This window comes from Giraffa tippelskirchi, chromosome 9, assembly GCF_054371585.1.
Source record: "Giraffa tippelskirchi isolate mGirTip1 chromosome 9, T2T-mGirTip1v1.2.pri, whole genome shotgun sequence".
In the NCBI taxonomy this organism is placed as follows: Eukaryota; Metazoa; Chordata; class Mammalia; order Artiodactyla; family Giraffidae; genus Giraffa; species Giraffa tippelskirchi.
The window spans coordinates 133,457,117-133,736,067 of NC_137283.1; the positions used below are offsets into that span (position 1 = coordinate 133,457,117).

A 278,951-nucleotide genomic window follows, 5' to 3' on the forward strand; every position below is an offset into this window, starting at 1 on the left:
TTTCCAGGTATCTGGCCTAGGGCATCATTAACACATATCTAGTGACCCGCATCATTAACACATACCTAGTGACCTAGAATGGACAGTACAGATTACTCTGAGTGGTGGCCATAGCATCTAGCTTAAGAATAAAATAAAACACTTATTCAGGAAATAGAAAACAAATGTCGTCACAATTAAACAACATCCACATTATATTTCTTCGTATAATAAGCAATTGAGTACCCATTGTTTTCATAGTATTATGCAAATCTTGGGGGTACAAAAAATACGATAGACATGACCTTGCACTAATGGAGTCTGCCTTCTATGGGGAAATACTGACATTAAATAAGTAATTTAAAGTAAAAAGTGTTAGTCGCTTAGTTGTGTCCAACTCTTTGTGACCACATGGACTGTAGCCCACCAGGCTCCTCTGTCCATAGAATTTTCCAGGCAAGAATGCTGGGGTGTGTAGCCATTCCCTTCTCCAGGGGATCTTCCTGACCCAGGGATCGAACTCAAGTCTCCTACATTTCAGGCAGATTCTTTGGTGGCTCAGATGGTGAAGAATCTGAGGTGGAGATCATATGGAGATGCAAACAGTAAAGTTCTCCCTGGCTCATATATTTCCTTCATTTGTCAGACATTTCCTAAGGGCCCACTACATGCCAGGCACTGTTTTAGTCACCTGGGGAAAAAAAATCAATGAATAAAGCAGGCCAAGATCCCTGTTCTCATGTGGATCCACCTACCAAGGGAGACAGGCCTAACAGACCCAAGCAAATGAATGTTAGTATTTTATGATAGGTAAGTGCCATGGGAAAAGAAAGACATTGAGAAGGGTAAGTAATATTCAGGGGTGAGAGGTAGGAGCTTGCCATTTATACAGGAAGGTCAGGGAGAGTATTGTTGAGAAGGCAACATTTGAGCAAACATTTCAAGGAAATGATAAAATTAGCCCAGAGAGCAAAGAGAATTCCAGCCAAAACAAAGGCCCAACAGCAGAGTGTACCAGGCTTGTCGAAGAGATACCAAGGAGACCAGTGTGGTTGAAATGGAGGGAATGAGGTAAGAGGAGTAGGAGGCAAGATCAGAGATGTAACGTGAGACCAGATCCTAAAAAGGACCTTGTAAGCTATCATGACACTTATCTCTCTCAAAATGGATGGAGTGCCACCATGAGCAGTGCTATTTCTTTATCTTCATACGGTCTCAGTGACTTCACGCTTCAACTTGAATGGGACTCCTAATGATTATCAGAAATATTTCTGTTGCCTACAGAAAGTTTATAATTATTTCCACCTAACAACCACACAGATTCTTCTGCTTTCCCCTGGTGCTACCCACATACAATCTAGGAAAATTGAATCCCAATGAATAGAAGGGCTTGTCAGAACTCTGACAGGAAACTGGCATTAATGCATTTATTACAGGTGAAAGAATAAAGCCCATTCATAAATCAAAGGGAGCTAATTTGAAAATGTCACCTATCCCACCATTATTCTGGGAAGGAGTGGGAGTGAAGATGAATGGTCTTCCAACTGACAAGCAGCTGGGGGGACATCTGAGCACCAAGTCACATACCCCAGTGTTTTTCATCCTGTCAAGTGTATAAGGTAAAACTGGGCTAAGGGAACATTTTTCACTTTGAACAGGACTATGAGGAAAATGTAAACTTAAATATGAAGAAAAGAGAATTTCTCCTTGTTTGGAAAGCCATTCAATAGCATGTTGTTTAGTTGCTAAGTCATGTCTGACTCTTTTGTGACCCCATAGACTGTAGCCCATCAGGCTCCTCTGTCCATGAGATTTCCCAGGAAGAATCCTGGAGTGGGTTTCCATTTCCTTCTCCAGGGAATCTTCCTGACCCAAGGATCGAATCTGTGTCTAATGCATTGCAGGGGGCTCCTTTATCACTGAGCCACCAGTCAAAAGCTTGGCGCAACAAGAAAACAAAGGGACCCACAAGACAATCAGCCTTTGATGCTGTTCTTTAGATGAAAGTTCTGAGAGAGATGGGACTGCCGTACTTGCCTAGAGGAGAGCCATTAGATAAGCAAGGAGATCAAACCAGTCAATCCTAAAGGAAATCAGTCCTGAATATTCACTGGAGGGACTGATGCTGAAGCTGAAACTCTAATACTTTGGTCACTTTCTGTGAAGAACTGACTCATTGGAAAAGATCCTGATGCTGGGGAAGATTGAAGGCAGGAGGAGAAGGGGATGACAGAGGATGAGATGGTTGGATGGCATCACTGACTCAATGGACATGAGTTTGAGTAAGCTCCAGGAGTTGGTGATGGACAGGGAAGCCTGGCATGCTGCAGTCCATGGGGTCACAAAGAGTTGGACATGACGGAGCGATTTAACTGAACTGACTGAAGGAAAAGAATTGTACACAAGTTTTAGTCTCCATTCAAAATACACACCTTGAACCAGAAACTCATGATGCAATTTTCTTCTTCAAATAAAATAATGATCGATAGTCTCTACAATGGCATAACTGAAAACCAGGAGAACACCTGATAGGAACTGGAAATGCAGAGGTAGACCTCAGGTGAGTAGCCTCTTACACCCAGGTATTGTGACCCAGTATTGGCTGCCTAGCCTACACTACATTCTTCAAGCAGGCTTAACTATCTTAAGACACTGTTTTTCTTCCAGTTATAAATAAATAAGTCCTGGGGATATAATGTACAGCATGATGACCTTAGTTACTAACACTGTATTGTATGTCTGAAAGTTGCTAAGACAGTAAATCTTGAAAGTTCTGATCATGCAAAAAAAATGTGTGCCTATGTGTGATCATAGATGTTAGCTAGATTTATTGTGGTGATCATTTCACAACACATACAAATGTTAAATTATGATTAAATTATTATATACCTGAAACCAACATAACATTATAAACTGCTGCTGCTGCTAAGTCGCTTCAGTCGTGTCTGACTCTGTGCGACTACACAGATGGCAGCCCACCAGGCTCCGCCGTCCCTGGGATTCTCCAGGCAAGAACACTGGAGTGGGTTGCCATTTCCTTCTCCAATGCATGAAAGTGAAAAATGAAAGTGAAGTCTCTCAGTCGTGTCCAACTCTTAGCAACCCCATGGACCGCAGCCTACCAGGCTCCTCCATCCATGGGATTTTCCAGGCAAGAGTACTGGAGTGGGGTGCCATTGCCTTCTCCTCTTTGACTATGCTTAACGACTAAACTATTATTAGTCTTGTTGGACTGTTTTCTTTTGCTTCTGCATTTCCTCACTTCTCTAATTAAACTTATTCTTTGGTTAAAGTTTTTCCACAGACATCAAACAGATAGAGGAAGCGGGGGTGGGGGGAGGGGATATAGGATCCTGCTCCATTTCAGTAGATGATCTTGAAAGCTCTCTTCAGTTTTGTGACCCTGGACTCAGTTTCTATGTTAGCCATCCAGCTTTTATTTGTATTTGTAATTTTGATGTTCCTGTCTTCTTTCAACTTGCTTTCAGAAAATGTTAACCTATATTTACCTATATTTATTACCTATATTACCTGTATACCTATATTTACAAATGATTTTTCATTGGAAACATTTAAGGTAGATTGCTTCTTAATAGCATCTAGACAATTACAGCTCTTTCATCAGTAAATTGAATTTCCACCATACTATAAGTAAGTTTCTTCCAAAGAGTTAATCTTGTTCAACAGATACAGATTCATGGTAACTTCAACCAGTGGAGATGGCATTGTCTGACTCAAAAGACAGATCCTATCCCATTTTCATATATACTCTGCTTCAAGTCTATTTCCATTCAACAAATTTTTCTTTAGGACTGATTGTGTGTCAGGCATTGCACAAAGCACTGTCCCCTTAGTCCACAGCCTGTATTTGGTTTGTATTATATATGCAAGTATAAAAACTAATTTCCTGCATGTAAATAAACCTCTGGATAGTCTGAGAGACTAAGCTTTAAAGTTCTTTTTGTCAAATATATAATTACCTTGAAGCAGCCTCATAAGACTTAATAGGCTAACAGCCCAAGTCACAGGGGAACATAGGCTCCCTGCAGTGTCCCCTAATCTAACCAGATTACCAACAGCAATGCCTGTCTTCCCTACACATTATGTGGACTGTGTACTAGACAGGGTATGTGTGCCCAAAAGAATATCAAAACACAGCCTGACCTTTAAGGATTTTATGACACTGTAAAGAATTCTTTGTTTAGGCAAAACTCAGATCTGCTGAAAGCAAACCACACAACTTGACAAAGGTAAAGTATTCACATAGCTTTGCTCCGCAAAGAGAAGACACACAATGGCTATCAAGATTAAGCTGGGGGACATCCCTTCCAGAGTGGTTAAGACTCTGAGCTCCCAATGCAGGGGGCATGGATAATACCTGGTGGGGGAACTAAGATCTTGCATGCCACATGGTATAGCCAAAAATACAAATTAAAAAAAAAGAACAAGTTGGAACAAGACAGAAGAGAAATTGGCAAATGAGCTAGAGAGTTGATTCTGCAATCAACAAAAGATCAACCTGCCTCAAGGAAATTCTTGCTTAGTTCAGTTCAGTCACTCAGTCATGTCTGAATCTTTGCGACCCCATGGACTGCAGCACGCCAGGCCTCCCTGTCCATCACCAACTCCTGGAGTTTACTCAAACTCATGTCCATTGAGTCGGTGACACCATCCAACTATCTCATCCTCTGTTGTCCCCTTCTCCTCCTGCCTTCAATCTTTCCCAGCATCAGGGTCTTTTCCAATGAGTCAGTTCGTTGCATCAGGTGGCCAAAGTATTGGAGTTTCAGCTTCAACATCAGTCCTTCCAATGAATATTCAGGACTGATTTCCTTTCAGATGGACTGGTTGAATCTCCTTATAGTCCAAGGGACTCTCAAGAGTCTTCTCCAACACCAATTCTTGCTTAGCGCATCCCAAATGTCCACACCCTGTAGGTCACCATTCCATGAGTTATGAATTTTTACACTTACGTGGGACATTCAGAGACATCATACAATAGCATAAGGAGCTTGTGATAAATTCCCTTATTGAATCTGAAACAGAAACTGACTAATCTTTATGACTCTTTCAGAAGAAAATATTTGTGCTGTCACATTTTTAGTGTCAATATTTAATGCCTTCCTTCAAAAAATTTTTTCTTATAGGGAAAAATTCTTGCTACTTATTTGGTATACCATTGATGAAGAAAGAGAATGTAATTGGGGGAAGTTTAAAGAAAAGTGATCAGAGAAAGAAAAAGTGTCAAATATTGATATTAAAGAATAGTCTACCATCTGGTTTTTCATAAAAGAGTCTAGTTCTGGTAACTGTAAAGCTACATGACAACAGCTACAGTTGTATAACAGTCAAGTCTCATTAGTTTGGAATTCAGCAAGCTGGAGAAATAAAATCAATTTTCAGCACTGGTGTGAATAATCCAGGATGTAATTTTATCTGCACTGTAACAGAGAACCCAATAAGCTCTTCTTCAGCCGAGAAACCTTTGAATAAGACAAGTTCATAGTGAGAAGAATTAAATTATTTTGTTGTTTACGCTTCCCTCTTCTTAGCAAACCAATGTCACTATTCATTGAACTTTCTTTTTCTAGTCATGGCACTGACGCTACACTTATAAAACTACAGAGTTCTAAATATCTGTCATGCAAACACTCAGAACTCTTTCCTGTTGGCTATTAAATGCTTTTTGGCTTTCAAGAAGGCATTATTGAACACATCAAAAATATGCAGCTAAGGTATTAAGGGAATATAATAATACTTTCAGGGGGAGAGGGAGGAGAAAAAATGAGAATGAGAAATAAAAGGAAAAAAAGGAAGAATATAGTGTTTTACATAAGCATTAAAATAATCTGGATGTAAAACACTTCTTTCTCCTGGATTTTAACACATGAACCTTTCTAATTCACTTTAAATTTCCAAATTCAACTAGAAACAAATAAAAACCAGATGGCACTCAGGCAATGTGTAGTCTCTTTAGAAGTACTTTTACTCACCCACTTTTTTCAGGGAAGGCTTTTTTGAAACCAGAAAGTTTATTGTAGCAACAGGTAATGAAAGAGTAGAGAGCTTTAAATGCTATTCCTGATTCTCTTGGGCTTCCCAGGTGGCTCAGTGGTAAAGAATTCGCCTGTCAATGTAGGAGATGTGGGTTCAGTCCCTGGGTCGGGAAGATCCCTTGGAGAAGGAAATAGCAACCCACTCTAGTATGCTTGCCTGGGAAATTCCAAGGACAGAGGAGCCTGGTGGGCTACAGTCCAAGGGGTTGCAAAGAGTTGGACATGATTGAGCAACTGAACATGCACCTTCCCCTGATTCTCTTCCCAGGGGCCTGCCTGTCTGATCTTCACCTTTTGTTGATCCCAGTTTTCACATTTATCATTAAACTTCTGAGACAGCCTTGAACTAGCCTCCCCTGATCCAATCTGTTCTCTGCTCACGATCACCCTCCACTCAGCTGCCAGAGTCATCTTTCTGTCACATATACGTACTCATGCTCCTACCATGATTAAAACATCCGCTACCATCTCAAACAGATAGGATAAAATCCAGCCTCTTAGCGGGGCTAGCAAGGCCCTCGGCAATCTAATGCTACCAATCTTTCCATCTTCTTTGCCAGCTCTCCCCTTGTCCCGCCCTTTTGCCACCCTGTGTATTCATCATTCCCTGAACACTCCACACTTTGCTTTCTTGTGGGCAGTTCCTACTTTCTGAATTCCCTCCTTCCTCGACTCCTGCATCTCCATGGTAATATCAGAATCATCTGACACTCAAGGTCCTTTCAAACCCTAGAGTTCCCTGGGGGTCACTATTTCCAAGCTTATAGGACAGAGTAGCCCCTTGTTTTAAAATGCAGGTTTTAGTATTATTCAAGTAAGGGCAAGCAAATCAGGAGATGATGGCTATTGAAAAGATGGCTTGTTATTCAACAGTCTCCAAGAGGAGGAGGCAGACCATGTCACAGAAAGCCACCTGGGGAAGCACCAGGGTCAGTGAAATGAGGGGAAAACATTGGCAAGAGCCTTTATTGTGGTTTCTGCCGGAAAGGCAAGACAAGGCAAGGTAAGCAGGCTTAGGGTTGGTTAGTTTGAACAATTTCAGCAGGCTTTGCGATACAGGGGCTGTCTAGTTGTCTAGTACCTGGCCCTGGAGTGATCAGGGCAGAGGAATATTGGCCCTTTGTATGAACACGGAATAGCAGAGGTGGAGGGTTGTGTGGTCTCTGGATTGGTGAGTTTGCATACAAAAGGCATGCTGTCTGGTAGTGAGGCTATTTCCTATCTCTAGGAAGTGGCCACCCTGGGAGAAGCAGCCTTTTCAGCATCAGCAGGCTCCGAGAGGTCAAAGCATTAAAATTACAGAAAATAAAAAAGCATGATTAATACCCCCTGCCCTACTTTAGTTTTTGTAGTATCTTTATAACATTTTATATTTAAATTGCTTGCTCTTCAAGAACAGAGGTCTCCCTTTTGGAGTTTGGATGCACAAAGATCTAAATGTAAACCAGAAAAAAAGTGAAGGCAGATTGTTCTTGACCAAAAAAAAACAAAAAACAAAACAAACAGAGATGAATATTTTAAATAGTCTCCTCATGCTGAACTGGCCAGAGTTTTCAAATCACAACCTTTAAGGTTATGATTTTGCACTGGTAATATTTGTATATAAGGTCTATGCAGTCAGCCATTGGCAGGCAGCACCTGCAGAGTCCCAAGACCCATAAGCCCTCCTTGAGATATGACTTCTATAGGCCTATGGACCAGGCCTTCCATCACCTGTATGAGCTGAGTGGTACTTTATATTTAATCTAAATCTTTAATACAAATGAAAGCAATTACAATAGCCAACACAAAATGCTTCCCTTAAATTGTTTACTTAATTTAAGTAAATTAAGATGAATATCCAGATGAATATCCATTAGTCCAGACTCAGTTTTAACAATATTGTAATAAAGCAGGAACAGAGATCTCTCTTTTGCTGTGACGATATTTCTACTTTAAGAAACAAAAGGAAAAATAGGCAAAAAAAATTGCAGAATAAGTCTCTTAATTGAAGCCTATTAAATAAAAACCCCTGAGAACCCTAGATGGGGCCCTGATTGGAAGAGAGCACTTGCAACAAATGAGGTCTGTGGGCTTGAGGACACAAGTAGGCTACCAATACCTGATGTTAACCATAAATAAAGAGAGAAAGGGTAAAACAGATATCAGCAGGGGGAAACAAGACAGAATCAGGACCGGTAGGTGGGAAAAGAAAGGAACCTATGCATTAATGAATGAGGTCATGTGTTTAAAAGCAATATTCACTGTGATTTGCAACTAGAAAAATGTAGTCAAGCCTAAGTGACTTCCATCAAGTAAAACCTGTAACAGAAATATTCAGCTAGTTCTTCCTGCCAATGAAAACATCTTCTTGTTAGGTATCAGTTCAGTTCAGTCGCTCAGTCGTGTCCAACTCTATGCGACCCCATGAATTGCAGCACGCCAGGCCTCCCTGTCCATCACCAACTCCCGGAGTCTATCCAAACCCATATTCATCGAGTCGGTGATGCCATCCAACCATTTCATCCTCTGTCGTCCCCTTCTCCTCCCGCCCCCAATCCTACCCAGCATCAGGGTCTTTTCCAACGAGTCAACCCTTCGCATGAGGTGGCCAAAGTATTGGAGTTTCAGCTTCAACATCAGACCTTCCAATGAACACCCAGGATTGATCTCTTTTAGGATGGATTGATTGGATCTCCTTGCAGTCCAAGGGACTCTCAAGAGTCTTCTCCAACACCACAGTTCAGAAGCATCAATTCTGCGGCGCTCAGCTTTCTTCACCGTCCAACTCTCACATCCATACATGACCACTGGAAAAACCATAGCCTTGACTAGACGGACTTTTGTTGGCAAAGTAATGTCTCTGCTTTTAAATATGCTATCTAGGTTGGCCATAACCTTCCTTCCAAGGAGTAAGCGTCTTTTAATTTCATGGCTGCAGTCACCATCAGCAGTGATTCTGGAGCCCAAAAAAGTAAAGTCTGACACTGCTTCCACTGTTTCCCCATCTATTTCCCATGGAGTGATGGGACCAGATGCCATGATCTTAGTTTCCTGAATATTGAGCTTTAAGCCAACTTTTTCACTCTCCTCCTTCACCTTCATCAAGAGGCTCTTCAGTTCTTCTTCACTCTCTGCCATAAGGGTGGTGTTATCCGCATATCTGAGGTTATTGATATTTCTCCCAGCAATCTTGACTCCAGCTTGTGTTTCTTCCAGCCCAGCATTTCTTGTATAGTGGAACAATTTAACATTTGTTTTAAGTGAGACAACGTATGTAAAGGCATCTGATGCTCTGGAGATAAAATGGGGCTATTCAATATATTTATTTAGTCAATATATTTACTTATTCAATAAATGTTACTGTTCCATTCCCTTCCCTGCGAGCAATCTGAGAAGCTGCTCCAAGGCAAGGCATCATGTCCATGGTTGATGGTAAGTGTATCACTCATCCCTGCAAAATTAAATTTCATGGTTGGTGAGAAGTTCAAGACTGCAAAGTCATTAGGTCACAAAGGGACTTTATGTGTGGTCCTTTCCTACTGTTACTCTGGCACTTTCTGGCAATGTCCTTGGTTCTTCCTCCCTGACAGCTGACAGCTCGACATTTCTCTTTGTGGCCAGAAGCTAAGTAAGTGCATGCTCATCCACTTGGCAAATGTGCGGTTTCCTTTGTGTCTTAGCCAACAAAAACATGCCATTAATGGAAGACATCAGCCAGAGTGTCCTGGCTCCTACAGGTCCTCTCACCCCTGCCTTAATATATGGTAAATATTTACCTCATTTTCTATCTTTGATCTCATTTAGGCTTTTTTCCATAGGAACAACCATGCAACTGAGATTTCTAGTGAAGATGTCCTAAATTTCTCTCTCCAACGTAATTTCACAATTAGTATTTGTGTGTCTTATACTCAGTGGAGGATATTAAGTTTGTGTTTATTTCCTGGAACCATGCCAAACTATACAGAAATAAACTCTCCTAAAAGTAAAGAGGTCATCAAAGAGTCACCACGTCAGGTTGTACAAATTTTGCCCTATACAAGGATTTCTGACCCAGGTGACTGGGTTACAATCTAGCCTTTGCTCTGTTTGCCAAGCAGTGCCCAGAGGGGGAGATTTCCCCTAATTTATGAATAGATACCCTATTGAACACAGTGATCCTGGACATGTCAATATTAATGTAAAAAAAAAAGAATTGAGTAAACATATGAAGTTGGGTGTTATGTAGCCAAATAGATTATTCCAATAATAATATCAGTGAATGTCCCCATTTTCTTCCAAATTATCCCTATGGAAATTCATTTTCCATCAAACTTATTTGTGTATTAATTTGAAACAATAACCACATCTTATAAAAAATTTCTGGCCTTAAACACTGAAATGTATAAAGAGCAAAATTCATCAGAATCTGTTTTACTATCTGAAGTATGAATGCCTAAAGATAGAAAGGCCCTCCCAAATTCTCTTCCTAAAGGACAAAATTAATCATGAAAAAAGATTTGAGACCTGAACCCAATGCAAGGCCAGTAAAAATAGTATCATACAAGGTTGTCATTCTTCTCTCACCCAGCTGACTTATGGAGAATCTGAAAAACATATTTTGACAATATAATTTTAATGAGACAGGAAATATTTTTGCCCATAAAACATTTTCAAACATTAAACTCCAAAATGGCCTACCCAAATATAATAAATATCAAATGCAAAACACTCTACTTGGTCACAGGAAGGACAAAAAGATATTAAAGAATCTCCTACCCTCCAGGGACTAAAATCTTCAATAAGATTTTAAAACCCTAATATTGCTGTCATAAAGGCATATGTGTGTCATGAAGGGAATGAGTGGGAAGGAGAAAGGATGGTCCCTGAGGGGGTCAAAGAAAGGTTTCATGACATTTGAGCTGGGACCTAAAGATAAGAGACTGAAGGATTGACTTCTAAAGCACCAGTGTTCTGCAGTCACAAACACTCAGGGGAATGATGGCATTTGTGTGGCATGCCAGGGTAAATTGAGGATGCAGATTCCTGCTGGGCAAGGGCTCTGTCCCTAGGGATGAAGAGATCTGTGACTCGGTAGACCTGTAAGCCATTTTGGTCACACCAGGATACTGAGGAACACGTCGTTGGCAAGTTCTGTCAAGTTTCAAAAGTAAATTGGTAGTTCTCAACTTTCTGTGACACATTATAATCACTTGAGAGTTTTAAAGAAAATGATGCCATTTAAGTCAGAACCTCTTAAGGAACAGCCTGAACATTGGAATGTTTAAGGAACTCTCAAATAAAGCTAATGGGAGACAGGTTGAAAACCACTGGTCAAAACTTCCCTCTCTTAACAGAACAAAACTAGCTAAGTTCAAAATATCAAATTTTGAAATAAAAGTAAATTAATAATAAAAAAAACTGGTAGATAATTAGAATTAAATAGTATCTACTTCTGTTTCTGGCCACGAAGGAGTGACAGGGTCCAATATTACCCTCCTGTTGTAAACAATTAGAAAAATTGATAAAACACAGAAAAACCTTTTTTCAAACATTGGACAGTGGATGACTGTAATCTTTAGGAGGAGGGTAAAAAATAAGGTGAGTCCTACCATTACCCAAGTTTTCTGCTGAAAGACAATCTCTAGACTGCAGGATGGGGAGGATGAACACTACCTCAGACAATATAAAAATTTAAGTCAAAATGGATCACAGACATAAATGCAATGTTTAGAACAACTAAACTTCTAGAAAAAAACATAGGAGAAAATCATTATTTATCTCAGGGTAGGCAAAGATTTCTTCTTTAGAACATGAAAAGCAGGAAAGAACAAATTGATAAGTGGGACTTCATCAAAATTTTAAACTTAAGTCCCTTGAAAGACATTATTAGATTAAAACATATACCCCAGATAGGGAGAAAATACTTGGAATACAAATGTCTGACAAAGAACTTGTGTGTAGAATTTATAAAGAATTTAGTTAGAAGTCATTAAGAGGGCAACACAATAAAACTATATAGGCAAAAAATTTGAACAGTTTACAAAAGCAGCTGTATGAGTGGCTAATACACATGTGAAAAATTGCTCAACATCATTAGTCCTCAGGTGTATTAATCATGCCATTTATTCTATATTTTTTGTTTTAATATTTTAGGTCCTTGCTCACCCTAATGGCAATCATTTCCTGACCTGTTGACCTTTCTATACCTGACAAATAATAAAATCTGTATTTTAAAATACAGAGAAGTGTAAATTAAATGCATAATGAAATACCATTCCATACTCACTAGCACAGATATAAATGTTTTAAGATGACAATACCTAGAGTTGATGAGAATGTGGAAAAATTAGAATCCTTCTCATTCATTGCTAGTGAGATTGTGAAATAGCATAGTCATTTTGGAAAGCTGTTTAATAGTATCTTATAAAGTTAAACTTTGGAGAAGGCAATGGCACCCCACTCCAGTACTCTTGCCTGGAAAATCCCATGGATGGAGGATCCTGGCAGGCTGCAGTCCATGGGGTCGCTAAGAGTCGGATACGACTGAGCGGCTTCACTTTCACTTTTCACTTTCATGCATTGGAGAAGGAAATGGCACCCCACTCCAGTGTTCTTGCCTCGAGAATCCCAGGGACGGGGGAGCCTGGTGCGCTGCCATCTATGGGGTCGCACAGAGTCGGACACGACTGAAGCGACTTAGCAGCAGCAGCATAAAGTTAAACTTACATTTACCATTAGACCCAGAAATTCTGTTCTTAATCCTGAACTTACTCAAAAGAAATGAAAAGATATATCTACACAAAGATATGCACACAAATTTATTCATAATAATAAAACTTAGAAATCAAATGTCCGTCAACAGGTGACTATATAAACAAATTATGGCAAATCCATAGTGATACAGAATGCATATGGAGTGAACTACTAATTAGCAATAAAGAAGAATCAATTACTGAAAAGTGAAATACTATGGGTGAATTATGCTAAGCAAAAGCATACATACTATTCCATTTCTATGAAACTCTAGAAGAGGTCAATTTAATCTAACTGACAGATGATCACAGGTTATTAGGTGTTGGGGTAGGTTGACAGGAAGGCCCAGAAGGGCAATTTGGAAGGCTGATAGAAATATTCTGTGTCTTGATTGTGGTGATGATCATATGAATATGTGAATGTGTCAAAATACATTGAAATATAGATTTAACTTCTTATATTCTTTCTTTAAAAAGATTTTTATGTGGATCATGTTTAGTCTTTATTGAATTTGTTACACTACTACTTCTGTTTTATATTTTCAATATTTTTGGCCTTGCATGTGGGATCTTAGCTCCATGAACAGGGATCGAACCCACATCCCCTGCACTGGAAAGAGAAGTCTTAAGTACTAGACCACCAAGAAGTCCCTTAAATTCTTATATTCTTAATATAGAATTTATTGTGTGTGAACTATACTTCAACAAACTGGATTTTTTAAAACAGTGTCCTTGAAATAGAATCAAATTTATGTCAGTCTTTATTATTCTTTTACCCATAATGAGGTAATAAATAGGTCTGATTTTTCTGAAGACATCATGAAAAGAAAAAAAAATTATGTTTGGAAGAAATTACTGAGACCAGATGGCTTCCTGTTCTTTCAGGAGTTAGACATTATTAACAGTATTGCTTTAATGTCTGTAAAGAGCCTTATCTCTGTGTACATTGTATTATTATGCATGTATAAAATACCACTTTATAGCAGTAGCTGCACTTTACAAATCTCATTCTACGTGACTTAATACTAACTCTGACAAACAGGCTCTCTTACACGTCCCTCCCAATTCTGAAATTAGGAGGCTTTGGATCACCAGCTCCATAGCATGCCAGTTCAGGAATCCACTGTCTAGATGGATATCTGCCCTGCATTCCCCAAGAGGAGGGCTGGGAACTCTGAGCAGCTGGATGGATGCCCATGAAAGACTGTCCCCATCTCTGCTTTTTTTTAGGGGCAGTGTGCAACATAAAATAGGCCTGCCAGATGGCTACAACTCATTACTGCCTGGCAGCAGGCAGGGGGAAATGAGAGTAAATTAATCAGCATTCAGGAGGAATGAATGGCAAAGGGGCGATGTGTATTGATGCTATTTTAGCACAAGTCAAATTAAACCTGTAGAAATGACAACATGCATTAATCTCCCTATATTCTCCAGTAGCTGTGCAAATGAGCTCCTAGTTTCTTTATACAAACAGCTGTTATTTTCCTGTACCACCTTGGCCCAGAGTTCTACTAATGGCTTGCTAGGTTAGCCTTAGTGATTAATACAGACTTGTGCATTATAATGACTCAGCTGCTAAGGAAAGAGCTTCACCTATGTTGCAACAGTGAATCTCTAAACTGCAGCTCTCCAACAGAAAGCAGGGCTGGTGCAAAATGATAGATTCGTCAGTCAACTGCAAACTCCCAGACTTTAATGAACAATGGATTTACTGCTTGTATATTGCTGAAGTCACAAGGAATTTTCTTCTAAAGGGAATCAGAAATAAAATTGTGTTTCTTAAAAAGAAAATTTAGATTTATATATTAAAACTTATCTATAAAATCTGCAGAATGGCATTATGTTGGATTATCGTCTCTGGGATGTTTCTTTAAGTATATTGCAAGAAAAGGTTGACTCTTAAAAAATACATAAGATTGATTGATGCTATCTGGGTTAAACTTCATTCTTGCTTAGGTAAAGCTCATCTCTGACATAGTCTGCAGCATCTCTTTTACCACCTCCCTCTGACTTATGAGGTTCCAAATAGAGAGACCAATGAGAAGGGGGTCAGTATCCTGAAATGATGGCAAGAAGCATAAACTAGAGAATTTATAGCAAGGTCCTTCAGTACTTGTCTCAAGCTTTATTCTTCAGAAACATTTTTCTTACCAGCAGCAGGGTCTGTTCCAATGACCATTTTCCTGTGAACAAAATAACCTTGCAAAAAGTTCATGAATGTGACAAGGACATTTCCATATCAACAAAATAACTGTAAAGTGGGCTGGGCTGGGCTGATACTTGGAGAATTTAATGAATGAGACATTGTCGATGCTTCTTGAATTGCTGGGGTCAATCTGTACTAGTACAATCACAAAAACAATAGCAAAAAAAAAACAAACCCATATTTTTTCAGAATAATTTGATTCCTATCTGCTGTTCTGTACCTAAGAATACCAATCTTGTGTAATGATACTTGGGCTTTCCCAGTGGCTCAGAGGTAAAGAATCTGCCTGCAATGCAGGAGATGCAAGAGACACTGGTTCGATCCCTGGGTTGGGAAGGGTTCCCTGGAGGAGGCTATGACCACCCACTCCAGTATCTTGCCTGGAGAATCCCGTGGACAGAGGAGCCTGGCAGGCTACAGTCCACAGGGTCACAAAGAGCTGGACACTGCTGAAGCAACTTAGAACACGTGCACGCATGATACTTAGGGGAAGGCTTTATGTTCAGAGCTCCTGGAAAAATCTCCTTACCTGGTGGCCAATGCCCAGAAGCATGTTCTGCAAACCATAATCTCCTGAGATTCTTCTGGCAAAAAAAACTCAATGGTCCAGTAAGTCTGAAAAGACTCATGCTGTATCCCTCTTGGAGATTCACAGTGTACTCTATTAAATTGAAGTCTCTAAGAAACCTTGCAGTAATCTCCTTACCCCAGTAATCTCTACATTTATCCATTTCCAAGCAATGTCTAATAAAATGCGGTAGAATGAGAGTTTCACAGACCATCCTGTGGGCACATTTTCTTGAGCTGCTGTCAGTGTTGTCGCATTTCCAGATCAGAGTTTCTCAAAAGTGTGGTGGTGGTGGTTTAGTCGCTAAGTGACTCTTGAGACCCCATGGACTGTAGCCCGCCAGGCTCTTCTGTCCATGGGATTTTCCAGGCAAGAATACTGGAGTGGATTGCCATTTCCTTCTCCAGGGGATCTTCCCAACCCAAGAATTGAACCTGGGTCTCCTGCATTGCAGGCAGATTCTTTACCAACTGAGCTAGGAGGGAAGCCCCAAAAGTGTATCGTCTACCAATTTCCCCTTTCTCAATGTGCCCCAGCCACAGTAGGTCTACTTCTGCATCTCCTTTCAAGCTGAAAACAGTCCTAACTCAGGAATTTTGTATTTGATGCTCCCTCTGCCTAGAACTCCATGCTTCTACGTATGCGCATGGGCTCCATCTTTCATTTCATTCAAGCCTCTGCTCCCGCATTTCAGAGAGATCTTCTATAATGGACTGAGTTGAGTACCCCACCTAAATTCATATGTTGAAGCCTTAGCCCCCAATGTGAGTTTATTGAAGATAGGGCCTTTTAGGGAGGTAACTAAGGTTAAATGAGGTTGTAAGGGTGAGACCCTAATCCAATCCTTATAAGGAGAGGAAGAGACGTGTAGGTTGCCTGAACACAGAGAAGAGGCCATGTGAGGACCCCACAAGAAGACAGTCAGCCATTTACAAGCAAATGAGAGAGATCTCAACAGAAACCAGCCCTGCTGGCACCTTGGTTTTGGATGTCCAGTCTTCAGAACTGAAAAGATTAATTTCTGTTGTTTAAGCCACCCAGTCTGCAGGATTTTGTTATAGTAGCTCTAGAAGGCTAATACTCCTTCCCTGACCACCCATCTAAAAGCAAAATTTCCAGTTATTGTCTCCTCTCCTTGTCCTGACTTTTCTTTTTCTCCTGCAGAGGATTTATCATGACTTGACACTATATCTCCAGGAGGTTGAGAGGCAATAGAGTATAGTGGATAAGTGTTGGGGGCCTGGGTTCAAATTCCAACCCTACCACTTCATAGTGGTGTGTGGTCATTGATGAGTTATGACAGTTCCGTGAGCTTTACAGAATTGATACTTGCTTCAAAGGCCTTGTTATAAGACTGTAATGAGATAGAACATGGGAGGGAATTCCCTGGTGGTCCTAATGGACTCCAGGCTTCCACTGCAGGGGGCCTGGGTTCAATCCCTCATCTGGAAACTAAGATCCCACAAGCTGTGCAGTGCAGTCAAAAAAGACAAAATAAAAGTAAAAAAAAAAAAAGAGAGAACATGGAAGTACGTATACTACTCTCTGGAACAATGTACATGTTCAATAACTGTTAGCTACTATTGCTTATGGTCTGTCTACCCCACTGGAATGTATAAGGACAGAGAGTTTGTCTTACCCATGGTTATGTTCACAGAGCCTTCAGGGCACATGTTAAGCCCTCAATAAATATTTGTTACATGAAATATAAATAAATGAAGTCCTATGGACTTTGTTTCACAGTTCACAAAGAATTTAAATTCTTTATTGTCACTTCCATGTCTATCTTTTTTGTTGAATGAGCACCTTAAAACCTACTACTACCACATGATTTCAGAGCCCTTATTTTGTGTTGGCTGTAGTACTGGTGCCAAGTGACACTACTTTAATTGACACGCGCTAATGAGCCAAGTTCAGAAGGCAAGTTAACAAGGGGCAGAGGCTATAAGCTTTCCAACCCAAAAGACTCACACTGAAGCAGTCATGACTACATTTACAGTGAGCAATGCTTCACCAGCAAAACATCACCCATATAATCAAATCAGAGCACTTCATTTAAAGTGTGTCAGTTTCATTTGTATTTAATTTTTTTGTATTGGTTTTGCTGCTCTATGTAATTTGATTCTCTAGATATCAGCAATGGTACTTTGGCATCTTCTATTGATGAACTTCAGAACCTTAACTGCCCTATGGCAAGTCGCTGAAATGAGTCATCCTTTATGACTTATTCAGATGAACGCAGAATTCAAGTCAGAGGCCTGGTGGGTTTGGTATTACCTTCAATAGGTCACAACTATCTAAAAAAGGCTTTGTCCATCTGTCACTAAGGACATAATAGGGTGTAAACATCATCCTGTAGAAATTTTATATCAACATTTGCAATCACTTGTGCCTTAAATTGTCATGGAAATCAACAATGGGCTCATTTACTACTAAGGAAATAACAGGAGAATTTAACCCCTAATGTAACATGTCCCTCTATTTTCACAGATATACATCTTCAAATGACCTTAATGATTATACCCACCACATGTTGAAAAGAATTTTCAGTTCTTTTGAATTGAAATGTAGGTAAAGAATTTGCTCTCATTACAGTAGCAAATTGCACACTCTATTGAACCCACCCCAGATTCTGGTTAATCAAATAGGCTGATTACCAGTGTTTCACTCTTCATCCTTCTATCTGCTAGACCTACTTAGCATAATCCAAACAACCAGAGTGAATTTGGAAAATAGCCTTTATTCAAAAAACTTCTCAAGCTCTAAAGAATATTTAACAAATCCTAATATCTAATCTTCTAAAAGTTCCCAGTAATGTGGTATTTTTCATAAATTTAGAAAAATTTTAATACCAGCAACAATCAGGAATCAAAATTTTAAAAGTAATGTCCTTTATAATAAAATATGAAACACTCAGGGATAGGTCTGACAGAAGTCTATTTACTGTTTACTGCTTAGGAAGCCAGCTAAGCATCCCGGAGACCAGACACCACCCCATCCCCCCGATTCTACTGTTTTATAGATTAGGGTGAAAACTTTCCATCTGTCACAAAGACTCTGCATAGCCATATGAAACCCTTGATAAGATAATTCAGGACGCAGTGACAACAGCATGTCCTTGGTAGAGTCTGCCAGCCACTCACCAAGGCAGGCACCAATTGGCCATGGGGAACAGAGTTAGAACATGAAGAGAAATCAACCCAAGGAGTGGCTACCAATCTCCCTCCCCAAATTTTCGAATTCACTAGGAGACTTTTCATTATAGAAGTGACTTTTTAGTTGCTTTTAGCTTAGCAGATCGGTATCTTCAATTTATTTTTCACTAAAGCTTAAGTGGATGGCAACTCAATTCAGTTTATGAGCCAATGTCAACACAGTCTCCAATGCTTGCCCTTTTAGTCTTTTCTCAGAAACTTGGTAGCTACCACATAAGCCACATCACTGTCATTCAGGGGGCACCTTCTACTGCCAAAGATGGGCCACAGGAATGTGCGAGCAGAAGACAGCTGAGGGTGCCAACTGCTAAAGCAGCAAGCACAAACTGATGCACCAAGGGGAGAAGGATCAGGGACCATATCACCATCCATTCCATCATCGTGTCTTGTGGCCATTTGCTCTTTCTGTGCCCATCTCCACTCTCAGAGGGCACGTACCGTGATTTTTTCTTATACATCCAGCATCTAGTCAAGAGGTTGGGTTATAGCAGAATTAAGTATTTGTCAAATAACTGAATAGACCAGTGCACTGCTTGGAAAAGCATTCAGAGCAGGACATACTAGTAAGAGTTTTTACAAATGGAAAGAATATTGTTTCTCCTTCCTCGATATTGGTTGTATCAACTCTGTATGAAGGAAATTTCAGGTTTTCTAGACACAGGTACATTAACATGGTGATTTTTTTTCTCTGAAATTTAGAAAATGTAGGAAAAATTCTTTTCTACATCAGGGAATATATTGGTTATATATATATATATATATATATATATATATATATAAAATGAAGGAAATGGCAACCCACTCCAGTATTCTAGCCTGGAGAATTCCATGGACAGGAGAGCCTGGCAGGCTACAGTGTAGGGGGCTGCAAAGAGCTGGATATGACTGGGCAACTAACACACACACACACATATATATAACAAAGAGGTTTGCTTGAACTCAGATACTTTTCAAATCACATAAACTGAATACAAAGAAATCTATGCCTCCTAGTGTCATTCCCAACCTCAGCAAATAAACACTCATCTCTGGAATGGCCTGGGAGAATCAACTTTCAATTCCACTACACTTTGTAACTGAGTTACAGAGTAACCTGCCAGCAATCCTCTCAGAATTCATGGGGCTGTTTAAATAGAGCAAAGTCCACAAAAATTTCCACCGAGATGTGCTGAGCAAAGGCCAGAGCCCCAGAAGAAAACAAGTGTAGCCTCTGAGCGAAGCTGACCTTACCTGGAGTGCAAACCCCACTGGCCCGGGGTAGGGGATCTGTGTGATTGGCAATGAGCCCTGTGCTGTCAGAGCTCCTGAGAGAGCTTCCAGGCTGGTTCCTGTTCTCTGGCATCTTCCTGCCTGTGACTTTGCTGCTGCTCCTTCTCATTGCCTACTTCAGGATCAAGCTGATGGAGGGTAAGTGAGAAGCTACCCAGGGCAGGGTTAGAGGTCCTTTCCCGTGGCACCCATCTGAAACAAGTCCATGGACTATCCGTCTTTCTTGCAGGCCTGGAATCACACATCTTTTGAGTGTGTAGGGATTTCTCAATAAAGGCCCTCTTAAGATACCTTCATGGGGGAACATGGCAAGTTTGATCTCATCAGCAGTGTGGATGGTACGCTGGGCTCTGAAGACCTATTGGGGGGATCCTTCACTGCAGCCCCTCAAAGACAGATGAACTGTGAATCAGCAATTTGGACACATGACTGCTAGTCTCTCTTGGGCCAATAGATTCACAAACATTACACGGTATTACATGGTCTGCTGTGTCCGCCTGACAGGGGTGCATGTGTGTGTAAGTCCCTGTGAGTGTGTGCACATACACTTCTTTCTCATCCACTGAACTTCTACTAAGGAAACATGCCATCATTGTGCTATCAGAGTGTTTGGTAAATGTCAAGCTCTAATAGATATCTGATGGCTTGGTGTGAATTTACTATGAAACTGTGGTCTTAAGGTGGGGAAAAAAAAGAAACCTCAGGAAGCTTAAAGTGGTTGGGCCACGGGCTGCTGAGTCTTGGATTGAGACTATTCTGCTGTAACTGAAAAGAATGAAACTGCAATGTAGTTTGATTGACTAAGTGTTAATAATGTACCCAAATGTTAGACTAATATGACAGGTTAATAGCTATTTTAGTAATATCAACAAAACCCAGTAATATTCCTTAAGTTGGATGATGTCGTGTTAACCAAAAAACAAATTTGAAATCAGTCTTCCCACTCTCCTTTGCTTCTCTCTGCTCCCATCTAGGATCTGCATTCCTTTTGGGAGTCATTCCTGATTACATTTTCCAGTGTGAGCAGACAACCTTAGGCTAGGTATGCCTTCATTTTTATGTGGATCCAATCCCTCGAATTCCAAATTTCCCTTTCTTATTTAAAAAAAAAAGCAAACCTCTGAGAACATATAGCTTTTAAAATTGTAGTCCTTTCTGTAACTGTTTTGCTAAGGGCAAGTAGTTATATATCTTCTCTCCAGTTTGAGGGCAAAAGAGATCATTTGGCCCCAAATAAAATATCACCAGTTTGAATCTCTATTTAGCAGCTCCCACTTAAAAACTGTAAACAGATGGTCAAATGTCATGTCATCAATCTTGCAACCAGGGTTATGGCAAGTGTAATCATTTCTACTTTGTCCTGTAAAGAAAGGGACATTGACGGATTAACTAGTATGTTCGCAGAACCCTAGAGTCTTGCATCCTGAAACAGAAACTTATCTTGCCTGCCTCATACATCCTAGTCCATCAGGCAAGAGACACATTTTAAGATGTGATGGAAAGCATGTGGAGGTGTCGTAATCATTAATTCCCACATTTCAAGCCTTAGGAGGTAATGGTGCATGTAAATTTAATTAGTATGTAGAGAACATCAATTTTTTTGCAAAGGAAGAAAGGAAATTCCCTAACATCCTGCACTCTTCAATCTATTTCCATTGCCTTGAGTAAGCTCTTGAGGTAGAGGTCTGATTCTTGAACTTTCCATCACCAAACCCTTCATCAGCCTCTGCCAGGGACATGTCACCTCTCTGTGGGTGGAAGTTTTGATGATCTTACCTCCCCAAGTCCTGACATTTCTAAACTGCTACATTCAGTGCCACTAAAAATACCATCACCCTGATCATGAACAAATTGCTTGCTAAAATAACCAACATTGCCAGACACAGTCACTATGAAAAAGAAATTGTGTCTCTTGAAAGCCTGAAAGTTTTGTATGGAGTTAGATGTAAAATAAGGTCAGGAAAAGTGATCAGGTTCTGACCTTCAGCGACTGACATTCTTAAACAGGTAAATGAAGTATTGAAAATGTGCAGTGTGGCTAGGCGTCTCTCATTGAACTTTATAAATCTACACACACACACACACACACACACACGCTTTGGTGGTTAGCAATACAAAAAAAAGAAAGGATTTAGAGAAATCAGAGTAAGTTAAGGGTTAACAGAGTGAAATTGTTAAGATCTCAGGCGAAAGGGTCAAACCAAATGGGAGTTTGAATTTCAGCTCTGTAACAATGGTCATACTGCCTAAACTTTTTTGTTTTTTTTTTAAACATATGCAATTTATCTTACAGGTTGGGCATTTAAAAATAAAACATATTTGGTAACAATTAGTTGAAGAAAAACATAGCTAAAATTGAGGGCTTTAAAGAAAAATTGTTAAGTATGTAATCTTCAATAGATCATAACATATGCATTTGTCAAAAGATTCCATTGAGGGAACAGTGATTCTTGACTGGTCTGTCAAAGCATGAATAAATCAACTGTGTAAAAGCTCTCAACATATCAAACAATCTTTACAGAAAGTGATTAGAGTCCTCAAAGTCTCCATAAAATAATCCATTTACATTTACTGTCCCATGGTGCTAGTGGTAAAGAACCCGCCTGCCAATGTAGGAGACATAAGCAAACTGGTTCAATCCCTGAGTCAGGATGATCCCCTGGAGGAAGGCATGGCAACCCACTCCAGTATTATTGCCTGGAGAATTCCATGGACAGAGGAACCTGGTGGGTTACAGTCCATGGGGTCACACAGAATTGGACACAACTAAAGTGACTTAGGATGCATGTCCAATTAAGTGGCATACTACCTAACCTCTTGAAGCTTCAGTTTCTTCACTTGTAAAATAGAATTAAAGGCGGAATGTAGCTGTAAGGTTGGTGTGGGGATTAAGTGAGGTAATAGACGTAAGGTTTTTAACAGTGCCTTTTCTGAATAACGTTAAGTCATTATGACCCCTGCTGATTTATTAATATGAATTCTAAGAAGAGAGTGTTTGTGTCATTATAATAACTATCATTAAAATATACCTGTGTGTGTGCTAAAAATACTGGAGTGGGCTGTCATATCCTCCCCCAAGGGATCTTTCTGACCCAGGGATTGAACCCATGTCTCACACCTCTTGCATTGGCAGACGGGTTCTTTACCACCAGTGCCACCTGGGAAGTCAGTAGCCATATTAAACTTGAAGACAAAATTACCTTTACTTAAAAATAAAATAAATTATAAAAAATGTACTTAAAATTAAGTAAATTTCCCAAGGTCACTCACTCAGAAAATGGTAGAGACAGGCTATCTGGCTCCAGAAATAGCTCTCTCAGCTAAAACACTACCCCTGGAGTGTTGAACACAGAATAGGTGTTCAGTAGGTATCTGCTGAATGGAGGAATACTTTCAGCCCAGGCAAATAAGCTTATCACCAACATGAGAGCCAACGGTGGGAGAATTTAAAGAAGGCAAGAATTTTACAAAAATTTTGAGGGGATTATCAATCTCTTTAACAGGATAGTTATTGATGATGGTGATTTCTCAGCATGAAGACTTAGCTCTGAATCAGAGAGATTACATTTCTTCACCTGTGGCCCAACAAAGACAATGTCATTGCCTGCAGAATATTCTTCAATTACAAACTCCGGTGTTCTCACAGCCACTTGCCTATTCTCACCTGTGTAATCTCTCTATGCTCTCCTAAAAGTTCCATTAAAATGAAATGAAGCTATTTCTCTTGCTCTCTGCATTGAGCCTGGCACGCACACTTGGTTTACAGGATAGACAGCTCATTGAGGAACGACGGGCTTCCTTTTGGTCTCTCTCCCCTAGTTTTTCACTCTTCTATTTCTCTTCTTTCAGTGTCATTATTCAGATCACCCACTCTCAGTTCTACAATTTGTATCCTGGCTCCTCATTCAAAGCATCTGTTGTACAGTTAGCCTTTGGTAATGAAGAATGAGGGAAGAAATTACTCACATTGCAATGAGTCTATAACCTAAGGCATGGGCTATGGGAAGATACCTTTGAACTAGCAATAATCTACGTGGAAAGGCAGTGAAACTGAGTGGCTGAGAGTATGGGCTCTGGAGTCAGACTGCCTGGGATCAAATCCTAAATCCATCAGTTTCTATGATCTCCGGCAAACTGCCTCATTTTGATTTCTCTACTCCTTCATTTGTTCATCTGTAAATTAAGAGTAAGTGACTACAACATAAGAATTAAATAAGACCCACAAAGGTTTTTCACAGTGGCACAAAAGTGATCAACAAAGATTAGCTGTTAAAACTTGAGGCTCGTGTAACCTAAGACCTGATAGCCTCCAATGCATAGGTACTGTCTCTCGACTAAGATGACAAGCAATGTGGAATCACAGAAAGTCAGACAGAGTGCTCGTGTCCTGGGGTACATGGTATATAAAGTGCCTGGCAAGGAATAAATTGCTAGGATTTGACGTGTGGGCCAAAAAGAACATCTTTAGGTTCAATTCTATAAACATATATTATCTCCTATCAGATTAAAAACTCCTTGTCTCTGGCTTCGATAATTTGATTAATTATAATTCTGAAAATAAACTTTTAAGAGTAACAATAGTTTCTGTTATGCATGTTGGTGATAGTCAGAAAGAAGGCTGTATTATTTTTTTTTTTTGATGTATCAGGAAGATCTCAAAGGATAACTGTCAGGATTTCAGGGCTAAAGATCAAATTTATTATTGCAAGAGCAGTAACAGGTGAAAGTACCAGAGCAGATAAGGATATGCAGAAAGATGCTACATAATAAAAGCCAAGAGGAGGAGCATGATTGGGGTGGGGGTCACGGGAAGGGAGTTCATGTCAAATGCTAAAGAGGGAGGAAAACTGGGGATTAGAAAATGACACGTTAGTAATTATGACATCACTGATAAGTTTTAATATTTCAGTAGCTTTAAGTGAAGTTATATTTTAAGGGATTAAGGAGTAAGTGAAATGGAATCTCAGCTTTCAGTCAAAGGTACCAAAAGGTAAAGAGCAGTCAAATTTGACTTGTCTAAATACTATAAATGCTGAAACCACATTTTTGGCGGGGAGGAGCAGGACAGAAACCCTCTCTTACTCATTTCCATATCCCTAGGCCTTGCATTAGACAGGCTTAATAAATGTTTATTGGATGTGGAAGTCTTAATACATTTAATCAACACTTAATCTACTGAATATAAAATATACTTAACATATAACAATTTTTATTACAGTGGTAATTTGCCCAGTCTAACCATGACCATTCTTTAGAAATAAGCATTTACATTTCTTTTGGGAGAGGTTGAGAAGCAAAGGAGAGATCCTGCAGTAGTAGTTGCTCTGATGGCCATCACTTCTGTAACCACCAGGATAGAAGCGCTGGCCAATTGCACCTTAGCAGCTGTAAATGACCAGGGGTACTCAGCTGCCTCTGAAGTATTAACTGGTATTTTTCCTTTCAGTTAATGAAGAACTGTCACAGACTCCTGATCACCAACACAGTCTCAACGCTGGCTCTCCCTCCTACCAGAGAAAGAAGCGGATTTGACTGTCCGGGACTGATCAGTGGCTAAAGAACAGTGGATTTCCGCTGGTCAGAGAGTAACAGTCAACGGCTTATTAATAAAGTAGGTTAATAAACCAGATCCACAGCAGATAGAAAGAACACTAAGATGCTTGGTCCGAACTATATTGAAAAGTGGCAGCTATTGTCCAAGAGGACAGCTATGAGACTCAGCTTAACCAGCAGTTCTTCAGAGTCCCAGGATTTTGTTAGATGGTCTATGGACTGGATACTTAAAAACTTTTGTAACACAAACTTTTATAGAACCATGTCTACTTTGAAGGGCATTATTTTCAAACTAAAATTCTTCAGCATCATTATTACATAATTCCGTGGAAGCTGGCATTATTCTGACTTTGGAGGTGAAGAAACTCTGGTAGAGATCAAATGAATAGCAAAAGATGAGTGCCTGTGTATTCCCCCTGTGAGTTCCCACTTCCTCCTCTTGACATTCAGCAAGGCATAAATGTCACCTTTTCAGGCATTATTTCTGGCCCTTGGTTTGCTTCTCCTCCTTTCCCAGCTGCTTTCGCAAATCACATCATCATTGTGAGAACCCACAAGAGCCTCTCTTCACTGGGTACGGATCATCATGAAGGTAGCTTTCAGCATGACATCACTTGGAAATACTTGCCATTTGGTGAGAAAAGTAAAGAACACAATGTTCATGGAACTCATACGGAGAACAACCCAAGACCTTGCCTCGAAAACCAAACATCAGGGAGCATTTCTAAATATGGAAAGAAGTCAACATTTCACTAGCCGCAAGCACCAAGCTGAGCCCCTGTGCTATACAGCAGCTTCTCACTAGCTAGCTATTTTACACATGGTAGTGTATAAATGTCACTGCTACTCTTTGTGATGATCTAGAGAGGTGGAATAGGGGTGGGGTGGGGTGGGAGGTAGGCTAAAAAAAAAGAGAGAAAAATTTCACTAGCAGGAGTCTTTCAGTGAGAGCCCCAAAGAGCCAATCTAGGTAATTGAGAAGAAACATTTAATTCAAAGTAGTAGTTTAAAGTACTACCCTGCTCATCAGTTTCCTAGTTAATGTTAGCAAAAGACACTTAACATGTCCTAAGTGTAAGTCTGGTTATATTCCACTGTTTGCATATGAATCTAACAGGCTATTAGACTGATTATAAACAATGAATTTGTTCACCTGATAGAAATGCATTTATGTAGTGACATAGAAACATGCAAAAGATCATGTGGCTGACCCAAAGCAAGAATGCTATTCTCTGCTTCGCTCCCCTCTCCTCCCTCACTCTCCAATTCTTCATATGCATCCAATGAGTTATTGGTCTCCATTTGCACTTATTGCATAATATGAAATTCACTGTTCAACTGGAGACACTCATTTCTGGGTTTTATTGTATTTGATTACAAGGAAAATGTCTGCTGGGGCTTCCAGACTGAGGTAATTTAGCATAAGTGTGCATGCCATATGGAAGGAGTAACAATATTCTTTCAGTTCTGGGAGGGATCTCGTTATAGCCTCTGGTGGAAATCAGCTTATGTAAAAATGCTTTCTTTGACAGAAGGTGTAGAAGGTTCAGCCACCAAGGTTTGCTCCAACTTCTCTTGGAAACAGGCACTCCCAAAGCCTGACTGATGACTCTGGGGGATGCATTCCACCACCCTTGCCCTAGCAGAGAAAATGCATCTCAACTACTATGGTAACAGAGGAGCTCTAAACATACATATTTTTAGCATAACCCAGTTGTGCAATGCAGGACCTGATTTCTTTGTTGCTGTTGGGTAACATGAGAGTACAAGGAATTTCTAATGAAATCATGAGTCGAGTCATGAATGTTTTTATATGCAGAGAGAAATAGAAACTTTAGTTTTCTCATGGAGAGACCAAGTCCAAGGGTTTTACTACCATCTGCTTGAAGGCACTGTACTAGATTTGATGAGTCCCTCACAGACTGCAGCCAATCAGCTGCCCAGTCACATCTTTGCTCTCCACTTGCTAAGAGTCTAGCAGGTTCCTGCTCATGGCTGCTGTCACCGAGACCAGGCTGGTGGTCTCCTTAATATTTCACCCTATATTGTTTCTTCCTACACGCCAAGGCATTTCATTAGGGGCCAAACATGCTCTTAAGTGGTCTCCCTTCAATAGTTACTAACCTTATTTCTAATGTTCTAGTATCTGAATGAACTCTCAACTCCATTTCCCCGACATGAGACTTTCAATAAAACAATGGATGCTGTAAGTGCTGTTATATTGCCATCTATTCAACAGCAACAACAAAATTTATTTTACAGAGCGAACCTAAAGCTGTTAACATCATCCATCTTGTTAACTGTGTGGGTAATTTGGAAATGTGGCATCGAGACACTACAAGTCCATGACTGTTTCTTCACATTCTAAGCTTAGACATATTGATAAAACAGAAAATGGGGCAGGGAAGGGCACACACCATGTTCTCTAAAGTATTATTCACAATCCTTTAAAGAAAAAACTTATTTATAAATAGTTTGACCAGGTAACAACCTCCAGTATTTTCTAGATATATTATAGTAGCAACTGGAAAATCAAGAACAGATATACGCTTTCACACACCAACAACAGCTTTTCTTTGAAATCTAAGTTCTTTGGCAAAACCATAGCTCAGAAATCAGTCGTAACTGTTAAACACATTTTGTAAATCAATTTTCTGACTTGTTTATAAAAAGCTAGAATTTTTCCAAACAAATGCTCCTGAGTCTTGTTTTCTGTGCTCATCAGAAGAGTTTATCAGCATTTATGCAAAGGCTTTCACCCTGAAAAATGAGTGACAGAACAGGAAGTACATATCTAAAAATTTTTATTTATAATTAGGAGACCAAACCAGATGATCCTAAAGGACATCAACCCTGGATATTCATTGGAAGGACTGGTGCTAAGCTGAAGCTCCAATACTTTGGCCACCTGATGCAAACATCTGACTCATTGGAAAAGACCATGATGCTGGGAAAGGTTGAGGGCAAGAGAAGGGGATGACAGAGAATGAGATGGTTGGATGGCATCACCAACTCAATGGACATGAGTTTGAGCAAACTCAGAGAAATAGTGAAGGACAGGGAAGACTGATGTGCTGCCGTTTACGGGGCTGCAAAGAGTCAGACACGACTTAGCGACTGAACAAAAACACCACCACCACCACCAGATTGAAATTCTTTCTGTTAAAATTCCAATCTATATTCCAAAACCCAAATTGTTAAAAGCAGAGATTCCAAACCTTTACTGAGGTAATAAAGAGCCTTTTGAGAATTTAACGAGAGCCAGGAATAATTTTTTTAATCTCTAGGAAAAATGAGTATACCTGTAAATTTGCATATATTGGGAGAAAGCCTAGACCCTTGAAGTCCATCAAGGCGTCTGTGGTAAGGAAGGCTGTAGTCAAGAATCTTAGGAAAAAACTGTGTTGCCTCTTACACTGGCCACCTTACTTACGATGGATCAGTAGACCATATCAGGTTCCTGACATTGCAGGGCTCACAGGAAAGTTGGGTCTACACAATTCAAAGTCAAAACTTTCCCTACAGGCTTCCCAAGTAACATAGAATTCTATTCTGCAAAGTTCTCACAAGAACACAGCTCAGACTGGCAGAATCTCCCATTACTTACCTTTGGTGGATTAATTCACGTAGTGCTGTTAATACTCACAGCAGTAAACTTTTTGGAGGGCATTATTGTGCCAGGGGCTCCACTAGGCACATTATACATTTTTACTTCATCTAACCATGAGAATATACCTGGTGTGGGATGTATTACTACCCTCACTTCATAGATGTTTAAGTACCTTCATTGAAGTCACATGGTTCAGTTACTCAGCATAAGGCATTGCAATGCCCAGCTGTAGGAGTCTAAAGCTGTGTTTCTGAAGCAAAACATTTTATACAACTTGAAGCTACTATAAACCCAACTTGGCATCATGACTGTTCAAAGGGTCAGTGTTTTGGGCCCTGGCCAAGGATCAGGAGTTGGACACCTCAGATTTGCCAGCCAACTGTGTTCTTTTGGGGTCAACTCCCCACTGTGGCCTGATCCCGGTACATACATGAACAGGTGCATCCGAGGATCCATGCAAGCCCATGTGGACTTCTGCAAATATAGTTAGGCCTATGCTCATTGTGTTAGCAGTGACATTCACATGTCCTGTGCAAGTGTGTAAGACCCTACTCGAAACTGACCAGAGCACTATGCTCAGAAGAGCAATGTTCTCATGACTGGACTTCGTTTTAAATCATGGGACTTTTGTGGGATTTCTTAGTCTTTCATCATGGAATATTTTAACAGAATGAAATAACCAACCTCTACTTACCACCTCCTGGCTTTAGCAATTATCAATTCACAGTCAATCTTGTTTCACCTAAAGCACAACTCACTCCTCCCTATCCTCATATTATTTTGAATTCTCAGATAATTATATGATGTTTCACAGACATCATACAATTTTATCCATAAGTAAGGGGAAAACTTAAAAGTCCATGCTGGGCCATAGTTATACTAGTTTGCTTTATGACTGGGGTCCTGCTGATGATCACTCCATGAACTGTGGTCTATGCAGTGAGGAATGCTGTGCGCATCACAAAGGGAAACAGCAACTACTCACAACAGTGAAATGCCAAAAATTCACCAACTCTATGCGTTTTTTTTAACAATATCATTTTTCACCCTGATGTGGCCTGTGGAATATGCATTATTCTGTTTCCTGTGTTCCATACAAGATCACTGGAAGGTTTATGTGATAGAGTCATAAAAACCCTATATAACTAAAAGGAATTATTGCTTGCCACCCTCAAATTATATTGCTTTTTGACTTAAGATAAACAATTAGCACCTGGATATCTCATAGCAGTGAACCCTGTTGACCTACATTCTTATTCTACCTCTTGGGATTTTGAAAGCTCAGTTCACACAATGAAATTTTAACATTCTGAGAATTATTTTGCAAGGAACACAAAATACTAAAATAGAAGGTCTTGCTGCCATTATCACAGGTGGCATGATCAACATCATTCCCAGATGCTTCTTGGGTACCAAGCCCCCATAGAATATCTGTCCCCCACAGATATTCTAAATATCTCTGGGACCCCAAACTCTGTCCTTGCCATCTTAGCTGCTAGAACTGAGCCCTGACTGAACATGGCATTTCTGGAGCTGCCAGAGACATACTTAGTCTCCTATCACTGTAGCTATCATTAGAAATTTAGAAGGATGTGGTTCTCAAAAAACTCTGGCAAGATCAACCTCTGCTTTAAATAAAAATGCTACATATACACACTTTCTGATGCAAATTATATTTACAGAGTCATATTTGGTTCCGTTATATCTCTATGGCTTGGCTTGCTGAGATAGGTTTCCCCGAGAGGAGGAGTTGTTTATGTAATAATTCTAGAGAAAGCTAGAAAGATCTTTCACAAGGTGAGAGAGAATTCCGTGGGAACTGATCCCAAAGAAGACAGTCGTGCAAATTATATTTAACATGTTCACTTTAAATAACTAGGGAAAGACATTCTTCAGAATATTTTAAACGAAATATACCTTACCCTGTTGGTCATTTGCTGTATAATGCTTTTAACATTTGAAAGAAAATGAGTCTGGGCAAAAGCTTCACAGTGAACCATCCTGCTCAGACATGGGCACAGCCCTCAGCAGAGCCCGTTCCGCCTGATGCATTAAGGCTCAGAGGACTGTTAAGCAAAACTGAAGCAGGGGACCAGATTTTAGACGGTGCAGCTGAAATACTTCCTGAAACAAAACAAAAAATACACAAAGAAAACAAGCAAAAATATGCCTTGGAGAACTTGTACAAGTTGGGGGTGGATTATGTAACCAGGCAGAAGGAACTGGCATTCTGAAGAGTAGATTTACAAACATTTGACATTGTTTTAGCTATTTGAAACTGGTGAAGCTGGCAGCAGCATGAAATTATAAAATATCTGAATAACAGATTTAAAAAATGCTACATCCCACAAAATACTAGAACCTCTGACTGACAGGAGGACTCGAGCTTATTTTTTAAAACCTTCATAAAAAGAGAAGTGATAAGTTTAGAGAATAAACAAACTTTATTTTATAACAGTATTACAGAAAGCAAAATATCATTTAATACAACTTGAAGCTGCTAGAAATCTAATCTGGCATCATAACTATACATGGGGGCAAAGCAAAGGAAAGAATGTTCAATACAGTTAATACGTCCCTATCAGGTCTCTGGCATCAGCTTTACTGGTGTAACTTTCTTACAACTGTCAAACAAAACCCACCATGGCCCTACTCCTCCTTTCCAGCATCCTCACACCTGTGAATCATCACGCTATCTGAGAGATACACCTGTTTGATAAACAAAAGGTCAGTTTTTACATGGAGATAAGGGGGTTTAATACAAAGCCAAGTGTTCTACACAAGTGTTCAAATAATGGAAGGTATGGAAATTTGGACATGTTAAGAAAGAAAGCACTAAGGTTTTAAGCTGCCTGAATATTTTAGTAGGAGGGAAGAAATCGCTGTCTCTCCCCTCCTGTTTCTGGAATGCTGCCGAAGAGCCCGTGTCTGAGAAGGATCGGCACTGTGGGTGCGACAGGGTCTCTGAACACAGTGCGTGGTCAGTGAACTTCATCATAGTTCTCCAGTCTGCAGATTCCTGGACTTTCTGCTCCAAAGCAAAAAGTCACAGGACTGGAAAGTCAAAAGGGTTCATTATCAAAAAATAGCCCCAATGAAATTTTCAAAACATTAGAAAATTTTCATAATGTAAGAAACACTTTTAAATCTGCATTAACATTTTCTCATACAGTGTATTTACCGCAAACTGAAAACTCTGTAAATATTGACTTCTAAGAACCCAATGGGAAGCATCCGGAAGAAGGAAAGCCACTATCAAAATTAGTCACAGAGTCTCCTTTCCGCACAACAGCACCTGTTCCAGTGAACAGCACCGTACCAGCTATGGCTGGCTTTGTTCACTATCATTTGATCAAAATGAGTCACAAAAAGCAGGTAGTTGTACACAAAGTAAACAGGAAACAAAAAACAAAACTCTCTAACTAAAAAAAAAAAAAGAAAGAAAAGAAATAATATTTAGAAGTGGTTATAAAACAAAACAATATATTAAAATGCGAGGGAATGGTATAGACCAGAGCTGTTAAGGTAAGGTTTGGTGTTGGCATTTTAATTCTTCAGGCTTCTGGCCATTGTAACCAGTCGTAGTATAAATTCGCTGGAGCAGTGGTGTGGCATTAAGACTTGGAATGGTCAAAATTCTTCAGGTTCACAAGTTGAATGTTGTCTATAAAATGAATTTCTAGGAGGAAAATAAAAGAGAGAAGGCTTAAATATTCTAAAGACAGAGGCTTGGGGAAAAAATGTAAGATTCATTAAATTCCAAATGAAGTAATAGACAATTCCTATCTGCCTGGTTCTACAGTAAATAGTACTTTACCAGAAGACAAGCATGAGAATCTGATTCGCTCTCGAGGGGCTTAAAATACCTGGAGGACTGACGAGCACACTGCAAACAAGTGGTAAGTAAGAATCTGACCAAAACTTTAACTATAAAACAGAGGTAATTCATATAGTAAAAACCTAAAAAATAGATTTTTAAAACCAATGTAGATTTCAAAGTTAGCTTCAAGAAAGAAGGAAAAGGTAGGAGGGGGGTTCTGGAAGGGGAAAACACGTACACCCATGGTGGATTCATGTCAACATTTGGCAAAACAAATACAATATTATAAAGTTAAAAAATAGATAAATAAACGAATTTAAAAAAAAGAAAGAAGGAAAAATAATTCTGACTTCATTGAAATGAATAAAAAGGTGCCTCAGGCTGGGAGAACAGAATGAGGAAAGATGTAAGAAAGGGAGAAAGTATATGGCATTATGTTGGTGCAAGAGTAATTGCAGTTTTGCATTGTTGAAATTTGCCATTTGTTACTGGAATATATCCTTAAATAAATGTGGTTATGTTATACATCACTTTAATGTGCACTTCTTGCTTTATGTTTTTTGCTAATGACTTATTACTTGCTGTTTATTTATATTTATTTTAGACTATAGAAATGATGCTAGACAAAAAGCAAATTCAAGCGATTTTTTTATTCAAGTTCAAAATGGGTCATAAAGCAGCAGAGACAACTCACAATATCAACAACACATTTGGCCCAGGAACTGCTAATGAACATACAGTGCACTGGTGGTTCAAGAAGTTTTGCAAAGGAGACGAGAGCCTTGAAGACGAGAAGCACAGTGGCTGGCCATTGGAAGTTGACAATGATCAATGGAGAGGATCACTGAAGCTGATCCTCTTACAACTACATGAGAAGTTGCCCAAGAACTCAACATTGACCATTCTATGGTTGTTTGGCATTTGAAGCAAACTGGAAAGGTGAAAAAGGTCCATAAATGGGTGCCTCATGAGCTGACCAAAAATCGACAAAATCATCATTTTGAAGCGTCGTCTTAATTCTGTGCAACTGCAATGAACCATGTCTCGATCCAGTTGTAACACGAGATGAAAAGTGGATTGTATATGACTACTAACGACTACCACCTCATTGGTTGGACAGAGAAGAAGCTGCAAAGCACTTCCCAAAGCCAAACTTGCACTCCCCAAAATGGTCATGGTCATTGTTTAGTGGTCTGCTGCCAGGCTGATCCACTACAGCTTTCTGAATCCTAGTGAAACCATTACATCTGAGAAGTATGTTCAGCAAACTGATGAGATGAACCGAAAAGGGCAACGCCTGCAGCCAGCATTGGTCAACAGAATAGGCCCAATTCTTCTCTACGACAATGCCCAACCATACATCGCATAACCAATGCTTCAAAAGTTGAACGAATTGGGCTACCAAGTTCTGCCTCATCTGCCATATTCACCTGACCTCTTGCCAACTGACTACCACTTTTTCAAGTATCTTGACAACTTTTTGCAGGGAAAATGCTTCCACAACTAGGATATGGAAAATGATTTCCAAGAGTTTGTAGAATCCAGAGGCACAGATTTTTATGCTATAGGAATAAACAATCTTTTTTCTCATTGGCAAAAATGTGTTGATTGTAATGGTTCCTATTTTGGTTAATAACGATGTGTTTGAGCCTAGTTATAACAATTTAAAATTCAGGGCCAGAAACCACATAGTACTTTTGCACCAACATAACAGCTGAGTATACAGATTACGGGGTGGAGGACAGGAATGAATGAGGCAGGGGGTAAGGGGGAGATAGGACAATGGAGAAATGGAAGTGATGGAGGCTAAGCATTGGTATGGTGAATAATCAAAGGCAAGAAAAAAACACAAGATCTACTTTTTAATAACAGACTGAGAAGTATGAGGTTGATTTACTGGGTTGGTGGCAAAGTTAGTTCAGGTTTTTCCAGAAAGGTACTTTGTGGCCAACACAATAAAACTAAAAATAATGAATTTAGAAAGAGCATTAAGACAAAAAATAAAAAACAGTCAACTGTCCATCTACTGCAATGACTTCAGTATGAGTCAGGGAAGCAGGGGTGGCCCAGTTCACATAAGGCATGACAAACCCAGACGAGGAGGAGCTTGGATCTGACTGGAGACACCAGAGACTAACAGGTATGGAATCTGGGACCTCAAAAATAGCAGAATGAGAGGCCTAGAGCCTGGGTGAGGTCATAGGATTAGGGATATAGATTGGCAAGTTGGCACCAACGGACACATGAGACCAATAGACAGAACTAGTCTCATGTGAGTATGTCTTGAGGAAGCCAACCATAAAAGGTAGGTAGGTAGGAGAGTGGACTAAAATAAAAGTGCACAGGGAGGCAGACAAAATGTAAGGATGGTGCATTGTCTCTGCGAGAGAAAGGAGTTTTAAGAAGGCAATTGTTTCACTTTCTATTTCAGCTTGGTTGAAATTTTTGGCAAATGGTAAGTGATTAGAGAGGGCAGTGGAGAGCAGTAATTAATGTCCTTTCCAAGAGGCACTGGTCCAAAGTCAATTAGATTGTACATTCTTTTGATTAGATAAAATTGTCTTGTTTTAATGAAAAAATTCCCCACCAATTAGATTTATCACAGATATTAGTATAGCCTCTTGATTATTCAGGACAGATTGCCTAATCGAATTCACTGTTTCCCACCTTGCTGTCTGCTCTATGCTATTTCATTACTCAATAGGACTTCTGCTTGATTCTAGGCGGGGAAAAAAAAAAATCAATGGAGAAAACAGTCTTCTTTTTTTTTAGGTTAGTAATCATGAACAGAAATGTGGGGGGTGGTAAAGGGGTCAGCTAAAACTACCAATCAAATTTATTAGAGCGTAATGTGACCTTTAGTTGTGCAGTTTGTCTATTCCTATTTTCTTTTTTCTTTTGTTTTTGAGAGCTTGTAACTCTGTTTTGCTTAGTGAACATGTATCATTTGTTGAACACAACGTCCACTCTGCCTAGCTTATGTTACAGAAAATGAACCCCTGACTTGACACTACCTGGAATTCTTCATAAAGAATGAGAAATAGTATTATATTCTCCACTTCCTTCACACATTTCCAGGACACTTTATTTCACTGAATCTGTTTTCACCAAAGATTAAATTTTTAATTTGTAAAAGAAAGCTAAAATTAAGTCTGTTTCAGTCATTAGCAAACAAATAAGAATCTAGGAATATGCAGAAACTGCATCAAAGAGATCTTGGTTTCAAAGAGCTTCAACATTTCTTGAAATATATGTAGAGAAAATTAGTTACCCACATAAATCCAAATATCATGTACTTTCATTTATTCACAATCAAACTATTAGAAAGTAAAATAAATCCATTTTTTTCTAGTTAATAAGTATTACAAATGACAGCCTTAATGTACTCTTAGGATTCCCAACAACTTTCAGAATCAGAGAAAATTATTTTTATTGTAATTTTAATGTTCACTATATTTTTTTCTCATTCTTTAAAAAACTATAAATTGAGTAACTCTGAGTTAATTAGATATTCAATGCGTCAGAACATCCCAGTTCCTTACTGTTCTGGATGAACAGGAAGTAATTCATAGTATGAAAGATTTTATTTACACATTCACCTATCTTTTTTATAATTTTATTTATTTATTCATTTTTGCTGGGTCTTTGTTGCTGCTCGGGCTTCTCATTGCAGTGGCTCCTCTTATTGTGCAGTGTGAGCTCTTGGGCTTCAGTACTTGTGGCTCCTGGGCTCTAGAGCACAGGTTCAATGGCTGTGGTGCACAGGGGCTTAGCTGCTCCATGGAATCTGGGATCTTCCCGGATCAGGGATCAAATCTGTGTCTCTTGCATTGGCAGGTGACTTCTTTACCACTTAGCCAATCAGGGAAGCCCTTGTTTATCTTTTTTTATTGTGTTTTGCATTTAAACACATAGAGAAATATATTCCCAAGTACTAAACATCCAGCTTTTGAGCTGGGAAGGAGAAAAGGTGGGAATCACCAATGCCATTAATACACAAGCATCCGACATTTAAAATTTTTCTGTCTTTTTAGCAGGGGCAAAAAAACACACAAAACCTTATTATTTGGCCATTTTAAACAAACTACATTTTGGGTCTAAATAATTTATCACATAGCCCAATCAATCTGAAACTAGGCATGGTTCTTCATGAAAACCTGTACAAATTTTAAAAGCTTTCTTAAGTTTGGATTTTACCTCATAGATACAGAATTCTGGATTGTCAATGCAAATTGACACATATTAATTATAGCGTTAATTCAACCTGCTTTCACTTTTTGACAGTGTCATAACATTCACCTTGGATTTGGATGTGGTTCTAATAGTTAAGTATGCATTATACTTTATGCATTTGAATTTTGGTCAAGTAAAAACAAAAACCCAAACTGCTATTTCCTTGCTTCAGTTTCCCACCCCTGGACTATACCATGTCAGTGAACATGTCTAACTAAGTCACATTCCCTAGCCTGTGTCCCCCTCTACCAGCCAATGAGAGAATAGATCAATGCAGCCTTTTCATCTGATTACAAGTCTAATTCTGCATCTCAATTTTTCAAGCATACACACTGGTTGCCTACTTTGCCTTAAGTCTTCACGTAGGGTCCAGAGAATTCTTAAATTTATCTTTCTCGGTGTGCCTGATGTGTGTGGCCAATCAGTCAAGCACAGTGTTACAAAATTATCTGAAAAGCACAAACTTAAGTGTTTCCAGAGATGGGGCTTCACATGGCCTCAATCTTGAGTGTGCTCTACTCCAGAAATGGATTCAGTACATAGCAAATATGCATTTTAAAAAGATCATCCTAATGATGAGTGGTAAAGCACTCATCCAGAGGGGAGTCTCAATAAAAATGCAAAACTGTGGCTTTTATCTAACACAAAATAATGCAAGAAAATATAAAACCTTTCAGGATAATGATGATTCAATTATTATACCATAGGGCAGTAATATAGCTAAGATTTTAAAAACATGAGTAAATTATTTCATAAGGTACATGCAACTATTTCAATAAAAATGAGGTGCATGTACTCAAGTGTGAAACAGTTTTAAATATGATTGTTTACGAATTTCAGTTATTTATAAAGTTTCATTTTATTCTTCCTTGGCTCTCAATTTGCATTTTTTAATTTTAAAACAGAATTTTCATTGTAAGATTATAAAGCCCTAGAGCCAAAAAACACAAGTATGATAAATAATCTATTTGGTTAGACCAAGAAATACTCAATTCTTATAATGCTTGTATTACCACTATAATTTAGGCCCACCAGTTCTCAAAGTGTGGTCTGTAGACCTTGGGGGTCACCATGATTCTTTCAGTGAGTTATAAAGTCAAAGCTATTCATAATCATCCTAAGACACTATTTGCCCCTTTCATGGTGTGAACACTTTCACTGATAATGCAGAAACAATGGTGAGTAAACCTGCCAACATCTTAACACCGGTCAAGGGAGTGACACCAAACTACACCCAAGGTCACTGCATTCTTTACCACCAAGCACTCACAGTGAAATAAAAAGCAAGCCAATCAGTTTCTCTCAAGGATGTCCTCGGTGAAATGGAAAAAAGATATCATTTTTTCTTACATCTCCACCCCAGAGTACATCTTTTTAATATTCTGTGTGATGAAATGGGAAGTACACAGAACACATTCCCTCTGCATACAAGAGTGCAGCGGATGTCGAGAAGGAAACTGAATTCATATGAATGCATGAATTGTGAGCGGAAACCGCTCTGGCATTGGATTTCTGGCACACATTTTCTTGAAAATGAGATGAGCCTGTCACTTCAAGGAAAACAGTTGACAGAACTTGATACCAATGATAAAATTCAAGTTTTCATGTGAAAATGATAATTTTGGAAAACTGTATTTTGGGCCCCTTGAGCTTGATAGTTTCTCTATATTTAAAGACTCTTCTAATGAGATCAGCAGCAACCACAGATCTTTTTATGGTCTTAATCATTTTGCCTTTTCCAGGATGGCATATAGTTAGAATCATACAGTACAAGGTACCTTCTCAGACAGGCTTCTTTCACTAGGTGATTATTTTTAACTTAATATTTTGAAAACTATTTGATTTGTAAATGGCAAATTTTAATCAATAAAATTCACATGAAACACTCTTTGGACTACTTCAATAATTCTTGTGTGTTCCTGAGACCATTAAGCTTGAGAACTACATCTATGGAATCCGCTTCCTGACCTACTGCTGTTTCCTGCTCTCACCGATATCTGTGTGACTGCTGAACAGAGAAGGAAAAATGAAATCTAGTGTCTTTTCCTTTTCAGTCAAATGGCACAAAATACCTCTTCCACAAATAATTTGCATCTTTTGGTTTGCCTGAATACATTAATGCTGTGTGGAGGCCACTTTTCTCATGAGGCTCGCATGAGGGTTTTCTTCAAAGCTAACAGTAATCTTTCTGTTAGAGCCTTTATGCACATTCCAGTCACTCTCCCTAAAGAATTACTACATGTGGCAATTTTGGAATATCCTGTCAAATGAAAGCAACATCAATTCTACCTCATTTTTAAACATAATTATTCTATAAAGTCTATAAAAGTTTTACTTGTTCACTTAGCTACATATTGTAGCTGCAGCCAAAATACATTTTTCTAAAATGAGGTGTGCTTCAATTACTGAATCAGCCAAAAGTTCATTCAGGTTTTCCTATGACATCTTACAGAAAAACTCGAACAAATTTTTTGGTCAATGCAATCCACTGGTGGGAGTCTGTATTTGAAAGATTCCCATCATGAATCCCTCAGAGCAAAGCAATATGCAGTGTGGATTCAAACTGACAGAATCAGCCCTGGCTTCGCCATGCACCGATGGTATGACTGGGTGAAGGACTTTACCTCTTTAGGCCTCAGTGTCGTCATCTATATCCTAAGTGACTGTAAGAACTAACTGAAATAATACATGGTAAAGTTCTCCAACAAAGCTTAGTATAGAGTAGTCACTCAATAAATGTGAGCTAATAATATTACTATGGACTTTCACATATACCTTATTCTTGGTTTTACTTCCAAACTCAATTCAATTCTACTCTTAAAGACAGATGTCCAGTTCTGTTTTTCCATTAATAATTGCCTGAACCAATATAATGGTTTCTTTACAGAGAACTTCATTCAGTCAAACATTTGTTCAATCTAATCCTGCACACCACTGATAAAGGATAGTGCTAAAAATGCTCTTTTTCTTCGCAAATGACTAACAGAGCAAAGTCTAACTAAGATACTCACATGGAGTACCTTTGCCATTTGCCTTTGACAATCTGTCCAGCCTCTGCTAGGAACTCAACCCCCAGCCACAATGCAGGATCTGCTTCTCCTGATGTCTGGCCCATGGTTTTCCTACGTGCTCTTTCCTCTCTGCCCAATATGTGTGCCAATCCTCCCCACACTCAGCACATAGGAAATTTCCTGCTGCCTTCATGGGGAGGTCTTCCCTGACCTGCCAATCAGAAACAGTTTCTCCTGTCAACTTTCACAGCCCTTTCTCAAGGCTTCTCTTGAAACACATTTTTTTTTTTACCATATATGTTATTTGTACACTTGATCCTATGCATTTACTTTTCTCACAACTATCACAGTCCCTTGAATGTGGTATGTTCCCAATATACATAATGAATCCATGAATGAAGTAACAGGGACTAACCCACAAGGCAAGGCTGAAAGGCAAGAGCTTGGGAGGGAAAACACAAACGGAATTGTATACTAGGAACAAAACATTACTGGCCTGTCCTCAACATTAGTTTCATCTGCTAATTTAAGTGGAAAATTTTCAGGCTCATTTTTCTGTTCTCTTTTGTTGAATAACTACTGCTGAGATATCCCAGGAGGACTCTTAGTTCTTTAAAAAAAACTAGTTTTCCTGAATCTCTGAAGCTTTGACAAAGATTTCTAAGAGTAGTTAGTATCTGGCCCTAAAGCAAGAGGCAGGTCTTCTGGTTCACTCTGTCGACTTCAAATCTTTTAAGAACTTGATTTGAAAGCATTCCACAAAATCTTAAAGCTTCTTTTAAATAACAAGTGGACTATGCTAGGGTTACACTCAATATTGTCAATCTTAGGCTCACAAGTGGGGATGAGAAAAATTTCTCTAATCAAATCAAACAAAATAAAAGTTGTGCTTAAAAAAAACAGTAACAAAACTCTTTTATCGTTTAGAAAAACAGTTTTGAAATATATATGACTAAAACTCACTTAGTATTTGTTTTGTATTTTCCTTAAATAGGAAAGGTAATGGGAATCAAAAGAATTGATCTCTAGACTCAACTCCCTCACTTATTAACATTCTTTTTTCTTACCATTTCAGCATTCAGTCTGTTATTTTACACTTACAGGACAGCTCAATTGGGAATAGCCACATTTCAAATGCTCAAGAGCCACATGTGCCCTACTGGACAGAACAAGTCCAGATTCTCACTTTGCTCTAATGCTAACTAAAGTATTTTGATATATGACAGAAAAACAAATGTCAGGCCAACATGTCCTGGGAATATAATCCTCATGAACACAGGAATATCTTAGGAATATACAGAGACTTATTAATTTATCCCCTCAGCAAAATTTCTTCCTAATCCACCCACAAAGTTACATTAAAATTTAAAATTACTATTTAAAAACTAGTATCTGGGATGTCTAACATTAGATAAGTTCTTGAAACAAATGAAACTATACTCAGCTCTACACGTGATGGTATTTTATGATTCTTGCATAGAACTGACCTATGACAAGTTACTTCAATCTCTAGGGTTGTTGGGGGAAAGAAGATGCTTTATGTGAAGTTTTAAATACTCTTTTAATTTCCATACTCTACAATACACCCCTGCACTAGGGTATAATAAAGTCACCACCTCCATATTCCTCAAAGGCCAGGCAGGAGGTAACATTTAAGTAGGGAGACAGGTACCGGGACCCCAAAATGAAGAGATGGGAAGGAGACTTGGAGAACTTGTTCTTCCCCTAAAGTGGCAGCACCTCCTGAGCCACTGCAGCCTTCAGAGAAAGCAGGCTCTGACGTTTTTAGAATCACTCGATATCTTCCCATTTTAAATATCAATAATTCAAGTTCTATAACATGCTAAACATTTAAGTTTGTTTGGGCTGAAAAACAAACCAAAACTCTGGATATGGTCTGTGTGTCTCCAATTTGTTAATTTTGTCTTGTCCTCTACCTCTCTTTTTAGCGCCATTTAAAATTCTCAATTATAATGAAAAACTGGAGAAAATATGCAGCATTTGTGACTAACGGATTAATATCCTTAACAACTCTGTAAGAGATCAAAGATGATAAACACTTGAATAGTACGGAATGCCTATTCACTCCAGTATTCTTGCCTGGAGAATTCCATGGATAGAGGAACCTGGTGGGCTATAGTTCATGGGGTCACAAAGGGTTGGACAAAGGACACAAAATGGCAATTCAAAGAAATGCAAATTGTGTTCATGTTCACATATGTATACACATATATGTGCGAATTGTGTACTCCCTAGCAATGAACAATAGTGATTTAAAAATACTCTATCCTCACAATTTAAACAAGGGAGGGGACAAATGCTCTTTCCTCACCAAAGACAAAGACTTTTTAAATGTCATACAATCTTTAGTGTTGGTGAGTGTGCGGGCAAACTGGGAGACTCTTAAGCTGCTAGTGGGTGTCTAACTCTGCAGAACCTCTAAGGAAGGCAGGTGGGAAACATGTTAAGAAGAAATGTTTGGTGGCACACCAACTCTAATTTCTAAAAATTTGTCCTAGAGAAACAATGAAATTAATGGCCTCAAAAGGTACATACAACTACAATCTTTGCAGCTGTGCATTTACTTGTGAAAATTGAAAAAATTAGTCTAAATACCCATTAATAAGGGTCAAGGAAGCCGTCTTGTGTCCATTCGATGGCTATTGGAAATTGATGAGATAATGACAGGCAAAGTTACCTACAATGTACTGTGAAGACACTGTGTACCATGGAGAAAAACACCAGATACATGACAGAATCAACAGGATTGACCTAATGAATAGAGACATGAAAACACATGTGCGAGTGCATGAGTGTGTTCACACACACACACTACACTATGGAAAGGGATTATCTATCTCTAGGAGCAGAGTGATTATGGGTCACTTACATTTTCTACCATCTTTCCCTTTCAAAAAATTATGATTGCCTCTTTTTCATTACCAGAAAAAACACAGAGTTTCATTTGCAAAAACAACAGTCAGTGATGATTCTGTCCTAGAGCAAACCCTGGGGAATCAGACCACCAGGTGCTAATGTATGCACGATGGCAGAGGCATCCACTGTCTCCTCTGTGGGGAAGTTCAAATATACTGGAAGTAACTCATTGGTAGCACCTGCCAGATTCACAAATGTTAAATGGAACATTCCACAGCATTCCACAGTGAAAACTGGCAGTGCCTGAAATTCACTAAATCCAAATTGACTTTTCATTTCTATGTATAAGTCTTCATTTTAGGTTTAACTTGCACTGAAAACTAAGCTGTAATAAAACGCTAATTTGGGGGTATAAGACTAGTACAACTAGGCAAACAGAATAAAATAAGAATGTAATACAATGGGAACTGATATACCTGAAACATCCCTGGCTCTTGAATTGAAAAGAGTCATCTGGAAGCTAATAGGCTGGTGCTTCTCTTTCAAGGACAGGGAGACACTCACATGTAAATGAGTAGCTTGTGATGGGTTGGAGCTCCGTTCAGCCAACACGGTCATTCTCTCTTGTCAAGGTAGTTAGACACTTGATGCTAATTTCCTGTTTGGCTTTTCAAGTTCATTTTGAAACCATGAACATCACCCTGACTCTGAAATGCTGGTTGGAACACAATATCATCTTACTTAGAAACCAGTGTTCATGGATGCACGCTAGGCAAGAGAGCAACACCGCTAACTCAGAGTTATTTATTGTGGGTCGGTCGAGGCCTGGAACTCAGGGGCCATCGGACAGGCTCAAAGGAATGAGGCATGTACCAGGTTTTTAGTGAGAATTGCACTAGCTTTGGTGGCTCTGTCAGACCGACACTCTGTCTTCTCAGATGAAAGCAGGCAAGGTAGATGGAAAAGCAAAAGGCCCAGTTACTGAGCTTCCCCGCTTCCTGAAAGCACTCTGTGTAAATCCTGCTTCCTCAACCTGTTATTGGCTCCATCTCCACTATGTGACTAAAGTAGCTCTGACAAAGCCCTCAGGCTGATTCTGGATCACCAATTCCAAAGGAACATGTACCTGGTTTCTTTGCAGTATTTAATGGTTGGTTACGCTCTCCTTCTCGGAGTTAGCTTCTCTTGCAGCTTTTGTGGCACCCTTTCCTCCCTGTTTTTACCTTCTTGCCATCTGACTCTTCCTCCTAGAGCTCCTTTGGTCCCCAGGCCCCAACTCTCTGACCTGGTCCTGGGTAGCATCACTCAAACCAAAGGCTTCATCAGTGGACGACACATTCAGATGTGTTCACCTCCTGTTTTGAAGCCTGCAGTGGTCTCTCTGTCTGAAAGCTCTTGGCTACTTATACTGGACCTCTCCATGGAGATATTCCACATGCATCTCAAACTCAGCATCTCTGGGGTTGAAAGTTCTAAATTTTTATTTGACCTTTTAAGAACAAAAGGGTTCATGGCTGGCCTTCTACATCACAAAAAGTTCTTACAATGTGCCCTATTAACAAATTCTCTGTAACTTCTATTGTCTCCCCCAGTTTACAGATGGCAGAACTGAGACACAGTGAAATAAAATAAGCTCCCCACATCACACAACTATGATTGGATTTGAACCCAGCAAAACTGCTGTTACACTTTCTCTTGACACCCAGACTATCTGGTAAATTTCCAATTAAGCATATCCTATGTGTATGTGTAAGACAGAGCCTTATACATTCACTTCCAAGCTTCCACTATAATTCCCATGACAGTTGGCCTCTCCTACAGTACCAGACAATGACAACAACAACATACGCTTTTGCTTTAAGACAGCTAAACTGAGAGAACCGGCCATACTGCACATGACAAATGAAAAATTAAACTCATGTGTTCTATGATTAAAATTACAGGTACCACCAACCACCCATTTGCCCAAGACAGAAACCTGGGCATTATCTGGGATTCTCCCCAGCTCCTGCATCCTCCCAACTCACTAACTTCCATATCCTCATGCAAACAGTCAACAAGTCACCAACCTTATCTCCTTACTGTTTCTCAAATACAAAGGAATATCCCATAGCTTTTCAGGATAAACTTCAGCCTCTTCTGATTGGCTACTACGACTGTTTATGATCAGGCCTCTGTCTCTCTGCCCCGCTCATCTCCCATGACTCTCCTACAAGTGCCCTGCAAGGCAGCTACACAGCATTTTGCACAATTCCTGGTGTGCTGGATTCACAGAATCAGATCATACTGGCCCCTGGATGGCCCCTTTCCACTCCTTTCTTCATTGGGCCAACTCCGATTCACCATGACATTCAAGAGAAGCCATCTCTGATGCCCCATCCTGATTCCGAGATCTCGTCTCTGTTCCCACCAAATCCAGTCCAGCATCTATTAGAAAACTTGAGACTCTATTCTGCTGTGAGTGCAGACCTTGTTTGAATTGAAATCTCCATGGTAAAACAGCAGATAACACTAATGAGCCTTCCATCATATCTGTATAATGAACAACAACAAGAGAGAACAAAATGAGTGAATAGATGAGAGACCGCTCCTCCATCATTTCATCCGCTGGCCATTCACTGCTGTCAGTAAAAAGGAGGCGTCATTCACTTTTTCATCCTACATCAATGATTACTCCAGGAGTCTGAGAGGCTCATTTGAAGTCTGAGCTCACAGAGCTGATGGTGCCAGCTGAAGCAGGGTTGGGACCTCCCCCTCCTGGGGCTCATTCGTTCTGAGTCCACACAGATCACCCCACCAAGCCTGGGTCCTTCTCCCTCCTCACTAGGACCAGTGTCAGATACCGTTCTAGTGGAGACAAGGTCAGTAACATTGTGTATCCATCGGAAACCTCATAAATATGCATTTAGGATAAAATGGTAAGGGAGAGTAGTCCTTAAGAGGACATAAAAACAATGCAAAGATTTAGGGAAGTTCTCCTCTAAAGTATTTTCTTGTTCATGGAGCTGCATGTAGCTCCTCCGCCTCAAACGTCCGGCTAGGGGAGGCAGACTGGGAGTTCTGTCAGCATGTTGTTCTTTAACCATCTTTCCATCCTCCACACCCCACTTTCAACGCTTGATCAAGAGGTCAGACTACTCCAAAGGAAGAGGTCACGTTAAACCAGGAGGAGAGCTTTTCACACCTGAAAAGGGAGAATGGGCCAATATATCACAAACAATACTTTCTTCTTCTTCTCTGATGTTGAAATACTGTCTTGGTCCTGCTCTTTGTCTCCACCGACCTGCTGCCTCTGTGGGATTCTGGCAGGGCAGCTAGAGGGTAGCGGAAGCAGTAGAAACACATTCTTCCCAGCCCTGACAGTCATCAGCAAAGGAAACTGTTCAGGAACAAGTGGTGTGGCCAGTCAGGGATGGAGATGCTAAAATGACTCTGAGACACACTGAGGTAGCTCTCATTTGTCCTTCAGATTTCAACTCAAACTGAGCTTCTCAAGTAATTGCCTAATCTGGTAACAGTTCAAACCCCCTACTTTGTTCCCTCATATTATTTCCTTCAGAGCATCTGTGACATATGCAATTACACTTTGTTTATTTGCTAACATTGATACCCCCCCTCCTGGAGTGGATTCTTCCGAAGGAAGGGGGCCATGACTGTGTTGTCTACCAATTTGACAATCTGAACTCTCACTGCCTAAGCTACCCTAGCACCTTTTGTCACTTGTTAAATATCTTTTTGATGACTGAATGAATCTTCCTAAATTTGTCTACTTTGCCCACCTTACATATGAATTTACATTTTAACCGCCTAAATCTGTTTAACGAGGATGCTTATAAAAAATGATCTCTGAGACAGGCATACTTCAAAGATTGTGTGTGTGTTCACTGCACAAGTGAATACAAGGTGCCAAGAATAATCCAGAATAGCCAAGATGTTTTTGAAGAAAAAGAACTGGGGGGGTGTTATCCTGCCAGATATAAATTCTAATTTTAAAACTATATGGCACTGGAGTAGGGGTAGGCACAGACTGGTGGAAATGAGTGTGCTCAGAAACACACCCATGCTTATAAGAAACTTGCTCTCTGACCTGCAGACGACATGGGGCAAGGGTCGGCTCTTCAATAGAGGGCTGGAACATTGGCTACAAACAAATCACTGTTTTCTAATCACACAGAAAAAATTTCAGATAGATTAAGGATTGATTCATGAAAGGCAACACTGAAATTTCTGGATTGAAAATATCTTTAACACCTCAGGGTATGGAAAGAGCATATGCCATAAAGGAAAGCTTGATGGCTCAACTATATTAACATATTAAATGCTACATTCAGTATATTAACATATTGACCTCTATTAATAATAAAAGAAAAACCACAAACCTTAAGATACTTGCAACACATAAAATTGATGGAAGGTTAGCATTCAGAATCTATCAAGGAGCAGTAAAACCAAGAAAGTTATACGGCATTAAGTTACATGTCACTATGTGTCGTAAGTTGTACGTCATTTCATATCTATCTATCACATTGGCAAAAAGGAGTAAGTCAGAAGGGAGGCTGCGTTCTGGTAGGACCCCTCACGTCCTGCGATGGGAGAGTACTTGGCCTTGCCAGGATGAGGAACACGTGGTTTATGACACACCCTTCCACTGGGGACCTTTCTCTCAACTGATCAATGTATGGATCACTTTAAAAACAAAAATGGAATCTTAGTTATATGTGCTGTATAATAAAACCTGCTTTTCAAAATCCTAATACATACACAATTAGGAACACTTACTCCTTTTTTAAGAATTCTTTAACACAGCTTTTAACGGCAATATGTATTTTTGTCATCACGTGGAAGCAGCACAATGTATAACCATTCCCTACTGCTGGCCATTTAGATTGCTTCAAATTTCATGCTAGCGTATATAAAAATGTGATAGTCCTGAAGATAAGTATTTGTATACATCTTTGATTATTTAAGAAACTCCTCACAGTAGTTTAAGTGGTAAGCAGGTTTAATGTAAGGTTTTGTCAAATTGCCCTCCAGGAAATATTACTAATTTATACACCAGCGTAACTATAGTTTCCCTCCCACAACCTCCCTAACTCTCGCTAATATAAACTTTGCCACATTTAGAAGTGAATTTTTCATTTAGGTAATAATGAGGCTAAACACTTTTTGCTTAAGTTTCTACATGGTTTACTTGCTTAATCCTCTTCTCTCTTTTTTTTTTTTTTTTTACTTAAGTGAGTGAAGTGAAAGTTGCTCAGTTGTGTCCGACTCTTTCCGGCCCCATGGATTATACAATCCATGGAATTCTCCAGGCCAGAATACTGGAGTGAGTAGCCATTCCCTTCTCCAGGGGATCTTCCCAATCCAGGGATCGAACCCAGGTCTCCCACATTGCAGGCAGATTCTTTACCAGCTGAGCCACAAGGGAAGGCCTTTTTTTGTTTTTTCACTTAAGCGTTACATTTTTGGATGACACATAAATGACAATATATTCCTTTCTCTGCCAAGCATACTGAACTTTATCACTTACCCTTTACTTTTGTTTTTGTTGGTTTGGCTCAAATTGTAAATATTTCTATAGTCAAAGCAATCTTTCCCTTTATGGTTCCTTCTCTGATACACAATTATTCTTAATGTGCACATTGAAAAGACTTAACTCATCTTGCCCTTGGGCCCCTACAATAAAAGTCCCTCATCTAAACAATGGCAATAGCATCTTTCTCAGAGGGTCACTGTGAACACTCAGATAACTTATACTAATGTGCTTTACAAAATAGGACAGTAACATATAAATGTTGATTATCAGCAGCTCTCGACACAAGGCAGTTATCAACACCACATGATGCCCATTGATTCCCAGAGTTTATAATTAACTGAATGCAGGTCACCTGAGCAGGTGAACTTGGGGACGATTAAGACTGCAAGATTGGATGGACTGTAGGAGACAGGTGCTGTGATGCAGACACGCCTTTCACATTACTCGGCAGGTTGAGGGACACAGCACAGATGACGGGGCTCTTACCTCATTCTTCCCCCTCCTCCAGCTCGGTTTCTTTGTGCACCACCACCCTCGTGACCGACATGTCGGGGTGCTGCTCCCTGGCTTCCCTGATGGCCTGGGCCAGCGCCTGTGGGGTCAGGAGAGAGTGTGGTAAGCAGAGAAAGAGGTTCTTTTTCGGGGTGGCAATGCACGAGCGCACCCATCACCTGCGATCCAGCCTCCAGCAAAAAGCAATGCTTTCATTGCTTTATCTGAGGAAGCAAGAAGATCTGAAATGGGTTTCTTGTTGATTTTAGAGAGTCCATCTCATTTCCGCAGATTTTCCATTTCTCCCATCCATTTTCAGATAACAATTCATGCAGGAGAAACACTCTGGCCCTGAATTCCACCCAGCTTGGCACTTACAGCATGAGACATGGAGAAAACAGATCTTCTCTGACCTCAGAATTTTCATCCATTACCTGACACTGACGCCAAGACTGTAAAGATCATGTTAAGGCCTGCTGTATGGACTGAAGGAATGACGCAAAGCCTCCTGCAAGCTGTCTGCCCCCCACACTCTAGTGATACTTGTAGTTATCTAGTTGCCTCACCCACCCAACCCCCACACCCCTCCCCAGCACAGAACCACGGACAGCTCATCTTTTACCTCTTAGGCTCTCAGTAATTTCTTGAGGAATGTTGCGGGAAAAATATCTATCAACTTTCAGGACACAGAACAACTAAAACTGCAAGCAACAATGACGACCATCAGTAAAAGCTAAAGAGAAGAGAGACTAATCTTTAGATAATAAAATATGGCTCCCTCTTTTACATGGAAACAGCGAAGGTGCAAAGGTTAATGGGTTCCCCCAGGGCCATCCTCCTGGGGGGCTGCAGGGCTGGAGAAGGACCTAAGCCGCCACTCCATTGGTTCATGGGCTCTTTCCTAGACCAGGCTATGAGAAAGCAGACAAGGTTTCTCTGCGCTTGATCAGAAAGTAAACTGTATATAAAGATTATATACAAAGTGGAAAGATCCTATTTTTCAGAGGAAAAGCTGTTTAAAGAGGTCTTAGGGAGAAAGTAAAAGAAAACCCACACAGAACAGTACTCTTCTAGGACAGAACTTGAAAACAAAAAAAGAAGGCCTACTAGGAGAGAGAGAGTTGTATCTCATCAGGAAAACAGGCCTTTGAAAAAAGCAGCAGAATTTTCTTGTGACTCTTGTCACCTGCCTTCAAGGACAACTGCATTTCTTGTTTGCAACATTGTTTCTGTCAGCTGGAAGGTTATGGAGCAAAACCCTGAGCCTCCTTCCACAAAGAAAGATAAAGCTAACAAAAGATTATTTTTTACGCCACAAGTTTTTTACTCAACTTGGAAGGCACTTGAAGGTGCTTCAGTTCCTACTGGGGACTCACTTATGTTGAGACAAGAGAGAACTTAGGGGGATCAGGCTTCCATTTGAGCCACAGCACAACTGCTTGTCATGTGGGGAGAGCAGGCAGCCGGGAGTGGAATCAGGACCTGGTCTCAGAGCAGGACAGAAAGTGCTGCTGACTGCAATGTGAATGGGGAAGGAGACCCAGTACAGCAGGGGGCCTCTAAGTCTGTACGCCTGTGCAGACAGAAGGGGGAGACTCAACAATCAACACTTGGTCTACTCCCGGCTGGTCTGTGGAATCCCATCTGAGAAAGGCCAACTCTGATGGAGGCCAACGTGGCTACAACCAACTTTTCAGACACTTTGAATTTATGTTCGTTACAAAAATCTGCATGGGCTTCCCTGGTGGCTCAGATGGTAAAGAATCTGCCTACAATGCAGGAAACCCAAGTTTGATCCCTGGGTCGGGAAGATCCCCTGGAGGAGGAAATGGCAACCCACTCCAGTATTCTTGCCAGGAGAATTCCATGGGCAGAGAAGCCTGGAGGGCCTCAGTCCATGGGGTTGCAAAGAGTCGGATGCAACTGAGCAACCAACACCTTCACTTTCTTTCACAAAGATCTGCCTACATTAAACCAGTGCACTTATTAAAGAGGAAATATACATGATACACAAGAGAAATGGATTGCACGAAACACACTTTAATTAGCTGAAAAGTAGGGAAAATGGAAAGCTGCTATCATCATCTTCAAATGCATTTGAAATCAGTCTTCCCTTAGTTCCTTTCCTTCCATAACATCAGTACATATAATTAAATACTGTAAAATGTTAATGTATTACAGCAACAATCAAGACTGTGAGAAAGCTATCACATTCCATTGCCAAGTTGAGAAGTTATCTTATTAGAAAGGAAACACTCTGCCATCTTGTTTCTCCCTCCCTGGTTCGGAGCTGAGAGCCATCAGGTGTAAAACTTGCAAAGCGAGTTTCTATAGAAGCAAGCCTCTTTCATTTGCCAACAAAAAAAAGATTCCTTTTTTTCCTATCTTGCTCAGATGAAGGATTTCCTTCCACTATTAAAATTCTTCTAATGTGGGCAAGGAACTGAAAAAGGTGCCAATGACATGAAAGTCACTGCATGATCAACTTCAGTTTTTGCCAGGGAAGTGATTTTCCTCCTTTAGTTTTAAATAGTTTCATAGTCTCATTCACAGACTTTAAGGGGAAAGCAAATACACCATGAGCTTTGGATAACAAGCACACCAGAAGCCATAATTACATTTACTCAAAAAAGTTTAAAACTTTTAACTTTTTCATTAAACGTTATGAAAAGGGTAAATTTCTCTTCATTTGGATATCTGACCTCATTTTTAGGGTTTTCTTTTAAACTGGAGTATAGCTGATTTACAATGTTGTGTTAGTTTCAGATGTACAGAAAGTGATATATATCCATTCTTTTTCAGATTCTTTTCCATTATTGGTTATTACAAGACACTGAATATAGTTCCCTGTGCTATACAGTATATACTTGCTATTTATCTGTTTATATACAGTAGTGTGTGTGTGTTAATCCCAAACTAATTTATCCTTCCCCCTCCCTCCTCAGTTTTAAAATGGGCTAAAACAGAACATCATACAAGGTGCGTGTCCTCACAGCAACAGCTAGAGCTGTGATGCATCATCATGACTCTTTTTTAATGGAAAAGTAAGGAATGTGTGTTATTTCGGAACTGACATTTCAGGCTGTGTTTTTAATATCTGCTGTTCAGAAGCAGTATCATCTAGATTTTAGTTTTCAGGTAAAACAGGACAAAGGAACACACACAAAATAAAACCTGAGAGTAATCCCTCAAGAGAAAAACTGGCATTTTAAAGTCTGAAAGGGCCTAGTTCAGTGGAGAGAGAGCGCAGAAGAAACAAAGGCTGAGAGAAGGCGCCGATTCCTACCTTCCATCACGCCAAAGAACATAGGCTCCTGCCCAGCACACATTCAGCAAAGGCTGAGTGGGAGTCCCAGAGGGAAACAGACTAAGAATAGGGTTTATTCAAACTTAAGGTCAGAGCAATTCAACACTGTCCTAGTGAAGAGAAGTAGAATAAGTCCTCTATATGGGAAACCAGAGGCTTGGTCTCCGCACAGGTGATTCACCTCCTAGTGGTGAAGAGATACATGTACAGTCATGTACTAGGAATCCCCAGTACTAAGTCAAAATAGAGTCAGGGCAACCCTTTACCTCTAAAAACTCTCAGGGAATTTTAAAAAATACATTATGAAATATGTAAGTAAAATTAGGTACACGGTAATTTTAAAAAAAAGAATAATTTTCTTTCTAGGCATAGAAGAAAATCTATTCCTCTTTGGCCACATACAGTAAGTCCTTCTTAAACGAGAAATTTTGTTCTCTAAAATTCTCTTTCCCAAGTCCAATAATGTTCAAAGCTGGATTAACTATCATTTGTTCCTACTTCTCAGCTGAGATGGTCAACTGAACATTTCCTTTTCCTCAAATTATTGTAAAAGGAAAACAGCTTGGTCTCCTTTAAAGTTGAGATAAGAATCACTCAGAATATAACAAGACAAAAAAGTCTCATCACCACTTGGCCCTGCAGTCTAAAATTAAAACAACTCTCCAAGTCACAGTGGTTCCATTCATCGCCTGCTTTCTAAAGGCATGCATTCTGCTCAACAGTAGAATGGAAGCACTATTATTCTTTAAAATAACCTTTTCTGAATACATGTAAATTTTTACTTTGTAAGACACCTTATATTACCTTATCCTACCCCTCAAAAATGGTGATGACTAGAGGAAAATACCTAGAGGTAAACAGTCCAACTTTTCTAATGCTACTAAAAAATACTTGGTAAGTTCCTAAAGACAGGCGTAAGTCAAACTTAGCAGCTTTTCTTATTTTTTGAAGCCAAGGTCATGAAAATACCATTCATTTTCTAATAACTGATGCTGCTGCTGCTAAGTCGCGTCAGTCGTGTCCGACTCTGTGCGACCCCATAAACGGCAGCCCACCAGGCTCCCCTGTCCCTGGGATTCTCCAGGCAAGAACACTGGAGTGGGTTGCCATTTCCTCCTCCAGTGCATGAAAAGGAAAAGTGAAAGTGAAGTCGCTCAGCCGTGTCCGACTCTTCGCAACATCATGGGCTGCAGCCTACCAGGCTCCTCCATCCATGGGGGTTTCCCAGGCAAGAGTACTGGAGTGGGGTGCCACTGCCTTCTCCAATTTACCGTTAAACCAGGCCCATGTGAATGCCTGATGGTTGCCAAAATTTTTTAATATTTAGACACAAAGGTGAGTGTAAAGCTAGTGGGAAATGAAAAAGCAACCCATGTTTTATGCAATTCAGTGCTAGGAAGGCTGAAAGGACAGACTGTGTCTAGGCTGTGACGTGTCCTTATGCCAAGCTTAGGAGGTGGATTCATCCAGGAAGGTACTGGAGAAGGATATGACACAGGAATGTGACATAACAGAAACTTAGAATATAAGCATGGTCAATTTCAGGAGCTGCTGAATCTACTCTGGATCTTTACCTGGTCATGATCAATATCGGCATCTCCTGTGATCACGATGCGTTTCTCAATTCTTGTTTCAGATATTCCACCTTTTACAGTCTAGAGGTCATAAAGGAAAAGGGAGGAGGGTTAGCAATCACTAAAACATGTTTAGACATAATGAGAGAAAACACACCTAGACCTTCTGATAATCATCAGGCAATTGACACTGAGTGGGGAACACTGATGCTCTAGAAATTTCTTTATTTATAAGGTCAATGTAGAATTCTATCATCCAATTTGAAAGCAACCTTAAAAACTCTCTTATCATAATTCAAGTGAGATCAAGATGCAATAGATGTCATTTAATCCAAACAGTTCCACTGGAACATTTCTTTACAATTTCCTGAGTTTCTTCATTTTTGATTGGCCATTATTTTGAAAAGAAGCAAGCAGGGAAGAAATAGTTGTTTGGTTTATGTAGAATTTACAGGGACTCCTAATCATTTAGACATCTGGTTTAGTTAGGTTTGTAAAATTGCTTGATGTTATAGCTTTGATTATTCTACTAGCTTCATACAAATCCATTTGGCAATTTTGTTCATTTGGTTTAGTGCAATAACAGAGAACTTGGATTTGCTTTAAGATATGTAAGATGGGTGAAGGTGATAGAAAGACTTCCATCCAGTGTTTGATTTGATTCCACATGTGGTTGTGACATGAACACAAACGTGGCTGAACAAAGGCTAGAGGGGACCTGGGAGCAGGAGCTTCTGGGTAAACTGCCAAACAGAGTCACTGGCTTGGAGCAAGGTGACAGAGCCTCGGGCATGATAGAGCCTGAGAGATTATATGCTCTGACACTCTAAACCATGAGTAAATACCACAGTCCTGAGAAAGCACAGACCCAACCTCTACAACACTGATAAATTTACACAGTCATGGGTGATTACACCTAAGTATAAGACACAGGGGTGACCACAGAAATCATTAGGTTGTAATAGCTAGATACACTTAAAAATGAACACCAATACCATCATGCATTTTGGGGACTTTTTTAATTTACAAAGTTTTTTTTGTTGTTGAAATATTGAGTGAGGAGGGCAAAAGGGATACATTTGAGACCTTCAGTCTCTAGTAGAAGCAGCAGGAATTACTGGAAAATAATGCTGGGTTAGAAATGTGATGACCACAGCATACACTGGAATCACCTGGAGGGCTTCCCAAACACTCCTGGGGTTTCAGAAGATCTGGACCAGGGCCACAGTATTCACACTGCTAGCAAGCCCCTGGATGAGACGGTTGCTGCCAGTGCAGAGACCACATTTGAAGAATCACTGGTCACCAGATGTTAACACTTAAGAGAATGATCTGGAAAAAATGCCCCAAATCCACATACCAGAACCTTAAAATCAATGGGGAAAATTTACATTATTTGAACAACTCGGTGAAAATTTCCAATGGCAGTCTCCACTCATCTGCTTCAGCCAGGAGAGCCAACTGGTACTTAGCAAACCTACGCTTCTGTTTTATTAAGTTCCCTCTGCTCTTGTAGCTCTCTCAGGCATAGCTATTTTGAACATATTTTTACCCCTTGTACTTTACAAATTTGCAATTTGGTTTATATACAAATGTCAGTGGAGCCCAATTTCTTGCATACTTTAAATCTATGCATGTTTATTCCAGGGCACTGTGTGTAAAAATTTGAAGGGTGAATAGGAACAAAGAAACAATTCAGAAAAGATTTTGTTGGCAATGTACATTCCCCTGGATTGCTTTACCTTGGTGATGTGTGTGGTTGTTGTTGTCGACACGGACTCAGATGTGATGGTCTGTGCGGTCAGTAACGTGCCCGAGTCACCACCAGCCCCGCCATCAATCTTTGGAGATTTAGGGGGAAAATACAAAGTAATGCTTAACTTCCGTTCTGTTGTCAGAGAAGACCCCTCCCCGTCAAACATGCATCTTTTAAGATCTATGCAGTTGGCAGAAGATGCTAGGGGCCAATCCCCTGCATGTCTGTAATGGTGATTTACTGATCATAGATTGGCTAGCATTTAAAGAGTAAAGGCAAGGATTAAACGCACGTGCATGAGCAGAGAGAGAAAAAAGGAAGAATGGAAGCAGAAGGCGGGACTGAGACCTACAGAGGAGTCATGAGAAAATCTGACTGAGGGCCATTTGCAGAATCTAGAAGAAAAAACCAGAGAACCAAGCAGAGAAGTTTCCACAGTGACCAGAAGTACTGGGTTTATTGCTTTTTAAGCACAGGTGGGTAAAAATAAATGTTTTCTCATATTACTAAGCAACAGAGCCTGACTAGGACAGACTAAGCTTAAGTGATTTGGTTAACTGCTTATCTCTAGATTTCTTTTTTAAATGACACTGTTCCTGTAATAGTTTGTGCATATACACAGCTACAATGCACACGGCACACATGTATACCTGCGCATGCATTCTCTATATATGTGTGTGTGCATATAGCTCTCATACATCAATCTTATATCTAGACATATGTCTATATACAGTTTAACTTGTTTGCTTTGATACTAGAAAGTTCTAGAGTTTACCAGGGGAAATAATGAAGCACATTAACAGCCTACAAGCTTATGCTAAGACCACCAAACATATTTGTCTCCAGTTTCCTGACATTGACACAGGAAATAACTGGAAGGTTCAGAGTCTTTCTTACTACAAATTAGGAGGAAATCTCTCGAAATTGGGTCATGCTCCTGTATTTCTTTACAAAGGCACTGAGCACAATAGAAACACATGAATACACGCTCTCCCACCACACCCATTCATAAGAAACCTAGTTGTGCTCATGGGGGATCTATGCACATTTACAGAGAGCATATCTTAAAAAAAACTTTAATGGCTGTTTCACACATAAATGCATTACAGCTTGAAAAAAATATTTTGAGAGGACAATAATCTGCAATCCTCCACCATGGTACCTCTAGAACATTAAATTTCTCAGTTGAGAAAAAAGTTGTCTAGGTTTCTAAACAGTTCCATTTCAAATGATGACTATTTCCCCCTTTTTTGTTACTCTTAAGGTTAAATATCTTAATTCTTACTTCAAATCTTTACAGAATCAATGTGTGAATACCAAAAATCAAACACATGAATGTGATAATTATTTAGACGCATAGTATCATATTTACGTAAGAATGGCGACGTATGTTTTCAGAAAATAATCAACGCGAGGAGAAGCATAGATGTGTGTGTGCATATGCAAGAGTTGATTGGCTCTGGCTTCATGGAGCCGGGGGTGGGGGGTGGCAGGGATAAAAGCCTAATTCTATGAATCCACAAATTACAACAGATCCAATAAACTTTGTAAGATGATCTGTTCCCCAAGTATACATAAACATTCCTAGATTTATCAAGCCAGAAATGGTTTATAAGAATAATAAGAACAACATTGGTACAGTCTGTCCTAAAAAAAAATCACATATACGCTTCCCCCATAATTACTGGGTCAGCAATTCAATTGCAGCATGTTGTGTGGCTGAAGTACAGTTACAAAATGAAAACATAAAAAACTATGTCAAAGTCAGAAATGTAAACTAGGAGAAGACAGAATGAAAACAGAAACAAATTAAGTAAAAAAAAAAAAAAAAGAACTCAAACTGTCCAAGTCTAGAACTTTTGTACCTGTGGAGACTCATATGTGATGGTTTTGGTCTCAGTTTGGACAATAGGGACTTCCTTGGTGGAGATTTCTGTCCTTTGTGAGGCATCAGAAATTGTTACCATCTCTGTTTTTACCACTGGTGGCTGAAGTGAAAAGGAAGGGAAACATAAATTCTAGAGGTAATAAAATAAATGTGCTTAATGGAGCCTTCAAAAATAACTGAAATATATTCAAACACACACTCATACACAAATGAAAAGAGCAAAAGGAAATAATAAGAAAGACACAAAAGAAAAACACTTTCCTTCAAAATCATATATATGTGTATAGATATATATATGAAGAATAAGCTAGCATAATGGCTCCTGAAATTGTGGTAGGTTTCAAATTATGACGGTCCTAAATTACTTACGTGTCAAGCCTGGCGTACAGTGATATAGAAACTTTAGCTTTAAGCAAGTAGTGATCAAATTGAAAAGAAAACAAAACAGAATTAATGATGAGAGGTGACCTGCCTCCCTTTTTATTACAGTTTAAAGAACCACGTGGTCCGTGTGAAGGCTCATGGTCTTTAATTGGCACATCTGGTCGGTAGGCTAAGCTGCACTCTTTCCCCAAAAAGCCCTTCCAGCCCTGCTGATACAGAGATCCCATTTTCAGAAAGAATATCTTCAAGCAGCATTGTTTTCAGTTATACTAATCTAAATCTTACAGTGTTTCTTCTGTATTACCTAAGTTAAAATGTAATATATCTACAGAGTTACTCCACCATTGATGCATTAATGCTCTGAACTATTTAAAACATCCAAACAGAGGGTCGCAGGCTGTTAACACTGGAGTCTGCCGAGCACGTATGCTTAATGCAGACTATACTGCTACCAAAACACTACAGTGCTTTCCTTGAGAGAAAATTCCCAAGTGTAATAATTAAAAGAGGAAATCTCTGCAGAAAGCAATAGTTCAAAGCATTCAAAGACTTTCAAAATGTCATCTGCTGAAGTGAAATCAGAAATTTAAAAGTAACATAAATCCAGTTAATTATTTCAAGACAAAGTCAGTTCAAGATTTTCCACCCCATGAACGAGAGCAAATATGGAAAACCCTCTACTTTCGGTATTTAATTTTAGAATCAAGGAACATTCACATAGAAGTAAATCTTTCCTCAGCATAACTTTAACTCCCAAATCAGAGACCCTGCACCTAAATGACTAAGACTTCATTCATCTCAGAGGAGTGTGGAAAGCTCTGTTTCTTGAAGAGAAAAAGGGAAAGACTCATGCTTGATCGAGACAAGTCACAAAACATATAACCAAACTTGCAAATAATCCAGAATTGACTAGAGTACAGAATGCAAAGAGAAGGGTATCCTCTGCTTAGGTTCTTGCTGCCCAGAAGGAAAGCTAAGTCCCTTGACCAGACTGTACAATCCTTGGAATCTAAAACCTGAAATGCCAGTGGTATTCAAGAAATAACGTTTTCATCATTGCTAGATGCTGAATTCTGAGCACCACGGTAACAGGAGCCTGCTGCCATTCCTGAAAATCTTATATTGAAGAGAGAATGAGCCAGAAGGTCAAACCCAGTCGTGACACCAGCAATGCTCACACTGACCATTTTTCAACAATACACACACAATTTCCTAATGAACAGAATTCAGGCATTTAGTATGAGGAGGCAGTGCAACTTAAAGATAAGCCATTGAAAAAAATCTGAAAACGTGCAAAGAAAAATTTCAGTGTGAAATGAGAAGGGGAAAAAAAAAATGAAGTGGCTGCTGTCGGAAAGTTTACTCTATCAGGTGATCCAGTTGCAGTAAAGATGCCAGAAACCGTGACCCCAGAAGGCAGAAAAATCGAGAGAGCAGGGCCGTGCCCCTTCCTCCCCGGAGAGATCAAATTCAGAATCTTGTCGGAAAAGCTGAAGGAGAACGGGGAGGACAGGAGAGGAGGAGAGGCAGGTGTTCTCCACCTGAGAAACAGCTCTAGAGTTGAGCTCCCATTTACCTCTGAACAACAAATAATCTGTGGCAAAACATCAGTGTCAACATGAGCCACCTCTCCGTTAACCTTCTGCGGCTCGTCCTCTGTTTCTTCGCGGGCGTCTTGCTTAACAGCGCCTTCGTTTACACTCTTCTCGGCAGGCATCTGGGGGACCACTACCTTTTCCTGGGTCACTGTTTCTACTGGGCCGACATTGGCCCCTGCGTGTGTGACCGGGCTGGCTGCTGGTACTGGGTCCTCCCTGTCTACTACCTTGGCTGCTTGGCCGGGTGCCTCCTCCACCTCTTCTTCGTCCTCCTCCTGCTCCTCCCTGATGGTGCCCTCAGTCACCCGGTGGTGGGGCCGGTACTCCCCCACGTCCTCCTCCTCCTCGCTCTCGCTGCTGCTGCGGCTGCTCTCAGAAGACAGGGAGGTGGAGTCTTTCTGCATCCCTGGCTCCACCTTCCGCATCTCCCCAGGACCACGCCCAGGGGACAGCTCTTTACCGTTCATTTCTTCGGGGATTACTCTTTCGTCTTTCCCAACCTCTGCCTGCTTCTTCTCCTCCACTACATTCAGAGTCTCAAGTGAACTCTGCACAGAAACAAAAATGGATGAGGGGAAACAAAAATAGATGAATAAATCAAAACGACGGCAACCCAACTTAACCGATGGCAGGTTTCATGTCATGGAGAAAAAGCAAAGATGATGATGATGATGGCGGACTGAAAGGGAAGCGAGGGGGAAACGTGAGCGGGATCAGAAACGTCGGGCAATGGTGTTAACATGGTAAAGGGAAGAACCTTAACAGCATCAGTGGCTCCAGCGCAAGGCCCTTCGGACTCAGGAGCGCGTTTCTGCGGAACAAAAAGCAACCGAGGACACAAAATCAATAAAGGTTTACCTCGACACCCACCAAAATAAACATCTGACACTGCAAAGCAGAACAGCAAGAATCAACAGCTATAAAAACCTTTTGCTCAAGGTCACGTGAAGGACAATCCAGACAAATGCAAGAAGCTTAGGGAAGGAAACAAAAACACAAAAATAGCCAGCATCCTCCCAAAGAAATGAAATGCTTTTATTATACTTGGATCTATAAGCTCTGCCTTGTTGAAAAGGTGTGGGGGAGGGGGTAGGGTGGGGAGTGGAATTATACCAAAGCTTACTCTTTAAAGTTTATATGTTAAGACTTTTAAAATCTATTGACAGCTTGATTTTAATCAGACTTAAGAAGAAAAGAAAAAACAAAACACAGCACGGCCTGAACACAATTCCTAAATGAATTATCAATAAGATGATATTTTTATATTTTGCTGGCTTGTTTAAAAATCAGTTTTAATTGGCAAAATTATAGTTGGTCTCAGATAGTTATTAACACAAAAGTTTGCCATTTCAGAAGTGGTTATTAGCATCCCAAACTGTGTTATAGATTAGCAAAAGGGGGTATTATAACATTAGGGTGGATGTCAGTGATGGTTCCAAGTGTTTTCGCTTAGAATTTAGCTCCTCCATTTGAAAATTGAAATAAGCCAAGTTTATTATTTGAGATGCTCATTGCTGCTCCCCTGCAGATATCTACTTTGGGGGAATAAATTTACTCTAGCTAAGTACAGCACCTAAATGTTCAAATAAATGCTTGAAGACCAAATACATTAGTCATATCACTTACTACACTACAGTATTGATAATCAGGGTAGAAACTTTTTTAAAAAGGAATCTGTTTTTAAAGATTAAAATTTTCCTTACTTTTTAAAAAGGCTAATTTATACTGATACAAATAATTCCTAGCCAAGTTTCTGGCATTCCAGTAGCACTAATGCCTTGTGCTCTGACTTTACAAATTCAGCTAGAGACAGTACTCTACTTATTTAGGAAGGTGTCTCGATGCTGAATGAAGAGCACTGCACCTCTGAACCCTCTGGGCAGAAACAAACCACACTGTGAAGCTGCCAAGACACTAACTGGACTGGAGCTGCTTCCTACAGTAAATAACACAAGCTCATGTTTATCTGCTCCAGCAGTATGGAAAACCATGACCAAAGGTCCTAAAAGGACACCTATCAACAAATACTCACAGACCATCTTTGACCTGCACTGTTATTCTTAAATGTATGGTAAGGGAACATTTTCAATGGTCAACATTAATACCATGTAAATCATGTCACTGACTGAACAAGAGAGCCATCTTTCCAGTGTTATTGAAAGCTCAGAGGTTTCACACGTTAAACTGGAAACCTTTAAATTGTCTTTGCTAATTAGGCAACATTCAACTGTAACTCCTTATAAACTTCTTTATAAATAAAGATATCCAGTGATAAGAACATTTCTAAGGGAGATATTTCATTATTATTACTTTTATTACTGAATCTCAAATGGCCAGTTGGATTCTGCCCAAGTTCAGGGAATCCCTTAGGGGTCATTCCCCAAAAAATAAAAATTGACTATGGCAAGCACTTCAATTTTTTCCCTATGATCAGAATTTTTAAAATAATAAGCCATCTGAAGCTGTTTAAAAGACATTTTGGCTTTGAAAACTTCTGCAAAAAAATGCTTTAGCTTCTACGTGGTTGAAGGTTTCCCTCCACATAACACCCCAGACTCTGGACCTTTGTGACTGGTTTAAATGATTCTCTCAATTTAGGTAGACTGGAGAGGGGAGAATAGAAAGCAAGAGAAACATCTTTTCCTCGTGTTCAAATTCACTCATTATTTCTTGAATGTTTCTCCCAGGAAGAGTTAATTTCACCAATGAAAGCACTGGAGGAAAGGGTTCCTTAATACTCAAAAAATAAAAATCACTCTTAAATGTGACTTTTAAAAAATGGGAAACAAAGCAAAATGCACCTCAGGCAACCGTGAGAAGGGCGAGGAAAGCTTTTCAGAAGGTGCATTAGAGTTCACAACAGTGCCCTCTGCTGTCCAAGTGGTGGCTGAGCTGAAGGAGGCTTTCATGCTATCAGAAAAGCCCTTTTCACTAAACAAAATGGATGTTATCTCCTCTTCTAGGCTCTGGAGAGGTCAGAAAAGGAAGAGCAAAGAATTAGCAATAAGTCAGAACAGACAGCGGTGACCTATTGAAAGAAAGGGAAGGTTACGCAAGAAAGAATCACAGAGCACCATACATTGAAAGAAAGGCGAGGATTCTAAAGATGCTGCAGCAGGCATCTGTGGCCGTTTGCCTGAATGCTGGCTTTCCACCCTGTTGAGGGTTGTTGATAGCTCTAACCTTCAGAAGTGCACTAAACTCTCTGGTTTCTCACTGAAACTTTATCACAAGCTGAGCATGACTGACCCACCTGCCCATCAAATGCTACTTTGTATAATCTTGAGGGAGCTTCTCAGCATGGGCCTTTCTGCATACAACAGCCTCTTCCAGGGTCCCTCCACTTGCTACACTTATTTCAGTGTTAGACCTTGGATGTCCCTAACCCCCCCGCCTCTAACGCTCTTAACTAGGCACTCTGGGCCTTGCCAATTCCATCCTCTCTGAGGTCCACTCCACATTCTGCGTATGGCCTTCACTAACTATTTCAGCTCCTATGATCTCTCCCTTCCCTATACCAGTTTGTCCATACAACAAGCACTGTGACAGTAACCCACTGACGTTCCCTCAGATATGCTAGATATGCCATGGAATAAAGAAAGAGTATCTCTTTTTCTTTCAGTAAGAAATGGGTAAAGGAAAAAATTCTAAACAGGAAGACAAACTTCAGAGGGTAAACGCTAAGCAATGTGAAAATCATCTGTCCCTGAAAAGCTACTAAGGTGAATTTAATCTTCGCCTTTCTAGCCCTTAAATGATGGTCCCTAATCTGCCTGAGGGTACAACAGGGAAGCTGGGGACTATCTCAGATATTATACCTAGAATGTCAACGGTAAGGAATTATCACGTAGCTCCCTCTCACATTAGATGCGTGCAATAATATGTCCTAACAAACCCCACTGCTCAGAGATCAGAGATAAATGAATGAATAAATGAATGGCATTCTGTGATGCTCGTGGGACAGTTCCCTAACCAGGATGAGTGGTAGCTACAAGGAGATGCAGAGCGTGCTAAGTTGCTTCAGACATGAGGAGAGCAAGGTGCATAAGCACTTACAATAGTCAGGAAAGAAAAAAGCTTCTGGACAATTTCAGCTGAATTAGAGTCTCCATAATTACATCATCCCTAGGGTCAGGTGGGTGGAGATGGTGTCCTACCAGGTAAAAGATCACTGGGGAGTTTAAATAAGTGCCATGCATCTAAGTATTCAATAAAATATCTCCTGAAATACCTTAAAACTACAGTCTATGCAATCTCTACTAGACTCAAGAGAAATTTTATACAAGTTCAAAGAATGAAAGAAAGTGAAGTCATTCAGTCATGTCCGACTCTTTGCAACCCCATGGACTGTAGCCTGCCAGGCTCTTCCATCCATGGGATTTTCCAGGCAAGAATATTGGAGTGGGTTACCATTTCCTTCCCCAGGGGATCTTTCCGACCCAGGGATCGAACCTGGGTCTCCAGCACTGCAGGCAGGCTCTTTACTGTCTGAGCCATCAGGGAAGCCCTATACAAGTTCAAGTATGTCATAATTTTCACAGTATATAAGAGAATATATTGATACAAAAAATTTAATAATATTTAATAATAGTAATTAGCCTATATGTATGTATGCCAGTTGCTCAGTCATGTCTACTCTTTGTGATCCCATGGACTGCAGCCCACCAGACTGCTCTGTCCATGGAATTCTTCAGGCAAGAAGACTGGAGTGGGCTGCCATTCCCTTCTCCAGGGGATCTTCCTGACCCAGGGATTGAAGCTAGTCTTCTACATTGTAGGCAGATTCTTTACCATCTGAGCCCCAGGGAAGCCCTAACTTGCTTATTAAAGACGAAGTAATTTGATTTCAAATTTTCTGCCCTACTCTCAAAATCATATATACTGAAGTCATTTTAAAAGTATGATGGCATGGAAGCATGTAAATTATCATATGTGAAACGAATCGCCAGTTCAGGTTCAATGCATGATACAGGGTGCCCAGGGCTGGTGCACTGGGATGACCCAGAGGGATGGGATGCAGAGGGAGGTGGAAGGGGGGTTCTGGAAGGGGAACACGTGTACACCCATGGTGGATTCATGTCAATGTATGGCAAAACAAATACAATATTGTAAAGTTAAAAAATAGAAAATAACTAATTTAAAAAAATTTTTTTAAAAAGTTTGATGTATTGATTTCTAAACAAGAAACAATTATTTTTTTTAATCTATAAAACCCATTATTATAGACATTTGGAAATCTGGTGAAATTATTGCATTTTATTAAGGACTGCAATTTAAAGATAATCAAGAAACTGAAAAATTGCAAAATGAAGATGGAAGAAAGAAATTTAAAAGATACTCGGTTAAAAGTCAAAATACTCCAGTAGACTTACTTAACTTTCAACTAATAGTAGTGGTATGTTATTTGAGGAGTGGAAGAGTAAGTACAATGTAAGTGGTCAAAAAATGTTTATTGGGTGAATGGATGATTGCAGATACAACAACCTATACATGTGTCAAATAAGTACATATTTTCTAGCATGTGCTACAGAGGAAAAGTATAAGAAAAAAGCAATAACTTCAGTTGCAGATAAACCATTTTGGAGTTTAAGAGTGGGTGAATTCCAGATTTAAATTTCACATGACATCATTTTAATGCTAACTTCTACAATAATGAATGGATAGTTTTCACTGTACATGGTTTATATTGTACACTCCTAAATGATGACATCCAGAAAAATGATCATTTTAAACATCTTCACCAAAATCCCAAAGTTTCCTACTGTAAGAACATCATTTTAAATTGATCAAATGATGTCATCTGACTCACTTCTCAGGATAAATTTTCAAAACTATATAATATTTCAAAGCATATGATATTAAAATCATCATCTGATACAGAGTCTGATTTGCTATAGACTTCAAACTAATCTTTAAAGTATATAAAGATGCTACTTGGTTTAACTTTATGATGTTATCTTTCTCATCTGCAGTGTTCCAAAAATATTTCATCTCACCTAGACCTCAAATCCTTGTAGCACAAGGCTTCATCTTCCACTTACTCTGCCCCTTCCACCACCCCCACTGTACGTTCTGATGAGTAATACTCTCTACTGATTAACAAAATCAGACGAGATGGGAGGGAAACACTTTCTCCTTATTCCAATCTGTGCTCTCGTTCATATCCCCTATAATCCATTCCTCATTCAGCACCAGAGGGATTTTCATTACACATGTGGGACTGTATCACTGCTCAGCTTAAAGCTCTCCAATGGCTTCCCCTCACTCACTCCTATAACAATTCCAAATTGTTACTATGATCTTGAAGATCCTGCCAAGATCTGGGGTCTGACCTCTTTGACTCTTCTAAGATCTTGTCATTCGGTCTTTCAGTCCTTTAAAGAAATTCCTGTCTTGGGGCTGTTGCATTTGCTCTTCCTTACATATGAAAAAAAACTGCACATCTCCACCGTCTTTCTCATCATTAAGGCCTCAACTCAAATGTTATCTCTTCTCATGCCTTCTCAATCCTCCTACAATGCATAATAAGTATTTCATCTCCTTAATACTTCTTTGTACCCGAAATTTTCCAGTCACTAATTTGCATGTCTGCTATCTCCTACACTAGACTCCAGGCATTCTAGTCCCAACAAACATCAGGCTGATCAGCTGGTTAAACAAACTCAGTAGAAACAGAGGAATAAGAACGGAAAAGCAACAGAAAACTAACTTGCCTAGAAATGCCAGATACTTCATATATGCAGGAGCACAGAGAGATCTGAAGAGCTGCTTGTGTGCACCAAAATCTTTTGTCCCATTAAAAATGGGTGTGCCTATGGCTGATTCTTGTCAATGTATAATAGAAAACCACAAAATTCTGTAAAGCAACTTTCCTTCAAATAAGAAAATTTTTAAATACCTTAAAAATAAAAATTCAAAAGGATTTCAAATGTAATTAGTAAAGCAGTAATCTAAATCACACATAGTTTGTTATTTTAACACCACCACAGTCTGCATTGTGCAAACAGTGCATTTTCACATGAAATCATGGTTTCCCAACTGCCAGCCACATCCATCGAAATTAGGGGTCACTTATCACTGTAAATTGGTTGAGATGTCTGCATTTCAAATTGTGGAGTTTCAAATCAACTCCTTCTGCAATATGGTGATTCTCACCTAATAATCCCATGTTTCTATCTTACATGGAGTTATCCTTTCAAGCCCTCAAAAATTATTTTAAAAAATTCAGGTTGATACACAAGGAAAAAGGCATATCTCATGGCTGCGGACAGAAATCAAGGAAAAGAGGAAAAAAGCAAGAGTAGATCCAAGGATGCAAGGTGAACACCTTGTCTGCCTCCTGGGCCTTTTCTTCAACTGTCTGTGCTGCCACCATCTGATGCTTCTCCTTCATGGATAAAATATCCTTGAAAAGATGGTCTCCTTTGCTCTATTGTTTTAAACAATAGACATAATCAACAAATAAGACAAACACATTACGTCTACAGCAACACAAACATAAAATGACTGTGTGGGTCAGCAAAACAAACCAGACGAAGCGGCACATAAAAGGGAGACCCAATGTCAGCACATTATCAGTCTCCCCAGAAAACACAACACTCTCAGGTTGATTCTGGAATATGGACATTAATATCTTCAGAAAAGCTGAAAATAAGAACTTAAAAGTAGTATACAACTTCAGTTATATGGTGTTTTAAATCTTAATATTGTCAAAAATCTTTTCAGTTAAGCGATTTTTCTTTTGCTCATCTGCTTTAAAGAGATTTGTCCCTTCCATTGTCACACAGAAATTTAAAGCAAATAATAGCTTTGCCTTTTAAGAAAAGGGTGAATAAAAAAGCGTGAGAATATCGAATTCAAATGCTTACAATTTGGCAACGTTCAAGTTAGACTAGATGATGAATTGAAGGAGATGAGAGGGGTGAAAGGAAAAGGAGAAAGAGAAACTGGAGGGTAACACCTAAACACACTTTTAAAACTGTGTATTAAACATAGGATGATCACTATTTCCTCAAGCAAAATAAATGAGCTAATGAAGTTCTTGGTTGACAAAAGGAGAGACTTGGGAGCATCAGAAAAGAACAGATGCAGATGCAAATGAAGAAATCTTTTAAGAATATATTTTAAAGTCAATGCTTATGTTGGTGGTGGAGAGAAATAAACCATGGAAAGAAAAAGGATGAGTTTGCAAAGACGGGTGAAAATATTTTTAAAACATTAACCTGGATTTCATTACCAAGAAGTTTCAATTTAAGTCATATAATTAACATTTTGCCAGTTTTCAACAGAGCTCAGCAGTCTTCAAAGCTAAATTTAACTCTTTATCCTCACAGTAATAACCTTAAACCATTCTAAATATGGTCTATATTCCTACATCCCTTTAATTACTAATTCTTTAATTATTAAACAAACTCTTACTTCAGATGTCAATAATTTAAAAACTTTTTAAATACACTGGTTTTTAAGTTACTTGGTGTAACAACTCATTACTACCAATTTACTCGAGTAAAATAGTGAAATTATTCTGAAAGTATTTGAAAAGTATTTTGAAACTCATACAATTTACCCAAGAACTATGTCAATAAGTATTACACACTGTTAATAAATATTTAGTACTTTAAAAACTGTTAGCAGTTACATTTTAAAAATGGGAATATTTTCTAACTTCTCAAGAATCAGCATAACAGATTAACAACCTAAGTTTTATGAACAGCTGGAGTGAGACATACAGCCAACAAATAGCTAGTCACATACCCCTTGTGTCTGTAGGGACAGAGGTGTGATACGTCGTTTTTCCCATTCATTAGGGCGTGGTTCAGGTGTGGATTCCATAAAATTGCGCTTGAGTTCACTAATGCTAGCCTGGTGTTTCAGTATTTCCTCCTGGGCCTTATCCAGGTCCTAGCAATATGTAACGTAATAAAAGGGGAAAAATCCAAAAGGAAAAAAAAAAAAAACCCAAGAGGATAAAAATAAAAAATGAAACCAAAAAATAAGACAAAGCAAACTTATGATTAAAAAAACATAATAAAGCAAGAAAAATGCCAAGTCTCAAAAGCCATATCACCACCTACAAATATGAGTTAGTCTAAATTTGAAAATAAAGCCAATGTGTAATTTTTTTATGATTCACGCCTTAAAGGATTCTGATTTCTTTGTTTAGAGTTGTTTAAGAAATCATAAGGAGGAGGCCATGGAACTCAACATGGCCAAAAATCCTTCTTTCTCATAGTTAGATCTGAACGGCACTTTGTTCCTGCAAATTCACCTTTCAGATTTGGGCTACTACTAGAGTTGCATTCTGTGAATACAATGAAGAAAGTAAAATTAGAGAAAGGTAGACTCAGAGCATATTGGGCCTGATGGGAAATCCAGTCCAGGATCATGCAAAAAAAAAGGGGGGGAAATGGTAGTGGGGAAACAATGGTTGACTTTTTTCAAGAAATTCCAGCAATGGTTTTTAATCCTTATGGAATAAACATAACAGCTGCCAGAAGCTGCTTCTGTTAGGCCTTTCTCCAAATACATGAATGTCATCTTGGTTTCATGTTCTTGCCAAGCATAAATGTGGGACCCAGCCACCCATATATCAAATGGTCCTTAAAAAAAGGATGTGAGAAAAACTACCAGGTCAATTTTCATTGAAATAGGCCCTGACAAATGTTACTTGTGGGATTTTTTTTTAGATTGGTCCTGATAAATGGTATTTGTAGGAATAAAAGGTAGTATTCAAAAAAGTTTTAACTGAACTTTAAGTGCTTTCCTACATTTCAAAAATCATGGGGCCACCTGTGGATTACAGCTTTCAATTCCACTACTCCCTGAGAAATAGGTCATGCATCTGAGTAAATGAAATATTCCATATGCATGCACAAGCATAGTATGGATAGCTCATCTAGGAGCTTCTACTGCCATCTGCAAAAACTCAGGAAAATCTAAAAATCTTTGCATGGCATGGAAAAATGACTGTGGCTTGAGATCAGGCACATTTCTTGCATTTGTTCAAAGCGCTGTTCTGTATTATTCTTTAGAGCATTTTAGTAAGTTATGCAAAAATACATTTCCAACAGTTATTAAAGCTGGCCAAAGCAACCCAACGGATTAGTCAAATTACTGAGGACCGGAGTTCTCCACTGAATACATTGCTATATCCTATCCTAAAAGAAGGGGGAAAAAGAAACAGAACACATGTAAACCCATGGCTGATTCATGTCAATGTATGGCAAAAACTATTACAATATTGTAAAGTAATTAGCCCCCAACTAAAATAAATAAATTTATTAAAAAAAAAAAAAAAAAAAAAAAAAAAACCATTCTCGTGTGACATGGGGAATATATTTTACCTTCCTAATTGGGCAGCTAGGCTACTTTTTCCTCTTTTCTTCTCACTTTATTTCACTGCTTCTCTCTTTTTAATCAAAACTATCCCATTAATTAGCATCTTCTCAAAAGGAAGATTTTAAGTGGACCACATTCCTAATTGCATGGATTTTGGTACTTCTTCACTTCACCAAAAAAAAAAAAAAATCGTGGATACAGATCTAGGGCCAAATGAATTAATGCCAGATTGACAAAATATTTTTTTGCAGTTAATGTATATTAAGGATGGGATCATGTTACTTCAGAGTCTACACCCTGGAGATAATCCATTAGGAGAAAATAGGTTTACTTGCAGAATTTCAAGATTAATGAATAAAAATTTTATTCATTTGATTACACAGAATCTTTTCTTTTTTCCCAGTTGTCACTTTGAGAACTTCTCATAGACATATTCCTACCTAAGCCGCTTTAACAAAACCAAGTCAGATTGCTAACATGCACTCCCAAGTTGAATTTCCCCCATGCATTTCGTGCACTGTGCTTGAAAGCTGCCAGCCAGCCAGCCTGTGCGTGACCCCCCGTCTACAGCAGCCTGGGCAGCCATTCGGACAGAGTTGTTTTCTTAAATTATACAAACCTCCAACATTAAATTGCTATGTCTGACATAAATATTATCTCCTTCTACTCTCAAGGAATTTTTCTGTGAAATTAAATCACACACAGGGAGGGAGGGGGAAGGCAAATAAACATAAGTGTATCAATCAGCAAGCACCAGAAATGACCTAGAGTTGGACAGTCTAAGACATTAAAATAAGAGAAATAAAAATCTTAAGAACCTAAAGCCACAATGAGCAAAAGTCACAAATAAATCCTAAATGTGCACCACCCCACCCCCGCGCAATCATAACGGCAGGCAGCAACTACCAGGCATTTAACTTTGGGGGAATAATATCCACCTCCTCCAGCTGTGTTTCGTCCTCTTCCATCTTCGCCTGAAGTCACCCAGCAAGCGGCCAGAGAGAAGGGAAGTATTATTGGAAACACTATCACCGGTGCAAAGAAGCTGTATTTGAACTTAAATGGTGAACCAGCATTACCAACCTTTATTGTCTGGCCCTCAGAAGACGCAGAATATTAAGCCACTTTGGTCTTTCTTCACCTACAGTGTTGTACAAATGATGGAAATGGTCCTTTGCAAAGGTGGAATAGAGAAGGGAAGCTTCACTCTTTCTCAGTCACCAGATAATGTGGTTGCTTTTTAATTTGTTTTGACTCAGGAATGAAAACATGAGAGTGTAAAAATGGCATAATTCAGTCTGTTCTAACCTGAAATATTTAAGTCAACTGGCTGTGAGGGCAAAGTGTAATGACGTAAATTTGAGCTTTCACTTTCTATCAGGGACAAATGTTCACCCTACATAGATTTCTTTCCTTGGGTAGGAACTGGTTTATTTTGCTACTTTCATGTAAAATTCTTGAGTTTTATAGTCACTTTTCTTTCATAAAAATTTTTAAACAAGCATATTTATTCATAGTTGGACAATTCTCAGTTATCTAACGATCCAAAGAATAAATCTGTGTATTTAAAACTGACAGAGACACTGATGACTTACTGACTCATGGAAGGGAATAGCATAAAAGAAAAATATTGATTCAGATACCAAAGGAAAATAGTTTAACCTTCACATGTTCATTTAGAGCAGGATCATATACATTATTTTTCTTCTTTACTGTGCATTTTTTTTAAACCATTCAAGCATTTTTGAGAGGTAAACAGGGAACTCAGAGTATCTTTTGATCAAGAGGGAAAAATAGAATACAATCACTCAACAATCTGTTAGGAATAATCTTCTAATTCCTTGGTCAACATTTCTATAAAATGTCAATCTTTGGCATTCCTTGGGTAACCTTTAGGAATCACGGATTCTTCCCCTATGCTTAATTATCTTCACATTTTTCCTTAGGTTTGCTCTAAATTTTGTGATTTATTCTACGTAGGAATAGTACCTACAGGATATGGGACACTAGGTCCCCAGACCACATTTAGCAAAACAATAAAAAAAACTACCGCACACGTGAGCATGGCTTAGTACTGCAGAGGTAGCCTTATATGGGGCAGAAATCCTCAAACCAGATACTTAATTTTAAATAAAAGGACACTAAGAGGTCTGACCCAACCTTAGAGTCTAAATTTTCAAAATGCTGTGGTTCATTTTTCATTAAGTATTTGTTAAAGATAACAGAAGAGTATCTTCCTTAAAAATACCTGACAGTGACTCTCAGATATGATTTTGAGTAAAAAAAAAAAAAAAGTAAAAGAAAATAAATTATATGAACTTCATCTGGGTCCCAAATGCTACAATAATAGGGAGATAAAAGAGTTTCTGAGATTAGACCTACACACACATCAGGAGTAACGGTCACAGGTGCATTCTCGTAAGTAAAGAACAAGCTTGGCTTTCTAACAGTGAAATAGTAACACTAAGGAATTCTACTAATATGTATCGATCAGTTATGTCCACTGTATTCAAAGTTCTACACCAAAATAAAGTTTCCATCCTAAAGGAAGAGCATTAACATTTATGTGCAAAATGGACAGATCCAAAACAGACTATTAAGGGCAATGGAGGTCCCCCTCTCCTTTTTTTGTGTCCTAGTATGTTTCAGATATTTATTTTAAAAACCTGTAACTTTGCAATCAACGTAGAATGTGTGGACCTAGTCAATGAATATCAATGATGGGAAATGCTTAATTACACTTATTTCTCATGCACTAAAGCTGTGTGTGTGTGTGAAAGTGTGCAGATCATACTGTTTTGAGGGCAACCCATGATGAGATTTATGCACATGTTTACACTCTACATTAGGAAGGGTATAAGATGAAGAGGTGCTTTGTTGCCCACACAAATTTAAAGCTTATGGAGGAGAGCCAGTAACTGCTTCCTCTTCCTCTGTTTTGTTACTCAAGTCACAGTCATAAGAAACAGTCAGGGAGGCAGCTTTCGCCTCCAGGTAGCAGACGGATAGAGCCAGAGGAAGGGAAAAGGTGAGAGAAAAAGGCACTGACTGAGAAGCAGAGAGAAGGAGCCCAAAGATGAGGATGAGAGAAGGAAAGAACGAAGGGGAGGTGATGGGAACATAGTGCCGGACATCCACGGGGAGGAAGGAGACCCAGACCTTGGGGAGGCTAGCGAAGGCAAGGTACCCATTGTCATCGAGGAGCGAGGGGAAGCGAGGCAGAAAGCATCTGCAGAAACTGAAGGAGAAGGACCCACACTTGGAATCCGTATGGTCAGCCTCCTTTAGAGGCATCTCGAGTGCAGGGGGGCAGTCAGGCTCAGGAGGGGCTTCAAGAGGACCCAAGCCAGGATCACAGGGCCCCTGCTCTGACGTCTCGCCTGTGGAAAGGCGCTCAAAGCTGTCTAGAGTGATACGATCGGCCTCCCCAAAGGGGTCTTCCTCTGAAATGTCAGAAAGGAAGTCCATTTCAGGGACTGGCAATAGGTTTGGGGAAAGAGATGAAGCACAGCAGATGAGTGGTGAAGGTGGGCACAAGGAAACAGGCTGTTCTCGAAAGCAAACCCATGGTTGAATGTGAAGTTACACAGCGGATATAATCAAAGGAGAACCAAAGGTAAAAGAATGAAAGAGGAGAGAACAAGAAAGTTAGTGAAAACTTTTACTCAGAAGTAAGGACTGTATTAACAGTATCATAGGAAAATTTATTAAATGATCCATTTTTAAAAGAGAAAAATTGGACTACTTTCATCACATACAACTTAACAGGTATAGCCTGATTCAATTAGTATTTCCTGACTGGTTGCAAATGGATCCTATGAAACTCAGATAGCATTATTACTTTTAAACCTGGTTGCTGACAAACATTGCAAGTATCAGTGAAAAGGCACACTGAGTCACTTGCCAAAAACAGGCAGAATTTCCCTTGGAATTTAAGAGAACTTTTCTTTTGTATCATATTAACTATGCAGAATGGAATAGAGACTTCCCGTGATGCAGAGCTCTCCTGTTTCTGATAGAAGTAGCCACTCTACTGGGTGCACTGGTAGCGTGTTGTTGTTGTTCAGTCGCTAAGTTGTGTCTGACCCTTTGAGACCCCACAGACTGCAGCACGCCAGGCTTTCCTGCCCTTCACTCTCTCCTGGAGTTTGCTCGAACTCATGTCCATTGAGTCGGTGATGCCATCCAATCATCTCATCCTCTGTCACCCCCTTCTCCTCCTGCCTTCCATCTTTCCCAGCATCAGGGTCTTTTCCAATAAGTTGGTAGCATAATCAAACTCTCCTGACAACTATTCAGTTATTGATGGATATTGTTTGATGTGATATCTGTTATTTTTAGTTAATTTTTAACCAAACCCTTTGTAGAATATGATAGTCATAGATTTTTTAACAAAGCAATGAAAAGGATTTAATGGCTCACACTACCTGAAGCACTTGTCCTTGCAACATAAGGCAGGGCCCCCATGGTGCCTCAGCCCTTCTCTCTGCTGTGGTTGGGAACTATCACTGCAGGAATTCCTAAGACACTGGCAGTTACCTCTTGTAGCAGGTTCTTTACAAATTCATGTTACACATCTTTAAAATTTTCAATGTTAAAATTTTGAAAACATTATAAATTTTCCAAGTTAAATTTCTGGAAATATTATAAAGCCACAGGATGATTTTATTTCTTTTTCATGTTTACTTCCAATGTTACCTATTCCAAAGTTTCTCTGTGGGATATGGAAAAGAGATCTAAAGGACTCAAAGCCACTTCAGATCAACTTCTAAGTGACTATACTTATACTTGCCCATGGTAATATAAAATAATCCAAACAAGTCTGAAAACACAATATAGGTTACTTCTCCATTCATTATGGCATGTGCACCGAATAAGACCAAAAGCCACACACCATCTTCTCACACAGTATTCATAAAACAATTACTTTTTGCTTAAGAATTTCTTCTTCAGTGACAGATTATTAATGAAAAACCAATATTTCATAAAGACTATCTTTCTTCATTTCAAAATATTCAAGTCAATATCATAACAAAATTATCAAGACATAGGCTACATCTTAAAATTTACTTGAAACAAACCAAATATGAATTCCAAATCATAGCTTTTATAATTGGGGGGGGCTTAATGAAATAGGATGATTATAAAGATGGACAAAAGGTCAATAAATTACTTACTTGGATTAAAGTAATTTACGTTGAAATATTTTGCTTTGAACAACAACTGGAAAAAGGTTAGAGACTCAGTCCAAAATAGCAAGAGTCTACACACATAACAAAGGTGTAAATTTTTATCAACAGAGAAAATACAATGACTGATTTTAAATGATATTTGAGTTCTGAAACAAATGCAATAGACAGCCTCTGAACTAAGTACACATTTAAAACTGCATATTCCACTAATTCACCATACCTTTCCTTCAATGAGCGGCATATGCGGGGCTTTAGCTGGGCTTCTCAGGTCCCTTCTGCCATCACCATCTTGTACCACGGCAGTGCTCACAACTCCAGGGCCTTGTGCTGAAACCTCCCCAGCAGGGCCAGGAAAATCCTTCATAAGACTTTGGTCGACAGCATCAATTGGAGCTAGTGACGAGTGATCATAGGGATCATGTTAGGATGTTTAAACGAGAAAACGTCATGAAAACCTCCCTTTCCAGATAAATAGGCAGCTTACAGACAATTAATAGAAACTGGAAGATTCTTTGATCATGAAAATAACAAATCAAATAAACTCATGTTTATACTTTAAAAAAAACCTGAATTGTAACCCATTAAATTACACCAAGCTCTCAAGTCACAGATTTTTGAAGGAGAGATACTGATCAAGGAATTGGCCAGTAGGAGGAGCTCTAAGACCAGATGAAACGCCAGAGTCAGGAAGTACGTCAGAATTACAACGTGAGCAGTACTTCAGTTCTCTGGGGTTTCTTTAATGTTGCCTGCACTTATTTCTGAATCTATCTATTGCAACAAATAATTACCTAGTTATTAAAATGGTTTGATTTAATAAGTTTTAATAATTCCTCCATAAAGGAACCTTTAATTAGAACACTAGTCAAAATTGTGACAAGACAGGAAAGGTAGATTTTAGAGAATTAACTTCTGTTTATTTTTACTGTTTTCTATTTTTCTAACCTCCCTCCTGAATGCCTCGATTTGACCTGCAGCAAGCCTAGTACACAGAAACCTTTGCCTTAGCAAATCTGGCCTTTTGGGTCCCTTCATCTATCATACAGATGGGCAGGAACATATACTGTATTGGCATTTCCGTCATATGGCAGAGCAACCCAAGATGGCCTCAGATCTCAACAAGGCCAAGTGAGCAGCAACTGACAAAAGCCTCTATCTTTAGTTTCTCCCCCAAAGAGTGGGACAACCACTGCAGTCATTTCACCTGCATAAAAAGCATCTTCCTGACACAGTAGGGTTGTCTCTGGTTCCAGGCTCCCAGGGAAGCACAATAAAGACAGGCCTTTAGGCTGCAAGCTCTTGAAGGGCAGGGACTGTGTGTGACCCACCATACTGAACTTGGGCAACATCTAGACCTCTAATTCATGTGTTACAAGAAGTCTCTTAATCCACACCCCTCACATGCCCTGTCCAAACTTCCTTCTTTTCTAGTCTCACCTTTCACCAAATTACTGAAGTCAGAAACCTGGAAGTCTTTTCCTTTACCCATCAACAACCAGCATTTCCAAAAGAGTCCTTGTATGTATTTCTAAACATGGCAAATTTCTTTTATCTCTATTTTACCATCCAGGTACCTTTTAAGAGTTTCATGGCTTTTAAACACTCATACTTTGGAAAGCCTGCACCAAATCCAATAAAACATTAAAACAAATTCACGTCATACATTAAGTATAATTATTTTCTAGAGATTTTTTGAACTTTTAAAAAGATTTTAATAATTTTTCCTTGAAAAGTATATTGCTTGAGTAACTCTTTAACCTAAGATTATGCTCCCTGAGCACTCATTATGCATACTCAGAAACTTACTGCAAAATGAGAAACTCTGACCTAGAAATGGCTTTAAATGTAATGATATCAAATTTTAATGAATATCACATTTAAAGTTACATAATGAAGTCGGCAAGATGTTGACACTGCATACTTTTATTAAACAGTTACTGATGTCATTTTGCTGCTAATAACTTTTGTCAGGTCTTACACCTTTGTAGAACCCTGAGATTATAAGCCAAGGAGCTGAACCTACAGTGCCAAATGGCTAATTGGTCTACTACCATCTGAGACAAAACCACCACGACTCTCACCAGGATTATGCCTAACCAGTCAGCCTGAGCTTCCTCCCTCATCCTCTCCAATTGTTCTAGACACAGCATTAGTCAAGTGACTTTTTTTTTTTAAAAGACAGCACTGTACACTTCATGGCATGCCAAACAGATGGGGAAACAATGGAAACAGTGAGAGACTTTTATTTCCTTGGGCTCCAAAATCACTGCAGATGGGGACTGCAGCCATGAAATTCAAAGACGCTTGCTCCTTGGAAGAAAACCTAGCTGGCATATTAAAAAGCAGAGACATTACTTTGCTGACAAAGGTCCCTCCAGTCAAACCTATGGTTTTTCCAGTAGTCATATATGGATGTGAGAGTTGGACCATAAAGAAACCTGAGCACCGAACTGATGCTTTTGAACTGTGGTGTTGGAGAAGACTCTTGAGAGTCTCTTGGACTGCAAGGAGATCAAACCAGTCAATCCTACAGGAAATCAGTCCTGAATATTCATTGGAAGGACTACTGCTGAAGCTGAAGCTCCAATACTTTGGCCACCTGATGTGAAAAACTGACTCATTGGAAAAGACCCTGATGCTGAGAAAGATTGAAGGCAGGAGGAGAAGGGGATGACAGAGGATGAGATGGTTGGATGGCATCACCGACTCAATGGACATGAGTTTGAATAAGCTCTGGGAGTTGGTGATGGACAGGGAAGCCTGGTGTGCTGCAGTCCGTGGGGTTGCAAAGAGTTGGACACGACCGAGTGACTGAGCTGACCTGTACACTTACGTGCTGGCACAAGTGTGTACACATGTGTACATATGAACACATACAATCTTCAGTGGTTTCCTAGAATAAAAACCACATTCCCCACCATAGCCTGCAAGGTCCTGTGTGATCTGTTCCCAGTCTACCTCTCCCCATCACTAATCAGATCTGACTACATTTGCCTTCTTTCTGTTCCTGGAATGTATCAAGCTGTCCCTAAACTTATGACCTTCAGACTTGCTACTACTACTGCTATCTGGAATCTTTATCTCCCGTTCTACTCTTTCTCATCCTTCAAGTCTCAACCTAAATGGTTCTTCCTCAGACAATCCTTACCCAGTCTGTAATGTCCTTGATTACACTTTCCACTTTCAGGAAATCACAAGTTCTCTGTTCTCACATGCATCCTGGGTGTTAGCACTCTCAATGACTGATTTGTCTCATTTCAGGTTTTATTGTGCAATCCTGGAATCTCACTGTTCTAAAATAGCTATCTAGGATGATTTTTATTTGATATTTGATCTTCAGATATCACACAGAAAGTAAAAATCAATGTAATCACTAGTAAATTTATTTTAATTTGTCAAGCCTTAAATTGAAGAATATTTATATATCTAAATAGTCTGTTTAAAAACAGAAAAAAGAAACTACAATACAGGTAAATAACAACAAAAAAAGGTATATTGATGGTGTAGTGGGGAAAATAAAGCTCAGTACCAGGTTACAGCCTAGCTTTGCTCTGAAGGAAAAAAAAAGAACATAAGCCCTAACCAAATAGTTCCCTAGCTGTCTGGTCATGTATTGGCATGAAAAGCCTCCTATTTTTCACAATAACACAATAATCCTTTTGATGACTTGCCCATCTGATGAATTACAGTGTCCAAAACACAAAAGGAAAAATAATGGATTACTGTGCCATGTTTGTTGAGTTTCCTTGTGAAAATCATTGTTTTCAGATACAGACCCACTATAACCCGCTGCACTAGCTGCCCATACAAGATGGTGGGTTTCCTTGAGCACAGTTTATACACCTCCAAGAAAAGGCACTGCTTTACCGCTCTTTTTAAACTCTAAAAACTCACAATATATGAGTTATAAAAACCTCATAGTTTTTATAAACAAAGGCTAAAACAGACAGTGTTATAGAAAGAGGAATGATTTCTCTCAAGGCATGAAACAACACTGATTGCATTTATTCAGCACTTGTATAAATTCTCTGTAGCAAGGGGCAAGGCTTGTGAAATATTTACACAAGTGGGCATATTCTTCGGATTTACTTGGAAAAAAGTGCTCAGTTGTTGATGAGCTGAAAGATACTCTGACAACTATCGTACAGCAATAATTCATTAAATTTAAATCACTACATTTGGGGATGTGGACATTTATTCGAACCACAATTTATGATCCTGTTGCACATTTTTTCTGTGGCCTCATAAATTATATGAAAGATTCTCCAGAATATTCAGTAACTATATATACCAAAATGCCCGCCAACAAATCTTATTAACTATCTCTGTGTGTCTGCCCAGATCTGTTTCCTAAGTTTATTCCAGGAAAAATGGATCTAAGCCAATGAATGTCAATCCTTCACTAATGAGAGAAGATTTTTTTATCTATTAGCATATCCAGCCTGCTTTAGCTAATTATATGAAACATAAGCCGTTCAAGTTTGTATTTCAGAATGATTATCAGCAATATTAATAACAATCAAAAATAGGTTTTTGCTGATAAACAACAATAAAATAGAACTTATCCAATTCAACATTAAAGGATCTTTTGCATACATGTTTTGAGATTAAGCAACCAAAAAATGTTGGGAAACTACTTTTGGTAGAAAAGCATCCACACCAGTTACTTGCTAGTAGGTAGAAAGGAAAAATTTTTTTTTTAATATCTTAAAAAAAAATAACCTCAGCTCTTTTATAGAAAACCTATTAACCCAAATTAGGGTAATAAGATATACATATATGTAAAATGAAGGGAAGCAACATCAATTTATTTCCATGTGTAATTTATTTAAAAACTACAAATATGTAGCTAATTAGAATTTGAATAGAAAAAATGTATACGAATTTGTACATGTCTCTCCTTGGGTGTAAGAACAGATGAACACATAATATTTCCTTTCTTGTTGTTAGAACACGATACTTAAACTAATCCTTGAAGCTGTGAATGGTTTCCTATATGCCAGAATGTCTGTTAAGCTTTAATAAGAGTTTTTAAACCTAAAACTGTGATGATGCAATGAATGTTTTACATTCCTTTGAATAAAGGTTCTCTATATGCTACCACACCAAAAACCCAAGTTTTCCATTAATTAATAAAGTTCAAGGAATTAAATCACATAAAATACATCACAATTAAGAAGTTTGCCCAACATCTCATCAAAAACTCTAACATCTGTGTGTTTTGACAATACCAAGAAAATTTAGGTTCAGAACAACAACTTCAAAACACTATAAAATGATTTTCATGTAAGTGTAAGTAAGCGTATCTTATTTACTCAGGGAAAAAAATATCTAGAGGCTATCCCTCTAGGTATTTCTAGGGGCCTTGTTAATAACTAGTTCAATATTTTCTAATCCTACTGGATTAGAAAAAGATGACTGGAATCCAGAATCCTAATACAATAAATGTGTTTACCTCCATCTAGACTCCTGGAGACCCGTTTACTAGAAGTGCGTTCGAAGTGTGGCGCCGGCCGGTCAATCAGGCTGCTGGCCTGGCGGGTCTGCGCCTGCGTACGGCCGCTGTAGCGGAATTTGGACCCTAAGGTCAAGAACTTGGCCTTTGGTGGCTGCTCTGGAGACACAAGCCTATGGAGGTGGGGGAAGGGGAACAAAATTAGACTTTATGGATTTTTTTTTAACTTTGAAACTATATATTTAATATCTCACTTCATTAAGTATGATTATTTGGTCCAAAAACTGCTGCTTAAACTAATAAAAGTGAACATTGCTTATAAACCCTCCTATATACAGAGCTTTATGATCATGATAAGATGAATAATCCTCATTCATGTATTCACGAGTAATATGTTTTCCTCAACCTAAGCAAAAACGCAGCTGTTCTTTGTGTGTACCAAAGGTTATTTATTTGTATTAACTTAAATCATTTATATAAACACATATGTCTGAATTCTTGCTCCCAGCTTTAAGTGCCAAGCAGCAGTCCATTATCGTTAGTAACTCTTAATATTTATGTCTGTTTCTCTGGAAAAGAACATCAAACTCAAGAATCTGTTCCATCAAGTGATGCTCTCCCGTGAAGCACAGAGCGGATCTGCAGAGATGACTAACACTCTTTATTGGCAGCACGATTCTACTGCTTAAACCCCGGGTCCGTAATGAATGAGGTAAAACTTTACTGATGTCAACTACTTCCAGACTTATATGAAAACACATTTTTGGTAAATGAGCCAATCTTGTCTGGTATACAATCGAAATGATCTTGCTTTCACTGCCTGATCAAAAGCTGGCAAAGTATTTTAACAAAACACATAATCCCAGAGCTCTCAGAGAATGTATTAAATAAGAAGACTTCAGTTGATAGTTTCAGAATATGGAGAATTCCACCAAAATTTTTCTTATCGTTCTCCAGAGAAGTGTGATTTCTTAAAGGGTTCTTTACCATATCAAGTATGTCAGGCATTTCTGCTCAATTTTTAGAAATCTTGTGCTTAACAGGTAATGAAGAGAGATTCAAGTCTAGGGTAAAGCCACATATAGTAATTCAAGAGGTGGCTTCCCATCGATTCAGAATTCTCAATCGTATTAACCCAGAAATACAACGTGTTAGAATGAAACTGATGAAAAAAGAACTGATACACTCTTGGCTTGAGTCTTGTTGTGGGGGGTGGCAGAAGTGTTTCTTGAGAACATCCATTTTATGCCAACAGATCTTCAAAGGAGACACAGATGATACTGCTGAGAAAGCAAAATCTGAAGACATCAGTGCCTCAAACTATACTTTGGAAAAAGCTCTATATTCTTAAATTAGAAAGCCAGAATGTTAAGACATTTAGACAGGAAATGAACTCTTATCTGTGCTCTGAAAGCCTAAACCAACTATGAGGACCAGGGGCAAGGTGAGAAAGGTGGCCATTTACCATGCACTGCCTTCTGATGGACTGAATATGGTAGGTTTCCCTATCTTGCAATCCACCTAACTATGGTTAAAGAATGCTATGTAAGAAAGCAGTTATGTATAGCGAAAAGGGTCATTGACAAGCTCATCGGTGCAGTAATTAACAAATGCTCATTCTCCTTGAAAAACAAGTTGACTAAATCGCATTTGTTTTCATCATCTATTCATGAAGTACACTCTGTATGTACTGAGAGACCAGTACCTACAGAAAAAGAGACATTTCTAAAAAATATCTCAAAGGAGAAATATGTATTGATGACCCAAAAGGAAATACACCCTACTCCACAAAATTTTTTAAACTAAAGACAATCAGTGCTGGAGAGAATGTGGAAAAGCCGGGACCCCTGCATACTGTTGGTAGAAGTACAAAATGGTGCAGAAGCTGTGTAAGACAGTTGGGAGGCTCCTTAAAAAATTAAAAATAGAAATATCACATGATTCATCATTCCCACACATGGGTATTTTTCTAAAAGAACTGAAATCAGGATCTCAAAGAGGTATGAGCATTCCCATAATCAATATAGCAATGGTCACAATAATTAAGATGTGTAAACAACCTAACCATCCATTGATAAATAAATGGATAAAGGAAATACAGGATATACATAAAATGGAACACTATTCATCCCTTAAAAAAAAGAAGGAAATTCTGCAATATATGACAATAGGGATAGACCTTGAGAAAATTATGCTAAGGTGAAACAAGCCAGACACAGAGGACAAGTAGTACCTAATTCTGCCCTATGGGGCATCCAAAACAGTCAGATTCACAGACTCAGAGATTTGAATGGTGGCTCCCAGGGGGTGGGAGAGGGGGCAATGGGGAATTGTTAATCACTAGGAAAAAACTTTCAACTAAATAGGATAACATTTGCTCAGTCATGTCCAACTCTTTGCGATCCCATGAACTATACAGTCCATGGAATTCTCCAGGCCACAATACTGGAGTGGGTAGCCTATCCTTCTCCAGTGGATCTTCCCGACCCAGGAATCGAACCAGGGTTTCCTGCATTGCAGGCGAATTATTTAACAGCTGAGTTACGAGGGAAGTTACTATTACCTACAGTCAGTAATAATGCTTAAAATGTGTTAAGTGATCCTGCCACTATAAAATAAAATTATTTTGAAAGGAGAAAAAAAGACTAGAGGCAAAGAGGAGGATGAGACTGGACTATCTGGCAGCCTCTGCAGGTTCTCCTCTGCTGACTGTAACTCAACCACAGGCCACATCTTCTCAGAATGAGCAGCTCCATTTGAGCATTTTTTCTTATGTCCAGTTTGCAAAAAATATAAATCCAAGAAATACAAGAAAAATATTTTATATCTAAGAAATACAAGATATAAGTCATAACTCAAAAGGGGGAAAGTCATTAACCAGAGGATTTTTATTTTATGTCACATTGAGATAAAAGGGCTTTCTTTCCAACTAACTGACAGTGGTGACCACATACACAAAGTATTAGCTTACAGATTAATTTCTTCATCACAAAGAAATCTTTAAGAGTTAAGCTACAATTAAACAGAAACAGACATCAAAACAAAACAAAACAAAAAAGGGTTGAACACAAGCATTTATGAGTTTTCTCCAAAAGAATTTTTTGGTAACTTAAGTCAGTGGTAATGTGACTCCTCTGAAATGAGTGTATTAGAGCAGTCTTGAAAGTAGATAAACAGCACCCTATGCTACCAAACTAAGAATAATGATAAGAGTGACAAACATTATTACATACCAGAAATGGTTCTAAGTTTGTTTCATGTGGGCTATACTGTTCACTTTTCAAAGTAACCCTAGGTACTATTATTACTACCACTGTATGAATGATGAAATGGAGACTCACAAAGGTTGAGTAACTTACCCATAGTCACACATCTAGGATGTGGAGGGACAGCATTAGACCTTAAGAGTAAAGAGCAGAAACTTTAAAGATGAAGGGTCTGGTACACAGCTGTCTAGACTGCAGAGATAGGAAGCTGAGGCAAGGGAGAAAAGACCAGCACAGTACACTTTGCTAAGAAAAGTGATGTTGAAAATCATGCCCATGAATAAAAGTATGACAGAAGGCAGGACAAAAGCCACAGGAGGCTGATAAGTCTAAGGAGATCTTCTGGTGTTTTTTTGTTTCTTTGTTTTGTTTTTAAGGGAACATGACATGCACATATTTATTGTCCAAAAAAGATGTCAAAGGCATCCACTGAAGGGCATGATTTACAGAATGCAATCCTACATGAGGCATGGTATCAAGGCAGAGGAATGACTCCTCTTCCTTGAGACAAGAGAAGAAGAATGAATGAAAGAGAGGGAAATGATGCTTAGTTATACACAAAAAGAGAAGATGCATGAAACCAAGAACACTCATGACCCACAGTGTCTACTATCAGCGTACTCCATGAAGGAGGGCATCTGAGCAGTGGGGCAGGAGGCTGAAGAAGACCATGCACATTTGTGATGGGGGCCCTGAGGATCCAGCCAATGTAGGGAATGATCGCTCTGCAATAGCATCAATCCACAGAGCTGTGCGAGTGTGTCTATGAGAATAGTTATGCTATTGAAGGTACTGTGTGGCAGCACAGGTATAGAAATGATGAGATCAGGACACAGGATTAATCCAGGGCCAGGAGACTAGAGGCTGATGTGCAACAACGACCAGGGTTAAGGGGGTTAGAACACTCCTGACAAACTAGCAAAGGGGCAGGTCCAGAGCTGGTTTCGTTGGGAAAGAAGTGAAAGCAGAGGGAGCTGGTAAGAGCAATTAAGTGAAACCTAAGGTGAGTGGCAGCGGAAGAACAGCCAAAGTGGGAGGATAGAAGGAAGGGCAACTGCAGTTTTGGACCATGGCAGAAGGTCAGTTCTAAGCCATGAGGAGCATGGCCTGGTAACAGAAAGAGATGCATGAATGAGGAGCCTGCAGAACCGTAAAGGTGTGGCTATGTCTGCCATTCTATCCACTGCCACCGCCTCGGATCTCGAGGGTACCCAGAGCTGCTTACATGAATCCCAAGCTGTTTTCTCAAAATTACCTGTAGAAAGTATGATGTTCCACACACACCTTCCATAGCCTTTTTGCTGCCCGATGGTTTGGCAGCTTAAAGCCAATGGTGCTCTCGAACTGTTCCAGCTAGAATAAATCCATAAGACAAATCAGCATGTCTCCTTAAGAGCTGATTAGAAGTTACTGAAAATCATGGGCTCAGATATCTCACTGAAAGCTAATTGTTCCTCTTGAAAAAAAGGCAAATATCAACCACTGACATAAACCAGCTATCCTTTATGTCCACTAAAATTCATCTTACCACCTCCTCATCCATGGATCTTGAACACTTAGCTGATTCAAAAGAAAAATAAACCTTCATGGTGTGGCAGACACATAGTACTTTCTCTTTTCTGTGAAATTGTGACGGATACTTGTTTTCTTACTAACAGGAATATGTATGCAAGTTTATCATCAAAACCCTGACTTGACTTTTTTTTTTTTAACCACAGAGGAATAAATAATAGTTCATTTTCTTAAAACTCAATGGAAAAGAATTCTGCTAGCTCACAGCCATAAAGAAGAACACTGACAAAGCCCAATTAGATACGCCCAGGGCTACGTGACTTTGCTTACCTCTGCTGGCCTAACTTTAATGTAGAAGTTACTGCGCTTATAGGAGATTTTCAGGATTTTCGGCCAAGCAAAACGATTGATTCTCAGCCTGTCTTTGTAGATGAGGAGTCCATTAGCACATACACCCAGCTTGATGTCCACGCCTTCTGAGTCCTGCCAAGAGAAAGCCATTTGACCATGATTAAAGGTGTGAAAGTTATACAGGTTGGAAAACCAACAATCTCCCTCAAACCATGATCAAGAAGGCCAATTTAACGGGTCTGTATTTCAATTTCAGCAACAGTACACGTGTTAATAGAAGCACCAGGGCACGTGACACATCTTAATTCTAGATACTCCACCTGAGGGGCCAGATTTTAGGTATGGCAACATGACTACAGGATGCGGTATTCTTCAAAAGGCCTAACTCATATGTTCTTGAGCTTGGCTGCAAAACCCAAAAGGGAGGAAACAGACCTTGATTTAGACATCCTGAAGCTAGGGAGATAAAACTTGTTTTGTGAGAGGCTATTTCAGCTCCTGAGGACAGTGTGTCAGCCTGCCCTAAGGTGTAGTCAGCCATTTTACTGTAGGCAAATTTATCTCAGATGGACTATGCCAGCTAATTGCTGTTAAATAACGCCTATATTCTGCAAAACACCAACCTCTCACAGACAGTTTCTATTCTAGGCTGACAGTGTTGAAATCTTTGAATTCTTTCAAGCAGTTTTCCAATAACTCTTAAGTGCTGACATCTAGTTCTCCTTACAACATTCCTTCAGCTGGCATATTTCAAAGGATGGTAGACTATTCTTAAACTTATTAATACTGTTTTCATTCCTCAGTGTTTTAATTTGAAAAAGATAACCATCTAAAATAATCATCAGCCTGAAAGATATTTTTAAAAATCAAGTAAATTTACAGACAAAAGTAAAAAAAAAAAAAAAAAATTGTCTCCTCACATTTCAAGTACTGTTGGAATATATAATACTCAAGGATCTTTAAGAGAAGAACTAGATCTCACTCAAGATATGAAAAATTATTCAGAGATATTCACATATTTAGAAATCATTAATAACATAGAAAAATTCTCACAAAATATGCTAAAACAAATCCCATACAGTCTAGGTTCAAGTCAATAAATGTGTGACATTTCAACTGTCTTGTTACTGAGAACAATTAAATGCAATTTTTATATGTTTTTTAAAAACAGAAGTACAGTACTAGGTGTGTATGTGTGAGTCGCTCAGTCACGTCCAACTCTTTGTGACACCATGGACTGTAGCCTGCCAGGCTCCTCTGTCCACGGAATTCTCCAGGTAAGAATACTGGAGTGGGTAGCCATTTCCTTCTTCAGGGGATCTTCCCAACCTAGGGACTGAATCACGTTGCAAGCAGATTCTTCACTGTCTGAGCCACCAGGGAAGTCCACAGTGCTAGGTAACTGATGCCAACTGTATTCACCACTGTGATATGTGAATAATTCTTATGTATAAATAATATCACATTAGACCATCTGAACAAGTTTAAAAATCTCATCTATCAGGTGCTTTTATTCACCGACATCCTGACAGTCATAGTTCTCTCTAGGAACAGAATGAAAGCTGGAGGGAACCAGTCACAGGTACCCAAGCAACGTGGCACCAGACACAAAAGATGCATTTGCTCAAAATATCACTAAGGCCACGGGGAGTGGGCCGGAAGATTGCCCAAGACAGCATGTTCTCTGCACGAAGAGGGAGGCAACCTTCATTTGAAACATTCAACAAAGCCATCACTAGTGTGAGGTAATCTTTCAACAGGACATTGAAGCTATTTTATCTGACTTAAAAATAAACACAATCTGGATCCAAGTTAATCAGCTGATTTTCGATTGTTCCACATATTGTTTTAGAATTATCAGTACCTGTATCAATAGAAATTACAAATAAAGAAACTAAAGGGAAAAAAGCCCTAGTTCTCCACGGTTGACTTCTGCCACTAAGCAACAAAGTCAATAAAATAAACTAATCAAAAGGGAGCACTTTCCTTCCTTCCTTCCATCCATCCGCCGTGCTCACTGCCTCAGGAAGCTGCCCCACGCGGGACATCAACAGGATCCCACGCCCACTGACTTCCAATGGGTTCAGCCAATGGGAAGTTCTCAGATAAGATCAGAGAGGAAGAAGTTGGAAAGGTCAGGGGTTTTAACACCCAAACTCCCTCCCTGTGTAGTCGCATCAGGGTAGCTCTCCTTGACAATCGCAGCTCCTCTCAAGCCCTTTCCACACAGATCTCTCCCCTGAGTTCTGACAGCTACTCTCTGCCTCACCAATCCACATCCAGAAGGTTAGGAGAGCTGCTGTTAACAGCTCACAGGTATCATTCTACTCTTGTGGTTTCTGTCTGTCTTTGTCAAGAGCCCTTTTATTCAAAATCCTCGCCTTGTCCTGACATAAGTGTGCCATTAAAAACTCTTTTGACAATAAAAGATTAATTAAAAACTTTTAAACATGATCTCAAGGCAATGAAAAATGTATAAACACACAAAACTTTAAACTACATGAAAAGTGTTTTTAAATTGCTACAGATTTTTTTTCAATGAGCTACAAATATCTTGCTCATCAGGTATTATCTAACAAGTCCATCAGATGATATAGTGAATAAATACATGTTATTCTGACTTTTTTAAAGTGATCTACTCCTAGCCACACAGTAAGAACTGAAATTATAACAAAACCAGCAACTTTTTAACTTTTCTAACATCAATTCAGTTCAGTTGCTCAGTCATGTCCGACTCAGACATGTCTATGCAACCCCATGGACTGCAGCACGCCAGGCTTCCCTGTCCATCACCAACTCCCAGTGCGTGCTCAAACTCATGTCCATCAAGTTGGTGATGCTATCCAGCCATCTCATCCTCTGATATCCCCTTCTCCATAACTTCAAAAACAAGAATCCTGAAACCTTCCAGGGTTACCATCTAAAAACTGGTTTCTCACTAATGATCAACAAAAGCAGCAGACGGAAGATTCACGTGTGGCAAGAATAACAGGGTTTAGAGGAGACATGGGTTCTGGGGGCCTTTAGGATACCAAAACTGCTCTTTCCTCCCTCCTTTAGTTCTGTGTGTCTGCTGACTCCGCCTGTCCCCATCATACAGAGAAATGAGCTACAAGACACTGAAGTGTGGCAAAGATCTGTTTCACCTCCTAGCAGGATGTATCAGCAGACATCACACAAATGGGACTACTTTACACTATGTGGCTGGAGGCAACAAGCCAGTTAGTGTAACAAGCCATCTGCATCCTGTTTCACAAACTGTAAATAAGATAGTATATGTGGAAGTGTTTTTAGAGTATACAGCATCTAGCAATTAAAAATGTTGCTGTCAGAGACTATTTACTAACATGGAACAGTGTTTTCTAAGAGCAAGTTAAAAAAAATTACAAAATAATACTCATAGTATAACCCATTTAAAAAATGTGACATTGGGACTTCCCTGGTGGTCCAGTGGTTAAGAATCTGTCTGCCAATGCAGAAGACACAGGTTCGATCCCTGGTCTGGGAACATTCCACATGCTGCGGGGCAACTAAGCCCATGGGCCACAACTACTGAGCCCTGCTCTGCAACAAGAGAAGCCTCCGCAATGAGAAGCTGGCACATCACAACTAGAGAGAATCCCCTGCTCCCCACAACTAGAGAAAACCCTCACGCAGCAACAAAGACCCAGTGGAGCCAAAAATAAATAAATAAAGCTAATTAAAAAAAAAATGTGACATTGCTCAGATTTTTTTTAATAAAACAAGAAAATAAAAAAAATATTAACAGTGCTTGTTTCTGTATAAACTGATTTCAGTCTTTTTATATTGTTCACCTCTATTCTCTATGATGAATGTGTATTTCTCTTGTAATAACAAAAAACATTTAAAGAATGAAGGAAGACACAGAGGAAAAGGCAATTCTTTGCAAATATGAAGTACTATTAACACAAAAGCAAGAATTAATAATCTGAGGCCAAGAGAGGGAGGATATCTTTGAGTGAGGGGCTTTCCTAGAGATTTCTTAAATCCTGTAACGCCTATAACCTGCACTTCCTAACACGGAAGGATTGGAAGGGTGTTTTAAAAGCAGGCAACAATAGGTTCCTGTCTCATGTTGAGTTGACTCTGGATATATTGTTCAAAACCAAATACATCTTTCACCTTATCTTTTGTACCCCCAACCCCACTCTCCACCCTGACTCTCCCTACCACCTGATTATGAAAACTAGGATTATTAAGTAGGAGACATTTTTTAGATACAAGGCAGCACTTGGCAGAGCATAAGCTCGGACACAGAATACAGACAGGATGAGGAGTAAAGAAGGCTGATCAGTGAGTCTTATAGTAAGTATATATGAAAAGGGATCAACTCATAACATTGAGATGGAGAAGGCAATGGCACCCCACTCCAGTACTCTTGCCTGGAAAATCCCATGGATGGAGGAGCCTGGTGGGCTACAGTCCATGGGGTCACTAAGAGTCAGACGCGACTGAGCGACTTCAGTTTCACTTTTCCCTTTCATGCACTGGAGAAGGAAATGGCAACCCACTCCAGGGTTCTTGCCTGGAGAAACCCAGGGATGGCGGAGCCTGGTGGGCTGCCATCTATGGGGTCGCACAGAGTCGGACATGACTGAAGCGACTTAGCAGCAGCAGCAGCATAACATTGAGAAAAGAAGGAAGAATATAGGGGAGAATCAATGGTCCCGTCCCACAATCAGAAACCCCAAGGAACTATTATAGAGCCCCTCGGGTGAGGGGGAGGAGCCTTTGCTAAAAGTGAAGTAGGCTCGCTTAAAACCGAAGACTTCTCAGAACTTTAGTCAACAGACCAGGAAGAGGCACCTCCCTGTCACACTCCCAGTACCTTGGCATGGTGCAGGTCAACGCCGTACATGGAAAGCCTCTTGGCGTTTTCTAAGAACTGAGAATCAGCTTGTGCTGGAGATAAGCCCCTAAGGATCAAAAGAAACATTATCTTATTGGTGGATGCAAAGCAAATATAGCCAAAATGGGGAAAGGAGTGCATAAGCTTAGAGTTTAGGATGAAGGGATTGGTCCAGCTAAATGCGCAGACGAAGGAAGAAACAGCTAAGAAGGCTCAACCTCCAGCATTTTTTTCTTGTTGTTGTTATTCAGTCACCACGTCATGTCCAACTCTTCAAGATCCCATGGACTGCAGTATGCCAGCCCTCCTTGCCCTTCACCATCTCCTGGAGTTTGCCCAAGTTCATGTCCATCGTGTTGGTGATGCCATCCAACCATCCCATCCTCTGTCGCCCCCTTCTTCTCCTGCCCTCAATCTTTCCCAGCATCAGGGTCTGTTCCAATGAGTCAGCTGTTCACATTCTCAATAGGAACCTACTCATTGCAAAGAGGTGTCCCTCCACCCTCACCCTTTTTATCTTAGAAAGTTGCTTTCATTTTTTTTCTACTAGGGAAAAAACCCCAGCAATAATGGGTCCAATATAAATTAACCTTAAAAATAAAAGAATATAAAGTCATTGTGTCTTTATGAATACACAAATTCTCTCCTAAATTTTATTTCACTAGGATTGATCATACTAAATATCAGAAGTACCTGTACTTGATTTTACAGCTGACATACCCCAACTAAACAAATCTTAAGCTCCTAGAAAGCAGGCTTCCATTAATCTTCATATTTCCCATGGCATTTCAGCACCTGATATTTCAATTTCAAATTATATGATACATGTCTACTGAACAGAATTGGAATAAAGTTCATAAGAAAATATTCAAAGTCAAATATTGCATTTATTTTTTTAAAGACAAGTCAGTGAAGGTTGTCTGTTAAAAGCCTCTAATCTCTGAAATTTCCTTTCAAATCATTTCAATCAAAATTTTTGAAAAATTCAATTTTGCAATATGGAACAAGTTAGAACTTGGTCACTGGGAGTTTTAAAAACTTGTGCTTAAGAAAGCCATTTGTTTTCACACAGATGTAAAAGTTCTCAAGGTGTAACATGGTATTTAAGTAATTAACAATCCTCAGCTAAACCAAAGTCATCTTCTGTGGACAGAGAAACCAACTGTAGATTCATTTCCTTCGTGTCCATTGCCACTCATATTTCTGATTCAAATCTTGATGCTTCATTATCTCCTTGGCTTTCTCAAATATAGTGATAAAAACAATTAAAAGGCAGAAGAAATGCATAATAAATGCCAAACAAGTACATATGTTTGTGTCAAGGGTTTGTGTGTGTGTGTGTGTGTGTGCACGCACGCACACATGTGTATGAAGGGAGAGGACTGGGATAGAGCAAGGAGATGTCATAGGGAAATGTAAATTTTTCTAATAAATGAAAGCAGTTAGCCCCGTGAGCACAGTTCCTCATATTATAGTCATAAAGACAATGAAAGGATATCTCAGTGACTCCAAGTTGTCTTGACCAGTCCTACGTGAAGCTTCACAAGGGCAAACTGATCAGTCCTGTCAGCTATACTCAAATGTCTAGCCAGTGCTCTAAGGGAAATCATTTGAACCCACCATGGCCACTGTCTCCCCAGTAGGCAAGTCTACAGACCTGTGGGTCTTATGCAGCTCTGCCACCTTCTCTTCCAGCTCTTTTGTCTGTGTGGGGGCAAACTGGAAGTCGCTGAGGTCATGACTGGCATGCTCTTCTGGGTCATAGTCCCCAAGTTCAGCCTGCAGTGTGTAAGATCCCAGGAGGGCGTGAGTCACAAAAGAGCAGGGCAGGCGACCAGAGGCAATGTCCTGCCGGAGCTGAAGGCACAAGAAGTATCTGTGAAGGACAGGGAAGAAAGAGTAGAGAGAACAATTAGTCAAGATTGTAACACTCATAATTCTGATATTCCTTTGAAAAAAAATATACAATATGGCACTCTTCAAATCCAGAGCAAAAAAGTCTTATGTAACAAGAAGCCCGACGTCCTCCATGGATTCCTAATTTTGTGACTTATTTACAGAAACTGAATCAGGAGGGCAAAGTAATAGACGGAAATTCTGAACTGCTACTCTGGCAACAGTGTATTTTTACTATTACAATAAAGAGTTTTGTGACTGCAGGTGAAATTCTAATCACTTAGTCTCCTTGGATTTAAGACTAATCAAAATTAGCATGCCCTTCAAAAGTTGTAGAGATTAATAAAATTTAAGAAATAGCTGCAGTTTCTAAGCATTTGCAAGAAAAGCTAAGGTCACCCACCCTTTATTCTCTCTACCCTTTTCATACTAATTTCTTTTCCTGAGATCCTTTAAAAATAATTACAAATTAGTCTATACCTGGAAGCCCTCACCTGCCCATTTACCCCATCCAAAGAGGCAGCTAATTCAGTTTAAAGTAGAAAAGGTAGGGGTTTGAGAGTCAGGCAGAGCTGACTATGTCACCTTGAACAAGCTAGTTAATTTACATGCCTAAGAATAACTTCTGGTCTGTAAAATGGGAAGAACTCTATTTTCCTTTGAAGGTAACGGCAAAAAAATTAGATAATATAAATAAATTTACAGGCATGGTACCTGGAAATCAGTAACTAGTAGCCATAATCATATTATATCATTCAAGGTTCCAAGTGTATTATTATACAGTTATAAAAAATACTGGCTTTTACTAAATAACCTGCAGAAACACATTATTTATACTCTATGAGGATCTGGGTGGGGGGGTGTCTCCCTATCAACTTTTTGTGGTAACATTTTAAAACCCAATTTCTACTCTTGAATTTAACTACTTGCTAAGGTTACCATCAACCCCACCCAACAAAATGGCAGGATCCTCCCTCCTTCTTGAAGACAGTTGAGAGACTGCCATTCCTACGGGGTGCTGGCTTCTTCCTGTGGATTCTTTTGCCTGGCATGAGTGTCATGGCCCTGCCCTCTTCTTGCCTCTACCCAATGCATTCAAACAGACAAGCTGCTTCTGGTCCAGGATTCTTGTTGAGTCAGAGAACATGGGCCAGTACATGGAATCAGCCATCCCCCAATTCAGTTACACCTGTATTACACCCTAATCTCCTGTCAGGCAGGGCAAGGACTCTGTTTATCATTATTGTAATCCCACAGTAAACAAAGTACTTGTGCTCCTTAATTTTCCAGGAATGACAAGTGCTCCATAATTTTCTTAAGGATGAAAGTCAGCTCACTATCACTGTCGGCATGGGGTTCAGGACAGGGCACGGGGGGGAACTGGGCTGTCCAGAGAGGAGGGTGGAGGGGGAGGGAGGGGAAGTAAACAAAATCATAGTTCAATAGACTTCCAAAAACAAATTTTAAAAAAGTTTTTCATTTTTCTACCTTTGCATCACCTTTGTAATATAAGATCATTACACAGGCACACACAGGTTACACACAAAAAACCATCTTAGTACTAAAATTTGAAATATTAAGTACCAGTAATTTTTGACAGTATAACATAGGAAACAAAATTGCTGCAATTTCAAAAAAAAATCCATTACTTGAATATAAGTGGGGAATTAAAGAAAAGTGAACAAAATTTTTGAAACTAGAAACATTTCAAAGTATTTTGGGATATTCACTCCCCAGGAAACTTCTAAAACTCTACTTAAGAATAAATATTTTTGTTTTAATACTGAAATTACCACCATTCCCCCAGGGCACAGAAATGAGAGTTGTAAGTAAAGAATCATTTTTAATATAAACATAAAGTACCTGGTGATATCTTCAGTCAATTGAGAAGGATCAGGAGGATAAAACTTCACATTAAAGCTGAACAGCCAAGGAAGATCTGTGATTATTAAAGATCATGATTATTTATCTGACCAACACAATGACCATTTATATTGATAAACCTTAAAGGTCAACTGGTGTTCATATAGTATAGATCAGTCCCAACATAAATCAGTTTGGAAAATTTTGTTTTTTAATTAAAAAAATATATCATTGACAAAGCAAAAATGAAGTAAAAAATAAAAATCATTTCCATAAATAACCCATCATTAAAGAATAATAAGGCTCATTTCTTTATAAATGTTCACTGGTACCCTCACATGTGAGGTACCTTTACATGGTGAGCCAGAATGCAAAAATTTTAATACAACCTTCACATAACAGTTTAAGATCTGTTTTAACCACAGGATCTTTAGATGCCAAATCCCCACACTTAAAAACAAAAAGAAATCTAGGATTTCTACATTGTTGGGGTTTCAAATGATCAATGTAACCATTCAAGAAATGATTAATGGGCTATTTGAGAGATCACAATACTTAAAGATAATAAAAGTATTTCCCAGGTTTTATAAAGTAGGCTTAAAAATATGCATATATAACATATACTTTGCTGTAGTGTGCCTAAAGAGTAAATATAGTAAGCAACCATGTCATAATGACTAACAAAGGTTAAAACATTGCTATATTACCACTTAACTAATGTTTGATTTATCATGCTTCAGATGGCTTTAAAAACAAATCAACAGCAATAAACAGACACACACAACTCTGGGGACAGGGCAGGTATTATTTTCCAAAAGGGATCAAAATAATTCCAGTGGCCTGAATTTAGAGTTATACTCAAAGTTCACGGTATTTCCAAATAAAAACTAAAAAAAGGTGTGTGTCTGTGTGTTATTTCATACACTATTTGAAAGCTTTACAGTTACTTTAACTTTGGACTTGAAGAAAAATTTCTTGAATCCTATTCTCTTGCTCAAGGGGTCATTTTGTTCTTTTCTCATCACAGACACACTGATTTTTCTCCCACTCAAAAGTCAATGAGCCTATTTGCAGGGTGGGAACAAAGACTCAGACATAGAGAACAGACTTATGGACACAGGGAAAATGAGAGGGTGGGACAAACTGAAAAGACAGCATTGAAATACATGCATTACCATGTGTATAACAGGTAGCTAATGGGAAATTGCTACATAGCACAGGGAGCTCAGCCTGGTGCTTCTGTGACACCTAGACGGAGAAGGCAATGGCACCCCACTTCAGCACTCTTGCCTGGAAAATCCCATGGATGGAGGAGCCTGGTTGGCTGCAGTCCATGGGGTCGCACCGAGTCAGACATGACTGAAGCGACTTAGCAGCAGCAGCAGCAGAGGGGTAGGATGGGGTGGGAGGAAGGTTCACGAGGGAGGGGACATGCATATACCTATGGCTGATTCATGTTGATGTACGGCAGAAACTAACATGACATTGTAAAGCAGTTATCCTCCAATTAAAAATAATTTTTTTAAAAAGTCAATGAATAGTTACTGAATGTCTACTGTGAACACACAGCACCCTTGCTGGGTTAGAGCTGAATACATCATTATTCTACTAATAAAGTCAATCCTGCTGAATTTAAGGAACAGACTTTGCTTCCCTCTACACATTTAAAACATCATAAAAAAAGATATGGAACTTTTTTGAGTATTAAGAAATATGCCATTTTTTGGCCAGCAGCACCAGGTTGGCCGTGATGCATATGTACTTGTTTGAGGTCATTCCTAACCCATAATTAAGCAAAGTCATCACAGGATTATCATATCATTTTTTAATGGATCCTTATTTACGTGTCTTCTAGGTATTAACACTAGCACCTGCTAACCTGGATAGACAACTGGAATAAGTTTCTAATAGAACATATATTTCAGGATCTATTTTCAATTTTAAAGTTGATAAAATGCACCAATAATGCTAAACTTTTTATTTAGTTATATACTATTGATATTATCATTTCTACCTAGCTATATAAACTGTATGCCTAGTATGGATTGTTTACATATTAATACAGGCAAGCCTAAGATACATATACATAGTCTTATGTGTCTATATAGTCTTATTTGTGTACATTTGAGAAAATAAAGATTTTAAGGCAATTTTTACACAGGAACTGATACATTATTGATAGTTAGTGTTAGTTTCTCAGTAGTGTCCAACTCTTTGTGACCCCGTGGGCTGTGGCCCCCAGACTCCTCTGGTCCATGGAATTCTCCAGGCAAGAGTAAGGGAGTGGGTTGCCATTTCCTTCTCCCAGGGATCTTCCCGACCCAGAGATCAAACTCGGGACTCTTGCATTGCAGGCTGATTCTTTACCGCCATGCAACCCAAAATAAGGCAATGCCAAAGAACACTCAAACTACTGCACAATTGCACTCATCTCACATGCTAGTAAAGTAATGCTCAAAATTCTCCAAGCCAGGCTTCAACAGTACGTGGACCATGAACTTCCAGATGTTCAAGCTGCTTTTAGAAAAGGCAGAGGAACCAGAGATCAAATTGCCACCATCCTCTGGATCATTGAAAAAGCAAGAGAGTTCCAGAAAAACATTTGCTTCTGCTTTATTGACTATGCCAAAGCCTTTGACTGTATGGAGCACAACAAACTCTGGAAAATTCTTCAAGAGGTGGGAATACCGGACCACCTGACCTACTTCTTGAGAAATCTGTATGCAGATCAGGAAGCAACAGTTAGAACTGGACATGGAACAACAGACTGGTTCCAAATAGGAAAAGGAGTACATCAAGGCTGTATATTGTCACCTTGCTCATTTAACTTTTATGCAGAGTACATCATGAGAAATGCTGGGCTGGATGAAGCACAAGCTGGAATCAAGACTGCCAGGAGAAATATCAATAACCTCAGATATGCAGATGACACCACCCTTATGGCAGAAAGTGAAGAAGAACTAAAGAGCCTCTTGATGAAAGTGAAAGAGGAGAGTGAAAAAGTTGGCTTAAAGCTCAACATTCAGAAAACTAAGATCATGGCATCTGGTCCCATCACTTCATGGCAAATAGATGGGGAAACAGTGGAAACAGTGACAGACTTTATTTTCTTGGGCTCCAAAATCACTGCAGATGGTGACTTCAGCCATGAAATTAAAAGCCCTTGCTCCTGGAAGAAAGCTATGACCAATGAAGACAGCATATTAAAAAGCAGAGATACTGCTTTGCCAACAAAGCTATGGTTTTTCCAGTAGTCATATATGGATGTGAGAGTTGGACTATAAAGAAAGCTGAGTGCCGAAGAATTGATGCTTTTGGACTGTGGTGTTGGAGAAGACTCTTGAGAGTCCCTTGGACTGCAAGGAGATCCAACCAGTCCATCCTAAAGGAAATCAGTCCTGAATATTCATTGGAAGGACCGATGCTGAAGCTCCAATACTTTGGCTACCTGATGCAAAGAACTGACTCATCAGAAAAGACCTTGATGCTGGGAAAGACTGAAGGTGGGAGGAGAAGGGGATGACAGAGGATGAGACGGTTGGATGGCATCACTGACTCAATGGACAAGAGTTTGAGTAAACTACAGGAGGTGGTGATAGATAGGGAGGCCTGGCATGCTGCAGTCCATGGGGTCACAAAGAATCGGACATGACTGAGCAACTGAACTGAACCGAACTCAAAAAAGATTAATGTTTACCTCTGCTAGTTGTGTCTTAACTGAATAAAAAATCATAGCAGAGACTGGCCTAAGATAAAATAAACAGTTCTTTTGTCCATTTTAATATAAGCAGAAAGAAAGAGGTAAAAATACAACAGCTAAAACTTCATTTCCTCAGCCTACTTTCATGCTCAGGATGGTACAGAATTTCATTCAGGAAACCAGCTCCAATAGTTTGGAAAAGCCAAATCCTATGTGTTACTGTTATTCCTCTTGCCAAGCCACAAGGGCAGTTCTGAAATAACTCTTTAAAAAAAAAAGAAAGGAAAAAATCTTGACAAATAATCAAAATGTAAGACTGTGATTCATAATCAGCAAGAAAGAAGTCTTGCCTTCTAAAAGTTAGGATAGCTCCATGACTCTGAAATGAGTAGCACATAAAAATAATCCAACAAAAGCCAGAACAAAATCATAGGAAACAAACTCAATAGAACATCAATCATGTTTCAGAGGTTATTCTGTTCTGTCCATGGTCTGGGTCACTTGGCAGGTCTGGCTTTAGAGAAGTGAAAGAACCAAGCATCTGTATCTTTTGTGAGTTCATGAACTTTGCCGAGTTTTAAAAACTATAGAAAGGACTAAAAAAGCTCCATAGTTTTCTCGTACAGTTTCTTACATAATGTAAGCATAATGTATGTATCTATGTCTAGTTACTACTATTCTTTATTCTCTCCCTTTTCTATTATGAAGCAAACATAACTGGATAAAACATCAAGCTGATAAATGCAGGACAGAGGAATGGATGGAAAGCCAGGGGTGATAGTCAAAAGATGGGGTGACCCCAGATGACACTGAAAGCCCCACAGCCTGAGAAACCAGTCAGGCCCTCAGTACTGGGCGCATCGGGAAAGTTACTCTAATCAAAGATATTTTTAAAACATGAAAAGAAAGATGAGTATACAAGGAGAGGAAATGGGAAAAAATAAATTATACATTCAGAGTGGGAAAAGGGAGTACAAAAGGAAAGAAAAGACAGGGGAAACTACCCAAATGATCAACAATTTGAGAAAGAGAGAGAAAGAAATGAAGAAGACAAATGTGGAGAATCAAAACTGAGACAGAAAGGAGATGGAAAGAAATAGAAGGGAAAAGCAGAGATGTGTTCCAGTGTTTTAATGCTGGGAAGAAATACGTGGGGAATAACAAGAAAGGAAAGGAAACCAAGAGTAAGGAGGGCACCCTGCAGGCCAGCGCCCAGGGAAACAGCCTCTCCCGGGACAACTCTGGGGCCACCACCCAAAGGGCTAGGAAGAAATCTGCTGTCCTGTCTAAACATTCCAGCTGTTCGGGGCTCCCTCACTTTTCTGCTTCAGTCCTTCACAGACCCTGAAGTAAATGAAGTAGCCAGATCCTCTATCAGAGATTCTTGTGTGGTGCTAATGATTCCTGACGCAGACATCACAAAACCAGCCACGGGAGGGGACTGAAGCTGGTTAGAGAGGGACACATCAGTCACTTAGGAGACAACAGGACAAATGGGAAAATGGAAGACAAGGACAAGCAGGACCAAGAACAGACCCACTCTCAGAGCACAAGTGGTCCACGGAGGAGAGAAGGCAAACACCTCAGGGGGCTGGAAGGATGGTTCTATATGATCTTCACCCCTCAAACTCTCACTCCAGGACATCTAGGAACAGTGTATCCACATGCCTCTGGGGCCAGGGGTCGGCTTATCAATTAAACGAACTGGCTGCTGCTGCTGCTGCTAAGTCGCTTTAGTCGTGTCCGACTCTGTGAAATCCCATACATGGCAGCCCACCAGGCTCCTCTGTCCCTGGGATTCTCCAGGCAAGAACACTGGAGTGGGTTGCCATTTCCTTCTCCAATGCATGCATGCATGCTAAGTCGCTTCAGTCGTGACCGACTCTTTGTGACCCCATGGACAGCAGCCCACCAGGCTCCTCTGCCCATGGGATTCTCCAGGCAAAATACTGGAGTGGGTTGCCATTTCCTTCTCCAAAACTAACTGGATACACTACCATAATCAAGTAGACAAAACAAGGGTAACAGGGCTCCCTCAGGTACATTTTATATAAAAAGGGCAAGTTACAGAAGAGTGGCTTTCCATTGTTTTCCCCAGAGATAAAGATCAGGTGTTGCTTCACAGTAGTAGACATCGTGAGGAAATACTTAAGACTAGGGGTCTAGAACCTCTTGACCAGTAGAGGAGTCCTTAAACCATCACCAAAATAAATAGTCGTAATTCTACAAAATAGTATGAGTTTCAATTTGCTATATGATATGAATGCAAACTAGAGTCTATCATTCTATCACTATCTTATTCTAGCTTACATCCCTATGAATTTTACTAAAGACAAAAATAGACATAAATATTAACTTAATAACTTCAAAAGTATGATGATCTAATACTCACTTCGCAGCTGTCTCTTTATTTCTTTTGCGGGATCTAGCCAGTTCTGCAAGGGGAGAAAAAAAGGTTACTTAACCCATAAGAAACAGTCTCCACAGTCCAAAATGAAACAGTTGACAGTTCAGGTACTTATTTAGGTATAAACATATTTTAACAAAGTCTTATGCTAATAGCATTCCACTAGGCTTAGTATTGATTTGTTTTTGAAAGTGTTTGCGTGTGTTATAAATAAAATATTGAAACACTTTAAGGTGGATCTCTTGGGCTTCATTTTCTAGGATGTGAAATCAAAACCTACTCAAATGAGGAGACATAATATATCTACATATAGTCTTTATTTTGCAGTAGAACAAATAGCAAACAGCCACTGCAAACACTGAAATGACAGCTCAGTCAAGGACAATGATGGGTTTCTTATTCATGAAGGATAAAACGTGAATTGGAAACCACTGATTGAAAGCACATATACCCCAATCAAACACAGTCATCTCAACTCCTAATGCCAACTCCTCCTTAGACTTTTGCTTTTCCCTGCCACTGTACAAGGCCATGGAGAAGCACTGTCAAACTGGAACTGGTATTTCCTTTCTGGTCTTCATGTAACATCTTTTTAAATCGTCATTCCAAGTTAAGAGTCACAATCGTAAGGAACTTCTTTCTACTCCTCCTTTATTTCCACACTTGAAGAAAATTTAAAAAGATTCCAGGAAAACATTGTAATAGCTTAAAGGCAAAGAGACCAAATTTGAACTAGTAGGTTCAAATCATTTAAGGACATTAAATATTTGTCTTTCAAAGCTACAGGTGAAAGGAATATCCACAAAGAATTATATATACATATATACGCACACACATATGTTTATATATGCTATATGTTAATTTTTTATGTCTCCTACCTTATCCTCAAGTCATTATTAAAGTTTACTTTATCCTCACTAATAGAACAATTACATTTTATGAGCTATATTAAAATGATTCAAATAATTGGCTTTACAATAAAATACGTTTCATGCATTCTAAAAGCATCTCAAACCATGTATTATAACATTCGTGTTTTAAATATTAATAGAATTTTGTTCGCATATATGAAGCAAACAGTTAAAACATTTATCATTACAGAGAAAGTTATAACCTACGATCTTAACAATACACTGAATGGGTACAACAGAACATCATCTTACACACTATTAAGTAGTAGTAATAACAGGACGCTTTGAAAGCAAAAGCATGGGTCTTACTATGCCATTCAGGGCTTACACTTAGGGCAGCAAGGATCCAAGGTGAGCATGGCTCTGTACAAACACTGGTCATATTCAACCCTCTCAACAAAGAGCTGCCAGAGCTTGAGCTAAGTTTCACAGGACTGGTGGCCCAGCTGTGTGGCCCGCTGAAGTGAAGGGCCTGCGGGACTCGCTCATGGGGCCTCCAGTGCTGTGTCAGGGAGCAGCTCTCAATTCTCCCCCAAGAAGACAGCCTGGCATTCAGCTTCCCGGCCCTGCAGCTGCTGTCCACTCAACAGCTGGCTCACAAATGGCGGGCTCTCATGAGGCACAAGAATGAGAAAACACATCACTCAGTCTCCAGTCCAGCCCGGGGAGCGGCTGGGGGAGGAGGGGAAAGGAGGCTGCAGTGTCGTGGCAGTTCATCCAAGGAAGTAATCACCAGAGCAAGAAAAACTGAATCAGAGACAACTGGTGCCAAACTGAAAAGGAAAAATCCCTCAGAACATGAGCACAGAGAAAGAAGAGAAGAGGGAGGAGAAACCACTCGTCTCCCAGGCCTAAACAGACCCTTCCAAATCTCCAGCTTCACTGTGTGACCGTTGGTAGAGATGCCTCCCATGGAAAAGGAAAACAAAAAACAAAAACCCACCTCTCTGTTCTCAGAGGAAAATGGGGGAAGCAATACCGTCTTCTGGGACCCCCAGGAGTAACCCTGTGCCCCAGCCATCTGGCACCGTCCATTCCCACTTGAAGCACCAAAGCCACGGAGAAGTAATCTGACAGTTTCTGTATAGCATGGAGACAGTCAATCCCAGCTCCACAGACCCAGGAGTACGACTGACAAGTTTCAGTGCACCAGCCAGCCATGGTCAGACTGACTCACTCTTGGGCCACTTTTCACCAGACTGTCAGGCACAAGATTAAGGCCAAAGTGGCTTCTCCTTATTTCAGAGCCCATTCAGAGACTAAGTGGGCAGAGTGCTCCTCATGCGAACAAATAGGGACGGCAGAGTGGACTCCTCGCATCCACCAACCTGGTCTGCCCCTTGCTAACCATCAGTTAACCACGACCACTTCTGCACTGTGAACTCCACTCCCACAAGGAGTAAGGAGGGCTCTGCAAGGCCAGGAGAGACCCTCCATTTCCTGTATCCTTCACAGGACTTGGCAGCTCCAGGCAATTTAAGTACTAAATTAACACATTATTGACCAGAGACATATTAACACATCTTCTGTTACCCGAATGTTACTCACTGGAAACGGTTCAATGTTCACTTACACGACAAATCGCTGGCCACCAGTGTTAAGTTTCTGCAAAAATCCCCCAGTCAATAACGAGCTAATACCTGTAAGTGAGTACCTGGCCTTTGTCGGCCTCCTCCTTCCTCTTCCTGTGGTCATCTTAAAAGACTACAGATTATTTTTCTTAGGTTTATTTTTATTTGAATAATTAGCTCCAATGAGTCCTTCAGTCATGATGACTGGGATATAATTTTACTGCCCAGAGTCATAAATTCACAAGCAAAAAAACCCCAAAATGCCTTAACATGACTTTTAAAAACAATACCAAGTCTATTTTCTGCATTATCAATTACAAGTAAATAGCAGATATAAAACTCTTTAACAAAGAAATAATAAATTCTTGGTTTTGATACTTGAGAAGTGCTGGTTAGATCAAGAAGCAGATGCAAAAAGATGGAAAAAGCCAGAGAAAAACATGAATGCACACACATGCACACACCATGACAGACTATGGTGCACCATTCACATTTTTTAAAGATTTGGCTGCCACATGCATAGATTTTCAAATCAGATATACGTAGAGCAAAATTCTGGCCTTCCACCAACTCTGTGATCTTGGGCTCATTAGTCTTCTTTAAGCCTCAGTTTTCTAAACTTTAAGATGAAGATCACATCATCTACCTCATGGGGTTCTTCTTTTCAAACATTCATTCAAATGTTTCCTGAAGAGTAATGACACATGCAAAGGACTTTATCCAATGCTTTTAATAGTAGATGTTTTCTGGCAATGATAAAATTAAACTGGCCTATCACCTTTCTGTGTATATCCCTTTTCACGTCATTTTTTATTTCCAAAGGTGATGTATTATATATATTAAAGAATATAATATTTATGTGACATTTCTACTCACAAAAAGTTAATAAATCAGACTCTAGATTCAAAAAATATAGTCACTGCAGTCATAGGCCAGATGAGATAAAAAATCAGGCCCCTCCCTCCTCAGAGAATCCTATCACAGGCTTCCAACAAAAGTAAATTAAAATTAAAATGTGGTCCTAGAATGTCTGTGCTATTAAAGTTATCTTAATGAAATCAAAAGTCTATAAATCAGGGGGAAAAAGTGTTACATTTCTATCTTCATTAACCTTTAGCTGAAATTCAACATTAAAATCAGTTATGAATGTAGAGGGGAAAAATTCTGGCTAATATCAGCAGTGCTCTTAGCTTTGTCACTGACAGGAATCAAAACTTTTTCCACAGCATATTAGAGTAGCTGCAGATCTTAAAATATCACTTATGCTAATCAATATTTTGAAATCACAGTAGGGGTTAGATATTGATGATGACTTTATCTCAATTTTTAAATTAATATGTTAGAATGTTATTTACTGGTTTCCTTCATAGGCCTGTGAACTTTACTATAATCACACATTTCAAACATTGTTCTGAGAAGCAGCCCATATACAATTTTACATAAAATTATGAATAGCTTAAATCATAGTCTTATGGTTAAAAGAGGCAGTGGACTGGAAAGAAATCCAAATTATCTGTTAATGTTAATCCTTTGTTAAGTGTTTAAAACTTAAATTGTGAAACGCACTGAATTATGAGTAATGAATACCAAATATTTTGAAATTGGCAATTAGCCCATTGAATAAAACTATTTCTTGAATACAAAAAGAAAAAAGAAGCAGTACATAGAATTCATCAGACTGTCAAAGGAATCTACCGCACACAAAAATGTTAAAAACCTGCCTTGGAAGGTTACAGAAAAAAATATATATATTTTTAACTAAGCAGCAAATAGCTATACACATATTTTTCTTCCACACTTAAGTCCTTCTGCCAGTTAATCAGGAGAAGCTCCTTAATCCTTCTCGTTGTTGTCGCTAAGTTGTGTCTGACTCTTTGCAGCCTCATGGACTGCAGCACACCAGGCTTCCCTGTCCTTCACTACCTCCTGGAGTTTGCTCAAATTCATGACCAATGAGTTGGTGATGCTATCCAACCATCTCATCCTCTGCTGTCCCTTTCTCCTTTTCCCATCAATCTTTCCCTACTACTCTCTTATCCACTACAAATCTGAGGCCGTAGAACAGTTTTGGTTAGTACCAAGTCATCTGTCATTTCCTTAAAACATTTTTAATATTGAGTCTCAGAAAAAGTGTTAAATAAAGTGATTCTCATTTATTTTCTAACAGAAACACCTAGAAAAATATAAAAGCTTGATTATGAATCACTATATTTACATTCATTGGATGTTGGTGTTAGAAAAAATCTCAGCAACTGTATGGCCCAGATGTCCACGTGAACTGTGAAGAGCCTCACTCCCCACCAAGAGGCTGTGAGCAGCGCAACACTGAGCCACTTGGGGTTATTAGGGCCCCCTACTTTCTTGGCTTTCATGACATTCCAAACTCCAACAATTCTCTCTGCCACTTCAAAAGAGCATTTATGCCCTAGATGGGTGCTTCTCAAGCCTAAACGTATATGTAAATGACCTGAAGATCCAGTCCAAATGTAGATTACCAGAGAGTAAGCCTGGGGTGAGGATCTGGAAACCCTCTCATCGCTAACAAGCTTCTGGGGGGTGCCAATGCTTCCAGGCCCGGGACCACCCTTTGAGTAGCAGAATCAGAGATTTGTTTTTGTGTAGAAATTTCTGTCTTTAATGAAAGTCAAATGTAGAGAGACATTTTTCAAGTCCTTAAACTGACTGGTCAGGAAGACCACCAGCCTTCACTGGTTCAGCATTCTAACGGATGACAGCCTCCTGCAGAAAGCCCTAGAAGGTGACTGCTTCCACATTCCCACATCTCGGTGTTTCTTTGTGTTCTTCCCCAGCACACTATACAGCTGTATCAATGTCAAGATCCACAGCCTTTTTATTCTATGGAAGTGCTAACTGCTTTCACCTGGCAAAGAAGATGGCACCCAGACCCATCGATCTGCGGCAGCCTGAACGTGCAGTCAGCCTGCCTGTTCCTAGCCACTGACCACATCCAATCCAGAAAACAACTCAAGATACAGTCACAAAATCTATCTTCTAGTGCCTTCCCTCCCAAAAATCTCTCTCTCACCTAATTCCCACTCAGGCTAGAAGCTAAGATCCCAGAGTTAGAAGTGTTTCAAAATGGCTAGTCATGCCTTAAAAACTGGTGCTTGTCATTTCTGCCAATGAGAGAGATTAAAGTTAACCCAACACACACCATATCACCAGATGGTAAAGAATAATTTTGCCTGAAACCTGCATTTTCCTTTAAGAATTTATAGCACTGAAGCAGATCTACTTTACCGTTCATACCTCTGTCTAAATTAAATCTAACAGTACACTGCCATCATGTTGGTGTTAGCAGAAATGTTACAGGCCTTCTAAGCTACAGTGAAATATTCACTATGCGTCTGGGAGAAAGTGATTCCAACTCCTATCTGTGGTATTATAAGGTGTATCCGGATTGAATATAGAATTTTATTAAAGAACAGTTTGTATATGACAAATAGTTTAATATTGGAGTTTTTAGTTCTAGTTTTGGTGGGGGGAGGAAATGGTCTGACTATCAGATAAATGCATTAATCAATTTTCATAAATTTAGCTGTGGATATCAGCTACACTTCAAACAAGCTCCCCTTTCAATATAGCTGGAAGCAAAATGACATTAAAATCCCTGGGCCAGATGCCAAATTCTATTAACATCAAAGACTCAAGACAGTATTTTCCCTTTAAAGACAATCCAAAACTCTTAATCATGGTTCCATTTAGACATGAATACAAGAACTATATAGACTTGGAATTCTGTGTATAAAAGAATAACACATTGCTTGATTTCACATATTTTTAACAAATTTTCCACAATAAAATTTACATGAGTTCTCCACAGACATTAAAAAGTTCTAACATTAATAACAATAGATTTTCATACTCAAGAGTGAAGTGAAAGGCTTCCAACTGTAAGAGACACAGCACTACACTAAAATAAAGATTAGACTTTCCTTCCTTGGAAAGTGTTCATACAAATAACCATGGCTTTACCTCACCTTCTCATTACAATATGTTACAATGATAAGTGACTGAAACATCTATAAACACAGATAATATTCAGCATAAAAAAAGTAGTTTAAATTCCTATATCCTATAGCATTGCATTGTTGAAACTGCATGAGCTGAGTTAGTGCAACAGTAGTTAAGTTTCTGTGGGGGAAAAAAAGGACATGATACAAATTTATATTGGGAAAAATAAAGGTTCTTTTGCCTAGATGTCTTAAGAAGTGGATTTTATCTATATAAGCAAGAAGCACAAAAAAATTATACAACACTAAAGTTACATAGGAAAATCAGATTACATATGAAATAATGAAATATTGGCAATGCCAGTTACATGTGTGCATTCATTTTCTGCAAAATATTTCAGAAAGGACACCCCACTGTTTATTCACCCACTGTTCTATAGTTAATGTCTAGATTATAAATTGTGTGCCTAATTTTGTGGGCATTTTCATCCTGAATTTTGGAAGAGAAACTATAGAGTTAAAAATATGGAATTATTAGTTCTTAGTTTAACAGCTTTTTTTGGTCCATGAGAACCCCATGGAGAACCCTCCAAACTTAACCTTACCTTAATCCTGCCTTAATGACCTTAGCTTCTCTTTGATTTCAGCCAAACCTTTTCCTGGCTGTACACTCAGTCTTGTCACCACACAGAGTTCTCCACCTCATTAGAAGTCATCATTCCATTCTCAGATGCAATTGTTTCTTCTCCTAAGTCTTCTCCCCATTTATTCTCACCGTGCCTGCCCTTCAACTTAGAACTTTCATCCCTTGGTTCGAGTCGTTTTCTCCCAGCCTATCAGCCCATTTCAGCTTACGTTCCTCCCAGTGATCTTATGAATCAATCAGCTTGATTACCTATGCATCAGGATCTCTAGCTTTCTCAACCTTTTGCTCTCTTACCATAACCAGTGTGAACGTAACACCCCATGTCTCCACTGTTATGCCCTGGTTGCAGAGAGTAATTAGAGAAGCACAATGTATTCTGCCGCCATCACAATTTTATGATCTCAGCTAGACTGTCAACAGCAAGCAATTCATATCTCTTTTAAATCATTTGCTTCTCTACTTTCACTACCATAACCTCAACTGAGGCTCCTTTTGTGCTTTGGGTGAACAGTCCTGCTCACACTCTCTCAGATCTTTTTAAAGGCAAGACTGGTTGTCTTATATCACTGCATCAGCTTATCAATGCCATCATTTTTCTGAGCATAAAGGAGATCTCCTAAGCCTTGATAAATAAATATACAGCCTAGATGGCCCTGCGTAACCTGACACCTATCAACACTCGGTCTCCCCTCACTAGCCACAACAGACGTCTTTTCATTTTGCAAGCGGTCAGCTGTTCCTACTCAGGGCCCTATGCGTGTGCTTCCCAAGTCCCTTGGCCCAGCCAAAGCACACTCAAACTTCAGGTCTCTGCATAAGCATCATTCTCTCCTAGGAAGTCTTCCCTATTAGTAACCTGAACTCTTCCTATAGAGCAGGAGCCAAAATTTATTAACTGAGTAATTTGGGTTTTTTTCTTTTTTTTTACTCTATCTTCTCAACTGGAACTAAGTGGGGACATTCATGAAGGCAGAATTTATATCTTAATTATTTACTGCCAGAGTTGCAGATGCATACTAGCTTGCACACAGGTAGTATTTTTTTTTTTTACTGTGGTAAAAAAAACAAAACATAAAATTCATCTTCTCAACCAACGTTTACTGTACAGTTCAGCAGAACTAACTATATCACATTGTTGTGCAACAGATTCTAGAACTTTTTCATCTCGCAAAACAAACTCTATCCCCACTGAACAACAATCAATTTTCCACTATCTCCTCCCCCCAATTCAGGTAACCACCATTTTACTCTGCTTTTCCATGGGTCTGATTAGGGAATACCTCATACAAGGGACTCACACAGTAATTGTCTTTTCTGACTAAACATTTCAGTGTAATATCCTCTAGGTTCATCCATGTTACAAGATTAACAAGACTTCCTTCTTTAATGCTCAAAAACATTCTATTCACCATATTCTGAATATGCCACATTTTGTTATCTAATTTATCCATCAAGGAACATTTGGGCTGCTTCTACCTCTTGGCTATTGTGAGTAGTGATGCAATGAATATGTGTGTACAAATACCTCTTCAAGATCCTACTTTTGATTCTTCGGGATATATACCCAAAAGTGGGATTACTAGATCACTTGACAATTCTATTTATAATTTTTGGACTAACCTCTATATTGTTTCCCTAACAGCTGCACCATATTACTTTTCCATCACCAGTGTACAGGTTTTCTAATTTTTTCACCATCTTTCCTTGCCAACACTTGCTATTTTCTGTTTGTTTGTTTGTTTTATAGTGACCATTTAATGGGTGTGAGATGGCACACAGGTAGTATTTTAAAGTATTTGATACTGTCTAGACATACAGAAGCTACACAGTTTCTAGAACAATGGGGAGAGAGAATGATAAATAAGGTGTGTGCTAAACGTCTAGATAGACATTTGTGCTAAATGTATAGATGTCTAGCTGGAATCAAGATCGCCAGGAGAAATATCAATAACCTCAGATATGCAGATGACACCACCCTTATGTCAGAAAGTGAAGAAGAACTGAAGAGCCTCTTGATGAAAGTGAAAGAGGAGAGTGAAAAAGTTGGCTTAAAACTCAACATTCAGAAAACTAAGATCATGGCATCCTGTCCCATCCCTTCATGACAAATAGATGGGGAAATGATGGAAACAGTGAGAGACTTTATTATTTTGGGGCTCCAAAATCACTGCAGATAGTGACTGCAGCCATGCAATTAAAAGACGCTTGCTCCTTGGAAGAAAAGCTATGACAAACCTAGACAGCCTATTAAAAAGCAGAGACATTACTTTACCAACAAAGGTCCATCTAGTCAAAGCTATGGTTTTCCCAGTAGTCATGTATGGATGTGAGAGTTGGACTATAAAGAAAGCTGAGTGCCCAAGAATTGATGTTTTTGAATATGAATATGTGGTGTTGGAGAAGACTCTTGAGAGTCCCTTGGCCTGCAAGGAGATTCAGTCAGTCCATCCCAAAGGAAATCAATCCTGAATACTCATTGGAAGGACTAATGCTGAAACTAAAACTCCAATACTTTGGCCACCTGATGTGATGAACTGACTCATCGGAAAAGACCCTGATGCTGGGAAAGATTGAAGGCGGGAGGAGAAGGGGACAACAGAGGATGAGTTGGTGATGGACAGGGAAGCCTGACGCACTACAGTCCATAGGGTAGCAAAGAGTCGGACATGACTGAGCAACTGAACTGAACTGAAATGTATAGATGACAGAATTGTAAACTCTCCTTGAGTTGGAGCCAGGAAGGATGATGGTGGAAAACAATCATGGAAAATCTCATAGAGTAGGGTACCTAAGCTGGATCTTAAGGAATAATAGACATTCAGATTTGAAAAAAGGGGGAAAAAAATGAGGATATTCCAAATACAAGGGATAGTATGTTCAAGCAGATATATTATGGGCTGGCAAAGCTTCTCTTATGAGAAAAATATGGTGTGAATTGAATATGAATTTTTCTGAGAAGTTACTGAGAAACAAAGGCAAAGAAGTAGACCACAGGCACTTGACCAAGAGCTTTGTAAACCACACTAAGAGGGTTAGATTGCATCCATTAAATGGTTTTAAGCAAGGAGTGCCAAGATGGGCTATGCCTTCCCGAAAGTTTGATCTAGCAATAGGGAGAAGAATGATCACAGAGGTCTGGGACTGGGCAGTTAAATCAGTTAGGACGCTAATAAAATATTCAAAACAAGAGATGACAGGGGCCTAAACCAAAGCAAGAACACTGGACAAGGAGAACCAGGAGAAGGATGTCAGCAGGTAGAAGACAGAACTTATTGACTGACAATCAATGAAAAGAGGTAGAAAAAGTGGAAGCAATCTATACCCACTCTTCAGGGAACAGATGAAGTTGAAGGAGACTAGTTTGCTTTTAGATAAGTGAGTGTAGTGTCCAGTAGACAGTGAAATATATGAGTCTGAGATTCAGGAGAAAGACACAGATCAGGCACATATATTAAGAGTCAGCAAAATAAAAAATAGAGACTCCTCCTATCTAAATACCACTCTTTACCATGCAACTCTAGTGTTTCAGAAATACTGTATGTCTTAATATAGCATATCATGTTTCTAACAGAAGCAGTTATTCTACATATTTTACAACATACTGATGGTTTTCCCTCTTAAGAAAGATTAAGTGCTCCTAGCCAAATTTCCATCACTTTCTCTTTTACAGCTTTGAGAGCCAACAGAAGAGCACATGGTTGGAAACACAAGACTACCTTATAATTTAAAATCTAAAAGAGCGCCTAGTTTATTTAGTTGAATGTCTAATATGTTATTACTTCTAAGAAAAGTATTCTAAACAGAGTTCTAATAAGAACGCTCACACACTATTCAGTGGGTAGGCATGCAATTTAATTGTCTTCGGTTTCAATGTGGAATTAAACCACAAATTAGGTATCAAGGATTTAAAATGCAGCAAGTTGAGAAAATTCAATTTACATATAATCATCGCTGTTTGTATCCTGCATTTCATTACCAGGATGTATAAATACAAATAATGAAGGCCTGTGGATAAATAAAACTTACAGTCTATATTCACCTACCAATTGACTGTGAGATGAATATTAGATGTTGGGAGGTAACTGCAAAGGTCACACTGTGACCAAGTGTTCTGGGCATCCTCAGAACCATCACAGTGAGTCTGCCCACAGCCACTGTCTAACAGATTCCAAAGGGTTTCCCTTTAGGGCAAGAGTGAAGGACCCAGCCTTGACTCTTCATTCTACATCAGTATCTTCTCCACCAGAGTTAAGTTCCAATACTCAAAGTAGAAAAAGAACTTCCTTAACAATGAGGAGAGTGACAGAGACTGAAGGCTTGTGTCCTTCCCCAAAATTCATATGCTGAAACCTAATCCCCAATATGACAGTATTTGGAGTTGAGGCCTTTGGGGGTGATTAGGTCATGAAGGTGGAGCCCACACGAGTGCTATTAGCAACATTATAAAAGAGGCTTTGGTGAGCCCTCCTGCTCATTCCACCATGTGAGGATACCACGAGGAGGTCCATGAGCCAGGAAGGGGCCCTTACCACACACTGAATCAGTGGGCACCCTGCTCAGCCTTCCCAGGCTCCCGAACAATGAGAAACATAAGTCTATTGTTTATAAGTCACTCAGCCTCCAGCACTTTGTTATAGAAGCTCAAACTGACAAAGACAGAAGGCTAGAGGTTAAGTCTGGTTAATTGCCAGAACTGGTGAATATTTCTTTCTTTAATATGCTTAGGGAAAGGGAGAAGCCCTGAAGATCCCTGGAATTAGCATCAAGCATTAGAGCACTCTGATGGTCCTGCTTAGCTTCGTCTCAGGGAAGTCCTGGAGCAGGAACCATATAAGTACACTCTGGGATCAGGCAGATCTTCACAGAGTCCTGGCTGATCAAATCTGCCACTTCAGGGGACTTCCCTGGTGGTCCAGTGGCCAAGACTCCCAATGCAGAGGACCTGGGTTTGACCCCTGGTCAGAGAACTAGATCACTCATGCAGCAAATGAGGAGTTCAAATGCAGCAATTAAAGATCCCTAACTGCTACAACTAAGACCTTCTTGTTGTTGTTTAGTCGCTCAGTCATGTCCGACTCTTTGCAACCCCATGGATGGTAGCCCACCAGGCTCCTTTGTCTGTGGGATTTCTGAGGCAAGAATACTGGAGTGGGTTGCCATTTCCTTCTCCAGATATACCAAGTCACCTCTACTCAGAAGAAAGTGGGCTCTGGCAAACTCCACTCCCTTCCAACCTGCCAGTTCGATTCTTACAGCCCAGAAGTCTATGTCCAATTCAAGTCACCATGGACAGGGTTCAGAACGCATCATGGTGGATAAACACCACTTTGAGCTGCAGACACATAAGAATAGGCTTTTCTTTTACCCGAAAGTAGGAGAACTAGGTTGTCATAAATCTCCTCCCTTCCTTGGAAGGAAAAGGTATTCTTTTCCTTACAACCAGGGAAGACTGACTCTCATCACTGAGAGGAGAAGCCCTCAGCTAAACAGACACTGGCACAAAACTAGCCTGTCTCCTACCTGTTCTCCCACAGGGCCCTCATCTTTCCTAAAAGTCACTCATTTTCCAGAAGTGCCTTTTCCTACCTCTTTCCCCTGTTAAGATGCCCTAACCACTTCCTGCAGTCACAGTTTTCTGTGAACTCCCACTTACTCACATGAATAAAAGTCATCTTTTGTCAGTTTAACTTGCACACCTTCAGAAAACAACTTAAGAGGGTGTATTAAAACATTTTCCCCTGACTCCATGGGAAAATATGAGAGGAACTGGGGAAAAGTTTGTATCATTGTTATTTTTTTCTTGCAGTTTTTACATATAAAAAACAGGCTATTATGGGTTGTTTAATTCATCTACTAAATCAAACGGCACAGACAACTTAAGCACACAGTGAGAATAAACCCATTTATATCATCATCCTGTGATAAAAAGTTCAGAAACAGCATGCTAGAAAACCAGAAGTGCAAGAAAATTGCAGACAATAAGCCGATCACAAATCTACCCTAGTACGGCCCAAATCAATTAATCAATCACTCTAACACTTGAGTCAAGCTGGACTCCGCCTTCTGTTTTGCCCCCAATAACCCACACAACAGGGTAAGGAACAGCTTCATCCCTATACAACCACTAATCTATTCAGCAAGGCAAACACTCTCCTGAACCTCCAGACAAGTACAGATGGGTATTCCTGATATTTCTTCCAATATTCCTTCCTTCCTGCTTTTTGGGCTTCCCTGGTGGCTCAGACAGTAAAGAATCTGCCTGGAATGTGGGAGACCTGGGTTCAATCCCTGGGTTGGGAAGATCCCCTAGAGAAGGACATGGCAACCCACTCCAGTATTCTTGCCTGGAGAATCCCCATGGACACCTGATATTTCTTCCAATATGCCTCCTTCCCTGCTTTTTAGGCAAGCTTAACTCCTAGAATACAGGTGAATTCAAAAGCTAAAAATTCAAAATAAAAATTTTTAAACCAGTTCTTTCAGTTTCTAATAATTCATGTAGGATAAGACATTCCATCCTGTGTAAAATAAAAGTGGAAAAGCATACATACCCACAACAGCAAAGAGTTATATGTGAAAAAAAAGTTTTCAACATTTCCAAATTCCTACAATGAACATCGGGCTTCCCTCATAGCTCAGTTGGTAAATCATCAGCCTGCAATGCAGGAGACCCGGGTTCGATTCCTGGGTCAGGAAGATCCCCTGGAGAAGGAAGTGGCAACCCACTCCAGTATTCTTGTCTGGAGAATCCCATGGACAGAGGAGCCTGACAGGCTACAGTCCACGGGATCCCAAGAGTCGGACACACCTTAGCAACTAAACCACCACCACAATGAACATAAACTGTCATAATAAAAACATAAAATAAGCTATTTGAAAACTAAATTTTACACCCGCTAAGAGAAACACACAGTATTTTTTTAAAGACAATATAAACAAACTTAAGATAGCTTCACTTACTTTCTGCTCAGGGTTCTCCTGAAACACAAGTCCAAAGTAGTCCTTCTCCAAGAGATTGAGATGTTCACACACTTTGTCAAATAACACTTGCCCCTTAGTACGTTTCTGAGGAAAAAGAATAACATCTTTACTTTTCAAGCACTAAAGGTCCATGAGTGCTATAAATCAAGGACATCATAATCAGATAAAATTATTTAGCATAAGTTAATATGAAATATTTATTTTCCAATCCTCTATTAAAACATACCCAAAAATGATTCATAACTTTTTCATTTTAAACTCCCCACGGTCACACAAAACATAAATTCCAAAATGAAAGCATGATTAGCCAGATGGTCTAGGCATTACTGTTACTCCATGTTAATATTTCAAACACTAAGAAAAGTAAAATGCTTAAAGAGTTCACTTATTTGTTTTTAAACTAATACAAAAGTATGTCTAAGCTGCCCCCCCTCAGTTCCTCAAAGTGGCTCGTGTACACTCTCTCCATGAAAATCATTAAGCTACATGTACCCTAACATTACTTTGCCAACAAAGGTCCATCTAGTCAAGGCTATGGTTTTTCCAGTGGTCATGTATGGATGTGAGAGTTGGACTGTGAAAAAAGCTGAGCACCGAAGAATCGATGCTTTTGAACTGTGGTGTTGGAGAAGACTCTTGAGAGTCCCTTGGACTGCAAGGAGATCCAACCAGTCCATCCTAAAGGAGATCAGTCCTGGGTGTCCATTGAAGGACTGATGTTGAAGCTGAAACTCCAATACTTTGGCCACCTCATGCGAAGAGTTGACTCATTGGAAAAGACCCTGATGCTGGGAAGGATTGAGGGCAGGAGGAGAAGGGGATGACAGAGGATGAGATGGCTGGATGGCATCACCAACTCTATGGACATGAGTTTGGGTAGACTCTGGGAGTTGGTGATGGACAGGGAGGCCTGGCGTGCTGTGATTCATGGGGTCGCAAAGAGTCGGACACGACTGAGCGACTGAACTGAACTGAACCCTAACACGAATCATCCCATCACTACTTAAGTGTGATTTTTATTCCAAAGTATCTGTAGAGTAGAAATTATGTTTTTCAATACAAAGTTAAACTTTTTCTGGAAGATAATATGGCATTCACTCCTTAGAACAAATCTTAAAAACAGAAGAGAATGAAACTGAGACAGTAAATCAGCTGCTTCCAAGGATATAATCTACTATCAACAGAGATATAAAAGCCTATGACAGCTTCAGAAGAAAAATTCACTATTTAATCAATGTCAGAACATAAAGTGGTAACTCCAATTAAAAGGCACAGCCCTGGGAGCCACCAAGTGCAGAATTAGGTGAGACACACACCTCCTTCTCCTGCATGGATATAAACAACCCCTGGACTGCAAGTGAGGAAGGAACAAGGCAGAAAATAGACATGTTCATCCTCGAGACAAATGCTCACATTATCAAAATGTCTACTAGTTAGTTCATCCAGTGTGTGAAAATGAATGCTTGCCACACAGACATCTTTAAAAATGGAATAAAATATAAAAGACATTTCGATTACAAATCGGGACAACTCTGATAAGGGTTTTCAATAGCTAAAGTCTTCACAGAAACTTGATTCAAGTGTGTGTTTCTCTCCTCTGCTTGTGGAAGCCGAGGTAAGAAATCCACGCCTGAAACACTTGTGAAGGAGAATCTGCAACCTTTATTATCAAATTTTTATAGTTAAACACTTCTATTTTAGGAAAAGAATTACATTAAATAGTAGAGGGAAGAGGGAGAAAGCCACACAGATTACATGATTTCAACATTACAAGCAATGTGCTATCCATATCGCTACAGATTCAAACAATGATAAAGTATACGTGAAACAGGTAAGTGTTTATATGTCCACACATTTAAAGCACACACAGATAGAGCGTCATACATGAGAGTACTGGGCTCCAGATTCCAAATTCTAAAGTTCCAAATGCCTTTCCACTATTTATAATCTATGTGACCAGGGACAAGACACTTAACTTCTATTTGCCTTAATTTGTACATCTACGAAATGATAATAGAATCTACCATACAGGCTGTGGTTGAGTGCTAAGTGAGTTATAACACATGATGAGAGCTTAGAAGAGTGTGTGGATAGTGAGGGCTTAGTCAATATTGGCTCTTATTAAAAGCTGGAGAGTTTTAAAACATGAAAAAAAACTAATTTCACTTACATGAAATTTAGCATTAAGCTTCTAAAATGAAAGTTTCTGAGTTTCATTATCTGCAAGCAATTATTAATCTACATAATTAAGACTCTGAGTTTGGAGGTATTTTAATTGACTTTATAAGGAGAAAGTGACTCATATCATGATAGTTACTGTCTTAAATGTGCAGTAAAATCCATTATCTCTTCTTCATAAGTGCCTGGAATAGATATGAGATTTGGTTGCAAACAACAGCGAAAAATATTTTAAAGGTAATCAATAATCTTTTTTATAATAAAATAATCAATAATTTTTCTGGGCTCCAAAATCACTGCAGATGGTGATTGCAGCCATGAAATTAAAAGACGCTTACTCCTTGGAAGGAAAGTTATGACCAACCTAGACAGCATATTAAAAAGCAGAGACATTACTTTGCCAACAAAGGTCCATCTAGTCAAGGCTATGGTTTTTCCAGTGGTCATGTATGGATGTGAGAGTTGGACTGTGAAGAAAGCTGAGCGCCGAAGAATTGATGCTTTTGAAGTGTGGTGTTGGAGAAGACTCTTGAGAGTCCCTTGGACTGCAAGGAGATCCAACCAGTCCATCCTAAAGGAGATCAGTCCTGGGTGTTCATTGGAAGGACTGATGCTGAAGCTGAAACTCCAATACTTTGGCCACCTCATGCGAAGAGTTGACTCATTGGAAAAGACCCTGATGCTGGGAAGGATTGGGGGCAGGAGGAGAAGGGGACGACAGAGGATGAGATGGCTGGATGGCATCGCCGACTCGATGGACATGGGTTTGGGTAGACTCTGGGAGTTGGTGATGGACAGGGAGGCCTGGCGTGCTGTGATTCATGGGGTCGCAAAGAGTCGGACACGACTGAACTGAATTATTGAACTGAATCAATAATCTAAGATAGAATTCAATTTCTCTGACATTAATTTCAGCAATATTGTTCAGTCTCTAGAGAGTAGAAGATTGCCCAGCATAATAGATGCTTGTTGAATCAAATGAAAATACAATAATACAGTGTACGCTATGTGACATACTTATTTTAAATGTAGTAACAGCTACCACTCAGGCTCACAGTGACTGACCATAGTTGTATTGATAATTCCAGTGCCTACTTTGTAATTAGGAAGTGTTCTTATCTAAGATAGCAAAGGGAGAAAACTGTTACAGCGCTTGCCATATCTGTCTACTTGTTCAACACATACTATGCACTTATAAGGAGGTATAAAATAGGTCACAGAAGATTTCACCTACTATAAAGAAGAGATTATCTTATTTAGAAAGACACTAAGAACTCAATGGATGGTTATGCAGGCAGTTGGCCTTTAACCAGATATTGTTTCCAACCAAAGGTGTTACTTCTAGGAAACCTTTGACAGAATGACAACTACCTTCAAATAAGCCAACTACTGAAACTGATTAGCCCTAAAAAATCACGGTGAAATGTGACAGCCCCAAAGGAGATTCATGCTATTTTATTTGGTTGGAATGTTATTTGAAATAAGGGTAAAAAGGATAGTTAAGACAACTGACATCTATAAATACTAACACATACCTCAGTTCAAAGAGAAAAACACATTCCAACATTGCCTTACCACCAGTTTTTATCAATAAATCATACTTTCTCACTGCTTTCCATTTCAAAAATAGAAACATGCTCTCATGGACAGAATTCCCCTAAAAGATTAAGAGCAAAGTATCCACAAAGCTCACTGCCACAGTCTGGTGCTGGTACGCTGGGCAGCCCAGGGAGGCATTCACATGGGGGTTGGAGTCAGACCCAGTCCCTCCCTCATTCAGCTTTCTGTAAGCACTTGACTATTATTGGACAAGTCTAATAATGGATGAACCACTTCGTCTCCTTAACTGTAAGGAGATAGTTAGCAGCTCTCTCACAGCTCACTGTGAGGGTCAAATAAACCCAGGAAGACAGTGTGTATTAAAGTACCAAACCAAGTGTCTCACTCAGTCACAGTTGAATTCTATTCTCAACTGCCTTTCATTAGCCCACATCCAACAAACACCAAAATATCTTCTAGATGCTCAGATTGCTTCTCCACGATTCTCTCCTTCCCTTCTCCAAGAAATGGATATTTTAAATGCTCGATAAGATCTTAATTGCACACAGGTATTACTTAAGCTTTCATTCAGCATCTCCACCCTCAAGGAACTTAACTGGTTGGGAAGACAAAAAAGCAACAAAGCCAAGAGGCATGTGGTGAAAGATGCATATACAGAAGTACATGGGAGAAGCACCAAGAATGGAATGAGTAAAAGCGGCTGAGAAATATCATAACCTCACGATGGCATCTGAAATGATTCTTAAGGAAATGGAAAATAAATGATTCTCACAGATAAAATCCCAACAAGTATAATCAAAAAGATTAAAAACACATAAGGAAACCAGCTGCTATTATTGAGCATTAGATATGATATCAGAGTCAGAAATTCAGAGACAGTAGACAATGGAATTAACAAGTACAGAACACAAAATCAGCATTTTTATATGTTTAAAGAAATAAATATTTTAAAATATCAAGGAAAAAATAACTATCAAAAAGCAGAACATCTGAAAAGAACCAACTAGAACATTTAGAAATAAAACTAGACTAATTAAATTATAATCCAAATGGACAAGGTTTGATACAGTTAAAAAGTGGAAGATAGATCTAAAAAAACTACCCAAAATGAAGCATAGAGAGATAAAGACTATGAAAGAATTTCAGACATGTAAGCTAGAAGAGGAGATCTATTCTATACATACCTTCCCAGAATTCTAGATGAAGACAATAAAATAAGAAATAAGCAATATTGAAAGAGTAATGGCTGATAAATGCTAAAACTCTCAAACTAAGGAAACCCAATGGATCTCTAGTCAGATAAAATAAAACCCATTAACCCACAATCACTTAATTCCATTAATTATTTATATACATTAACATTCAAAAGATTTTGACATGCATTTAAAAAAAATAATAGATACTACAAAGCCATTAAGACAAGAGAGGAAGAAACAGGAGCTGGGGAATAAGGAGTTGAGGAAGAAAACTATAATAGGAAACTTGGAAGTTACTCTTAAAACACCTAAAACTGATCTGTGTTGGAAGCTAATTCAAAAAGGCAAACAAATTAGCATATTTCTTCTAATCTCATAAAGAAAGCATATCAAATTATCAGAGACATAGCAAATGATGCATATTTACTGTACTAAGTTATTACATTTCATAAATATTAATCTATAATCAAACTTGCCTGCATGTGCTCTGACAGCAACATGACCCAGTGGCTCACCACTTCTTTTTTGCCTTCATGCTGTTCACAACTTACTCTATAAGTAATAATCTTCATTGTTTGGAGAAGACGAATTAAGATATACTTCATAATACAAGTATATAAAAACGTTGAGAGTGGGATTCCCTGGGGGTCCAGGAACGGTTAGGAATCCACGCTTCCATTGCAGGGGGCAAGGGTTTGATCCCTGGTCCGGGCAACTAAGATTCTGCATGCCACGTGGTGTAACCAAAAAAAAAATTGTGTGGGGGGCATGCAATGTGAAATTGTTCCTTCTCTCCTCCTAGATTCTGGCAGGCACCACCATTCATGTGGATCATCAATCTCAACAATATGCTAGTAAGAGCATCACTACCAGAGCAGAATGGGACATGGATTTGAAGACCAGACGTATCTCTTAACCGCTGTGTAACCTTAGGCATGTCTTGAGTCACCTTATGATGGTGATCAAAAAGTTAAATGTAATAAAGTACTTAATAAAATGTTGGGCACATTATGTGAATGCATTAAAAGGCAGCTGAAAGCACAGAAACTTTCTGAACTATTCTAAAATAATAACTGATTTAAAATATCATTATAAAGAGCTTTCAGTTACTACACTCAATCTCATTTCACAATGAGAAAACTGAGGTTATAGAGAGTTTAACTGATCTAACTTTTTCAGTCTGATTTCCTGAATTTCTTTTAAAGAACTGAATTCTTATTTGCGATGTCCATAAACAGTAGTACTCTACATTTGTATCCAGAAAGGCAATTTTCTTGTATTATCATTGTTTTGATTTTTCTACAAACAACTTGAATTGTGGTGCGTGAAGGGACTACAAACACATTTTTCAACCAAGCGGAATACACAGATATTTTGCTTTATGATGTGCATTAAGATACTAGTATATGCAGCTGGTTCATTAGTTGTAGTAACTATGGGCAGATGCTGCCAGTCCCACATAAAAAGGTCAGTTAACTTGCCAAGGCAAGCTCTAAATTTCTTTTCTACCTTAATTTCCAAATGTTAAAACCCTATCTCTAAGACAAATCTCCAAATTCTCCTCCATGAAGCCTATTCCAATCTTCTAATATTTATCTTTCTCCTTCAAGTACTTTATTTCACATCTATGGTACTTACTCTTAAGTTCTACTTCTATTGATACTTATTACTTCTGAAGACTGGGTTCTTTAAGCAATAGTGTGTCTCACTCACTTCAGTGTCTCCAACAGCAGCGCTTCATTGAATAACTCAGCTCACTTGTAGGCCAAAAGATACATTGGGGGCAATGGCTTGGCACTTAAGCTGGCAGAGTTGAGTCTAGAATCAGGTCTTCTGGCTCTCAGTCTTATGCGAGCTCCTGGCTCTAGAGTTCATGGACTACCAACCCATAGATATGCAAGGAACTAAGCTAAACACACACTGCCAACTAGATTCTAGGAGAACAGCCACAGACCTACATTTTATTTTCACAGTTCTACATTGTACTTAAGACTCTTCCTTAGTAATTAGAGCACTTCCAAATACTTCTTGGGAACTAAAGGAATGACGTCAGCAGAAAAACCAATGTGCTCCTTTCTCTTAAGAGCCAGCCATGCACCACCTTTATCCAAAAGGAGACAGTGGGGTTTTGCAGTCTTTACACATGCCTTCCCTAAGACATCAGTCTCTGTTATTTCTTCTTGCTATCTGAAGCGTGCTTTTGCTTTATATCTCTTCTTACACTAGAATCTTTACAGAGTACAAACTATGTTCATCTCTATTCTGATAATGTAGCACCAGTTAACTAAACAATTAAAGCCACGCAACAGTTAATCAACTTGCCAAGTACACCAAAAAGAAATCTTACTTCCTGTATTAAATGCCAGCAAGTTTTACAATCAACTTTCCCCCCATCTACCTCTCCCTAACTCCAAGAATATCACTGAACAGAAGTATAAAATCAATGGCTTAAAAATTTAAACCAAAAAAATAAAAAATAAAAACAGTCCTTTGGTCTACAAACCAGGTATCAGATTTTTTTTTTCTTTAAAAGGCGACATAACCCATGAGAGACATCCAAAAGACAGAGACAAAGCAAGACAATTTAGGTAGGTTTAAAATATATATTCTTCAAGGATTAGAAGACTAGCTTTGGGGAACTTCCTTTGGGAGGGGTTGGGAAGGCTCAGCAATCTATAGCAAGCCCAGCTGAGAAAGGCAGGTTGGAATGTGAGACGCGGAGTTCCCCCATGCCTGTGCTGTTATTTGTGGCATTCGCTGTTGAGGCCAAAACATGACATTTCTGGAGGCCTCTTGACTTGGAGGAATTTGTGCAACTGCTTACCCAGCATATTGCAGTTGATGCCACACACCACTGGTGTTTTATAAAACACCATCACTGTCTCCGTGTGGGCCCCTCCACACTGCAGTTATTGTGCACCCAGGAGACAGTGCTGGGAAGCATACAATGCAAACCATACATCACAGCCTTGAGCTATGTATTTTGTGCTAGCTCTAAACTACACTGTGCAAGTATAAAAGGCCAAGGAAAGAAAGGTATACACAGAGCAAACACAACAACTGAGACATTGTCATGGGGGTGGAGGAAATCAAAGAGAACCATACAGAAGGGGAAAGGAGTGTCTTCAATAGTTTCAGGCCATCATTTTATCAGGTCATTCTTTTCCTACCCATCTGAATGACACACCTCAGTCCCAATGTTCATTCAAATCCTGGGAAAAAGGAAGATATCACATCCAACAATTGTGCGTGTGTATGAAAACTGTAATTCCAAAGTAAATATCATTATAATAAAGGAAGATTTTTAAGTTCCGTTCATTCCCCTTATCATCAAGCTTGAAAAAGTTTTTCTGACTGCTCAAAAAATAATGTCTATATATTATATGTATTTTATACATAATAAAATAAATTTTTTAATAAAACCTTCACATATGATAGGTTTCTTATAAGACACTACAGAGAATAAGAAGAAAAAAGAATTCGTCTGCAATGAGGGAGACCTGTGTTCGATCCCTGGGTTGGAAAGATCCCTTGGAGAAGGGAAAGGCTACCCACTCCAGTGTTCTGGCATGGAGAATTCCATGGACTATATAGTCCATGGGGTTGCAAAGAGTCAGACACAATTGAGCAACTTTCACTTTCCCAATACAGTATTCCTTCAAGTGTGTGCGTGCTCAGTAGCATCCAACTCTTTGCGACCCTATGGACTATAGCCCGCCAGGTTCCTCTGTCCATGAGGTTCTCCAGGCAAGAATACTGGAGTGGGTTGCCATTTCCTCCTCCAGGGGATCTTCCCAACCAGAGATCAAACCTGCTTCTCCTGCATTGGTAGACAGATTCTTTACCACTGAGCCACCTGGAAAGCCCACAATTCCTTCAAGAGCAGCCTTCAAGGGAGGAGGGAGGAAAAGTGAAAAATCCTCTCACAGTTCATTACAAAATCTCTATTTCTTTCCACTCCACAGGATTCAAGGAATCGTGATTGAACACGGGAAATTCTGCAGTGCTGTTGACATGAATGACATAAGACACTATTCAGTGTAGTTTTAGGAACTAGAAATAAAAATTAAAAGGCTGCTATAAAACAAAACATACACTAGACCGGAACACACTGAAAAATATGCTCAAGTAACTGTATCCTACAATAATATTAAAGGAAATCATAGTGTAGCTAGAAGCAGCATACAGGCTCATCTTTAATAAAATCACATGCATGCCTTAATTAACTCCTCAAGAACAGAGGGGCCTGCCTTTCTCCTATGTTACAAAGCCCTATTTCAAGACTCACTGATTCCAAGTCTATCCAAGTCTACATGCAGTACTGACATGGAATGCTTCTCTACCCTCATCTGTTGGGTTTTGAAATGTTTCATAATTCTTAACAGAGCACACAAATCAACTCATAAGCATTCAGATAAGTTTAGATGGCAAACAAGATAAAAAAATGTTTCACCTTTATGGTATATGGAAAATGGCAAATAAGTGCTAATTTTTAGTTTTAATAAATGAAACAAACTTTAATCTTTTGTCCATAGCCACATCCTTTATTTCTAATCCACTAATTCAACTACAGAAGAGGAACAACTGTGTGGGATCAGAAACATGGAGATTCAGCAAGAAAGGTGAGGAGTGTTGGGGCATGCCTCCCCAAAAGGCCACCTTGAATACAGCCTTCTACCTCCCTCACAATCTGCTTTCATTTTTCATTTCCCTTGGCTTCATGAGTGAAATCCGACCACTTATGATGCTTTAGCGTGAACAGGTTTCTGTTAAAATGCTAATGTCTCCTAGAAGGCAATATAAGCAATCATCCACACACTGGAGTCATTCACTCAGGCTGCTAATTCTCTGGTTACTTAGCTGAGAGATCTGCTAACATTTGGGATAGAAGAATTTTGATTCTGAATGGAGAAACAGTAGGCAGGAAGCATAGCACATTTTTGTGTTATAATACTACAAAAAAGTAACAGGATATCATCAAAAGGGACTTTAAATTTTGGCATGAATTAGAAAAATGAGGTAGAAATTTTGTCCTTATCCACTGAGATTTAGCACCCAGAACTCAGTTCAGAAACTTATATGTACACTTTAATAAATCGACTTGGAAGTCTAATCATGTGTACATTACTTCTATGGGAAAACATACACTCCAGATAAATAATTTTCTGAAATATGATGTACATATATAACCTGTTCATAAACTGGAAATGTCCTTTATAATACTTCTCTGAGCATATGTATTCACATATTCAGATGGTCAACTCAAAGCCCTCCTATCTTACTTCTGCCCTAAAATGCAGAGTGTGTGACATGTGACATCTGCTTGAGATTCAGAATCTTTTCCAACAGAAACTATATTTTTACATGGTAAGTGGGTTTCCGGTCAATCATTCCCTATCTTCAACTCCTATCCCCACCCCTGTGAGGGCTGTAACATGTCCAAATGTAAATACTAAAGTCCATCATAACTTTTCCAGCACAATTTGGAGTCAGTTTAACATTTTCTGGGAAATCTTAAGTAAAAACAACATGTGATTGATGACATAATCTGACGGCAGGAGACTTAGGAATAAAATGTCTAAAATGTTAGTGGAAGAAAGGGCAGGTGGGTTGGTGCACGTATGTGTATCCAGCAAATCTACAGGTCCAATCATGCTTCCTGAAGGGGGAAGAACAGGGATAAATAAAAGTGAAAAGTTAGCAGTATCACTAGGAAGAAGGGTATCTGGCCTGAAAGCACAGTTATTCTTGACCTGTGGACAGACGTATTCACACTCCATGGTGGATCAAGCTACAGGAGGCTGAAGATGCTTGCTGTTATAATACTCCTTACTCTGCACTGCATGCTCATAAAGTCTCTTAAGATGTAGCATCTGAAATCACCTCATGACTTTCTTATTATGAAGGAAATAAATCTAAATGTTTACCCTTCCTAGCAGTTATCTCTCACAGTAAATTCATTTCGTGGCATTCTTATGTCTACATTTATAGGACTGGTCAGCAAAGGCAGTTTTCCTCTGCCCAACTGTCTCAGGCACAGTGAACGAAGAGCTAAAGTGTATCCTACTGCCGAGCATCAGACCCTACACAGTGAAATTCTCCCAAGTCCATTCTTGTTGCAGGATGACCCCCACAGCCAACATTGTCACCAATGTCCAGAAACGTCTGATGAACAAAGCCACAAGCTTTATATAATAAGTACCTAATGACCCAAACCAAGTGAATAAAAACTAAATCATACCTATGAATTGCCAAAAAATTATGTATTTTAAGTGGAATAGCATTTCCATTCTTTTACTTTGACCCACCTCCACTCTGCCCAATTACAAACATACACACAATAAAATGGACTATCTAGACACCTGCAGGAAATAATGAGGCAAAAAAAATGAAGACTAACAAAAAACATGTGCATGAAAACAACAAACAGGACCAAAACAGATGCCACTGAAGCTGCTACAACCAATTCAAAGTCTTTTTATAATGAGATATGCAGAAAACTTCCTGGCAACTTTGATATGTGCTATTCTATAGGGAAGAGCTCACTTTACTTTATCCTGGTGATAAAACAGGCTCATTGTTCAGATTTTCCTAAGTAGAAAATGGACTTCTAATTAGAGACAGTACACTGAAATACACTTTTAGCTCTGTTCCCTTTGGAAGCTATTCTAAAATGATGTGGTGTGTGCACACGGGGGCACACACACATATTCTTCCCCTCTCCCCTGACAATGGAAAGGAGAAAGAGAATGGGATTAATACCAACAAAATTTTGGAAAGTAGACTGGAAAAGGGTAAATGATAGCGTCCGTGTGGGGTTTTTTTTTATATATTTTATGTTTTCTTTGCAACCTCTCCAATGGGTGGAAGCCCACCTCTTCTTAATATTTGGCAGAAGTGAAGAGATTAATCCATTTGAACACCATCTGTATTCAGGCTCTGCAAGATGAGAGAACTCCTAGTGAAAGCCAATCCACAGAGAGCCCAGGCCAAAAATGACAACACTGGCCAGGCAAAACATGGCTTGCCCTTAACAAAGTTTAATTTTATTATGTTTTCTTGACATAGAAGGAAGTAGGCATTTAAGACTTTTCCTATAACCCCAAATTTCTGCTTGGATTTTATTATTTAACCATTCTCAAGTGGAAAAATGTATTAGGCTAGATATTGTTGAGTTTTCCTAAATATTATTGTTGTTTAGTCACTGAGTCATGTCGGACTCTTCTGCGATCCCATGGGCGGTAGCCCACCAGGCTCCTCTGTCCAACGGATTTCTCAGGCAAGAATACTGGAGTGTGATGCCATTTCCTTCTCCAGGTGATCTTCCCAACACAGGGACTGAACCTGCAACTCGGCATTGGCAGGCGAGTTCTTTAACACTGAGCCACCAGGGAAGCCCTTCCTAAATAATGATGTTACTGTTCAGTCGATAAGTCTTGTCCGACTCTTTGAGACGCCATGGAGCCCACCGGTTTTCCTGCCCTTCACTATCTTTCGGAGTTTGCTCAAACTCATGTCCACTGAATCAGGGATGCTCTCCAACAGTCTCATTCTCTGTCATCCCCTTCTCCTCCTATCCTAAATACTGGGTTGGCCAAAAAGTTCTGTTAACTTTTTGGCCAACCCAATATCTCATTCTTCAAAGTTAAAGAGTCTTTCTCCTCAATGTAAGATTTTCTTACCAACTCCAGCCCATAATAACCTGGCACTTGTGCACTTGTATCTATTTAAACCAAAAACAGTACTTAAATCAACTATGTATGTATTTTTATTTCACATGAAAAGTTTATCTCTGAAAGTAAAACCTATAAGCAATTTAAGAGGACATAATTATACCTCATACTTTTCATTTTCCCAGACAAGAAAAAAGAAATCAATATTGGGGGACAAAAATTATGTCTAAACTCACAATATGTATCTAAATGAAAACTACTTGAGACCAAATTCATAAACACTGTGGAAATATGACATCCTTAACTTTCTATTTTTCTTAGAAATGATATATCATCACTAATGGAGGTCCCTGGAAGGGAAATGGCAACCCACTTCAGTATTCTTGCTGGGATAATCCCATGGAGAGAGGAGCCTGGCAGGCTACAGCCCATGGCATCGCAAATAGTCGGACATGACTAAGCAACTGAGCACACACAATGGAGGTCGGTAACCAGTCAGTAAAATAACTTTTAAGAAGTAAAAGCTCTAAATTCTTTTTGTCCAGCTTTTCCTATTATTCACTTTGAATAGGTAACTTAGCATAAATCTGTGAAAACTATAACCTCTTAAAAAACAAGTGACTAAAACTGTTAGATTATAGAAAAAGGCTGGCCAGAGAAGCACACCACATTTTTCTAAGTATTATATTAAGAAACTGCCAAGTACCATTCGGAGAAGGCAATGGCAACTCACTCCAGTACTCTTGCCTGGAAAATCCCATGGATGGAGGAGCCTGGTAGGCTACAGTCCATGGAGTCTCTACGGGTCAGACACGACTGAGCGACTTCACTTTCACTTTTCACTTTCATGCATTGGAGAAGGAAATGGCAACCCACTCCCGTGTTTTTGCCTGGAGAATCCCAGGGACGGGGGAGCCTGGTGGGCTGCCGTCTATGGGGTCGCACAGAGTTGGACACGACTGAAGCGACTTAGCAGCAGCAGCAGCAGCAAGTACCATTTGCATTCAAACCTATTTCAAAAAGTGTAAGCAGCAAACTTCTGTAGGCTAGCAGATTCTCTGTAAACTATTTGCCTAGAATGAATTTTGACATTTGATTCAGACAGGCTTTCTGTGCTATAGAAAAAAGCTTATTAGAGCATTCCTATTTGACTCCCTTTAAATTGCTGCTGACAGAAATATGAAAAGAGATCAATGGATATAACAAGCAGATCCCAGTAAGACTTAGATTAAGTTTCCTTCCTATGTTAATAACTAGATGGTGCACAAACTCAGACAACTTCAAAACAGGTTAAAATGCCAGAATCCGCAAATGTAACACACAGTTATGAAAAGTAGTTCAGTTGGTAGTTTTGAGGCTGTCTCTCCAAAGTTTAAAAAAAAAAAAAAAGAATAATATTCTTAATCATAACTGTTCTAACAGAATTTATGTAAAACTCTGCTACAGAATATAACAAATACAAAAATGGCAATCTGACAGATCATCTATCAGTAGTTTAATCATTTAGCCACGTTGCCTGAAGAAACTGCTTTTCTGACTAATCCAGGAGCTTTGTATAGGCCACATTTTATTATGTTATATTGCCTTCAATCCCTTTAAGATCCAAATGCTAGCATACTATATTTTGTGTGTGTGTGCGCTCAGTCACTCAGTTCTGACTGTAGCCCACCAGGCTCCCCTTTCCATGGAATCTTCCAGACAAGAATACTGGAGTAGGTTGCCATTTTCTACCCCAGGGGATCTTCCCGACCCAGGGATTGAACCCATGTTTCCAGCTTGGCAGATGGATTCTTTACCACTGAGTCACCTGGGAAGCCCAGCTTACTATATTGCAGTGCTGTAAATAGCGATGACAAATTCTGCTCATGTTTCCACTCAGTCACCGAGTTGTGATCCTGCTGTGGAAAGGATGGATGGAAAGAACAGCCTCAGCTTGAGCTTCTGTGAAATAAATTAAATGCTCACAGGTAAAGGCTAGATTCTCAAATCTCTGTTTCCCCATTCAAGCTCCTGCACTCAGTCCCATCGAAATCGTAGTGGGAGTGGGAATAGGAAGACAGGATCAAGGAGAAGAATATTTGGCAAAATTTCCTAATGGCTGAGAAATAAAAACTCTGTCAGAAACATCTTTAATTTGCTCAGGAGAACACTGGAAGAGAGATTGTAAATAAGAGAATAATGAAAACAGAGGGATTCTGAACAGAATAGGTTTAACAAAAGATACTTTGTTTTTTGTTGAATGAGAAATAAAATTACACCTCACCTGATGAACTCTGAAAAGGAGCTAACATTTTTTAATATCTACTTACGTGAGAGAGCAAGAAAATTTATCTGAACAGATTTTAAACTACAAAACTTATTCTAAAAGTGATTTCCCCCACCATTTCAAATGTTGTTCAACCTTCAAATAATTGTCATTCTAAAATGGGAAAAACAAAAAAATTTAAAAGATCTGTTTCCTGGTCTACTATCACCCTTAGGTGAAAGGAAGAATGTATTAAGTAGTAAATTACCTGTGAGTCAGCTTGCTTGGGAGCACGTGTGAGAAAGGAGGCAGAAGTGGATGCTGCCTTCAAAATTACATCAGAATGGTTACTCATCGTGAGCAGTGAACTTCAAGTGTCAAGTTTAATGCTTTCAAAAACCACTGACACAGTGCAAAAAAGGCAACCCCTTGCTTTTGAAATCACAAGTGGGGAAGACAAAGGAGAGAGCATGTGGTTGCATTCTTGACTACTGAGAAATTAAAACCGTAACATTTTTTCAGAAATGTTTTTCAGAAATGTTCAAAAACATTTTGCTCAAGAAAAAAGGGGAGCATTAGAGAAAAAGAGGCAGGGAGTAAGGTGTTAACTTGACTCTTCTCCTCAAGCTCAGGCTACACCCAGCCAGCCAGCCATCTGAACTACTGCAGCTCAGATTCACGAGAAAGAACTCTTAGGCTTCTGGGAGTCTGCATTCCCTCTAGGCTGTGAGATCCTCAAGGGCTAAGACTACTCCTTATCCACTTCTGCATCACTCTCACGCCCAGTCAGTTCATAGCCTTTATAGAAATTTGGTAGATCATTTTCGTTTATTTAAGCCCATGAAGTGTTTCTACAAGAAGTTAGCCTACTGTTTCTAAGCACTTAAAAAGCAGTGCAGCTGTGGCTAGAACTAGTAATATGAGAGGGTGGAGGATTATACACACACACAACAGTGATCTTTCTTTTCTAACTGGAGAGGATGGAGAGAAGAACTGGGAACAAGCAAATACAATCATTTAGCTTAGATAAGAAGGATAAAAACCTTAAACAGTACAGGAAAGCAGAGAGAAATCAACAATTAACGTTTTATGAGTAGTGCTAGAGGCGAAGTCCTGTGTTAATGCCCTATGGAGAGAGAAAAGAAAGTTCTTTTTCTCAAGGAATTAACAATCCAGGTAAAGAAAAAACACAGCGATGAAAAGAAATCACAAAGTAACATAAAGAGTTTAACTGATGTTCAATACAACAATAGAAGAGACTCTTTCACAAGGCAGCACATGATTAATTGCCCAATTATTGGTGCAAACAAGTTCAGAGGAAGAAAAAACATCCAGAAAGCTGAATTTAAGCTAGACAGTAAAGAGAGGGAAGAAGTGTGTGGATGGGGAAGTCAAAATGGCAGAGATGATCTGGGTCAGAAACCAGAAGAAAGGACAGACAATTCAGTGCCTGACTAGAAGATCAATTTGGCTGGAAGAGAAAAGCACAGAAGATCCTGTAGTAACAGATCAAAAGACAGTCTGAGGGCCTAACAGTGTCCTGAAGCCCAGCTAATGAGCCTGCTCTGCTCCTGTGAACCCCTTGTGTCCTTCAAGCTGGACCAAAGCATTTATCTACTCTCATGGCATGGAAGCCTTTTCCCGTTTACTAAATAAAAATTATTAGATAGAATCATTGCCTTAAATTCCTTTTTTGAGCTAAAGGGATAAATGGACAGCCAGCCAGAGACATTCCATCTGGACCTATGTCACTGGAATTTCAAATTGCATACAATATATGCCAACTAAATTGTTCACGGTTCTATTTAAGTCATATTTAAATCCAATACTATTTTATAGGAGTTTAGAGAGGGGCACAACTTCCAGATCCTCTCCAAGGATACAGATAGTTAAAAACTATTTAACCTAATAATTAGTAAACCTAATAAGGGTCAGTTATAGAAATCTGAAAGAACAGCCTTGGAGGATGACAGCAGACATAAACAATCAAGTAAATAAATAAAACACTCAAAAGCAATGATATCAAATTGCATTTCTGAGGCCAGTACTCTACATAGGAAAGGCAAGAAGACCTTGACACCATTCTACTGCCTGATAACTAGTTTTTATCAACAGAACACTGACGAAGAGTGCCTACATTCTGATAGCTTTATTCACAGCACTGAGAAAAAATGGCACTGACATTCCTATGTGGGCAAGAACAATACCGTCGATTCTCAGACAAAATCAACACGTGGGAATGACTTTCAGATGCCAGAGGAAAATGTGAGCAACTCAAACTCAGAATGCATATTCACTCATGCTTCCCAAGTCTTACAGGAATTTTCACATTTATCTTCAGACTTTATACACACACACACACACACACACACACATACACACACACTTATCAGCTGTAGTAAAGCCAGTTCAATCCTAGAAATAGAGGAAACAAATATTTTCATTCTTAATCTGCAATCTGAGAATAGAAGAAAAAAGAGGAAGTGACTTCTCCAAGACATCCAAAGAGCCAAAAGAAAAGTAAACACAGATCTCCCCTGATTCTATACCCATAGCTCCAACTAAACCTTACTGTATTTTTCCTTAGAGGAAAGAGCCCTGCTGTTTTAACACATCAAGTATGTAAATGACTTCAGTGGCAATATCACAAGGGTCCTTCTATAGGGGTGTCTCTGGAACCAGCATGCAGAGTATAGAAGACACCCCAAAATTCTTACAATTTAAATTCTGATAACAAAGGAGTTTCTCACATACCATTATGTCTCTCAGTGAGATAAAAACTGACATATCAGAGAATAGAAATTATAAATTTTCTTCATGAAAAAATCATAATCTTCAACGAAAAGATTTTTTTCAAAAAGTATTTGAGACAGTTTATTATCAAGATGATAAGCTAGTATAAAATGTAAATTGTAATTTTTACTAACTTTAATTAAAAAAATACTTCACACAAAAATTTGGAACAAATGCAGAGACTCAGCCTTGTGTCAAAATTAATGCATGGCTTAGGCTGCAGAAATAACATTAACTGAAGTCAAGCCATTTCCATATTGTTTTGTACTTAGGTAAAAATCATTCTCCAAAAATGCGCCATTATCCAATACTTATGCTCCAAATATTGTGTGTGAAGCATTTTTTTTCACTTAGTATTAACACACACTCTTTCTTCAAAAGAATGCACACTTCAAAAATAACAGTGTTTGAAAACGATGCTGCCATGGCTCCCTGGGTAGTCTTCACTTTCCTGAGGTTCGAGAATACATTCAGATGGCCCACAGGAAAAAGAATACAGAAGCAGTGAGCCAAGAAAGGAGGGGGCAGGGGAGATTAAAAAAAAATGCATATGTGGAAATCTATTTTAAGCAAATAATCAGAAGCAGAGATGATATTAAGCCACCAAACAAAAATATCCCCAAGAACTACGTTTCTTGATTTTAAAAAATTATTCAGTTAATACAGTAACACTAACAGTAAATAATGTAACAGTGCTGCTTTTGTTAACCAAAGGTATTGACAGATACAAAAACAGGAAACTGTCTAACTTTCCCAATGCTCTAATCATGTTGATTAAACTCTATCTATAAAGACTACTGGTGTACATCATAACCAATGCAGTGGATAAAAAGTCTCCCTTAAATTGCTACAGTCATATTCTAAAATCAAGTAGCATTCTTAATTTTGCTAGGTCTTATATACTAACAACTATAAACCTCTGGTCCATTTCTTCTCAGCCCCTTTTCACTCTAGTGATCAGTTTAAATCCTCTTATCCTGACATTTGTGGCCTTGTAAAACCTCATCCTACTCTACAAGGTCCTTTTAAGTTAGGCTGTTCCAACTCAAGACTTCCTGAACAGGCCACGCTTTTCTCTACTGCTTGTAGGTTCCCTAAGTGAGGACATTTAGGTCATCTTCAGTGGGTATGCTATAATCTAAAATTCTAGTTGAAAATTAGATACATGTGCATACAGAAAGAAGAAAAAGCAAACAATAACTATAGGCATCTAAAAAGCCATGAAAGACATAATTATCATCTTTTAATGACAGTAAACAACTGGAAAAAAATCTAATCTCCCCAGCCAAATAAAGTAAAAGTATTTATTTCACACAATGTGTTCATTTCCTTAAGTACTTTCGAGTTCATTAATCGTTGCAGTTTCCCACAACATACTTCCCCCCCAGGCAGTCCTCAGACACCAATTTCCAGTACAGAGCTACAGAATGAGAGATAAGCAGCATCAGCACATCACCCCATCCGTCTGAGGTCAGCGCTGGAACTGGGGAACAAGAGCATGCTCAAGCCACGTGACAGCTGCCTTCAGCCTCTGCTCCTGAAGAGGAAGTGACAGCACTGTGATTCAGGATCAGACACATTCTATGGATACTAAGAACTCAGAGAACCAAGACAGGAAAGAGAACTGGATAAAACAAAAATTAATCAAAAGAGGGAATATCACGTATAATGTCGGCATGGTTACAACAACTACTGTGACACTGATGAACTACAGCCTCTGGTCACATATAAAGTTGCTGCCTAGGATTCCAGCGAACTGTTGGTACATAAAATCTGCTGTGGGGTCACATCACTGAAGTCTATTCAAATTCCATTTGCTTTGTACTTGACAGAAAAAAACAGTTTACTCAACATTTATATGCTGTAAGCTTATTTCAGATTTATCTATTGCCCTCAAAAGCTCATTCTTATGATGGTATATTTACTAATTAGTTATTAGCTGAAAAGACAATCTGTAAATTAATACAGTCATTGAAATAAAGACTCCTCTACTTCTCTAACTGAAGGAAATGGCAACCCATTCCAGTGTTCTTGCCTGGAGAATCCCAGGGATGGGGGAGCCTGGTGGGCTGCTGTCTCTGGGGTCACACAGAGTCGGACCCGACTGCAGCGACTTAGCAGCAGCAGCAGCAGCTACTTCTCTAATCAATTAAGCTGACCCATAATGGGATGAGAAAATATTAGGAACTGAATGACAATTAAAAGTACAGTATTTTAAAACTTGTGCACCCAACAAGAGATACCTGAAGGGAATATTAGAGCCCTGAAAACATACTTTATTTTTTTTCAAATACTCAATTCAAGAAATTGGGGGTAAAAAACAGAATAATTCCAAGGGAAAAAAACAAAGAATAAAATTTACAAAAAAAAACAAAAACAAGCTGTTTCTTTGAAAGAAAAGATTTAAATAGTTAACTCTATATCAAAAATAATCAAGAAAATGCAAATAACACAAGAAATTAGAAAGAAATCAAAATCAAAAATACAAGATACAAAATACTATGAACAACTTCATAGGTTTGCCAAGTTACATGAAATGGGCAGTTTCCACTAAAAATATAAATTACTACAACTGATTAAACCAGAAATAGACTATTGGAAAATTAAATCAATGATTTAATAAAACAAAAAAACCTCCCAACTCCATTTTTCTCACAAAAAGGTCACCAGCCCAAGACAATTTTAAAAGCAAGTGCTACCAGATCTCCAAAGAATGGTTAAATCCTTAATTTATCAAAACTTTTTTTAGAGAATATTAAAGGCAAGCAACTCTAAAAGCTAGCACATAATCCAGATAACAAAATCGGATGAAGACAATTTGATAAAAGAAAGTTAAAAATAATATACGCAAAAACCACAGTTTAAAAATACAAAATCAATGCCAAATGATCACAAACAAGAATCTATGTTAGGAATTCAAAGATAGCTTCACATTAGAAACATTAATATAAATTACATTAACTGATTAAAAAAACATGATCCTCTCAGTTGATGCAGAAAATACATTAGAAAAGATTCACTACCTAGTCATGTCTTTTACCATCTATTCAAGAAACTTTCTAGTTTAATCTTAGAAACTAAGAAAAGAATATCCTGAATCTGAAAAAGAATGTCTATCTTTTTTTTTTTTAAAATCCTAGAGCAATCCTAGAAAACTACATTTACAAAAAGATGCTCAGCCTGTTGAGTAAATTTTAGGATTATTTCCATGTTTTCAATTATTTACCAAGCTCTTCCTGTGATGGGCTCAGGCTTGCCCACCTATTAACCACAGGACTTGCTTGGCCAATGAGATATGAGTAGTATATCTTATATCTATATATATAAAGATATACTACTTCCAGACAGAAGATTCAAGGACCACAGTGTGGTTCCACTGTGTTTTCTTTTCCCTCTATTGTAGAAGATACACATTTAGTCTTGATTCAAAAATCAAGTAGACATGGAGCAGAGCCCACACCCAACCCATCAAGGGCGTGTAACATGAGGAAGGAATAAACCATTGTCATTATACATCCAGAAGATCTGGAGGCTGTTATTGTAGTATAACCTAGTAAAAGTTGACAATAATCAAGTAAGTGCTAACTAAAATTTTGAGATATTTCATACCATTATGATAGGTTGAAATTAATAAGAAAAAGTGATGATGACAACATGGAAAAAGTCAAACAGTGGTTGCTGATTGGAATTTAAATTGGCACAACCACTTTGCCAAATCTAGGAAAACTGAAGAGGTAAAACTACATCTTAGCAATTCTACTCCTAGGTGTTCTACCCTGAAAAAACTCTTGCACAAATAAACAAGGAAACATATATAATAATGTTCACTGAAGCACTGATTGCTAAACTATATAGAAGCGATAGTGCCCCAGCAGGGGATTGGATAAACTGGGTTGGTTGTTCAAAAGAAGACTATATAGCAGCTGAAATGAATAAAGTAGATTTACCCATGATAAAACAACAAATGCATAGTAACAAAGAGATAGGAATGAGACACTTTAGCAACATCTTTAATGTTTATTTATTTTTAAAATATCTAAAGCACATGGCTAAATGATGAATCTGGTTAAAATTTTTGTGGTGAATATACCTATTATTACTATATTTTTGTATTTTTAAATATATCATGACTTTTTAAAAAGACAGAGAACAAAAACAGATTTAAACCATAAAGCACACTGGTCAATCACAAGGTTTGGTGATATAAAGCACTTCAGACATGACAGGGGCCTTTGAGATTATCTAAGTAATATTATATTCTAAAGATGAAGTCAATTTCTGGGCCTCAGTTTGACACACAGAGATTGAGTAAATGATTCACGGTCACAAAACAAGTTAGCAACAAGTTCATCCTTAACATCTAGACTCCCTAACTTCTAGGATAGGTAGGAAAAACGAGGGACATGTGATCAAACAGCATAACTGAGTCAAGTTCAGAACGCCATTCTTTTGTTTCTTATTGTCCCTACCCCTACTCCTGAGACATACCGTACGTATTATTCTCTCTGTGTCAGCTCTAAGGATTATTAATCATCTGTTGCCACTCCTTTTCTCAAAACAACTAAAATAAGAGAACAATTGTAACTGAATGAGTAAAATAAGTTCTATCCACCTAATACAAAGGTAAGTAAGGACCATGAAACACTGATAAGCGTTCAGCGGTCAGGTTCAAGACCTTCACAGTCAAAGGTCTGGAATCCTGATCCAACCAATAACTAGCTATGAAATTTGGGGCAAGTTACTTAACCTCTTTAAAGCCTTGTATTCCCACTGTAAGATGGGGAATATCCATAATAATACCTATCTCATACAGAGTCTTATCAGTATTACATGAGACAACCCATTCAAAGCTCTTGACATAAGTCTTCAGTAAAAATTAGCTATTAGTATACGTCATGTATGGCTTCCCTGGTAGCTCAGCTGGTAAAGAATCGGCCTGCAACCCCAGTTTGATTCCTGGGTTGGGAAGATCCCCTGGAGAAGGGAATGGCTATCCACTCCAGTAATCTTGGGTTTCCCTGGCGGCTCAGATGGTAAAGAATTTCCCTACAATGCTGGAGACCTAGATTCGATCCCTGGGTTGGGAAGATCCCTGGAGGAGGACATGGCAACCTACTCCTGTACTCTTGCCTGGAGAATCCCCACGGACAGATGAGCCTGGCAGGCTACAGTCCATGGGGTTGCAAAGAGTCAGACACGACAGAGCGACTAAGCACAACACAGCAAAGTATACATCATGTAAATAAAGTAATTCGGCTATGAAAAGTAACAAACTTTGGATTATCATAAAATTATAAGGCATTAAATGCTTTTAAAAAATTACATTGACTTTGGTCAGCATCGGTGCTAATCAACTATATGTCTTCCAAATCAAGCTGCTAAGTGGCTTCAGTCATGTCCAACTCTGTGCGACCCCATAGACGGCAGCCCACCAGGCTCTGCCGTCCCTGGGATTCTCCAGGCAAGAACACTGGAGTGGGTTGCCATTTCCTTCTCCAGTGCATGAAAGGGAAAAGTGAAAGTGAAGTCGCTCAGTCGTGTCCGACTCTTAGTGACCCCATGGACTGTGGCCTACCAGGCTCCTCCATCCATGGGATTTTCCAGGCAAGAGTACTGGAGTGGGGTGCCATTGCCTTCTCCAAATCAAGAGTGTCTTTTAATTAAATGAGCTAGATTTTAAATCATTACCTGTCTCGGAATGAAAATACTTGAGGTTAAACTGCTGAAATTTATTACTCTGAAATTTCAACCTACTGCAATGTTTCTCCTCAAGTGAAACACTCAGGGCCATAGGTAATTTCAAGCTATTTAATGCCCTTTCAGAATGGACACCAGCCAATACACATGATCAACACAGCCTGATAGAACATGGGTCCTGCTTATCTTAAAGGGTCAGGAACTATTGTTTCTAACAGAAATAATGACCCTCTTCTGTGTTTTCTTAGTTCTTTTTTTCTTTTTAATGTTAAATGTTGACAAACTAGGTCATATGAACACAAAAATCTATTCACAGTGCCAGGCCACAAATGAACGCAGAGGATACTTTTGCTGTCACTCCACATATCAAGATAGCTCTCTACCCAGCCCCCTGTCTCACCTCCAGGTCGCAGCTGTACTCAGTGCCATCCAGGAGGGTCACTTTACACTGGACAGTTTTGGTCTTCTTGGGGGCTTTCAGAGAGGCCTTCTCTGCTCTCAGCTCATTGGTCTGCACTTCCTTTGTCTCCCTTTTTGCTGCTTCATCTATAAATTCTGCTTCCTGTATTTCCTTCACCTTCTCTTCTCTCTCCTTACTTACTTCTTCAACAGGCTGCTGAGGGGGAGAAAATAAATTAAGTTCATAGTAAAGGTGACCAATTTGCAGAAGATGACACACAGTAAAACGAAAGATCTTTAGTAAGAACTGTGACTATTGTAAACACTGTGAGCCTAAGATTTTACAAGATTTTGAAACTTTGTCAGAAAGGGTATTTTACCACATCTTTCTGCCAGCCCACTGCCAATTTTCTTATTTTGCCACTTTGGCAACATCAGCATTAAATGAGTAAAAGAAACAATGTCCCAGCAATGACATTTAAATATCATGTTAAATAATAAAACTCCTAATAATAATTACATACCATGGCAAAACTTAGGCTTCAATAGGCAACCAAAATGCACACACATACAGATCTACTTCTTCCTGCCCCTTGAATACTTAAATAAATCAAAGATACAAAAGTGTGTACTATTTAAGAAGCGAGGCGATCTTCACCTGAGAGTACTTGTCTAACCCTAAAATGAATAGATATGACTTTTTTATCATCTGCATATACATGGGATTTTTTTTTTTTTTGCTTTATTTTGAAAGCTTTAAAAGGAATAACAGGAGAATGTTGTGGTAGACCCTCCAAGATCCATATTCCAGATACAAATGGCTTCCAGTAAGCCAAAGCAGTATCTGAATACAAGAAATCTGGAAATGGTTCAAAACAAATCCTTTCTGTTAACCTGGTTATGCCATCAAAGCCTTCACTTCCAGACAATCATGTCTCAAAATACTTGTGTCTCCTGACTGCTCACCAGAGGTTTCTCTTCCTTGACGTCAACCTTAATCTCCTGTTGTTTTCTCTGAGCTGTTTCTTCAGCATCACCCTTGGCCCGCCTTTCTTCTTCAGGAAGAGATTCCTCCTTGTCTAAAACCTGTTCTTCCACAACAGGTTGGGTAGGCTCTTTTTTATCTCCTCCATCTTTGGCCACTACTAAGTTATAGGACTTTTGTTTCTTAAGCCAAGGGGGTATGAAACGAGAAATCCCCCGGCTCTCAGATGGATCTTTCTCTTTCTTCTGGCGGCGTGGGCTACTTTGGCTTTCAGCTGGAGGAGATGATTGGGAACCTTTTTCCTCCTCTGGATCAGATGTCTGATTCTGCTGATTTTCTGCTACTTCTTTTGGTTTCTCCTTGGTTGCATCTGCTCCTAACTGGTCAGATTCCTTCTTCACTTCAGATGCGGAGCCCACTTCAGTAGTCATGGTCACAGCTTATTCTATAAACAAAACAAAATCACCAAGAGTTATTTTACAAACTCTCCCCATTTTAGTTTGGAGGCAAGGGGCAGGGTAAGGAAGGGTGGGGATGGGAATGGCAGAAAGATGACAGGGAGAAAACACATTTTAAAAAGAAGGTTCAGAAGCATAAGAGAAAATGGAGACTGCTATCCTTAATGTTTAGAAATCTCTATCAGAATCGAAGAACCAAAACTAGCATCACAACAGAATTAACTGTAGTTAATTCTACAGTACAGAGAAAACTTCAAATCGTCAAGAGTTCTAGAAAAAGTAATTATTGCTCAATTTCATCTAGCTATAAAAAATAACTCACTCCCCAAATTTTTAGGGAAAATTATTTTTCTCTATAGTTTTCCTCATTCTACAATATTAAAGCTACTGATATTAAGCTACAATATTAAGCTATTGATAATGCTAGAAAATCATGAGACATATTTCACTGCAATTTCACAAATTAAAACCAATATCTAAAGAAATGTTAGGTATAATAAAAATGAATTTTAAGTACTGGATACCTAATTGTGAGAAAATTAAAATGAACACAAATATCTTTTTTGTTCCAATATTAAGCCCCATAATTCACTATCACTATTCCAATGTAAGTTAGTCTTCTAAGAAAGGCACTAAAACCATAATCAAAACTCCAAAACTTCATACCACTCAACCTCATACACAGTTTTCTTAGTATATGTGATTATAAGAAAAATATCTAGGGGTCGCAATCTAAACCAAATGAAGACATCATGGGAGTGAAGGAAATGCATCTAATAATACTCAATCTTATCACAACTAATGAAAACAAAACTGAAATTAAATCTAAAAGTAACTGGTTGTCTAAAATTTACACAAAGAAAGAGGGACTTTCAAAGTATCATAGCACCACTGACATAAAAAAAAAAAAAACAGGCAGGCACATGAAAAGATGCTCAACATCATTAATCAAAGAAATGCAAACTAAAGCCACAATGAGACATTACCTCACACCTGTCAGAATGGCTATCCTCAAAAAGAACATAAATAACAAATGTTGACATGGATGCCGAGAAAAAGGAACTCTCAGACACTGATGCTAGGAATGGAAATTGGTGCAACCACTGTGGAAAACAGTACAGATGTTTCTCAAAACTCTGAAAGAACTATTGTGTGATTCAGCAATTTCACTTCTGGGTATATATCAGAAACAAACAAACAAACACACTAATTTGAAAAGATATACACACCCCAACATTGATAGCAGCATTATTTACAATTACCAAGTCATGGAAGTACCTCCATACCCATCAATAGAAGAATGGATAAAGATGCAGTGTATATAAACAACGGTATACTCAGTCACAAAAAAGAATGAAATTTTTGCATTTGCATCTGGAGGGTACTAAGCTAAATGAAATAAGTCAGACAGAGAAAGATGTGATATCACTTATATGTGGAATTTAAAAAACAGATTAGTGAATATAACAAAATAGAAACAGGTTCACAGATACAGAGAACAAATTAGTGGTTACTAGTGGTGAGTGGGAAGGGGGGATGGGCAGAATAAGGGTAAGGGATTAAGAAGTACAAACCACAGAGTACAAAATAAATAAGCTACAAGGATGTATTATACAACACAGGAAATATAGCCAGTATTTTATAATAACTGTTAATGGACTATAAACTTTAAAAATAGTGAATCACTATGTTGTACACCTATAACTTACATAATACTGTACATCAACTATACTTCAATAAAAACATTTTTTAAATAAAAAAATTAGGCAGGGACAGCGGACACAGCACACTCTTCTTGCTTGCCAATGATAAAAGTACTCAAAGGCCTGGTGCCCCGACCAATGGAAAATTTCAGAGCTATCTTCAAAAGTGGTACAAACTTGAAAAGTTGAAAAAACAAAGTACACTGGATTTTTATTTTTTTTAAGATTTATTGAAGTATAATTCACATACCACAAAATTCACCCTTTTAAACTGTACAGTTAGTGACTCTAGGTATATTCAAAACGTTGTACAACCATCACCGCTCTCTAATCCTAGAACATTTTCATCATCCCAAAAAGAAGCCCTGTGTCATTAATAGTTACTCTCCAACCTCCCCTTCCTGCAGCCCATTGAGATCACTAAACTACTTTCACTTTGTATAGATTTGCCTATTTGACATTTCAAATAAATGGAATCATCCAATATGATGCATTTTCACTTAGCATAATGTTTTTAAGGTTCATCCATTTTGTAGTACGTATCAGTACTATACTTGTTTTTTTAATTATTCACCTCTTTTGCAAATCATATATCTGAGGAGTCCAATATCCAAAATATACAAAGAACTCTTACAACTCAACAGTAAAGAACAGAAAAGAATTATTTTTTTTTAATGGGCAAGGGCTTTGAGTAGAATTCCTCCAAAGAAAAAAATGACCAATAAGTACTTGAAATGATTCTGAACATTATTAGTCAGTAGGGAAATGCAAATCAAAACCACTATGAAATACCACTTCACATCCACTAGTATGGCTATAATCAAAGACAATAACACATACTGGTGAGGTTGTTGGAAAATTGGAACCCTCAACATTGCTGGAAAGAATTTAAAATGGTACAGCTATTTGGAAATCAGTTTGGCAATTCCTCAAAAAAGTAAACATGAAGCTACTGTATGACTCAGCGATCCCACTCCTGGGTATACACCCAAAAGAAAAGAAAATACATGTTTACCCCAAAACTTGTAAATGAACTTTTCTAACAGCATAATTCATAACAGTCAAAAAATGGAAACAACCCAAATGCCCACCAACTAACGGATGGATAAACAAAATGTGGCACATCTATACAGCAGAATATTAAGCAGTTTTGAAAAGGAATAAAGTACTGATACATGCTTCCATATGAACCTTGAAAACATTCTGCTAAGTGAAAGAAGCCAGATACAAAAAGCCACTTGTATAAAATTTCCAGAATAGACAAATACCCAGAGAGAAGGAGTAAACTAGTGGTTGCAAAGGGCTAAAAGGAGTGGAGAATGGGGAGCAACTGTTAATAGGTACAGAGTTTCTTTCTGGGGTAGTGAAAATATTTTGGAATTCAACTTGATAGTTGAACAACCTTGTGAATATACTCAAAACCAATGAATTGTAAACTTCAACGGGGTGATATCTCAATTAAAAAATAACTTTTAAATTGTTATATACTTCTAATAGGCAAGCATAAAAACATTCACTTAGTCAGCCTATATTTCATGGGCATAGGGCTTCCCTGGTGGCTCAGTGGTAAAGAATCTGCCTGCTATGCAGACCACCTACAATGCAGGGGATGCAGGTTCAGTCCTTGGGAGGGGAAGATCTCCTGGAGAAGGAAATGGCAACCAACTCTAGTATTCTTGCCTGGAAAATCCCATGGGCAGAGGAGGCTGGCAGGCTACAGCCCACAGTGTTGCAAGAGTCAGACACAATATAGGGACTAAGCCACTAACCACCAACACAATGTGCCAAGTACTAAGCACATGAATAAAGACTACCTTCAAGGACAGTGGGTTATAGATAAATCAAAAGCATGCTGCTCAAAGAGCATGGGATGAACACTTAAGCAGGATTAGGACAACAGAGTTATCAGACAAGTCTTACTGCAAAAGTCAACATTTGAGTTGCTTTAAAATAATGGGTCAAAATGGGAAGCATGAGCCAGACATAGGCAAGTGTGTAGAAACATGAGAATACTCCGCCCATAGGAAACTCAAAAGTACTGAACAATAACACACTATACAAGTAAAGTAGGGGCTTGTGAGTGGGAGGAGGAAGGTGAATTGGTGATGATGAAGTAGGAGAAACAGGCTGAAGCCAGAACACAAAAGGTTTTGCATGTCATGCTAAGAAAGGTCTGGAGGTTGATTCAAAAGCAATGAGAAGTCATATAAGAACTTCAAGTAGAGGAGTAAAGCAATCAAATTCATATTTGGGATAGCCCAACCTTGTTATAAGTACAGGATGAGAGAAAAGAATGAAATAGAAAGGTATTTAGGAGGCTGATACTATAATCCAAGCATGAGAAGATAATGGCCTACACTATGGCGGAAGCAATTGGGTACTGGATATGAAATGAATCTGATGGTCAAGACAAAGATTGAACGTGACATGGCATCTATCGGAAATCAGTAAGTCAATGAGAAGAAAGAGTCCAGGAAAAGTCCTAAGTCGTGAGAGACTGGGATGATGTTAGAACCATTCATGGAAATAGGGAACACAAGGAAAAGAAGGTCTGGTTGACACAAACTTGATTTTTAGTTCATTGTAACTAAGAAGTGGAGGTGTTCAGCTGGCCACTTGACACACAAGTCTTAAAGGGAGACCACATACACACTAGAGATGCAGATTTATTTAACTTGGGCTTCCTTTATCTTAGACAGTAAAGCGTCTGCCTGCAGTGCGGGAGACCCGGGTTCGATCCCTGGGTTGGGAAGATCCCCTGGAGAAGGAAATGGCAACCCACTCCAGTACTCTTGCCTGGAAAATTCCATGGACGGAGGAGGCTGGTAGGCTACGGTCCATGGGGTCGCAAAGAGTCAGACACAACTGAGCGACTTCACTTTACACTTTACTTTTATCACCAGTATTCTTGCCTGGAGAATCCCAGGGATGTGGGAGCCTGGTGGGCTGCCGTCTATGGGGTCGCACAGAGTCGGACACGACTGAAGCGACTTAGCAATTTATCACATGAGGGAAAACTGAAAGCACAAGCGATAGTGACATCACCGAGGGAAAAAAGTGTAGTTTGAGCTTCGAGGGCTCTGAAGAGAACCCTTCTAACCACCAATATTCAAGGGCCAGGCAGAGGAACAAAGGTGAGAAGAAACACACAGTAAAACAAGATTAGAGGACAGTGATGTCCTTGAGGGCAATGCTACAGAGGAGGGAATAGTTAGGTAACTATATTAAACACATATCCAATCTTACATCTTATTTTTACGTGCATGAAGTTCAAAATCATGTCTTTCAGTAAGGCCCTTATATGAGTACTTGAACTAGCTCATATTGCACAGAAAATCTTTTTTCCTTCTTTAAGGTACCATTTTCCTGGTACCAATTAAGTGGAAAATCTATTTACATTGATCATGAAATGAGCAAAGCTAACTTTTGGCAATACTCTCTAATTATATTTGAAGAGCCAAATCAGTTCAGTTCAGTTCAGTCGCTCAGTCGTGTCCGATTCTTTGCGACCCCGTGAATTGCAGCACGCCAGGCCTCCCTGTCCATCACCAACTCCTGGAGTTTACCCAAACCCATGTTCATCAAGTCAGTGATGCCATCCAATCATCTCATCCTCTGTTGTCCCCTTCTCCTCCTGCCCCCAATCCTTCCCAGCATCAGGGTCTTTTCCAATGAGTCAACTCTTCACATGAGGTGGCCAAAGTATTGGCATTTCATCTTCAACATCAGTCCTTCCAATGAACACCCAGGACTGATCTCCTTTAGGATGGACTGGTTGGATCTCCTTGCAGTCCAAGGGACTCTCAAGAGTCTTCTCCAACACCACACTTCAAAAGCATCAATTCTTTGGCGCTCAGCTTTCTTCATCGTCCAACTCTCACATCCATACATGACCACTGGAAAAACCATAGCCTTGACTAGATGGACTTTTGTTGGCAAAGTAATGTCTCTGCTTTTAAATATGCTATCTAGGTTGGCCATAACCTTCCTTCCAAGAAGTAAGCGTCTTTTAATTTCATGGCTGCAATCACCATCAGCAGTGATTTTGGAGCCCCAAAAAATCAAGTCTGACACTGTTTCCACTGTTTCCCCATCTATTTCCCATGAAGTGATGGGACCAGATGCCATGATATTAGTTTTCTGAATGTTGAGCTTTAAGCTAACTTTTTCACTCTCCTCTTTCACTTTCATCAAGAGGCTCTTTAGTTCTTCTTCCCTTTCTGCCATAAGGGTGGTGTCATCTGCATATCTGAGGTTATTGATATTTCTCCTGGCAATCTCGATTCCAGCTTGTGTTTCTTCCAGCCCAGCGTTTCTCATGATGTACTCTGCATATTAGTTAAATAAGCAGGGTGACAATATACAGCCTTGATGTACTCCTTTTCCTATTTGGAACCAGTCTGTTGTTCCATGTTCAGTTCTAACTGTTGCTAATGCCCTGGTAAAAATTAAAACAAAAATGCCTCATACTTTTCTAAGCTAACCAAGATAATTGGCAGTTCTCTAACTACTTTAGCTGTGAGAAACAATCTGGAGACTGATCAACTAAAGCTGATTTGGGGTCAAAATATTTCAGAAGCAATGAAATATAAAACTAAAGTTTCCACTATTATGTTAAAAGTATTCAGTTCAGTTCACTCAGTTGTGTCCAACTCTTTGCAACCCCATGAACTGCAGCATGCCAGGCTTCCCTGTCCAACATGAACTCCCAAGCCTTGCTCAAACTCATGTCCATCAAGTCAGTGATACCATCCAACCGTCTCATCCTCTGTCATCCCCTTCTCCTTCTGCCCTCAATCTTTCCCAGCATCATGGTCTTTCCCAATGAGTCAGTTCTTCTCATCAGGTGGCCAAAGTATTGGAGTTTCAGCCTCAGCTTCATCAGTCGTTCCAATGAATATTCAGAACTGACCTCGTTTAGGATTGACTGGTTGGATCTCCTTGCAGTCCAAGGGACTCTCAAGACGTCTTCTCCAACACCACAGTTCAAAAGCATCAATTCTTTGGCACTCAGCTTTCTTTATATTTTCTTTATATTTAAAAGTATTACTATTTGCATTTTAATCATAAAATCTCTCACTCACTGCTTATCGCGTCAGACATCATGTATATGATTTCTGCTTCTCACAATATCCCACAGGGTAGGTATTAGCCCCATTGTACAGCAATAAATGGAAGAGTGACTTGTTAAGTTACTTGTTAAGTGACTTCTCTAAGGCCAATGAATGGAGGACCACACAGTTGTGTACACGTATATTTTGTTAATGCAGTCACAGCTCCATTGTATATCAAAGATTGAATCAACCAGAGCCCATGGCTTAGTCCTCAAAAGAAGATTCACATCAGTCTATCAAAATGACTACAGAATAACATGAATCTATTCTGTGATTTGCTATAATTAGCCCAGCGTGCATACGTATGTGTGCTCAGTTGTGTCCGTCTCTCTGCGACCCCATGGAATGTCGCCCACTAGGCTCCTCTGTCCACCCTCTGTCCAGGATTTTCCAGGCAAGAACACTGGAGTGGATTGTCATTTCTTTCTCCAGGGGATCTTCCCAACCAAGGAACTGAACCTGCATCTCTTGTGTCGGTAGGCGGATTCAGGTTCTTTACCACTATACCACATGGGAAGCCCTCCCCTCCCCCAAATAAGAAATGTACAGAGGTATTCTCACCACAAAGAAAACCATATCTGAAGGTTACTACCTGGCCATGCAACCACGATTGAGCTGATCGATCAAAACCAAAGACAAGGTGCTACTACAGACACAAAGAGCACAGATAAACCACACTGCACCACTAAGCCTCACAAAGCAGTCCTCTTCAAGCACAATGTACTTGCAAGACTTGTTTTAAGAATTTCAAAGCCGAGCAGTGTTGCCCATCAAAGGGAAATTACAAGATAAATTACAATGGAAATGGCTAATTGGATTGTAAATATTCAACAATAAGGGTGGATATAATTTATGTAAATAAGTACATTCTTAAAATAGTTTCAAGAGATCGTGTTTAGATCAAACCTAAACACTACCTTCTTTGTTGATAAAACAGTTTCTTGAACAAATTACCACCATCAAGAAAACATGATTATAGCACATCCATTCACCGTAATTATTATGCCTGTACTGCTCAGAGTTCCAAATGTGGGTAAGCCTTTAAATACCACTGCCCACTAAAATGGAAGCTCCTGCAGTGGAACACAAGCCCTCCACTAAAATGAAAGCCCCCTGAGGGTTGGAATCTTGGGATCTTTCTTTTATTTCACTGCTATGTTCCCAGCATCTAGACTGGCACATAAGGGACATCAGATAAATATTTACTGAATGAATGTTGCTGGACTAATACCTTCATTTTATCTTATCAACAAGGAAACTGAGGCTCAGCAAGACTAGAAGATTTGCCTGAGATTACAAAGCCAGGTGGGCAAAGCCAAAACCAGAAAGCACTCAAACTCAAGCAATGCTCATTCCACTAAGCTTTATTTACAAATACTTAAAATCCATCATTAATATAGTTACATAACATACTAAGTAAAGACCACCCTACTTATCAGCAACCAAAAAGAACACTGCTGTGAATAGTCAGCCCATTAGACAGGCATGAGCTTTTGACACAATTACCATGTTGGCAAGCTCCATCTGGGTTGATAAAAGCATTCATTATTGTAATAGCTCCATGAGAAAAACATCATTTAATACACAACCAAGCAGAAAACTATCATCAACAGAGGAGCAGCACAGGTTAGGTAAAGCGCTGTGTTACGTGAAACTACTCTTTTTTCTGATATTTAAAAAAGGAGGCAGGCTCTAAGGTGCTGTCACTACCACTAGCCTAAACTATCTACCCTGTAATATTATGCTAACACCATTAGCAAAACACCAGCCCGTAAACAGAGGACAACAGTAAGCAAAGCCAAGCAAGAAGATACACAATCTAGACACTCCTACAAAGAACTTCAAGCAGAAGTTCATGTTCATTATTGGGTGCAGATGTTTTTTTAAAACCTTGAGAGAACCAGCGCTACTTTAAGAGCCCTCAATGTTAATAAAATTCCTGTCCAGGAGGAAGAGGGCAGGAGCTGCTGCCCACTGAGTAGCTCCCATCCTCTGCTGAGATCACAGCAACAGGAGGTCTTTGATTTCTATCAACAGAGCTCAATCCATTCGTTAGGGAATTCAAGATTTACAGAATGGGGAACACGCATTTCTAAACTTGAAAAATGGGGGTACAGGCATGGAAAGAGGCTTTCCTTTGAGACAGGAACAAAATTCTGCAAGAAAGACAATTAAACTTTAAAAATATTGGCAATGTGTACACAGTGCCAATTTGGTCACTTTCCAGTGTGACAAATTCTGTTTTTAATCCATCGTTGTGATTGGGCAGAGGATATGGGGAGCCACTTTCTGATACCCACAATCACTTTCTTATGTTCATCTCCCCAAACAGCCTGGATCCCAAAAAAAGGTCTTTTAATACACCTACTACCTTCCTTTAATGCACTGAATATGAGAAAAACAAAACAGTAACCCCAAAAAAGGAATGACTAAGCAGTCACCTAACTCTACTTAGGAAGTAATAAGAGCAATGCTTCTCAAATAATTGTCAACATTTTTTTTTCAGGGGAGGAGGGAAGAAGAGGAGGAAGAAAGGGAGGAAAGAAGAAAAATATCTGGAGAGGGGGAAGGAATAACAAAAACAGGCAGGCTGAGAGCTGACTGAAAGTCATTCCTCTCCTTTGTGGGTTTATTTTTCTTCAGTGTCAAAAGGTCTAGAAAATACTATATCCCATATCCAAATACATACAACTATATTTCAAAGAGACTATTTGTTAGCTTAAATTATCTATACGGTGAGGGTAAACAAGAGTTAGTTTTTAAATAATTCAATGCTGCCCACCCTAGTTACCTTAATAACACGTTACATCGTTTGTTTGGTTTCTTTTAAAGGGATAAAGGGTCTATAAGAGAGACAGAACTACTTCTATAAAGATATAAGTAAACATCTGGTTTAAATTAAACCCACATATACAAAAGATATGAACTGTAGCCCTTTGCTAACTCAAGTCTAGGCAGGATCGGGTTACATTCAGAGCATGAATTTCCTCCAGCCTTTCCACTACTTTTTAACAGAACTCAAATTTTGTTCAGCTTTTCTCTCTTTTCCACATGCGTGCCAGCAGAGGCTGGCTCCAGGTCAGGCCACAAGGTAATGGTGTGCTGGTGTAGGGTAATCATGGTAGTTCCCCATCCCTTTGCCAGGAAACCATGTAAAAGTCTGTTGGTGGGCTCCTGGGGAAGGACACCTCTGTCTAAAAAGAGCCACAAGAAGAGAAGGCCCCTCTCCTGCCTCTAAACACTGGGTATGTGATTCCCAGAAATGCTCTTACCATCTTTAATAATCCATGAGGGGGGAAGGCCTGGAGACAAAGTGACATATAGCAGAAGGCACTGGCAAAAGTTAGAGAGAAGAGGACCCGGCCTACTGTGCATGCTACCGGTGACCAGGTCCTGTATTTGAGCTTCCCATTACGTGAGATAACGTACTGCCATCTATGGTTTAAACAATTAAACCAGGGGGTACAGTTACTTGCAGTCACTATTAGTCTCTGCATATTCTGAGGCAAGCATTAGAAACTAAGGCCTAGGAAACTAGGAATACATATAGAACCAGCTCAGGCAATTATTACTCCCCACTGGGTTTTAGAGCCCTCATGCCTAAAAGCCATGGTTGTCCAAATGTTCCACTTATTCCAGATGTTCAATTTTTTAAAACCTAGTATTAGAGTCAATGGTCTTCCCTGGTTGCTCAGCTGGTAAAGAATCTGCCTGTAATGCAGGAGACCCTGGCTGGATTCCTAGATCAGGAAGATCCCCTGGAGAAGGGATAGGCTACCCACTCCAGTATTCTTGGGCTTCCCTGGTAGCTCAGATGGTAAGGAATCTGCTTGCAAGATGGGAGACCTGGATTTGATCCCTGGGTTGGGAAGATCCCCTGGAGGAGGACATGGCAACCCACTCCAGTATTCTTGCCTGGAGAATCCCCATGGACAGAGGAGCCTGGCAAGTTACAGTCCAAGGGTCATAAAAAGTCAGACACGACTGAGAGACTAAGCACAGCACAGCACCCTGGAGTTAATATTACCGAGACAAGCCATTAATTCTTCATCCTATCAACTCTAAATAAAAATGAAACAAACTATCTTAGAGTTCAAAGTGTGATCCCCCTTATTCATACACTGGAGAGGAAGGTATGTGAAAATCAAGGCATTATTCTCCACAATGTCCAAGCCCCAAAACACCTAAGATAAGTGCTAACAATCTCATTTGTTAAAAGCAAGTCTCTGCTGGTCTCATTAAGAATCAAGTCAAGAAAGAAATCTGAGCAAGGCAAAGTCTTTTCCACAGGCAACTAGGGTCATCCTAGGAACAGCTGCCCTTTCCTGGAGCTCAGTATAGCAGAGGCTGTGCATAAATCATTAAGCATCCCAAAGCTACACACCATCATTCTCACAATCAAAATGCACATAAACATTGTCATTTGGGGCACTCCAGCCTCACACCCTCATCAAGGCGATAGAGACATCCAGAATGCTATTGGCTCCTCATTAATCAATTACGCACACTGAGTTCTGGGGTCAGAATTATCGATGAACTGTGTTTGCTCAAATTCCTTCTCAGACGGGGCCCTGAATTTTGTAAAGGCCAGAGCCGGCGCTACATTCTTTGTGTGCAAAACCAACTATAATCTTTGGATAAAATAATATGATGGTTTGGAGATCAAGTCTAGGAACTGAAGAGACCAGGGTTAGGATTCCAGCTCTTGTCTCATACTGGCCATGGAACCACGGACAAGTTATTGAGACTCACTGAGTATCAGTTTCCTCATCAGCAAAACAGGGATATTTATACATACCCACTGGGTAACTCTAAGGGTTAAATTAGATGCTATACATAAAGTGCCTGGCACAAAATAAATTCATAATAAATGCTGGGCCACGGTTATCATATAGGGATTCTAAAAAAGAAGGGACTATATCTGTATCTTCACTAAGGATATTAATAGTAAGAACAGAAATAACAATAAATAATGGTAATATCAGCTATTGCCTGAGCACTCTTCTAGAGATTTTACATGAAGCAATTCCTTTAATACTCACAACTTTTGTGGTAGAAACTAAAATTACTTCCATGCTGCAGATGAAGAAGGTAAATAAGGATCAAGAAGGTAAATGAGGATCAACGGCATGAGCAGAGCCACACGACCAGTAAGTGAATGGAAGAGCCAGGACCCAAACCCAGGCCACCAAGCTCCAAAGACTTCAGGCAATCCTGCCAGCGATCTCAGACAACTTCACTGTCGTATAACCAGCATCTAGCACAATTCCTTAAAGTTCATTATTTGTTGAAAAACAAAAATCCATAAACTATTACTACCATTTGGTGGCCTACAATCCAAAGCAACATGTTTTAACAGAGCCCCTGATAAGTTTCACCCACTCTCAGGATATGGGTTATATCAGAATCCTAGCCCCTCCTTTCAAACAAATGTTTTCTGAGGACTGTCATAACCTATGTACCAGACATCAGTAACACAGATGAAAGAAGCCTACTCTCAGCCTAGTGGGGCACAGAAGTAGTGATATTAGCAGCAATATCTATTTAAATCACTTGCCATTAATTCAGAACTTTTGGTAATTTAAATTCAAAAATCACAACCAGTTTGAAAAGCTGACCGTGGTTTTCTTTCCAACCACCGTTGTCATCTCTTCAGGAAGTCACACATGGGAAATCTTGGTTAAAGACTCATAAAACACAAATATGTATCACGCTTTTTAAAGAGCACTTAATTCTCATTCTCAATTGTATTTGCTAGGAACATATTTCCTCTTTAGCAAAATTTTAGTAATTTGAATAAAAAGCCTAATAAAATAGCCCTGGTTATAAATTTCTTCAACATCAAAACTCCAAAACAGGGAGTTTAAGGGAGAATGGACACAGGTATATGTATGGCTGAGTTCCTTCGCTGTTCATCTGAATCTATCACAACATTGCTAACAGCCTATATCCCAATACAAAATAAAAAGTTAAACAAAAAACTTCCAAAATAGTCAGCTAGGCTGACCAACCGTCCAATAGGGGAAAAAGTGAAGGATGAGTAAAGAGTTAAGAGGAAAAAAAGAAATACAAAGGACCCATGAAATGTATGAACCCATGAAAAGATGCTTACCACACTCATAGTAAAATAAATACAGGCTAAAAATTTAGCATGGAAAAATCCAAAAACTTAATCACGTAATAAGCAACATTATGAGAACAGAGGCATTCTCAGATAATTGCCAGTAAAAGAGTAAATTGGGACAGATCCAATGAGAGTCAGTTTGTCAACAGCTATCAAAGTTCCAAATGCGTACACATTCTAAACCAGTTACTCTGCTTGTGGGGATGTATCCTACAGATACATCTGAATATGTACAACACTTACGCACCAATGATTCCCTATAACACTGCTTGTAATAGCAACAGATCAATGTCCATCAATAGGTGACACTATGTGACCTTCATACAACAGAATACTATGCAGCTATAAAGAAAGAGAGGAAGGTTTCCACCTATTACAGAAATATTTCCCAGTTACACAAGTCCAAAAAGTAAGATTCAGATAGCACATTAGACATGCTGCACCTTGTGGGCTGAAAGTAATGTGTGTGGGAGGTATAAGTATGTGAATCCACGTGCACATATCTGCCTATATAAGCATAATGAAAACAGCAGTGATTATGGGGAATGGATGACGACAGGGTAGATGAGGTGCAGAGATGCAGATATGGAGACAAAGACATCACTGAGTGGACGTTTGCAAACTGAAGACTTAAATACTTTATTAGGAGGACAATACTTATGCATTAAAATATCTTATGCATTAAGTGAACCCAGCACGATTGGTGGGCTTTCTTGGAGACAACCTGAATGCCACACTGCCACAAGTAACGATGTCACCTTGACCTGTCACATAGCTCTGACCTCACAAATGAACAGTCTGGGTACAAAAGCCCTTCCAATCTATTCCAGCTCAGCAGCAGCATTAAGACAGCCTAAAATAAAATTGATTTCTTAGCATATGACCTTTAAGATTATCTCTACATTCTCAAAAGAATGATTTTTCCTAGCCTCCTATTCAGCATACTTCACAAACCCACGTCTTACCCTGCATAGCCTGTTCTTGAAAGCAGGAAAAGCTCAAACACCCAAGCTTTAGAGCAGCCAGACAGACATATTTTAAGAAGTACATCAAGTATTCATTTCATAAAAAAAAATAATAGCCCCTAGAGTTCCTTAGGAAACCTTGCCAGCTTTTTATCCTTCTCAGAGTGAAGCTAAAACAAAAATCTGTCTTTTGCTAACAAAAATATTGGTGCCTACACAGGGAGGTAAAAAAAAAAAAATTAGTATTCCTTATTCTCTGCTGGAGGAGTTGGAACAGAGAACTTGGAAATAACTTCTCTGAAAGTTGAGGAAATGTTTTCAAAGGAGAGTAAAACAGCATGGGAAGATTCTTATTAAATTCCTAAGCTGGTCACACACAAACATCTCCAATCTTGGTCTGCAGCTTCTTCTTCATTTAGAGGGAAAGGCAGGAATAAAATTGGCTTGAGCAGCATGAGGGTGTCGTGTTTCCTGTCCACACCGCTTCCCCACCCCGCATCTGCTCCTGTGCTCCCATGAAGGGGGTACTGTTGTGCAAATAAGTAACTGCATGTTCCCAGGGCACTGGTAGGCAGCCGGCAGCTTCTCGATAACGGTCTTTTGTGATGCTCCTAGTGTTCGGGGAACATTCCTTTGGACCACCATCATTAAACAGAATGTCCTATAGAGAAGAAAAATATACCCACTTGCAGTTTCTTCCAATGATGTCATAACTAGGTTCCCAACAGCAAAAACACCACCAAAATTCTCACCTTGTCATAAGAGATACCAGGGAGTACACTTCTGAGTTATCCCACAACCACCTTCTGCGAGGGATCCTTACCCAGCCCCAAAGTAAAACTCACCTGGTATCAAGCAGTCATCTACAACCAGTCTAATATTTCTGTGTGAAGCAAACTCTAAATTCTTAGCTAAAAAATAACAGTGGTTCAGGAGGCTTTTCCCAAATAAGCTAACAACAAATCCACCAAGGTTAACTGCACAGGATAAATGCACAGGCTGCAGACGCTGCATTTTAATAGGTCATAAGACAAAAGCCTGTCAAATTCAATCAACTCCCCACGCTATGACAAGGCCACCAGGCTGGAGCCTACACTGATCTCGCACTTTCAAATCCTCTTCTCCATAAGCTTTGGAACGCTGCAGTTGACAGGCATAAATATCTAAACCTTGTCAAAAAATGGAATTCACTTTTTCAATGTTGGTCGTTAGCTCCTCTATCATTTTACAATATTTACAGCACTGCCAAAGAGTTACGTCAATGCATAGCATGTATTCTTAAAATATGAGACTATAAACGGAACGGTTTTTCTAGCTTAGGTAAGCAGATCCCAACGTGAAGGCCAGTCCTCCAGTTGGTCGGCTGAAGGTGCCGTAGACCGTTAGCATATGGACCCTCCAAGTGTGATAAAAGCAACTTTCCCCAGGCGGGAAAAGCTGTAATTACAATGGAATTACAGACATGCCATCTGGAATGCTTAAAAACTTTTTCTTTTCCCCAAGTAGTTCTACTCTGCGCATTAGTACATTCAAAACTACTTAGTCAAAGTTTTAAACAACTACTTTTTAGGTCGTGCTGGCTAGGGAAAAGCTTTCACTTTGGCTAAATATATTTGTTTCTTTGGAGGTAAGATTCTCAAAATGCAACATCTGTAAACGTGATTTGGTAGAGGAATCTACTGGAGAATATGCTAGGTATTCCAACCCTTGGAACCCACCAAAAATTTCAAGCCAACAAAATTTCAAAGTTTAAAATTTCCCTTTCCAACTTTGTTTGTGATCCAGCTATGATGTTAAACAAGTCATCAATATATCACACAACGTGTACTGGAACACTCCAAAAGAGATGGTTCATAGGGAAGGTGGGGGTCCTATGAATGACTGTCCAGGTCATCAGCATCAATTCCATAGGCATTTATTCCCTCATCTGAGGTGTCAATAGTTTGAAGAGAAAATTCTTTGTTAAACCTAAAAACAGAAAGCTTAAACTTCACAAGTATATATGCACCTCCCCGCCCAAAACACTCAGTAATTTCCTCAATGGTCTAAGAACATTCCAGGCAATGTCAACAGTAAAGAAGAACTTACAGATGTAATCTGGCCATCACAATGGTACTGCTTTTCATTTTGTTAGAAAGTAGCAACGAAATAAGTTTCTTTTTGAAGGAAGGTTGTTAAGCAGGTAAATTATATCAAGAAGAAGCATGAAGAAGACTTTTTCTAAATTTGGATGTTTGAATCTGGGCAACATGGTGGGTTTTCACATTTCTTCAATGTGACAACAGATTAAATATTCAGTCAAAGAAGTTGATACCTATTATTCAATTAATATTTACTTAGACCATGACAGCATTAAAACAATATATAATTCTTGATAGCTCTTAATGACCATTCATCTGTAGATGCTAAAAGTAAAAAGCAAATTCAAATCCCTGCTAGCCATAATGTTTTTTAATCAAAAGAGTTAATTTATAAAATGTTTCATTTTCATGCTAATTTAAATCTATCATCTTTTAACATGCTAAAAAATAACTGTACGCTGTCTATGGGATTGCACAGAGTCGGACACGACTGAAGCGACTTAGCAGCAGCATTAACCTTACATAGTCCTCATTGTGCTTTAGGAATGATTCATTTTTGTACAGTATATAGTACCACTGAATAAATCAATTGTGAAACAGTAGAACAAATATCTAAAACCAGCTGGCTCCACTATTCTCATAGGTCAAACCTAAAAAGGCAATTATGTTAAAGATAACTTGACAAAACTCAACATTTGCCTTAGAAAATGCAAACAAATAGTCTAAAAATACATACACATTTTTCACAGGGCTTGGTTCAAATATAACTGAACATATTCCCTTGCCAGATTAGTGCACATAATCAGATTCCATCTACTCTGTACACTGTACATGAGTACTGTCCAAATTTTCAGTCTCCTAGATACTGACAGTCCGAAAGGCAAACTTTTTTCAAAAGCAAAAACGAGTATATACCCCCAAACCTAACTGCTACAATAGAAATTTCCTAACACTCCCCCCTCGAAATACATACGCAGTTTTATAGAAGTACATCGAGCCCGCTGTCTGCTGTTCCCTGTCATTAGAAGGCTGTGGAAAGAGGACGGAAATCCAGCTTCCAACTGCTTAATGAGCAAGACCGGCCCCACCCAGGCCAGACCACGCTGGAGAAGGGCATGCTCGGTAGAATAGCCCAGCATGGTTCCAAGTTACTTCATTCCTCAGCCAGAAAATCCACATGGGTCAAAGAAAAAGTCATCCTCTTGCTGTCTGTTCTACCCACTAAATGAGGAACACTTTACATAAAGAACAGTTTTAATGGCACAACTATAATCCTATGATTATAACTGTTTACAATTCTACTACTGCTAGGGAATTTTTCCCTCATTTTTTGTATAGTTTTACATTGCTTTGAGTTTGCACCCCTCAACTTTGTTTTTATTTCTTGCTATTTTAATCCACCCTATAAATAGACACCAAAAGTACATGCATATAACATATAGTCTACTCATCTTTCTTGATAAAACTGGTATATATATTTTGATATAGAAAAACCATTCAAATACATAGGTATTTCATTTTTATGTATTGAAAACTGTACTATTTTGATTCATTTGTAAGAGAATTTGCTTATTCATTCACACTGTATTTAAAGGAAGACCCGTTTCAATCTAGATTTATAGCTACCATCATATAGTTACAAAGCTGATAAATTCTTATTTTATTATTATATTGTCATCCTAAATTGAGCAATGATGGATACAAAAGGTGAAATCCTACATCCATTTGTCATATGAATACAAATACATATGGAAGCAAGGTAAATTTATAGTCACTAAAGGGAAATGCAATTATTCTAAGATTCAGGTCAGAGAGCTCTGAAAAACAACCAACCTTCCTTAATTCTACATTACCATCCCCCTACTCCCTTACATTTCCACATTAAATTCTGGTTGGTTTTTTTCCCCCAGTATGGATATTTACATTAACCAACGAGGACCAAGATAGACTCTGCATCTAGGTATACATATTTACATCTTGACCCTGTTACCATACCACACTGCTCTCCTACTAAACAGTTCTTAAGTCAATGAGTATTATATGTTCACATTCACCTACAGCAGTTTTTAAAAAAAAAAAAAGATTTATTACAAATAAGACATTAGATAATTAAATGAAGATGATATTAATCATACCAACTAGGAGAGAAAAGGTTAAGCTTTCCTTTACAGGAAGTTAATGAAAAGATGTTTCAGTAGCAGCTCTGAAGAGATTAATCTCTGTCAAAATGAACAAACACAAACTTAAAATAAAAAAATCATTCTATATAATGGAAGTAAACTTCACTATCCACCCACCACAAAGCTTTCATTGGTTCACAAAAGGGCAATTTGGTGAGTTTTTTAGTAGAGCCAAATTTGTTTAATTCATCTTTTATTCAGATTGTGTTTTTCCCACATTTGTTAAGTGTATTTTTTAAAACACAGAAACAGCAATAGAAACAGCAGTAGGATGGCAGATTTACTTCAGTATAATGACTTAAAAAAATACTGGCTCCAAACCTTTTTCTAAAATGTATTGCTCCATAGGGCTCCCCTAGTGGATCACACAGTAAAGAATCCACCTACAATGCAGGAGTTCAATCCCTGGGTTGGGAAAACTGCCTGGAGGAGGGCATGGCAACCCACTCAAGTATTCTTGCCTGGAGAGTACCCGTGGACGGAGGAGCCTGGCAGGCCACAGTCCATGGGGTCGCAAAAAGTCAGACATGACTGAGCAACTAAGCACAGCACTGCTCCACAGAATTCAGAAGTCTCAGGACTACTGATGTACAGCACTGGATGCAGCGAAGCTGACACAGGTAGATCTTTACAGTCTATCCCAGTCAACGCTCATCACCCCTGTGCCTGCCTTACTTCCTAACTCCCCTACTTCCATCAACTGAATTATATCTCCCCAACATTCACATACTGAAGCACTAACCCCCAAAGTGATGGTATTTGGAGGTGGGACCTTTGAGAGATAATAATTAGATTTAGGTGAGGTCATCAGGGTGGAACCATCACGATGGAATTAGTGGCCTTCTAATAACGGACCCCAGAGAGCTTGCTCGTTCTCTCACATTCTCACTCTTGCTCCCTCTCTCACCTTGCTCTGTGAGGACACAGATTAGGCAGCCATCTGCAATCTAAGAAGGGAGTGTTCACTGAAAACTGACCATGCTGGCACCTGATCTTGGCCTTCTGGTCTCCAGAAGTGTGAGAAAACAGACTTGCAGTTTAAGTAAACAAGTATATGGTATTTTGTTATGGAAGCCCAAGCTGACTAAGGCATCTACTTTCTTAATCATAGAACCCAATGCCATTGCTCAAGCTCCTCTGCTGGCTTCAATCCTGCCCAAGAGACATCCGATTCTCATTATTCAAACAAAGGTTAAGAGAATTAAAATAAGAGGTGAGTTTTGTGGCTCTCTGATTTGGAAGAACAAGTCATTAATAGAGAACCCAGAGAATTCAAATGAGTTTCCAAAACTCATATACTCAATAACTGGTAGAGGTAGAAATTACACCAGTTTAGTCTGCTTCAAAACCAATACTAGTGGCATTGATGGTGTAGTGGAGAGCAGTTTCCTTCAAAGCCAACACACTTTTCCACCAATGCTGCATTACCTCAATTTCAACACTCTTGTTTACCAGATGAGTAAACCAAACCCAAAGAAGTGAAATAACATATAAATAAAGTTACTCTGTGGGTTCCTGGCAGAGAAGTTGCAAACTAGGTCCAGTATCATTTAAATTATTTCCAGTAAGGCTTTAAACACATTAAAATACATAAAACACATATGCTGAAAGGTCTTAAATATAAAAAATTGCTCATATAAATGTGTATCTATTGCATCTGTCTTAGGAAGATTCTAAATAGCCTTGCTTTGACACTGTTTTATTGTTTCATGAAAGGAGGAAATTAGAAGTTTATCCTCAGAATACTACTTCAGTATTCAAGGGAGTTGGTTGGGCCTAGGGTGGGGGATATTTTTCCTATATTTGTATAGTTAAGTTGATGTATAAATAAAATTAAACCCAGTAAAATGATTTCTTGACTTGTACAAAACGTCCTATTTCCTGACTTTGAGGAAAAGGAATGTAACTGAATAGGATGCAAGGATGCAATAACCTTATGGTGACTCAAAGCTCCAGGACCGTACGGGACACAAACTTTGCAGAAAATAAAGTTCTCAGTGTCACAGAAAGACAGTGAGCAGAAGAGTTCCTTTCAGTCTCCCCTCTCCCCATTATTCATCTAGCCTCCATTGGAGAAGCATATATCATCTGACAAACCAGAAAAAAAGCAAGTACAATTTTCTAGCATCACCCTAAAATAACCTAAAAAGTACTCCAAAAAATAAAAAATAACCCCTCTGTTTTTGAACTCTACTGATTTCACAGAGAATCCAACTTTGCTATGTACCAGTCATCATGCAAGACTATCCCCTTCCTGAACAAAATGTGGAGAAAAGTTTTATGATTCTCTCAATCTGGATGAATTTCAACTTGTCTATAAAAATTTTCTAACAGTCCACATTTCATAGGATCATTGCCATTTGATGTCGACAAAAAGAAAAAAACCAAAACAACTACTACACTTGTTCCACAGCCTCTGGCTAAGTTATCTTTTGCCCACACACCACAGTTTAACTTTTCTCAGGCCCTGAACCCATAATAATTTGCACAACTGCACATAAGTCACTCACAAAGTTTCTTTCCCACCATGTTTTATAAAATGTAACATTAGAAAGTACTACAGATTTATGAGACTCTGGGCAAGAAAAATTTCATATGACCCCAGATTTTTACAGGGGGTTTGGAGAGAGAGAGCAGGAACAGGTACAGGAGGGAAGCAAAAAAATAAAGGGATGGCAGTTTAACTTTTTGTTTAGAGAGTCCAATGTTCTGAAACCATCTAAGAAGTGTTAGGACAAAGCAGTACAAATGCCCACCCCCTTCCCTTTTTTTTAAACTTCAAAAGTCAAAAGCATCACTGTCAGAAGTACACATTCAGACCAGTACAGTTAATTCAGCATTTACTTTAAAATGTATTATTTTCATTTCACTTATATCTGAGAAGACTTTGCTGAGTTCTCCCTTTGCCCCAGACACTGGTCTAAGCCCTCAGGACTGGAAAGTTCTTCCCACACCAGTCCTTAGGGATTTCACAGTCTAGCAGGGAAGACAGATACATAAACACATAATTATACCACATGTGATAAGGACTGTAACAGAGGTACAGTCAGGACACAGCAAAGTGGACAAGTTCCTTGGGGAGGACAAGGAAGGCATTATAGGCTTACAATGTTTAGGCTCATTCATCTCTCATTTGAGATGAACAAACGATTCTGCTAATAGCATGGTAATGACTCTCCTTGCCTTACAGATTAAAAAATAATTATCACAAAGCCCATCACATACAAAGCAGAAACAAAGATCTTGCTAGCACCTGGGCAATACCATCCACATGACCAAGCAAAATGGGATTCTTATAAAACAAATATAGAACCAAAAGGGATCTCAGCTCTTATATACCTCCTGTCCTTGCCTTTCACAGACGGGGAACCTGAAACCCAGAAGTTAGGTCACTTGTCCAAGTTACACAGTAAATCAGGAGCAGAACCCAGGCTGGATGTCAGATTCTGCCTAATAACTCCATTTGCCTTTCCCCACTGCAGACTGTACTGCCTGGATGTGAGGGTAAGGGCCGAGACCTTCTTGAGAAGATACCCAGCAACAGAGAGCTTTTATGGCTGCCCAAGAGCCAGAATAAACAAAGATCCCTGATGCCAGGCATCCAGCTGACCCCCCAAAAGCTCCCCAACTCTGCCCTATCCTCTGGATCCAAGAAAAACCCTACACCTTCCCACTCCCCCAAAAAGTATATTTCCAAAATAAAGAAGTCATTGTCAAGAAATTATCTAATCTCCCCAATCTGCAATAACATTAAATTCACATGCAAACAGTCTGGACACAACTCCATGTTGTCACTTAACTAAGTCTATAAAATGAAGGTACCAGCCGATAAACTACCTATATAATGGGATTCTTGTAAGCATCACAGGAGAACCTACACGAGAGCTACTAGTCAAGTGCAAAATGTTACATGAATGCAAATGACTATTAAACACACAATTTCAATCATCAAAAAATTCACCTAGGCTTTCTCCTCAAAATGGTTGAATATACCATTACACTTATTCTTAAGTCAAACATAAACCTACAGTAATCTTCTACCATTTACTCTTTTCCTCAACTTGTAGAAAGAAAACTGCTCCCCCACCCTAAAGCTACCCTCCATAGTTCCCCTTCTTTTCTTTCTTTCCCTTTAAAACAATCACTACTATTTCCAAGACGCCTACTAGAACCACATAAACAGGAAACCTGTCAACTTAAGGCTCTTATCAAAAAACATGTTGTAGAAAGTTCAGCATGACAGACGAGCCACAGAAATGTTAAGGTGCATCAATGTACAGTGCCCAGCTATTTGTCAGGCGCTGGGGACATACAACCCCATCTGGGGTCCTCTCCTCACTTCGCTTGCGTCACAATCTTCCTTCGGCCTGCCATCTGCCATCTGTATGGTTTGGGCACTTGTTTGAGGATCCAGTGTACTTCCAACCCTCCACATCTTTATTACCTACATATTTTGAAACTGTCACTCCACTCATTTCTTTCTGTAGCTTCACCTTTAAAACTTACCTCTCCAAATCTGAATTCTGAAAGAAAACCCTAAGCACAAGTGCTAATACATTCTCAATCCACAGCCCCTCCCCACCTGAAACAATAAATATCCAACATTAAGCTAGAGTGGGGGCTTCCCTGATAGCTTAGTTGGTAAAGAATCTGCCTGCAATGCAGGAGACCCCAGTTTGATTCCTGGATCGGGAAGATCCGCTGGAGAAGGGATGGGCTACCCACTCCAATATTCTTGGGCTTCCCTTGTGACTCAGCTGATAAAGAATCCGTTTGCAATGTGGGAGACCTGGATTCGATCCCTGAGTTGGGAAGATCCCCTGGAGAAGGAAAAAGTCTACCCACTCCAGTATTCTTGCCTGGAGAATTCCATGGACTGTATAGTCCATGGGGTTGCAAAGAGTCGGACACAACCGAGCGAATTTCACAAGCTAGAGGACTCACCATTATCTGTACCTATGAGATCCTGAATTCTGTAATTTTAGGTTTTGCTAAGATCCATTCATTCAATGAGGAATTACTCTTTGCCTACTGATAGCTGTTCAGGTTACACACCTGTATAAAACTTGGCTTCAGCAGTGCAAGAGAAGAGTATTTAAATAAATAATTATACTACGAAGAGAACAGAGTTAAAATACAGGCATAAACATTTCAACGGTAAATGACTTGATGAGGGAAGAATGCTTCCCAAGGTGACGCTGGCACTGACCTTGAAAGAGAAGGAGGGCTGATTGTAAGCGGGTTGAAGCACACTCCTCACCGTGGGAACAGTGAGTGAAGGCACAGAATCACCAGAGATAAAAGCATTGCTGAGAACGGCGAGTCCACACCTCATCTGCCCGGAATACGGGGTGGGGGGTGGAGGAAATGGGACAAGGGGGGTAGTAGCCAAATAATGAGTGATCAGTACACTAAGCTCAGATGTTTCAACTCTGTCCTGTAGGCAATGAAAAATAAGATTCATTTTGCATTTCAGTAGGATGGCTTCGGCACTCATGTGATAACAAATGCCACAGTAAAAGGAAACTGGTTAAGCAGAGGCTCCGGTGATCCAGAAAATAGCATCTAAACGGACACAGAAGCAACAAGGAAGCAAATGAAGAGATGAAGTCAGTAAATATTTAGTAGTTAAAATGGACAGGATTTGATAAAAGAATTGGACAGTGGGAGTCAGAGAGAACAAAGTTCCCAGATTCCTGGCAGTCAAAGGTCAAACAGCAGGAACATGAACCTAGAGATAGATTTCCAAAAAGAATATGCAAGACAGACGAAAGAAGCCCAAGCTTCCACTTTTAACACATTTGGACTAAGTGACTGTGTGACATCTGGGTAGAAAATCAGGCCCACTGGAGATACGTGTCTGAACCACAGAGCCTAGGTTTCCATGCTAAGATTTGGAACTACTTGGTCAATCAGTGTTATTTGAAGTTATGGAAGAGAGGAAACCCAAGGCAAGACAGAGGTAAAAAAAACAAAACAAAACAAAACAAAAATTCGTAGTAAATAACCAAGCAGGGAGCAAAGAACCTATGAAGGAGGTTGGGAAGGACTAGAATAAGATAAAGACATCAAAAACCAAGCAAGTATTGCCCCAAGAGAAGAGTTGGGCTGGGAGCAGTGGACAACAGGCAAAGGGCAGAGTGCTTCTAGTCCCAAATAAGGCTTTGCAGGCATCATGAAAGACTGCTGATAACCTCAAAGAGCAAGTCCAGTGGACAGTAGCAGAAAAAGGCAATTGGCTAAAGGAAAAATACTGAAGAGAGAGGAGTATGAAAAGGGGGTAACCTAATCTCTGAAATTGAGTGTCAGAGAAGAGGCTGGAAGAAATGATAGCAATAACTACAAAAGTACGGCTGCAAGACAATCTACCTATACAGGAGATGTTTTGGTTATTTTATTTGGTGCAGGCTTTTGGTGGGAAAGACAAAGTAGCAAGAGGTTCAAGATAGGTTCAAGGTACAAAGGAGAGAAAGGAAAATGAATGCCAGGAAGTTCAGAAGAGAGAGACGAATTTAATCTGGGATGGCATGAGGGACATCTCTAGTCCAGAGACCAAAGAGAAGGGAACTGGAAACATACATGGACTAGACGAGGAACAGGTGTAAGGAAAATGAAACCAAAGAGGAAATATGGTCAATCTCCTAGAATATAGTCAATGATAATCCTCTTAGCATTCATGTTAACACAGGATTCAAAATGGGTTAAACTTAACAATTTTCAATATGGAAAGTTATTGGTATTTTAAGTTTTTCAAAATTAGAGATGCCCCACATAATCTTCTACCCTAACTGATTTGTAAATCAGTACCTGTTAAATTATCAAGAATATCATAAAATGAGTGCCAAATTCATATCACTATAGATGCCCAGAAGAAGAAGCTAAAAAATAAGTCACTGAAATCACAAGGTTTGGAGAAGGGTATTTTGTCTTGCTTTAATCACAGCGTGTGCCAAGGGCTTGGTTAAATGTATTTACAAGATACAATAACCGTAACTGTAATTCCTGTTCTCAAACTGTGAAGCCTGTGTCTCTATAAAATGCCAGTTTAAAAGACAAGACAATAAAGACCACGGTCACCACCAGAACACCATAAGAATATGTGAAAAGTTATAAAACAAAACTCCTTTTATAGAGTTGAATCCTTTCCAGGGTGGGCCTTTAAGACATTCTGACAGGGCACACAAATACTATCTCTGGAACAAAACCAAAAAGGCACAGCTGCGAGACATCTTCCACTGAAGTTGTAACTGACTCAATGGCAGTCCTTCCTTTGAGCAAGAAAGTCTATAAAAACCAGAAGCAGAGCTATTTTCCCCTACAAACTGCTGAGTGGAATCACTTTCTCCTGACCCAAGCTGCAGCTTTATTAAAAAGCTAAAATAGACAGCATGGCCAGTACAATTCCATAATAAATTTGTAAAAGAAAACATACATAAAACTTGAAAAAAGTATATATATATATGTTTTTCATTAAGAAAAATCCCCAACTAAACTGAAACTACAATATATGGATATACACATTTTTAAATTATAGTCCATCACCATCACAAACAGGAAATTTGGATTTGCCTTAATAGAAATTTTTCCCCAAACCTCTAAGTAGTAGTACTAACCAAAAATATTTAGATGATTATTAGTGTTAATATCCTCAATACTGACTTGAGCTTTTGATATCTAGATATCTGTGACCGAAAAGAAAAAAAAAGTCAAAGACATTTTGAAATCAATTAGATATAACTCCAACATATGAAAAACAATTCAAGTAGCCAAATCAATACTTTATTTGTGATGTTTTCCAAGCTGGATTTTGACTATGTTTCTATAGCAACATCAACAAAATACTCATACACATACTTCCGCACCCAAGATGAAAACCAATAACCACTTCTCTAGTTTATTCTTACGACGGCTTCCAACCAAAAAAGAAAAAAAAATCAGCCTTTCTAAACTTCACTCCAGAAACATCAAAACCTAAGGTTTTAAATAAATAACAGTTGCAGTTAACCACAAATGTCAAATATTCTCAAATTCTTCAGAAGGGAGGTTAATGACAATTTTGTTATTTCTTTGACAATAATTCATTCTGAACAACAACAACAAAGATGAGAATGGAAGAAATTGCTAACAAATGACTTACTTGGAAAATTATCTAAATTCTAGACAAATAAAACACCAAAAACTGTGCCAAGATGTACAGCAAAGAGTTCAATATTCTAAACTCAAGAGATAAGCAACTTTCTCTGTGTCAGATACACTTTCAAAATCTCTTTTGTTGGAACTGTTTTGAAAAAACAAACTATTTTACTAGGATTAATAGGCCTGTCTATTTTGTGAGCAAGCTCTCTGCCTTATTCTTTACAAACATCCCTATTTATGTCTCAAAACATCTCTGCACAGTAAGTATTGTCAAGTTCATTTAGTAAGTAAATAAACTCAGGCTCAGAGAAATGAATTAACTTGCCTTAAAAAGCATGGAATGCAAAATACTAAAGTGGTTAACTGTCAGTCTTGGAATCAGGTAAACCTGAACCTGGATCCTGGCTTAACCGCCAACAACTATGTATGAGACAGATGTCTGAGGTTTGAACCTAATTCTGTTTTATTTGAAACACGTTCTTTACATTATACCACTATGCTTGTGCAAACTTCCAGCTATACGTCACCACATGCCAAAATGCAGTCTTGACATAAACAGTCTCACTACCTATGCTTCACATTTGCACATGGACTTCAGACATTACGACTTACTGTAAATACATGTTCTACTCTAATACATGTCTAGCATTTAGGATTCCTGGTTTTCACACAGGCGGCCCGGGTTCGACTTCTAGTGTGGGGAAGGAGATTCTTTGGGCTTCCCTGGTGGCTCAGCTGGTAAAGAATCCACCTGCAATGCAGGAGACCTGGCTTCGATCCCTGGGTTGGGAAGATCCCCTGGAGAAGCGAAAGGCTACCCACTCCCTCCAGTATTCTAGCCTGGAGAATTCCATGGACTATAGAGTCCATGGGGTCGCAAAGAATTGGACACAACTCAGTGAAGTCACTGAAGTCACAGTGAAGCACTTCACTCTAATACGTGTTCTCAAACAATATTTTTTTAGAAATACATAAGGAAAACTTCAAAGAACAACGGAAAAGTCTTGATCTTACTAATTTCCAAACATATATGTATATTTCAACAGATCCTTACCCAGCACATAATGTTACTGGCTAGGTATACCACATCATGGGCTTCCCAAGTGGCTCAGTAGTAAAGAATCTGCCTGCAAAGCAGGAGACATGAGTTTGATCCCTGGGTTGGAAAGATCCCCTGGAGGAGGAAATGGCAACCCACTCCAGTATTCTTGCCTGGGAAATTCCATGGAACAGAGGAGCTTGGTGGGCTACAGTCCATGGGGTCACAAAAGTGTTGGAAGTGACTTAGCGACTAAACAACAACAAAAACACCACATCGTGCCTTTCTTCAAAGCACTAGGAATCTTTTGAGAAGACCAGAGAAGTGCAAATAAAAAGCCATCCATATAAACTCGTGAAAGGTGAAAGTTTAGTTGCTCAGTTGTGTCCAACTCTTTGCGACCCCATGGACTGTAGCCTACCAGGCTCCTCCATCCATGGGATTTTCCAGGCAAGAGTACTGGAGTGGGGTGCCATCTCCTTCTCCAGAGGATCTTCCCGACCTAGAGATCAAACTCAGGTCTCCCACATTGCAGGCAGATCCTATACCATCTGAGCCACCAAGGAAGTCGTATAAACTTGTGGGTTAACTATAAATGCATAAAATAAAGTGTATACCTATTGACACTACAAACACATTTACAAGATTTCCCAAAATAGTTTTGATTTCAAATATTCCATTCCACTCTTTGCATAAGCAAACTTACACATCCCAGATCACACATAACAATTTTTTAAGTGAGACAACACTCATCTGATGTAGGCATTTGGGACTAAGATAATTGCAGGCTAGAGTAGTAAACAGAAGTCTGAACAGAACATTGAAAGAAAGGATATATTGTCATTGGTGGGAAAGAGGGACAATGATATTCAAGACAAGCAGAATAGTTCTTGGGCAGACTGAAGCAGCAAGATGCACAAGATGGTTTGGACGTCTGGCAAAGCAGGAAGCAGTGAGCAGGACAGTGGGCTGACCGCTATCACTGGATCATTCACATACAAAGATAAATCAGAAGTAATACTGAAATATGATAGCTGGAAAGACTGTTGAGAGCTTTGAAGACGAGGAAAAGGCCTCTGGGCTAAAAAAGATAGGTCACCTTGCCTAAGGTTTTATTCTGGTGGGTTCTTTTCCTGCAGAGTAGGGGAGCTAATAACAGTTTGTTTTTTAAAAAAAATACCATACAAGCTATCCACTTTAACCATAAAATTCAATGTTTTTTAGGGTAGTCAGTTGTGCAACCATTACCACAAACAATTTTAGAACATTTCATCAACTCAAAAATAAATCCCAAACATCCCAACTCATTCTATGAGGTCTGATACCAAAGCCAAAGATGTCACAAAAAAGGAAACTATAACCAATTCCCCTAATTGAGGCAAAAGTCCTCAATAAAATATTAGCCAACCAAATCCATCAAGGTACTAAAAAGATCTTATACCATGATCAAGTATAATTTACTCTAGGAATATAAGGATGATTCAAAAAGTGAAATTCAATCAATATAATTATATTAATAGAAGAAAAACACGTGATCATCTCAATAGAGAGAATAAGAATTTGACAAAATCCAACATCCTTTCAAGATAAACACACTAAAAAAATAAACTAAAAATAATAAAAATAGAAGGAAACTTCCTCAACATGCAGAGAGCATCTACAAAAACCCACAGCTAACATCATACTAAACGGCGAAGACTGAAAGCTTTCCTCCTAAGATCAGGAACAAGACAAAATGCCCCGTCTCACAAACTCTTGTCATTCTATTTAATGTTGTGCTTAAGTTCAAGCCAGGGCAATTAGGCAAGAAAAATAAAAAACATGCAAATAAGAAAAGGAGAAGTAAACTATCTCTACCTGCAGATGACATAATTGTAATAAATAAAAATCCTTAAAAATACATTTAAAAAGCTAATAGAGGGGTTCAGGAAAGTTGCAGGATATAAAATGAATATGCAAACTGAGTTGCATTTCTAAACATAAGCAATAAACAATCCAAAAATAACAATAATATCTCACTTAGCATCAAAGAGTAAAATACATAGGGTAAATTTAGCCAAGGAAGTATAAGGCTTGTACACTGAAAACTGTGTAACACTATTCAAAAAAAATCAAAGACCTAAGTAAATCCATGTTTATGGATTCAAATACTTACTACTGTTAAGAGCCCATTAACTGTCAAACAACTGTGATAGCACAGCGTGATAACACAGACATAGAGAACAGACTTATGGACACGGGGGTGGGAGGAGGAAGGAGATTAGTGCTATGGAGAGAGTAACATGGAAACTCACATTATCATATGTAAAATAGATACCCAATGGGAATTTGCTGTATGACTCAGGGAACTCAAACAGGGGCTCTGTAACAACATAGAGTGGTGGGATGGGGAGGGAGATGGGAGGGAGGTTCATGGGAGGGGACATACATACAGATACCTATATGACTGATTCATGTTGCTGTTTGACAGAAACCAACAAAATTCTGTAAAGCAATTATCCTTCAATTAAGAAACAATTTTTTTTAAAAGAGACAGGTAAAGAATCAATTGGAGTGAGGTATATCTAACAGGGAGGAAAAGGCCCAATGAAAGGAAGAACACAGAAGAAAAGATATCCAGAAGAAGTTATATCTAAATTGAGACCTGAGAGTAGAATATTGCTAGCAATATGTACACGGAGAAGGCAATGGTACCCCACTCCAGTACTCTTGCCTGGAAAATCCCATGGATGGAGCAGCCTGGTGGGCTGCAGTCCACGGGGTCGCACAGAGTCGGACACAACTGAGCGACTTCACTTTCACTTTTCACTTTCATGCATTGGAGAAGGAAATGGCAACCCACTCCAGTGTTCTTGCCTGGAGAATTCCAGGGACGGCGGAGCCTGGTGGGCTGCCATCTATGGGGTCGCAGAGTCGGACACGACTGAAGCAACTTAGCAGCAGCAGCAGCAACATGTACAAAAGTCTAGACATGACAGAAAACCTGATATATGAGCTAAATTCAGAGAGGAAACCTGACATCTGAAACTCAATTAGTAAGTTAAAATCCAAAACAGCAAGGATAAAAGTGATGTTACAAAGTTTGAGGCTCTTCTGAAAAGTAAAGTGGTACCATGAAAGGATTTTAAGCTTAAAACTAAAAGACTTTAAAACTACAATTCTGACTACTATATGAAGAACAAAAATTTTTTAAACTGTGGGGGGAGGGTGTGACAGGAAAACCAGACAGTTACATATCTATTACATAGATATTACATATCTAAGAAATGCTGCTGCTTCTGCGAAGTCGCTTCAGTTGTGTCCAACCCTGTGCGACCCCATAGACAGCAGCCTACTAGGCTCCTCTGTCCCTGGGATTCTCCAGGCAAGAATACTGGAGTGGGTTGCCATTTCCTTCTCCACTGCATGAAAGTGAAAAGGGAAAGTGAAGTCGCTCAATCGTGTCCGACTTTTCGCGACCCCACGGACTGCAGCCTACCAGGCTCCTCCGTCCATGGGATTTCTCAGGCAAGAGTACTGAAGTGAGTTGCCATTTCCTTCTCCATCTAAGAAATGATAGCTGCATTAATGTTTAAAAAATAAAATATTAAGCAAATAGGTAGCCAGTCTCTGCTTCCTCACCTCCAAAGAGAATTTTGCCATTGTAATTTCAATTTTGAAAGCAACTTGACTGATTTATTATGTAATGGGCTGAGTTACTAAAAATAGATCCATAAAGAATAGAGACTCAAACTGAAACTGAGAGAGTTGGTGTTCATTGTTTGGGAGGAGACTGTTTGAAAGGAGAGACTATGAGAGCTGTTTTTAAGCTGTGATGAGGAAGAATAAGAAAAATTCATTAAGTGATAGAGAATTTTTAAAGTTTTGCAGTTATTATAAAACCACATTCTGATTTTTCAAGAGACCAGAGTAAAAACATAAGTGGTCTGTCAAGTCTTTGTCAGTGTTAAAACTTGTATTTCTTTGACTACCAAAGTTAAAACTGTACCCCAAAAGAGCTCAGCTTTGTGCAGGTTATAGTATCTGACTAGAGAAGGTATCAGTGGAAGGAATGGATAAATTCAAGTAATATTCAATTGGTAGAATGATAAGAATTTGGCAACACATCGGAGTTAAGAGAGAAAGATAAAGAGCAATTAATTGGGCAGCAAAGTCAGTCACTGAAATGGTTTTAAAAGTAGGAACAGAGAGTTTGGAGACAAATTTAATGAGTTAAAATAGGTAACAAAGAGGTATATAAAAAAAGAAAACAGAAAACAAAAAAAAGAGGTATAGATGAATAAGCCAATAGTAAAGACTGAATGGACTCAAAGAAAAATAACTCAATCCACAGGAAGACAGAAAAAGAAAGGGGAAAAAAAGAAAAAGAAAGAAAAGATGGAACAAACAGAAAACAAAGAACAAAATGGTGCCCAGCAACAATTAATTAAATGTAAATGGCCTAAATGTACCAACTAAAAGACAGAGATTGTCAGAGTAGGTAAATGATCCATTTCTACGTAAGCTGTGTACAAAACAATCTACTTTAAATATTAGGAAAGGGAACAAGAGAAATGGCATGAAGAAGCAAACTGTGCTTTGTACAGAGTGAATCATGATGGCAAATCAAAGAGATGGCCCTAGACAGCAGGAATGAGGTGTTTTATTTACTATAAGATTGAGGTGGGGAAAGGTCTAGAAAAAGAATTAGTAATATTATAAATAACCGTGGTCCCTATACTATGTTGGAGAAAGCAATGGCACCCTACTCCAGTACTCTTGCCTGGAAAATCCCATGGACGGAAGAGCCTGGCAGGCTGCAGTCCATGAGGTCGCGAAGAGTCGGACACGACTGAACGACTTCACTTTCCCTTTTCACTTTCATGCACTGGAGAAGGAAGTGGCAACCCACTCCAGTGTTCTTGCCTGGAGAATCCCAGGAACGGGGGAGCCTGGTGGGCTGCCGTCTATGGGGTCGCACAGAGTCGGACACAACTGAAGCGACTTAGCAGCAGCAGCAGCAGCTATACTATGTTAGGGTATAAGGAAGTGTCCTGAAGGTGCTTCAAACCTAATTATATAAGCAAATTTTTGTTACTAAACTGTATAATCTTGGTTCAAAGTCCATGACATGGAAACACCAGAGGCTTTGAAACTAAAATATAAGCTTTGCGCAGTGGCAGTATCGTAGCCAATGAGGTTTATCCGAGGTGCGATTATTGTTAACTGAAAACTACAATATATCCATTTTAAGCCTGTGGTAGTTCTCTACTACTCTTATTTCCACTTTCCCTTTTTATAGGCTAACCTAGTAGAACGTGCACCACCGGGACTGTGTCTTCTTCCACACCAACACAAACCATGACGGCAGTCATATTGGGGGAGGCAGCGGTTGCAATTTAAGACATCTGTGTACTATACCAAGTATTGTCACCAAGTGCCAAACCTACAGAGCACATTAAAAAGCAGAGACATTGGGAGGGAGGTGGGAGGGGGGTCCAGGAAGGGGAACACATGTAAACCCATGGCTGATGCATGTCAATGTATGGCAAAAACTACTACAATATTGTAAAGTAATTAGCCCCCAACTAAAATAAATAAATTTATTTGAAAAAAAAAAAAAAAGCAGAGACATTACTGTGCCGACAAAGGACCGTATAGTCAAAGCTATGGTTTTTCCAGTAGTCATGTATGGATGTGAGAGTTGGACCACAAAGAAAGCTGAGTGCCAAAGAATTGATGTTTTTGAACTGTGGCGTTGGAAAAGACTTTTGAGAGTCCCCTGGACTGCAAGGAGATCAAACCAGTCAATCCTAAAGGAAATCAGTCCTGAATATTCATTGGAAAGACTGATGCTAAAGCTGAAGCTTTAGTATACTTTGGCCGTCTGATGCGAAGAACCGACTCAACAGAAAAGACCCTGATGCTGGGAAAGATTGACGACAGGAGAAGAAGGGGATGACAGAGGACAAGATGATTGGATGGCATCACCGACTCGATGTACAGGAGCTTGAGCAAGCTCCGGGAGTTGGTGATGGACAGAGAGGCCTGGCGTGCTGCAGTCCATGGGGTCACAAAGAGTCGAACACAACTGAGCGACTGAACTGAACTGAACATATATACTTCTTTCTACCAAGTTCTAAGATTTGAAATTACAGCCAAAAATTCTCAATGAACATTTTGAGGTGTTGTGCGAATTACAAGGAAGGATGGGAACAATATGAATACCTAGTATATTTAACATGTTATCTTTGCTTTAACCCTCTTTGGAAAAGGATATTAGTATTTGCAAGAGAGAAGCAAAAAAACATTTTTTCAAGCTTTTACTTTGAGAAGACTGAAAAGTTCATATCCATGGTTATAATTTGTTTCTCTTGGATCTAAACATATACCCACCCATTGGCTTCAGAAAAGTGCTTGGCCAGAAACCGGAGGACAGTGATACTTCCTGGAAATTTCAATTAGAAAGAAAAAGTATCCTATCCATGAAGGGATCGCCAGTATCAAATAATGCAAATGTTCTTTTGAGTTAACACCAATTTGTAAAAACCTATTCTTACACAAAAGATGCATTCATTCATTCAACAAATATTTTCTGTACAACTATTAGGAAGGTAATTTACAAAAAGATTCTCACTTATTTGATACATGGTATGATTTGATGATTTTATTAATTATTAAGCAAAACAGTTTTAAAAATGTTTTATTTATCCAGTTTTGAGGGGCAATTCCCAGTCCCCAAAACGCTTCTCTTTGCTATTGACTGGCTATCTCTCCATGTGAACTATCAGATTCCCAGGCGCAAAGACTGCAGTCTTACATCCATATCCCCCACAACCCAGTGTAACACCTGTCATAAGTAAAGGAAGCCAAAGGAATGTTTGATGAATGAAGGGACTGATGGGTCATACTCAATTAGTAGTACAAACAAAAATCCCAGTCAAAGAAAAAATAAATTCAGTACAGTTGTCACTCCTGACCCTTTCCTCACTCTTCATCCAGGCTCATAGTTGTTCTTTTCTCGATGGTACTTCTACTGCTGAAATGACCGTTTTTGAATTCTTGGCATCAGTCTGCCTCACTGTGAAGTTATCTGCAGCTCAGTCTTCATCCTCATCTTTGAATGCCAAGCCTGGCTCACAGTAAGACTGGGCACAAATCTGTCTCATAACAAAGAGCAACAAATACCAAAGACACCTACTTAAATCAGTACTGCCAAGCTTCAGGTTATTACTCTGTAGTAAAAACAAAGTACTTAACTGGTAACAGTGAGATTTACTATTAAAATTAGGTTAAGTAAATATTTGATCCTAGTCACCGGTACAATAAATACCACCCAAAAACCTCAGCACCAGATTTTATTGCACAGAAATACAAAGGTGTTACTGGAGTTGGAAATGTCACCTAGAAGCTATAAATACAAGAAATACAAAAGGAGGCTTCCTTGGGTAGATGCCTTTAACTGAGGGTAAAATTCATCGGCACAGATACCCAGGGAAATCCAGTAATTCCCCATAAAACCTGGCATGTAGTATTTCTGCAATACAGATATTTGCAATTATGCCTCTTCCTTCAAAGAAACAATAGCAATGAAAATTTCTGAAAGGCTTCCAGTGGCTCTGCAGGGAGTACAGAGACCAAACTGCTCAGTATAATCTCCTGGGTTCCGCAGTGACTGACTCCAGTCCAGATACGAGGCTCGTCTTCTACTTCTCAAGCTCTCTCACACACCCTGAGCTCCAGCCACATCAGCCTCCTCAACAAGAAATGCTTCCGAGTCCTCATTAATGCTGACTCTCCTCTGTCTAGACTGTCCACTTCCCCTGTCTACACTTGAGGAAAAAAAAAAATCTAACCCCAGCTTCCAGGTGTAAGGTTAAAAACAAGCAGTTTGTGACCAAACCTAACAATAGCTCTGCTACTGACTTTTAGAAAACAGAATAAAACATGGGGGCAGGGGAGGCAATCAAGTTATTTGTGAGTTTATGGTACATACACACTCTCACAAATCACAAGGCTCTCAAAGGGAAGGCTGGTAAACCAACCCAGCAGGGAGTGTCTACCACTCCAGTAGGACCCACTGGCAAAGGAAGCAGGATGCCAAGAATGGCGAAGTCAGATTTCAATGGAGAGTAACACAGCCCCTTCTCGGAGACGGCCCTGAGGTATCCATAGTGAGTGAAGGCGATCCTCCAGATGGACAGAACCAGGGGCAGTAGATCTGATCAGGAATTACACTTCAAGGACAAGCTATCCCCAGAGCAACCACTGCTCTTAACCTACCAAATCATACACCCCACGAACCACACAACTTGGTGATCCGAGAGGGTAATTTACAGCTACGCGACAGGGCAGGGCAGAGCACTGTCCAGGGGGAAATCTCAACAATGCGGCTGATTGCTGACATCTGATCTGGATGGAACTGAAGCCAGAGGGATGGACATCACCGGTACACCGTGTTCTATGAGACAATACTCTGCCTCTAGATGCAGCAGGCCAACAGAACTTTATATGGTCTGTCCTTGGAAGAGGGAAGGACTGTACCTGCAGTTGACCTGTGTAAGCTGAACTAAAAGGATATACACACAATTATACATTATACTTATATGTATGAAACTGTCTGTATACATACATATATCAGACAAATGGTGGAATGTAGCACTCCTAATAGTCTACTTAGCAGCCACAATCTAACTTCCCCCTCTGTCACCATCCCCCCGATACTTTCCTCCCACCAAAGAATTTGCCTGGATCTATTCAAGCCATTTGGGTTCAGCCATAATTCGAGTGTCTCCTATCTTCCTCAATCCCTTTTTTATCTCCTCCCATTATCACCCATATTCCATGTTAACCATACCAGAACATCTAACTCAATAAATGCTGAATGAAACAACAGAACAGCACAGATATAACAAGATAAAGAAATGTGTTCCTGCTGCCGCTGCTGCTAAGTCACTTCAGTTGTGTCCGACTCTGTGCGACCCCACAGACGGCAGCCCACCAGGCTCCCCCGTCCCTGGGATTCTCCAGGCAAGAACATTGGAGTGGGTTGCCATTTCCTTCTTCAGTGCGTGGAAGGGAAAAGTGAAAGTGAAGTCGCTCAGTCGTGTCCGACTCTTAGCGACCCCATGAACTGCAGCCTACCAGGCTCCTCTGTCCATGTATTCCTGCTGGCTTATCATCTATATATCGAAAGTAAATATTCTTCCCATTGGATCCCAGAGTAGTAAGAGCCAGGCTTGAGGTGCTTTTCTCTTCTGGAAGAAGACTGGTTGAAGTATCTGCCAATCCCCTGGGGAGGATTTCCTCTCACCTCAATCTTTAATGTTGCTGTTGTTTAGTCGCTCAGTCGTGTCCAACTCCTTGTGACCCCATGGACTGCAGCCCACCAGGCTCCTCTGTCCACTGGATTCTCCAGGCAAGAATACTGGCATGGGTTACCATTTCCTCCTCCAGGGCATCTTCCCGACTCAGGGATCGAATTGGAGTTTTCTGTGTCTCCTGCACTCTCAGGCAGATTCTTTACCACTGAGCCACCTGGGAAGTTTATTTCTGCCATGGAGTTTAGTGTAACAGGATCTGTCCCATACCAACTGTACATTTATCTCTAAAAGAAACAGATGGGATGGCATGACACAGGGCTTGGTATCATTGTCTAAAACCAGCCCAGCTGATGGCTAGACATATACAAACACCATAATCCCCGGGTACCTCTGCCCCAGATGACAGGAGTCGGGCCACCACAGGATCGGCTCTTGTTGGAAATCAATGAGCCAGCTGTCCAAGACGAGCCAGGGCTTATGTGATAGGATCTTTACTTGTTTCAAAGCCTTAACGGTTCTAATATAGACCTATTATGCTTCTATGATCCTGGAAAACATTCAAAATGATTAGCCTATCCTTTTCTGACTCATATATCTTTAAGCAATAAATGTACACACTTTCTACTAATTGAGAACTTTCAAGTGAATCCATCTAATGAATGAATGCCCTATCGAGTAACATTTCCAAAATTAAGCACTACTATCTTAAGAATTTACAGATACAGAAAATAAACTCACGGTCACCAAAAGGAAAGGGAGGGAGGAATAAATTGGCAGTATGGGACCAACAGATGGACACCACCATATATCAAAGAGAAAAACAACAAGGCTTTACTATATAGTGCAGAGAATTGTATCCAATATCCTGTAATGAACTCTAATTGAAAAATAATATAGATATATATAATCAAATTACTATGCTATTCTCCTGAAACTAACAATGTGCTGCTGATGTGCACAGTCATGGCCAACTCTTTGTGACCCCATGGACTGTAGCCCACCAGGCTCTTCCATCCATGGAATTTGCCATGTCCTTCTCCAGAAACTAACAATACTGTAAATCAACTATACTTCAATTTAAAGAAGAAGAATTTAGATGTACGTTCACCAAGGGCAAACAAGCACGTTTAAAAGGATAGTGCTGTTCTACCTCATATGTAAATTCACAGATAAAACACTGGAAATGCTCACCCTTAACCGCAACAATTGTTGTTCCTGAATGTGGACAATGGGAAATTTTGCTTTATTTGTATTTTCCTACATTAACAAGCTTTTCCCACTAAACACATAATAATTAAGAAATGTTTTAATAAACTAAAATCCACTAAAACAAAGAAATATGAATTTTCCCTCTTCATTTCTGTACCCCTACTTTAGCAGTTTTAAAAGCAGTACAAAACAGGATGGCTAAGTCCCAGCAAAGTTATAATAAACTGGTCGTGTGCCATGGGGTATAGATTTACCTAAAACACAGGGATACATTCATGCTATTCCTCTTTGAGCTTGGCACTATCTACAAGAAATTACTGGACTCTAAGAAGCACATGCTTGCAGACACTGTTACATCAGAGGCCTTTTTTAAAAGTTAGATTTTAACAGGATTTAAAAGAATGAAAGGAATTTCCTGGATTTTATCAGGGCAATTTCCCAAAAGATTTTTGCCCCCACTTCTTAGTACAAGGATTAAAGCCACTTAGCAAATTAGAGGGTATACTTGCAACTTAAAATGCTATTAAGAACATATAAATTAAGAGATCTTTAAAAAGCAGTACATGTTCGAAGAAGCTGTTTTAACAGTTTTCTATGAAGTTAGTCAAAAAGCATCAAATATCTGAATAAAGGAGGGATCTACTTTAGGACCACACAACGCTATGGAGAGATGGGGACCACATATCTACAGTCAAGAAAGAGCCTTTCTGTGTTTTATCATCACGTGACAAGTATCACTGTCAAGTTTTCACTACAACTTCATTAAAATACCAAGGCATACACACACACAATATAACACAGCACAAGGAGGACAGCGACATATTTTTCAGAACTGCAAAATGGCATCTGCAGAATGTCTCAAAGGAATGACAAAGGCACTTCTTTAGCTCAAACAAAGAGAACAATGTTTCCACTAGGACACTACAGGACTATTGCATTTCAGGGGGCAAAGGCAGTAAAAATTAACACAAAACAGAGCTGAAAGTGTAGAATGACAGACTGTGGGGAAGAATTAAAAGAAACTATTGAGAATACAAGTTTCACGTGTTATAGTACACAAAATTAAAAGAGGGCTTGAGGTTTTAAAAGTTAGGCGATTTCATTAAATTTGAAAAGAAAATTACCTTTAAAATTCAACATGTAAAATTACTTATCAGTTGAATCAATTAAGTGTTTTAGATTCACAAACACCATGCATCTATGTTGTTTAGAAGATGGCTTACAAACAACCTATGCCAGCACATGGATCATTTCACTTCATTTCCCATGACCACTCTATTAGAAATGTACTATCGATGCCTCCATTTTATAGATAAGGAAACCAAGGCTTGCACATATAAAATGATTCAGTAACAGGCAGATCTGAGTTTCAACTGTAACTCTTTCCACTTATTAGCTACAAGACTTTGACTTTCTTTCCAAGATACTTTGACTTGCAAGACTATCAACACCAAATAATGTTCACAAGGATTAAAGACAAACTGTTGTCAAAAACAGGACAAGAAAATTCCTAAAATAGCATACTAAAATGGAACTAAATGCTTATTAAATGGAGGTGGAGGTGAAGTTGTGATATACCCACTCAGTCATGTAATGTCTTTAAAACAATGATATGGAAAGGACTTAAGAAATGCCTTCAGGGGAAAAAAAAAAGCTGTGAGAAAATGCCAAGAGTCAAGGTTAATTACAAAATACAGTAAATAGCTGAGTATATTTAATGGAAAAAGATCACAACGAAGACAAACTGATTGTTCCTCACTTTTACCTGAAGGGTATATACTTAGTTATCTTCAGTGGAGAGTGCCCTAAAAAAACAATTTGATGACTTTTTGTACTGTAGGAAAAAAACAAGCAGTAGACTCTGATTCAAGTCAGTAAAATCAGTAAATAAGTTACCAACAGGTAGATTTTTCTCATAACTAACATTTTCTCATAAATTTAGCCCTACTGTGACTCTCTACCCACCTCATCTTCCCACACTCCAGTTCTGATCACATCATTCACCTGTTTGGAAAACCTCAGTAACTGCAGAAAGAAAACGCAAATTCTTCCACCTGAAATGCAGTCTTCTATGCTCTGACCACACCCTCCTTTCTAGCTTTTCTGCTCGGTAGGATGCATCATGATTTCTAGTCTTGAGGGAGGAAAAAGACAGGAGTCTCCAGGCTTACTCCTCCAGCTTCTTCTCAGAAGTGAGCAAGCCAAGAAGCATGCCCATCACAACCACCACTATCAGGCAAAATCCAGCCACTGGCTATACCCTGTCCAAAGACTGCCATCCCTCTCTCCTCCAAGTGCCCACAACACTCCCTTACCCTCTTCCAGAAACTCTGCACTTTCTCTAGTACTGACCCTATGAGCACATCTTAGTCACCGTACTTAACAAGTCTGTCTATCTCTGGATCTCCCAAAGCAAAACACACACTACTTTGCACAGTTATGCTTAGTACATTTGAGGAGAAAGAGATGAGATTATAAAACACTTTTTAAAAAACAAACTGTGCACCTGTTTTTTCAGACAATTCCTGGCACTGTCATCTTATTTTTCTATTATCCAAGATAATCACCTTAACGATTCAATAAAGTAAGCCTAATATTAAATTTAATGGCCCTCTAATGGAATAAACACTATTTTGGCACATTTATAACAAGAAATGTCATGCCACCTTTTAAGATTCATACAAGGAAAATGTGAGGAGTGTGAAACAACTATCTTCACCTGTATGATTGGTTCTCGTGGGTTAAGACTAACCTAAAGGATCATCACCTTCAAAAAGGTACTGAATTCTAAGAGAAGCAAGAAGAAAACAGAAATGGCTCTGAAATAAGTCCTACAACAATACATTTGGGGATACACAGTCCTCCTGAATCATGAGTCTGGGAGGGGCCTGAAAAAATAATGTAGCCAATCCTTTGCATCATAGACACAAGAGAATCTAAGAAATTCTGAGCTAAGTGAGGGAATTTTTATTTTTTTTAAGAATATTGTAAGAAAAGGCAGACATCTAACTTCCCGGCCAGGTTTGTTTTGCCAAAACATGTTTTCCTCTCGGTTTTTCTTTTCCCAGTGTACCTCATACTTCAAAACTTCCAATTCCCCACAGGTGTAAAAACAGTACGAAAATGCAGACTAGTGGCTTTTTTTTTTTTTAACCACAGCATTTCTATAATCTCGCCTTCAGGCAAAGCATTCACCAGAGAAAAGTATGGAAGATTTTGCTCCTTTCTCCACTCAGGGTAACACAGAAGATCACAGGAGAAAGCAGGAACAAGGGAAAGTGCAGGGGAACTTGCAGGAAAGCAGCAGCTACGGCTCTCAGAGCCAAAGCCACAAACGGGAGATGTACTATTTTATTCTTCTGGAACACTCAAATACAACTGTATAATTATACAGAACTTTCAGGATGCATCTATGTAAATACAATATAAGCTTATCTTCCAGGAAAGCTGGCCAACCCAAACACCCAAATCTGGACCGGACCGCAACCAGCTACGTGGCTGGTACCTCACTGGCCATCATCCTCTACTTACTTCAGCTGCATAACAGGGCCCCGTGAGACAGAATTCAGGGCTATTCCGTCCATCCCAGGAGAATGACACAGAAGTAACTTAAATACCACGACCCCTCATGCGATCAAAATAGAGCATCTAAAGAAAAACACCAACTCACCTTCACCGGGACTGGATTCACCAGGTAATCACTGAGCTCCTCGGAGCTCACACCAGCAGCCCAGCGCTGTGATCACTGCCACCACTGTGCTCGTGGGCACAATCCAAGGACGCCTGGATTAAGATAAACGCCTTAAGGAGCAGTGCTGACACAATTCAGTTCCTAACGCTTATGTCAGGCGCAGCCCAGCCCCGGGTCAGGAAATAATGCGACTGATACTACAACCCAATGGTAAACATAAATATCTTTTAGGAGGAAGTGTTCCTTTTCCAATCATAAAATTCATTCCTAAATTATTTTCCTCTTTTCACTGAACCGAACAGAAACATATGGAAAAACAATTCCCAATAGACTGGAGAGTACGCAGAGCCATTATTACTTAAAAATAATGAATAAAAGACTTCAAAAGAAATAAGATCACATTCTAGCATTACGAGACTTCTTTAAAGGAAAAGAACACATGTGTGTGCACATCAACATCACACACGTGTACTGGGTCCCTAGAATGATGTGGCTGCTGTCCTGCTTGACGGTCAACCCTTGGAATCAGTCTCCTTCTGCAACACATCTTCTATGTCCTGACAGCTCTCCACAGTGAACAAGCTGAAAGAAGGGGAGGGCTCGACACCTATTCTAAGGCAAGCAACCCAACAGGAAAAAAAGGAGTTGATCAAAAATGAGACTCTTTATACGATACTGAAAAACTTTTTGGAATAAATTAAGCACAGTATTATAAGAAATGCAGAGCACTGCCAGAAAAAAAGCAGTTTCTTAATTCTGTTTCTTCCCACTTCAGTCACTCAAGCTATTTCTGTCATATTCCTCATCCAACACTTAAGCTGTCATCTCTAGTGGAGTTTCCCCACCCACTACAATCATTTGAAAAACTTTTGGGAAGAAACCAAAAGTATAAGCATCTTTGCCAAATGACATTCAGATTTTTGTCCCCACCCTAACAGTTGGCTATTTATCCTTATTTCTCGATCTCTTTCCATTCTTACTCTTTCCTTCTTCCTCTACCTACAAATGCATCCCAGCCATTATTCCCTTTCTTCTCCACTTCCTACTCCTGAGATTTCAACACTAAGTTTCTTCAGGCCCCTCATCCCATCTTCCATTTCTTCCCTCAAGATACAGAAAGTTCAGAAATGTACATAATCTTAAAATTCTTCAAGATGCAGAATTTAAAATATGCTGAAGACTTCCTGTGGAGGAATTTTTCCAAGAAAAACAAAAACTGAGGATTCTCCGTCACCTATTTTTCAGCCAGCCCTGCAGTAGCCCACCCGTCAGCTGTTTTACAGTTTCTTCTAGCCTAAGTTCAAACAGAGGTGAGGGTGAGTCTGAGGCTATGTGTGCCAGTACATTGTATAAATCCATAACAACTGCCTCAGAAAGACATCTAACTACTTGCTGACCAAAACAATGTGCGAATCATACTAGATTTGCTTTTTCTGCAGAGATATGCCTGCAATCGTCGGTACCAGCAAGACTACCAAACTGACAAGATAGGAGCCCATGTTCTCTGATTTGCCCTAAATGTGCTCAGAACTTCTTTAACAAGTTATAATAATAGAGCGAGCTCACAGGCACTCTACTAGTACTATGGAGAGGAGACAAAGTGAAGGGGAGAGAAGTGGAAGGAAGGAAAATGACAAGACAACATCTTGTCCTTGAGGAACCGAGAGTCTCATGCACACAACCTCATGGAAAGTTAACATTCATAAAATGTTACTGTTTTCAAGACAACAGTAGAAGAAATGCCGTAAGACTATGTGAGTAGTTGCCAAAGGAATTATACAGCCAAGAACTCCTATGGGAATTCAGCAAAATAAGGAAAATAGAATTCCAGAGTAGAGGAAATTTGGCAAAGGAGATGATAATTAACAGTGTGGCAAGACCACAAAAAAGTCTGAAGAGATTTATTGGTTTTAACAGGACAAAAAGAAACACTTCAAATATGCTTGTGCTAAGTGTAAAGCATACATTTTTAAACCTCACTCCTTTCAGGTTCACATCAAATAACCCTAAAATAGCAACAATCCAGCCATCTCATAATGGTTTCTAAGTCTCCAAATCACTTGGGGCAAATTAATTTAACTACACAGGTGTGTTTGAGTAGTCTCAAAGTTTCACTTTTTTTCATACTCAAAGTTAGAGTGAGATGGATTAAATTCTCTGGGGCAACAATCTCTAACTTATCCTAGAGATAATTATTCACAAATTTTTGCCAGTAAGTAAAGTAAAATGGGATAGTTAAAAGTATACTGGAATAGATGGAACCAGTTCTAATTCCAGTTCTGAATGTAACAGGAATTTAGAGCAGGTCATTTAACTTCATTTTATTAAATTACCTAATCTATAAAATATAAGGAGGATTCATTACCTCTTAAAGTACCTCATAGTTTTAAAATTCTGCATTCTAAAAAAAAACTACTTGGCATGGCAAACACGACACAAAATTAAATGAACATAAACATCAAAACCACGGTATGAGCCCTACTTGTGAAATGTACATAAACATGCATTTACTGAAGAATTTTTCCTACAACCTCTGAATGTATTCTATCACCTCCGAATGCATTCCATACAAAATAAAAATATAAAGAAATTATGCCTTAAAGTGGGAATGAGGCTGGCTTTTACCATTTATGTTTCTCTGTATTGCAAATTTTATTCAACAAACACATAAATTTACCATGAAAAAAAAAAAATCCAATCCCTTGAATCCAAGCTTGACGTCCAATCAGAGCTCTTCAGCCTCTGTGAAATACACTGGAAATCAGCGTTCTCTTGGAAACACTCCAGGCCAGTCTTGGATCAGGGGGAAAGTAGAGGGAGGAAGCCCCTCAACCTTGTTTTTTCACAGCTACTTTTCTATCTAGTCTGAACCCCCTCCTCCATCCCACCCTTCCCCATCAAAATCTCTTGGGAGTGATTGAACACAAGTAACCTAAAACTGGAATTTCTGGGACTGCGTGATTTTCCAAAAGCACTTTATTTTCATCTCTCTACCTACACACACACACACACACACACACACACACCCAGAATTGGATTTCATACTTACTCTGCAACAAATCCTCACAGTAGTACTTAAACATCCTTTAAGAAAAAAAGGCGTGGGCAGGCTATATTGGAAAAAAAAAAAGAATGATCTGGCACCTGCGGTGGTGATGTCATTACCAGCCATGGCTCTGAACTGTCTCTGGAATGCAGCTGTGGCTAGAATCCCTTAGGCCACCCAATGCTATTTAACATAAAAACACAGTCTTTCCTGGCACAAGAAAACCTCACAGTCACACGTGACTGTACTCTGCTTAGGAATCCTACACTCACAACTTTACGGCTTTAAACACTTTGTAGAGCATAGCCATCACTGGCAGGACCATCCCTGAATGCCAAACTTTAGCAGCTCTAAACCATTAACTTCCAGCAGGCCTGAGGACTAACTCTGCACGCCTGTCTCTAGGCAGTCTAGAAAAGAACTGACTCATTGGAAAAGACCCTGATGCTGGGAAAGACTGAAGGCATGAGGAGAAGGGGACGACAGAGGATGAGATGGTTGGATGGCATCACCGACTCGATGGACATGAGTTTGAGCAGGCTCCGGGAGTTGGTGATGGACAGGGAAGCCTGGCGTGCTGCCGTCCATGGGGTCGCAAAGAGTAGGACACAACTGAGGGACTGAACTGAACTGACTCATGACAAGCCAGATTTTGAGTCACTCCCTTGGAAACAGAAAAAAACATACATACACCCCAACCCCAGATGAAGTGAGGACTTGGTTGGGGAAGGAGTGAGCACAGGGGGGAATGAGATAAGGATGACAAAAGTGAAGCTGGGGATGAGAGTCCATGGGGTCACAGAATTGGACATGACTTAGCAACTGAACGACAACAAACTCTAAGTAAGTAAATGTTAGTTGTTATTATTTTTTCCCCCACAGAAACAGCCACTAAAGGGAGTACTAACTCCCCAAGCCTACTTAAGATGGTCCAATTAATCCACAAAGCTTAACTGTAAATTTTAAGGAAAACACACATAAGGAGTTTCCCCTAACACACATTTGCTCCCCAGAAGAACGAGTGGAGGCTGACCCTTTCTGTCTCGTTCACACTGAGACCGTCCAGTGAAGAATCCCGACTCGACCACTTCTCCAGCAGGGATCAGCCCGAAGACGTGGTACCCGACCAGGGGGTTGACATGGCAACTCTTGGCAACTGGAGATGAAGAGCCGCAGGAACCTGGGCCTCCACCCAAACTGCCTAACTCTCCACTCCACCATGCCTTGATCCCTTTCTTAAAAGCCATGGGATTGCGGCCTGCTTGCCACTACCAACGCCTGACCAACATGGCCTCATAGGAAGGGAAACAAAAGTCTCCACCTCTCAGGTTCAGACGAGAAAGCTACACAGGGCCTTACAATTTACTGTCAAGATTTTACTCCTCAGAGCACAGGAAGAGGGACAAGGAACGTCCAGATGTGTTTGTCCGCTCTTACTTACATTCCAAAGGCAGAGCCAAGATCACACGGGGATGCTAATGCTCCTTTACTTTTTTTAAAGACAGTCGAAAAAGAAAGAAGCCAGAACTTCTAACTCAATTCCCACAACTGTCCACATAAACTTTTACAGAGCTTTGTCACCCTCACAACCCTCTAAAAATCAATTTTCAATTTTCTACAACTGACTACATGTTATGTGGTAAACCCGTGACTCTAAGTTGCAGAAAGCTCTCTCCCCATGACCCAGAACACATCAAAAGCCCCTTCTCCTCACCACTTAGCTTTTACAGAATCACAGGATCTCAGTTGTGACCCGCACTTTGACTTTTTTCCAGTCTATTTCCCTCAGTCTGACAGAAAAGCTCCAGACCCAGGTTGAGCGAGAAGCTCAACCAGTGTCTGGACCATACTCCACCACCACCCGACCACGTTATAAAGCCTCTGCTAGAAGAGAGGGGGCTGAATCCCAAACCTAGAATGCATTCCAAATCAAAATCATTTTCACTATCAGTACTCCCCCACTCCTTTCTGTAAGGCACAGAGCAGAGGGTGTGTGTGTGTGTGTGTGTGTGTGTGTGTGTGTGTGTATGTGTGTGTGTGTGTGTGTGTGTGTGTGTGTGTGTGTGTGTGTGTGTCAGTACTCCCCCACTCCTTTCTGTAAGGCACAGAGCAGAGGGTGTGTATGTGTGTGTGTCTGTGTGTGTCAGTACTCCCCCACTCCTTTCTGTGTGTGTGTGTGTGTGTGTGTGTGTGTGTCAGTACTCCCCCACTCCTTTATGTAAGGCACAGAGCAGAGGGTGTGTGTGTGTGTGTGTCAGTACTCCCCCACTCCTTTCTGTGTGTGTGTGTGTGTGTGTGTGTGTCAGTACTCCCCCACTCCTTTATGTAAGGCACAGAGCAGAGGGTGTGTGTGTGTGTGTGTGTGTGTCAGTACTCCCCCACTCCTTTCTGTAAGGCACAGAGCAGAGGGTGTGTGTGTGCGTGTGTGTGTGTTGTTTCCTACTTTAAAAGCGAACCCCATGATCCTGCCCTCTGTACCCTCTGTTAACTGTTCCCACGGTTCCCAAACACTGTCTTTCAATTTTTTTCTGTGACCCACAGTAAAAGAGTAAAACATTTTACATCCCAACCCAGTTCACAAATACACAGTAAACACACCCAGTTTTAATGGGAACACAGTTTTCAAGTGGCCACTCTGATCAGGCCTAAAACCTAAGTGTTTTGTGCTAAATCCAGCCCCAGTCCCAGTGAGCCCTGTCCCTGCCAGTGGGCTGCCTCAGCCAGGAAAGGGGGCCTCCTCTTTCCTCCCACCTCCCTTTCTCTTCCCGTTTCCCAAGGGGAAGCTCTGCGCAGTGGCAAAGCTCTGCTCTAGTCAGTGAGGTGTGTCCGAGGTGTGATGATTGCTAATGGAAAGCTTTTCCCCAAAGGGGAAGTCTTTTTGAAATTCACTTAAAATTTTGTATAGACTAGATAAGGTCCCAACTCTCATGCTGTTTATGCCATTTCACTTTCTAAATGCCAGTTGTGGCCTTCTAAAATGACTTCTTGAAAAATCCTGCCCTAGACCCATATATAAGCCTACCATTATCTCATTTTCATTTGTCCCAACCTCTGATTATCTTCTGTCCTTCCTCATGAACCACAACTCCAACAACTCTGTGACCCTGAGCAGCCTGTACCCTGAGCCCCTCCCCATGGCTCCATCTTCACAACCCTCTCACAGCAGCCTGACTTCCATGGGCCATCAGCAGACCTTGAATTCCCAGCCCCTCTCTCCTCCAGCATGTCCACATACTCTCTGGCTCCACCTAAGGTACAGCTTTACTTCAGACTTGCACCCAAGCCACCGACAAAAATAACTAACGATGGTAACTTTTCTCAATTCAAATTCATGGCCACCAACTTTAACTGGACTCTCAGAGAGCTCCAGAAATCCTAAGACAGTTCCCTAGTCAACCCACACCCCCACTCTTCTAGACATAGATTTCACATTTGTGCATAAAGCCCAAAAGATGACAGACCAAAAATATATGACACTGGATACTGGCTCTTCCTATGATCTCAGCCACAATCTAACTATATTTGTCCTCCAATAGGGAAAACTAGATAGTGTTCCACATACTCAATGGTGTAAGTAAATAAAAAAAGTTACTAGCTATTCATTAAAACAAAACAAAACAAAATCTGCCTGGTACAAGGCTGACTTACTATATTAAGTTTCAGGGCATTTAACTGTTAAAGAATAAAAAGTCTTTTTGCTTTCTCTTATAAAAATGTTTGGTAATATTCTCTCCTCAATTCTCTTAGTAATCCATGTGCAACTCTGCCCTGCCTCTCTAATCACTGTCAGGCATAACAGTTATTGTCCAAATATAATTTGTTCAACCATGCAAACACCTGTGCAATCAGGCATGTTCAATTTGTAAGGGACAAGTCCAACGACATGGCCACAGTGATAAGCACTGGTGCCTGGCTAGTCAGCCTTTCACTGAAAGAGACAGCTTTTCTCATAATTATCTCTATTTTGAATCAAAATGTCTAATGCTTTTATGTAATTCAACAGAAAAACAAAACACATGCATTACAGAGTTACTATTTATTCCAACCCAGGCCACTAATGGTGATACTCAGGCACATAATAAACCCCAGAGTAAAATAAAGCTGTGGCTCTTGAAATTCAAGGGCCAGAAGAGAAAGCAAAGGAAGCAAATCTGCCCAAGGAGACAATAAAAGTTTAAGGGCAGAACTCTATGGTGCCCTAAGAGAGCAGCCACAGCAAAATCACTGCCTGGTTTCAGGGGTCATTTCTATCACTTTAAAACTCAGTCCTTCCTGGAGGGGGGCCGGACATGACCTAACACAGTTGAGAAATCCAGATTGAAATAACATATGCCAGAAAACAGGCAGATTTGAGAACATGCAAAAGCTATAAAAGCCCTTCAGAGCAAGAGGCTAATATAGCCTGGAGGAACTTCAGGTAAAAGACATGAACACCACTTATACCAGCAGATATGCAGAAAGGGCCAAAGCCACAGACTAGCCTTCCTGCCTCAGCCACCTAGACTGCTAACGTTTAAAAAAGAAAAAAACGCGCCCAGCACAAAAACACCAACAAGGTGATGCTAATACAACAATTCCTACTCTTCACTTACTTAGGCTCCTTTTCCAGCACCCTGAGTTTCAAAAGCTCTACCAACTATTTTCTGCTACTCAGTTTTAAGATTAAGGTGTTTTCTCCTGGCTCTGCCTCCTCCATTCATTCACTCCATGTGGAGGCGATGGCCACTATATACCCAGCACTGTGCTAGACCTAGTAAGGGAGCAGGGGAGGAAGCCAATGATTACAATCCACTCTGAGAAATACCTATCTAAAGCCATCTGCAAAACAGTAGATGAGCAGAGAATGACTATAAAATTAGAACCATCTCTGAAATTGTGGTGCTGGAGAAGACTCTTGAGTGTCCCCTGGACGGCAAGGAGATCAAACCAGTCCATCCTAAAGGAAATCAACCCTGAATAATCATTGTAAGGACTGATGCTGAAGCTAAAGCTCCAATACTTTGGCCACTGATGCAAAGAGCAGACTCACTGGAAAAGACTCTGATGATGCGAAAGATTGAAGGCAACAGGAGAAGGGAGCAGCAGAGGATGAGATGGTTAGAGTGCATCACCGATTCAATGGACATGAATGTGAGCAAACTCAGGGAGATAGTGAAGGACAAGGAAGCCTGGCGTGCTATGGTCCATGGGGTCACAAAGAGTCGCAAACCATTTAGCAGCTGAACTGAAGGATGAAGATGCAAAGAAAGGAGGGACAGCATCCCAAGTATTTGCAAAGACATCAAGAGACTGGTACAGGTTGCTCCTTTCAAAGTGTTCCATTTAATCAAAATCACAAAGGTTAGGCCCAAGAATTCACAAGGCAGTAAAATACAAAAGTCAATTTCCCTAGTAATATGGTAGGCTAAGTGACAGTTATTGAACCTAGAGATTGCTTCTTTTTTAGCCTATATGAAAATTTCATTCATCCCTTGTATTTGCTTTCAGTTTACAAAAGCTAATCAATAGTCGCCTCTGTAGTTACGTGTGGACCTGTGAAGAACACTCACAGTTGCACCACCTGAACTAACTTGTTGGCAAGAGGCACACTACGACCTTCACCCCGGTCCAAACTTTGGTGCATATTTCTTTCATTCTTTTGCTTTTCTCCCACCTCAAGTCAAGTATTTCATGTACCATTCTTAACAGTCAACTAATTGTGACTGAGATAATGGCAGATAATAATTGAATGTGTGATCTCATCTAGGTCAGGAGAGGGGATGAAGGTAGAAAACAGTTAAAAGAATTCAGTGTAAAGGTCAACTTATGTCATCTGGCTTAGGGCTGGGTGAGCAGACTAAGAGCCTCTTCCTTGACCTCTAGAATGGAGAATAAAAACTTGCCTAGTTACCAGAGTTGTTTTGTTATTTAAAAAAAAAAAAAATCTTACAAAGAAACGGTTTCCAATTAATAAGATTTGGTTTGGTCTATGCCCTGTGTTAGCTGGGGTTACCTGGTGGCTCAGACAGTAAAGAATCTGCCTACAATGCAGGAGACCCAGGTTTAATCCCTGGGTCGGGAAGATCCCCTGGAGAAGGGAATGGCAACCCACTCCAGTATTCCTGCCTAAAGAATTCCATGGACAGAGGAGCCCGGTGGACTATAGTCCATGGGGTTGCAAAGAATCGGGCACAACTGAATGATGAACACTTTCACTTTTTCTTTCTGTGTTAGCTCGGTCAGGGTTTTTCAACCTCTATACTCCTGACATCGTGGCGAAATAATTCTTTGTCATCCAAGAAGCTGTACTGTACATTATAGGATTTTTAGCAGCATTCCCGACCTCTACACAGAAATACTAGTAGCAGGTCCTTAAGTCATGGCAACCAAGAAACCAAATCTCCAGACATGGCCAAATGTTCCCTAGGAGACAAACCTCACCCATCCACCCCCCTCTCAGTAAAGAATCATTGTACCAGATTATGAGCACCAGCCTATTTACTAAATAAAGAAGACACTGATGTTGATGAACAGGGAGAAATCTTAAGAAAAGGGTCATGCCTCAATTAACTATTGTCTGTAGTTTAATGAAAAGCTAACAGATATCCCCAACAGAAGAGGAACGTCAAAATTAAGGTCAAAAAAAGTAAAGCCTGGAGCATTTAAGCAATAATAAGTATATAGATGCTCAGGAGTGGTGAAAGCTGGAACCAAAAAAGAGCTTAGTGAAAACACTGAAACTAAATCAAACCAAGTCTATCTTGACCCAAAATGTGTCAGTTGCTCAGTCGTATCCGACTTTGCGATCCAGTGGACTGTAGCGTCCCAGGCTCCTCTGCCCATGGAATTCTTCAGGCAAGAATACTGGAGTGGGTAGTCTATTCCCTTCTCCAGGGATCGAATCCAGGTCTCCTGCCTTGCAGGCAGATTCTTTACTGTCTGAGCCACCAGAGAAGCCCGTTAATCTTTATACAAACCCAACCAAAACATAAAAAAATAACAGATTTTAATTCTACAAATTAAGGTCTGAAATAGTAACTATTTTGACATCATTAAGAAAGCACAAACCAGACTCCAAATCCTGGCCCATTCCAACCATTTTCTAGCTACCTGACACTTACCCTAAGCTCTTTCCCTCTTCTAGAGAAGTAAACAACATAGCCAATGTAAGAACATAAGCATGGCACCTGGCACACTGTCAGTACCATTAAGTGACAATTACCAATAGTTTCACATGGATATTTTATAAACATACATCTAATACAAAATGCAACATGACACTCAAGTTAACTAAGAAAACACACTTCTAATATGTTAACTAAAAAAAAAAATCCATTACTGTAGAAACACACTCCATAGATGCCAAGATTTAACTGCACGTTTTAAGGCAGGAGACAAATGGGTAACCCTCTCCAGACTCATGGTTACAATAAAAGCAAAATATAAATGCTGCCCTTTAAGTACCAAATTATGTACCGCTTGGGCTACCTCCAAATATATTTCCCCAGGTTTTTATGCAAAGCAGCCAAAACACCATTTTAAGCATTTGAGTTTGAAAATTCACTGTATAAAATTTCTATAAAGCCAAACAATCAAGTAGGAAAGAAGAGCATTTTCTCACACATACCCAGAGCCAGTTTGCAGTTGCTGTTTTTGCCTCACAGAAGTTGTTTTCTAGCCACAAGCTACTACAAATTGTTCAGACCTTTTGGCAGCAACACAGGAAACTGCCCTTTTCACCCGTTCTCCCACAAAAATGTAGTCAATTTCTAGGCAGGCCCATCTCTCAAGGCTACTAGCTTTATGGAGCCAAATGCACACCATTTTTCATTTAGCAATATGAAAGGGCCCCAAATATTTTGCATTTTTGTGAAGCAAGCTGAAAGCAAGTCACCAGAAGACCTGTGGGCAAAGCTCTCTATTAAGTCAGCTCATAAACTGTGCTAACACCGTGCTTTACACCAGCATTTGAAATTTATAGGGCATTTGGCATTACAGCTGTTTCTGTTTTATCCAAATCATCCAGGATGCAACAGGCAACATGTGAAGCCATTTCCTGACGCTTAATTGTCCTTGGCTTCCCATTATTCTCAACTTGTCATGTTCGAAATAAGTATTTAAAGTAGGCACATCTGCCTTTTGATTTAAAAAAAAAAAATCTCCTATCTTCTCTTTGACTCTAGGCTTTTTCCACAGTCTTAAGGATCACATACAGGTACTTGGGTACTTGGGCAAGCTACAAAATAAAGTTGAATATTTAGCTTTATATTCAGATATACAAAATCAATCTGTATTTTTCTCCTTCAATTATTTAAGCAGAGGTGAGGACAGGAGGTGGTGAATTACTCAACAGCTATAACATATTTAACTTCTAAAAAGAAAGGCAAAATTGCCCTTTGAATGCAAAATTAAAAAAGAACCTTTGAAAAACTAGGAATTCCTTTGTATCCCATTTGGCTTAAAATTTCACAGACAGATCATTTATAAATAAACAAACAAACCCAAATGGCAAAAAGGCAACTGCAGTTACTCACAGAATAAAGCTGGACACTACTCTGCCCTGGAGAGTCAAGTTCCAAAATGCAGTCTGGTGAACCAAGCTCATAATTCACAAACTGAAAATCAGTCCAGCATTTTTCAGGGAACACTTCTGTCTCCCCAAAATGACATGCAACCTCAAACAAGTTCCAATCATGACTCAAAGGTAACTTCTCCAAAATGGTACAATGTCAGAAACTACAGAAACCACACAAAAACGATAAGCCAAGGAAACTCAATTCAAAATTACATACACTCATTGCTTTAACAACAGATAACTTTATTTTTCACAGTCCAATACTGACACTAATTTAAAATATTTCAAGGTCAGAACCCCTTTCCAAAGGTACCTGAATTTTTCCAGCAAATAAATCCTATATACTGGTAAGAAAACTAGATGGCAAACCAAGGAATCAAAATTGAAAATTCAAAGGCAAAATCTTCCATGTCAAGTTGGTAAAGGGACCTGGCTTGCCTGAAACTAGTAAGCACAGGTAAGGCATGCTCTGTTACTGTTATCTTTCCAATTTAAATAGATAAATTGCACATATCAAACAAGTGCTAACTGCAAGCATGCTTTCATTCGCTGCTTGCCTTAAACTTAACCAGTAATAAATGATCTTTCACCTCCTTTAACAGAATATCAAAAAGATTTCACATTACTGTTTATCAGCTTAACAACATCTTCAAAGTAAATATAATTGTTAATATTTCTGAGAAAGTGTCTATAGAAGGAGCAGGAAGGTATGGCCTCCTTGTTAAAGACTTCTTTACTCAAGGTTGGGGGTGAGGGGATGTCCTGAGATCGTCAGCACCAAAGTGAAATAGCCTATAAGACAATCACCAAAGAAAGAAGTGTTCCTTAAGTTAACTGTCCACATCTTCACATGACTTACTTTCAATTAAGTAAATAACAACAGAGGAACAGCTGCCCAAGGTTATCCAGAGGTCTGGCTGAAGTCAGAGCACTCAAGCTCACTGTTCAAACATGGGTTTTCTGGCCCATGTTAGACAAGTTCAGCCTGGGAAAGTTTACTTCAAATTTGAGCTAAATGGGTAATTAAAGAACCTCTTTGCTACTGTTACATTTTTACATTTCTCATACCACTAGAAAAACTCATCTTAAAGACTTTTTTAAACAACGAAAGAGATGAAAAGTGTAGACTCGGTTCTCATTTCTGTTGGTTTGCATCCTACTTTCATTGAGTTCAATTAGTATTTATTCTGCAATTACAATGTTAAAAAGCACAGCTAACACTGAGACGGATGGGTAAAGAATGCACAAGACAGAGGTATAGTTCTTACCACATAGGTGATGTCTGCATGTGTACTGACACACAGTAAGTTGAGGGTGTTTTGTTTGTGTGTTTTTGTTTTTTTCAAGTATCTCTGTGTGGTTTACTTTCTCTATGGCAAGAGTGCTGGAGGCCCTTCATGAGTCTAAATGAAAAACTCTATACACATTTGGCTTCAATAAAGCCAGCAGTCTCTTGAAGATAGGTTCCAGCCATGAATCATCTACGTTTGTGTTCTGGAAAGGGTGAAAAGGGCAGTTTTCTGTGTTGCTGCCAATGGGCTGAACAATTCCCAGTAGCTTGTTAGAGAACAACTTCTCTAAGGAGAAAACTTTCAAGCTGGCTTGCCATACTTGTGCAAAATAACATGATTTTTCTCCAGTTACTCTTATTTTGTTACAACTTTTCCAGTAAAAACCTTCCCTCGCCTTTTATAGTCATGTTTTTACATGATCTTGCTAAGGAAAAGTGTGTTTGAAAATAGTACTTAACAGGTTACCTGAAAACCAATTTCACCACACACCTAACTTCTGAGTATTAAAATTCTTTCTAGTCTTCTCCATCCACAATTAATACAGTACTAACTTTGTCCAGGTATTCACTTTTGGAAAGTGCTTCCTGAATTCATCCTACAACCATTTATTAAGCACTTAATAAGGAAAGATACACGGGCTTTTCTGGTGGCTCAGCCAGTAAAGAATCCACCTGCAATGTGGAAGACCTGGGTTCAATCCCTGGGTTGGGATTATCCCCTGGAGAAGGGAATGGCTACCCACTCCAGTATTCTAGCGTGGAGAATTCCATGGATGGAGGAGCCTGGCAGGCTATAATCCATGGGGTCGCAGAGAATTGGACATGACTGAGTGACTCTCACTTTCTTTTCATGGAAAGACACACAACCCCAACCAGGCTGTTTATGCACCAAAATGAATGAGAACAGCCCTTAAGAAACTAATCTAGTAATGCAGAGAAAGGAAAAGGGCAGAGTTCTGAGGCTGAGGGCAAGGAGGGAGGTGTCAAAGAATTTCTGTAAATTTACTGGAAATTCTTGGGTATATTAAGACTTAAGAACTAAGGTTTAAGGTTTAAGAACTTTATCAGCTTCCAAAAAGCAATAAATCAGGAAGTCATTTACTTAAAAAAAGAAAGAAGACTCTACACTAGATCACTCTAATTAGACAGTCATTACAGTTATATTTAAAATATCACTTGTTATGCTGCATAAATGAAACATACCTAGACATTAAATTATATATTGGAAAAACTATAAAACTATGATAAAAAGAACTAGACTAAACATCAGAAAGCTAAGACCAACTAAGGCCACTTAATTTGAGTAAGAATTAAAATCCTGCCCATTATCTCAGAAAGCAATTACTATAATTAAGTGAAAATACACATGCAAATATTTTGCAAAGTGCTTTAAAAGCTTGACAATATATCATATCATAGGTCAAGGAGCAGCTCTGGTCATAATATCCTCAGTAAAGAAGACTCTGGTTGGATTTTAAAAATTTATTTAAAAAAAATTTTTAGGCATCCAGAACCTTTACTGATGAGTATAAAATATTTGCCAAGGTTTGTATCTTTCAGTAGCCAGGTGGTGACATTATTTGGCACAGTCTCAATGAGTGTGAGTGTGTGTGTGCGTGCGCACGCGCTCAGTGATGTCCGACTCTTTGCGACCCCATGAACTATAATGGAATTTTCCAGGCAAGAATACTGGAGTGGATTACCATTTCCTACTCCAGGGGATCTTCCAACCTAGGGATCAAACTCTAGTCTCTTGTGTCTCCTGCATTGGAGGAGGGTTCTTTACCACTAACGCCACCTGGGAAGCCCATAGCTTCAATACTGCTTTCATATGTTATATATTATCATCATATTCATAGTCATTTGCATTTTTAGTTCAAGACTAAGTTTTCAGATTTATCTATGCTCATATATGTAAGTTTACACTTACATTTGTAAGTCATAACATCTCAAGGACCACTTCTTTTGCATCTCTGCAAAGGTACAAGAATCTCTAGGATACCCATCTAGTGCAACGCTGGCAAGTGTTGTATGGTCAGCTTTACCTGATATCACTAAAATGTTTTCCCAGGATGGTTCTCCCAATTTACACTCTCACCAACAGTGACTGATGATAACAATTTCTCTACATGTTTGCCAACATTTGATATTTTTAGTCTTACAGGTTGTGGTTATGGAAAAGCCTCTGTTTTAACTTGCACTTCCTAACTATTAGTGAGATTCATATGCTTACTGGCCATTTGGTTTCCAGTTCTGCGAACTGCCTACAGTTGCCCTCAATTTTTCTATTAGGTTGTCTTCCTTTTTCTTATTGATTTATAGGAATTGTTCACTTACGCTAGCTTTTAATCCTTGCAGGATACAGGCTATTTTCAGTAATCCTACCTGAAAGCCCAACTACAATGGCTAGAATAGACCGTTTTTCTCATATTACTACAGGTATGGGAATAGGTGATTCATGACTGACATGTCTAGCCAAGAATGTCATCAAGGAACTAGCCTTTTAACCTCCTGCTCTGCCATCCTTAACCAGTACCTTCAGCTTCTTTGCTGCAAGACAGCTGCTGAAGCCCCAGACATTATATCCACATTCCAGGCAAAAGGAGGAAACAAAAAAGGAAAGAGAAAAACTAGACCCCATACTCAGGGAGTAAAGCTTTCTTAGAAATTTTAGCTTAAATTTCATTGCTCACAACTGATGACTTTTGAAGGACATCAGGGAAGACAGTCATTTTTAAATGGGCATAAAATTAGTAAAGTTAGAAAGAAAGAAAAAACAAACTAGGCAACTAGTAATGTCTTTCACACATCCATTTAAAACATATTTGTAGCCTTGTCTTTCCTCTGCAGTACACTTCCCTGGTGGTTCAGATGGTAAGGAATATATCTGCAAAGAAAGGAGACCCAGATTTGATCCCTGGGTCAGGAAGATCCCCTGGAGAAGGAAATAGCAATCCACTCCAGTATTCTTGCCTGGAGAATTCCATGGACAGAGAACTAGTGGGCTACAGTCCATGGGGTCACAAAGAGTTGGACACAACTGAGTGACTAACACACATGTCACATACTTTCTTTATGGAAATTTAAATAGAGTAAATTTCTCAATCATTTTATCACGTGTACTTTGTTTCCGACTCCCAAACAATGCTTACATATTCTAAGAATTTTATTAAAGACTGACGTTCAACCTTTAAGCCTATCTATACTGCATCTATAATGAATTTGGGAGATGAAGTAAGGAATGAAGCTTCATTTTTTCCATATAAACAAATAAACATACCAACCTCATTTCTCTCACCTCTCCACACTGATTGAGACCATCTCTATAACAGATTCCCTTACACTGGTTTATATGGAGTTTCCGGTTTCTATTAGGTCTAATTATTACTGGTCTAATTATCTATCCTATTATTACTGGTCTAATTATCTACCCTTGCCACAGGAGTGTGGTAAGGCAAGTCTTCCCAACTTTTTAAGATTATTTTGACTATTCTTGAACACCTGCTCATTTCCACATGAATTTTCCAATCAACTGTTCCATAAAAACCTTACCTGGATTTTGAGTGGATTTTAACTAAAATTACAGATGTATTCAGGGAAAACTGCTATGTTTATAATAACAAGCATTCCCATCCACGGACAATAAACAACTCTCCATTCACTTGGCAGCCATTCTTTTATATCCTTCAGTATTCCATAATTTACCCAATATATATCGTTAGATTTGTTCACAGATATTTTGCATTATTAGGAACTAGAAATAAGATCTTTACATTGCATTTTTAAATTGGCAATCCATGATTCAACTGAGTTCTGCACACAGAATATTATATAAACCATGAAAAATAATGTTGATTCTTCTTTTCTAATACTTATATTCATTTTTTTCTTATATTGTATTGATGAATTTCAAGAACCACATAAATGACTAAAAGTAATAATTTTTTACTTTGAACTTAAAAGACTGTTATACTGCTAAGTATAAAGCTCAATATTATTTTGAAACAATAGGGCTTATTCTTGGTTCTTTTTCTATTGTCTTAAATGTAACGCTTAGTTCATTTCAAGGTTTTTTCCTTTTCCCATTGAATGTGACAGTAATTTAAAGCGATAAGTTTCTGGTTAGAGCTTTTGTGGTCTCTCTCAAGTTTTGCTCTGTACTGTTTCCCTCGTTACTATGTTCTACATAATCTGTAATTCTAGCTTTCATATTCTCCTTGACCCAAGGTGGTTTCCTCTCCCTATCTATTGCTCACACATATTCCAAGATGTTACCAACACTGGAGTTCCATTCACAGTTGAATGAAATGACAGCAAAGAGACCAGTGAACTGATTTTCCATGCTAAGTATCTCTAGTATATTTGAGAGATGATAATCAACAATTTAGGCTCACTCTGGAAATCAGTCCTGAATATTCACTGGAAGTACTGATGCTGAAGCTGAAGCTCCAATACTTTGGCCACCTGGTACGAAGACCTGACTCGTTGGAAAAGACCCTGATGCTGGGAAAGATTGAAGGCAGGAGGAGAAGGGGACGACAGAGCATGAGATGGCTGGATGGCATTACTGACTCGATGGACATGAGTTTGAGCAAGCTCTGGGAGTTGGTGATGGACAGGGAAGCATGGCTTGCTGCAGTCCATGGGGTTGCAAAGAGTTGGACATGACTGAGCGACTGAACTGAACTGAATATATGGCATCAACTAGCCCATCACTGATGATTATAATGAAAGTCGCTCAGATTACTGACAGGATTTCCATAAGCCCCTCGCGATTCAGTTCTCACTGTGCTGAAACAATTTTTGAGCTTACCTGGACCTCTGCCTTTCTCACCCACTTCATGCGGTTTAGTGAAGTTTTTCTGGAAAACTATCCTTTCATTAGTGAATATCACCTGGAAGACTATCACTTCAGCAAGCATCCTCTCAAGATTGGAGGACTGTTATATACTGATGGTTCAAACTATCTGTTAGAAGGGAGAGCAAGCAAGAATAAATGAAAAACACTAAAAACCCTACATAGACTCAAAGAACCACATTCAATATCCTCCCCTAAGCAAAACCCTCGTGAAAACCACCAAATTGATACAAAACAAACAAATCAGGAAAGTATGGATGTCATGCACTCAAATATAGAGTGCAACTTTTTTTTTTTAAAGAAAACCAACCAAACAACTCTCAGGAAACAGAGAATAACCTTTAAAAATGGTAATAATAATAGCATCAACTAATACGTCCATGCACCAGGCATTCTACTGAGACTTTTTGCATATACCCATGGGCAAATAAGCAGGACCACTAGCCAAAGCACTCATGTCAACTATGAGCACACAACAACTTATTAATGCTTTAAAAACCAAGTTCCCAGACTAGACTGAGAGGTCTCTGATGTCTTATTACAGCTTATACCCCAAATATCTACTGCTGCAATTCCTTTACTTAACAGATATTAAAGGCCTACAATGCAATAGAAATTATAATAAGCACTGGATACTCATCCCAACTAATCTCAGGACTTCTCTGCTGCTGCTGCTGTGTCACTTCAGTCGTGTCCGACTCTGTGCGACCCCATAGATAGCAGCCCACCAGGCTCCGCCGTCCCTGGGATTCTCCAGGCAAGAACACTGGAGTGGGTTGCCAGTTCCTTCTCCAGTGCATGAAAGGGAAAAGTGAAAGTGAAGTCGCTCTGTCGTGTCCGACTCCTCACGACCCCATGGACTGCAGCCTACCAGGCTCTTCTGTCCATGGGATTTTCCAGGCAAGAGTACTGGAGTGGGGTGCCATTAAGTGATATTTCAGATGATACCCACGAATGAGAAAAAGCCAGCTTGTAGTATTTTCAGTTACTATCCTCTACTTATACCCTCTGCTCGTGTTCAGCAGTTAATCATCTCCTGCTGAATACACTTCTGTTTGGATTGAAAGCCATCTTTGAATTCTCCAGTTTCTCAGTCCACTTCCTCTATATTCCTAAAATGAGATATTATTCTAAAACCTCAATCCAAATCATTTCCTTCTCCACTGGAGGTCTCATTCTACTCTACTTATATCAATTTTGTTTTGTTTTGAGAGCCTTATGCTTTTTTGATTGCTTTCACATAAATCATCTAATTGAGAGGCAATATGATATGGTGGTTAAGAGTGTAAGCTCAGTAGTTAAACACCTACAAGCTCCAACTCCACCTTTGCAATGATTTTACGTGCTTCGCTATACCTGTTTCCCACCCCCACCCCTGCTCATATAATAGGGATAAGTATCTAATTCCTACTTGTTTTGAAGATTACATGAGATACTGTACATAATCGATAGCATTATACCAGTTAGAGATCTTATTAATATTGTTAATCATTAACCAACATTCTAAAGAACTTGAGCTTTTTAAAAGCTCAAGATAAGACAGCCATTATTTCTAATGGAGATTGCCCAAATGTACATTTCTGACTTTAATCAATCACTAGAGTCACAATATCAAACCACTGACCCATGCTCATCTCCACTTGGATGATCTAGAGTGGCTTTGTCAAAAATCAATCACCTTCCCACAAAATCAACCCCCTCTTAGGCTTTCACTTCTAACTCCACCTTCTTCACTCATGTTTGTCATCATCAGCATATGCCATTTATTCTTTGCAAAGGTCAGTAGCCTCAGCCCTTTGTCTTCATTCCCACAGCCAACCCTCTCTTCAAGCCCTCTAGGTTGTGGAAATACCATACAAGCAGCAACGTAGCTCAGAGCCGAAATACCGCTGTAAGTAAATGCTGAACCCGAGCTGACCTCCTGGTTGACTTCCCTGGCAGCAATCTTGGCATATTTCATACTGTATATAGTTTATGGGAGCTAAAGGAAACCTAAATATAAAATTGTCCATTAACAGCGCACACACACACACACACACACACAAATTATCACAAAATGAATCAAAGCTGTGCAAAGTCACCTAAAAGGTACCAAACAGCCCCCAGGTCACTGAGTATGACAAGTCTTGACAAAGTAAAAGGAATTCAGAGGGAGAGAGTATGTGATCAGACTGACCCACATGCTTAGCCCCTCCTAGCAAGAATAGCTTTATTGTGAGGATGGATGAGCATAGGGACTGGATCCATTCTGTTGACGCTGTATGAGTAAGACAGCATCTAGCCCAGGAACAGGAAAGCAACAGATACAGAAAACACTAATGAATTCCTGGTAAGCCTTCTCTTATCATTATAACCAACCTTCCAGTTCTTTCTCCACACTCACCACTCACTACCTGACAGTTGCATGACCAACAAGTGGAAACTCACATTAGACAGAACAACGCAAATTATTCTTGTCCGTTATATTTCCTTCTATAAGTTAATAAATTGGCATTCTCATAATCCAGAACCTCCCATCTCTAAAAAAAAAAAAAGTTCACTATTTATTCATATGTAGGTACTAGCTTTGGGACCTTTAGTTTTCTTGCTTGGCAGGGGGAAGGAAGAAAAGCCTGGTTCCTCTTTCCCAAGCCCCGTTTTTATTAACAAGATACTGACTGACAAGATCAAATTTGTTTCCCTAAGGCAGAGGATCAAACTCTAAGCTAAAGAGAACTGAACAACATAAATATCATGCCATGAGGGAGGCCCTGTGCATCAATAAACTTGTTTCTCTTGGTGTTTAACACGAATGCAGGCCTTTCACACAAACCACCCAGCACATCTTTGCCAAGTCCTATTCATCTTTTATAAATCTTATTTACATCTTGCCACAGTTTAGCAGCTACAATGGATCCCTACTGTCTTTCAGATCAAATTTTAACTCCTCCAGTTGCACTGAAGGCCTCTCCCGGTCCTCTGGCCACAGTCTGGCCTGTCTGCATTCAGCCCAGTCTCAGCGCAGGTCGTACCCCTTTCACCTCCATTCTTCTCCGCTCCTCCCTTATAATCTGATTTATAAACTCTTCCCAAACCTCCTCCCTTACTATCAGTTCCTTTAGATACCTTATGTAACACATAATGCTGGTCTTAAAATTACTATCAGACTTCCCTGGTGGCCCAGTGGATGGAATCTGCCTGCCAGTGCAGGGGACTCGGGTTTGATCCCTGGTCCAGGAAGACTCCGCATGCCTCAGAGCAACTCGGCCTGTGCACCACAACTACTGAAGCCCAAGCTCCTGGAGCCTGTGCTCCGCAACACACAGGAGCCGCCACGGTGATAAGTCCACACACTACAACAGAGTTGCTCCTGCTCAGCGCAATCAAAGACCAGGAGCAGCAGAGAATGACCCAATGCAACCAAAATAGAATATATAAATTTTTTTTTAATTACTGTCTTATTTTATCTAATTAGCTCATTGTTAATGCATAAGTTCAAATGCAAGAATTGTTATTACTTTTATATCCCTCATTCCAAGTATGTATGGGCTAAAATACATAGGAAAAATGCATGTTTTCCTAATGAATTAAAATACTTGATAATAACCAAATTCTAAAAAGTTAAATTTCTTGTCTATATCAGGTTTGAGTTTGAAATTTATTTTTTCTTCCCTCTGTAAGCCAGAACCATTAGGTGTAACTGAATTTTTTAAATCTGAAATACACTTAACATGAAGGCCTACAATTCAGATTCTCATCTAAGTGTGTATTTCAACAGTTCAACAGTTCCTAGGTTCAACAGTTCCTAACCTAGGAATTAGAAATTTAATGATGACCGTGATCCTGAGTTCCTTAAAAATTTAAAGAAGAACTACCTAAAAAGTATGTTTCTAAGAGTCTCACATTTCAAGGCCAATTCAACTTTCTGCTGAATTTTAAACAGTTTATCCAAAACTGCCAGGATCTGAAACACTTCCAAGGAAGGCAGTGAAACTTTTACATCATCATTTATGTCATGAGTGCCTATGCAAAATACAAGCATCCACCATGTTGTATATTTCATTCAAGTATGTATTTTAACACAATAAAAGTTAACAATAAGGCAAATACACCGCCTCTTTTCCACACAGCCAGGCTACAACCATCATAGCTCCCTCTGGAACATGACACACTGCGTCTGAGCAGGCTGTTGCCTAGGAAGTTAAACAATTATTACCCATTACCTCACAAACCTGCAGAGATGCAAATGTTTGCCAAAAAGATACAAGGCCAATGGTGAATGCAGCCAATGACTAATAGTGGCTCCATGAGCCAAACGTCACAGCAGTAGAATTGGCATCACTCTGAGAAGTTTATATGGACGCTGTTATGTCAGCAAAAATGAAATTCCAATGTTTATCTCAAGATAACACTTCACTAAGGATAGCACATTGTTCATATTTTTAAAATAAATGAAGCATAATCTCTGGGGACCATTAGCCCTTATTTCATTTCCAGGCCCTATAGTGACCAATCATTTCTCCATCAGATCAGGAAACCATGTAATGCAACTCTGACGATTTCTCATAATAATTGTTTACAAAAGCTGTGTCCATATGTGCAATGTCCCTGGTAAATGTACATTTAAAATCGGCCTTTCCTTCAGATAGTCCCCAAAGTGGGGAAACATCAACTTATTGATCAACCAGCCTACCAACAACAATAACCAAAAAACCATTCATTCAACAAAAAAAGCACTCAGTTCCTAACCTAGGAATTAGAAATTTAATGATGACCGTGATCCTGAGTTCCTTAAAAATTTAAAGAAGAACTACCTAAAAAGTATGTTTCTAAGAGTCTCACATTTCAAGGCCAATTCAACTTTCTGCTGAATTTTAAACAGTTTATCCAAAACTGCCAGGATCTGAAACACTTCCAAGGAAGGCAGTGAAACTTTTACATCATCATTTATGTCATGAGTGCCTATGCAAAATACAAGCATCCACCATGTTGTATATTTATTTGGTGGCAGCTGAGATAATTTCAAAAGATCAGACAAAACAACCGGTAAGGGTAAACAGAAAGCCAGCATTCCAACGTGTTTTTATAAATCAGGTATCTGAGTTTAAAAACTCTTATTCACAAAGTAAATTTGTCCTTCATTACTACCATGAAAAGAGGTAATATCAAATCACCAACTCATGTAACCAGTCACTCTAGAGAAACATCAGAATTATTGACACCTTTGGAGAATTAATACTCCTTTTAAAAGAGAAAAAGCAATTTTGAGGCCCCTAAGAAAAGTAAAAGCCAAACAAGTCCTTCATGCCATGGGCACAACAGGGCTTTCTGTTCTGTGTGCAGCACGCATTTTCCCCTTCTGAGATTACCGAGTCATGTGCTATTTGTCACTAATGGATTGCGTCATCCCTCAGTGTGATGCTTTTGCTCTCTAGAGAATACAGCAATGAAGTAAAAATATCCCATTGCCTGATGCTCATGACTTACCAGACTATACAAGTTGACTCTATCTACTGGTCTATTATTTAAAAAGGGAAAATATTAACTATAAATGTATGATGGAATCCTCATGTCTGATCCAGTACTCTGAACATTAAAACATTATCTCGTCTAAAGTACATGTCCCTTCCCAAAGTAGCCTCAGACAAATGAATTTTTTATGTCTCCGTAATCAGAAAAACAGAAAAGAAGATCATGCAGTCTCTAAATCATACACCAAATTATCCAAACGGATCGAACCCAGGTCTCCCACATTGCAGGCAGATTCTTTACCAGCTGAGTCACCAGGAAAGCTCAAATTATCCAAATCAGATACTAAATTATATCAGTTTCATGGTAAGGTCTTTGGGGTACATTACCTACTACAGATAAACACACACTTACATATATATTTTTCTCTTCATTACTGCTCTCCAATCATCCTTGAGTAATCAGATGACTCAAATATTATAAACAACAATTACTGAGAGTAATGTTTCTCACTCTGAAATAATCTGAACTTGTCAGGTCTTTATTCCTCGTGGCCCCACTTCTCCAACCATCTGAAAAAAGTCTTGTCACATTTGTGAATGCTCGAATTACTGAGAAGACACCATAATGACTGCTCAACTTGGCTGAAGAGGACTGCAAAGCAGAAAGAGATCTTCTTGTCAGGAGGAGCAGCTCTCCCTGGGAGTTTTGAGGATCAGTTGCTTTTGTTGCTGCTGCTGTTTCGTGCACTCAGTCAAGTCCAATCTTTGTGACCCCATGGGCTGTAGCCTGCCAGACTCCTGTGCCCATGGAATTCTCCAGGCAAGAATACTGGAGTGGATTGCCATTCCCTCCTCCAGGGGATCTTTCCCACCCAGATAGGGTCTGGGCCAAACCCGCGTCTCTTGCATCTCCCGCATTGGCAGGTGGAGTCTTTAACATTGCACCACCTGAGAAGCCCTTAGTTGCTTTTATCAAAGAGCAGACGTTTCAACCTTCCAATCTTCCAATCAGTATTCTCAAAAGAGAATACTAAAAGGAAAAAGAAAATCTTAAACATTCCATATTTACATGGGAATTTTCCTCCCTAGAAGTTTTCCTTTCCAAAATTCTGATAAGGGCATATAAAACTTTATCTCCTTAAGATTTACTTTCCTCTTTGGTGGTCTATATTTGGGAAAAGCATCCAGTGAATGCTGAGGGCTGTTGTTTAGGTCTGAAAAAGCTTAAAAGTTTAGTGTTTACTTTGCCAAAATCTGAAAATATCACCGCACCCTACTCCTCACTTGAGCATTTGTATAAAGGCATTTTTAGTAAATTCTCTAATCAAATTCTAAAGAGTCACCTGGGTAAATAGTACATTAATCACTTTTTTCAAACTTTAAATTTACATTCTATAATTTCATTCTATGCAAATATTTTTTTAAACATGCAGAAAGAATTAGTTATCATAGCTCTATTTTTAAACTGCCAAATTAATTCTAAAGGTTAAAAGGGCATTTCCTTCCATGGAATCCTGACTATGATTCCCATGTCAAAGAACGACTTAGGTTTTATACATTTACTCTGGAAAATCTGAGATGCCTGTCAAATTACAAAGCAAGTGCATAAACATTCCAGTGACATTTAACTGCTACCAAACTGCTGAAAGTTGATCTTTAATAGGCCACAGCTGTTGGTGGCCACGCTGCCTGAAAGTCTGAACCAGGCTTTTTGACTGTTCAGAGCCCTTTATCCAACACTGAAATCCTCAGGGGAGAATTTGCTTTGTTTTGTTTTTCCCACAGAGCACCCCGAACCCAATGAGGAGAACATGTGGACTGCAGCCATCGACAAATACACACACACACTATTCAGAACCATTGTTTGCGGTTCCTCAACCACCTTAACAAAAACTATTTCTCCCTTAACTAAACAGCCAGGACACTCTGCTCATATCATCAGAAAGCAGAAAGTAAGTGGCAAGTAACTTGTTTTCTATAAGCTTTTTTTGTATAGCAATAACATCAGAGTAAAACATACAGCCTCCCCTGCATATCTCAGATCCACAGATATCAACAGTATCACTTAAAAATGCACTGCCTTTCTAAATAGGCAACTTCTCAAGCACTACCTCAATGGTCAATAATTTTCTTAATTTGGATCATTTATATAATGACTCTACCAGATTCATCTTATAAAAATGCACTTGCAGTCAAATACAATCACATGTATATAGCAACAGCTGCTAATAAAAAATGACATCCTTTGCCTAGAGGCACCAAATGCTCTGATTCAAAAGTTTACAAAGAGTGATAGAGAATATTGAAATGTAGCATAGTGTTAAATACCTACTGGACAACTCCAAAAAAAAAAGCAAAAATGATTGAGCTGTCAGTGTAAGTACTTCAAAAGCAAAATTATCTAACTGTTCATTTCGACTACTAGGTAGAAAAGTAAAAAAACAAGTAAGATGAGAAAGTATGCAAAGATCAAACAAAGAAGGTACAACAATTAAACAAAAATTAACTAACAACAATGAACAAAATAAAATAATTCCATAGAGCTGACTAGGTAACCAAAGTGGCTCCAAAATAATGGAAAATACAGGCAGCAAATTCAACATGTTGTGCCAATAAGCAGGTTGAAAGAATAGATGCTAAATTCTAAGCATTAGAATCATCTGCTTTAATTCACTGGAAATCTTACTAGTTACAAATTAAATCCAACTTATGGCCAATGTTAAACTTTCTAATTGCTTCATTCAGTTCTTCCATTATATGAATTAACCACAAAAAAAAAGAAAATAATTTATAAACATACTAAAAATTCAGTAGAATTATAAACATTCATAATCAAAAGAGTAAATAATCCAACCCATGAGTTATTAATTACATTTGCTCTAAAATGAACCATGGAAATTATGGATGTGTTTTCCAGAATTCTGACAATGACGGTCTAATAATACATCTTCTATCTCAACCTTTCTCCAACTCTGAAGGCAGAATTTAATAAAATATACCAATGAGAATTAGAAAAAAAAAAATTCTATTTTAATATTCACATTGAAAGGTCTATTTTCCTCTTTGCTGTTGCTGCACTGCACAGTCATGTGACCCCATGGACTGTAGCCCACCAGGCTCCTCTGTCCGTGGCATTTCCCAGGCAAGAATACTGGAGTAAGTTGCCATTTCCTACTCCACAGGATCTTCTTGACCCAGGGATCGAATCTGCATATAATTTCTTGAGGAAGAACAGGGCGTAACCACACCCACAAATGACAAGGTCATTGACTCCAAGAGAATAATGTGTACAGGGGAAGAGGAAACCAGCATCTGTTTAAACCAAACAGCAAATCTCAAAACGGCTTCAACTCTGAGCAAGATGTCCCTAAAAATGCATCTGAAAAAGAAAACCACTCACAGAAATGCTGACCAGATAAACTCATGATCAAATGGTTTTGTACACGCGATCACATTAGGAACAGAAGAGGTGGTGCCTTAGGACAGCACAGTGAAGTCTTGCTTAAAGAGAGTTGAGCACCAGCGGTTTAGAAAGCTGTGGAACAGCACAAGGGATTTATCCTTCCTTTGTTTTCTTTTACACATCAAAATACACTAGCATTCATCTCCTTTCAGCTCCTGAAAATGTCAGGGGAATAAAGAAAGTAATTTGGGATCCTTTGAAGAAACTGCTTAGCTACCTTCGTGTTTTTCCTCTCATGCTTCAAAAACTGGCTTACACAGATTGCAGAGTCTCAATGGGCCAAAAGTAAAAACTCATCAATGGGAGTATTCACTTTACGAAGTACATTCAGATTCATACTTCAGTCAAGGACCAGTAGTGAGGCAGCCCAACCCTCAACTCAACTGGTCCTCCTGCCAGGCTAACTTGCCCAAGGCAAGGACTCTGGCCCTGAACTTTAAAACCCAAGTTCTGTTTACTTAGTATCACTTAAGAACCCAAAGCACAAAGAATTTGTATTTGTGAGAAACTGTATGAAAGAGGATGCTTTCTTATCTACTAGCCAGGGCAAAATAATAACAGTAAGGTAACAACCTAACATTACCACTATTGAGATACGTATCATCATCATCATGCTTAGTCATTCAGTCATGTCCGACTCTTTGTGACCCTGTGGACTGTAGCCCACCAGGCTTCTGTGTCCATGGGATTCTCCAGGTAAGAATACTGGAGTGGGCTGCCATTTCAATGATGGCTTCCATATTCATATTAGATTTAAAAGTCAAGGTCTAACTACTCAACAGCAACAACAGCAAAAAATTAAAAATAGGCAAACGTATGGAATGGAAATTTCTCCAAAGATGCTCAACATCACTCAGTCCTTAGGGAAATGCAAGTTAAAACTACACTGAAACCCATTAGCATGGCAGTTATAATCTTTTTTAATGGAAAAAATATGCGCAGAAAAGGATGCAGAGAAATTGAACCCTTTGAGAATTGCTAGTGAAGGCATGTAAAATGGTACAGTCACTGGAAAAAACAATGTGATGGTTCCTCAAAAGTTTTAAGAATCACTGCCTGACTCAGCAATTCCGCTCTGAGATATACACCCAAAAAATTGAAAACAAGGACTCAAACAAATATCTGCATATAAATATTCACAGCAGTATTAGGCACAATAGCCAAAGGGTAGAAATGACACAAATGTCCATCAACCAATAAATGGATAAATAAAATGTGGCATAATTTCTAAAATAAAAATTCAACCTTAAAACAGAATGGAATTCTGACACATGACACAACATAGATGAACTCCAAAAACATGCTAAGTGAAATAAGCCAGGCACAAAAAGACAAATATTGTCTGATTCCACATACATGAAGTACCTAGAATAGGCAAATTCAGAGACAAAGTAGAATAAGAGTTTCCTGGGGCTAGGAAAAGGGGAGAAGGAGGAGCTACTGTTTAGTGGATATGGAGACACTGCTTGGGAAGATTAAAGAGTTCTAGAAATACATCGCAGTGATATTAACAACATCGTGAATACACTCAATGCTACTGAATTAAACACTAAAACGTGGTTAAAATGGTAAATGTATGTACAATTTTATGTATTTTTAATGTATATTTTACCACAATAAAAATAAAACTCAAGGGCTAAATTTATACTCAGCAACCATTACTTGAAGACATAAGCACATATAGGACTCATGACCATCAAATCACCCCCTAATGAATGTGGGGAACCATAAACCCAGATTTCCAGCTTCTGAATACAAGTCAGGATTAATACTGTTGCAAATTGACACTAGAGTCATATTTTCCCAAATAAATAAGAATATTACTCATGGTTTCATATCTATCAGAAACAAACCGTGAATCTGACATCTGAAGCGAACGAACTTGATGGGGGTGGGTGGTATATCCTCCAACTCATTGAAAATGAGAAATAAAAAAAATGAAGCTCAGAGTTACTTTTCCAAAACCATACCACTGGTTAATGATAAAATAAAGACTAGAACAAGTCAGGTGTCCTATCTGTGGTGCTCTTTCTACACTTGGTTTAGCTTATTTTACTTATCCTCCCTCTCAAGATATGGATAAGTATTCATTTTAAATAAGGTTATTCAAATGTCCTGAAAATTATACTTCACTGTTACACCCTGTAACCCTTAAATCTATCTCCCTTAACTGAAAGCAGTTCATTCCCATACTCCTGATCACTAATGAATTAAGCTGGCACATTTTTCTAAGGGGGAGGGGAGTAGTATTTCAAAAGAAGAAAGACAGCTAATAACCTCAAACACTAGAAAAATGGAAAGCCAATATGTCTGAAAGTTTAAGGGTGTCACTTTGCTAACAGGAAGAAGGTGCAAAAGATTTTTCACACCTAACTGCCTGACTACAAAAGGGCAGTCATTCATGTAACCCACATCCATAATCAAACTGTACCTGCACAGTTTAAGGATCCCACAAGTTCAAAAGTTCTCAGTTGAGAAGGCAAAGTTCAAGAAATTCTTTGAAAGAAGAGCCAGAGACCTCTCTTGTTTTTTTGGTTTTTTTTTTTTTAAAAACAATCATATTTGGAAAGATATTTGCTCATACCCTGGTTGAGAGAGAAATTCAAGACTATTCAAGAAGGCAACACCCAATAAAAAGAACAAAGCCAGAGAAAACAATATGCCACTGAGATGCTTTTGCAAAATCTCACAGGTAGATAAAGGTATAATATCTCATTACAGCCACTAAACATGGAAAGTTATAGACCTCTCTTGTCCTCATCATTCCATAGAACCTTCAGTCAACCCCACACCTACATCCCCTTCTTAGATCTGGGGCCTAAACTTGAGAAAAGCTTCACAGGTCACCTGTTCCTCCCCATAGCACATAAATACTTTGACCTTCAGAACATAGCCACCAAGTTATGATCCTCCCAACTGAAATCAATAAGTATTTACTGAATTCTTCTATGATAGATGTTATAGGAAATACAGGAAATACAAAGACATTAATGACCTGTTCCTTGTTGTCAAGAAATTTATAATCCAGTGAAAAATAAAAGATGTTTACCAGTAAAAAAAAAGACTACAAACACCACAGGTGGGCTTGGCTTTGGGATAAAACCCATCTGAGCTCAAACCTAAGCCTTGACCTCTTCATGGGATGGTTGGATGGCATCACCGACTTGATGGACGTGAGTCTGAGCAAGCTCCAGGAGTTGGTGATGGACAGTGAAGCCTGACGTGCTGCGGTCCACGGGGTCGCAAAGAGTTGGACACAACTGAGCGACTGAACTGAACTGATACCTCAGTCTCTTCTTTCTATAATGTGGATAACAATACCTACCCTGTTGTGTGGTTGTAAAGTAAAAATTAAATAAGCACTGAGTTAACTAGTTGACTAGTGTTTACAGTTCTTCAACTAGTAAGCACTAGTAAGTAAGTACTCAAAGGTCAGTAATGTCATTGTTAATTATTATGAACACAGAAGCACAAATGCTGCCATGAGACAATAAACAGCACTAAAGATTGGAGGCCAGAATAGACTCTCTGAGGCGATCAGTGAAAGTCTGAGAGAAATGTTAGAATGAGCTGCATCTTAGAAAAAGGTCTTGAGAAAAGCAAACAAAGAAACCTGAGATATAACCCGGGCCTGAGGCCGATTTGTTGTGTGGCCTGGGTGGTGGTGGTAACTGAACATTTCAAAGTCCCAGTTTCTTTATCTACAAATTAAAGATCTGAATCAAATTACTGCTAAAATATTCTGAAACAAAGATTATATGATTTAGTGGAGGAACCAACGGGCAAAATGAAAGAAGTAAATAAGTCTAGGTACAGTCTAGGGAATTTTCTTTAAAAACGTCAGATATGTGACTGTACAAAAGACAGGGAAGAATCCTCTGGCTAGAGCATACGATTCAAAAAAGGAGGGTGGCGGGGTTGATGAACTGCTAATTTCAACTTCGCTTATAGCAAAAGGGAACTACTAGAGGTGCCTGAGCAGGACAGCAGTGTAAGAGCAACGAATAGTAAAAGAACATGGGAAAATAAAGGACAGAATAAACTGGGAATTAGAGATTAAGGGGACAAAACCCAACTAGGAGACTGAAAGTGAAAGTGTTAGTAGCTCACTCATGTCCGACTCTTTGCGACCCCATGGACTGTAGTCCATCAGGCTTCTCTGTCCATGGGTTTCTCCAGGCAAGAATACTGGAGTGGGTAGCCACTCCCTTCTCCAGGGGATCTTCTCAACCCAGGAATCGAAGCTGGGTCTCCCACATTGCAGGTGGATTCTTGACCATCTGAGCCACCAGGGAAGTCCTAATTAGGAGACTAAATAGATGGAATTCAATGATTCTGGGGTGGAGAGATGGAAAGTGGTAGCCAAGGAAAGGATTTACAAATCCTTGAGTTCTTGCCTTGTCTTTAATTAGAAGTATTGGGCTAATTAATTAAAGTAAAACAAAACTTTTATTTCTTTCAACTCTACCATTCTAGGATTCAAAGATTCTAATACAATTGATCTCTGTTGGAGCCCAGGCTTTTTTTTCCTACAGGTCTCTAGGTGACATTAATGTATAGCCAAGGTTGAGAACCACTGTCTAGAAGAAAGGAAAACAGACACAGAACAGTTGAGCAGTTAATTCATAGAAAGGTATCTCTGAGACAGCCAAAAGTGATGGGGATAGGATTCTAGGGTGCAACTTGGAGCTTCCTTATCCACAGAATAAAAGGAGGCTATCCTTTCCACTGAGGGGCAGGAAAGAGGAAATAATGGGTAAGTCAGTGCTGGATAGAAAAGCAGTTGTTACCAGCTAATCATCTTCATCTTCTCCATATAAGAATCTGTTTCAAATTCTCTGTAAGTCAATTCACATTACTATTGGCTGAAGTGCCAAGTGGTAGAGTTTTCTCTACCTTAGAAAGATTATCAAACTCAGTCAAAATATTCACTTCTTCCAAAACAAGCAAAATATTTAATAGTATAAACTCTATTAAAACTTTAATTTCAAAAAAAAACTATAATTTCACTTACTGGTCTTCATTCAATCCACAAACGTCTATATAATGCTTTCCTCTAGGTCGGTCACTGGGAATACACAAGTAATATAGGGTTGTTGCCTAGGAAAAATTTATATAAGAAGAACTGACCTTTTTAGGATTTTGAAATCCAACCTGGTAATTGCCAACAGATTTCTTGGGAGAGACAGGAAAAAGAGATATTATTAACTGTACTTGTGGAAATTAGAAAAGACTTCACAGAAAATCTGACATATGAGCTGTACCTTGGAAGAAATGACTCACTTTCACAGGGACCAGGGTTTAAAAGAACTGTCTCTTAAGACTATAAATACTTGTCATTTTTTAAAAACTTAAAAAATATTAGGTTCAACTATTAAGTATCACGACTTCCTTTTTTCAAAAATGTTATTCATCTTTATACTTTAAAATGCCAAAACATTTAAAGATAATATTCATGGAAAAGAATCTTCAATAATTTCCAGTAGACATTTCAGAGAAGAGTAATGACTTTATCGTTATATTCTTTAAAAATACTTGTGTAAAAACAAAACATACACAAATGTACACAAAAACAAAACATCAATAAAAATGTATGCTTGTTGTTGTTGCTGTTTAGTCCCTAAGTCCTGTCAGGCTCTTTTGCAACCCCATGGGCTGCAGCCTCCCAGGATCCTCTGTCCATGGGATCTCCTAAGCAAAAATACTGGAGTGGGTTGCCGTTTCTTTCCCCAAGGCACCTTCCCACCCAGGGATGCAACCCGCATCTCTTGCATTGGCTGGCAGATTTCTTACCACTGAGCCACCAGGGATAGCTACAGGAATAGGAGGTGTGTGGACAGTAGATTTAAAAACACACACACACACACACTTTTTATTTTGTATTGGAGTACAGCTGATTAACAACGTTGTGACAGTTTCAGGTGAACAGCAAAGGGACTCGGTCATACATATTTTCATTTTGATTTTTTTTTTATTTCTAATTTACCAGACTTCAGTTTGTTTTACACTTAAGCAATTTTATCATACATACTCCGTATAAGATATCTCAAATCCAGTTACAGTGGTGGAGAAAATAACTAAACACATACACTGGGTATTTCTCATGCAAGCCTCTATGGTCTTATACAGACAATCCAGTACAGATTACAACTGTACTAATTCACAATTCATTAATATTACGAATGAGAAGAAATGTATCAAATTCTTCCAGTTGCTGTCACCATCTGGAAGATTCACAGAATGAACTTAATTTACTAGATATAACAATATTCATAGTTTCTGCAATTAAAGCAACACATTTTTAAAGGGTTGGCTTTCTTTGAAAAAGTTAATGATCTTCTCATACATATAAAAATGGTCTTAGAGGGTTACTGTACAAACCAACCACGCATAACACTGAAAAGGAATATTTCTAACTAAAATACAGTATAGTCTTTTATTTACATAAAAACTAAACTCATTGATGAATAAATACAGAATTCCATAATACTTCTTTCTAGGAGAATAAACTGTTTTTCAAGGCAAAACATTTTGTTTTTATTAGTATGGTATGCAGCTGTATTATTTGTACTTCTGCCCAACATTCAGTATGTGTTCAAAGTATTCAAAAAAAAACTGGCAATTCATATCTAACCAAAAGTCTTCATAGTGACTACTAGGGGCATAAGGATAAAACTGAGCCACACTTATTCTGGAAAAGAAAACTGAATGGAAAATAATTACTGCTTATGGGATGACCATTATCCACATTACACCGGAAAAAGTCAATTTTCAAAAGCAAAAAGTTTTTTTTTAAATGTCAGATGGTAACTTCCAGATACCATGGAATCCAGGTATCATGATACAAGTATTATGATGTTATTCCACTACAAAATAGGTCCTCACAAATTCAGTTATACATTTAAACTCTTGATAAAACCTCTTCTGTTTACTCAAATTAGAGGAAATAAAGCTGTCAGCAGGAAACAAGACAGCAGCTTATTGATCCAGCATTATAAGGTTGACCTTCTCTAAGTGGAATGTTGAGGCACATTTTATTGGAATAAAAGGCAAAGGTTAGGATGCAAACCCCTTCATGCTTCCTCTGAGGATGGACTTTATAACTGTGAAACATGCGTGTGAAACTCTCACATTTCCAACTTACAGTCCTTTAATCCATGGCCCAGGAAGCTGACTATCAGAATAGGAAGAAAGTAATAAAGATGTTATTTCAGGCAAAACCTAACAACATTCAAACTCTTGAAATATTTTGTTTCAATAATACCAAAATGGTAAAACAACCTTATATATGGTAAAGATCAGACAATATAAAATGAGAAGAGGCCTTAAGAGGTCTTCTAACTTCACCTTATTTCTCCTTACGTTGATGAATTAGGACCTTGGTATTTTACTCTGTTCTATGGCACTTTTCTATAATATGGATGCTATTTGTGCTTCGGCTAATACAGGTTTGACCCTTCTCTCCAAACAAAATTTCAGTGCCTTTAAACAAACATATCCCTTACTTTCAAAGCCTGATAGGGTCATGTCAAAAGGATTTAAGAGCCAACTTGAAGGGACTCCCACTGGCCAAGCTTGGAACAATTTGAACATCAAAAAGAATGACTGTACTTGATGGAAATACATTGAACATATAAAAATCCACAAGCCAACCAAAAAACCTTGAGATTACTATTACATATTAATGGCTCGTTCTAAAATTTGATAAAGGGAAAAATTAAGTTTTTAATTGTTTACTCCTACATTTTAAATTAAAAACTATTTCATGGTAATCAAATAGCCTACTTTGATAAGAAAAAGCTATTTTTCACAGAAAATTGCAAGCTTACAAAGCTGAAGGCATGAGAAAACTCTTATGGGAAAGAGTTCCAGTTTTGCAAGATGAAAACAGTTCTGGAGATTAGCTGTGCAACAACAGTGTCAATGTATTAACACTACTGAACTATACACTTAAAAATGGTTAAGATAGTATATTTTCATTGTGTGTATTTTACCATAATATTTTGCATCCCATTTTATCACTATTTTGCAACTCCCCGTGATATAAGTGATTCAGGACCATCAACAGATATTAACATTATTAGATGAATGATAAAGAACTAAATATTTGTATGGTGCTAAAGTCTCACTCCCCCTGGATTATTTGCCCACCACAAAGGGGAAAACATAACTCTAAATGAGGAATTTGGTCACCATCTTAATCTTAGCTCCACTAATAGTGGTATAACTATATTATGTGAGTCTTGATTTGATGTGATATGAAATATACAACTTGGCTATTAAGTACTCTTACCAAAAATGTTTATTCCAAATCTAATCATGCCTTTAGATTTAAATTCTACTTTGCAGAAAATAAAGAGCACGGAAGACTGAGGTAAATACCACCACATGGAAACAATCAGACAAACCCAGAAAAAAAGAAAGATTCTACAAGATCTTGGGCAGCCATCCTGCATCTTTCCAACAGGTCATTGTCAGAAAAAGACAGTGAAAAGAGAAAGGAGGAGGACTGTTTTAAATCACAAGACTTAAGTGACATAACTATATACCTGCTCCTTCAGCATCCTAGTTTGATAAATGAGCTATTAAGGAAGTCATAGGGATGATGGGAGAGATTTTCATATAAACTCAATATCAGATAATATTAGAGAACTATTGGCAATTGTTATATACGATAGTAGTGTCCCAGTTAAATGTGAAAACTTTCACTTTTTACAAATATATAATGAAGAAATTGGGGCACAATGTTATGAGTTCCATAATTTAAGTAATTCAGAGGAAAAAATACATGGTTAGAAGTTAATGCAATTAGACAATGTATCTAGGCAAAGATTATCAGCAGCTGCTAAAAACCACTAGGCAAAAGCTATATAAGAAACGAGAATGGATGGATTGAGCTGGCTGACAATACCTGAGCCCACTGATCAACCTTCATCTCAGAAAGCGAGCCAATAATCTACGGCCATACCACCCTGAACGTGCCCTGATCTCAGAAGCTAAACAGGGTTGGGCCTGGTTAGTACTTGGATGGGAGAAAGCAGGCCAACCATATATCGCCATACATTTTGAAGTGGTGCAATAAGAAATAAATACCAACAACTAGGATGGATTCTCCAAACCACTACTACCACCACCAAAAATCAACTCTGAGTCTTATTAAGCATCAGATCTAGCTAACAATTTACAGAAAATTCAGACAAGAGAAACAAATTAAGCACTATCACAGGAACGCAATCAACAAAATTCAGAAGGTGAGAAATTCTAAAGAAACCCAGTTTCTTCAACAAATGAACTGAAAAAGAGGAAAAACTACATATTGAGATATTTAAGAGACGTTATCAAGCGTAATGTGGACCTTATCTGGGTCCTAACTTGAAGAAACCAACAAGAAAAACATTTTTGAAATTAATGGGAAGATAGGAACAGTCACTGAATACTTGATGTTAAAGAAGAGTTAAATTTTTTAGATGTGACAATGGAATTGTGGGTTTGGTCTTTTTTTTTAAATGTTTACCAGACATACAAAAAAAGCATTTATGGGTAAAGTAATATAATGCCTGGGATCAGCTTTTAAAACAATCCAGTGTGACAGGGTGGGAACATAGGGATTTGCGGGTACATAAATGAGACAAAACTGACCATATGTTGATAATTACCTATAAGATGGGCACATGGGAATTCATTATTCTACTCTCTCCATCTCTCTACATTTATGTAAGCTTCCATTATAAAAAAAATGTAAAACAGAAGGCAGAGAATAAAGCCTAATCACAGCATCTTCATCAAATAGAATCTTCTTCACCTACCACCTAACATAATAAACATGAACCAAAATAAAATAAAATCCAGCAAAAGATTCACCAACACGAACAAAACAAAGAAGAAAAGATGTAACGCCTATGCTACAAGTCTTACAACAAATGAAACAAAGATTCTGCTGAATTACAGCATGACCCCCTACCCAATTTTGGAAAATGTGCTAAACGTGAGAGGGGGGAAGAAAGCTATGTAATGGAAACATGGATACTCATTATACTATCTTCTCTATTTGTACATTTGAAATTTTCCATAATAAAAAAACAGGAAGATTACCAATATCTTTCAAAAGGATCACCAAAGAACACAGTTATTTGATTCCTCGCATACATACCGACTCACTGGAAAAGATCCTGATGCTGGGAAGAACTGAGGGCAGGAGAAGGGGATGGCAGAGGATGAGATGGTTGGATGGCATCACCAACTCAATGGACATGAGTCTGAGCAAGCTCCAGAAGATGGTGAAGGAGAGACACAGGAGCCTGGTGTGCTGCAGCCCATGGAGTCATAGCGAGTCAGATATGACTGAGCAACTGCACCACGATACACTCCTTTCTGACCTGCCATCTTCCCATTTTTATTCTTTTACCTCCAACGGCCAAGGAAGAAGGGATGGGGAGTAACCACCGACAATACTTGCTTACTGAGTGGGAAATTTAACCAGCAAAACTGCAAGGTTTCCATCTTGTGCTAGAATAATCAAAACTGACTTTTCTGTAAAATGTCTCACTTTAGCTGAAAACCTGATTTGTGGTCTGTAGTAATTACCAAGGCATCTGCTTTCTCCCTTTCTTTTTTGGAAATGAAGCTGGACAAGAAACTTGTAATTTGTATTTGGATGTGGTGTTTGTGGGATTATCCAAACTTCTAAGTGGTTTCATCTGTTTTTACGGGGAACTGGGCTTAGGATGACTTTGAAAAATGAAGAACTAAGAAACCAAACCAATCGTGCTTACAATTCAATCTAGTATACCTTGAGCAATTTTAAGAAAGAACTAATGAAATATTCATGCCAAAAAATATTTTAAAATTTGAACCTCTAGCTGATAAAAGCTTCTGGATATGACTACCAATTTACGGGACAGAGGAACAGGTCAAACTAAACCACAGGGATGGAATCGGGAAAATCAAAACTGTAGGGAATGAGAGAGGACAAACATCCCAATTTCTTCAAAAAACTAGATTATAAGGAAATACAAAAGAGACAACCTAAAGATTTTAAAAAGAATCACTAATTGCAAAGTGTGATTCCTAACTTGGATCCCAATTCCAGCAAAAAAAAAACTATGAAAGAAAATAAGAACAAATGGAAACTTGAATGGAGTCAATATTTGATATTAAAGATTTGCTGTTAACTTCTTAAGTGTAATAATGGTATTGTGATTTTTCTAAAAGTCTTATATTTTAAAGATACATACAGAAATACAGGCAAAGAGAATGATCAGATGCCTGGGATTTGCTTCAAGATAATACAGTTGGGGTAAAGGCAACAGAAACAAAGCTGGCCATGAGCGGATAAACTGTTAAAGCTGAGTGATAAGACTGCACGGTTGGGATGAGGGGTGTCGTTATACTATTCAGTTTACTTCTGTATATATTTAAAACTTCCCAAATAAAGCTCTTTGTTGAAAAAACATGGAATAAAGTTAGATTATCAAATAGAAAATTTGATCAAAATGGGAACCAGAAAATCTTAGACTCGGGGGACACCTTAATGGTCACAAAGTCCCATCCCTCACCCAATGACTCTTTCCCACACCTTTTAAGAGGTGACTATCAGCCCTGGGGCCTTTGTTTTTATTTACTTATTTATTTCTTATTGACGGATAATGGCTTTACAGAATTTTGCTGTTTTCTGTCAAACCTCAACATGAATCAGCCATAGCCCTGAGGGCTTTCAAACCCGGGAAAAGTCACTCCCTCCTATGGCAATCCATTCCATTCTCTGCCTGCTTCAACTGTTAAAAAGTTCTCATAGTGGGTAGGAAACTTCTCTTTTCTGAATCTCTTATTTTTATCCATGTAAAAAGGATAAACAGATCACAGGCCACTGGTGAGTTATGAAACCTGGTTAGTGGTTTGTGAACTGACATTTTATCATCATTATTTAGAAAAGAAAATCTGAGCATACAGCACATAAGTAAGGCTAAGAACTAAATCTACAAAACATGTCTGTTATTCACATATATACACACATAGACTTCCATACTGAATAAAGGGTCAAGGTACAAAATCTACTTTTAAAGTGGATTTTGTCCTAAGAAAGTTAGAAAGTGCTCAAAAGGCAGTCTCAGTAGGCTGCCCACCCCAGCAAGTCTTAACTCCTTCAGCTCTTTCAACATCTAGTTCCTCATGTGCTGCTTTCTCCTAACGTCAACATTCCAGGAACCCTCCCATGGACATGGACTCAGTATGTCTATGCCTCCACTCATTCTTACAGAACAAATACATACTTAGTGCATACAACATATCCCTTGAAATGTAGTATCTAAAAATGAACAAATTATTCCAAGTCAAGCACAAGATATTTCACATATTCACTAAAAAAAAAAAAAAACTTTGAGATATTGGTAGATTCCTCTAAGTCATATAAGAATTCAGAGCTGAAAAGAAAGACAGCCTGGTGAGAGACTTGAGTTAACAAATTATGATTGTAGGTGGAGTCATGGGTGATACGAAATTAGTCAAGGCTAAGAATCAAAGACTGAGAACCCTGGGAAACAGAAAATAAATGAAGGGGTAGTCAGAAGAAAAGAAAGAACAAAAGAATATATGAATCTTGCAAAGAACAGAAGGAATGTAGAAAAAGAGCCTTAACATGTCAGGAGAGAATTTCTAAGACAATATGGTTGGTCACTAATATCAAAAATGATATAAGGAAAATGTGTTCAATGGACTTGACAACAGAGCAATCTATAACATGGAAAAGAACAATTCCACTGGAGTGGTGAGGCCAGAAGTCAATAAAAGGAATAAAAAGGTATCTACGACTTTTCGAGTAGAAGTACTGAAAAGAAGGTCAAGCTATCCTGTTTAGAACTCTTTCAAAGACCTTATAATAGACAACTTTTACTTCCAACTACTTTCATCTTCTCTATTTCAACCCATTTTGTAGCTAATAAGACAATCTATATAAGCCTTATATGGTTTCCCTACACACTTCCATGAAATCTGTAAATCTGATTAGCAGTCCTTGTCTGTCATCAGGAAGATCACAGGCAAAAATACTTTGGATAGAAGATGACAAAGGTTAAAATTTCAGCAACAAACACCACCATAGATTCCCTTAATACACAGTTTTTCCCTAATGCTGCCATTCAGACAGCATGAAAACATTATCAAATGTTTTGCCAAAATTCTATGTTTTTTCTATATGGAAAGGCATCTTAAATTACTTTCTCTACAAACAGAGACAAATGAATGAGCCACAGACAATATCTTAAATGGATTTGGACCTATGACAACTGAACCACTTAAAGAGAAAAACAGACACAAGAACAGTCACTTGCCCAATGTCACACTTAGTAATTGGTGAACTATTTTCTTTCTATCCTCTGCTACTTTCAGAAGAGAAAAAAAAAAGTGGAGGGAGAGGGGGAATAATATCAGATACCTGGTCTGTTAAAATTCCAGTCACTGTAGAACCAGGACAAACCCCCACAAAAGTCTACACTTCTCAGGACAGACCAACGAAGTCCAACGTTCCAACAATATACCTGCACTTCAAGGTACTCAACTGAAGGTTCAGTGGTACTCTGAAGTACTGGCTTCAACAGCTCCTTTGTGACCTGTCAGCATTCCGGATCGGCTCAACGTTCTACTGGGGGTGGGGGGTGGGGGGTGGGGGAGGAAGACACTTCAGTGGTTATCACTTTACTTTCCACATGCTTCCAGTCACTTTTCCTCCCTTCTCCTTTATAACGAAAGCCAGTAAAGGAACATGAGAAAACCTCATTAACAGCTTTCAAGTTTCTCAATGAAAAATACCCACCCAGTAATCAAATTATAATCTCATACAATGGTGTAGCATTGGCTCTGGTTCATAATGGCTCCTCTGGGGAGGGGAATGCAAGCACAAATAGGGTACGATGAGGAATTTACATATTCTCAGGGATAATGTAGGACAGTAGTTATGACTGTAGACTCAGATGGCCTGGGTCAAATCCCTACTCTGCCATTAATTAGTTGAGTGACCTTGAGCAAATTAGTTAATCTTATGGTGCTTCAGTTTTCTTAAGAGGCAAACCTAGAATAACAGTACCAACCACACAGGACTTCTGAGAGTATTAAATGAATAATATGTGTAAAAGTACCTATAGGATAGTGTCTGACACATACTAAGTATTCAAGAAATGTTATCTATTATCTATCATTATCAGCATTTTCTAATTCAATATGTGATATCTTTACAAAATATATATTAAACTATGTTCTAATGTAAAAAAATTAAAATATAAAGTAAACTATCTCCAACATAAAAGACATGTTTATTAATTAGGAAAAGCACTTCAACTATTAAGTGAGTATCAGCTTTGGCTATTATGCCAATGTTTTACCCATGATTTCTCAACAAATATATGACCAGTGTTTAAGGCATATACTTTCCCCGCTGTACTGCCAGACAGAACTACACATATGGCAAGTTGCTATGATTTTATAACTGCATAGTTCCATTACATTTCAGTCAGCTAAAAAAAAATGTTTCACTTGGTCTTATTCCAACATATTGCCACAAAACCATGCTAAGCAAAAGAATGAAAGGTGGAAAAAAGAACTGAGAGAGGGAAAGAAAAAAGAAAAATCTAAAAACAAAATCACTGAATCACTTTGCTGTACGCCTAAAACACAGCACTGTAAATCAGCCATATTTCAATTAAATAAATGAAACATAGAAATAAAAATAAATAAGAACATTAAAATCTAGCATTATTAACATAGACAGGAGCCATGGAGAAACAATTCATAGAAGATCAACATTACCTTGAGTATACACTACAATTTGAAAGTCCATTCAGATTTGGTTCAGAAATTAGGTTTTTGAGCACTGGCTAAAACACTTCCTTTATGTCCACAGCACTACATTTAGATGAAACAGCTTTCACTGGTTAAAACTCAGATAAAATCGCTTTCACCAAAACAATATTCAGATATTTATTCCAAAAACACGACAACTGAATACGATGTAAATGAACTAATTTCTGTAATTCTACAAAATCAGTAATGAACATGAACTTTATTTTGGACACCACAGAGCACATGCCAATGGAGGGGGAGGGTGGGAATCTTACCTACTTACAAATGAAATTATATAGTATCCGGAATTTGCTTCAAAGTCATGAGAGTGGGGGGTATCGACAAGACTGGCCAGCCCTGTGCTGGTAATTGTCAAAGCTGGGTGAGCTTCTCTATACTTTGGAACATTTTTAATTTTTTTCCATAATAAAAAATTTAAAAAAGAAAAATACTACTGCTGACAATGGTACATTTTTTTCTCAAAAAAAAAAAAACCACACTTCCAAACATAATCAGATACAGTAACAACGTGACTTTAAAAAACCCTAACAACAGCAACACAAAGAGAAGGTCTTAAAGAGACACACTGGGGAGAGGAGAAAAAAAAAAGCCATATTATCCTTCATTGTTCCACGTGTGCTGCGCAGAGCAAGTAACACAGATCACAGATGTATAGAATGCTCTAGATTCCAACCTCAAGTCTTTCCATTTAAGTCAGCCGCACTGGGGATGAAAGTGAACTGGCCTCATTAGGAGAAAAGTTGAAGCCACGTCTGCACTACACATGCTGCCCACAGCGGCAGCTGTTCACTGCAGAGCTGCTCTAGTGGAGAATATCTTCCCCGCACCTTTATTTTTCTGTTTGGGGGTGGGGAGAGAGGGCGGAAGGAAGAAAAATGTTCACGTTCCCTTCTGTGCGTAATTTAAAACAGACAATCTTAGCATTTAAGGAAATTAGGACTCCGACTTTACTGATGTTGATTTTAATGGCCAAGATCCAAAAACAGTTCTGGTTACAAGCCCGTGGATAAACTCTTGATTCCTTTGTCAGTGGAGAGACCCAACTCATTACTTGGCACTCTAACCTTTCCCATACACAATTTGGATTCGTTTTATTAAGAAAAAAGAAGTCTGCCTTTTTCTCCCTAAGAGAAGTGAATTAAAGAACACTTTTTAAGAAAGATGTTCATTTAGCAGCTTTCCTCCCAGAGTCTAAAAGCAATTAAACAGAGAGTACTGGGGAAAAGTAAAAGATTATCATATAAAAATGGGCTCCAAAATGAAGGCTGAATATGCACCATTGTCTAGCATATGACCACCGAGCCACATTTGCTTTTCAAATTCTTGTGAAAGCATTTGGCACCGTTTTCCAATAATCCCATAGGACTTCTACTTCCTTGTTTTTTCAATAGTATTTCAAAACGTTGACACATTTATTGAACTATTTTTGGAAGACCTAGCTCTGTCTACCTTCAGGGCTCAAGATACAAATATATAAAAGCTGCAGACAGCTATAAAACTTGGCAGGCTTCCTAAGTTCTCCAAGAAAACTTCAATTGGCAACTCCATTAACATCAAAAGAACACACACACTAGAGGGAACAACTCTGGACACTGGGAGCCCTTGGCTGTGCCTGAAGCTCCATTACTAAATTGCTGAATGGCTTTGAGAACGTTTAACTCCTTCCTAACTCACTTTCCTTACCTGAAACAGAAGTCTATGCCACAGTCAGCATATACAGTTTTATGTTGTTATCTATTAGGAGAAATCTTATTTTAAACCTGCTCAAAGTTTATCAAACTTTGGTAATCAGACCTACTTTATAATTTTTGCCAAATCCAAACAGCCACTGTATTATTACTGATGTGACACTTATCCTTATATTGTCACTTTAAAATACCTACTTTAGCCTTATAGTACGTAATATCAATGAAATCATAGTTTTGAAGTACTTGGGTATTTTTCTGATAAACATTGACATGTGTATTTAACCATTAAAAGAAAAAGATTCATCTGTGTACCACCTCAAATCATTTTAACATACCACCACATTTTGGGGAGATACTGCCCTGATCTATTTGCCTATAACATCCTCTACATTAATGTATAAAGTATTTGAATTAATAAACTGCTAAAACCCACCCAGCAACTAAACCAACACTAATCACATGTACTCATGAGCCCTGGGATCATCCTAGAGCTTCTCAGACCTTTCAGCCACTACCTTATTCAGAACCTCCATTTTTGTTTCACTTTTCCCAAAACTCATGCACAAAAATCCCTAATGTGTGTGTCTTTCCATTAGAATAAGTCCCACTCTCTATTTATGCTCTAGTAATGAAATTTTTCACCCTTAAAGTATTTAACAGAACCCACATGAGTTCAAAGTTTCCTCTAATAACCAAAGAATATTCAAATAGTCTAAGAATATTCAAATTTATGTATGCCAATCATGTGTCAGTCTAAGGACAGACAAACTAAGATATTCTGTAAATTCCATAATAAGGTTGACATTTCTGATACATATACATCAAATCGGTTTCTACTGTGTATTTTTAAATCTAGTTCAAATATATAAGATTAAGTGTGTGTACCGAATTAATCCTTGAAATATCACAAGAAAAAAATATAATACATTTTCTGAGCTCTTCCTAAGAAGCACTTTCTTATTTAATGACATATCAGTCACCCACTCCCACCCACCCTAGAGGTTGACTCAATCGCCTGACTTTTCTGTTTTTCTTTATATATATAACTGAAGTTCAACTCAGCTTCTGGCATGAAAAAAAGGACAGTTTTATTATGGCTGTAGTTCTTACCAACTGTGAGTACCACAATAATCTTGGAAATTTATTTTTATCAATTGAAAACCCTAAATCCAGTGGGTTGAACATGCGTTAATTTCTGCTCACTCCCAAAACCACACTAAATGACAGAAGGAAAATTAAAGGAAAAAAAAAAAAGGTACAAACCCACAAAAAGAAAGAAAAAGGGAGGAGACAGGCCAGCAGATGAGATATATCAACAGAATTTTAGAAGATGGAAAACAGATGTACAAAGTAACTGACTTAGCAGAGCACAGAAAGTCTAAACTTGAATTGCTATTCTGGTGAAGACCTACCAAAAACAATGTCATTGTTGGAGAAGCCCTGAGAGCCTTAAGAATTGGAACTTCCAGAAACTTCTGAGGGCTGAGATATGAGAGAGAGTTGAAGACAGGGACCTGTTGGAAATAAGGGAAAGGAATGTTTAAATCACACATACACTCTCATCAAACCTTGGCAGCCAGAAGACAAGAGGCTCACTCTACAGAACTTAAAAAAGAAAGGCTTTGCACTCAGAGGGCAGAGGTGAGGTTCTATACAGTAAAACAGGGAGGTCCAGTCACTCAGTCAACAAATATTTACCAAGTGCCTACTCTGCACAGGCACTGTTGTAGGTACCATAAATACTGAACAAAATAAGACAGAAAGATTTGCCTTCATCCAGCTTACATTCTAGTGAGGGGAGATTCAATAAACAAAAAGTAAAATACAAGGGTATCAGATGACAGCAATAAACATTGCAGAAGAAAGAAAGAAAACACAAAGAAGGGATTCAGGGCACACTGGGGTAAAGGGGGTGGGAACTGGGTTGTAGTTTCAAATAAATGATCATGGAAGCCAAACTCGGATGGAGCTAAGGCAGTAAGCTGTGCAGGCATCTGTGGGAAGAACATTTCAGACAGAGAGAAAGCAAGGGGGGGACATCAAGATGGGCAGGATTGGAGAAACAATATACACAAAAAAAGAAAAGGACATTATCAGAAAGAATATTCAGTAGCCAAGGAGCAGATTTGAAAATAGGAAAGCAAAAAAGTTCAGTAGAGAGATTAGAAGAAAACATTGAAGTAATTTCCGAAAAGAGGGAATGAAAGGACAGAGAGATGACATCAGAGAGAAAAAAGTAACAAAACTGAAGGCACTGCAGGAAATTCAACATCCAAATTAACAGGAGTTCCAGAAAGAACAGAGAACAAAGAGGGAGTCATTATCATAGCGGAATATTTCTGAAAGACAAGAGTTTCCAAGCTGAAAGGGCCCAGTGAGTGCTCAGCACAATGAGTAAAAGACTCCCACACCATAGCACATCATCATGAAATTTCCAAACACCAAGTTCAAAGATAAAAATCCCAAAAACTTCTAAAGAAAGCAAACTAGCCACATACACAGAATCAGAAATTAGAATCTAGTCAGTCTTCTCAAGAGAACATTGGGATGCTCTAAAATATTAATACGATGAAGCAACACCTTCAAAATTCAGAGGGAAAGTAACCACTAACTTAGAATTCTATACCCAGCCACACTATAAATGCATTCAAATTGAGAGTATAAAAAGGCATTTTAAGAGCGGGAAAAGTTGCTTTCAAATAGCAAGGTCTCAAGAAATTCACCTTGTTTGCACTTTCTTGGGAAACTACTGGAGGATGTACTCATGTAAAGTAAGAGATAAAGAAGAGACACGAAGTCTGGCACCCTGGAGTTAGGTAGGGAGGAAAAGAGTAATTTCAATGATCCTTTGGAAGGGAGCATGGCAACCCACTCCAGTATTTTTGCCTGGAAAATCCCATGGAGTTAGGAAGGGAGGAAAAGAGTAATTTCAATGATCCTTTGGAAGGGAGCATGGCAACCCACTCCAGTATTTTTGCCTGGAAAATCCCATGGATAGAGGAGCCTGGCGGGCTACAGTCCATGGGGTTGCAAAGCGTTAGACACGACTGAAGTGACTTAGCACACACACAGGCAAAGAATACAACTGCAAAGCAGTTCTAGAAATAACCAGCCCAGGAAGGATGTCCCTAATAAAAAAAGAAAATGGTTTGCAATATAGTTTTCAACACAGTTTAGAGTTAAATTAAGGATAGGAACAAAGAAAACTAAACAAATGAGGAAGAAGTAGGCAATTAACTTCAGGATAAAGCAAAAAGTTGTAAAAGAAAGTATATGCAGCCAAAGCACGATACACAGCTCGGCTGCTGACTGTACGTGTCGTTGAAACAGAGAAAAGTGTGTATCTGTGTTGGGGAGGAAGGAGTCAGTAGAGGAGGCTAACCCCAACCAAGGTGGAAAGTCAATAGCTACTACTGTCTAAAATGGAAAAAGCAAGAAAATCATGGTTTTAAACAAAACACATAGATAATAAAACCAAAAGAACTGAAAGTAGTTGCCCCTAAGGAGCAGAAGTCTGTCATGAAGGGACATGAAAAGCAGGGGTCTGCTGCTTTTCTTTATAATCCCTACACTAGTACCTGACTTTCTAAATTATATAGTAGCCCCCTGGGGAATGCCATTTGCACTGTGAATGAAGTAACAAAAAGTGTGAAACTGCTTGAAAAATAACAACTGAAAAGGAAGGAGGCACATATTTTATTCTGATGTGTTTTATACTCTGGAACATTTTTCTCACATTGAAACATCAGCCTGGCAACATTACACTAATGTGAAAAACAAGATGAAGGAGGGCTCTCGCCATTCCAGCTTGATTTAAGAATCATGCAGCTAAAAGCAGGACTCTGCTTCATAATCACACCACAACAAAAGAAACTAGAAGGCAGAAACCAGTTAGGAAAACAAGTTTACCTTTTGTTAAGTCCAATACTGTAGATGCCAATAAATTTCTGAAATCTTCAAGTTCTACAGAGTAATAAGCTTTAATCAATTAAAGTAAGTAACTCACCCTCCCCTGCAGAAGAACCAGAAGTTTTAGCAGCACACAAGCTGAGCGTCCTTGAGCAAATTATTCTGGTTTTAAGCCTCAATTTTTCATCTGTAAAATGAGGGTACCAGCTATTTCAAGGTGTCATTATAAGAAGAATTGGGGATATTAACATGTATAAAGCACCAACTACAGTAGCTGGCTGTTGTTCAGTCTGTGCTCCAAAGGTTAATTTTCTTCCTTTTTCACCTGTTTATTATCAATGCTTCCAGCCTTATCAGATGACATACAATGAAACTTAGAACAAGGCTGAGCCACTAGCATAAAATGCACTTGTCCAGCACAAAGAAGACGACACAGCTGATGGGACAGCACCTCCAGCCAGGATGAAGGCTGGATGGAAGGCAAGCAAGAAGTGTCATAGAAGCCTACATCACGGAGGAATAGTACAAAAAAAAAGAAGAAAGAAAATACAGAAATTGAATTAGACCTATTTCCTATATCCAACTACCTATTTAAAGAAAATACAAAGGAAAAGGAACAGGTTGACTACACTACAGGGTTGAAATTAGCAAAATTTACACTGTGAGAAACCACATAAAACAACTAATCAAATTTCTTCAACATACAAACTACTGCAAGGAGAAATAAAGAGATGAAGGGGAAACTAGAGCTAGTCAGTCTTAGAAGATACACCAACCAAACAACCTAAATAGGAAAAGAATTTGAAAAATAGATACATGCATATGTATAACTGAATCACTCTGTTGTACACCAGAACTAACACACATTGTTAACCAACTACACTCCAACATAAAATATTGAAAAAAAAAAAGATACACCAACCAATCATAACATGAGGATATTAATGCAATCTGGATTCAAACAAGCTTTTTCAAAAATTGGTACTTAAGATAATTGGAGATTTGAATATCAAAAACTGAATATTTGATGAAATTAAGGAATTTTCAGTGTGTTGATGGTATTCCAATCATGTCTACCAAAGAGTTATCTTCCTAGATATATATACCAAAATATTAAATGATGAAATGAAAAAAAAAAGCTCCTCTAAAAAACCTGAATAACATACAAACAAGGTACAGCTATAGGGTACGGCAGTGGCACGCTAGGCTTCAGAGAACCAGGCAATCTGCTTCTGAGAAGGAGTGACGAACTCTGAGAAGAACCTCGAAATAGCATTCTTTCCACATCTGACTGAGGATCTACTACATGCTAGGCCCCAGAAACCATGACTGACTGTGAGCCAGAGGTCAGTCTTTGCTAAGGGAGAGATGGGGAATGACCTCTGGCCCTAAAGGTAGAAAAGCCCCACCGCCCAGGACACCTTCTTGAAGCTCATAGAGATTGGGTCCTTTTTGTATCTTCCAAATCGCTATTTAGTAAAAAGAGATTCATCTCATTTTACTGAATTTACATTTCATTTACTGAAATTCATTTCATTTACTCAATGAAAACTCAATGAGTTGAGTTTTCAACTCAATAGTCTAAAGGAGCCAGGTATTTAATGCAAATGAATGAAAAGGTCCTGTGGTAATCTGAAGGAAAATGGCAGGGACTTGGGCAAAGTAGGGAGAGCATGACCTGTGCTAGACAGGGCAGGAACTCCTCAGCACTGCACGAGAGGAGTGTGGGCCCAGTGTTGCCAAGGTCCTCCAATTTCCCCAGAGAAACCTAAAATGAAGATATTTCTGTGACTTTCCTGGTGGTCCAGTGGCTAAGACTCCATGCTCCCAATGTAGGGGCAGGGGTCAGATTCCTGGTGTGGGAACTACATCCTACCCGCCACAACTAAGAGTTGGCATGCCAAAACTAAGACCCCACGCAGACCAATAAATAAATAATTAAAATTTCTTTTTTAAAAAAGATATTTCTGTGAAACCTCCTGATTTCTTAATGTTGTCAACTGAACATTGGAAGTTCAAACACTCTGTTATGGGGAAAATATGTCTGCAGATCTACTTCATGTACAAAAAGATGTACTGGATGTAAAAAGGTCATATTTTAATGCCATATGTAAAGGTTTAAACACTATCAATAAAAACTTCATTAACAGCCCTCCTGCACCAAGCTCACTGAAGTTACAGAGGAAGTTATAATACGACAGCATATACATACAAATTTTACACTCCAAATCAGTTACCTCCAGCAACATAATAAAAAAGACTACAATCTGTCTGTGATACTGAAATTAAATCCAGTTTTGCCATCTACATGCTTTTTAAACACTGCCAAAAGCAGTGGGTAGGTAGTTTGTTAAAAAAAAGTCTAGAGATACCGTACTGAAATTGTAAAAAAGTGGTTTTAACTTGTGATCACCATAGGAAATTAGAGTTTCATACCAAAGACTGTACTTCCACACAGATAATTATTCCTGATCACTGCATAAAAAAAAAACAAAAAACTGTTTACCACGTATTCACATGAAACCCACTAGGTCTTTTCCTAACCTAACCATTTTCACAGAGGCCAAGCCCTGTGTGAAGCATTTTATAAGCACTAGCTCATTTAGTCCTCTTTTAACTTTCTGAGGTAGGTTATGATTATTAATCCCCATAGTGAAGACAAGGAAACTCCGGCCTTGAAAAATAATTCACCTAAGGTTCTACTGGCATAAATGGCAGTCTAACCAACAGCAAAGTGTGGATTTGTCACTGATCTCTTCTAATTAATATTTTCACCAAAGAAATCTGTGAGGAAATAACGGCACATTAAGTTCAAGGTAAGAAAATGAGAGGCCAATATTATATCAGAATTTAGTTTTACCTTGACAATGGGCTAAAATGGGACAACTAAAAGAATTCAACTGAAAGGAAATAAGCACAATAGTGGGGGCATGAAAGTGCAATGGGGTAACACACACACAAAAAAAGGAAATCTCTTAAGACTTTGATTCTCTAATCTCAAAAATAAGAATAAAACTACATCAGCAGTTTTAAACATTTTCTGTTTCCCAAAACCCTTTCAAAACCTCCTCCCCAAAATCTCTCTCTCTCTGACACACACACACACACACACACACACACACTTTACTGAACAGTTTCAGGCAGGTTATGAACCCGTGGGGCCCACCTACCCTGGGCAACACCTTCCCCACAAAACCTACACTTCTCACCTCAAGGTCAAGAATCTAAACTAAATGATTCTCACCCTCCCTTCTAGTACCTTAGGTAGATGAAGTGAAGGTGAAAAACAAGTAGACTAACTAGACAAAAAGGAAAAGATGTAAGAATTATAGCAAAGTGTAAATTACATATTAATTTAGTAGCTTCAGGATACTGGGATGTGTACATATATTAATAGACTACAGAAAACTCAAAAACATGATTAAACTTAGCATTTTTGTATCATGGTGGTAGGTCTAGCTCCAACTCTCATCAGGAGGTCTGGAAACCTGAATTCAGAGCTGGGAAAAAATGATTAGAGAGTTGGTAATCAGACTTATGTGAAAAGTTTTTAAAATCACAATTCTATTGGAAAAAGGCAATTAAAGGGTAACATAAGTCTTCAAGTATTGAAAATTCTTTCACATAAAGGCCATAAAAAGAGCAAGCTTTCTGGTAAAGTATGAACAATTTAGTTTAAATATCAATACAATGAACTCCCCTAACTGACCTAGACAAGGTCCTACAGGTGAACATGTGACAAAATCATTTTGGAACTCTTTCCATGCCCTCTGATTCTTAACCTGCAAGGAATAAAACCATCCCCACGACACCCAATTTAGTTACCAATGTGAAACGTCAGCTGGACTACTAAAGCAAATCTTACTTATGATAGTTCTCACAGCAAATAAAAAGATAATTCTGATTCTTCAAATTGATTCCATATTACTATAAAGATTATTTCTGAGGCAATCTATATGCATTTAGACCTTTATGGTTCTATCTAATACACTAGATATCGGGCTTCCCAGGTGGCACTAGTGGTAAAGAACCTACCTGTCAATGCAGGAGACATAAGAGAAGCAGGTTCAATCCCTGGAATATCCTAGGGGAGGAAATGGCAACCCACTCCAGTATTCTCGCCTGCAGAATCCCCATGGACAGAGGAGCCTGGCAGGCTACAGTCCACAGGGTCACAAAGAGTCGAACACAACTAAAGCTACTTAGCACACATGCACAATACACTGGAGTAAATAATAATAATAATAATAATACCAAAATGCAGAGTATATGTGATATGAAAACATCTCTATTTTAAAAGTAACTATGAATATGAAATTAGTCCAAATTCAATCTTTGTGGGGGGGATAAAAAGCAGAAGGGACTTCCCTGGTGGTCCACTGGTTAAGAATCTGCCAGCCAGTGCAGGGGACATGGGTTCCAGGAAGACTCCACATGCTTCAGAGCAACTAAGCCCACAAGCCACAACTACTGAGCCTAAACTCTAGAGCCTGTGCTCCACAACAGAAGCCACTGCGATGCCTGTGCACTACAACTAGAGAAAGCCCACAGACAGTAACAAAGACCCAGCACAACCATTTAATGAATAATTTTTTAAAAAATGCAGAAGCAGTATGGATGTACTCATAAGCCACCTGAGGTCTACCCTATACTAAGGGGAAAGCAACATCACTTTAAAAAAAAAAGAGAAAATTGAGAAAGATCACTAAAACTCTCATTTAAATCAATGATATCCCAACCACCAGATAGTTAGGAAAATAAAGTACAGGTTATCTACCCTCCTAGACATGAAAAACATGCATCTAAGAAACCCATATAGATTAAGCCAACCACAGAACAAGAGGAAATAATAAGAGTAAGAAAACCAAATCCTCTATATGAAATATAACCTACACAACATTTCTACATGCAACAGTATCAGGTTCTACAATGTTAATTTCAACTTTCAAAAAATCCTCACTAAAAGCACTTCCAATATATTACATAAGGTTTCAACAAATTAATTCATCAAATTATTAAGCACAAACAATGTTACAGGCACTTCACATAACTTTACAAATGGACTCCCTTTCTCATATAAAATATACATACTTTATAGAAACAAAAATTTTTTAAAACATTAACCATCACCATTTCTTTCCAGTTGATATTAGAAATGATTTCCTTCCTTTTTGGCATACCTGTGACACCTAAGTAACAACAGTATTTACACTTGGAAGCCATTCCCCTATAGTTAAGGATACCAGGCACTGACTCCATTTTAGATTTTAATCTGGGGCACTGCTCTGTCAGAGGAATGATAGAAGTCTTATGAGTATCAGGTTGCTGGTTTATGCCAAAACATGGCATTCCCAAAGGACACTCTGTCTGGAATCTGTGGAGGAATTATATACAAATCTTCTATGAACTGAGGGCTTCCAAAGAGGCTGGAAATGTTTGTGTGTTGAGGGGAAAGGGCTGAGAGTAGATCTGCTGATTCCTAAAGGTCCAGCCCTGAGATTCCAAGATTCTATAAAAGGGCAGTAAATTAGAGTTTGGCTAGTACTTGCTGAGTACTGAAGCCAGCATAAACATTTACTTGAGGCTTTTAAATGTGTAAGGGTAGCCAGTGGTTAGGTACAGTAATTCTGAATCTGAAAAAAACAAACAAGGCCACTGGATGTGTTTCTAAATAAAGGTGGGGGTGGGGGAGGTCAGCATATTTCCTTTGTTTTCTCCAAGTAAACAATATAGACTTTCAGAAACGCAAAATTGGATCCTCAGCAATATTAATCCCTATAAACTATATTAATGCCTTATACAAGTACCAGCAATTCGTACTTCTCCAGAAAGTCCACGCATAGTCTCTAAACAGACTATGTCAGTTCAAAAAACAAAGGAAAAAGGCCTATGCTTTCCTGTGGAAACAGAAACAAAACCAAATCTTCAAAAATATTTAGCATTCTGCTATATAAAACATAAACCCCACATTCCTAAATAAAATGGCAAAGACAGAATCTTTGTAGTTCTCTAGTCAGTTATATGAGAGTGGTGATTCAGGACAAAACCCAACCTTAAACATAACTACAATATTACTAAATTACAGAGTAATTTTACCAATAAATATTCAAGTTAAGGACTGCTTTGTCATCTTTGCAAGTATTTTTAGTTGAAAGCAAGTGGTTGGGAAGTCCACGTGGACATGGTTCTGATTTTTAAAAAATCTATTTTTAAGATCTGGTGACTGGATAGGTTTTCTAAACTCAGTTCTTTCAAACGGGTAATTTGGAAAGGGTAAACCACAAGAACGTTACTTAAGAAGCAAAGGACCTAACAAGATTACCAACTCAGATCAACACAAAACTAACTCAGAAACCTCCACATCTAATGATGGGCCCAGTCATTAAAGCATGTACGTAACAAAACTGAACTGAAAGCTACCTCTCCAAATACAGCAAGTGCTATCTGAATTCTCTTGTTTTATATTTCCATAGTTGTTTGAGGGTGGGCTTCTCTTTGCATTTGTCTCCTAAATCTGCAAATCTGCTCCTTTTTACTTGGAATTAAGTTTCAGATTTTAATATACGTACCCAGTTATATACACACACACACACACATATATACACCCAGTTTAATATATATACCCAGTTGAGAATACTATATAGCAGTTTAAACTTTTTATTGTAGTAATAATTTTACTGGAATTTGTTAAATGATTTTTTTTAATCACTTTTAACTGTTTTAGGCAATCCCCAACCAATTTAGATACCAAGAATCTGAAGTTGGGGGCTCCACTCAACCACTTATTTTCTCTGGAAGGTCTAACTTTGACTAGAAATAAAAGATTAAAGCACTGTTATGACTAGGTCTTTCTTAAAGAGGGATGTTTTAAAAGGAAAGAAACTGTCCCCTCCTGTTACTCTAAATGAGCAGCCTCTTGTTCTCAGCAGTCCTTCTGCACACAAGACCACTACTGACTTCAGTGGGAATTCTGCCCAAGAAGTGAGGAAGACAGGGTAGGATTAAATTAGCCCTAAATCCACACCATTGTTCCAAGCCATTACCACTTGTACAGTTCTCCAATAACCTCTATAATGTAGACATCTGAGATTTGATGTGATTTCTCCAATTGAATTTTAGGACTGACCCCTGGAGCTCTGACAGGTGACACAACCTAGCTCTTTAAAAGCTGTGTCAGCCTGATGGATGTACTCAGCTGGCCCTTATCACAATCCAAGATTGTGATTTCTCACAGCAGAGTCCTGCAAACGGAAACTGAATAGAATTAAGTACTGTTCGTTTCCGAGTAAAATCTGTTCACAGACAGAATTTTAAATCCCAGCTCCTGCGGCCAAGAAACTGACTCAGTTTCCCTAAAGTGCTAAGTTCAGTTCAGTTCAATCGCTCAGTCGTGTCCGATTCTGCGACCCCATAAAGTGCAGCACGCCAGGCCTCCCTGTCCATCACCAACTGCCGGAGTCCACCCAAACCCATGTCCATCGAGTCGGTGATGCCATCTAACCATCTCATCCTCTGTCGTCCCCTTCTCCTCCTGCCCTCAATCTTTCCCAGAATCAGGGTCTTTTCAAATGAGTCAGCTCTTCGCATCAGGGGGCCAAAGTGCTAAACCCAAAAGGAAATGTGATAGATAGGACGCGAGTTAAAACTCTAACTCGCCATACAGTATTATAAATCGAGAATACAGAAATAGCTGATTCCGGTGAAAGGAGGAAGAAAAAACAAGGGAAAAATAAAAAGAGAACTGAAAAAAAAATGGAAGAATAAAGGATAAACTGTTAAGATTCATTTAAAAAAAAAAAAAGCTTAAATAAAGTAACAAGAACAAGATGCCTGGCATACACGTGCCATTTCAGATGCGAGAAGTTCAAAAAAAACTGAGGAAAGGATGTGATTCAGAAAAGAGAACATATATTCACAGATCCTCTAGGTTCTTCTTTCCCTCTCACCCCACTAGAGCTCTTAAAAACGGCCAGTTGTGCTGTTCATGGGGAATGCAATTTAAGGCGTCCTAGGTCAGAGGGAAGGATCCACATACACCCTTCCCCAAAATAATAGACTAGGCAAGGGCTCTTCTAACCTCGCCAAAATACCCTGACCTGTCGTTGAGAGGTCTCAGAGTTGAGAGAGGGAGTTGAGAGATCTCAGAAATTACAACCGACGTCTGTCCGAGCTGCCCGGGGCACGGACTCCAGCTGGGGATTTAGACTCTGATTCCAACCTTGCTCGCTCCTGGTCCTTACCCCAGCAGCGCGACTAAAAATGCTCCTAACTCTCTGCCGTCAAACAGAGGAGAAAAATAAGCCATCGCTGGTGAGATGGCCTGGGTGCAGGGACTGCAAGGGTCAGAAAACAAAACATGCGTTTCTCTCCGCTTTGGTCGGGAGGCCCGCGTCTGGAGGGACCCAGCGAGTCACGCCGCCCGAGCCCCGCTCCCCGGAGCGCCCAGGCGCGCGACCCGCCCTGGGACGCGTGGCGTCCTCGCCCGCGTTTCCTCTCCCAAAACCATCCCGCTGAAGGGCAACGCTGCTACCGCCGCGTGCCCCCAGCCCCGAAGGAGGGGCCCGCTCCGCATCGGGACAGGCTCGCGCGCCGCGGCCCGCGCCCAGGATGGAGCCGGATCCCTCCTGCAGCCGCCCCGCGGGGCCCGGGACGCGTGACCCCGAGCCCACTGCACTCCCGCGGGGCCGGCGCAATCCTCACTGTGCCCCCACCTCTCTCGGCGCCGACCAGACGCGGCCCCCGCTCTCCCGAAGGGAGAAGCAGGGGGACCGCAGTGGAGGGGGGAAGCGGGGATCCGGCCTGGAGCAACAGGACCGGCCCCCGGGTCAGGAACGGAGAGGTGGGCAGACAGGGAGCCGCAGAAAACCCCAACACCGGCAGCCCTCCCCCTCCCAGTAGGACCGTCCCGCCACCGCTTCCTGCCCGGGATCAGCTTCCCAGCTGCAGCCACAGGAAAAATCCGAGCCGCCCCTGCAGATCCGCAGAGACCAGACGCTCGGCCCCGGGATCCCCCCCGTCCCAAGCCAGCCATTCCGCAGCTCCGCACGCCCCCTTACCCGGACGCCGCACGCAGGAGCTCGCTCGCCGCGGGGACCTGTCCCGCTTCAGCTCCAGCCGCCGGCCAGCCGCGGCCGCCTCCTCCCTCCGCTAGGTTTCAAATTGAAATTCCCTGGCTGGGGCCGTCAGAGAACTCGCGCGCCAGCCCCGCCCCCTCGCGGCGGAAGCTCCTCCCGCACCCCCGCCGGACGCGCCCCCGGTGCGGAAACCCCCGCGAGCCACGACACACCCCCCTGCGCCCAGGCCACGCCCCCTCTCCCCTCCCTCCCTCTAGTCCGACCGACTCTTTCAGTGGGATTAGCGGCTCGCGGTCACAGGGCGGAAAGGACGCGTCTCGCCCTGGGAGCTACCCTAGATAATGACTGCTGATGCCTGTGTTCAAGCCGCTCTTACCCGCGCATCCAGATATTAAATGCTCTTTTATCAACTGACAAAAGTTATTTCTTCAAAGTGAATCCACTGACTAAACCTTTCTTGAGCACCTATTCGGTGGCAGACTCCAAGCTAGGCCCTGGTGAAAAAGAAATAAGGAAAACTAGGTTCTCCTCAGTCTAGAATGGAAGAAGTGGTTTCACAGAGAGAAGAGTGAAAGGGAACCGTTTATTCTTCCTGTGGGAGGGACGGGAGGGACGGGAGGGCTTGGGGAAGCCCCCTGGAAAAGGGGCTTTTATACTGAAACCAAAGTGTGGGTAGATCTCCAGGCAGGGGCCTAGGAGCCTGGACTGCAGAGCAGAATGTGGCGAAAAAAAAGGCTGGAAACCCGAGGTTCAGGCTACTTGTGGAAAGACACACAGACGATTTCTTCCGGTTCTTTTGTATAATTAGATCGCTTTCTCTCAGATTCTACTCCTTTCTTCTTCTCTGAAAGTTGGCATGTCGGTCGGGCTTGTCCTGGTCCTTGCTTCCAGCGTCGGCCACATGTGTACCTCTTGTTCTTTGCCTCCTCCCACCTCTACTGAGATCTTTAAAGACTCCACCTCGGCCAAAGTCAAGTCTTTTCTTTCCTAAACAGTCTTTTCTAAAATTACCAATGTCAAATGAAACACCAGTTACAATACCTTTCACGTGCATGATATTTTCAGTTATCAAAGCATATTAACATTTTATCTTTTGATCCTCACAGGAGTTTTATGAAAAAGGCAGGGCAAGTGTTATCTTCATTACATCAAAGAAAAAAGTAAGAGTCAGGAAGATAAGTTACTTGCTAAGGTCCTGCCAGTGAATAATAAAAATAATAAAATCTAACATTTATTGCATGCTTTGTGTGCCAGGGATTGTTCTCTGTCCCACACATGAGTTAACTTACTTAATGCCCCCTATGCTAAGTACTCAAGTAAAACTTAATAGGGTATGTTAACTACCACAGAGAGGAAGTCTGACTAGAAAGCAGTTCTGGTAAAGACCAGGGAATATTATGAGACAATACTATTATAAACTTTCAGGTAGATTTACAATGAAATGAGGACTTGAAACTACACAGGTCTTGAAACTATGCAGACCTTGAAACTAACTTCACATGTGTTGTTTTATTTTTTTAAAGAATCCCTAAAATTATATAAGATGTAGGACCCATAGAACCTTAATCTACCTGTGATGAAACCCTTTTAAAATGTTAATGCAATATAATAAATTAAATGTAGGCATAATTCATAAAACATATTGTCCTTATCAGAGGAAATTATGTCCCTGCTATATCATCCGTTGAAGTCTGCAAATCACTTCTGTATACCACTTTTAAAAAAAAATAATTTTATTTATTTGTTTATTTTTGGCTATTCTGGGCCCTTGTTGCTGCACAGGTTTTTCTCCAGTTGCAGTGCATAGCGGCTATTCTTCGTTGCAGTGTGCAGGCTTCTCATTGCAGTGGCTTCTCTTGCTGCAGAGTACAAAGGCACGTGGGCTTCAGTAGTTGCGGCACATGGGCTCATTAGCTGCAGTTCCTGGGCTCCAGAGCACAGGCTCAAGAGCTGTGGCCCACAGGCTTAGTTGATCTGTGGCATAAGGGATCTTCCCAGACCAGGGATCTAACCCCTGTCTCCTGCATTGGCAGGCAGATTCTTTACCACTGGGCCACCAGGGAAGCCCTGCACACCACATTTTAAGAGGAATATTGACAAGTTAAATTATATCCACAGATGAGTAACCTTGATAATGTGGAACCAGCAAACCTTAGCCTAAAGAGATAATTAAAGGTGATGGAAAAGTTGTTATCAAATATCTAAAGGTTATTATGTAAAAGAATTATACTCTATTTTGGACACAGCCTTACTTGGCCCCAACATCTCAATGGAATGAAGCAAACTTAGCAAAGACCTAGGAGGAAGTAAAGGTAGGAAGATCACAAAGTAGGAGCTATAAGGAAGTGAAGAAAACAGGTGGAACATGGTACCACACAGATGTCGGTAAACAACAGGTGGTAGTTCAGGCAAACAGAAAAGTCTTAATAGGGCAAGAAGAGGGGACTGGACGGACAGCAGGACAAGGTCCTGAACAGGTGATATGCAGAGATGTAAGCAGGCTGGAACACTGGCTACACAGATAAGGTGATAATATTAATCCCTCAGAAAACAGACTGATAAGAGCAAGTCTGGGTTTTCCCACTAGACAGATTGGAGTAACAGGCGAGACTAACACTGAGAACAAGACAGGAGTAGATACCAGATCTGAGATTCATACTACATCCAAGTTTAGCACCACAGCCTTAATTCTGGGCACCATCTGCAAGCAAAGCCAGTCTGGCAATCTGGACTATAAATTCACCCAAGACTTCTGTGGTGTTCTTATTTACCCACTCACTCACACAGGCATGCTCCTGAGAAATCTTGATCTCACTATGCTGGTGATTCATTCTTTTATCTTTTTCCTTCTGGGTACCAAGCCCAACCAGGTGGAAGAATCTGGGTGACTCTGGATTTGAAACCTGCTGTTCTTTCCGTGATGCACAGGCAAGAAGACCTGGCACTGCCCTAGCATGCTGTCTGATGGAGACAATCTCAAGCTTCCCTGTGATAGCACGCATCCCAGTTCCACTGCCAAATACTACAAGGACACCATGCAAATGCCAAGAGGAATCACTCTATCACTTGGCCACTCGTTGGAGCAGTTTCAGCTATCTGTGACTCCATAACTCCAAATTTTAATGACAACCATTTTATTGCTTCTGATTCTTTGGGGCTGCCATTCAAGCAGGGCTCAGCAAGATGGCTCATCTCTGCTCCATGTGGTGTCAGCTTGGGAGACTCATCCATAAATGAAGGATCCAAGATGGCCTCACCCCCATGTCTGGCAGTTGGTGCTGCCTGTCACATAGGGAGCTTAATTTCTACTTTACATAGACTCTCATCTTCCAGGGCCTCTCTCTCTCCATGTAACCTCTTAGCTGGATAACCCAGACTTCCTTATGTGACACCTGGCTTCTGAGAAGGTAGAAGCAAAAACTACAAGACCTTGCAGGCCTAGGCCCAGAAGTTCTACAGCCTCACACATGCTCCATTCTGTTGATCAAAGCAAGTCAGAGAGCCAGCCCCAATTTGAGAAGACTTCTTTCATAGAATTCATCTCTTCTTCATAGACTTCATCTCTTGCTAGGAGGAGTGGGAGGTGTATACAGTGATAGAAAGAATTGTTGGCAGTCATCCTGGTAAACAATTCATCACAGAAGCCAAGTTTTTTAAGCAACCCTTCTCCTTTCCATGTATAGTAAAATTTTCCACAGATTTTTCCTCAAAAGCAACACAAGGCCCCCTTTCCATCTAAGACACACTGTGTGATGATAATATCCTTTTGAAAGGTCATTCCCAGCTATTACTAATAATGCAAATAAGCATATCAAGCCTGTTAGATCACAAGGGACACAACTGATACTAATGGAGAAGATTGCCCATTTCCCAGAGGTCCTGGACACTGTGCAGGATTCCATGACAGAATGAGACTTTGCATTATTTCCCTTGTGGAGGAAAGGTATATGTTCTTTGTGTGGAAAGAAGGATAAAACAGGTATTTGCTGACAGAATAGATAGTGGCAGAGACAAGGCTATGTGGTTACCAAACCATATTTTCTTTTCCTCTGGAGTACAAAACTATCTGCATCGCTGAGCCTCCTTTGCAGTTAAGTGTGGCCATGTGAGTGGGTTCTGGCTAACAGAATGTGATTAGAGTTGATGTAAACTGCCTCTAGGAATAGTTCCTATTAAAAAATCCCCTGCATGATCTTTCATGCTACTTCTCTCTCTTACTTTATTTGCCAGATGCAGAGGACCCAGAGAACTCTGAGCCCTGAGATGATAGATTCTCTAGAAAGTAGAGCCAAGATCCCTGAATGACTGTATGGAGCAGAGTCCTTCCTCATCCCCATCCATAACCCACATTGGATTATGAGCAAGAACTAGGTGCAGAATAAACCTTTATCATGGTTGCACCAATAAGATTTTGAGGTTGGCTTTTTAAATAGCAATTAGCCTATCTACAGGACTTACCCAGTGACTCAGTGGTTAAGAATCCACCAACAGTGCAGGAGACAGGAGTTGGATCCATGAGTCGGGAAGATCCCCAGGAGGAGGGCATGGCGACCCACTCCAGTATTCTTGTATAGAAAATTCCATGGATAGAGGAGCCTGGTGGGCTATAGTCCACAGGGTCGCTAAGAGGCAGACACAATTGAAGTGACTGAGCACAAGCCTATCCTGAAATTATAGCAACGCTAAACTAATTCTTCCAGAAAATAGGAAAAGAAGTAACATGCTTCAGGTCATTGTATAATACCAAAAGTCACTGAGGATGATACAATAGGGAAGATCTTGAGGTTAATCTCAAAAAACAGGCAGAATAGTTCTAATAGTTCTAACTGAAGATACTAGTAATATAAGGAAAAGAATGATAAATTCTCATTAAGGGTATTCATGGAAACTGGACAAAGTGGGTAGGTAGCTTTTAAGAGGAAACACATGAACAAAGGCATTAAGGCTTTGAAAAGGAGCTTGAGTTAGGATTCACTGCAGGATTTTGTAAGATTGTTAGTTTTTTAATCCATTGTTAGTTTTTTATCCATTTATTATTTTAAACTTAAATTTCCCAGAAAGTCTCAGCTAAGCAAAAACCCCAAAGCATGCTAATTCGATTTATTTAAATTCAAACTCAGTCAAATTGAGCAAATATTTTCATCTGATGCACCATGTGCTAAGTAGACTGGCGAGCCACCCCATTCCCACCCCCCCCACCAAAGAAAAAGAGTAGCACTTGGCTTACAACTGTTTAACCCATTGTTCAATGACACCTAAGTAAGTAGTTGCTTAGTGAAAGTATTATATATAAAAAACAATGCATACTTCATCTGAGAGCCTCATGTACCCTTTGTAAGAGTGTAACATTCATCCTAATGGGTTGTACATGTCAAGTACTTAATTAGAAAAAAAAATGTAGGTGAACTAAAAGAGTGTGACTGAGTAGAATCTTCCAAAGGTGGATGGACATGAGACTTTGAGGTAAGATCTGATTATTTGTTTGAGCTCAGTGATGTCAAGCAAAGCTGTCTTGGCAAGTTAAACTGGGTGCTCCATTGATCAGAGTGGAGTAGGGACTCACAGGAAGAATTCCAGACACATGGGAGTTTTTCAGAGAACAAAAGTTTAAGATGTGAGAATAGTCTGATTGGGACACCTATTAACTAAACCACCAACTTTGATAAATCTTATCAACCTGGTCAAGCAGCTTTCCTGTTTCTGCACTGACACCTGTTTGGACTTCCAGAAACTCTGTGACCTCAAGAGTACAGGTTTCCCAGTTGGTTTCAGTTGTAGCTTTAATAGAAAAAAATAAAAGGTTTTTGGTATGTCTTAGAAAACACCAACAGACAAGGATAGGCTTCGAAAATAAGAGTAGTGTCTGATCCTTACACCACAGAGAAAATTAATAAGGTTGTCTGGTTGTCCAGAGTTAACCAAGGCGTGGCAGGGGTAGGGGGAGGGGTAAAGAAAACCCATAGTGAAAAAATTAAAATTTCCCCAAGGGAAAAGTCATCTGTAGTATACATGCAAATAAGGCAGAGTGAAAGAAACCTATTAATCTGTGTCATTCTTTCTAACAGCTAAATGTTTAGGTTAAACTGTATGGAACTTATCTCTTACCAATAGACATGTATATATATTTAAAAATTTTTGCTACTATATGCAATACCTACAACAAAACTAACATCTTTGTACCTATGTCTGTGAGTACATGTAGGAGTCTTTTGGTCAATATCCTTCATCAAATAAAAAATACTTTTTAATCTTAAATTGCCAAGACTTTGCTTTTTCTCTTTTTAAATCATGAACACTTGTTGAATCAAATAATTTTTTCTGAATTTATTAATATGATCATAAATAATTTCTTTCCTTTATCTGGTTGTGAGGTAAATTACATTAAATGATTTTTAAACATTAAATCAATTTTACCTTCCAATAATAAAACTTGATTTTGAAGTAGTATCCTTTGTATACACTGATCTGATACATTGTTTGCTAGTATTGTAGCTAGAGTTTTTAAATTTTCATTCACGAGAGAAATTAGACTGTAATATTTCCTTTTCAATAATACCCTTTTCAGACTTTGACATCAAAGTGAAATGAAGTGAAAGTTGCTCAATCATGTCCAACTCTTTCAGACTCCATGGACTATACAGTCCATGGAATTCTCCAGGCCAGAATACTGGAGTGGGTATCCTTTTCCTGAATTTGGCAATAAGGAGTTTATGATCTGAGCCACAGTCAGCTCCTGGTCTTGTTTTTGATGACTGTATAAAGCTTCTCCACTTTGGCTGCAAAGAATATAGTGAATCTGATTTCGGTATTGACCATCTGGTGATGTCCATGTGTAGTGTCTTCTCTTGTGTTGTTGGAAAAGGGTGTTTGCTATGACAAGTACGTTCTCTTGGCAAAACTCTGTTAGCCTTTGACCTACTTCGTTTTGTATTCGAAGGTCAAATGTGCCTGTTACTCCAGGTGTTTCTTGACTTCCTACTTTTGCATTCCAGTCCCCTATAATGAAAAGGACATCTTTTTTTGGTATTAGTTCTAGAAGGTCTTGTAGGTCTTCATAGAACCATTCGACTTCAGTTTCTTCAGCATTACTGGTCAGGGCATAGATTTGGATTACTGTGATATTGAATGGTTTGCTTGGAACTGAACAGAGATCACACTGCTGTTTTTGAAATTGCATCGAAGTACTGCATTTCGGACTCTTTTGTTGATTATGATGGCTACTCCATTTCTTCTAAAAGATTCTTGCCCACTGTAGTAGATATAATGGTCATCTGAGTTAAATTTGCCCACTCCAGTCCGTTTTAGTTCACTGATTCCTAAAATGTCAATGTTCACTCTTGCCATTACCTGTTTGACCATTACCAATTTGCCTTGATTCATGGGCCTAACATTCCATGTTCCTATGCAATATTGCTCTTTACAGCATCGGACTTTACTTCCATCACCACTCATATCCACAACCAGGTGGTGTTTTTGTTTTGGCTCCCGCTCTTCATTCTTTTTGGAGTTATTTCTCCACTGATCTCCAGTAGCATATTGGGCATCTACCAACCTGGAGAGTTCATCTTTCAGTGTCCTATCTTTTTGCCTTTTCATACTGTTCATGGGGTTCTCAAGGCAGGAATACTGAAGTGGTTTGCCATTCCCTTCTCCAGTGGACCATGTTTTGTCAGAACTCTCCACCATAACCCATTCATCTTGGGTGACCCTACACGGCATGGCTCATAGTTTCATTGAGTTGGACAAGGCTGTGGTCCATGGGATCAGATTGGCTAGTTTTCTGTGATTGTGGTTTTCATTCTGTCTGCCCTCTGACAATAACGATAAGAGGCTTATGGAAGCTTCCTGATGGGAGAGACTGACTGTAGGGGAAACTGGGTCTTGTTCTGATGGGCGGGGCCATGCTTAGTAAATCTTTAATCCAATTTCTGTTGATGGGCGGGGCTGTGTTCCCTCCATATTGTTTGACCTGAGGCCAAACTATGGTGGAGGTAATGAGGATAATGGCGACCTCCTTCAAAAGGTCCCACACACCCACTGCTGCTCTAAGTGCCCCCGACTCTGCAGCAGGCCACTGCTGACCCATGCCTCTGCCAGAAACTCCTGGACACTCACGGGCAAGTCTGGATCAGTCTATTGTGGAGTCATTGCTCTTTTCTCCTTGGTCCTGGTGTGCACAAGGTTTTGCTTGTGCCCTCCAAGAGTCTATTTCCCCAGTCTTGTGTAAATTCTGGTGGCTCTACGGTGGGGTTAATGGCGACCTCCCCCGAGACAGCTTATGTCATACCCAGTCTGCTGCACCCAGAGCCCCTGCCCCTGCAGCAGGCCACTGCTGTCCTGTACCTCTGTAGGAGACACTCAAGCACACTTCTGGCTTTGTCTCTTTGTGATCTCTGGGTCCTGGTGCCCACAAGGTTTGTTTGAGCCCTCTGAGCATCTCTGGTGGGTACGGGGTTTGATCCTAAATGCGATTTTGCCCCTCCTACCATCTTGCTAGTGTTTCTCCTTTGCCCTTGGATGAAAGGTATCTCTTCTTGGTGGGATCCAACATTCTCCTGTTGACAGTTGTTCAGCAGCAAATTGTAATTTTGGAACTCTCGCAGTTCTCCACCATCTTTTGGTAAATTTGGAAATTTGGAAAACTCAGCAGTGGTCAAAGGACTGGAAAAGGTCAGTTTTCATTTCAATCTGAAACAAAGACAATGCCAAAGAATGTTCAAACTACCGCACAATTGCGCTCATCTCACACACTAGCAAAGTAATGCTCAAAATTCTCCAAGCCAGGCTTCAACAGTACATAAACCATGAACTTCCAGATGTTCAAGCTGGATATAGAAAAGGCAGAGGAAGCAGAGATCAAATTGCCAACATCCGTTGGATCATCAAAATAGAAAGAGAGTTCCAGAAAAACATCTATTTCTGCTTTATTGACTACACCAAAGCCTTTGACTGTGTGGATCACAACAAACTGGAAACTTCTGAAAGAGATGGGAATACCAGATCATCTGACCTGCCTCCTGAGAAATCTGTATGTGGGTCAAGAAGCAGCAGTTAGAACTTGACATGGAACAACATACTCGTTCCAAATAGGGAAAGGAGTATGTCAAGGCTATATACTGTCACCCTGCATATTTAAATTATATGCAGAGTACATCATGTGAAATGTTGGGCTAGATGAAGCACAAGCTGGAATCAAGATTGCTGGGAGAAATATCAGTAACCTCAGATATGCAGATGATACCACCCTTATGGCAGAAAGTGAAGAATAACTAAAGAGCCTCTTGATGAAAGTGAAAGAGGAGAGTGAAATAGTTGGCTTAAAACTCAACATTCAGAAAACTAAGATCATGGCATCTGGTCCTATCACTACATGGCAAATAGATGGGGAAACAATGCAAACAGTGAGAGACTTTATTTTTTTAGGCTCCAAGATCACTGCAGATGGTGAATGGAGCCATGAAATTAAAATCGCTTGCTCCTTAGAAGAAAAACTATGACCCACTTAGACAGCATATTAAAACGCAGAGACATTACTTTGCCAGCAAAGGTCTGTATAGTCAAAGCTTTGGTTTTTCCAGTAGTCATGTATGGAACGGAGAAGGCAATGGCACCCCACTCCAGTATTCTTGCCTGAAGAATCCCAGGGATGGGGGAGCCTGGTGGGCTGCCGTCTATGGGGTCACACAGAGTCGGACACGACTGAAGAGACTTAGCAGCAGCAGCAGCAGCATGTATGGAAGTGACAGTTAAACTATAAAGAAAGCTGAGTGCCAAAGAATTGATGCTTTTGAACTGTGGTGTTGGAGAAGACTCTTGAGAGTCCCTTGGACTGCAAGGAGATCCAACCAGTCCATCCTAAAGGAAATCAGTCCTGAATATTCATTGGAAGGACTGATGCTAAAGTTGAAACTCCAATACTTTGGCCACCTGATGCAAAGAACTGACTCATTGGAAAAGACCCTCATGCCGGGAAAGATTGAAGGCGGGAGCAGAAGGGGAAGACATGAGATGCTTGGATGGCATCACCGACCCGATGGACATGAATCTGAGCAAGCTCTGGTAGTTGGTGATGGACAGGAAAACCTCGCGTGCTGCAGTCCATGGGGTTGCAAAGAGTCAGACATGACTGAGCAACTGCACTGAGCTAAACTGAGCCTTTCCCTTCTTCAGGGGAACTTCCCAGCCCAGGATTGAACCCAGGTCACCTACACTGCAGGCAGATTCTTTACTAGCTGAGCCACAAATTATGTCAGCCTTATAAAACAAAATAAAAAGTTTATATTCATCTTTTTACTTTCTGCAAAAGGTTGTACAACATTGGAGTTATTTTTTCCTTAACTGTATAAGTAATTCACTTGTAAAGCCATACGAGCTTAGAGTTTTCTTTGTGGAAAGAATTATTATGGGCTCATAATTGTATTAGATAACGTTTTGGTAAGTAACATTTTCCAAGGAATTTTAAAATTTCATCTAAATTTTCAAATTTATTAACATTCATAGTTTATAATGCTTTTAATTACCCTTTGTATTTCAAAATGTAGTGATATCCTTTACTTCATTCCTGATCCAGGTCATTGTGCCTATCTTTTTTTCCTTGGTTCATCTTCCCAGAGGCTTATTCTATTTATTTTAAAGAAAAACTTTTTATTTTATTGATTTTTCTAATATGCAAGTGTTTTCTATCTAATTCGTATTTGCAGCTATTTATTATTTCTTTCATTTGCTTGTCTTTTTTTTCCAAAAATCTTGAAAAAGTCCCTCAGATAATTGATTTTTGGTACTTCTTTTCTAATGTGACTATAAAATTCTCTTGAAATATTCTGCACATTTTCCTGTTACATTTTTGCTTTTATTCATTTAAAAATATTCTTTTAATTCAAACTTTAGGGTTTTTTTTTTTTTTTTTTACAGTATTTGACATCAAGATTTACTGTAAAGCTATAGGATGTGTGATAATTCTAGAAAGATAGACAAATAGACCACTGGAACACAATAAAATGCCCCAAAACAGTCCTACACATATATGGTCACTTATTCATGAGAAAGGAACCACTGCAGGGAAATGGAGAAAGGATGGTTCCGTCAACATATGCTATCAAGTCTATCGAATAACCACACAGGAAAAGAAATAAATCTTGACCCATATTTCCCTCCGTACATAAAGACCAGTTGCAAGACTTTCCTGGTGGTGCAGTGGATAAGAATCTGCCTGCCAGTGCAGGGGATACCGGTTCAATCCTTGATCTAGGAAGATACCACATGCCACAGAGCAACTAGGCCCATGCGTCAAAACTATAGAATCCATGCTCTAGAGCCCACACTCAACAACTGCTGAAGCTGGCGTGTCGAGAGCCTGTGTTCTGCAATAAGAGAAATCACCTCAATGAGAAGCCTGCACACCGAAACGAAGAGTAACGCCCCTGCTCTTCACAACTAGAGAAAGCCCGCGTGCAGCCATGCAGACCCAGCCCAGCCAAAATGAATAAATAATTAAAAAAAAATAGCTGTAGCCGGATTGTAGACATGTGTAAATGGTAAAAACAATCAAACTTCTATCTACAAGAGAATATAAAATAATGTCTTAGATGGCAACCCACTCCAGTACTCATGCCTAGAAAATCCCATGCATGGAGGAGCCTGGTGGGCTACAGTCCATTGGGTCACAAAGAGTCGGACACAAATGAATGACTTCACTCACTCACTCACTCACATATTGGAATAGGCAACAGTGTCTCACAGCACACTTACACACACACACACACACACCACTAACCACAAAGAAACAGATTGATCAGCTACATGAATATTAGGAATGTTTGGGACTTCCTTGATGGTCCAGTGGTTTAGAGTCAGACTGCCAGTTCAGGGGACACAGGTTCCATCCTACATGCAGCAGAGCTCAGACTAAGCCAGTGCACTGCAACTACTGAGCCTGTGCTCTAGAGCCTGTAAGCTGCAACTACTGAGCCCCTGAGCCACAGCTACTGAAGCCTGCATGCCTACAAGCCCATGCTCCACTACAAGAGAAGTAACTGCAAGGAGAAGCGCAATCACCACAGCTAGAGAGTACCCTCTGTTCTCGACAACTAGAGAAAGCCCATGAGGAGACCCAGCACATCAAAAATAAATAAATTTTTAAAAATATATATTAAGAACATTTGGGGGACTTCCCTGGTGGTCCAGTGGTTAAGACTCCAGGCTTCCATTACAGGGGGTCAGGGAACTAAGATCCCAGATGCCTCATGGCGAGGCTTCCGGAGTAGTTCAGTCGATAAAGCATCTGCCTGCAGTGCGGGAGTGAAAGTCGCTCAGTCCTGTCAGACTCTTTGAAACTCCATGGACCATACAGTCCTTAGAATTCTCCAGGCCAAAATACTGGAGTGGGTAGCCTTTCCCCTTCTCCTAGGAATCTTCCAAGGAGCTCAGAAGGTAAAGAATCCGCCTGCAGTGCAGGAGACCCTGGTTCGATTCCTGGGTCAGGAAGATCTGCTGGAGAAGGAAATGGCGACCCACTCCAGTATTCTGACCTGGAGAATCCCATGGACAGAGGAGCCTGGCAGGCTACACATCATGGGATCGCAAGAGTCAGACACGACTTAGCGCTACCTTTCTTCTTCTATGCCTCATGGCATAGCAAAAGAGAAAAATAAAAACATTAATTCATCAGAAGACACCATGATAAGAAAGGCAAGTCTGCAAAGTGGAAGTATTGGAACTCATATATCTCACAAGAGTATCCTTATCCAGAACATACAATACCTACAAATCAGTAAAATAAGCCAGAAAACCCAGAGAAATTGGACAAAAGACATGGAAACTTCACAAAAACAAGATACTCAAGTGTTCAACAAATATATGAAAAGATGCTCAACATCATTAATCATAACCTTTTAGGAGCTTGAGCAGTCGTGTCCGACTCTGCAACACCATGGACTATAGTCCGCTAGGCTCCTTGGTTCATGGAATTTTCCAGGCAAGAATACTTGAATGGGTTGCCATTTCCTTCTCCAGAGTCCCAATTCAGGGATCGAACTCATGTCTCTTCCATCTCCTGCACTGTCAGATGGATTTTTTACTACTGCACCACCTGGGAAGCCCATTAACCACTAGGGGAATGCAAATTTAAACCACAGTGTTATACCACTATAACACCGGATGTTAAGAATGGTGAGAGCTGGTAAAAGCATTTTGTAAAGCCATTTGGCAATCTATAGTAAAACTGGACATATGCGTATAGTATGCATTCAAAAGTTTACTCTAAGAAGTATATTCTAAAGAAAAGTTTACATAAAAATACCAAGACATGTATGCAGATGTGCACAGCAGCATTTTTTGTAACAGCCCAGATAACAGAATATCCACAAACAATAAAATTATGGTATATTCATAAAATCAGTTATAATACAACAATAAAAATGAATTAATTATAGCTATAAGCAAACCTCGGTATACCTCAAAAATATGATGCTGAAAAAAAAAGCCAGACACAAAAAAATATATACAGTGCAATTTTATTTAAGTAATGTTCAGAAAAAGGAATAAGTCTATGATGATAGCAATCAAAGATGATTTAATTTTACTGGTGGAGTATTGACCAAGAGGGGGTTCTGGATGCTAGCAGTGATTTATTTCCTGATACGGGTAGTGGTTACCCAGGTATGTTAACCTTGGAAAAATTCACTGAATGATGAACTTAAGAATATGCACTTTCCTGTATGAACATGTTTAAAAAGTTTAATTTTAAAAAATTCTGAGAAAAAAATGTATATCTATATGATCTCTCTGGTGTCTCTCTGCTTTTATCTCAGGCCTCCACAGCAGAGAGAATTAAGTCATTCCTCACTTGGTGAATGTGCTTCAAATTGTCTTAACGATATTAAAAACAGCTTTAAAATAGCATAGATATTACCCTTAACATTTGATTGAATAGGATTGATTTGTCTCCTTAATGTCAACCTGTTATTTACCAAGCAAGTAATTTCCAGCTTTTATTTTTATTTCTGCAAAAAAGTTTTAAAGGAGCATGGTTGTCAAAATTAAATATGCTTTTGTCCCTCAAAATTGTAGATAATTTTAGGCCTCTTGTTTAAATAAATATGTTTAATATTTATTTCTTGGTTTTGCTTTCTATTCAGGAATATCAATTGCTGACTTTAAAATAAGTACCTGGTAGACTTCCCCAGTGGTCCAGTGGCTCAGATTCCGAGCTTTCACTGCAGGAAGCAAGGGTTTGATCCCTGGTCTGGGAAGTTCCACATGGTGCAAACAAAAATATATATATGTGTATATATATACATGGTAGAAATTTATTTCTCCCTATATGACCTTGATTCCCAAGGTATGTACTCATTTTTTTTTAACAACATAACAATGTGAATTAGATGTGGTTGTTCTTTTCAAGAAATTAGGACAGTATTATAATTATGCTTGTGAACATGTGCTCATCTGAAGAAACACATCCACCATCACACATAGGTTCCAAAGTGAGAACTGTTTTTTTTTTTAAATCACAGGATATAGAACACGTAGGTTGTGGGAGTATTTATTTAGGCAAAGAAAGGCTTGCCTTACTATAATCTTGTTATCCATCAAAAAGCAAAAACCAAAAAAGGATAAAGACAAATCAAGACAAAAAATAATAGGCTAAGTAAACAGTTTATGTTTTTCCAGTTTGGCGGCATGGTTCCTTTGTTGGATTACAAAACAATTTCAGCAAAGAGAATTCCCAGGGGAAAGGATGTGAAAGAAGAGCCAGAAAACAATGTAATAAAAGCAATTGAAAACCACTTCTAAATAAGTATTTCACCAATTGTTCGGGATATAATGGGGTTAATTCTAAGCAGGTGGACTTTTCCACTACAATAATATGTACAATATATGCCTCCTTCAAAGTTCTTTAAGCTACACTCTAAAAGCGAATGTACTATAAGGGACTTAGTGCTATCTTGTAAATCCTTCTGTAAAAGCACTGTGTTTTCGTACTCACACCAATTCAGATAGAAAGGATGGTGATGATAAGTAGAGAGAAGCGAGCAATCCAACAAAGCTCTATCAGAAGTGTGAAACTAATGCTAGTTCACCTCACACACGAAATGACAATGGCTACATGTGACATCTCTACTGTATTATCACTTGTTTAAATTTCAAGTCTTTCTTTTTCTTATTACTGTCTACAGCCTGAAAATATTGTCTATCTTTAAAACAAAGAAATCAAATTTTTAAAAATCTCTCTCTCACTGTCCCAAGCCTTTTTGCTTTTATTTTTAAAATCAGAACTCTTTTTCTAAACTTCAGACTCCTTGAGATTTGGGGCTTAACCACAGTAGCTAACTAAGCATCTCATTAATATTTCTCCCTGGTGGCTCAGATGGTAAAGAATCGACTTGCAATGCAGGAGACGCAAGAGCCACAGGACACGTGGGTTCGATCCCTGTGTCCAGAAGATTCCCCCAGAGAAAGACATGGCAACCCACTCCAGTATTCTTGCCTGAAGAATTCCATGGACAGAGGAGCCTGGCGAGCTACAGTCCATGGAGTCCCAAAGAGTCCGAGAAGACTGAGCGACTAACACTTTCAGTTCACTTTCACCGTTTCCCCAATTGATTCCTCACCTTTCACTAACTCTTTAGTATTCACATCTCCAGCCTACAGATCTAGACTTTTTACTCCCCACTGTACACACTGTCATTCACTTTGACACTATCTTAAGTAAACTGTTTAACTCTGTTACTAGTGGTCTGCGGGTTGACCCTTTGTACTAGGGAAAATATCCTTTGATCTCAATAGGACTTTTCAACATATCAACTTTGCTGGCCAACTGGTAAACATTGAAAGACAGAGATATGAACATGGGAAGTCATGTTGTCATTATTTCTATTTCATTTCCTTTATAATCTTACAGAAAAGTCTATAATCCTGTATTTATTATGAGACTATAACCATGTAAACGACTTTGAAGTTAGGACTTCAAAAACGTTTTCAACATCATGAGGTCTAACAGGGTAGAGAAGACATGCTTTTTATAAGTCTTATTTAATCAGTGAAAAACTTTGATAATATACAAAGTTTCTAAACAAAACTATCTAAACATCTGGAGGCTATTAAAGAACTGAGGAAGTTATGCCGCAGTTAAATTTAGGAAGGTATTTTTATTATAAATTCCTTATAAAGTGAGTCTATGAAAAACAAAAGTAAATTACCATTACCATTTGACCTGAATTTCTCATATTCATTAAGCCTAGACATTTAAGAATATTGTGATTAAAATAAAAAGTTACCCTTGGGAGAGCAATGACTTAGTGTTTACCTTATGATAGGTATGTAAATGCTGATTTTAATAATAATGTTAAGGCACTATTTGTACACATTTTGATGTGCATTAAACACATTGAAATATTATGCACTTTAGAGTTCAGAGTTAGCTTTAAATTCTAGCTCCACCACATATTAGTTGCATAAACTTAGGCAAGATTTGTCAACTTGGAGCCATTATGTCCTCTCTGTAGAGAACAGAGATATTTTTTCAGTTGAAGTATAATTGATTTACAATGTTGTGCTAGTTTCAGGTGTATAGCAAAGTGTTTCAGTTATGCATATATATATATATATATATATATTTTAGATTCTCTTCCCTTAAAGATTATTAAAAAATATTGAGTACAACCCCTGTGCTATACAATAAGACTTTGGTGTTTATTTTCTACAGTAGTGTGTATATGTTAATCTCAAACTCCTAATTTATCCCTCCCCTTCTCTTATTCTTTGTTAACCATACATTTGTTTTCTATGTTTATAAGTCCGTGTCTGTTTCGTACATATATGTATCTGTATCTTTTTTTTTTTTCAGATTTCACATACAAGCAATATCATATGATATTTGTCTTTCTCTGGCTTACTTCACTTAGCATGATAACCTGTATGTCCATCCGTGTTGCTGCTAATGGCATCATTTCATTCTTTTTAAAATCCAAGATAATTAAGTAACATAATACCTGGAAGAGTCTAGCACAGTGCCTCACACCAAGTTCATGCTCAATAAATGTTTCCTGCCTTTCCCCTGTCTCTGCTATCTTGCTTCCTCCTCTTTCACCACTGTTGCTAGTATGTTACACTGGCTTTCCACTTCAGAGTCTAAGGGGATGTTGCATAAAAGTTTTTATAAACTTCCACATATTTCATACTTTTCCATTGTTACCAACAGTTTGAAACGCTAGAGCTCCACAGGGACAGGAGTGTAGTGGGGAACGTTGTGAGTGTATATTTTGTTTGGCAGTGAGTCACAGATAAAAGAAGAAAACTCGAATCTATTGAGCCCGATGCTGGGCGTGCGTGTGCTAAGTTGCTTCAGTCATGTCCCACTTTGCAATCCTATGGACCATGGCCTGTGAGCCTCCTCTGTCCATGGGATTCTCCAGGCAAGAATACTGGAGTGGATTGCCATACCTTCCTTCAGGGGATCTTCCTGACCCAGGGATTGAACCCAAGTTGCTTACATCTCGTGCATTGGCAGTAGGGCTCTTTACCACTAGCGCCACCTGGGAAGCCCAGTAATACTTTACGTTGTATAATATTTGCTCATTTTTATCCTCATACTAGTCACATCTGCCTGCCTCTAAAGCTCATGCTCTTTTTGCTCAAAAATGCTGCCACCTGCTTTTACAGATGTGTCTGAGGGACAAACAGCTTTTCACAGTGTTAACAGAAAATGCATTTTGAGTTTAAACCACTGACTTACGAATAGATGTAGAGGGTCAGGACAGATCTGGGTGGGAATGCTACTTAAAAACAAAAAACACGTTCATGGGGAACCTGGTGCTAAACCATTCATAGATGACCTGCTTCTGGGTCAGGGTTTCGTACACAGCAGAGCAGCTCCCTCGCTGCAATCTACTGAAAGTCAGCCCTTGACAGAAGGGTTTGTAAAAGAGGAAAGAAAAAGAAGGGGAAGAAAAAAAGAAAAAGAAAAAAAATAAATAATAAAAAATAGAAAGAATAAAAAACAAAAACAGAATGCATTTCTGGTGGTCCAGTCGTTAGGACTCTGCGCTCTCATTGTGGAGAGTCCAGGTTCAACCCCTGGTTGGGGAGCTAAGATCCTACAAGCTGTGTGGTGCGGCAAAAAAACAAAACAAGCAAACAAAAACCAGAAAGGGGAGTACACAAGACATATAAATAAATCAAGAGCAACATGACCTGAGAAACTGTTTGCTGATACCCTGAACTCTAGAAAAGAAACAAAAATAATAGCTGAGAATCAGAGCAAGGCCTGAGGCCAGAATGTACCAAAACACAGGGCAAACTGGATCAGCTTAGGCTGAGCTGTCCATGGAGAATGAATTGAAAACAGTTGAAAATACATCAAAGAGTGGGGTGTGGGGTGGATGAAGCGTGGTGATTCATGATTTAAAATCTCAGCATACAGCGCATTTCCCCAGACTGGGGACAGTTTCTTGAAGATCATCTATCAGGCTGTACAAGTTAAACTAAAAGGAAGACATTCTCCTACTTACAGTCAGTTCCCAGCCAGGTCCATTTTCTGTAAGGAGTGCTCCTACTCTTAAAAGCTCTGCCTACAAACTGGTCACACTTTATTATGCAGTTGTTTTATGAATGATGATAGGAAACGGAGCAAATTTATAACTCAGTGTGCATAGATTTCTTTCTCTTGCATATACCTTTACAATGACACTTGCTACTTAAAAAAATTCTTTTAAGGTAGATAGCTAAGTTAAATCAAAATATTGTTCTTATGTTTGTCTAAAAAATATATTACTAAATAGTGATGGTTAAAATGATGGATTCTAATCAGATAGCTCTGGGTTTAAGCCTTGGTTCTTTCCCTTACAAACTGTGTGACTTTAAGCAAATTACCTAATCTCCTTAACTTCATTTCTTCACCTGTAAATACTGGCATTATTGATAGCATCTATTTCAATTGGAGAGGAACAAATTGAGATGTCAGTATCTTCCAGAATATTTTAATCAGACAGAATCATCTCAACTCATCACATTTTTGCTCACCCTATATTGGATCTATAGTCATTGGCTTACTGACTATCTTCACAATATTTTCAGACAGATTTCCTTTCATCACCTCCACTGCTTTTGTCTTAGGCCAAATTCCATCACCTTTCCTTGAATTATTGCACTAATCTCCTAACTGGTTTCACTATTTCTGCTCTTACCCTCTTCAGACTTAATATGTATCCAGGATCACCCTTTTCAAATAAAAATCAGTTCATGTCAATTATCTGCTCAAACCCTCTCCCTCCCCATAGTATTCCATGTTACTTAGAGAAGAACCACAAAGTCCTTGCCATGTTCTCCAAGGACTCACGGGACTTGGCCAACCTCTCTGTCACCATCCCTTGATGCCCTCCCATTTTCTTATTCCACTGCAGCCTCACTGGTCTTCCTGTTCCTCCTGGAACACACCTTCACAACTACCTCAGGTAGATTCTTTGCACTGTTGAACACTCTGTCTGGAATGTCCTTCCCTCGGATACATGCAAGACTTGTTCTTTCTCCTCCTTCAGATCTTTATTCAGGTGCTACCTCCTCAGAAAGATCTTCTCTCACTACTTTAATACTGTGCATTCTCTCTCTCTCGTCTCTGCTTTGTTATTACTTTTCTTGGTTTTTATCACCATCTAACATCCTTTATGTTCTTTACATTTTACTTGTTGATTTGTTACCTGTTTCTATTTCTATTCTATTCGTGTAGAATATGAGTTCCACAAGAGCAACGATTCTCACCTGGTTTACATCTGGCCTGTAAAACACTGCCTGGCATATAGCAGCCATTCAGTAAATAAACATATAAGTACACGCTGAATCAACAAATGAATAATTGGGTCACATGACTGCAACGTGGCTCAACCATGTATCTATACTTATACCTATGGGACACAGCTCCGGGGATGGCATTGCTTCTAAGCCAAAACCCATTCATGACGTTCAACTCTGACCAGTAGGAAAACACCTCCCCAAAATGTAGCCCCAGCTACTCAGGTGAAGATTCTCCAAGGCCCAAAGGAAGCAAGAAAGAAAATGGAAGCTTCTAAAAATCCTTAGTCAGGTTAGAAGAGAGGAACAGAGAGAGAAGGTCACTCACAAAAGCCTTTGAGCTCTGAGGCAAGCTACCTTGATGTGGGAGAAAGATGCAGAGGGGAATTTAATCATGGGAGGGCAGGACGCTAAGACATCCTGCAGAAGTCTTATAAACCTGAATGTTTTTGACTATTACCATTTCTTCCTGCATTCATTCAGTCAACGCTAAACTTTTAACACAGCAAAAACTCCCACCTGCAGGAGGGGTTTGGTAAACAGCTTGAAGAAGCTCTTTCTAATGCCCTGTTTACCTGCACCCCATTGCCTCATACTGCTGATCTATAGCCAAAGACTTGTTGGCAAAAGCAAATGCTGAAATCATGAGTTATTTTTTTATTCCATTACATTCATTATGATTTCTGGGAATATGTTACCTTGAGAAAAGATTTCATATGGGAGCTGCTGCTACTGCTGCTAAGTCGCTTCAGTTGCGTCCGACTCTGTGCGACCCCATAGACGGCAGCCCACCAGGCTCCACCGTCCCTGGGATTCTCCAGGCAAGAATACTGGAGTGGGTTGCCATTTCCTTCTCCAGTGCATGAAAGTGAAAAGTGAAAGTGAAGTCTCTCAGTCGTGTCTGACTCAGCGACCCCATGGACTGCAGCCTATCAGGCTCCTCCATCCATGGGATTTTCCAGGCAAGAGTACTGGAGTGGGGTGCCATTGCCTTCTCCGTCATATGGGAGAGAGGCAGAGAAATAGAGAGAGAGAGAGAGATGGAGGTGTGAGAAAGGGATTAATCAAGTTAATAGCAAGCAAAGAAAGATGCGTTATCTGAATTTGAGTAAAATTTTGCATTAGATGTCATGGAATAAAAAGGGAGCTGGTGACGGTTGATTTACAAGAAGGACATTATCTTATTACAAGCACTTCTTAATGTCACTAAAAGAACTAATTATGTGATTTTCTTTGGTCTGAAGAAATCCCTTTTTATACTGCTCTTTATGGCAGACTATATAGCATGAGTCAGAAATTTCAAAAGCATGATAATCTTCACCCTTTATAGCACCTGTTCCAATATTACGCTAATCATTGGTTGATAACCTTTAAGGCTGAGAGTTATACACTTAATACTGTTGTGTCTAAAAACATAGTGATGCCAGATTAAGTTGATGACATTGTTATTACTTTCATTTTCAAACGTTAATTTTGACTTCAAATTTTTTCAGAAAAAATACATTCTAAACAGAGAAAGCATTATTTTTCTTTTAAAAGGGTTGGACACACATACTGATATTTAAAAGACTGAAAAATGTCATGTAAAGATATCACTTCCTAGTGACTTCAGGCTGTTGATAACATTCCAAAAAACCCCCTTTAAATGGGATTTCTCTATTGCTGATTCTTCTCTTTACTATTAGTGGAATGGTGGCCTTCACAATTATGCAACAGCTTCAATTTTCATTCAGAAGTATCACACCTATAAAGAAGAGGTTTTATTTTGTCTTGTTTTATTGTGATTAAGTATACATAATAAAAAAAATTACCATTTAAACTTTTTCGAGTGCCCAATTTGGGCTTCACAGGTGGCTCAGTAGTAAAAGTATCCACCTGCCAATGCTGGACATGCAGGTCCAATCCCTGGCTTGAGAAGATGCCCTGAAGGAGAAAGTGGCAGCTCACTCCAGTATTCTGGCCTGGAAAATCCCATGGACAGAGAAGCCTAATAGGCTACAGTCCATGGGGTCACCGAGAGTCAAACATGACTGAGCAACTGAGCATGCACACAAATATCCAATTCATTGACATTAAGTATCAATATATTCACAGTGTTGTACAACCATCACCACAATCCATTTCTAGAACTTTTCCATCATCCCTAACAGAATATCTGTTAAATACTCATTAAATACCAACTAACCATTCCCCTAAACCACAAGTTCCTGGTAACTTCTAATCTATTTTCTTTTCTCTATGAATATACAACATTTGCCCTTTTGTGTCTGGCTTATTTCACTCAGCATATTTTTTGAGGTTCATTCATTTTGTAGCATATATCAGAATTTCATTCTTTTTTTAAGGCTGAATAATATTCCGTTTTGTGTATATACCACAATTTGTTTATCCATTCATCTGTTGATGGACCTTTGGATTGTTTCCGCCTTTTGGCTATGGTCAAAAATGCTGCTGTGCACATTGGTGTACACTGTTTTGTTTTTAAATACGATAGTGTTTATTTTCTCTAGAGAGTCAAAGGGCTTTCTTAATTAACTATTGCTTGTCCCCTTGCTAAATACAGCTGCACATTAAACCTTAAAACTCATAGCAGGTAGTGGACAATTTTGCATAAGCCAATGTAGGATGGTAGGACCATAGTCTGCACCTCTGAGGCTGCACATGACAATTTAAAAATACTGAAGCTTCAATCCTTAAACCAAAGCAACCAAATTAGACTCAGGAGGTGGGCTAAAGCATTGGTATTTTTCACCCTTTCACCTGCCCTACTCCTGCTCTATGATTCCATTGTGTAGACAGGGCTGAAAAACCCTGATCTACAGTGATCTGATATTAGTCACTGGAGTAGCAATCTAAGCTAGACTCCTACTAGAGTCCTCAGAGAACTGAGAGGAGATCTTATTTTACAATCCATGTCCTCTACAATTAACCACAATAATATTACTCAGCTTCTACAAAGTAGTCAATAGATGAATTCATTTCACTACTTATGCTACCAATTGAGGTTTGGATCAGAGCATTAAAGGACGAATGGTGGCCTCTGAAGCCAGGAAAACTGTGAGTAACAATAAGCAACAATTCCCCAGGGGAAAGGTGAATGTTTTACCCTGTGTTACAGACTAAATATTCGCATCCTCCCCAAATTCATATACTGAAGCTCCAACCCCTAGTGTGATGGTTTTTGGAGATGGGGCCTTTGGGAGGTAATTAGGTTTAGGTGAGGTCATATGGTTGGGGCCTGGGCCAATGGAATTGATGCCTACATAAAAGAAGGTGATTACACTCCTTCTCTGTACACACACCAAGGAAAGGCCATGTGAGGACACAGCAATAAGGAGACTATCTACAAGCCAGGAAAAGAGCTCTCACTAGGAACTTTCCTCTGGGACTTCCAGTCTCTAGAACTACGAGAAAATTAATTTATGTTGTTTAAATTACACAATCTACTGTGTTTTGATATGACAGCCCAAGCAGACTAAGACGCTGACTTGCTGACTGCTTCTTGATACTGTCTCTATATATAAATATATATACGTACATATATATATATATATGTATTTCCCTATTGCTTCTGTTACTCCAGGAAACCCTGATTAATATACAGGTCAGTTACTTAAATAACAACAACAATAACAAAAAATAGAAGCCAAGTATAGAGAGTTGTATGGGAAACAATTCAACTTCCAGACAACATAAGGCTAAGAACTATGACAAATCTGAAGGGATCGTGTCTTTATTTTTCATCTTTTCATATTCAGTCGTTCAGATTCCTCATCTACCAATTGCTGAAATTACCTAAGAAGAGCTAAGTCTGTTTCATCTAGATACACTGTATCATCTTCCCACTATTTAACATTTGAAAGTGAAAGTCGCTCAGTCATGTCTGACTCTTTGCAACCCTATGGACAATACAGTCCATGGAATTCTCTAGGCCCGAATACTGGAATGGATAGCCTTTCCCTTCTCCAGGGGATCTTCCCAACCGAGGGATTGAACTCAGGTCTCCAGCATTGCAGGCAGATTCTTTTCCAGCTGAGCCACAAGGGAAGCCCAACCTTACTGGAGTGGGTAGCTTATACCTTCTCCTGGGGATCTTCCTGACCTAGGAATTGAACTGGGGTCTCCTGCATTGCAGACGGATTCTTTATCAACTGAGCTATCAGAGAAACCCTATTTAACATTTAGTTTTATATTTGTTTTAATATTCTTGCCTGCATCCTTTGCAATCATCTACAACTGTAACTTCTTTCACTGATACTAATTTCACTGGTCAGAGATTGACAAATTATCATCCATAGCCTGTTTTTGCATGGTATACAAGCTAAGTAGGGTTTTTATATTTTAAATGGTTTTTAACAAATAAAAAAGATAGTATTCTGTGACATATAAAAAATATGTGAAATTCATGTTTTAAAGTCCATAAATAAAATTTTATTGGGACATACTTCAGTAGGGTCCAACTCTGTGTGAATTTATAGACTGTAGCCTACCAGGCTCCTCTGTCCATGGGATTCTCCAGGCAAGAATACTGGAGTGGTTTGCCATGCTCTCCTCCAGGAGATCTTGATCCAGGCCACGTCTCTTATGTCACCTGGATTGGCAGGCAGGTTCTTTACCACTAACGCCCCGGGGATGCCCTTATTGGAACACAGCCACATTCATTAATGTATCTATTATCAATGGTTGCTTTCACATCGTAATGGAGAGTTAAGTAGTTGCAAGAAAACAAATTAAAAATAGTGAAAGTCGCTCAGTCATGTCTGACTCTTTGTAACTCTATAGATTGTTGCCTGCCAGGCTCCTCTGTCCATGGAATGCTCCAGGTAAGAATACTGGAATGGGTAACCATTCCTTTCTCCAGGGGATTTTCCTGATCCAAAGATAGAACCTTGGTCTCCCACATTATAGGCAGATTCTTTACCATATGAGCCACCAGGGAAGTAGTTGCAACAAAGACCAAATGGCCCTGACAAGCTGAAAATATTTACAGTCTGGCTGGTTTTACAGAAAAAAATCTGCTGCCCCTGGTCCTAGATGGCAAAAGGATGCTTGTTTAATTTCTTTTGTATATTATCTATCCTCTCTCATCAAGTTTATGTGCCACTAGTGTTGCTTTTGACTAGGCCAATCAAAATCTGTTACATAGGAAAAGATTTAATAAGTTATTTCATATTCTTCACAAATCTAGCACATAGAGTATATATAACAAAGATTTATCAGACAAATTAGTAAGTAACTCCAATGAATCTGGAAGCATGCAGCCTTAGCAAGAAGTTAAAAAAAGGCATATTTATTCTTGCTGCATATGTGAACAGAGCTTAATGATGGATAATTGCAAGAAGCATGTCCATATCTGATATAACTCCTTCCCACCAGATTTATAAAATGTTAAAGTTGGGGAAATAAATATCCTGTTATTAGAGACAGTATCATAGAATAACAGAACCGTTACCTAAAAACTGGATTTGTCTTTTCATGAGTACTGAGCCAAAAGACACAACCAGCAATTTCCCGGGTGGTCCAGTGGGTAAGACTCTGCATTACCAGTGCAAGGGGTCCAGGTTCTACCTCTGGTTGGGGAACTAGATCCCGCATCCATGCCACAAATAAGATTCCAAGAGACATAATTAAGACTTGTACTTGCTAATTCACTTCACTCGTGTCTGACTCTTGTGACCCCACGGACTGTAGCCTGCCATGGGATTCTCCAGGCAAGAATACTGGAGTGGGTTGCCACCCCTTCCTCTGGGGCATCTTTCTGACCCAGGGATCCAACCTGCAACTCTTATGTCTTTAGTTCCACCTGATTTGGCCATCTGATACAAAGAGCTGACTCACTGGAAAAGACCATGATGCTGTGAAAGATTGAGGGCAGGAGCAGAAGGGGGCGACAGAGGATGAGATGGTTGGATGGCATCACCAACTCAATGGACAGGAATTTGAGCAAACTCTGGGAGATATGAAGGGACAGGAAAGCCTGGCCTGCTGCAGTCCATGGAGTCGCAAAGAATCGTGACTTAGCAACTGAACAACAACAAAGTGCCACCCGGGAAGCCCCAAATAAATAATAAATTAATATTTAAAAAACAAACCAAAAAACAACCTAGGACACATCCAAACAAAAGACTGGGAGAAGGAAGGGTTTATTATTTGCAGCAAGCAAGGAAAACACTGGGGATCTTTCTTAAAACAGTGTCTCCCCAAACAGGAAAACTGAGGAAGTTTTAAACTAAGAGTGTTTGCATATTCATGAAGGGACTTGAGCAGAGGAGATTTCAGAAAAGAATTGGGGCAAAGGTCAACAGGTCAAAGCTATAGTAGACTGAACTCTGGAGGGTCACTGTTATTCTATCCTCCACTGGGTAGGGGTCTTAGTTCCTGCAGAACTCAAAGAAAGTATCAGATTGTTATGTATATCCCTTGAGGAGGAATGAGGACTTGTGTTTTAAGGCTAAACTATTGTGTCTTGACTGCTATTCCTTTGTTCTTGCATGCCGAACTTTCCTTAAGATCAGTGATTACCGAGACCTCTTTCAGGGCAAGCATGCTGAGCGACTGAGCACAGAGTACATTGCAGCCAAGCTTCAATTCAGTTCAGTCGCTCAGTCGTGTCTGACTTTTTGCGACCCCATGGACTGCAGCACACCAGGCCTCCCTGTCCATCACCAACTCCCAGAGTTTACTCAAGCTCATGTCCATTGAGTCAGTGATGCCATCCAACCATCTCATCCTCTGTCATCTGCTTCTCCTTCCGCCTTCAATCTTTCCTGGAATCAGGGTCTTTTCCAGTGAGTCAGTTCTTTGCATCAGGTGGCCAAAGTATTGGAGTTTCAGTTTCAGCATCAGTCCTTCCAATGAATGTTCAGGACTCTTTGCCTTTAGGATGAGCTGGTTGGATCTCTTTGCAGTCCAAGGGACTCTCAAGAGTCTTCTCCAACACCACAGTCCAAAAGCATCAATTCTTTGGCACTCGGCTTTCTTTATGATCCAACTCTCACATCCATACATGACTACTTGAAAAACCATAGCTTTGACTAGATGGGCCTTTGTTGGTAAAGTAATGTCTCTGCTTTTTAATATGTTGTCTAGGTTGGTCGTAGCTTTTCTTCCAAGGAGCAAGTGATTTTAATTTCATGGCTGCAGTCACCATCTGCAGTGATTTTGGAGCCCAAAAAAATAAAGTCTCTCACTGTTTCCACTGTTTCCCCATCTATTTGCCATGAAGTGATGGGACCAGATGCCATGATCTCAGTTTTCTGAATGTTGAGCTTTAAGCCAACTTTTTCACTCTCCTCTTTCACTTTCATCAAGAGGCTCTTTAGTTCTTTTCCACTTTCTGCCATAAGGGTGGTGTCATCTGCATATCTGAGGTTATTGATATTTATCCCAGGAATCTCGATTCCAGCTTGTGTTTCATCCAGCCCAGCATTTCTCAAGATGTACTCTGCATATAAGTTAAATAAGCAAGATGACAATATACAGCCTTGACATACTCCATTCTCTATCTGGAACCAGTCTGTTGTTCCGTGTCCAGTTCTAACTGTTGCTTCCTGACCTGCATACAGATTTCTCAAGAGGCAGGTCAGGTGGTCTGGTATTCCCATCTCTTTAAGAATTTTCTACAGTTTGTTGTGATTCACACAGTCAAAGGCTTTGGTGTAGTCACTAAAGCAGAAGTAGATGTTTTTCTGGAACTCTCTTGCTTTTTCGATGGTCCAATAGATGTTGGCAATTTGATCTCTGGTTCCTCTGCCTTTTCTAAATCCAGCTTGAACATCTGAAAGTTTTCGGTTCACATACTGTTGAAGCCTGGCTTGGAGAATTTTGAGCATTACTTTACTAGTGTGTGAGATGAGTTCAATTGTGTGGTAGTTTTGGCATTCTTTGGCATTGCCTTTCTTTGGGATTGAAATGAAAACTGACCTTTTCCTGTCCTGCGGTGAAAACTGACCTTTTCCTGTCCTGCGGCCGCTGCTGAGTTTTCCAAATTTGCTGGCATTTGAGTGCAGCACTTTCACAGCATCATCTTTCAGGATTTGAAATAGTTCTACTGAAATTCCATCACCTTTGCTGGCTTTGTTCGTAGTGATGCTTCCTAAGGCCCATTTGACTTAGCATTCCAGGATATTTGGCTCTAAGTGAGTGATCACACCATCATGGTTATCTGGGTCATGAAGATCTTTTTTGTATAGTTCTTCTGTGTATTCTTGACACCTCTTATTAATATCTTCTGCTTCTGTTAGGTCTATACCATTTCTGTCCTTTATTGTGCCTATCTTTGCATGAAATATTCCCTTGCTGCTGCTGCTGCTAAGTCGCTCCAGTCATGTCCAACTCTGTGCAACCCTGTAGATGGCAGCCCACCAGTCTCCCCTGTCCCTGGGATTCTGGAATCTCTAATTTTCTTGAAGAGATCACTAGTCTTTCCCATTCTGTTTCTTTCCTCTATTTCTTTGCATTGATCACTGAGGAAGGTTTTCTTATGTCTCCTTGCTATTCTTTGGAACTCTGCATTCAAATGGGTATATCTTTCCTTTTCTCCTTTGCCTTTTGCTTCTCTTCATTTCACAGCTATTTGTAAGTCTTCCTCAGACAACCATTTGGCCTTTTTGCTTTTCTTTTTCTTGGGGATGGTCTCGATCTCTGCCTCCTGTACAATGTTACGAACCTTACGAACCTCACGAACCTCCATCCATAGTTCTTCAGGCACTCTGTCTATCAGATCTAATCCCTTGAATCTAGTTCTCACTTCCACTGTATAATTGTAAGGGATTTGATTTAGGTCATAACTGAATGGTCTAGTGGTTTTCCCTACTTTCTTCAACTTAAGTCTGAATTTGGCAATAAGGAGTTTATGATCTGAGCCACAGACAGCTCCTGGTCTTATTTTTGCTGACTGTATAGGGCTTCTCCATCTTTGGCTGCAAAGAATATAATCAATCTGATTTCAGTATTGACCATCTGGTCATGTCCACGTATAGAGTTATCTCTTGTGTTGTTGGAAGAGGGTGTTTGCTATGATCAGTGTGTTCTCTTGGCAAAACTCCATTAGCTTTTGCCCTGCTTCAATTTGTACTCTAAGGCCAAATTTGCCTGTTACTCCAGGTATTTCTTGACTTCCTACTTTTGCATTCCAGTCCCCTACAGTTCATAAAATGGCTTAGATCACAAAGTGACTTAGGGTTAAGCCAAAATTGTGTTCTCTTATGTCAAGAAGCCATTCTGCTTCTCTTTCTTCAGGGACTCTCTATCCATCTGCTTACAGATCTAGAAGGGAAACATGTTATACAGCTTCTGACTTTACACAGGACTGTATTTAAATCATTCTCAAAAAATGTTTGATCTACAGTAATCATAATTCATAGACACTTTACAGCTTCCTGTGGTTAGGTATTTCAGAATGTCACAAATAAACTCTTATAAAGTACTTCCTTTTCTTCAGCTTTATTCTTCATGTAGTAATAGCAACTTTTTTTTTTGCCATAAAGTTTTTTTATATGTATGATTTTATTTATTTATTTATTTTTGGCTGTGCTGGGTCTTTGTTGCTGCTCAGGCTTTTCTCTCATTGCTGTGGCCACAGAGCGGGAGCTACTGTCTAGTTGTGAAACCGTTAACCACAGACTGGGACTTGAACCCATGTGCTGGGACTCGAACCCAGCCAAAGCCCAGTTTGGGACTTGAACCCACGTGGCTGGGACTCTGACCCAGCCAAAACGCTGCTTGGGACTTGAACCCACATGGCTGGGACTCAAACCCAGCCAAAACCCATGGTACCTGTTTTCAGAACCTAATGAAGCTCAGGTTCTTGATGTCTCATCACAGAAAGAATTCAGTGAGAGAAAAAGTGATAGGCAAGAAGTGGATTTAATCAGATACAGAGAGAAGCACACTCCACAGATAAGAGTGTGTGCCATCGCCAAGCGCAAGTGCAGCCATGAAATGTGACGTGGTTAGTTTTTATAGGCTGTTAATATGCTAATGAGTGGGCAGATTATTCCAGCTATTTTGGGGGAGGGGCAGAGATTTCCAGGATTGGGCCATGGCCCGTCCCTTGGTGATTTAACAGTGCCTTGGAACTGTCATGGCCCTTCTGGGTGTGTCATTTCACTTGCTGATCGAGGACCAAGATCTAGTCTGGTCTCTCATCTTGGTCCCATTTGATTCTAATCAGTTTATGCCGTGTCCGTGGGCTATGTCATTTTTTCAGAAGTTGTGCCCTGTCCCTTTCCCTCCTATTACAGTTGTGGTGCGGGGGCTTCTCTTGTTTCGGAGCACAGGCTCTAAGGGACATGGTCTCCCATAGTTGTGGCACACAGGCTCAGCAGCTGTGGCTCAGGGGCTTAGTTGCTCCGCGGCATGTGGGGTCTTCCTGGCTCAGGGATGAAACCTGTGTCTTCTGCATTGGCAGGCAGATTCTTTACCACTGACCCATCAGGGAAGCCCTGGCCATAAAGTTTTATAGTTGTGTCTCCCTTCTCCTAGTCATCTTATTCTCAGTTTGGGGGCAGGGCTTGGTATACTTCTATGTGTTAAAAGTTATCACCACCACCACATAGCCATCCCCAATACTCGCAATGATGGGACTTAATAAATTGTCTAGTAAAAATAGTAGACTTGGAGTCTAAAAATCAAGATGTGTTCTGGTTTAAGGTGGTGCCTATAATAGAGTGGATGCTTGGTAAATATTTTTTCTCTTAGGTCTTTTCTCTGTGAGGCTGGTGATTTACTGACTCTGAGCCTCAGTTTCCTCAACTGTAAAATTTGAGAAGAAAATACTTTTTGGGATGATATGGATATTGAAAACACTAACCCTATGAAACATTACAAAATTGCAAATTACATGGGGAAATAAGAATTTAAATATATATATAAAAAAGGTCAAATGGCAGTACAAATTAAAAGGTCAGAGAATCAACATCTGCAATTGTCTTTTTACCACCTACATCTAGATTTTTGAGCAGCAGTGTTAACTCTACTTAATAAACACAGACCCCTAGGTCTCTACTGAAGACCAGCCTGTCTTCATTCAAGTCAAAACGCATTTCAGCAGTGACCTCCAGTGAATTCTAAATGAGGGTCCTGACTTGTGCCAAAATTTGCATTGGAGCTTTTTCAAAATAGGCAAACAAAAAACTTTTTTTAATGTGCTTCATTAGAAATACTCTTTGGTTGTCAATCAAATATTGTGAGTAACTTTGTACAATTGTGTAGAGACTATACATAGATTTTTTTGCCCCTAGGCTTTAAAATTTATTTATTTATATTTATGAATATATATATGTATGTATGTATATTATTTATTTATTTATTTACTTTGGCAGCACTGTGTCTTAGTTGCAGCACTCAGGATCTTTTAGTTAGAGCATGAAGAATCTTTAGTTGTGACATATGGCATCTAGTTCCCTGACCAGGACTCGAACCCAGATCGCTGCATTGGGATCATGAAGCCTTAGCTGCTGGACCACCAGGAAATTCCCCAGGCTTTTTAATTTAATTTAAATTTTATTTTATTTTTTTATCAGTGGTTGAAAGCAGCACAGCTTTATTTTATATTAGAATCTGAAGACTGAAAGTTCACTTAAATAGTTATTGATTATTTCAAATCTCAGAAAAAATGTATTTGGGTTAATTAGTAGAAATACATTTTAGTATTTACTTTTAGAAGTAAACTCAATACTTTGTTGTTTGTCTTTAATTTAAGGGCAATATTTTGACTGATCAGTAATGTTTCTGTTTCAACTTCTCAGTTTGCTGTTGGAGAGTCAAAGCAGCCATAGATGATGTGTAAATCAATGGGAAATGGAAGGGATCCCATCAAGCTTTGTTTACAAAACAAAAAAATGGCCAGCCTGCAAGCTCTAGTTTTCTCTGATTCTTGTTTCAAGCCAAATAAGTGAAGACCAGAAAAAATTTAGTTTTCCCCAAAAGTACATAAGAGTCCTGTCCCAGGGCAATATGGAATCTCTAGCTCTCTGTCTTACTCTGTACTGTGCTCAGTGCTCAGTCGTGTCCAACTCTTTGTGATCCTCTGGACTATAGCCTGCCAAGCTCCTGCGTCCATGGGATTTTCCAGGCAAGAACACTGGTGTGGGTTGCCATTTCCTATTCCAGGGTAATAATCCCAACCCTCTGAGAAATCTGTATGCAGGTCAAGAGTCAACAGATAGAACTGTACATGTAACAAAAGACTGGTTCCAAATAAGGAAATGAGTATGTCAAGGCTGTATATTGTCACCTTGCTTATTTAACTTATGTGCAGAGTACATCATGTAAAATGCCAGGCTGGATGAAGCACAAGCTGGAATCAAGATTGCTGGGAGAAATATCAATAACCTCAGATATGCAGATGACACCACCCTTGTGGCAGAAAGTGAAGAACTAAAGAGCCTCTTGATGAAAGTGAAAGAGGGGAGTGAAAAAGTTGGCTTAAAGCTCAACATTCAGAAAACTAAGATCATGGCATCTAGTCCCATCACTTCATGGCAAATAGGTGGGGAAACAATCGAAACAATGAGAGACTTTATTTTTTGGGGCTCCAAAATCACTGCAGATGGTGACTGTAGCCATGAAATTAAAATCACTTGCTCCTTGGAAGAAAAGCTATGACCAACCTAGACAGCATATTAAAAAGCAGAGACATTACTTTGCCAACAAATGTCCATCTAGTCAAAGCTATGGTTTTTCCAGTAGTCACACATGGATATGAGTTGGATATAAAGAAAGCTGAGCATCAAAGAATTGATGCTTTTGAGTTGTGGTGTTGGAGAAGACTCTTGAGAGTCTCTTGGACAGCAGGGAGATCCAATCAGTCAATCTTGAAGGAAATCATTTCTGAATATTCACTGGAAGGACTGATGCTGAAGCTGAAACTCCAATACTTTGGCCACCTGATATGAAGAACTGACTCTGTGGAAAAGACTCTGATGCTGGGAAAGATCGAAGGTAGGAGGAGAAGGGGACAACAGAGGATCAGATGGCTGAATGGCATCACCAACTCAATGGACATGAGTTTGAGTAAGCTCTGGGAGTTGGTGATGGACAGGGAAGCCTGGCGTGCTGCAGTTCAAGGGGTCAAAAAGAGTTGGACACGACTGAACAACTGAACTGAACTGATTCCCAACCCAGGGATCAAACCTGAGTCTCCTGTGTCTCCTGCACTGGCAGGCGGATTCTTTACCACTACATCACCTGGGAATCCTAATCTAGTCCACAGGAAATTTGCTAGTCTTGCCACCCCTCAGGACTTCACACTGGTCCACTATATATTAGTAATGTAATGATGATTGGAACAAGTGAGAGGAATTCACAAGTACCCTTTATGTTTCCTAAGGTATGTGCCAGAGTGTGGGAGATAAACTCCTAAAATTTCAGGGTCTGCTAACTTGGTAAAGTGTCTGTGAGTCCAGTGGCTCAAAGGATGGCATGTTACCCAAGGGAAAGATTTAATTTCTGCAACTTGCAACCCAATCACTAAAAAACAATCACTAACTCATGCTACATTCAGTCTCAGAGAATTAACTGACTACCCTAAGGTAATGAGTCATATCTTATTTTGTTGTTATTTAGCACCATTTCCAATCCTTTTGATTCTCTCCCTTTCTTTCATTGCAGGGATCGGATGAATGAGAACTACATTTTCCACATTGTTACTTGCCAGACAGCTTCCAAGTAGAGCTTAGGTTCTGTCAATGAGATGCACAAGTGCATGAATTAGAAGGTAGAAGAGAGATAGAAGCCATTCCTCTTTCTCCAGCAGTGGTGGTGAACATGTGAGTTTGCTGCTGCTGCTGCTAAGACGCTTCAGTCATGTCCGACTCTGTGCAACCCCATAGACGGCAGCCCACCAGGCTCCACCGTCCCTGGGATTCTCCAGGCAAGAATACTGGAGTGGGTTGCCATTTCCTTCTCCAGTGCATGAAAGGGAAAAGTGAAAGTGAAGTCGCTCAGTCATGTCCGACTCTTAGCAACCCCGTGGACTGTAGCCTACCAGGCTCCTCCGTCCATGGGATTTTCCAGGCAAGAGTACTGGAGTGGGGTGCCGTTGCCTTCTCCGACATGTGAGTTTAAGATGGGACTTTTGACAACACCTTTCATATTTCCTGTCCACCCTGTCACTCCAGTAGGGGGGAGGGTAGCAACCCTCCTCTTTTTCAGACCTTTTATCTTCTTGTTTCTGCATGAAAGCAAGAACTTTCAGATTCAATTTTTCAGATTTTTTTTGTTGTTGATGTGGACCATTTTTAAAGTCTTTACTGAATTTTTTACAATATTGCTTCTGCTTTTTATGTTTTGTGTTTTTGACCAAGGCATGTGGGATCTTAGTCACCCAACCAGGGATGGAACCCGTACTCCCTGCATTGGAAGGCGAAATCCTAACCACTGGACTGCCAGGGAAGTCTTCCCTTAGTCGCTTTCAGTGAATCTGAAAGCTTGTGGTAGCGCCTCTGCCTTTCACTCCTTAAACCGTTTCACATGTTTATAAGTACTACTTACTTCTTGGTATTAAATACCTTTAGCTTTAATATTTAAATTGCTTTCTATTTTTCTTGAGGGACTTCCCTATAGCTCAGGTAGTAAAGAATCTGCCTGCAGTGCAGGAGACCGGGGTTGGATCCCTGGGTCAGGAAGATTCCCTGGAGAAGGAAACGGCAACCCACTCCAGTATTCCTGCCTGGAGAATCCCATAGACAGAGGAGACTGTCAGGCTACATTCCATGGGGGTTGCAAAGAGTTGGACACAACTAAGCAACTAACACACGCTATTTTCTTGACTGAGCCTTGATGGCGTACAGAAATAGGATCTAATTCAGTTTTGTATTTTCTGTAATTTTCAACAAGTATTTGTCAATGGAGTGAGCAGGATGAATGAAGAGATCTTGTTTATGTACCATATTCTAATAATTGTATTTGTCATAAAGACCTTTCTGGTATCATTGTATTTCTTACAGTGGTGCAGATCATTATTTTCACATCTAAAGATCAAGCAAATGGCAACCCACTCCAGTACTCTTGCCTGGAAAATTCCATGGACAGAGGAGCCTTGTAGGCTACAGTCCATGGGGTTGCAAAGAGTCGGACACGGCTGAGCGACTTCACTTCACTTCAAGGGATTAGTACAGAGTATTATCACTCACTGCCATCTGGCTGTCTGACACAAAGAGATAAACAAGATCTTAGTTGAGATAAACAGTCCTTGCCAGTTTAACATCATGTACAATGGGGCACTTGGGTAACATCTCTTAGTAAATAATTTTAAGAGCATAGGTAAACTAAAATAATCAGAAAATAGTTTGCTTTGAATATTTACTATCCTTTTTTTCAAATAAAAAGATATTGAGATATTATTGAGATATTGAGATATAACTTATTGAGATATAACTCACTTATCATACCATTCATCCATTTAAAGGATACTATTCAATGATTTTTAGTATATTTATAGAGTTGGGCAACCATCGCCACAATCTAACTTTAGAACATTCTCAACATTCCAAAAAGAAACCCCAAAACCACCATCCCTCCCCCTGCCTCCCAGCTATAGGCAACCACAAATCTACTTTCTGTTTCTATGGATATGCATATTCTGGACATTCCTAATTTCTCCACATCCTCACCAATATTTGGTTTTGTTTGTATTTTGATTACAGCCATCTTAGTGGGTAAGTATCTCATTGTGGTTTTGATTTACATTTCCTTAGTGATTAATGATGTTGAAGAGCTTTTCACTCACTTATTGGCCATTTGTATATCTATTTTGGTGAAGTGTCCAAATTATTTATCCTTTAATTGTTTATTTTTGTTGTTGTTGTTTTCCTTATTACCGAGTGTATAAGAGTTTTAAAAAATATATTTTGGATACAAGTCCTTAACCAGATATATGATTTGCAAATATTTTGTTTCATTGTACAGCTTTCATTTTCACCTTCTTAGACGTGTCTGTGATGCAGTCCAATTACGACACTTTCCTCTTCTGTCATTTTTGTTTTTCATTTTATATTTAAGAAATCATTGCCTACCTAAGGCATAAAGATTGATTCTTACCTTTTCTAAGAGTTTTATACTTACTATCATTTTAAAGTTAATTTATTTGACTATCATTTCTATTATTTTTAATAGTAGCTGGACTTAAGCACCACCTTTCAAAATTCCTGAAGTTCAACAATTGGCTACTGCAATTTGGTATAAGCTAGCTCCAGCACACCACTGATACCAAGAATATACCTTGCTGGGTGGTCCTAGAAAAAAGGCAAGTTAAAATTCTGATGAAACTCACCCATGAAGGCAGGGGTGCCCAGGGAAATCTAACCCTGCTCCAAAAACTAGTCTTCCTAAAGGTAACTAGAAAAATAATCTAAGGCTAATTCATGAGAAGTCTCAGAATTCTGTAGTCTTAACTACAGAAGCTGTAGTTAAGACACACCAATAAGAATGGGATTCCTTTGGACTAACTGGGAAGACAAGTTGGGGTGGTGGTGATGGCAGCATTAGATCAACCTGTATTTTATAAAATTCCTCAAGAGGTCAGGAGACAGGAAAGTAGGTTTTAACTGCAGAGAAAGAGCACTCACTGGTAGGAAATAGATGTGGCAGGGAGCCCAAGTCATTAAATAGAGTTCAGAGCCAGCTTCCACACTTCATCACTAGAGAGATCACCAGTCTTTGCAGAGTATGAAATCAAAGTCAAATGATACTAGATATTCTAAATTACATGGCAAGGAATATGAAAAACTGGAAGAGATACCAAGAATACCAGATTTCAGAGTTAGCAAGAAAAAGGACTGAAGGACATCTGGTTCTGATAGAATATCATTTGAGATACTCTGGATGACTCCCCTTCACAACATCAACTCCTTGATGCCCTGCTGCCAAAAACAACTAGACTTACCGCATGAACTACTTAGAAATATGTTTAATATTTCATGGAGCTGGCAAGACAGCAAGGAATCTATAGAAACAACAACAAAGAAAGAAAAAATAAAAGACTCTGAAAAGGTAACTGATCTGTAAAACTGATTTTTAGAGTAAGAATCAACTTAAGGGAACTTGAATTTACATTTTGAAAATTACACGCTGAGTAGAGGATAGCAGATAAAGCCAAGGATCTATGGGAAATCACTGCAGAGATCTGAGACTCTAATGAACAATGCTATCATTATAAGAATGAGCAAGGGACTTCTCTGGTGGCTCAGTGGTAAAGAATCTGCCTGCCAATGCAGGAGACACACTTTGATCCCTGGTCTGGGAAAATCCCACATGCCACAGAGCAACTAAGACCATGGGCCACAACTATTGAGCCTGTGCTCTACATCCCTGGAGTCACAAATACTGGGCTTATGTGCCACAGCTAGTGAAGCCTGTGCTCTATAACAAGAGAAACCACCGCAATGAGAAGACCAGGCCTTGCAACTAGAGAGTACCTTTGTTTGCCACAACTAGAGAAGAGCCCATGCAGCAGCATAGATCCAGTGCAGCCAAAAATAAAATAATAAATAGAATTAAAAAAAAAAAAGAGTGAGCAAGAAATAAATCTATCTTAAAGAAGAAGATACTGCATATTTATCAGTCTCAATCTTTGCCCTGGGAGAATGGAAAAAAATATATATATACATTTTTGACACTTCATAACCTTAACCAAGCCCTAATATGAGTCTGAAGTCAATTTCAAGCTACTTATGTGTATGGTTGCCGGATTTAGCAAGTAAAAATACAGGATGCCCAGTTAAATTTAAATTTCAGCTAAATGAACAGTTTGTTAGTATATGTTCCAAATATTTCACTAAACAGTATTTGTTATCTGAAATCTAAATTTAACTATGTGTCTTGTGTTTTGTTTGGCAACCGTACCTATGTGGTATGAAGCATCCAGTAGCAAATTTAAATTGTTCCTGATTAATAGTGCCCCCTGGTGACATAGAAACAAACTCATATCCTTTTAGGAGGACTGTAACTTCAAGTGTTCAAGACTGAAACTTCAACTATACAAAAAAGATCTTAATGACCCAGATAACCATGATGGTGTGATCACTCACCTACAGCCAGGTATCCTGGAGCGTGAAGTCAAGTGGGCTTTAGGAAGCATCTCTATGAACAAAGCTAGTGGAGGTGATGGAATTCCAGCTGAGCTATTTCAAGTCCTAAAAGATGATGCTGTGAAAGTGCTGTACTCAATATGCCAGCATATTTGGAAAACTTAGCAGTGGCCACAGGACTGGAAAAGGTCAGTTTTCATTCCAATCCCAAAGAAAGGCAATGCCAAAGAATGCTTCAACTATTGCACAATTGCAGTCATCTCACACGCTGGTAAAGTAATGCTCAAAATTCTCCAAGCCAGGCTTCAACAGTATGTGAACCGAAAACTTTCAGATGTTCAAGCTGGATTTAGAAAAGGCAAAGGAGCCAGAGATCAAATTGCCAACATCTATTGGATCATCGAAAAAGCAAGAGAGTTCCAGAAAAATATCTACTTCTGCTTTATTGAGCACACCAAAGCCTTTGACTATGTGAATTACAACAAACTGTGGAAAATTCTTAAAGAGATGGGAATACCAGATCACCTGACGTGCCTCCTGAGAAATCTGTATGCAAATTAACAAGCAACAGTTGGAACCAGACATGGAACAATAAACTGGTTCCAGATAGGGAAAGGAGTATGTTAAGGCTGTATATTGTCACTCTGCTTATTTAACTTATATGCAGAGTACATCATGTGAAATGCTGGACTGGATAAAGCACAAGCTGGAATCAAGATTGCTGGGATAAATATCAATAACCTCAGATATGCAGATGACACCACCCTTATGGCAGAAAGCAAAGAGGAACTGAAGAGCCTCTTGATGAAAGTGAAGGAGGAGAGTGAAGAAGTTGGCTTGAAACTCAATATTCAAAAAACTAAGATCATGGTATCTGGTCCCATCACTGTATGGCAAATAGATGGGGAAACAATGGAAACAGTGAGAGACTTTATTTTGGGGGGCTCCAAAATCACTGCAGATGGTGACTGCAGCCATGAAACTAAAAGATGCTTGCTCCTTGGAAGAAAAGCTATGACAAACCTAGACAGCAGATTAAAAAGCAGATACAATACTTTGCCAACAAAGGTCCAGCTAGTCAAAGCTATGGTTTTTCCAGTAGTCACATATGGATGTGAGACTTGGACCATAAAGAAAGCTGAGCACCAAAGAATTGCTGTTTTTGAGCTGTGGTGTTGGAGAAGACTCTTGAGAGTCCCTTGGACTGCAAGGAGATCCAACCAGTCCATCCTAAAGGAAATAAGTCCTGAATATTCATTGGAAGGACTGATGCTGAAGCTGAAACTCCAATAATTTGGCCACCTGATGGGAAGAACTGACTCATTGGAAAAGACCCTGATGCTGGGAAAGATTGAAGGGAGGAGTAAAAGCAGACAACAGAGGATGAGATGGTTGGATGGCATCACTGACTTGATGGATATGAGTTTGAACAAGCTCTGGAAGTTGGTGATGGACCGGGAGGCCTGGTGTGCTACAGTCTATGGGGTTGCAAAGAGTCGGACACGACTGAGTGGCTGAACTGAACTGAACTTCAAGCTAGTTTTCTAAGAATTTCCTTAGATTAAAATCCAACACAAGCTCATAATTTAAAAAAATCACAAAATATGTAAGAATAAAAAGGAAATAAAAGTATGAATCAGAAAAAAGCCAGGAAGTATAATCAAACCCACAAAGCCTTTAGAAATTATAATTACCACATTTAAAATATAAAATAACATGATTAATATGTCTGAAGAATTAAAGAGACCTGAAAACATGAGCAACAGCCTAGAAAAAAAAATACAAGTAGATGTGAAAGAAAAACAGAGGTCTATGAAAGAATGAAAAATATAATGCCTGAAATTCAAAACTCAATGGCTGAGTAAATGACCTATTAGACAAAGCTGTAAGACGAATTAGTGAACTGCAGAAAACATCTGAAGAACCTATCCAAAATGAAGCCCAGAGAGACCAAGAGATTTAGAATAATATACAGAGGTTAAAACTAATTGAAGACAAGCAGGATTTCTAACACAACTCAATTAGAGTTCTAGAAGAAGGATAGATTATGACGAATAGGCAATAATACAAGAAACAATGGTTGAATATTTTCTTGAATTGTTGAACGATATCAATTTGCAGATTCAGGAAGGCCCATGTTTCCTAGAAGATAGAATAAATTCATGCTTAGATCCAGAAAAGCAAAACTATAGTGCTCCAAAGTCAAAGAGATGATTTTTAAAAACTGTTGGAGAGAAGAAAGATTATTAGGCAATAGTAATAGCATGTGATTGAGGTAAAATCTCTGGTAAATTTCTTGCTTTTGTCAAGATTAGCTAGAAATCTTGGAGTCAATTACTTTAAGATTCAGCCATGGGAATTATGGAAGGCAAATCTCTCTAATGGACACAAGGCAAATATTAAAAATAAAGTATAACCATTCAAAGGTTTTGGTGAGGAAATCACTGCATCATCAACTCAAAAATATTGCTTAAAATTAGCTGGGGGACTTCCCTGGCAGTCCAGTGGTTAAGATCCCAGGATTCCAGCACAGGGGGTGTGGGTTTGATCCCTGATCAGGGAGTTAAGATCCCGTATACCTTTAAAGACTTTAAAAATGGTTCATATTAAAAAAATCTTTAAAAATAAAAAATAGTATTACCTGGAAATTGTCTAGATTTTCCACTTTATTTTTATAGCATAGATGAGATAAGGCTTTGGTGTGTCAATGTGGATCAGTCAACTTGTCGTTTATTTTGGAAGAAAAAAAATCAAGTCTGCCTTAAGTATTAAGCGAAGTGCTCAGCTTCCTTAAGGTGCTACCTATCCAATAAGACGATTATCTATCATGGAAGATAGACTATTTTAACTACTGCAGAAGAAAATGAATTTCAGAGTATTTTTAGTGTAGAGAATATTCCTGTTTGGTTGGGAAGATCAGATAAAGGGGACATATGAGATGGACATTTAAGGAAGAACTGAAATAATTTCTACAGTTAATGAAGAAGATATTTTAGGTGAAGTTTACATCATACACTAGATTATAGTTGCTGGAAGTCTTCAAGGACACTTAGAAAATAGTCAATTATTACTTCTTTGGATATATTTGAAAGACTTTTAAACTTTCTTTTTTTGTTTCTTGTATCATCTAATTCTTACATTAGTCACAGAAAATCTCATACTGTCAATTATACTCTGATTAGCATGCAAATAAGATTAGTCTTGCTAGTGAAGTCTTATGTAATGTTGTTTTAAATATCAATTACGCAGCTAAAAATGAGAAATACTTATGCCAAGTAAGACATAAGATGACTAAATTTAGAAAGATGTGAAATCTGCTAAGCCAGAATATAATATAAATATCTCCCTCAAAATAATTATAGCACGCATTTAAAGTTAAAAATAACAAATTTAAACATCAGCTACATTAATACTTTCTAGCACATGAACAGGGCTTCTCAGGTAGCTCAGCTGGTAAAGAATTCCCCTGCAACAGGACAATGAAACCAACAAATAACAATATACAGCCCTTGTTGATATATGGCAGAAACCAACACAATATTGTAAAGCAATCATCCTTCAATTAAAAAAAAATACAGCCTTGATGACCCTGGAAAGTGGAATTTGACATAGCTCTTAACATTTTCCTTTTAGTATTTAGGAGGT

The 278,951-nt window shown here is 39.3% G+C and overlaps 2 protein-coding genes, 1 long non-coding RNA gene and 1 other non-coding gene across 53 annotated transcripts; 2 read left to right on the top strand and 2 right to left on the bottom strand.

The window, feature by feature from the left end:
- Positions 1 to 8,259: 8,259 nt before the first annotated feature.
- On the bottom strand, positions 8,260 to 15,928 carry LOC145521091 (uncharacterized). The gene is made up of 3 exons (XR_014065100.1): positions 15,484 to 15,928; positions 10,521 to 10,600; positions 8,260 to 9,468 (listed from the first exon to the last, which is right to left on the bottom strand). It is a non-coding gene; the product is annotated as an uncharacterized LOC145521091 (long non-coding RNA).
- Positions 15,929 to 20,017: 4,089 nt separating this feature from the next.
- Positions 20,018 to 26,410, top strand: SMLR1 (small leucine rich protein 1). The gene is made up of 2 exons (XM_081529043.1): positions 20,018 to 20,144; positions 25,453 to 26,410. Exons 1-2 carry the CDS (start codon positions 20,018 to 20,020, stop codon positions 25,536 to 25,538), a joined length of 213 nt encoding a protein of 70 aa, XP_081385169.1. The 3' UTR covers positions 25,539 to 26,410.
- A 5,184-nt stretch (positions 26,411 to 31,594) lies between these two features.
- Positions 31,595 to 237,576, bottom strand: EPB41L2 (erythrocyte membrane protein band 4.1 like 2). Of its 50 annotated transcripts, none has more exons than XM_081528987.1 (23): positions 237,472 to 237,576; positions 139,286 to 139,749; positions 138,321 to 138,533; positions 114,558 to 114,662; positions 100,481 to 100,523; positions 94,389 to 94,464; positions 92,287 to 92,505; positions 90,609 to 90,696; positions 85,739 to 85,891; positions 85,152 to 85,249; positions 80,631 to 80,803; positions 75,396 to 75,568; positions 70,922 to 70,957; positions 70,603 to 70,665; positions 68,400 to 68,546; positions 66,973 to 67,074; positions 60,403 to 60,456; positions 59,624 to 60,193; positions 57,641 to 57,763; positions 55,762 to 55,860; positions 54,020 to 54,100; positions 49,133 to 49,238; positions 31,595 to 32,848 (listed from the first exon to the last, which is right to left on the bottom strand). In XM_081528987.1, exons 2-22 carry the CDS (start codon positions 139,733 to 139,735, stop codon positions 49,134 to 49,136), a joined length of 3,171 nt encoding a protein of 1,056 aa, XP_081385113.1. In that variant the 5' UTR covers positions 139,736 to 139,749; positions 237,472 to 237,576; the 3' UTR covers positions 31,595 to 32,848; position 49,133. The 50 variants fall into 50 exon arrangements, with proteins under 50 accessions (XP_081385113.1, XP_081385114.1, XP_081385121.1 ...); XM_081528988.1 differs by lacking the exon at positions 237,472 to 237,576 and adding an exon at positions 221,398 to 221,549; XM_081528995.1 differs by lacking the exon at positions 70,922 to 70,957.
- Positions 172,249 to 172,386, top strand: LOC145522154 (U4 spliceosomal RNA). Its single transcript, XR_014065956.1, has one exon. It is a non-coding gene; the product is annotated as a U4 spliceosomal RNA (small nuclear RNA).
- Positions 237,577 to 278,951: the final 41,375 nt, after the last annotated feature.

Excerpts from the sequence above, each read along its gene's own strand:
- SMLR1 (XM_081529043.1), top strand. The coding sequence starts at position 20,018 with ATGAGCCCTGTGCTGTCAGAGCTCCTGAGAGAGCTTCCAGGCTGGTTC. Across the intron at positions 20,145-25,452 it reads CAGGATCAAGCTGATGGAGG|TTAATGAAGAACTGTCACAG; the intron begins GTAAGTGAGAAG and ends TTTTCCTTTCAG.
- EPB41L2 (XM_081528987.1), bottom strand. The coding sequence starts at position 139,735 with ATGACTACTGAAGTGGGCTCCGCATCTGAAGTGAAGAAGGAATCTGAC. Across the intron at positions 85,250-85,738 it reads TTAAAGTTAGGCCAGCAGAG|CTGGAACAGTTCGAGAGCAC; the intron begins GTAAGCAAAGTC and ends GATTTATTCTAG. Across the intron at positions 60,457-66,972 it reads AGGCCCAGGAGGCAGACAAG|AAACGCGCTCCTGAGTCCGA; the intron begins GTGTTCACCTTG and ends TTTGTTCCGCAG.